The sequence below is a fragment of the Dipodomys spectabilis genome, unplaced genomic scaffold, assembly GCF_019054845.1.
Source record: "Dipodomys spectabilis isolate Male_0828 unplaced genomic scaffold, ASM1905484v1 ptg000030l, whole genome shotgun sequence".
Taxonomy (NCBI): Eukaryota; Metazoa; Chordata; class Mammalia; order Rodentia; family Heteromyidae; genus Dipodomys; species Dipodomys spectabilis.
The window spans coordinates 11,723,394-12,004,210 of record NW_024870707.1 but is presented as its reverse complement, the minus strand read 5'-3'; the positions used below and the strand labels follow the sequence as shown (position 1 = coordinate 12,004,210).

Genomic DNA, 280,817 nt, shown 5'->3' with positions numbered 1-280,817 from the left:
CAACATTTCTTAAATTGCATCTAGCTTTTTTCTAGTTGAAAACCATTTGTAACTAGTCAGCAGTAGGAAGAAAAGAGCATTTAAACAGATACGTGCAATGGCTTCTCCACAGGCAGGCTTTGTTAATATACCAAAGCAGATGTGCAGGGGCAATTAGACATAGGCAGATGGCTAGTGATAACCCCCACAATCACAATGGCTCTGATGGGTAAGGAAAGACCTGTAGGGCTCACTGTTTTATCCTAAAAGAACCATTTTCAGGAAGATGCTTGGGAGATGCCTTAAGAAGGCAACTAGAACTAAGAACTACATGGCTTCAACCATGACTACGCTGAGTAAGAGTGGTATATGGGAAGGAAGAGGGCGGGGGAGAACCCTCTTTAGAGGCATTGAGAAGAGCATCTGTGGCTGAAATAGGGTGGTTTCTTCCTAATGTATAAAGTCATGTCTGCTTTTTTTTCCCCAGTCGGTCATAGGGCTTGAACTCAGGGCCTGGATGCTCTCCCTGAGCTTTTTTGCTCAAGGCTAGCGCTCTACCACATGAGTCACAGTGCTACTTCTGGTTTTTGAGTGGTTCATTGGAGAAAAGAGGCTCATGGGCACTTTTCTGCCCTGGCTGGCATTGAACCTCAGTCCTCAGATCTCAGACTCCTGAGTAGCTAAGATTACAGACATGAGCCATTGGCGCCCAGCCATTTCTGCTTTTTTGAAGACAACAACCCAAGAAAAGCTCACTGTTGAAGTCCAGATTGTCTACTTGTTAGGGGAGATTTTAGCAGTGAAAAGAGAACTCTGTAGCCTGGTTAACTAAATTAAACTATTTCCAATTTCTCTTTAAGAGTTGAAGAGGAACACAATGGTATAGGTCTGAACCTGAACAGAGAAGCTGGTCTTGAAGATTCGCAGGACATAGCATAGTCAGTGACTATAATTACTACTCTGTCTCTTCTGGCTTCTCCATGTTAATGAACTCCTTGAAGTCTCAGATTTTCATCTATAGAGTGAAATGAATAATGTCTTAAAGCTTAGTGTCTGGCACGTAATAACTAGTATTTATAGTATCATAAATGTGATGCATACACACATCATATAAATACACAGATATGTGCTAAAGAACTGGACTAATGGGCTGGGAATGTGGCTTAGTGGTAGAGTGTTTGCCTAGCATGCATGAAGTCCTGGATTCGATTTCTCAGTATCACATAAACAGAAAGAGCCAGAAGTGGAGCTATGGCTCAAGTGGTAGAGTGATAGCCTTGAGCAAAAGAAGGTCAGAGGCAGTGCCTAGGCCCTGAGTTCAAGTCCCCGGTCTGGCAAAAAAAAAAACAAACCCAACATATATGTGTGTATGCATGTATAGTTATACATATGTGTGTGTTTTTTGAGCTAGAGTCTTTTTTTTTTTTTTTTTTGTCGGTCGTGGGGCTTGAACTCTGGGCCTGGGCGCTGTCCCTCAGCTCTTCAGCTCAAGGCGAGCGCTCTACCACTTGAGCTACAGCGCCACTTACGGTTTTCTGGTGGTTTAATGGAGATAGGAGTCTCACGGTCTCTCCTGCCCTGGCTGGCTTTGAACCGTGATCCTCAGATCTCAGCCTCCTGAGTAGCTAGGATTACAGGCGTGAGCCACCAGCGCCCGGCTAGAGCTAGAGTCTTACTTGGTTGCCCTCAGCCTCCTGAGCATCTGAGACTACTGCATACAGACATTTATGGGGCTTGAACTCAGGTCCTAAGCACTTAGCTTTTTTGCTCAAGGCTAGTGTTCTACCGCTTGGAGCCACAGTTCCACTTGCAGGGTTTTTTTGTTTGTTTATTTGTTTTTTGGGTCCGGACATGGGGCCTGAGCACTGTACCTCAGTTCTTCAGCTCAAGGTTAGCGCTCTACCACTTGAGCCACAGCACCACTTCCAGCTTTTTTCTTTTTACTTATGTAGTGCTGAGGAATCGAGCCCAGGGCCTCAAGCATGCAAGGCAAGCGCTCTACCACTGAGCCACCTTTCCAGCCCCTCTGGTCTCCATTTTTGTCTCCTCTTCTTTTGTCATCTTCATCCTGAGATCAATTCCTTTGTGTATGTGTGTGGTCATGGGGTCCTTGAACTCTAGGCCTGGGCTCTGTCCCTCAGCTCTTCAGCTCAGGGCTAATGCTCTACCACTTGAGCCACAGCGCCACTTCCAATTTTCTAGTGGTTTATTGGAGCCAAGAGTCTCAAGGCTTTTCTTGCTCTGGCTTGCTTTGAACTTCCATCCTCAGATCTCAGCCTCCTGAGTAGCTAGGATTACAGGCGTGAGCCACCGGCACCCGGCTGATCAATTCCTTTCTATCCTTCTTTCCAATACTTTGTCTCATCCCCACCTATATCCAGCTTCTGTCTCCTGGCCTGTTATCATCTGACTGGGCAACTTGTCCACTTCCCTTAATCAGTCTATTTCATGCATTTAATCATGAGTGCTTTCTAGTTTTGTTACTTAATCATTTCCTGAACATTTCATCCACCTACTAAATTTGTGAATGAGCATTGTACCACATTTGTATACCTCAAAGGGCATTCCAAATCAACACTAAGTGGAATAAAAACTGTGTGAGCTTTAAATGACAGATCTTAGCAGGGCACCAATGGCTCATTCCTGTAATCCTAGCTACTTAGGAGGCTGAGATCTGAGGATCATGGTTCAGAGCCAGCCAGGGCAAGGAAAGTCCATGAGACTCTTATCTCCAATTAACCATTAGAAAACTGGAAGTGGGGCTGTGGCTCAAGTGGTAGAGTTCTTGCCTTGAGCTAAAGAGCTGAAGGACAGCGTGCAGGCCCAGAGTTCAAGCCCCACAAACAACAACAACAACAACAAAAAAAAAAAAAAAACAAGGCATGTTTTCTGGAAGTCAAGCAAAGGTCTCAGAGAAGAAAGAAGCTAGACACACCAGAAACCGCCTAGAGGTTGCACATGAATAGCCTATGAGATTCTTGTAGATTCCACAGAATGTGATTGTACTTTTCCCCTGGGACCCTAGGCCTCAGCCTTCCCTGGCCAGCGCCTCTCCCCTGCCATCTCTCCCTGCCTCCCTTGTGCAGACCTGCCTCTCCTGAGTTGTGAGCTGACTGGCTGTTGAGGCAGCTGCCAGCAGCAGGTGAGATCCACCTGTTCTCTCAGCAGCCTTAGCTTTGCTTTGAGGGCAGGCCATACCCCTCCCTTCTCATTTCTGAAAGGCAGGTGGGACTTCCTGCCCTGCAACAGACTGGCACTGAAAGATACACAGAGCCCCAGGCCTCAACTTGCTAGGAGGAAGTTTCTAGGATCCTGGGGTTTCTGAGTCTGTTTTCAATCTTGTGCTTGTTAGCTAGCTCCAGTGGGTGAAGGTAGTTGTTGGATGCTCCAGCCATAACCCCAAAGGGCCACTTGTCTAAGCGCTCAGACCTGTGCTGAGATCCTCACAAATCAGGTTTTTGATTCTGTTCAGGGGCACTCACCTCCTTTGGTCAGCTTCATGCAGAGGCTCCTCCAGCTGTTTTAAAAGGGGTGCCTGAGGGCTGGGAAGGTGGCTCAGTGGTAGAGCGCTTGCCTTGCATGCACAAGGCCCTGGGTTCGATTCCTCAGCACCACATAAACAGAAAAAGCCAGAAGTGGTCCTGTGGCTCAAGTGGTAGAGCACTAGCCTTGAGCTGAAGAACTGAGGGACAGTGCCCAGGCCCAGAGTTCAGGCCCCATGGCCGACAATAAATAAATAAATAAATAAAAAGGGTGCTTACCAGCTTTGCACTGTTAGCCCAGTCTGCTAGCCCATCAGAAACTCAGTTCTCTTTAATAAAACAGTGACTCTTGTCCTATTTCTTCCTAGGATTGTTGCAGAGTCAAATGGACTAAAGGCATGAGTGTCCCTAAAAGACAATATTTTGAAAAAGGATTGCTGGTTCTAATTAATTTTTTTCATCTGTGGTAAGCACATTTAACACACAATCTATCTTTTTAACAACATTTTTTTTCAGTAGAGAGGAACAAATTTCCTAAGGGCAACTACTCTATCACTGAGCTAACCCCTAACTCTATCTTTATAACAAAATCTTTATGAGAGCTGGACACCCGTGGCTCACGCCTGTCATCCTAGCTACTCAGGAGGCTGAGATCTGAGGATCACAGTTCAAAGCCAAGACAGGGTAGGAAAGTCTGTGAGACTCTTATCTTCAGTTAACCACTACAGAAAAAAAAAAAAAACAACGGAAGTAGTGCCGTGGCTCAGGTGGTAGAGCCCTTGCCTTGAGCTAAAAAGCTAAAGGACAGCATCCAGGTCCAGAGTTCAAGCCCCAGGACCGACCAAAAACAAAAACAAAAAAGGATTTTAGTATGAATACTGAGTGCTCAACACTAAATTAAGTGGTTAGATGCAGAAAGGAAGGCACTTTCAGGAACTTTATTTTTTTTAATGTGTCAATACTGGGGGTTGAACTCAGGACTTGGCGATCTTCCTTAGCTTTATTTGCTCAAGGCTGGAGCTCTGCTATTTAAGCCATACCTCCATTCCCAGCATTTTACCTGTTCCTTGGAGATAAGTGTCTCTTAAGATTTGTCATCCCTATCCCTGGGCTGGCTTGGAACTGTCATCCCCAGATCCCAGTCTCCTGAATAGGAACCCTGCTATTTTTATTTCATTTTGTGTGTGTGTGTGTGTGTGTGTGTGTGTGTGTGTGTGTGTGTGAGAGAGAGAGAGAGAGAGAGAGTGAGAGAGATGATCTTAGAGGTAGCCCAGGCTGGCCTTCAACTTATGCCTCTGTTCTGCTTAAGCAGAAACTTGCTTTTTCCCCTTGAAGACCTCATATCATAGTGATGGCACCATGACACTGTGACAGACTTACAGAATCACTGGGAGATAATATAGATGGTCAGAACTGGACCTGCATTGCACTTGGATAAGTCCCTTGGGGCAGGAAGTTTTGTTGTTTTGTTTTTTTAATGTGTCCCTCATGTCTATAACTGTGCCAGGCAGAACAAGCGCTCATTCATTCATGCATAGTGAACAAAATGGATAAAGGCATGCAGGGATTCTTGTGAGGATGGAGGAGGGTGAGGGCTGCACCGACATGTACAGAGGAGGAGAGGCACGTACTTTCTAGGGCAGAGGGCTGATGCAATCATTCCTCCAGGGAAAAGGCTCCTTTGCTGTCTATGCAACTGGAGTAGATGTGCAAGCAACTAGCTCCTGCAGCTACAAACCAGGCCAGGAAGTGAACGTGTTCACCTTAGGCTAAATTGTTCACTGTGGAGTTCGCAGCATGGCTCAGGTAGTAGAGCACCAGCCAATGAGTGAAAGCAAGCATCAGACAGTGAGTTCAAGTCCGGATCTCAGACAAAAAAAAAAGAAAGAAAGAACTTCTTTACTCTTATTTTAGCTTCTCTTATGCACCAGTCTTTCGGCTCAGCTTCTCTCCCCTGCCTCCAACTTTAGGCTATGACTTCAGAACACAGCTTTTGATATGATAGCAGAGACCTAGTATCTCCAGTCCACTTCCTCTAGAATGCCTCTTTAATTATTCTCTTTATTATATTCTAAGTGAGTAATTTATTTTGTGACCATACTGGGGCTTGAATTCAGGGCTTGGGATCTATCTGTTAGGTTTTGTGCATGAGGCTGGCACTCTACTCCTTGAATAACAGCTCTATTTTCAGCTTTTTTTGGTGATTAATTGGAGGTAAGAGGCTCAGGATTTTCCTGCCTGATTTGGCTTCCAATCATGATGCTCAGATCTCAGCCTCTTGAGTAGTAAGGATTACAGGTATGAGCCACTAGTGCCAGGACCAAATGTGTAATTTTTTAAAAAATCAGTTGGTTTAATTTCAAGATGATACGGAATTCACAAGTAGAACGAAGGGCTGACTCTGGCAGGAATCTAGGCTGGGTTTCCTTTACATTTCCAGCTGAGGCTAGGCATGGCAGGGGAGGGGGGGGGAAAGGTTTATACTTGTAATCCTAGCTACTCAGGAGGCTGAGATCTGAGGATCACGGTTCAAAGCCAGCCCTGGCAGGAAAGTCTGTGAGATGTGAGACTCTTATCTCCAGTAAACCTCCAGAAAACTGGAAGTGGTGCTATGGCTCAAGTGGAACAGTGCTTGAGCTGAAGAGCTGAGGGACAGTGCCCAGGCCCAGAGTTCAAACCCCACAACTGACAAAGTAAATAAATAAATAATGAAATAAAATAAATTTACAGCTGAGGTAAGAATGGCTGACACAATGACTAGCAAAGTAGAGACTGAGCCACTATAGGATATTTTTTAAGGTTGTTCTTAATGTTCATAGAGTCTTAGACAAAACTTCATTGTATCTATATATGGGAGAGATGTTCTGGCAGGAAAGACAGATGTGTAATGGCAATGGAATCAAGGATCACCATCATCTCAGGGACAAGGAATAGCCTACTTTTTGCCAGTTCTTTCATTCTTTCTTTCTTTTTTTTTTTTGGTCAGTCATGGGGCTTGAACTTTGGGCCTGGGCACTGTTCCTGAGATATTCAGCTCAAGGCGAGCGCTCTACCACTTATGCCACAGCCCCATTTCCAGTTTTCTGGTGGTTCATTGGAGATAAGAGTCTCCTGGACTTTCCTGCTTGCGCTGGCTTTGAACTGTGATCCTCAGATCTCAGCTTCCTGAGTAGCTAAGATGACAGGCGTGAGCCACCAGTGCCCGGCTGTCTTTCTTTCTTTTCTTTCTTTCTCTCTCTTTCTCTCATTCTCTCTTTCTCTCTCTTTCTTTCTTTTCTTTCTGCCAGTTCTGGAGCTTGAGCTCAGGACCTGGAGCACTGTCCCTGAGCTCTTTTTGCTCAAGGCTAGAACTCTACCACTTGAGCCACAGTGCCACTTTTCCAGCAGCTTTTTCTGTGTATGTGGTACTGAAGAATTAAACCCAGGGCTTCATGCATGCTAGACAAGCACTCTACTATTAAGCCACATTCCCAGCTCTCTATATTTCTTATATCAATAAAATCATGCAGGAATAGAAAGGTAGTGAAGCATAGACAACTCACCAATAAGGTAATTAGATCAATAGTAGAAACAGATGCATTATGACCAAATCCAAACATGAACTCAAAGCTGTGACAAATCAAATGTAATTGCAAAAATGGCGGCATGAAAATCTCACCTTCAATTGTCTTACAGTACCACAAAGAGTGGAAAAATAGATTTAGTCAGAAAGAAAATGAAGATTCAGTGCATTTCACTTGAGCTTAGCCAAAAGGCTGAGAAGTAATAAGACTTAATATGTTTCAGAGTTTAAATATTTAGCAAGCTTCTTTTAGTTTTTAATTTAAAATTTTTTATGGATATTATAAAAGTGACGTACAGAGAAGTTACAATTACGCACGTGAGGTAAAGAGCGCGCTCCTTTTTGGACATTGTCATTCCTTCCCTCGCTCTCTCCCAGTTTTAGCAAGCTTTTTTAGCAAGCTGTGTGTGGGGTGTGTGTGCTGGCACTGGGGCTTGAACTGAGGCCTGGGCTATGTTCCCTTAGCTTTGTCAGTCAAGAGTACACTCTACCAATTGAGCCACAGCTCAGCTACTAGCTTTTTGCTGGTTTAATTAGAGATAACTGTCTTATGGACTTGCAAGATGTCTGCAAGGATTGTTTTGAGAAGAAGATTCTCACTTAAAAATTATACACTTGAGGGCTGGGAAGGTGGCTCAGTGGTAGAGTGCTTGCCTTGCATGCATGAGGCCCTGGATTCGATTCCTCAGCACCACATAAGCAAAAAGAAAAAAGCCGGAAGTGGTGCTGTGGCTCAAGTGGTAGAGCGCTTGCCTTGAGCTGAAGAGCTGAAGGACAGCGCCCAGGCCCAGAGTTCAAGCCCCACGACCGACAAAAAAAAAAAAAAAAAAGAAAGAAAGACAGAAATAAGGATACAGGTGGACCTGTTGCAATGAGAAGTACAAGTTGTCATGTGGAAAACGAACTTTACAACTTGGGGCGGGGGGGGGGGGGGGGGGAGGATTGGGTGGGGGGGAGGGAGGATGGGAAGGGATGGGAAGAGTAAACAAAGGAGGAGGCTACAATGCTTGATAGGAAATGTACTCACTATCTTGCTCATGTAATTGTAACCCCTCTGTACAGTATTTTCACAATATAAAAAATTAAAAAAGAAAGAAAGACAGACAGAAAGAAAGAGAATGAATGAGGTGAGAGAGAGAAGAAGGGAGAGAGGGGGGAGAGAAAGGAAGGGGGAGGAAGGGGGGAAGGAGGGAGAGAGAAAGAAAAGAGACAGAAAGAAAGTGAGAGGAAGGAAGGAAGGAAGGAAAGGAAGGTAGGTAGATTAGGAGCCTAGCCGGGCACTGGTGGCTCACACCAGTAATTTTAACTACTCAGGAAGCTGAGATCAAAGGAATGAGGTTCAAAGCCAACCCAGCCAGAAAAGTCCCTGTGAGACTCTTATTTTCTTTTACTTTTTTTTTTTCTTTTTATCAGTCATGGGGCTTGAACTCAGGGCCTGGGTTCTGTTTCTGAGTTTTTGTTTCTTTTTGGGGGGGGGGTCTGGTCTTGGGGCCTGAACTCTGGGCCTGGGCGCTATCCCTCAGCTCTTCAGCTCAAGGCTAGCACTCTACCAGTTGAGCCACAGTGCCACTTCCGGCTTTTTTTCTTTTTGCTGATGTGGTGCTGGGGAATTGAATCCAGGGCCTCATGCATGCAAGGCAAGCGTTCTACCACTGAGCCACCTTCCCAGCCCCCTGTTTCTGAGCTTTTTTGCTCAAGGCTATCACTCTTACCACTTTGAACCACAGCACTACTTCTGGTTTTTAGGTGGTTAATTGGACATAAATGTCTCACAGACTTTCCTGCTCAGGCTGGCTTTGAACTGTGATCCTCAAATCAAGGCCTCCTGAATAGCTAGGGTGACAGGCATGAGCCATCAGTGTCCAGCTTTCTTGAGACTCTTATCTCTGAATAACCACCATAAAACCAGAAGCAGAGCTGTGGCTCATGTGGTAGAGCACTAGCCTTGAGCACAAAAGCTCAGGGGTAGTGCCTAGGCTCTGAGTTCAAGCCCCAGGACTATTGGGGCTTGGAAAGAAGGAAGGAAGGAAGGAAGGAAGGAAGGAAGGAAGGAAGGAAGGAAGGAAGGAAGGAAGGAAGGAGACTGTATTGATATATTTACTCTATTTGGGGGGCTGATTACAAGATTTACTCATCTGTGTTTCTCATACATATGCTTGTGAGTAAACATTGATGCTTTACCTAAGCATTGATATTTTCTATTGCGCAGCATTTTGTACTTCAATTTATTACACAGGTAGTATTTTGTGTGCCATACTTTGTTAGAAAAGTCCCAGGAATAATAGCACATTATTGTAATCCATCTACTATGGAGGCGGAAGCACGAGAATCAGAAGTTCGAGGTTAGCCTGAGTAACTTAGCAAGCCTCTACTTCAAAATAAAAAGAGGGCTCAGTGTATAACTTAGTGGTAGAATACTTGCCAAGCATGTGCAAAACCCTGGGTTCAGTTCCCAGTACCACCAAAGCCCTTGCTTTCATAAAAACAGGCTAACAGAATATGGTTCCAGCCAGGCACTTGTAGCTCATACCTTTAATCTTAGCTCTGAGAATCAGTTTGAAGATTTTTTTTTTTTTTTGTGCTAGTCCTGGGGCTTGAACTCAGGGCCTGGGCACTGTCCCTGTGTTCTTCAACTCAAGGCTAGCATTCTGCTCTACCACGTGAGCCGCAGCACCACTTCTGGTTTTCTGAGTGGTTTATTGGAGATAAGAGTCTCATGGAGTTTCCTGCCTGAGCTGGCTTTGAACTATGATCCTCAGATCTCAGCCTCCTGAGTAGTTAGGATTACAGGTGTGAGCCACCAACTCCAGCTCCTGAGCTTTTTTGTTCAACCACTTGAACCATATCGCCACTTTTGGCTTTTTCTGTTTATGTGGTACTGATGCTCAAACCCAGGGCTTCATGCATGTCAGGCAAGCACTCTACCACTAAGCCACTGTCCCAGCACCATTTGAAGATTCTTATCTCCAGTTTGCTGTTAGTTAGCAAAAAGCTGGAAGTTGGGCTGGGAAGGTGGCTCAGTGGTAGAGTGCTTGCCTTGCATGCAAGAGGCCCTGGGTTCTATTCCTCAGTACCACATAAGCAGAAAAAGTTGGAAATGATACTGTGGCTCAAGTGGTAGAGCCTCGCCTTGAGCTAAAGAGCTGAGGGACAGCGCCCAGCCCAGAGTTCAGGCCCACGACCGACAAAAATAAAAATAAAAATAAAATAAAAAGCTGGAAGTTGAGGTTTGGCTCAAGTGGTAGAACAACAGCCTTGAGCAAAACAAGCTGAGAGCTTAGGTCCTTGAGTTCAAGCCCTTGTCCTGAAGAGCTTTTAAGTTCCATGACTCCCAACAGGTATCAGGCCTAGTGCCTAAGAAGAAGGATTCACCATTCCAACTTTATAGAAGATGTAGAATCTGTAGCAGCTTCTTTTTCCAAATCCATATTTCTCCCTATATGTGTATTTCAGATGTTCTTCAATTCACAGGCATCTAATTTCAATGCTATTGGTAGTAGAACAAGGCCCCTAATTTTCACTGCTGTATTTTCGTGTATCTCTATTAAACCCATTAGCCAGTATCTCCCACTTGATTGATCTCTAATGACCATTATCATCAGCCACAAAATACTTCCTAATTTCTACCTGCTAGGTCCTCAACATTTAAAACATATGATACAGATTGGCCATTAAGGAGCATATAGTTTAACTAGAGAGAAAGGCAAAAACAAAGACCGGCCACTTTGAAAATTCCAGCCTACATATTAATCAGAGACAAACGACAGCTTGATAGTTAGAAAAGGGAGATGGAAAACGATTCTGTCCAGCTTTAGAAGGAGCTTTAATAACACTATTGTAAACTTTATGATCCTACACTAACTTCTTCCAAAGAGTGTCTGTTAAGTCTTCATCTATTAAAGTGATAGGTTTATTAGCTCTGGATCTGTTAGATTTATCAGCTCTGATTCCCAGAATCTTAGAGCTGGCATGGAGTTCAGAGGTCATTTAACCCAGCCTGCTCATTTAAAAGCTGACAACCGCCGGGCGCTGGTGGCTCACACCTGTAATCCTAGCTACTCAGGAGGCTGAGGATCGCGGTTCAAAGCCAGCCCGGGCAGGAGAGAACATGAGACTCCTATCTCCAATAAACCACCAGAAAACCGGAAGTGGCGCTGTAGCTCAAAGTGGTAGAGCGCTCGCCTTGAGCTGAAGAGCTGAGGGACAGCGCCCATGCCCAGAGTTCAAGCCCCAAGACCAACAAAATAAATAAATAAATAAATAAAAAATAAAAGCTGACAACCTAGGCCCAGCATTGGTGGTTCATGCCTGTCTTCCTAGCTACTCAGAAGGCTGAGATTTGAGGATTATGGTTCAAAGCTAGCCCAGGCAGGAAAATCCGTGAGACTCTTATCTCCAATTAACCACTGCAAAACCAGAAGTGGAGCAGTGGCTTAAAGTGGTAGAGTGCTAGCCTTGAGCAAAAAACACTCAGTCCCTGAGTTCAAGCCCCAGGACCTATACCACCACCACCAACAACAAAATCAACTGACAATGTGGGGCCCAAAGATACCAAGCATCTTTGGCTAAAGTCTTGTTAGCTTTGTAATGAAACTGTAACCAGAAACCATGATAATTTTCTGGTGTGGTCCAATGTACTTCCTTTTGTTATGCAAATTTATGGCATTTTCTCACTATTAAATCAAATGCTTTGTTACTCACTTGCTAGAAAGAGAACCAAGCCTGTGGGGGAAATTGTGCTTGCCCCTGGAGGTGCAATATGAATGACACAAGGCCCCATTGACAGGGACAAGTCAAGTGACTAAACCATTTAGTCTCTCAAGACCTCTGGGAAATAAATGGGCGTGTCCAATAATAACTGTGTGGGCATCTGATGTAAACTAGGATTGGGTACCATGAGGGACATCAGGTCTCACAGTGGATTATGAAGGCACAAAGGTAGGAGGGGCAATCTCTGCTGTGGGGGAGATATGTATGCTCAGGAAAGTCTTCATGAGGAAGAATGGTTGAGCTGACTTAAAAATATTACTGGTTAGCCGGGCGCTGGTGGCTCACGCCTGTAATCCTAGCTACTCAGGAGGCTGAGATCCGAGGATCGCGGTTCAAAGCCAGCCCGGGCAGGAAAGGCCGTGAGACTCCTATCTCCAATAAACCACCAGAAAACCGGAAGTGGCGCTGTAGCTCAAGTGGTAGAGCGCTCGCCTTGAGCTGAAGAGCTGAGGGACAGCGCCCAGGCCCAGAGTTCAAGCCCCACGACCGACAAAAAAAAAAAAATATTACTGGTTACATCCGGGCACCAGTGGCTCACGCCTGTAATCCTAGCTAGTCAGGAGGCTGAGATCTGAGGATCACAGTTCAAAGCCAGCCCAGGCAGGAAAGTCCATGAGACTCTCATCTCCAATAAACCACCAGAAAACTGGAAGTGGTGCTGTGGCTCAAGTGGTAGAATGCTTGCCTTGAGTTGAAGAGCTGGGGGATAGCACCCAGGCCCAGAGTTCAAGCCCCACAACCAGAAAAAATAAATATTACTAGTTACTTTGGAGACAAAGGGAGAAGTACATTTCCTGTCCCTGATGTATTCTGGGTTCAGCTGGAGGGGAACAGCAGGTGTAGGTTGCTCATAACTGTAATCCTAGTGATGGTTTAAATCCAGCCTGAGCAGGAAAAGAGGAAGGAAAGAAGGCAGGCAGATAAGCAGGCCCAAGGCTGCAGAGACAACAACTAGGCCCAGCCCATTGTAAGAATCCAGTACCTGCCGGGCGCTGGTGGCTCACGCCTGTAATCCTAGCTACTCAGGAGGCTGAGATCTGAGGATCTCGATTCAAAGCCAGCCCGGGCAGGAGAGACCGTGAGACTCCTATCGCCAATAAACCACTCAGAAAACCGGAAGTGGCGCTGTAACTCAAGTGGTAGAGTGCTCGCCTTGAGCTGAAATGCTGAGGGACAGTGCCCAGGCCCAGAGTTCAAGCCCCACGACCGACAAAAAAAAAAAAAAAGAATCCAGTACCTGCTGGGAATGTGGCTTAGTGGTAGGGTACTTGCCTAGCATGCATGAAGCCGTGGGTTCGATTCCTCAGTACCACATCAACAGAAAAATCCAGAAGTGGCACTGTGGTTCATGTGGTAGAGTAATAGCCTTGAGCAAAAAAAGCTCAGGGACAGGGCCTAGGTCCTGAGTTCAAGCCCTAGGACTGGCAAAAAATAAAAATAAAAAAAGAGCCCAGTACCTGATTGAATAAGAAGAGCGTATGAAACAGTACAGTTGAGAAAGAATGATCATTACAGTTTTGAAAGAATGATCATAGTGGCAGGAAGACAAAGCTGCATGAAGAGAGGGAAGAGGAGGCTGGCCACTCCTTGGCTGGAACCATTACGATATCTGGGGACTTTCGCCAAGAAGCGAAGACACTGCCCACAGGTATCCCCCCCCCCCCCCCCCAGGAAGACTTAGAGGCAAAGCAGGCCTCCCTCTGGTCCTGGATGATTCATAATTGGGAGTTCTTGTCTTCCTCGGGCTCGGCCTGTGACTGTCCCACTGCTGCCTGTGTGCTCTCCTTTGAAGTCCTAGGTAATCCATAACCCCATGCCCTGACCTTCTGCCACCTGTCCAGCTGCCTACCTCATTGAGGGAGAGTCTCTTTGGCTTTCCCCTGAAACTTCCAACAACTTTGAGCCAGGCTGTCTCTTTCCTGTTCCTTCTTCTGCCTGTACTCCAGGCTACTGTGCGTTCCTATAGCACTCAACCCTCCTCATCAACTGCCGCTTACCACATGCTTTCTAGTGACTTGTTTTGCATTTTTTGTTGGTTTGCTTGCTGGTCCTGGGGCTTGAATTCATAGTGTGAGTGCTGTCCCTGAGTTATACTGAAGACTAGTGCTCTATTGCTTGAGCCAAAGCTTTACTTCTGGCATTGTTTTTGGGGGAAAGGGGAGGTCCTAGGGCTTGAACTCTGGGACTGGGCTGCTAGCGCTCTACCACTTTGAGCCACATCTCTGCTTCCAGTTTTCTGGTGGTTAACTGGAGATAAGAATCTCACAGGGCTGGGAAGGTGGCTCAGTGGTAGAGCGCTTGCCTTGCATGCTCAAGGCCCTGGGTTCGATTCCTCAGCACCACATAAGCAAAAAGAAAAAAGCCAGAAGTAGCGCTGTGGCTCAATTGGTAGAGCACTAGCCTTGAGCTAAAGAGCTGAGGGACAGCGCCCAGGCCCAGAGTTCAGGCCCCACGACCGGACCCCCCCACCCCCCCCCCCAAAAAAAAAAAAGAATCTCACAGGGTTGGGAATGTGGCTTAGTGGTAGAGTGCTTGCCCTGGGATCGATTCCTCAGTACCACATAAACAGATAAAGCCAGAAGTGGTGCTGTGGCTCAAGTGGTAGAGTGCTAGCCTTGAGCAAAAGCTCAGGGAGAGTGCCCAGGCCCTGAGTTCAAGCTACAGAATCTCACAGACCCCTGCTTGGGTTGGCTTTGACTTGAGATCCTCAAATCTCAGCCTCCTGAGTAGCTAGGATTACATGGACCACTGGTACCTAGTGTCTTATTTTTTTCTTCCTTTTTTGTTCTTTTCAAAGCAAGGTCTCCTGGAGCCTAGACTAGCCTTGAACTTACAATGCTCTCACCTCAGCTTCCTGGGTGCTGAGATTACAGACGTATGTCACCATATCCAGCTCTCATTTTACTTATTTATCTACTTGTTTATTTTGTGAGTCATGGGTCTTGAACTCAGGATCTGGGCACTGTTCCTGAACTCTTTTGCTCAAGGGTAGTGCTCTACCACTTTGAACCACAGCGCCACTTCTGGTTTTCTGGTGGTTCATTGGAGATAAGAAGTCTCACAGACTGTCCTGCCTGGACTGACTTTGCACTGCAATCTTCAGATCTCAGCCTCCTGAGTAGTTAGGATTATAAGCATGAGCCACCAATAGGTGGCTTTCTCAAGTGTTTTCAAGTCTGCGGTGAGCATATCTTTTTCTTCCTTCAGTGGAGTCAGTTTCCTTGCCCTGTGCTTGTTTCCTCCTGTGAGTCTGGAATTAAGCAATAGAAATCGCCACTTCCTTTCTCAGTGAGTGCTAGAAAACATACATTCACAGGTAGTGGCCAGAGGGCACAGATTTGGCGGTGTGCTGGGGAAGAGGTGGAATTTGGGAAAGCAGCTCTTGGGAGGTAGACTTTGTCAGAAGGTGTATTATATCCAAGCAAGGATTAGAACAGGAATTAACAGATAAAAGGGCCAGGATGAAGACTATTGAGTTGTCTAGGGATGATCAGCCAGTAGAGTGGAGCTGGAGGAAAAAGAGGAGAGCCTGGGGAGAAGGAGCTGGTGCTGAGTTCAGAGATCAGAATTGGAAAAAATTGGTCACTGACCACGTCCAAAAGCTGTAAAAACCGATAATACCCGCCAGGCTCCCCAGAGACTCATACCTATCTGTCCTCCTAGCTGCTCTGGAGGCTGAGACCTGAGGATTGCAGTTTAAAGCCAGCCTGGGAAAGAAAGTCTTTGAGACTTTCTCTAGTTACCCACCAAAGCTGGGCATGGTGACTCACGCCTGTAAGCCTAGCTACTCAGGAGGCTGAGATCTGAGGATCGCAGTTCAAAGTCAGCTTGGGCAGGAAAGGCTGTGAGACTCTTTATCTCCAATAAACTACTCAGTAAACAGGAAGTGGCACTGTGGCTCAATTGGTAGATTGCTGGCCTTGAGCTGAAGAGCTGAGGGACAGCACCCAGGCCCAGAGTTCAAGCCCCACCACTGACCTGAAAAAAAAAAAAAAAGTTAACCACTAAAAAAGTCAGAAATGAGGCTGTGGCTCATTTGGTAGGATATCAGCCTTGAAGGAAAAAACTTACCAAGCTATTTTTTTGTTGTTGTCCTAGGGTTTGAACTCTGGGCCTGGGCGCTGTCCCTCAGCTCTTCAGCTCAAGGCTAACTCTCTACCACTGGAGCCACTGCGCCATGTCTAGTTCTCTGAGTGGTTTATTGGAGATAAGAGTCTCATGGGCTTTTCTGCCCAAGCTGGCTTTGAACCAGATCCTCAGATCTCAGCCTCCTGAGTAGCTAGGATTACAGGTGTGAGCTATCAGGCCTGGCTTACGTACCAAGTTCTGAGTTCAGTCCTCAGTATTGGCACAAGAAAGAACACACTGGATGCATCCATCTTACTGAACGCCACAGATTTGTCCACCCTGGTGGCTGAGTGACAAAGCTGTAGCTCATTGCTGCTGCCTCAAATCACAGGACACTCTCATGCCATATGGCCATCCCAGGGAAAAAACAACCAAAACCCAAAGTTTGGGTTCTGATCACTTCCACACTCCTATAAAGTTAGCTATCCCTTCCCCAGCAAGCCACCCTACGTTGAAGACTGTCATAGTGAGGAAGTGATCCTTGGAAACGCTGATAGGAAGTGGAGAGTAAGACAAGGAAGGAAAAGAATCCGTGAAGGAGGGGCTGGGAAGGTGGCTCAGTGGTAGAGCGCTTGCCTTGCATGCCTGAGGCCCTGGGTTCGATTCCTCAGCACCACATAAGCAAAAAGAAAAAAAAAAAAAAAAAAAGAATCCGTGAAGGAAAAAAGCCAGAGAGCTCTGTGGTCCCACTGCTAGCGGCTTAGAAAGATCCAGCTGATGGACCCTGTAGACAGGGTTGTCTGGGAAGTGACTAACATGGGCCACTAGGGCTGGCTCCGGCTGGGGAACCTTGGGAGATGGGGCGGAACAGTCTTCCACAGGCTCATTCTTGTGCCAGCTATCATCTGTCTTGGTTTCAGGCTGCATCTAGAGCTTGCTAGCTTGCTGGTTTCGCACACCTGTGTAGTTAGTGGCCTGGCATGAGTACCATGGCAGAGCGCCACATCTCCAGACAGCAGTGGATTACAGGGGGGCGGGACTCTGGGAAGACCAGGACAGTGTGCAAGGACTGAAGAAAAGAGTCATCAGTTCTGGAGAAAAGCCTTTAGTGACTTTTTCTTTACAGGCTTTTTTTTTTTGGTCTGTCCTGGGGCTTGAACTCTGGGCCTGGGCACTGTCCCTCAGCTCTTCAGCTCAAGGCTAGCACTCTATCACTTTGAGCCCCACTTCTGGTGGTTAACTGGAGAGAAGTCTCAAGGACTTTCCTGCCCTGGCTTGGCTTTGAGCTTCGTAGCCTCCCGAGGAGCTAGGATTACAGGCATGAGTTTACCAGTGCCTGGCTGCAGGCTGTTTTGGAGAAAACTCAGGATTGCGTATTTCAGGTTTGACATGCTATTCTGCAAAGGTGGGCCTGAGACAAGTTTGTTGAACTGCAGTCATACTGCTTTAGAGCTATAGCCCCCACCAGTGCCCCGGCGTCCTCTCCTCAGAGGTCACAGCTGGATGAGTTGGCGGGTAGGTAGTTGTTGCAGCCATGGGCAGATGTCAGAGGGGGGGATCACTCGAATTCTAGCTTAGCTCATGAGGTACATGGCCCCATCTTCCCTCCAAGCTCCAGCAGTGCCCCCCTCCCCCGCAGGACAGGCTCTAAGCCATGGTGTCACCAGAGACAATTATTTTGGAGTAGCTTTGGAGGAGAGGGTGGGGTAAACTTGGTTTTTGCTTCCCTTGGTTCTCACTGATTGGCCTACAAGCATCCATCTAGTAACTTTTTGTTGTTGTTGTTGTTGGTCATGGGGCTTGAACTCTGGGCCTGGGCACTGTCCCTGAGCTCTTCAGCTCCAGGCGAGCACTCTTACCACTGGAGCCAAAGTGCCACTTCTAGTTTTCTGGTGGTTAGTTGGAGATAAGAGTCTCACAGACTGGGGATGGGAATGTGGCTCAGGGGTAGAGTACTTGCCTTGCATGCATGAGGCCCTGGGTTCGATTCCTCAGCACCACATACACAGAAAAAGCTGGAAGTAGGTGCTATGGCTCAAGTGGTAGAGTGCTAGCCTTGAGCTGAAGAGCTCAGGACAGTGCCCAGGCCCAGAGTTCAAGCTCCACGACCAGAAAAAAAAAAAAAAAGAAAGAAAAAAGAAAAAGAAAAAGAGTCTCACAGACTTTCCTACCCAAGCTGGCTTTGAACCGAGATCCTCAGATCTTAGCCTCCTGAGTAGCTAGGATGACAGGCGTGAGCCACGCAGCCAGGCTCTTAGCAAGTTTTTTTTTTAATCTTTTATTAGCATGTATTACTTGTTGAAGATAACAGGTTTCATTATGACATTTCTGTACGCCTATAAAGTATGACTAGTCCTACTCACCCTCCTCTAACCCCCCAGTATCGCTGCCCTCTAGCAGGCTCTTGAGGTCTGCCAGAATCTCTTCTGCTAAGGAAAACAAGTCTATAAGAGAGAAAACAGCGCTCTTGAGGAGAACCTGGAAGCTGCTCCAGTCTGTAGCTCGAAAGCCTCTGGGTGTGTTGAGGATGGGTGTGGAGGGGTTAGGCTATCTTCTAGTCTGACTGTCAGCCCGGGGACAAGAAGATAGGAGACTAGTCTGGGGCTCTAAATTGAACCCCTTTGAACAAAGTGTAGTGAAAGTTTGGTTTGAAACTGAAAGGAGTGAAAGAACCAGTCAGAGGCTATTTACATCTCTATAGTTTCTGTGTGGCCAGATTTGTTTACACCTCTGGAACGCCCCTCCCTGGGGGCTTCCCCCTGGAATCTCGAGGGAGCTGCTGGTTTTCAGGACCAGAAGCCCTCCAGCAGGTAGGAACTTAACTATCCTTCGAGACTTGTGAGCTTGCTCCCTGAGGGACTTACGTTAGCTCACAGGGATTTATTTTTGGAGAGCCCAGGCTGGCTTTTGAATTCCAGATCCTCCTGCCTGAGTTTTCCCAGTGCTGGGATTACAAGCACATAGTGTTACACCTGGCATTCACGGGCATTCTTGAAAATTCGTAAGCTAAGAAGGGTGGATCTCGGTCTCTGAAACTTGTGGTTAGCCTGTCAGCTACTGGGATACCAGGGCGCCAGCACCTAACTTTAGGGTGTAGAAACTGACCTCTTCAAGTGATTAGGGCCTGGAAAAGAACAGAAACCCACCTGGAATATTTACATAAGAATAAGATTGAAGGAGAACCGAGGCTCTAATTCCCTTTCGGCAACCACTAATAAAAAGGACTTCTGGTAGCTAGGTAATTTTGGTTAAAATGACTTTCTTTTTCCCTTCCTTCCTTCCTTCCTTCCTTCCTTCCTTCCTTCCTTCCTTCCTTCCTTCTTTCCTTCCTTCCTTCCTTCCTTCCTTCCTCCTGGGGCTTGAACTCAGGGACTGGGCACTGTCCATTAGCTTTTTTGCTCAAGGCTGGTGCTTCATTACTTGAACCCCACACGCGCTTGCAGCTTTTTGCTGGTTAATTAGAGATAACAGTCTCAGGGACTTTCCTACCCAGGCTGATTATGCACTTCGATACTCCGATCTTAGTTTCCTGAGTAGTTCAGATTACAGGCATGAGCCGTAGGTGCCCAATGTTCGTTTCATTTTTTAAAAAGCAGCCGGAGCCGGGTCCCAGAAGCTTAAACTCCTCTAGGGAGGCAGTGTGGTGTGGCCTGGGGCTTGTTGGCTCAGGCTGCAATGCCCACATCTCTGTGGCCCTTGTTGCTGCCAGCACACTTGACTCCAATCTCTGGAGTGGAGTAGGGTGAATCAGGATTGAAACTCATGTCTCTCTGTTCTTAGACCCAGATTCCAGGACAGGATAATTCACATTCTAGATTCATCCAGATGGGCTGAACACCCAAGCCATTTGGCTACCCCAGGCCTCAGATGATGTTCAGTAAAATCATGGTGGGATGGGCACAGAGCTCTCCACTTAGGCCCTACCACCTCCAGGATGGGAGCGGCTCCTCTCCCTGATCCCTGCTGCCCTCTGCTGGTCAAGGTCCAACACTGTGGCCAGGTCTACAAGGAGGACCGCTGCTCCTCCCTTCCACGATCGAGTAGTGCTCAGCCCCACTCCTCCATGCTTTAGGTCCTGTTCTTGTTCTCTCTGAACCTGTTTGCTCTGCTATAGAGGGAGGCCTTTCTAGGCCCTGATAGTGAGTCCTCGTGACTCAGGAAGCTGAGGTCTGAGGATTGAAGTTTGAGGCCAAAGCAGGAAGAAACGTCTAGGAGCTCCTATCTCCAATTAGCCAACAAAAGGTCACAAGTAGAGTCATGTCTCCTGTAGTAGTGAGAGACCAAAACTAAGTTCAGCAGTAAGAAAAACATCTGTCATCTGTTTACTGGAGGATAATAAGTGTTAGCGCCTGTTCCAAGACAATGTAACAGTATCAGCACAGTCCAAGAGGTCAGACAGCCTGGATCAGTCACCCCCAACCCCATCGGGAAGCAATTCAGGACAGAGCAATGAATGGGCAGGGGAAGCAATTCAGGACAGAGCAATGAATGGGCATTCCTGTAGTTAGCCCTGCTTACCTGCTTACCCTTACCAATGACATGCTTGCTATATATACTTTAACCTATACTGTAGCCATTAAGCTGGAAAGCCCCTACCCTTACTAGACATGATTATACCCCTAACCAATGAGCTTGAGACAAGATTCACCTGCGAACCGCCGACCAGTCACATAACCCAAATGTTGTAATGATCCTTCCCCCTGCTGCATACTCAATAAAACCCTGCTGGACAAGGAGTCGGGGCTCACATTTCGGACCTGCTGCATCAGGAAGGGTTTTGAGTCTGGCTCAAGTTGTAATAAACGACTCTCATGCATTTACATCGGTGACGGTTCCCTGGTGGTCTTTGAGGGGGTCTACGGCCTGATACTATAGTAGAATGTCAGCCTGGAGTGAAAAAAGCTAAGGGAACAGAGCCTAGGCCCTGAGTTCAAATCCCAGTACTGGCACAAAAATGAATAATGATCTAACCTTACTCATCAGAAGTTTGTAGCTTGGGGGATCCAATGCAGGGTGCTGTGGCTCACGCCTGTAATCCTAGCTACTCAGGAGGCTGAGAGCTGAGGATTGTGGTTTGAAGCCAGCCTGGGCAGGAAAGTCCTGGAGACTTTTTTTTTTGTTTTTTGTCGGTCGTGGGGCTTGAACTCTGGGCCTGGGCGCTATCCTTCAGCTCTTCAGCTCAAGGCGAGCACTCTACCGCTTGAGCTACAGCGCCACTTCTGGTTTTCTGGTGGTTTGTTGGAGATAGGAGTCTCACAGTCTTTCCTGCCCGGGCTAGCTTTGAACCGTGATCCTCAGATCTCAGCCTCCTGAGTAGCTAGGATTACAGGCGTGAGCCACCAGCGCCCGGCTCCTGGAGACTTTTTATCTCCAATCAACCACCAGAAAACCAGAAGTGTGGCTCAAGGAGTAGAGCACTAGCCTTGAGCAAAAAAGCTTAGGGACAACACTCAGGCCCCGAGTTCAAGTCCCTTGACCACCACCACCAACAACAAAAAAGCCCTCTGCTGCTTGGCTTGGTTGCAGGCTTCATTGGCTCCGCTCCGGGATGCCTTCCTGAGCTCCGTGGCTTTTCATGCTCCACAGGATGGGCCCGGGAGCTAAGAGGCCCCAGAGAGCGAAGAGCAGGGCGTAAAAGTTTCTCATCAGCCACCAACCTCCTCCCCAGTGCATCGTGACTCACAGGGGGCCCCGCCCCGCCTCCCCCTCCCCCAGGGATGCCAAGGAGTAGCCAGTCCTGGAGGAGGTGCCAGGGCTTCCCTCCCCTACCCCCACTTCCCAGCAGACACCCCCCAAGGCTGGGTGGAGGTCCTGTGGTTTGTGGCTCTTGGCCCTGACTGGCCTCAGCCTGCCCCTGTAAGGCTGAGGAACTGAAAGGGGGCGGGGGGGGGGGGATGGTGTTGAATTAGGGAGGAGGTGCTTTTCCACAGGACCCCCCCAACCACGTGCTCTCTTCTGTCAACCAGGATGGCTGTGGAGTGCACCAGAGAGGGCCTGACACACTGGACAGGGGACACAGGCTGCCTCTGGAACAGGATGGCCTCCTCTGCTATTTCTCACCCAGGGGGAGAGGTTGAATTCCCCCCCCCCCCCCCCCCCCCGACTCTCTGTGTCTCCACCCCTTCTGCAGGCCTCACACGAGGCTTCCCAACCCACAAGCCACCAAGCCTTAACTTGTAGCAACTTGTTCTGGATGTCTGTACACAGCTGCCCAACTGGTCTCCTGGTTCCCGCCCCCCCCTCCCCTCCCACCACCTTCTCCTGCTACCAATGTCGCGTCCAAAGACTCCACAGCCAGGCCCTTCCCCTCCCAGCTGGGGAGACAGGGCGGGATTCTAGGTCAAGAGGCCCATGAAGAGGATGGAGGTTTCGGCCTGTGAGCACAGGGAGCTGGCTGGGCCCTGCTTCCCTGGGGAACATGTCCGAACAGGAGAGACCCTGAAGGATTGTTCACCAAGACTTTATTAGCAGGGAACAAACAGAGCCTAGACATGGTCTGGGGGGAGGTCGGTGCTCTTGGGTGTGGTGCTGAGGTGTCCTGGGGACAAGGCCTAGAGAGACATTGGATAATATGGGATAGCCCTAGCTCCCAGCTGGGGATACCAGATCTCCTCCTGGGCAGGGGAGACCCAGAGCCTGGAGCCAGGGAGCGCAAGAGGGGATGCTAGGCAGATAGGAGAAGGCTTGCAGCCGAGTTGGCTTCACAACACTCCTTCCCTATTTGCTCCCATTTATTTAGCTCAGGGCTTAAGAGCATTTTGAGGCCCAGAACTTTTGAGGTACTAGGGATTACACTGAACACAGCCTGTGTTCTTAGAGCTAGCATACCAGTAAGGAGACAGGTGATCAGCTCTGGAAGCAAGTAAAAAAAGCCCTCCTTACCTGGCACCAGTGGCTCATGCCTGCAATCCTAGCTACTCAGGAGGCTGAGACGTGAAAGTCATGGTTCAAAGCCAGCTAGGACAGGAAAGTCTGTGAGAAGACTCTTATCTCCAATGAACCATCAAAAAACCAGAAGTGGAGGTGTGGCTCAAATGTAGAGCATCAGTCAGGTCCTGAGTTGAGCCCCAGGACTAGTGTACACATGCGCACACACATGCATGTGCACACACTAAAGAGCTCTCTTGAAGAAGCCAGGGCTGCAAGGTCAATCATACCTCCCTGGCAAGGATGAGCCTTTCTAGCCACGTTTCCCCCCCAGGCCAGACAGTCTGTCTCCCCCAACTGGAGGACACTTCTGGGCCCTCCAGTTCCCTGACCTAACCCATTTCCTCTTTACCCACAGAGTGAAGGAAATAGTTTCACCTTGACCCTGACCTTCCCGCCCATGTCCTTAGTTGAACTTCACCTCTGCCTCTGCCCACTATGTCCTTCTCTGAAATCAACTTGGCAGGAACCCAATACATTCAAGTTCATGACTCTTCGGTGAGGTTCCCCTGCGCCACTCAGCCTGACTCCTCCAGCTGACCTTCACAACCGGCAGGGACTGGGAGCAAACCATCTGGTCCCCCAGCCTCAGGCCCCATGCAAGCGCTATAGTGATGGTGAGCGGGAGGAAGGGAGGTGAGGTGTGAGAATCACCTAGACTGCAAGACTGTCCGGGGCTTTCTGGTCTTCCTAAGTGGTGAGCTCCTTGGGGGGCCCGGATACATGGGTAAAAGGCAGGGTCCATAGCTGGCATTTGCAGTATGGCATTTAGGACTGAAGTCCAGGATAGAGCTTGCTAGCCTGGGTCCTTGTGTTGGACAGTCCTGGGCACCAATTCTGTAAGAAGCTCACTCACTGTAGTACTTCAAATCTGCAAGGACTTAGGGGGAGCCACTTCCTAAAGGAGGCCCCTCCTTCCTTTGTCCTCTCATCTGGCTCAGCTTCTTTTGTGGTCTGAATGAACTCTCGTGTGGGAGGGCTTAACCTGAAGCAAACCATGAAATGGTAGCCAGAGCTACACGAATCTACTCCATACCCAGGTGCTCTGGGCTGAAATTCAAGCTTTTCTCACAGTAAGGTAAACACAATCCAAGTTCTCAGTAAGGCCCAAATCCTAGTGAAGATCGTGTTCGTATGTGCACGTGCATGTGTGGCAGTACTTTGGGGCTTGTACTCAGGGCCTGGACACTGTCCCTTAACTGTTTTGCTCCAGGGCTGGGAAGGTGGCTCAGTGGTAGAGCGCTTGCCCTGCATGCCTGAGGCCCTGGGTTCGATTCCTCAGCACCACATAAGAAAAAAGCCGGAAGAGGTGCTGTGGCTCAAGTGGTAGAGCGCTAGCCTTGAGTTGAAGAGCTGAGGGACAGCACCCAGGCCCAGAGTTCAGGCCCCATGACCAGACCCCCCAAAAACAAAACAAAAAAAAACTGTTTTGCTCCAGGCTGGTGCTTTACCACTTGAATCATACCTCTTTTGTTGGTTGATCAGAGATAAGTCTTCTGGACTTTCCTGCCTGGACTGGCTTTGAATTGGCGTGATCCTCAGTTCTCAGCCTCCTGAGGCCTGAGCCACCAGCATCTGGCTTTTTTTCTTCTTTTTGCCACTCCTGGGGCTTGACCTTAGACTTTTTATGCTCAAGGCTAGCACACTACCACTTGAGCCACAGCACCACTTCCAGCTTTTTCTGAGTAGTTTATTGGAGATAAGAATCTCCAGGACTTTCCTACCCCGGCTGGCTTCAAATCACAATCCTCAGATATCAGCCTTCTGAGTAAGCAGGATTACAGGAGTGAGTCACTAAAGCCTGGTTAAATCAGTAGATTTTAAATAAAACAGGAGAATCTTTACAGCATGTGTGGGCTTTGTCTAATCATCTGAAGAACTTAAGAGAAGAATGAGGTTTCCTAAAGAAAGAATTCTGCCTCAATTCAAAAACCCAGAAACTCTGCCGGTGTTTGCAGTCCTTTGCTCTGTAGATGTTAAATAGCAACTCAACTCACCTGAATTACAGCCTGCCCTACAAGAATTAGACTTACCAGTCCCAGTTAACAATGAGCTGATTTCTTAAATACCTTCCATTGTGGTGTGTGTGTGTGCACGTGCTATCGGTTCTGCTTCTCTGGAGAAGTCTAATAGGCTGGATAAATTAGAGCATACCTTTTGTGTTAGACACCTCCTAAGCTCTCTGCATGCATTGGCCCTCAGGACCTTCTTACTCATCCCAAAGCTCCATGACGTAGTTTCTGATCCTGTTTTGCAGAGGCTAAGGTCCAGAAGAACTTTTTTAAGGTCATGAACATAATAAAGCTAGGCCTGGATGCAAGTGGTCCCCTTCCACTGCCTGTGCGGGCTGAACTCCTGCCCACTGTGGAATATATATAACGATATTCTGAAGCAAGAGGCAGGACACAGATGGCAAGGGGCGTCATTTTAGTGTTACACTTACAGGTAGGGAGGAGGGGAAGAGGTAGAGTGTGGGTTCTGGCAGAACTTGCAGGTGCAACCCTGGGAGCAGCCACCAGGTGGTGCCCGTCCAGGCTGCACAAGCCACTCAGGATGATGGTACAGATCTGGGTGCTGGGACTCAGCTAACAGTTCCAGGGCTGGGGGTCCTGGGGCACCCCTTTTCTAAGTTCCCAGTGCTCATCTGTGGAAGTCCGGCCTGGTGCCTGGGTCCAGCCTACTTGGCAGAGTCGGCCCCAGGCTCCTTCTTGGGCAGTGAGGGCAGTCCAGAGCAGGGACCGCGGCTCAGGTCACCACGCAGAAACTCTGGGTAATGCGTCTCCACAAGTTGCGACTGCGACTGCTCAGAGCCACCTCGGCTGCCTCCTGGAAGATGGCGTGGACATTGTCGTGGAGGCGAGCGGAACACTCGAGGTAGGCCACGGCACCCACAGATCTTGCCATCTCTTGGCCCTGACAGGGAGACATCAAGGGGATTACTGTGAGGGAAAAGGGTGGCCATGGGGGGAGATGGGGGGTGTCTTCCTATTGCCCTCTTAGCAATGTAGGGAGTCTGTGGGACAACAGTGAAAGGTGGGGACGTGTGTGTGTGTGTGTGTGTGTGCGCGCGCGCGTGCGCCTGTACTGAAGCTTGAACTCCGGCCCAGGCACTATCCCTGAGACTTTTTTGCTCAAGGCTGGTGCTCTACCATTTGAGCCACAGCTCCACTTCCAGTTTTTTTTGGTGCTTAATTGGAGGTAAGAGTTTCACGGACTTTCGTGCCTGGGCTGGCTTCAAGCCACGATCCTCAGATCTCAGTCTCCTGTAGCTAGGATGACAGGTGTGAGCCACTGGTGCCCGGCTATGGTGGTGCTGTTTTTAGAGAATCTTCAGCTCCTGTACATGGCTTGACCAGCACTCTGTTGCACTTCGCGCTGTTTCCTGTCTCATGCTGGTCTCTGCCTCTGTAGCCCAGGCTGGCCTCCAACTCAGTCCTCCCCCCTCTGCCTCCCAAGTAATGGGGTTACAGGCCACCATGCCTGACACATCTCTGCCTTTCAACTCACCAATTCATTAACTTCCAACGACCCCAGGCCCCCATGCAACAAGAGAGGGGGCCACAGATTGAGTCTCGGACCATCCCCACGGGCCTGTTTCCCTGTCTCTGATGGGGGCTTAGTTAGGCTAGGATTAACTTTGGCATGCACACTCTCTTCTTCCTTCTCTGGGTGGAACATTCCAAAGCATCTCAGATACCACGTCAGCCTGGCACTTCTCCACTCCAGCTAGCATGGGGCCCTTCCCTCCCTCCCTCCCCCAGGCCTTCCCCACCAGGCAGGTGCCCCTCCCGCCCCTCCATCCCCAGGCTAGGCTTCCTACCCTGTGGTAGGTCACGGGCTCCAGTCTATTTTTCCGCAGCCTGTTCACCAGCACCTTATCCTTTCGAAGATCAGTCTTGCAGCCCACTACGATAATGGGCACGTCCTTGCAGAAGTGAGACACCTCAGGATACCACTGCAGAGGGCAGGGAGGCAGGGGTGAAATATGGGGAGCTCTGGCCCTCAGAAGGTCACTCTGCTGCTGCCCCGGCCAGCACCACTACTATTCAGGGTGCAAAGAACTCAGGGCCTTGCTCTCATTCAGCTTGTTTGCTCAGCTGGTGCTCTACCACTTGACCCAGGCCCCCAGCCCTGCTTTTGGCAGATTATTTTGGAGATTGAATCTCATGGACTTTTCTGCTTGCGTTACCTTTGAACCATGTTCCTGCAGATCTCAACGATCCAAGGTTGCTAAGATGACAGGTGTGAGATACCAGCACCCTGCCCAAATAGTCATTAAAAAAAAAAAATCTGGGCTGGGAAGGTGCCTCAGTGGTAGAGTGCTTGCCTTGCATGCCTGAAGCCCTGGGTTCGATTCCTCAGCACCACATAAGCAAAAGGAAAAAGCTGGAAGTGGCGCTGTGGCTCAAGTGGTAGAGCGCTAGCCTTGAGCTGAAGAGCTGAGGGACAGCGCCCAGGCCCAGAGTTCAGGCCCCACGACCAGACCCCCCCCCAAAAAAAATCTGCTCATAAAATGGCAGCCACAGCTGTCTACCTTAACTGCTGGTTCATTGAAGGGAGGCCCCTCCTGTGTCACCGTAGCTGTGTGGAGGGAGAGGTTATTCTGGTCCGCACCACAGCCAGGGGGCCAGTGGCTTTCCATTCCTAGGATGTATGCTGCTCACTGGCTCTACCACTGGAGCCATGCTCCCAGCACTTTTTTTCTTGGTCATAGGGTTTGAACTTGGCCTGGGCGCTGTCCCTCAGCTCTTCAGCTCAAGGCTAGTGCTCTATCTCTTGAGCCACAGCGCCACTTCAGTTTTCTAGTGGTTAATTGGAGATAAGAGTCTCACAGACTTTGTTGCCTGGGCTGGCTTTGAATGAAGATCCTCAGATCTCAGCCTCCCAGATAGCTAGGATTATCCATGAACCACCAGTGCTAAGCTTTTTATTTTAATTTTGAGACAAGGCTGTTAACCCTCACTCAGGCTGGCCTCAAACTCAATATCTTCCTGCTTATGTATAAGTTCCTAATGTTGTGGCAAGGTGCAGTGGCTCATGCATGTAACCCTTATTACTGGGGAAACACAGGCAGGTAGATTGTGGTTCAAGGCCAACCTGGGCAAAAGAGTTAAAGAGACTCTCAAAAGCCAGCTGGGCCGGGCACTGGTGGCTCATACCTGTAATCCTAGCTACTCAGGAGGCTGAGATCTGAGAATTGCAGTTCAAAGCCAGCCAGCCCAGGCAGGCAGGAACATCCGTGAGACTCCTATTTCCAATAAACCACTCAGAAAACTGAAAGTGGCGTTGTGGTTCAAGCGGTAGAGCGCTCGCCTTGAGCTGAAGAGTGCAGGGACAGCGCTGAAGCCCAGAGATCAAGCCCCAGGACCACAAAACAAACAAACAAAAAACAAACAACAAAAAACAAAAAACCAGTTGGCAGTCAGGTGCTGGTGGCTCTTGCCTGTAATCCTAGCTACTCAAGAGGCTGAGATCTGAGGATCAAGGTTCAAAGCCAGCCCGGGCAGGAAAGTCCATGAGACTTATTTTTTTTTTTTGCTGGTCGTGGGGCCTGAACTCTGGGCCTGGGCGCTGTCCCTCAGCTCTTCAGCTCAAGGCTAGCACTCTACCACTTGAGCCACAGTGCCACTTCCAGCTTTTTCTGCTTATGTGGTGCTAAGGAATTGAACCCAGGGCCTTATGCATGCAAGGCAAGCGCTCTACCACTGAGCCACCTTCCCAGCCCTCCACGAGACTCTTATCTCCAATGAACCACCAGAAAAGTGGAAGTGGGGCTGTAGCTCAAAGTGGTAGAGTGAAAAAGCTCAGGGACAGCACCCAGGCAGACTAAGTTCAAGCCCCATGAGCAACAACAACCCCATCTGAAAAACAAAATAAAACAAAAGCAAAAAGGACGAGGGATGCGGCTCAGAGGGTAGAGAGCAGGACCATGTGTTCATAGCCCAGTGCTGCCAGACAAAAAAGTCCCAGCATCCTTCCTCACTACTAACGCGACAGTGTGTGTCTGCGGGTCCTGGACGCACTAGGTGAGGGGCGGGGCCAGAGCCCAGGCAGAGGAACACTGTGAACAGTCTGGGGACCACATGCCATTTTGGAGGCACCCTGAAAGACTGCTGACAGCCAGCGGGCAGGCACAGGCTGGGAAACAGCGAGCTCTGGGTCACTCAGTATTCTCAAAGAGAGTTACTGAGGAAAGAGCTGGAGTTCTGGAGTTCCGATGGTGCCTGCCTAGAATCCTGGCTATGAGGAAGGCGTGGGCCAAAGGATCAAGGGTTAAGTGAGACCTCATCTGAAAAATAGGGAAAACATACAAAAATAAATAACTCAAAGGCTGGGTAGCTCACGCCTGTAATCCTAGCTACTCAGGAGGCTGAGCTGTGAGGATCATGATTGAAAGCCAGCCCAAAAGGGCAGCAAAGTCTGTGAGACTCTTATCTCCGCTTGAGCACACACAAAAAGCCAGAAGTGGCAATGTGGCACAAGTGGCAGAATGCTAGCCTTGAGCAAAAGAACAAAAAACAAAACAAAAGCTCAAGGACAACACTCAGGCCCTGAGTTCAAGCCCTAGCACCAGCACCAAGAAAACAAAAATGGCAGGGCTGGGAAGGTGGCTCAGTGGTAGAGCGCTTGCTTTGCATGCATGAGGCCCTGGGTTCAATTCCTCAGCACCACATAAGCAGAAAAAGCCAGAAGTGGTGCTGTGGCTCAAGTGGTAGAGCACTGGCCTTGAGCTGAAGAGCTGAGGGACAGCGCCCAGGCCCAGAGTTCAGGCCCCACAACCAACAAAAAAATAGCTGGAGGCATGGCTCAGAGGTACAGCAGAAGCCTAGTCAGCAAGAAGCTCTGAGTTCAAACCCTGCAGTATTCTAAGAGCTACCAGAATAGCATAAGGTAGACCCATGCCATCAAGTTCTTCACCCCAAGAAAGTAACTGCACCCTCTGGGCCTCCGCCACCCTGTGTATGGATGGAAGAGTTCCTGGTCTACACCACCGAGGGCAGCGGCCTCTGCTAACTGGCAGTCAAGGGTAGGGTGCACAGGAGCCTGGATATGGTCACTGTACCCACCTCATCCGGCACCTACCCGGTTGAAGACATTCTCGAAGCTGTTGGGGCTGGTGACGTCGAAGCAGAGGAGCAGGACGCTGGCGTTGGAGTAGAACAGGGGCCGCAGGCGGTCATAGTCATCTTGCCCTGGTGTGTGGGGGGACTCCTTTCAGACTCCCCCTAGCTTCAGGGGTAGATGGGCTTGTGGACCAGGCCTGAGTCTGTGCCCTCACGTGGAGAATCTTTGGGGTGACACCACCCAGCCTGCCTGCCGGAGGTGGTCCCTGGCCTGGGAACCCCTTGACCAGAGGCCAGGTTCTAGAAGGAGTGAGTGGGGGCAAGGCAGAGGCTGGGCGGGGGGCAGCCTAGAGGAACTGAGGCCTGTTCTCCCCACGTCTGCTTTGCCCAGGGCTTGGGGTGAGGCAGAAGGGCAAGTAGAACCCCAGGAAAGACAACTTAGCCCCCATAGCAGGGAGAGAGCTGCTGGGGGCCCCTGAGTTTAGCCTAGAGCTGACCCTTGGGAGTTTTAGAGAAGCTGAAGTTGGGAGCCGGGCGTCGGTGGCTCATGCCTGTCATCCTAGCTACTCAGGAGGCTGAGGTCTGAGGATGGAGGTTCAAAACCAGCCTGGGCAGGAAAGTCCGTGAGACTCTGATCTCCAATGAACCACCAGAAAACTGGAAGTGGCGCTGTGGCTCAAGTGGTAGAGTGCTCACCTTGAGCTGAAGAGCTCAGGGACAGTGCCCAGGCCCAGAGTTCAAACCCCATGACCGAAGTTGGGGTGCAAAGCCCAGCAGGACCCTATCCCAGACATCTGGAGCCCACAGAAGCCCCCCTCCCCCCAACGTCAGCACACCCACCTGCTGTATCCCAGATGTGGAGGCAGACAGGTTTGCCCTTCATTTGCAGATGGACGCTGTACTTCTCAAACACCGTGGGCGCGTACCCCTGAGGAGGAAGGAAGCTTGTGAGGCGGGGGAGGGGCAGGAGGTGAGCTGCCAGCGTTACCTAGGCAACTGGGACACCTGGAAGAGGTCACATCCTCATCCGCTGAGGTCACTTCTTAATCTGAGGTGGCCACACCTTTCTCCCACCTGATCCTACTTCCCTTTACCTGGACACACCCTTCCCGCCCCCCTACCCTATATAAGGCCAAACCCGGGTCAGCTGGTCTCTTTTGCCAGCGGCGTGGAGTGCCAACCTTGCCTGGTCCCAGCAGGTCTACTGAATAAACCTACCCCTTACCTGAATACCACCTGCATGGTGCAGTTCTTACTCGGCCACCTTCTTTTAAAAACCTAACAGGTCCCACCCTCCCTGGCCTTGTTCTGTTCCAGGATTCAAGGAGAAGATTAAAGTCGCTAGAGAAGATTAAAGTCCCTCCTGAAATGACATAATCATCCCTCGCCCATTTATATGTTCATTCACTTCTCTCTCTCTCTCCTCTTTCTTGTTGTTTTGCCAGTCCTGGGGCTTGAACTCAGGGCCTAGGCACTGTCCCTGAGCTTTTGCCCCAGGGCTTCATGAATAGTAGGGAAGCAAGCACTCTACCACTAAGCCACATTCCCAACCTTCTTTCTTTTTTCTGCCAATCCTGGGCTTGAACTCAGGACCTGGTGCAGTCTCTGAGCTTGTTTGCTCAAGGCTAGCACTCTACCACTTTGAGCCACAGTTCTCCTTGTGGTTTTCTAGTGGTTAATGGGAGATAAGAGTCTCCTGGACTTTTCTTCCCGGGCTGGTCTTGGATCATGATCCTCAGATCTCAGCCTCCTGAGTAGGATAACAAGCATGAGACACTGGTGCCTAGCTTAGATGGCTCTGGCTTAGGCTCTAGCTCTGGTACCCACTAGCTGTGTGGCCTTGATCAGCCCTGTCACTCAAAGGGGAAGGTGTTATGCGTGCTGGTGGATCACACCTGTCATCCTAGGTACGCAGGAGACTGAGATGTCAGAATGGAGGTTTGAAGCCAGCCTGGCCAGGACACACTCTGTGCAACTCTTGTCTCCAATTCACTAGAAAAACTGGAAGTGGTGCTGTGTCTCAAAGTGGTAGATAAGAGCACTAGCCTTGAATGAAAAGGTTCAGGAACAGGACTGGGAAGGTGGCTCAGTGGTAAACTGCTTGCCTTGCATGCATGCGGCCCTGGGTTCGATTCCTCAGCACCATATAAGCAAAAAGAAAAATGTCGGAAGTGGCACTGTGACTCAAGTGGTAGAGCACTTGCCTTGAGCTGAAGAGCTGAGGGATAGCGCCCAGGCCCAGAGTTCAGGCCCCATGACCAGATCCAAAAAAAAAAAAAAAAAAAAGAAAGAAAAAGTTCAGGAACAGTGCCTAGGCCCTGAGTTCAAGTTCCATGACTGACCAAAACAAAAAACAAAAAGGGGGAAGGGGAGGTGTCCCCTCACAGACTGGCAGGTGGGCCCCGTGTGAATGTTTATTACTTAGCTGATCGCCCAGGTCAGGCGCTTCCCAGCTGGGACCAGCCTGTCAAGGAGCAGGCACTGATGCCTTTGGCTGAGCCTTTAGCTTGCCATCCACCTGCTAGTGGTTGGGTCTCCTGCACTGAGCTGTGGGCGGCCTGCCTCTGAGCTCCCGGGAGACACAGGTGGGACACTGTGTGGCTCTAGAGTGCAACCATCAGCCTGTCCTGAGGAGACCCAACCCCGGTTCCAGCTCCTGGCAGGGGGCTAGGTCCCTAGTCCATCTGGATGGCTATACAGCCATTCTGCTAGCCGTTGAAATGTGATCTTGGAGACTTAGTCCATAACTTGGGTCAGGTTCTTTAACCTTTCCTTCCCCAGGGGCAGAGCCATGGTCCCCTCCCTGCTTCCACCTGACCAGTAAGCACCTAATCTTCTCTGGGGAGCCCAGGCAGAGATGGGTCAACCCTACAGGCCTCAGGATGGACAGGGGGCCATTACAGGAGAGGGTGTCAGGGATTCCGGGCAGGACACCTCTGGAGGGGCTACCTGTTCCCAATGGTCTTAGGGAGCAGGGCCAGGATCTCCTAGTGTCATATTCTCTACCTTGCTCCCTCTGATCTGCGCTTGAGCTTGAGCCACAGCTGGTGAAAGCCAGTGAAGTTTCTTCCTGGATAGCTCAGTGGTAGAATGCCTGGCTACTAAGTGGGGAGGCCCTGAGTTCGAACCCCAGTATTGCCAAATCTCCAGCCTGATGTCTGTTCTCTGCAGTGGGCAGGAGCCGCTGGTTCCTGGCGGAAGAGGCCGGGCACAGCGCTGGGCTGTGGAGAGAGCCCTGCTGGGCATGCAGACTACCTTTTTTTTTTTTTGGTGGTTGTAGGGCTTGAACTCTGGGCTTGGGCGCTGTCCTTGAGCTCTTCAGTTCAAGGGGAGCACTCCACCACTTGAGCCACAGCGCCACTTCCTGTTTTCTAGTGGATTACTGGAGATAAGAGTCTCACGGAGTTTCCTGTCCCGCCTGGCTTTGAACCATGATCCTCAGATCTCAGCCTCCTGAGTAGCTAGGATGACAGGTGTGAGCCACCAGCACCTGGGTTGCAGGCTACCTTTCTGATCTCAGTTTTCCCCTCTGCAGTGTGAAGCCTCTTTTTCTCGGTCTTGAATCTTGTGAATCTGTAAAAACCAGAGGCCACTGGGTGTCAGTGGGTCACGCCTGTAATCATAGCCACTCCAGGAGGCTGAGATGTGAAGCTCAGGATCTGAAGCCAACTCCAGGCAGAAAAGTCCTCATCTCCAATTAACCACCAGAATGCCAACACTGGAGCTAGGCCAAACCCCAGTACAGGCCCAAATAGACCAAAAACAACCCAGAAGACTCGGCTGTACACCTGCAGCTCAGCATTCACACGTTGGAGGCAGGAAATTAAGAGTTTGCAGTCAGCGTGGGCTACATAAAAGGCAATAGTTCAAAACAAACAAAAACAAAATAAAGGCCTCTCTTGTGCCATGGAACTCAAGTCCCCAGGAGGGAAGAGCCATCCCCCAGCGCCCTCCAGTGTGTGGACTGCTCAGCGCCCATTTCCACAGGGGAACCTCTCAGAACTTGGCAGAGCCCCTCTTCATCAACCAAGTCGCCATCTAGGACATCAGGTCTTGGTGCTGGCTCACCTAAGTCCTGTCTGGACCCCTGTGGTACTCTTCCCATCATGGTTGGCTTCTCACGGGCAACACCTACGGGGGCCCGGAAACATGCTTTTAAAGGAGATGACATCAGCCGGGCGCCGGTGGCTCACGTCTGTAAGCCTAGCTCCTCAGGAGGCTGAGATCTGAGGATCAGGTTCAAAGCCAGCCGGGTTTAAAGTCCCTGAGACTTTAAACCACTCAGAAAACAGGAAGTGATGCTGTGGTTCAAGTAGTAGAGCGCTTGCTTTGAACTAAAGAGCTGAGGGACAGCGCCCAGGTCCAGAGTTCAGAAGTGACCTCAACTCTGTGACCCGCAGAGCCTGTGGCTGGCAGGTGGGAAGACCCCAGGCTGCCTGCAGCCTCTACCCACTCCACCGCAGAGGATGCTGGGAAAGGAAGGTAGAGGAGCAAACAGATGGGCTCCTAGGACCCCACTCCTCACACAACCCCAGGGGCCCAGCACTGGCACTTGGTGTCTGCTGAGAAAACCCCAGAGGGGAAAAACAGGTCCAGAGTGCCTGGATGTACCAGGCACAGGAGAAGCTGTCCACCAGCCTTGCATTCACTCTGCCTCAGCGCCCCAAGGGCCTCTCTGAGCGGGTTACCAAGGGGCACTGGGGTTCCAACCCAGCCGTCCGGCTGTAGAGCTGGCATCCTCTCCTGCCCCAAGTAGGGAGCCGGATGTGTCCTGTAGTGACACGGGCTGGAGAAGAGATGGTGTCTCCCAAGGATCATTGTTCACCAACTTTCAGTCAGTCTTTGCTGGGCAAAGGCACAGAGAGGGTAAGGAACTACCCCAAGGGCACACAGCCATTCAGTGGCAAGGACATGAGTTGAATCGTGTCAGGCTGAAGCGATCACGGTCTCCGTGGCCAAGCTGGGTTCCCAAGGGTTGCCTTTAGGCCCTGCTAGGCACCCAGGTAACCTAATTCGGTCCCCACGACCTCCCTCTCTCCCAGGCGGGTGCCATGCGCCCCCTCCCCTTTGTAGATAGATAAACGTCCCAGGGCAGAGCGGGGGGTGGGGGCGGCGAGCCCGGGCAGGGGGGGGCAGCTCCCGCAGCCCGGCGCGGTGTGTGCGGGCGGCACTCACCTCGGGGAAGTCGCCCCGGGTGAAGACCAGCAGCAGCGACGTCTTCCCGCAGCCGCCGTCGCCCACCACGACCACCTTGACGGACTTGACGGACGGCGCGTCCTCGTCGGGGGCCTGGGCCGCCTTCATCCCGGGGGCGCGGGGCCGGGCGGGCGGGCCGGGCGCGGGGCGGCCGCGGGACAGGAATGTGGAAGGGGCGGGGCGGCGGGAGGAAGTGGATCGGGGCGGATCGGGGCGGATCGGGGCGGCCGAGGGCCGGGCGGGGGGCGGGCGCGGGCGCCGGGGTCCGCAGGTGCGGAGGCCGGGCTGCCCCGCCTTCCCTGCGGCCGGCGCCCCGCCCGCGGTGCTCGGTGCTCGGTGCTCCGGGTGCTCGGTGCTCCGTGTTCGGGCCCTGGTGGAAAAGGCCGAGCCGGGGCCCGGTGCGGACGGGGAGGAAAAGGACGCACCTGCCCCCCCCCCGAAGGAGGGGCTTTGATCTTTGCTGAATGAATGAATGAGTGAGTGAATGAGTGATCGCGGGCGCATGGGGGGGCCCGGCCCCGGGGGACTCCCCGGCCCGGCCAGCGCCGCGTCCTGGGGTTTTGAACTCAGGGCCCAGGCTTGCCTGGCTGGCGCTCTACCCACGGAGCCATGCCTCCCGCACACGCTGTGGGTGTATATGGGAGTGTGTGCACACGTGTGTGTGGTGCGTGTGCTGCTACCGGGGCTCGAACTCAGGGCCCAGGCACTGTCCCTTGACTCTTTCACGCAAAGCTGGCACTCTACCACTTGAGCCACAGCTCCACTTGGGACTTTTTGCCGGTTCACTGACTTTTCTGCCCTGGTTTGAACTGTGATTCTCAGGTCTCTTGGGTAGCTAGGATTACAGGAGTGAGCTATCCGCACTGGTTATTTTAGAGATAGAGTCCGTGTGGGCGCTGTCCCTCAGCTCTTCAGCGCAAGGCGAGCGTCTGCCACTTGAGCCGCAGCGCCACTTCCAGTTTTCTGGTGGTTTATTGGAGATAAGAGTCTCACGGACTTTTCTGTCCTGGCTGGCTTTGAACCACGATCCTCAGATCTCAGCCTCTGGAGTAGCTGGCTTACAGGCCTGAGCCACCGGCGCCAGGCTAAGGGCAGACTTGAGAGGTATGGTGGGGAGAGCAAAGCCAGTGAGGTGCCCACCCCGCCCTTCCCTCCTCTTCCCTCCGCATCACACACCGAGGGTGGGAGTTGGCAGCAGGGCTGGTGCCCAGATGGTGGAGCACTTGGGGCACCCGAGACCCACCTAGTCTTGAACTGGAAACTTCCTGTCACCCACCCCTTGCTCCTCCAAGTGGCCAGAATTGAGATCTTTTTAACAACAGGCACAAGCGTCATCCAGGACTTGGACCAGCTTCATGAACCTAGTCATGACCTCATCGCGCATGACATTCCCAGCTGAGCAGGTGACACAGCACCCTCAGCCTCTTTTGGCCTTCACCGTGGTGCCAGGAGGCCGGAGGCAGCCGGGAGCGGAGGCTGTGCCGGCGGGGGCTCACTCAGAGGTAGGGTGTCATCTGTGCCTAACTGCAGCCAGACCCTCCTCACTAGGGTGGAGGAAAGCTCAGGCTAGCTCCACCCTTCAGGAGCCTTTTCCTCCCCGAAACTGCTGGAGGGCTGGGCAGGGCTTGGCATCGGGGCTGGGTGTGTGGCTCCGGCCCCACGGTGTGGTGGGGCCCTGAGTCCCACAATCAGCTGTCTGCCTCGTCATCACGCGTGCTGTCACTCAGCCAAGTGGCAAGACAGGTGGGGCTGGAATGAGGGCGGAGTCGCTGAGAGGCGGGCCCAAGCCTTGGTTGCTATAGAGATAATCGCTGTAATGACACACTGGATTGCTGTCACACTTTACAGTGTCCTAATAACGCCATTCATGAGTTGTGAGTGTAGGGCTGGCGCGGGCCACCAGGCAGTGGGGATGGTACCCCACTAGATGAGTTACCCAAGGCCTAGAGACGCAAGCCTCTTGTAGAACCTTAGCAGCTAGTAAAAGGCCAAACTGAAATGTGGACCTAGGTGTGACCCCAAGAAGGGGAGCCAGGATGTGGTCTCTGGGTGTCAAAACCAGCTGCTCAATGCTGTATCCTGTGAAAGGCAGGCTAAGTCAGTACCAGTGGCTCACGCCTGTAATCCAGGCTACTTGGGAATCGGATCTGAATCTATGGTTTGAAGCCAGCCTAAACAAAAAAAGTCTGTGAGATTCAGCCTCCAAAATAATGAGCAAAAAAGCAAAGCTGGAAGTGAGGTGTGACTCAAGTGGTAGAGTGCCAACCAAGCAAAAGTTAGGCTCCTAGTCACTAGGCCATGACAGCCTGCCCTGGCTGGCAGGAAATGTCCTCATTCTCAGACATGGCTGGGCTCTGGACCACAGTTTTGCAGAGGTTTATTTGTGGAGTGTGGAGGCGGCCCTGGGTCACACAGTCTGCCTGGCCAGAGAACTGAATGTTGTTTTTACTGTTGATTTCCGGCCTGTGGGTGACTTAGCCTTCTGGAGGCCCCAAGCTCACAGTTCTTTATGGGTCCTGCCTAGAGTCTATTGTCCTGAGGACCCCAGAAGATCAGAGGCAGCAGCCAAGCCGCATGCATTTCTGCCACGTTGTGCCTTCTTCCAGATGATGGGGGCGGGGGGAGGGTGAGAAGAGGGTGCTCAACAGCATTGGCCAGGCCCAGCCAGGTCACAACCACCTCAGATGATTCATCACTGGACTTTAGCCACCAGTTGTGGTTCTGGGTGTTAGGTCTAGTGAAACCTGGCTGGATTAACAAGGGAAGGGAAGGAAAAGGACAGAGTGGGGAATGGAGGAAAGGAGCAAAGAAAGAAGAGCTGGATGCTGGTGGCTCCTAGCTACTCAGGAGGCTGAGGTGTAAGGATGGAGGTTCAAGGCCAGCCTGGGCAGGCAAGCCCGTGAGACTCTATCTCCAGTGAACCACCAAAAGAAAAAAAAAGCTGGAGGGGAGCTGTGGTTCAAGTGGTGAAGTATCAGCTTTAAGTACATAAGTGGCAGGATGAGGCCCTGAGTTTGAGCTCCAATACTGGCACCAAAAAAATAGGAGGAGAAACAAACTGAAGAAATGAATGAGGGAATAAATGCTTGCCAAAATGAATGCACAGAACACATGGCTTCATCATGGAGGTCTCAGACAACTGCCCCCCTTCCAGCTGCTCGAAGGACATAACCCTAGTCTCCGACCCTCTACCCCATTTTTCTGCCAACACTATCCCCTCGGTCCTTGGCTGAGGCCATTTGGCTTTCTGCTGCCCCCGTGTGGCCTCTCTGGTCTCTACCAGGACTTCCTGCTCTGGGGATGATGGATTGGGGTCCTGATTTGTGGGCTGGGGTGTGCATGCTAGAATACAGAACCTCAGATATGTGGTCCTGCACCTTAGGAGCAGGTCCTCCAATCCAGACAGGGCCTTGGATTACAGAACCATCCACACAATCCCTAAAGTCAGAGATGCTCCAACTTTGACTGGTTTACCCTGTCCACCACTCTCATTCTCTACATTGGGGACAGAGGCCCTGGGAAGGGAGGGACTGTGGCACACAGACAGCAAGGAAGCAGCAGACGCAGGTCTAGACAGAAGAGACCCACAGCACAACCACCTGTGTACAGGACCCACAGCACCAGCACCACCTGCCCTGCTTTTCTCGCTGTCTCGCCTCTGTTGGTCTTGCTGGGGGATGGGACAGCCTGGACTGAATGGACAGAGGAGCCCAGTGCCTCATAGCTTCACCTCAGTGCTTATGCAGGCTGTGTGTGTGTGTGTGTGTGTGTGCGTGCGCGCGCGTGCGTGCTGGTCCTGTGTTGAACTTGGCCTGGCCACTGTCCTTGAGCCTTTTTTTGCTCTACCACTTCTGAATTTTTTGGAAGTTCATTGGAGAGAAGCATCTCACCGACTTTTCTGCCCAGGTTGGCTTCAAAATACAGTCCTCAGATCTCAGCATCTTGAGAAAGTAGGATTGATTATAGGGTGAGCCGCTAGCACCCATATTCCTGTCTTTTTTTTTTTTTTTGGTGCAGATACTGGGACTTGAACTCAGAGTCTCATTCTCTCTTGGTTTATTTCACTTAAGGCTGAGACTGTCTCATTTCAGCCATAGTTTTTACTTCTGTTTTTCTGGTGGTTAATTGGAGATAAGTCTAATGAACTTTTCTGCCTGGGCTGGCTTCAAACTGTGATCTTCAGATCTCTGCCTCCTGAGCAGCTAAGATTACGGGTGTGAGCACCAGCACCTGGTGCCCTTTCTCTTTCCCTTCCTTCCTTCCTTCCTGTTTTTTGGGTCCGGTCGTGGGGCCTGAACTCTTGGCCTGGGCGCTGTCCCTCAGCTTTTTAGCTCAAGGCTAGCGCTCTACCACTTGAGCCACAGCACCACTTCCAGCTTTTTTTTTCTTTTTGCTTATGTGGTGCTGAGGAATCGAACCTAGGGCCTCAGGCATGCAAGGCAAGCGCTCTACCACTGAGCCACCTTTCCAGCCCTTCTTTCTTTCTGTCAGTTGTGGAGCTTGAACTCTGGGCTTGGGCACGGTCCCTGCACTCTTCAGCTCAAGGCGAGCACCCTACTGCGTGAGCCACAGCGCCACTTCTGGTTTTCTAGTGGTTTTTTTTAATTGGAGATAAGAGTCTCACGGCCTTTCCTGCCCGGGCTGGCTTTGAACTGTGATCCTAAGATCTCAGCCTCCTGAGTAGCTATGATTACAGGCGTGAGCCACTGGCACCTGGCTCACCTGGTGCTTTTTCTATTTTATCCACCTGACCTGCTTCTTTTGGTCTTGAAGACAGCTGAGTGTCATCGCCAGGAAGCCTTCCTTAGTTTCCCTGTCACCACCCTCCAGTCAGGCCTGGCCCAGCAGCCCTTCTGTGGAGCTGATGGTACCCTGATGGCATTGGACCTTGTGATGTTACCCCTGGGCCTCAGTGGTACACACTGTCGCCCATGAATCCTGGGATCCTGGTTCTTAGAGAAGCAACAAAGGTGACGGAATGGGGCAGGGCTCCCTGGAAGTCCTCTCCCTGCCCCAGCTTTATTTTGGTTCTAGAATCATCCCAGTCAGCATTCTCGGTCCCCACCACAGCCATCCTGGATACACAGTCAACAGTTCATGCACTTAGAATGAGAGGACGAGGGGCGGAGACGGTGGGAAGGTGGGGCCAGCTCTTGCAAAGCCTCTGGGTAAGGAGTAGGGGAAGGAGGAGGTTTCAAGCTGCAAAGGCTCACCCCGCCATGCACGTGCCCTGGTCGTGCGGACTTCCTGGTGCCGGCCACAGGACAGGCAGCCTGGGGTCAGGAAGGGTCCCAGGATGGCCACCAGTCTCGTGATCCTTCTCTCTGAGTGCCTGTGCTGGCCCCTGTCTCAGTGCACTGATGACCAGTCCTTGGGTCTCCATAGCTCACCAGGACCAAGGCTGGGAGTCAGCGGAGTGCCCCTCACCCCACCTGTGAGCCGAGCTCTGCACAGCCCGCCTCCACCAGCCCCTAATCACACAGGCGCCGCGTCCCTGCCCACCTCCAAGGTGAAGGGCAGGGAGCTCTGCTTTTCTGAGATTGTCTTTGTCAGCTGCCGGCCACCCCCTCATCCCGTGGCACCTAGAAAAATCTGACACCCTGATTCCAACTAAACTGGATGCTAAAGACCAACTCGGGAGGGAAGCATGCAGCCCAGCCCCTTTGGCTCCTAGGCAGGACCCCCTGGGGGCCCGATTTCCCATCCCCCCCTCCCCCCCCCCCCCCTGGCCCCTCTCTAGCCATCAGGCTGAAGCCACGTGTCCCTGAGGCCACAGTTTTAGTGATCTTGAAGGAGGACACTGTGTCTTGAGGGCTGGAGTTAGGCCTGGCTGAGGCCTGTCTATTCCCAGCCAATCCTCGCAGAGCTTTGTCCCGTTGGTCCCTTGGCAGGGATCCAATCCCACAACTTGTCTGCCTCTTGGGATTTCTGGCTCTTGTGATGGTTAAGGCCCAGGGAAGGCAAAATTTGAGCTTCCACGGGGCCTGAGTCTTCTGGATGGGCCTGGGTCTCTACTGCTCTTCTTCTGCCCAAAGAGAGACTCTGTTCCCCGCTGCTGTGGCCTAAGTACTGGCTTGTTGGCAGGAAAGCTTATGTCGCTGCCCTCACTTGGCTATGCGCTCTGCCTAGGACCCTGAGTTCTCTCACATCCCTCCAAGTGCAACAATTTCCTTGTGCAAGAGTCTTCCCTCCCTCCCTCCCTCCCCCCATCCCTGTCACGTAGCCCTGGGGCAGGGGGATCTCAGCTTCTTCTTTTTTTTTGGTCGGTTGTGGGGCTTGAACTCTGGGCCTGGGCACTGTCTCTCAGCTGTTCAGCTCAAGGCGAGCGCTCTGCCACTTGAGCCACAGTGCCACTTCCGGTTTTCTGGCGGTTTATTGGAGATAAGAGTCTCATAGATTTTCCTTGCCCAGGTTGGCTTTGAACCGCAATCCTCAGACCTCAACCTCCTGAGTGGCTAGGATTCCAGGCACCTGGCTGAGCTCAGCTTCTTCAAGTCTTGCTCACGTTCCCACTGCCAGTGCTTGGCTCTTCAAAAAGTCTTCAATAACAGTAAGGTGGGAGAGCTGGCCAGTTCTAAGAGTCCAAGTCCTTCTGCAGCCAAGGGACAGAGATCATGAGGACTTTGAGACAGTGGCCCGTGTGCCAGTGTCTGCTGCAGTCCCGGCGTCCTGGCATAGCCACAGCTGGCCCTTAGTGGGAGGAAACCCTGGGTCCCTGCGTGCAGGGCCACACCTGCTCCGGGACTCCAGTTTGGACAGGATTCAAGATGGCGGATGGAGACTCCACGGGGAGTCCCCCAGCATTCACGGCTCCAGCTTGACGATGGAGAGAACGTGGGAGAGAGCTGACTTCGCGCCAGGCCCCAGTGGCTCTGCTGCCCGCCTGGCCTAGTCTGGCTGCTAGTTTCGACGAACTGGGTGCCACATGGACACGGGCCTGCGTAATGTAGCCAGCATCTGGTTCCAATGTGTGGTCCCCATGCCGCTGGCCGCTGGCCCGATGATGACATGGCCTACGTTGTCCCCACGGCCGTCGCTGCTGCTCTCAGCCACCGTCACACGGAGAGACAGGTCCTAGGAAGGAGGTGACATGTGCTGGTGACCAGGAACAGCTGGAGGCTCTCATGACTCCCAGGCCCGTGGGGTCGAGCGAAGCCCCTGACTCATTCCTCTGATCAGAGAGAGGCAATGTGTCCTTAGCTACTTGGCAAACAAATGGCTCGTGCTGTCAGTACTGGCATTTGAACTCAGGACCAGCCTTCTTGGCTGGCTTTTTTTTTCTTTTCTTTCTTTTTTTTTTTTTTTGCTCAAGGCTGGAGCCACAGCTCCACTTTTGCCTTTTGGCTAGTTCATTGGAGATAAGAGTCTAAGAGACTTGCTTGCCTGGGCTGGCTTTGAACCTTGATCCTTGGCTCTCGGTCCTTGAGTAGTTGAGATTACAGGGGTGAGCCACAGTATCTGGCCAGCCTGTGTCTTTGTTGTGAGAGCGGTTCTTGCTAACTTTGGGCAGGCTGGACACACAATTGTGATTCTCTGCCTCTACCTTCTGAGTAGCTAAGGTTTTGGATACAAGCACCGTGCCCAGTTTTTCCTTTCCTTCCTGTGTCATCTTGCTTTGTGTCCTCAACCCCCATAGGGCTGGCACCCAGTCAGTGGACACTTAGCAATGCCTGTGGCTCATGTCTATAACACTAGCTACTCAGGAGGCTGAGATCTGAGAGGATCATGGTCCAAAGCCAGTCCATGCAGGAAAGTCTGTGAGACTCTTACCTCCAAGGAACCAGCAAAATCCAGAAGTGGAGCTGTGGCTTATGTGATAGAGTGCTAGTCTTGAGCAGGAAAGCTCAGAGACAGCCCGGTGCCGGTGGCTCACGCCTGTAATCCTAGCTACTCAGGAGGCTGAGATCTGAGGATCATGGTTCAAAGCCAGTCCATGCAGTTAGGTCCATGAAACTCTTATCTCCAATGAACCACCAGAAAACTGGAAGTGGTGCTGTGGCTCAAGAGGTAGAGTGCTTGCCTTGAGCTGAAGAGCTCAGGGACAGTGCCCAGGCCCAGAGTTCAAGCCCCTCCTCCCCCAACACACACACACACACACACACACACACACACACACGCGCGCGCGCGCGCTCCGAGACAACACTCAGGCCTGCAGAAGAAAAAAAAATGTGACAGTTTGAGAGAAATCATCACTACCTTTGGAAGTCCTGAGAAACAAAGCTGAGGGATGCAGTGGCCCAGCAGTCCTGGGGTGACGTTTCCCCCCTCCCCCCACTTTACCTGGAGTACAATGGCTGGCACGGAGAAGATCATGGCTTCATTGAACACTGGGTTGGGGTCATCCCTTTTTGTGGCTGTCTTCTTTTTGCTCATCTTCCTTCCGTCTTGCAGCAGGTACACCTTGACGAAGGGGTCTGTAGGCAGGTGTGGAGGGGTGAGGACAGCATGGTGTTTGCTCGGCACAGCCTTCCTCCCTGGCTTTGGCCCACTGCCTCTAGCTCCCAACCCTTTGGTCTGCCATTATCTCTAATAGCCTGCCGTTGGGTCTTTCTTATTTAATTTATTCATCAATTTATTGTGAGATGGGGCCCTGCTATGTTGTCTATGCTTGTCTTACGTGTGTGTGTGTGTGTGTGTGTGTGTGTGTGTGTGTGTGTGTGCATGCACATATGTGCATGTGTGCATATCTGGCAAAAAAAAAGTCCAATGGACTTTCCTGTTCAGGCTAGATTCAAACTGTAATCTTCAGATGTCAGCCTCTTGAGTAGCTAGGATTACAGGTATGAGCCACAGCATAATAATAACTGAATTCAGTTATTATTATTATTTTGCCAGTCCTAGGACTTGAACTCAGGGTTTGGACTCTTCCTCTGAGCTTCTTTTGCTCAAGGCTAGTACTCTACCACTTGAGTCACAGCGCCACTTGAGGCCTTTTCTGTGTATATGGTATGTGGTACTGAGGAATGGAACCCAGGGCTTCATACATGCTAGGCAAGCACTCGACTACTGAGCCACCTTCCTAGCCCTTGTCTTGAATTCTTGAGGCTCAAGGAGTCTTCAGTTTTTCCAGAGTAGGTGAAACTACAAGTATGCACCACCATGACCTGCTCTGCATTGTTGAAAGTCTCAATTTACAGATGAGAAAACCAAGGCTCACAAAGCACGAGGCAAGTCAGGAGAGGGCTGGGCTCTGCCTCAGGGCCTGACAACCATTAAGTTCCCCTCACAAGATGCTCCAGGGGGCTGCGATGATCCAGCACTTCTCCTTTACCACGTGGCCTGAGCACAAATGTCAACCCTGAGTCACTCCATGCCTATGCAGCAGAGCCTGACTAATGAACAGCGTGCGCCTCTAAAATACCATGTCGCCGTCTGGCTGTCCATCAGCTATTTCCTGGGACTTCTTAATGCACCTGACTGGGCTCTGAGCTGCCCAGGCTGGCCACTCCCAATAGATCAGTCCTTTGGTTTTGGCTATCTATTACAGCTGCTTCCAAGGGGCTCTGAGAGGGGCTGGGGGCTTATGCAAGGCTGAGGCATTAGGCCTGCCTGGTGCTTGTTCAGAGCTGGTGGCCTCAACCTCCATTTGAGGTGTGGCATCCTGTTTCTAGGAATGGGGATCTCTCTGTCTCTGTCTGTCTGTCTGTCTGTCTCTCTTTGCCAGTCCTGGAGCTTGAATTCAGGGCCTGGGCACTGTCCCTGAGCTGTTATGCTCAAGGCTAGTTTTCTACCACTTGAGCCACAGCTCTATTTCCTGCTTTTTGGTGGTTAATTGGAGATAAAGTCTCATAGACTTCCTGAGCAGGCTGTCTTTGAACTCCCAGGCTTCCTCATGTGTCCCCCGCTGGATTAACCTGCCCATTTTGCAGGCACTGAGCTCAGCTGAAGCTGGGGCACCCCTGCCCCATGCCCTGCCCCTGCTGCCTGCAGCTCCGTGGCTGGGCTGTGGCTTCCCAGGCCACATGGAGGCGCCCGCCACCCAAAGCCTTACCCGCTGTGGTCTTGTCATTGGTCCAGATGAGGTTCTTGGCCTTCACCACCACTACCGTGAGGCGCTCAGCCGTGGGCAGGTAGCTGAGGGACAGCAGGATCTCACCCACGGCGTCGGCGGCCTAGGGGACAAGGTGTGGCTCATGGGGCTTCTGTCCCAGGACCTGAGGGGCCCAGGGGCCAGTAGAAGTTCCCTTCTCCATTAGGAAGTGGCTGCTCTTGGGGTTCCTTACACCCAGCTCCTAGGCTGGCAGGATTGAGAGAGGGCAGCCCCTCCCCCTGCCTCCCTCCCTTCGCCAGGTGCAGGTGCTGCCGCCGCCTTAGAAGTTGGTTCCCAGGTTGCCTGTCAGATCCATTACAGTGGTACAGAGGAATCCAAGTAGAATGGAGTTCCAGCACTTGCTTTAACAATTACTGGGCACTTAAAACTTCTGTGTTCTTTACCTTGTAGTCAGTACTAGGGTCTTATGCTTACTAAACAGGCACTCTTACCATCTGAGCCACACCCCCAGCCCTTTTGACTTTGGCTTGTTTTTGAGGGGGTTTGGCACATGTGTGTGTGTGTGTGTGTGTGTGTGTGTTGGTCCTAGGGCTTGCACTTAGATGTGAGTGTTGTCCCTGAACTTTTCTGCTCAAGGCTAGTGCCTCTTCCACTTGAGGCACAACTCCACTTCCGAATTTGGTTATTTATTGGAGATCAGAGTCTCAGGGACTTTCCTGCCTGGGCTGGCTTTGGATCAAGAACCTCAGATCTCAGCCTCCTGAGTAGCTAGGGTTAGAGGCATGAGCCACCAGTGCCTGGTACATGTGTTTTCCTCCGGGGTGGACGAGCTGGCTGGTGAGATGTACCTTGTTCTGGTCCTGTAAGTAGAGCCAGCCACTGAAGGGCTGGAGCGTCAGGTCAAGCACGGACAGCTTCAAGTCCACCACCCCGGTGCTGACATTCCGCTCGTCCTCGTCGATGCCAAACACTGAGAACCTCAGGCTCTTCTCCTCCAGGGCTGTGGGGTCCAGAGGGATGGAGAACTTCTCATCGAAGAAGATGGAGTAGGCATTCCGCTGGATCTGCAAGACAGGGAGCCATGCAGGGAGCCCCAAAACTGAGGAAGAAGACTTGAGAGGCTACTACAAGGGAGAGAGCACTGGGGGAGGAGTCCAGAGCCTGGCTCACCTGTCCTCACAATCTCAAAGCTGAATGATCCATCCATCGGTAGCTCAGCCGTGAATGCCCATGCCTTCTAGTGGCATTCCAAGTCTCTATAATCTGATCCCTGTGCTTATGTCTCATGATGCCACTGAACCTCTCAGAGTTCTGGCTGTGCACGTTTCTGTCTCTTTTGCATCTGCTCAACCCAGCCCCAAGGTAACAGTGGAGATAGGGCAGCTGTTTGTGGAGTCTCCATTCAAGGATTTCCCCGCCTTCTGAACAGCTGAGTTGAACCCAGAGGATGACGGATGCGTGGATGGATAGATGGATGCGTGGACAGACCGATGGATAGAGCGCCTAGGCAAGAACTGGGCAGGCTGTGTTTCCCAGCTCAGTCCTGCCTACTGGGTGCCGTTGGCCTCATCCCAGGAAGCCGTGGGCTGCCCCTGGGGAGGGAGGTGCCTTTCCACGTGGCTCTCCTTTCCGTGGGGGCTGCCTGAGTCACTGCCTGGCGATATTTAGAGAGGAACACTCATTGCTGGCACCTTCTCCGAGGCAGGGGGGGTGTTGCCCAGCCCGGAGGCAGCCACCTGGATAATGGGACTGGCTGATGCTACAAAGCCTGCTCTTCCCTCCATTCAGCCATCCCTACCCCAGTCTTCCATGGCTGCCTGGCTCTGGGAAAACTCCTCCTAAAGCGTCCCCTAGAGCCACACTGGCCACACAATCCCGTTTGAGACTCCTCTGGGCCTCCTTGCCACATGGAACAAAACCCCGTGGAAGCTCCTGACCTTGACATTCGGGCTCTCCGTGCCCATCTCTCCCTCCCCTGGCTAACCTACTCTCTTAGCTGTCTCCTGCCCATGGGGATCCCTCCCCTCCCCAACCCCTGCTACTTTCCTAGCATTGTGCTTCGTGAACACATGGGGAACAGGACAGGAAACCTGAGATCAGGTCCCTGATCTCTTTATCCTTTGGGGTTTCTAAGCAAAGCCAACCTCAGTTTCCCCATTTGTAAGATGCCCTAAGATACTGTCCTGTTGGCCTGGTCCTGGGGGGGCGGTGTAGATGAGAATCACAGATTTGTCGGGCTCTGTGAAGCAGCAGGTCGGTCGGCATGTGTCACTGGGATTGCAGCTGCTGCAACAGCCCTCCTTGAAGGCATGCCTTGACTCACCCAGAATCCTTCAGGAGGCCCCTGGCTCTGGACAGCACAGATCAGGCCTGACAGCAGCTCTTCGTGGTCCTAAGAGCCACTACTAAGTACCTCCTAAGGACCAGGCTAAAGTCTTCCCATGTCTTCCCAGCTCTTCCTCAATAATTATGACACCCATTGGAGAGAGGGGGAACCTGAGTCACTAAATATTTTAAGTGGTGGACCCAAGGGCACACTGTTAGGATGTGGCAGAACTAGGATTTGAACCCAGGCCCAGTCAGTATCTAGTGGGGGCTCTTAATCACCCGCTAGACTGCCACCCCCTCAGTGCCCTCCATGCAAAAGTCTAGAACTTTCCACTGTGATGGGGACAGGGTGGGGAGGGATGGCAAGGTTTATTGCTGAGGGCTTGCCAGACAATAGGTAGTGTGGTAAAGATGAGCAGGCACAGGTGGGCTGCGGAGGAGTCTGAAGACACTCGGCTTCACAGGTCTTTAGACTCCTCCCACTCTGGTGAGAGATCGCTGGGTTGGTCTGGTGTTTCTGGCAGCTTGGAGTTCCCCCTGGTTTGGTCCTCTCTGTCAAGGCTAAGGCTAAGCCTTGGAGGGTAGTTGTGGCCTCTTCTCACCCTGCCCTGTTGGATCTCTCCCTGGTTTTGTTGTGATGCTGTTTTGGTTTTGTTTTCTGATGGCACAAGAGCTTTAATTCAGGGCCTGTGGTGCGGTTCCTTAACTCTTTCCGCTCAAGGCTGGCATTCTACCATTTGAGTGGCAGTTCCACTTTGAGCTTTTTGTGGCTCAATGGAAATAAGAGTCTCTTAGACTTTCCTGTCTAAGGGGCTGGCTTCAAGCTGTGATCCTCAGATCTCAGTTTCCTGAGTACGCTCAGGATTACAGGCGGGCTTCCAGGCACCAGGCTGCACCCAGCTTTCCTTTTCTTTGTTCTTGGTCCCAGACTGACCTTCCTAGGCTGGGTCAGCATGCTCCTTTAGTCTTGGCTTCTGCTGGGATCAGTCACTGGGGTCTCCAGAGGGAAATCAGGGTGTCTCTCCCTAAGGGCTTCCTCTGCACTATCCCTGGAGGCTGACCCCATCCCTAAACCAAAGGGCACAGTTCCTATCCAGTCTTCTTATGGAGCTCGAACCTTCCCCTTTCCTCCTCTCCTCAGACCTGGAGTGGCCTGTCCCTCCTGGGAACCGGGTCATCTCTGAAGCCACCCCTTCCCCAACACACCCCTGTAAACAGTCTTTTCACTAAACCGTCCCAGCTCTGCAGAATGGCCTACTCCCTCCAGCATCCTGGGAAGAAATGCCTCCCAGAGCACCCCTCTGGACACCCCAGCCTCACTTACCCGGGAAATGCCCACGATCTGCTCGTCGGGCAGCAGGCTGACTCGCATGAAGCAGGACTCAAAACTGGCTTCCTCCCGCTCCAGGAGATCCTTGCCCTGAAGCACGGCCACGTGAAGAATGTGGGAAGTGGCATCATAGTCCATGCTCACCTCCACCTGGCCTAGAGTGAAGTCCTGCCCAAAGGTGTTGCTCACAGATGAGATGGAGTTCAGAGAGTCAGCTGACTGGGACTTACGAAGGGTCCCGTAAGGGGCCAGGTCCAGCTCTCGGCCCATCAGCTCCAGGGGACCCAGCTCGCTGATAGTCTCGAAGGTGTCCTCAATGCTCAGGCTGCCTTTGCGGCTGGGCGGCCCTCGAGTGTTGGTCCGTGGGGCAGTCCATGGTGGTACTCGCTGGAGGTGAGTAAAAGAGACACAGGGGCATAATTGGGTCTCAGATCTAGTCTCAGGATATGAGAAAGAGATTCCAGGGGATAGAATCCTCCAGAATGTTCTTCAAACTGTGACCTGCAGACCTCAGTCTCCTGAATAGCTGGGATTATAGGCACGGACCACTGGCACCTGGCTCTGTGGATGCCTTTTGTAGTATGTGTTTAAAACACTCTTTAGGAAAAGTTGTCCCAGTTTATACTCTTTCCAATAGAGCATGAGCTGGTACCCCTGGGCACCCCAAATAAGAGTGCACTAGAGACTCTAATCTGGAGAGTGATGTTTGAAAAATTCTCTGCCAAGTGTTAAATGATGAAGTATTCAGCAATATAGATTGAGAGCCTTAAAAAATGATCTAGTGATCTAGTATTTCCGCATCTGGGCATCTGTCCAAAGTGCATTATCTCAAACGAAGACCGTTTTACATACAAAACACCTACTGTATTATTTATAATGGCATTTGGTAAATCATGGCTCATGCATAAAAATGAAATCTCATGCAAAATAATGTTATAGGCCAAGTTCCTGTGGCTTATGCCTATATTCTAGCTACTTAGGAGGCTGATATCTGAAGATCATGGTTCAAAGCCAACTCAGGCAGAAAAGTCTCTGAGATTCTTTTTTGTCAGTGGTGGGACTTGAACTCTGGACCTAGGCGCTGTTCCTCAGCTCTTCAGCTCAAGGCTAGTGCTCTACCACTTGAACCACAGTGCCGCTTCTGGTTTTTTAGTAGTTTATTGGAGATAAGAGTCTCACAGACTTTCCTGCCAAGGCTGGATTTGAACCATGATCCTCAGATCTCAGCCTCCTGAGTAGCTAGGATTACAGGTGTGAGCCACCAGTTCCAGGCTTCTGAGACTCTTATATTTAATTAGTCCAAAATGTCAAAATGGTCAAGTTGTAGAGTGCCAACCTTGAACAAAAAGAACTAAGAGAATAAGAGGCCATGAGTTCAAGCCCCAGTCCTGGACATACACAGAGAAAAAAATTCTACTTTTTTCTCACTCTCCCTCCCTCCCTCTCTCCCTCCCTCCTTCTCTCTCTCTCTCTCTCTCTCTCTCTCTCTCTCTCTCTTTCTATTTTTGGTCAGTCCTAGGGCTTGAACTAAGGGCCTAGATGCTATTCCTAAGTTTTTTGCTCAAGGCTAGTGCTCTCCCACTTTGATTTTTTTTTTTTGTCGGTCGTGGGGCTTGAACTCTGGGCCTGGGCGCTGTCCCTCAGCTCTTCAGCTCAAGGTGAGCACTCTACCACTTGAGCTACAGCGCCACTTCCGGTTTTCTGGTGGTTTATTGGAGATAGGAGTCTCACGGTCTCTCCTGCCCGGGCTGGCTTTGAACCGCGATCCTCAGATCTCAGCCTCCTGAGTAGCTAGGATTACAGGCGTGAGCCACCAGCGCCCGGCAGCTCTCCCACTTTGAGTCACAGCACCACTTCAATTTTGGGGTGGTTTACTGGAGATAGTCTCACAGACTTTCCTGCCCAGGCTGGCTTTGAACTGCGATCCTCAGATCTCAGTCTCCTGAGTAGCTAGGATTACAGGTGTGAGCCACCCAAGCCTGGCTAAGAAGTAATTTTTGAGTCCCTAGCACCATGCTAGGAGTGGATGATTTGCAGGGACCCAAGGGAGGCCTGGTCCCCATACCCAGGGGACATTAACCAGGATGGGGTAAGGAAAGGAGGGAGGGCCTGGGGGTCGGGGTGCAGGGGCTCTCTGGTGTATGCCTGCAGGGACAGAAGTCTCACCTTTGGCCTGGCCTCCGGGTAGGTCTTGCCATACTTCTGCTGAAGGTACCTGTAGTCATAATTGGGGAACGGGGAGGGGCTGGGGAAGCTCCCAGAAGTCCACAGCTTCCATAGACTCAGGGCTGCAATTCCCAGCAGCGCCAGGGCCCCGGCCGCATAGACGCCTACCTCCCAGCCAGGAGGGCTCTTGATGACTGTAAGGGTAATCTTTCATTAGTGGGGTACAGTGGTCCTAGACCCACACCCAGGAAGCAGGTTGCTCAGCACTGATACTTATTTTTGGAACAGATTGTGTGTGTGCACACGTGCGTGTGTGTGCACCAATCCTAGGGCTTGGCCTCAGGGCCTGCCCAGGTGGCTTTGAACCAGCAATCCTCAAATCTCAGCGTCTTTAGTTGTTAGGATTGCAGGCATGAGCCTGCCCAGCCAGTTTTTTGTTTGTATTGTTTCTTGTTGGACATGGGGCTTGAACTCACTTGAGCCACAGGGCCACTTCTGGTTTTCTAGTGGTTAATTGGAGATAAGAGTCTCTCAGGCTGGCTTTGAACCACAATCCTCATATCTCAGCCTCCTGAGTAGCTAGGATTACAGGCTTGAGCCACTGGCTGTTTTTTTTTTTTTTTTTTTTTTTTCTTGACAGTTAGAGATCAGAGTCTTTCCTGCCCAGGCTAGCTTTGAACTGTGATCCTTAGATCTCAGCCACCTGAATAGCTAGGATTACAGTTTGGTGGCAGGGTGGGCGGTGAGGGCGGGTATGGAACCCAGGGCCTCTCACATGCTAGGCCACTGCTCTACCAATAATAATGTCTCCTCACCGCCCCACCAGCAGCCCTCTGGGCTTCTGTTTCTTCCCCTAGAAAATGGAGGTGACAACAGAAACTTCCATATCTCATGATCCCATCCTGGAGAATTTTTCTAAGGAGAAAAACTCCCCACCAGTTTTATATGTCCTGTGAGTCACCGATGCTTATTTATAACAGCAGAGCTCTGGAAATTGCCCGAAGGTCCGACCAAGGGACTGGTTCTCGATGCTGTCACAGAAGGAATGTCGCTGGCTTTTGAAAATGACAACTGAGGTTATTAGGCTGGCCCGGTGGCAATGTGCAGCATTTCTAGCATTGTTAAGAAGGAAAAACAACAACAACAAAACTCAACCAGTCCCCAGGATGACATAACTACAGAGTTTTGATGTCAAAACCGCAGAGTGGGGATGAGAGATGGGGCAGACTAAAGCCAATTAGAAAGATGGGGTAATGAGGCTCACCGTGACTCAAGCTATCTACTCCTGACTTCTGTGGTCATTCCTGGGCTCAAGAAAACTATGGTTTTCTATGGGCTCAGTCATGGCAAAGTTCTAGAATGTTCTATGAGCACAGGGTGTGATGGGAAAAGGTCTGGCCATTGGAGAATGTTGTGAATTCTGCCTCAGCAGGGCCAAGATAGGATGGACAGCAGCATAGGCCTGGCAAGAGGGTAAGAAGAAAGGCCCTAGGTCTGAGCAGGTGCTGGGCAAAGTAGAGCCAGGCCCCCTGCATGTGAGAAGTGGGATCAGAGGTGCAAACATTTTTTCTGTCAAGGGCCATATGGCTATTTAAATATTTTTGGAGGCACATACAAAATGACCAACACCGGTCCCAGAAGGCTGATGGAGCTTTGTGTCTGTCTCATACTGTACCTCAGCTAGCCCAGGTCCTGGCTGCAGAAGAGGAGCAGGTCTGGAGACAGGAAAGGAAAAGCCCCAAGAAGGTGATATGAAACTGGATGCCAGTGGCTCACACCTGTCATCCTAGCTACTCAGGAGGCTGAGATCTGAGGATCATGGTTTGAAGCCAGCTTGGGCAAAGAAGTCTGTGAAACTTATCTCTAATAAGCTACAAAAAATAAAAAAAGAGCCAGGTGCTGGGGGCTCACGCCTGTAATCCTAGCTACTTAGGAGGCTGAGATCTGAGGATCGCAGTTCAAAGCCAGCCTGGGCAAGAAAGTCCGTGAAACTCTTATCTCCAATAAACCACCAGAAAACCAGAAGTGGCGCTATGGCTCAAGTGGTAGAGCACTAGCCTTGAGCTGAAGAGCTGAGGAACAGTGCCCAGGCCCAGAGTTCAAGCCCCACAACCGATAAAAATAAATAAATAAATAAATACATAATAAAATAAAATTAAAAAAGAAAAGAAAGGAAAGGAAAGAAGAAGGAAGGAAGGAAGAAAGGAAGGAAGAAAGGATGAACGAACTGGAGCTGTAGCTTAAGTGGCAGAGCACTAGCCTTGAGCAAAAGAATCCCAGGCACAGAGTCCAGGCCTTGAGTTCAAGCCCCAGAACCAGCATCAAAAACGATGCCAGCTTGTTTCCATCCTGGCACTCTCCACCACCTATGGTGGTTATCCTTTAATTCTATGCCACATGGAGCCATGGGTGGAGTGACCTGGGCTGAGTGACCTGCCCTGCACGCTCCATGAGTCTAACCTGGACCTCCACAGGCAGGTGCTGACTCTTCTTAATCACGGCTGGCCCCTCCCACCCCAGCTTGTTGCAGTGGTGCAGGTAATGGCACTCGGCTCACAGGCATGATCCTTGGTGGGTTGGGCCTGGGGGACTCACCGCTCAGATGATATTCTGTCACATCCACAGCCATAATGCCCCCTTCAGTGCTGGACTAGAAGGAAAATGAGAGACAGCAGTGAGAGTTTAGGGAGCCGCCAGCCCTGACCCTAGGTCCTACTTTTTTTTTTTGTCAGTCGTGGGGCCTGAACTCTGGGCCTGAGCACTGTCCCTCAGCTCTTCAGCTCAAGGCTAGGGCTCTACCACTTGAACCATAGCGCCACTTCTGATTTTCTGGTGGTTAATTGGAGATAAGAGTCTCATGGACTTTCACACCTGGGCTGGCTTTGAACCTCGATCCTCAGATCTCAACCTCCTGAGTAGCTAGGATTACAGGCGTGAGACACCACTAGAGTTTTCACAGTCCGCTGTGAGGGGTGTTTGGCCAAAGGTGGTTTTTTTTTTTTCAAATTTTTTATTGTGATTAAGTGGTTACATAATTTCCCAAATTTCACAGTATTGTGGGACAGTGATGCTCAGTTAAAGTCACAAACACATTCTAACTTTCCTGGAGCAAATTGTCTATCACGGTCTATAACATTTATGAGTTCTGTGAGCTTTGCGATACAGTATTTCTTCCACATTGGGTGATGTGTACATTTCTTTTGTTTTGCATAGCATCAGCTGTTCCCTCTTTCCCACTTGTTCCCTCCCTCCCTCCCATCGCTGCCATTAAGTTGCTTAGTTCCTTTTGGTCAAGGTCCAGCGCAGCTGATGGGTCCCGCTGTTATATGTTTTTTTCCTGATTCCCTCTATTTCTCTGTGGTCTTCCTGGTTCCCCTCCGGTGTACACATATATATCATACATGTGATCAGCAGCATGGGGTTATTTATAGTGATTTGACCAGATGAGTGGAAGTCCTTTGTTTCTTAAGTCCTGTTAATTTTGTCGTATCACCTAGCATTTTGGATTTAACATCCACTTATCAGGGACACCATGTACCATTTGTCTCTTTGCTCTTGGCTTATCTTGCTCAACATGATTTCTTCTAGCTCCATCCATTTCCCTGCAAATGCCATTATTTTGTCATTTCTAATGGCTGCATAATATTCCATGTGTATAGATAAAGGTGGGTATTTTTAAGATTTTATCATCATCATTATTATTAAGACTATGTAACTCAGTTTGGAACTCAGGGCCTGGGCACTGTCCCTAAGCCTTTCTGTGCTCAAGGCTTGGCTCTATCACTTGAGCCACAGAGCCATTTCTGGCTTTTTTTCTGTGTATGTGGTACTGAGGAATCGAACCCAGGGCTTTATGCATGCTAGACAAGCACTCTACCACTGAGCCACATTCCCAGCCCATCTAAGCATGCATTTAATAATGGCTTCATTCAGTCCTAACAACCCTTCAAGATAGGCACTATGATCACCTAAGGAATTAAAAGTCATTTGTCCCAGGCCACACAACTAAAAAGTTGTCAACCCACAACTAATAAGTGAGATCCTAACCATTGTGTCTTACCACAGAAGGTTTCAAAAAAGCTGCATAAGCAGGGTGCCAGTGGCTCACACCTGTAATCCTAGCTACTCAGGAGGCTGAGATCTGATCATCCTGCCAGCATGGGCAGGAAAATCCACGAGGCTCTTATTGCCAAATAACTACCCCAAAAGCTTGAGCTGTAGCTCAAGCTGTAGAGTGCTAGTCTTGAGCACAGAAGCTCAGGGCCTTAAGTTCAAGCCCCAGGATTGGCACAGGAGTGCACACACACACACACACACACACACACACACACACACACACACACACACACACACACACACACACACACACACACACACAGCTGCCCAAGAACTAGAAGTCAGATGGCTCACGGGGTAGGAGGTCATGGTGGCTCTGGCTCCTGGCAGAAGCGGAGCTGCACACAGTAACCAGCATCATCACACACACCCAGCCTGCTGAGGCCTGGCTGGAAATCCAATAATAATGCCAGGCTTCTTTCCTGTGTACACAACACAAATTGGCTCATCAAGAGTAAAGCCAAAGCTGGACACCAGTGGCTCATGCCTTTAATCCTAGCTACTCAGGGGGCTGAGATCTAAGGACCATGATTCAAAACCAGCTAGGGCAGAAAAGTCCAAGAGACTCTTTATCTCCAGTAAACTACTCAGAACATGCCAGAAGTGGCGCTGTGGCTCAAGTAGTACAGCGCTAGCCTTTAGTACAAAGAGGCTCAGGAACAGTGCCCAGGCCCTGAGTTCAAGCCCCAAGAATAAGGCCAAGTTGGGACAGAAAATACCAACATTGGGCCAGCATGGCCAGTGCTACAGTGTGCATGCTACTGTTAGAAACTCAGGCTTTGGAGATGGAGATGTGGCTCAGGTGGCAGAGAGCCAGCCCAATAAAAGCATCAGATACTGAGTTGTGGTCCCATTCTCAGACAAAAAACCAGAAACAGGCTGGGTGCTGATGGCTTACACTTGTAGTCCTAGCTACTCAGGAGGCTGAGATCTGAGGATCCCAGTTCAAAGCCAGCCTAGGCAGGAACGTTCTCCAAATAACCAGCAAAAAGCTGCAAGTAGAGCTGTGGCTCAAGTGGTAGAATGTTAGCCTTGAACAAAGAAAAGCTCAGGGATAGTACCCAGGTCCTGAGTTCAAGCCCTAGGGCTAGCACAGAAGGAAGGAAGGAAGGAAAGAAAGAAGGAAGGAAGGAAGGAAGGAAGGAAGGAAGGAAGGAAGGAAGGAAGGAAGGAAGGAAGGAAGGAAGAAAGGAAGGAAGGAAGGGAAGGGAAGGGAAGGGGAGGAAGGAAGGAAGGAAGGAAGGAAGGAAGGAAGGAGAGAGAAAGAGGGGGAGGCAGGAAGGAAGAGAAACTAGCTATATGAGGCTGGTCCTACTCAGACCCCTGGAATCCAACCCCCTTCCCCCCACCCCCCAGCATAACCCTTTCCCTGGAGAGCTGTGAATTAGGGGAAGGTGTGAATGACCGCTAGGCATACCTGTGGCCTGCGCAGAGCACATCTGCCTGAGAGGAGGGATGGAAAACCAGGCAGATGTGGTAGTTTCTATAGACCTCAGCCCCAGGGGACGACAGCAGCTTGGAATCCCAGACCTGTCTCTGTCTCTTTGATGGCTCCAGTGGCCTCTGACCCCTAACTCCTAGCAGTGAGGCTAATTTTCTTAGTCTGAGCCTCATTTCTTTCTCTCTGTAGAAAGGGCTTGTGACTGCCTGGAGGGTGGACTAATCCTGCCAGCCTTTGGAAGTGTTTTGTTTGTTGAAATTTAAAGAAATCATAATTTAATTTTGTGTGTGTGGCAGTATCGGGACTTGAACTCAAGGCTCCACACTCTTGCTTGGCTTTTTTTTTTGCCAGTCCTGGGGCTTGAACTCAGGGCCTGGATGCTGTCCCTGAGCCTCTTTGTGCTCAAGGCCGGTGCTCTACCCCTTGAGCCACAGTGCCACTTTTGGCTTTCTCTGAGTAGTTTATTGGAGATAAGAGTCTCAGGGACTTTCCTGCCCAGGCTGGCTTCAAATCGCAATCCTCAGATCTCAGCCTCCTGAGTAGCTAGGATTATAGGCATGAGCCACCAGTACTAGGTTAAATTATATCCCTCCCCCCGATTGGGAAGCCTCTAATAAAAAATGGATTTCAGTGGCAGAGCACTTGTCTAGTATGTGAGATGCTGAGTTCCATCCCAGCACTGCGAAAAGAAAACAAAAATAAAAAGTAAAAAAAAGAGAAAAGGATTTTCAGTTTCTCTTGAAAAGTGTGACACTAGTTACAGTGGGTCTGCTTCCACTCACCGTCAGCAACCATGAGGCTTTTGTTTTGGGTCAGACCTGGCCCCTCCTCACTTCTAGAACCTGCCGGCCCCTGGAACATCTCTGTGCACGAGCCTGGTAAACTGAGTTTGAGATAAGCTAGGAGATGTTCAGAGAGGTTGAGCCACTTGCCTAAAGCCAACAGTCCTGATGTCCAGCACCTATTCCACCAACAGTGTCTTCCTATCAACCACACCATGTGCCTTTTCCATTCCCAGTTCTCCCTAAGACCCCTCGACGGGTAAATCCTGTTGCCCTCACTTCATGGAGGGGGGAGGAAGGTACAGAGAAGGCGCAGAGCAGTGGCTCAGGGACGCAGTCATTGTCGGGAGGCCAGACTGCGGCCAGGTCTGGGTTTGCAACAAGTCCTTTCCTTAATGATGCCACTCACGATCCCGAGACCCCTCTGACGCCATGTCACCTCAGGTGCCTTCCACCGGCTCCTGCTGGCGGCCTGGAAGTCTGCCAAGCACAGGGGCCGTGCATTTGCTTCGGATGCAGATGCTGACAACGCAGATGACAAGTTTCTTCCATTGCTTTGGGGAGGGGAGGGGGGAGGCAGGCTTCCTCTGAGCTCCAGATGGAGGGGCATGTCCCTCCCGCAAGCCTTCTCCTCACTCTCTCTACCTAAGGGACCACAGCTACACAGCACAGACCTGACTCTTGGTTCAAATCCCATCTCGGCGCTACCCACCCAGCAGAGACACACCTCTCTCAGGCGGCTGAGCTTATGGATCAGGGGGGTTTCCTCATTTTATAAATGAGGATGCAGCTCCCCCCCCTCCCCCCATGAATAGCAACTCTGGGCTCTGTGCCAGGAGCCATGGACTTGGCCTGGGCTCTGGGCCACCATGCTGATTCCTGAGCAAGCCTTGCAGGAGGGGGGTGGGGAGAGCTAGCGCTGGACTTGGCCAGAAGCTGACGATGGGTAAAGGCCCCCTCCTGAACTGCTCAGAGAAATGGCTTTCCAGGAAAATGTGTGCTTTGGCAGAAGGGAGGGCCTGTGTCCCTGCCCTCCACTCTGCCCTGTCTCCTTAAGTTGGGGTCCCCACAGCATGATCAGTAAGGTGTTGTGGTCTTCCTAGCTCTCCCCTGAAGCCCGCGGCGGCCTGGAGGAACCGCAGCACTGCATGGGGAAGACTCCAGCTGCCGGAGTGCGAGTTTCTTCAGAATCTTTAGAACCTTCGCAAGAGCCTCCCTCCTCCCCAACACTCTCCCACCTCCCCAACACTCTCGACATAACCACATCCTGGTGCCATCCCCAGGCAGCCCACAGAAACCACAGTACAGACTGGCTGGAGGGGGCGGCAGTCACTCGGGGCAACTCCTCCCCGCTTCGTGCTGTCCCCAGGAGGCCTGTGTCATCGCCGCGCACCCCCCCCCCCCCCCCCCCCGCAAATGACCTGCCCAGAGTCACCTGCGCGCTAAAGGAACATAGAGTCTAGCCAGGTGCCAGTGCTCCCGCCTGTAATCCCAGCTACTCAGAAGGCTGAGATCTGAGGATCGCAATTCAAAGCCATCCAAGGTAGGAAAGTCTGTAAGACTCTTCGCTCCCATGAATCACCCCCCCCCCAAAAAAAAAGCCAGAAGTGGAGCTGTGGATCAAGTGGTAGAGTGCCAGCTTTGAGCAAAATAGCTACAGGACGGCGGTGCCTAGACACAACAGTCATATTAGAAAGAAAAAAAGAGGGAGCGTTGGGCTTGGACCCCGGGGCTGGGAGCCCCAAAGGTTTCAGATTTCGAGGGGGGAAAGAAGGGGTCCCAGTCTGGCTGCTGTTAACTTGGGTAGGTCTCTCTCTAGCTTTCCAGGCCTCAGTTTCCCCATTCCATTCCTAATAGAAAACCTTTCTGCTGCCCCTCTCCAGCCCGGCATCGCCGGCCCGGGAAGGGCAGGCTTTTTACCACGGAGGTGGCCTCAGTCCCTTTGCAGGACCGGGACGGCCGCCTCGGGGCCCCGCCACCCGCACGCACGGCTCCCGCCCCCACGCTTGGCCCCCATCTACACAGTCCAGGGGTCGCGTGGGGTCCGCGGGGCCTTCTGAAGACGGGGTGCGCGGTGCCCCTCGGATGTGCGGGCTCCTGCGGGGTATCCGGGGCCTGGAGGGCGGGGGACTGACCCTGAAGCCCACCCCCCCCCCCGCACGGGATGTGAAGCCGGGGCGACCGGCATGCGGAAGTGAGGGGTGCAGCGTTTGGGGGGAGGCGTGCGAGCGGCGGGGGACCCGCGTGTGTGCACACGCGTGCGGGCGGCAGATGCGGTGCGCAGTGTGCGGAGTGGCCGGGGCCCCGCGGCGGGCGCCGGGCGTGCGCGGCGGTGCCCGGCCTCCGGGTGCAAGCGCGGCAGGGGGGGGGGTTGCCGCGACGCGCGCGGAGTGTGCGGGGCCCGGTGCGGGGGTGCCCGCGGTGCGGGACCCGCGTGCGTCCGTGCGCAGCGCGCGCCGGGGTTGGCGGGGCGCGTACTCACCCCGCTCCGCTCGCTCGGTCGCTGCTCCGGCCCGGGCCCGGCCTCGCCTCCTCCCCGCAGCGCAGCGCGCGCACCGCACAAACCGCCCGCCGCAGCGCCAAGCCCGCAGTGTGGCCCGGCCGGCGCGCGCGCGGGTCGGGGGCTCGGCGGCGGCGGGGCCCGGGCGGACGGGAGCCGGCACCGCGCGCCGCAGTCCGGGCACGCTCCCAGGAGCCCGCCGCGCGCTCCCCGCGCCCGCCCGCCCGCCCGCCCGCTCCTTTAATTTAAAGTGACAACCGCGAGCCAGCGCGCGCCCCGCTCCGGGAACTGAACCCGGGATGCCCAAGCGCGCTCCAGGATCCCCCCCACCCCACCCGGGAGCCCGGCGCCCGGCGCGGGGAGGCCGCTGCCCGGGAGGCCCCGGGGGCCTCAGCCCGCCGGCCCCGCTAAGCCCCAGGCCCCCTCTCTAGGCCTCAGTTTCTTTATCTGTAAAATGGATGCCGGGGAGCCGGCCCCCCACGCTGGTAATCTCGACCACTCAGGAGGCTGAGCTCTGAGGCTCGAGGCTCAAAGTCAACCCTGGGCAGGAAAGTCCGTGAGACTCTCCAACGGAGCACCAAAAAGCCAGAAGAGGCGCTGTGGCTCAAGAGGGACAGCGCCCCGGCGCAGAGTTCAAGCCCCAGGACCGGCACAAAAAGGTTTCCTTCTCTGACGATCTGAGCTGCAGGTCACAGCAATCCCGGTCAGCAAAGTGAACCCACAAATCCCAACAGTGACCTCATGGGGTCACTTTGTTTTTCCTTTAACGAAAGGGAACGGGCTGGGAGAGGTCACAGTGCCCAAGGTCAGAGCCCGAACTCGAATCCAGGTCTGTGTGCCTCCAGAGCCCTGCCTGTGCACCCCTTAAAGGGCGCTGCTTCTCTCGCAGAGACATGAATGAATCATGCGGGAGATATTTCCATCGGCCTCCCGGGCTCTCGGGCGGGCGCAGCGCCAGGTGTGGGCGATCCTCCATCTTCCGGGAACGGGGCACAGGTCCCTCCCTGCCCGCGCAGTCTGGCGAGGAGACAGGGCACGCGTCAGGCGAGGCCGGGTCTGCGGGGGACCGTGCCACGTGTGGCGGGCACCTGGCCAGGCCTCCGGGAGGACGGGGTCTGGGAGGGAAGGGGTGAGGATCGCAGGTGGGGAGCCAGTGTGGGAAGGCCGCAGCGCCTGCTGGGCTGTCCACACTCTGCGCCTTTGGAGCTGAGAGTAGCAGGTGGACACTGCCTCAGGAGTGGGGGGGAGGGGGAGGGAGGGGGGAGGGAGGGCGGCTGAGTTTGTGCCAGCCTTGTGGAGAGCAGACATCCTTGATCCAGAAGGCGAGGCCCTGGGGAGTCCTGGAAGAGAAAGATAAAAGATAAACGGTGGTTAGCCATGTCTTTGGGCTGGGGAAGGGGCTGAGTACTGGCCCCCCCCACCCCTTTACTGGGGTTTGAACTCAGGACTAGGCAGGTGCTGCACCACTGAACCACATCTACAACCCAGATCATGGGTTTTTGCTGCCATTTTCTTCCTTTTTTTTTGAGCTCATTTCCTTCCTTCCTTCCTACCTTCCTTCCTTCCCTCCTTCCTTCCTCCTTTCCTTTCCTTTCTTTCTTCTCTCTTTCATTCCCTCCTCTCTCTCCCTCCCAGCTTCCCTCCTTTCCTTTCTCTCTCTCTGCCAGTACTGGGGCTTGAACTCAGGGTCTTGTACTGTCGTTTGAATTTAAGCTATACCTCAATTTCCAGCTTTTTGCTGGTTAATTGGAGATAAGAGTCTCATAATTTTTTCCCCCTTGGGGCTGGCTTTGAACCGCAATCCTCAGATCTCAGCCTCCTGAGATTACAGGTGTGAGCTACTGGCACCAGGCCAGACAGACTCTTATCTCTAATTAAACCAGCAAAAGTGTGGCTCAAGTGGTGGAATGCTACCTTCTCTTTTCTATTTTGCGTCAGTCCTGGGGCTTGAACTCAGGGCTGGTTGCTGTCCTTGAGCTATTTTGCTCAAGGATAGCATTCTACCACTTCAGCCACAGCTCCACTTCTGGACTTTCTGGTAGTAAATTAGAGATAAGAGTCTCATGGACTTTCTTCTCCAGGCTGGCTTTGAACTGTAATCATCAGAACTCAGCACCCCAAGTAGCTAGGATGACAGGTGAACCACCGGTGGATGGCTTTTTTTTTTTTTTAGACAGGCTCTTACTTGTAGCCCAAGTTGGCCTTCAACTCACGATCCTCCTTTCCCAGCCTCCTTAGTGTTGCGATTACAGGGATGAACAATCAGAACTAGCCCAAACCTCTCTGTTTTATGCATTGTTATAGCATCAGAAAATGGGTTAAAACAAAGGATTCTGGAGTGCTGCTCTATCCTATCTTGGTTCTCAGCCCTGGTATCCCAAGTATGCCCGGTATGTGAATGTTCACAGCACCTCACCAGCATGATCTGTACAGAAAAGTTATGCTCCAAATTCAGAGCTGCGCGGGGAAAAAGACAGCAAACTCCTGTGGTCCATGAGGTGGACCTTGGTGACGTGGCTCTTCTGGAGTCTCTGAACTGCCAGGCCCCCAACCCCCTCACCAACCAACCTCCCAACTCCATGCCTTCTGGCATTCCTCACACCGGCCGGCCATTTTCTGCCTCAGGGCGCTCCTGCTTGCTGGTTCCTCCGCTCTCACCAAACCTCTTACCAAACCCATGTCACCACCGAGGGCAGGGACCTCCGGATGACCCTGACTAGAAGGGCCCTTTACGCCCACTGTTTCCTGCAAAATGCTGTTTATTTCTTTCTAACACCAGCTATAATCTGCAGCTATTTTTCTTCTTTGTGAATAATAGGAGGATCACAGTCCAGGCTGGCCTGGTAACAAAAGGAAACTTTACTTTGAAAACATCCAAGGCAGCCAAGTGCTTGTGGCTCACACCTGTACTCCTAGCTACCCAGGAGGCTGAGACCTGAGGATCGTGGGGTTTTTTTTTTTTTTGGGGGGGGGCCTGAACTCTGGGCTGGGCGCTGTCCCTCAGCTCTTCAGCTCAAGGCCAGCGCTCTACCACTTGAGCCACAGCGCCACTTCTGGCTTTTTTTTCTTTTTGCTTATGTGTTGCTGAGGAATCGAACCCAGGGCCTCATGCATGCAAGGCAAGCATTCTACCACTGAGCCACCTTCTCAGCCCCAGTGAGGATTGTGGTTTGAAGCCAGCCTGGGCAGGAAAGTTTCTGAGACTCTTATCTCCAATAAACTACTCAGAGAAGGCCAGAAGTGGTGCTGTGGCTCAAGTGGTAGAGCACTAGCCTTGAGCTAGTGCCCAGGCTTTGAGTTCAAACCCCAGGATAGGGGGAAAAATATATGTATATATACATACATATCTCCAAGGCAAAAAAGTGTATGGAGAGCTAGGAATGTGGCTTAGTGGTAGAGTGCTTGCCTTGCATTAATGAAGCATGCATATACAGAAAAATGCTGAAAGTGGTGCTGTGGCTCAAGTGGTAGAGGGCTAGATTTACACAAAAGAAGCTCAGGGTCAGTGCCCAGGCCCTTAATTCAAGCACCTGGACTGGTGGGGGGCGGAGGGCGCCGGAGGTGTATGGAAGTGCTCAAGTGGTAGAGCACCAGAGGCTCTGAATTCAATCCCTAGTACTGCCAAAAGCCAAACAACAATTACAAGACAAAAGAAGACAAACATCAGGCACACAAAAGGATACTGGCAGGAAAGTCTGACTGACATTTGTTGGGCATGCTCCAAACCTGTTTCATATTCACTATCTCAATCCTGAAAGGTTAAAGCACTTCCATATCCAGAACCCTGATCTTACTGGGCCAGTGAATCCTTCATCCTGGCTTCAGTCCTGAGCCCTTTTATCTCCAGACATGACCTTTCACCTATAGGGCAGCATCAGGAAGTATCTGGACGTGTGGCAGGTGTCAACATCAGGGTGCTGAACAGCCAGTGAACCCAGAACTGGAATAGGCCTGGGAAGACCCTGGGGCATGAGCCAGGGCTGGGCATGGAGTCCAGGGAGAGGTTGGAGAGCTTGGCACTGCCTACTTCCAGCTCTACGATGAAGCTCACTGTCTGTAGACACTGCCTACCTCCTAGCTGTCATCTGTTGGGCCCACAGCTCAGGGCCTAGCATATCAGGGCTGGAGCCTGGACTTGAGGTGAGGTTGTTGACTCCTTCCCCATGAGGGGGCCCGGGGTACAGTTAGCTCAGTTTCTACTGGGGAGGAAAGAATGAAGGAAGACTGCTCTTCAAGGTAATTCCTGGGACTATATTCTTTCCTTTTCTTCTCTCCCTCCTCTCCCCATCGGACTTAAGGCCTTGTTCTCTTGTGCTCGGCTGGCACTCTAACACTTGAGCCACACCTCCACTTCTAGCGTTTTGCTGGCTGATAGGAGATAACAATCTCTCAGATTTGTAACCACAATCCTGAGATCTCAGCCTCCTGAGTAGCTAGGATTATATGTGTGAGTCATCAGCTTGTCACTTGCTTATCCTTGGTTTTTCTAGACTGGAAGGAAACCACTTTCCCTAAATATTTCTGACAGAAATCGCCGGACAAATAGTTTCACTCCATTTCTTTCCCTGCCCCTCCAGCACTGCTATCTCCCAGGCCACAAGCTTTATGCTTTGGCTGGAATGCACCCTCTCTTCCCCAGATACCCTATGCCTTTGCTTATCTCTATACTCTGCTCAATGCATTTACTTTTCCCTGGAATGGACTCTGTCTGCTTCTTTCCAGAGGATGTAAACTCCTCCTCATCCTTCAAAACCCTTTCCTGTAAAGCCTCCCATAACTGTTCCAGCAAGCCAGGCACTCTCCTCTCCTCAGCAACAGGACTGTCTCTCTAACATATTCACATATGCTTGCCTCTGCTGAACGCTGGAGACTTGAAGAACAGATGCTCTTCAACGCATCTAGCCAACGCTCCGCCAATATTCAAAAATCAAGAACGCATATGTGGTTGGGTTGTGTTGGTGGCTCATGACTATAATCCCACTCAGAAAGCTGAGTTCTGAGGACTGACAGTCAAAGCCAGCCTGGGGAGGAAGTCCTTGAGACTCTTTTTTTTAATTAATAAGTTTTTTTTGTGTGTGTGAAAATACGGTACAGAGGGGTTACAATTACTTGAACAAGGTAATGAGTACATTTTTATTCAGTATTGTTGCCTCCTCCTTTGTTTCCCTTTACCATCCCTGCCCTCCCATCTGCCCCTCCCCCAGTCTGTGAGACTCTTATCTCCAATTAATCAACAAAAGACAGAAGCAGAGCTGTGGCATAATGCCAGGAAAGCAAAATAATTCAGAGACAGCACCTAGGTTCTGAGTTGGCAAGCCCCAGGACCAGCACACACACACACACACACACACACACACACACACACACACACACACACACACACACACACACACACACACACACACACACACACACACACACACACCCAAATCCCAACAAAACCCTCCCCTAATCCCACAAGTATGAAGTTCTTGTTCTCTGTACTGACTCATTCAATCTTCCCAGCCACCCTTATGATGAGGTTTCCTTTCTCAGTCCTAATGGACCATTCAGAATCAAAGACAGAAAGAGGTTCCAAAATGTGGCCAAGAACATACACTAGTAGGTGGCAGAAGTGGGATTCAAACCCATAGTAACAAGTAGTAATAATAAGCGATGAGCTCATGAATAAACAGATCAGTAGAAGAGTCTAAAGGAGAAAATCTGATGAGGAAGGACTTTCTCAGGATGGGGAGAGGGGCTCTCCCCCAGACATGATGAGGGGGGAAAATAAAAATTATAAAGACCCCTCCATCCAAACCCAGTCTTTCAATAAAAGGAATACATTCTTCCTCCTCCCCTTCCCACTCTCTCATTACCGCCTCCCACTCAGGAGCCAAGAACTCTCCAGGTAAAAATAGCAAACCTGAAGGAAGAGGTTTGAGGGAGGCTCTGCAGATCCCCTGCACGGCTGCGCCCCCTGGGGCTGCGGGCTCTGGCTTTCTGCAGAGCCGAGAGGGAGGCCCTGGGCAGCTGGGCTGTCAGGTCCTTTGTCCCCGCCCTAATCCAGGGCACAGATGTCCTCAGTTTCCCTTGGGGATAAGGTTAAGAGTCTCAGCCTGGCTAGATGGCTTATGCCTGTAATCCTAGGGACTCAGGAGGCTGAGATCTGAGAATCAAGGTTCAAAGCCACACCAGGCAGGAAAGTCCATGAGACTCATCTCTCACGACCAAAAAGCCGTGTAAGTGGAGGAGCTGGGACTCAAGTGGTAGAGCACCAGTCTTGAGGAAAACAACTCCAGGAGAGCACCCAGGCCCTGAGTTCAAGCCCCAGGCTCACCTCTCCCCCCGCTCACCCCACACACAAAGGTGCAGCATCTCCCAGCTTCCGTGATGAGCACAGTGCCTTTCCACCTGTTTCTCTCTTACATCCCATTTGGGGGGAGATTGGCTACTCTAGGCTCTAGAATCCACTTTAACCTGGGCCAGTCTCAGGAGAGGGCTGTGATTGGCTGGTTTGGGTCCTGTGATCACCCCAGAAGTGGCCAAGAGCACAGTCACATGGTGTAAACATGGCTGCCAGGGCCTCCCCGGAGGGTGAGGGGAGGAGTCGGCTGTTCGGCTCAAGGCTAGAGCGCCACTTCCGGTTTTCTGTTGGTTAATTGGAGATAAGAGTCTCATGGACCTTCCTGCCCAGGCTGGATTTGAACTGTGATCCTCAGATTTCAGCCTCCTGAGTAGCTAGGATTACATGCGTGAGCCACCAATGCTTGGCCCTAGTACCTCTATTTTAAAGTTACTAGTCTTTTGATTAGGGTCCTACTCCTCTGACCTCATTTAACCTTAGTTACCTCCCTAAAGACATTTTTTTCCCCAGACAGAACTGTCCCTAGGTATTCACAGGTCATTCATTCCAAACTCTCCCCTCAAATACCCAAACCTGTAGATACCCAAGTCCCTTACATAAAATGCATAGGTCTAGGTGTGGTGGAACACACCTGTAATCTCAGTTACCTAGAAAGTAGAGATAGGAAGGATTGGAGTTTGGGGCAGCCTTGGACAAAGAAAAGTAAGACACTGTCTTGAAAATAACAACAAAATAATAGCAAAATAACAGCAAAAAGGGGCAGACTGGGAATATGGCTTAGTGGTAGAGCCTTGCCTAGCATGCACGACGCCCTAAGTGATTCCTCAGTACCACATACATAGAAAAAGCCAGAAGTGGTGCTGTGGTTCAAGTGGTAGAGCACTACCATTGCGCAAAAAGAAGCTCAGGGACAGTGCCTGGGCCCTGAGTTCAAGCCCCAGGACTGGCAAAAAAAAAAAAAGAGCTGGGATGTGGTAGAGTACTTGCTGAGAGAGCATGGGAACTGAAAATAAAATAAATAAAGCTTAGTATTTGCAATAACCCATGCACATCCTTCCATTTCTTCAAGCTTTAACAATCTTTATTTTATTTTATTTTATTTTTTTATTTTTAGGTACGGTCGTGGGGCCTGAACTCTGGGCCTGGGTGCTGTCCCTCAGCTCTTCAGCTCAAGGCTAGCACTCTACCACTTGAGCCACAGCGCCACTTCCGGCTTTTTTTTCTTTTTGCTTATGTGGTGCTGAGGAATTGAACCCAGGGCCTCATGCATGCAAGGCAAGCACTCTACCACTGAGCCACCTTCCCAGCCCTAATCTTTATTTTAATATATGAAAAGAGATTCATTTCTCCCATGTGCTTTCAGTCAGCTCTATATTAATTATCTTTTTTTTTCTTTTTCTTTTTCTTTCTTTCTTTTTTGGTTGTGGGGCCTGAATTCTGGGCCTGGGAGCTGTCCCTCAGCTCTTCAGCTCAAGGCTAGCGCTCTACCACTTGAGCCACAGCACCACTTCCAGCTTTTTCTACTTATGTGGTGCTGAGGAATCAAATCCAGGTCCTCATGCATGCAAGGCAAGCGCTCTACTACTAAGCCACCTTCTCAGCCCCTATATTAATTATTTTTTACAATATAAATGTACATAAATAATTGTTTTATTTACCCATTTCAATATAAATGTGTGTGAAAATGTATTGTCTGGGGAACAATGTCAAGAAAAGGAAGTCAGTGACCATTTATTTTTTTCCTTAATTTTTTTTTTTTGGCGGGGAGTTGATACCGGGGTTTGTTTTTTTTTTTGGTCGGTCATGGGGCTTGAACTCTGGGCCTGGGCGCTGTCCCTCAGCTCTTCTGCTCAAGGCGAGCGCTCTACCACTTGAGTTACAGTGCCACTTCCGGTTTTCTGGTGGTTTATTGGAGATGGGAGTCTCACGGTCTCTCCTGCCCGGGCTGGCTTTGAACCGCGATCCTCAGATCTCAGCCTCCTGAGTAGCTAGGATTACAGGCGTGAGCCACCAGCGCCTGGCTTGATACCGGGGTTTGAATTCAGGGCATCACACCTCTTGAGCCCCCTCTCCAGCCCTCAACCTCGCATTTTCCATCTGAAGTTGGTTGAACCCATGCACATAGTCCTAGAGATATGTAGGACTGATTGTATGGTTAGTCACCCTAGGGTAGAGCGTTGACTGGGTGGAGAGTATAACCAAACTCAGTCCTAAGGCTGACTTTCCCCCTTGGGCAGACCCTTCATGTTGATCTGTGGTTTCTTAGCTTCAGGGTTTTCTCCCTGGGCAGCACCCCTGTCCTACCCAGTCTATTCCCATGACCTTGTCTGACACAGCCCTCGAGGGCCAGCCAGGAGGTGGGCGGGGCTGGCTGTTCTCCTGTACTAGGCTAGGAGCTCTCATACCCTTGGGAATTCTGTCATTCAACTGGAAGGTGCTTTCCCAGCATGCCTCACTCACACTTGTTTCAGGACTTGGCTCAGACTCTTCTTCATCCTACATACTGTTTCTGCCCACACCCACTGTCCTCATAGCTGGGTTCAGAGTTCCCTCCTGTGAATGGGATCTTATCCCAATGACTCTCCTGTCATTCTCCTATCAGGGACCAATTTGTACCTGTTAAACCCACTGGTCCCTTTAGGATGACAGGGACGATCATTAACAAAATTTGTTACAGAAGGTATATAGTTATAATTGTCCCTTGTTATCCATGGGGAAATTTATTCCAGAACCTCCCTCAGGGTATAAAAATCCTCCAATGTACACACTTTTAAAAATAAAATGATACAGTGCTTGCACATCCTCCTGTGTATTTTAAGTGATCCCTAGATTACTTATAACAGCCAATACAATGTAAATACTATACTTTTTTTTTTTTGTTCTGCTCTGAGGTCTTGTACTCAGGGCCTGGACACTGTCCTTGAGCTTTTATTTTGTTCTCTACCATTTGAGCCATAGCTCCACTTTCAGCTTTTTGGGGGCGTAGTTTATTGAAGGTAAGAGTCTCACAGATAAGCTGGGTGCTGGTGGTTCATGCCTGTTAGCTACTCAGGAAGCTGAGATCTGAGGATTGTGGTTCAAAGCCAGCCCAGGCAGGAAAGTCCTATCTCCACTAAACTTCCCCCCCCCAAAAAAAACCTCCCCCCAAAAAACCAGAACTGTGGCTCAAGTGGTAGAGTGCTAGCTTTGAGCATGAAAGTTCAAGTGCCCAAGCCCTGAATTCAAGCCCCAGGACCAGAAGAAAAAAAAGTCTCACAGACTTTTTCCTGGGCTGGCTTTGAACCAAGACTCTCAGATCTCAGCCTCCTGAGTAGCTAGGATTACAGGCATGCTTGCTATACCATTTTTATATTGTATTTAGTCAAGGAATAATAACAAGAAAAAAGTTTGTATATGTTCAGTATGGATGCTTCCCCCCCGCCCCCAAAGGTATTTGTTTCAAGGTTGATTGTGATGCAGGGTAAATTATGTGCTGTAGGATATAAGCACCAAACCAAATTAAGAAAAATGCCATATTGATGATAAGTTGATTAGGAACACATATATCTTTTTCTTTAGTCTCATACTTCCCAAGTGAGCTGTAGTAGAAAAATCAACCCCTGTGGCCTATGTCCTGGGAACTAGATGAACAAAACTAGAAGAACATTTAGTATGCGAAACATATTTGATCAAATGACTCCTGCGGTAGAAGAATACTTGCAGGAAGAGAAAAGGCATCCATGTTGGAATGACTTGGATCTTGTAATACTGACCGAGACTAAATGTCTCAGTGCCAAGCTGATGTGAAAACTTTATAGCAAGCAGAATGATTAAATAAACCAGGTGCTCAGAACAAAGGAATTCCTATCTAAAGGAATGTTTAAGCTAATCTTCCTGCTCTATATTACTTTAGCGTATATATTCCTGATGCTAAAAATGGATTGATGACATACCGCTGAACAACAGCTGCTTAAGGCGTGTGTGTGTGTGTGTGTGTGTGTGTGTGTGTGTGTGTGTGTGTTGCTGGTTCCTGGGACTTGAACTCAGGGCCTGGGCCTGTCCCTTAGCTTTTTTTGCTCAAGGCTAGTGCTCTACAACTAGTGCCATAGCTCTACTTCTGGCTTTTTGGGTGCTTAATTGGAGTCTCACAGACTTTCCTGCCCAGGCTGGCTTTGAACTGCCATCCTCAGATCTCAGCCTCCTGAGTAGCTAGGATTATAGGGATGAGCTACTGGTGCTGGGTATTTTCTGCTTTTGGTTGAGGAATGAAACTGAGTCTCAGCTGCTTTCTCATCCTGAAATTCTTTTGTGTTGGGGTCAAATATCTACACAGGAGTAAGTTGAGATTCTCTCTCTCTCTCTTAGGGACATCTTTGGACCCTTATTTTCCTTTAGTGACAGTTGTATCTGTAAGTGTATAATGTAACTCACAGACATGGAAAGCTGAATATATGTATATATATATATATATATATATCAGACATATATATCTGTTGTAAAAAATCAAATCAATGGCTGTAGTTTAAATTTCTTTTTTTTTGGGGGGGGGGGTCTGGTTGTGGGGCTTGAACCCTGGGCTGGGCGCTGTCCCTCAGCTCTTCAGCTCAAGGCTAGCGCTCTACCACTTGAGCCACAGTGCCACTTCCGGCTTTTTTTCTTTTTACGTACCTGGTGCTGAGGAATCGAACCCAGGGCCTCATGCATGCAAGGCAAGAGCTGTACCACTGAGCCACCTTCCCAGCCCAATTTCTTTATTTTTTGGCAATAGTGAGGTGTGAACCCCGAGCCCCCTTCATTTTCTTCATTTGTCTTTTCAGATAGAATCTTAAGATTGTGATCCTCTTATCGATTCTTCCTTGCATCTTGGACAAGTGTGTTTTGGGGTTGGAGGAAGCCAGTGCCTGTGGCTCATGTCTATAATTCTAGCTACTCAGGAGGCTGAGATCTGAAGATCACAGTTCAGAGCTAGCCTGGGCTAGCTTTTGATCTCCAATTAAGCACCAAAAAAAAAAAAAAAAAAAAAAAGCTGAAAGTGGAGCTGTGGATCAAATGGTAGAGTGCTAACCTTGAGTACAAAAGCTGAGGGACAGCAGCAGGCTCTGATTTCAAGCCCCAGGAACTGGCACACATACACAAAAAAGAGAAAGTGCAATCTTCTAGCAATTAGCCATATTAGAGTGAGCAAGAAACACACCTGGTCAGGCTGACTGTGGACCTGACTGCCAAGATGCAGAATTAAGGCCCAGAGATGCTCATTTAAGTCCACTCAGCAAGTTAGTGGGCCTGCCCAGGCCAAGACCTCCGACTAGGCCACCTCTAAAAACTGCCTACTCTGTGGTGGCTTCCTGTTCTCCCATGCCCTGCCCTGGCCTCTGCCCACCCCGGCTTTGTATCCTTCAGTCACTGTGGCTTCTAGCACTCACAGAGGAAGAGACCCAGACTTCCCGGCAAATAAACACACCCACAGCTTTCCAAATATACAGAGACAAGTGTGTGCTCCCACTGCAGCTGGAAAGGGCTGGAAGGCCAGACGTCCCACCTGGTGGTGGTGATGGGTGGGTTCCGGGTCCTCAGTGCCCTTCCGGTGTGGTGGAGGCAAAGTTGCACGCACCACACGAGCAATGGAAGAGGAGTAGCAGCAGCCACAACAAATCATGTGTGTGTGTGTGTGTGTGTGTGTGTGTGTGTGTGTGTGTGTGCATGTGTTGGTCCTGGGGCTTAAACCCAGGGGCCTGATTGCTGGCCTTGAGCTTTTTTACTCAAGCCTGGCACATTACCACTTGAGCCACACCTCCAATTCCAGTTTTTTGCTGGTTAATTGGTGATAAGAGTCTCTTGGATTTGTCTGTCTGGGCTGGCTTTGAACCTTGGTCCTCAGAGCTCAGCCTCCTGAGTAGCTAGGATTACAAGGATGAGACAGCAGAGGCCTGGCTGCTTTTCTTTCTTGGATGCAACCTTCTAAATTCGAACCTCACTCTTCTCTGGGGGCCTCTGCACCCCGATTCAGTAGCTGCAGTGTAGCAAGTCCTGCAGGGGGGGTGTCCCTGCTGGACTTTGGGGGGTGGGGATGGGGAGGGAATATGTGGCATCCTTTGAGTTGATGGAGGCTTGGAGATCAACTGCTTGTGCTAGCTGCGTGGAGGGAGACTTGGCCTGGCTGGGGTAGGTGGGGGGAAGGGATTCGTCAGGGAAGAGCAGAGGGGGTCAGAGGTAGTAGCCACAGCAGGAGTGAGGTAGAAGCCATGACTTCTTCCCACAGATTCCTGCCCATTCCCACATAGTTCTGAGGGAGGGGCCCTCCCCATCTGCTCTGCGGCTGGTCCCCATTTCCTGGATGTGCTGGCCCCTCCCTGCTGCCCACAGCCCTGCCAGGGCCAGGCCCAGCCAAGGTGAGCTGAGGACACCCAGGCTCCGGGTGCCGGGCTTCCCGAGGCTGGAGCGGGAGCGTCTGCGGCCTGGCCCTGGGCTCCGCACAGTATGTACCTTGGCCCATCTCATCCTCCGGGTGTCTCGGGCCAGGGGCTATTATTAACACCCCCATTTTCCAGAGAAGGCTGCTGAGGTATGGAGAGGAGCTCTGCCCAGGCCACGGGCACAGAACCCCCTGGGAATAATGACCAGGAACCAAGGGCTAACTCACTGCCTCAGTGTCTTCTGTGTGTTAACTCTGTAACCCCACAGCCCCTGGAGGAGCCGCTGCTATCAAGTTTATCAAGCAAATAAGGAAATCAAGGCACCGAGAAGTGGAGCCAGTGGCCTGATGCTACCCAGCTAGCAAAGCTGGAGGCAGGATGCATGCGTAAGACAGATGGCATCAGACCTTGCTCTCCCCGTGGACGAGGGGGAGATGAGAAAGGGAGATGAGGTTCTGTCTCAGGACATTTGTCTACTTTTGCATGCATTCGCCTACTTTTACCCGCGTGTGCATTTGCATACTTTTGCCTATTTGGCATTTCAGCTGCCCTGCAGCCCGAAGGAGATATGGAACCAGCCTCATGTTACAAAGGAGACCATTAAGAACAGAGAAGGGGAGTGATTTCTCCAAGGTCACTCAGCGAAGGGCTCAGATTGCAGCGTGGACTGGCTCTGCTGAACTCAGTGTTCCCCAAGAAACAAGGCTTTGGACACCTGCTGCGGATGAAGAGCTAGGGGAGGAAGAAGTTCTTGGAGAAGCACCCCAACTGTGTCTCTAGCCTACTGTGGAGCCTCCCCATCCTCATCTTAAACCCGGTGTGCTGGACCAGCAGGCCCTCCCTGCTGGTATCCACAGCCTCACCCAGGAAGATGCTGGGACAGGGCTTTCTGCTCCCCTCCCCTCGTGGCCTCTCTTGTTAGAGCAGCTGAGAGTTTGCACCGAGTATGTGGAGTATGTGCTGCCGCCTGCTTGCAGCCTTGATGTTCACAGGGAGTCTTAACGGGCATAAGCAGCTGAGCAACGGGCAGAAAAGTCTGTGAGACTCATCTCCAATAAGCTACTAGAAAACGGGAAGTGGCACTGTAGTAGAGCACTCGCCTTGAGCTGAAGAGCTAAGGGACAGTGCCCAGGCCCAGAGTTCAGGCCCCATGACCGACAAAAAAAAAAAAAAAAATCTGGGCAAGATATCCATCTCAGGTCCAGTGATGGTGGCTCATGCCTGTATTCCTAGCTGCTCAGGAGGTTGAGAACTGGGCATCATGGTTCAAAATCAGCCAGGGCAGAAAAGGCGGTGGGACTCTTATCTCCAGTGAAACAGCAACAAGTTGCTTCATGCTCCAGTGCTAGCCTTGAGCAAAAAAAGCCAGGCAAGAACATGAGGTGCAGAGTTGAAGCTCAAGTACTGGTAAACATGTGAGTGAGTGTGTGCACGCGTGCACGCACAGACACGCGCGCGCGCACACACACACACACACACACACACACACACACACACACACACACAGATGTTCATCTCAGCCCAGAGCGTCTTCTGGCTCAGGAATCCTCTCTCCACTGCCTGGTCAGCATTTATTGTATCTTGTAGCAAAGCAACACTCACAGTCCATCTGTAAGCAGTGAGCTCCCAGGCCCAAACCCACACAAGGAGAGGCTACTTTTGGATACATGGATGGCCTCCAGCTCTGTGAAAGAATAAAGTTCTGTTGCTTTAAGCCATGTGCTGTGTAGTTATTTGTGACAACAGCCCTTGATCTAATGGTGGGAAGCCAGAGAGTTTCTCACATCCCAGTTCTGAGGGTTGGCTGGGCCGAGTGGTTCTTGGGTTCCATGGTCCGCTTGGATGACAGGCTGCAGTCAGCGGGAGCTGGGCTGAGGCCTCAGGACTGGCAGCTGGTGCTGGGCGCTGGCTATTGGCAGGGACACCTCAGTCCTGCTTTATCTGACTCCCTTTCTTTCTTCCTTCCTTCCTTCCTTCCTTCCTTCCTTCCTTCCTCCCTCCCTCCTTCCTCCCTCCCTTTCTGTCTTTCTTCTTTCTGTCTTTCTTTCATGGGGCTTGAACTCTGGGCCTGGGCACTCTCCCTGAGCTCTTTAGCTCAAGGCAAGCACACTACCTCTTGAGCCACAGCGCCACTTCCGGCTTTTTCTGTGTATGTGGTACTGAGGAATCAAACCTAGGGCTTCATCCATGTGAGGCAAGAACTCTACCACTGAGCCACAGTCCCAGCCCTCTATCTGATCTTCAACCTGCACGTCTTCTCTGGCAGGCAGCTGGCTCCCACAGGTGGGAAGGGATAAAGGAGCTGCAAGCCTCTTCCAAGCCCTAGGTGCTGCAGTCCTGGAATAGTATTACTACCACATTCATGCTTTGTTGGTCAAGGCAGGACACATGGGCCACCCAGATTTGAGGAAAGGAGAAATGGACTCCATTCTCGGTAGGAAATGTGTTTATATGCCTTCTAGTACTTTAACAAAACACTTGAGAAAAACACATTATAAAGAGGAAAGGCTGGGACTGGGAAGGTGGCTCAGTGGTAAAACACTTGCCTTGCATACTCGAGGCCCTGGGTTCGATTCCTCAGCACCACATAAGCAAAAAGAAAAAAGCCGGAAGTGGCGCTGTGGCTCAAGTGGTAGAGTGCTAGCCTTGAGCTGAAGAGCTGAGGGACAGCGCCCAGGCCCAGAGTTCAGGCCCCACGACTGGACCCCCCCTCCCCCAAAAAAGAGGAAAGGTTTATAGTGGCTGCTAGTGGTGAAGGTTCCAGTCCAGGATTGGATGGCCTTGTTGCTTTGGACTTGTGGCAAAGCAGCACCCCATGGGGGAGCACGTGGCAGGACAAAATGGCTTACCTGAGGGCCAGGAGGCAAAGAGGGAAGAGGAGGAGGCTGAGGGCCCGAGATCCACTTTGGAGGCACACTCCCCAATGACATAATGACCTCCCGCCAAGCCCCACCCCCCACAGTGCCACCCTGGGGACTGAGCCCAAGCTCCAGACAGTCCATGTGACAAGGATGCAAGGCCAAAGGTACCCATAATGGGAGGGACACCATGGCCAGTTTTGGAAATGACCCAGCTGAGTGAGGTATGGGAGCAGTCTCTGTTAAGGACCCCAGAAATGTGCTCCCCAGAAGTCAAGTTGATGATATGCTGAGGCAGGAGATATACCCCCAGGCCCACAGCAGATCAGGCTGTCAACTCACTGGGTGACCTTGAGCAGGACCTTAATTGAGTCAGTCATTTATGGAGCACCCACTAAATATCAGGCCTACATCCAGGCACTGACATTCAGTGAACAGGCCAGGGCCCTGTAGAAGTTTTGTTGTTGTTGTTGGTAGTGGGGCTTGAACTCTGGGCCTGGGTGCTGTCCCTGAACTCTTCAGCTCAAGGCAAGCACTCTACCACTTGAGCCATAGCACCACTTTTGGATTTCTGGTGGGTTAATTGGAGATAAGTCTCACAGACTTTCTTGCCTGCGTTAGCTTTGAACCACGATCCTCAAATCTCAGCCTCCTGAGTAGCTAGGATTACAGGCATGAGCCACTGGCACCTGGCTTCCTGTAGAATTTTTTGTACCAGTACTGGGGCTTGAACTCAGAGCCTGGGTGTTGTCCTTTAGCTCTTTTGCTCAAGCCTGCCACTCTACCACTTGAGCCACAGCTCTACTTATGGCTTTTCGGTGGTTAAGAGTGCTACAGATTCTCCTGTCCAGGCTGGCTTTGAACCTTGATCCTCAGGTCTCAGCCTCCTGAGTAGCTAGGATTACAGACACGAGCCACCAGCATGGCTCTCTGTGGCACTTTTGATCTGGATGAAGGAAGAAGTTCATCACTAGACAAATCTCAGGCTAAAAGGAGAACGGCAGGCTGAGAAGTCCTGTCCAGTTCTAGTCTCGGCTTCCTCCTCCCAGACACTGAGAGGCCTGGTCAGAGTTGTGCAGCCTAACAGCTTTCTGGTGTCCTGGGGTTCCTTGACACACTCTGGTTGCTAAAGTAGAAGGGGGTTAAGAAGCGGGGCGCCAGTGGCTCATCCCTGTAATCCTAGCTACTCAGGAGGCTGAGATCTGAGGATCACTGTTCAAAGCCAGCCTGGGCAGGAAAGTCCGTGAGACTCTTATCTCCAATAAAAACCACCAGAAAACCAGAAATGGTGCTGTGGCTCAAATGGTAGAGCGCTAGTCTTGAGCTGAAGAGCTTAGGGACAGTGCCCAGTCCCAGAGTTCAAGCCCCACCACTGACAAAAAAAAGGGGGGGGGCACTAAGAAGCAATCTGAAGTTTGAAACTAATGAGCTTGTGTTCAAATCATACCATCTGCTTTCCAGGCCAGGCTCTAGTGACTGTCTGGGATAAAAATTTCCCAAGATCCTTCTTGTACCTGAGTGGCCCTGCTAGGATTCTGAGCTGTAGGGGATCAGGAAGCCCACTATTCTGTTGCTGGGTCATCCTTGTGTCAGGATGCCTGGCTTTCCTTGACCTTGGGCCTGCTCTAGGAGGCCCACAAGGAGTGCTTGAACCTCTCAAAGAACTCAGGCTCTTCAGGTCAGATCCAGTTTCTCTGTGTGGCCCTGAGAGAGCCCCTTGCCCTCTCTGAGCCTCAGCATAAGCTCTGCTTGTACTCTGGCCCAGCCTAGACTGCTATTGGGAACAGCTGAGCTTGCAAGTTAGTCAGGAGGCAAATTGTTTACTTCAGCTCAGCACCTTTATTACTTGTGTTCAGCCCCCGTCTTGGGTGCCATGGGGTGGGGGTTGGGGTGGGGCTAGAGATATCATGAACAATAAATCCCTTCCCTTTCTTGGCCTCAGTTTCCCTCTTTACCCACGTTGGGCCTCTGTTTCTCCCTCTTGAATGGGGATGGGAGGCTCCCCTAATTCTCTCATTGGGATACTATGAGGCCCAAAGGCAGAAACATTCAGGCCTGAGCCTCTCGGCACAGAGGACTGGCCAGAGGGGGTCCTTGCCCTCCAGGGCTCGCCATCTGTAAGTTAGACCCAGACCCGCCATATTCTGGCTCATCACAAGCAGGTGACCAGAAGGACAGGTGGAGCTTGGCGCTGTGACCAGGTGATGTCCCAGAGCCTCTCAGCCATGGGTTGGCTTCACTGAACTCTGTCCCGGAAGTGAATGCCTGGTTCTGTGGGGGGCCAAGGGCACTGACGTCCCCAATCTTGTTGGGGGAGAACCACTTCCAAAATCTTCATATGTGTTATAGTCCAAGGGCTCCCGAACTCAGTGGGCAGAGAGCTCTGTCCTGTGCGGCTTGATGCCAAGACATTAGGGCAGCAGGGCCGGCCCACGGGGGGCAACCCCACATGAGATCTAGTGAGTTGATCCCAGAGGCCTCCTCCAGGAAGGCAGAGGTGCAGAGGATCAGCTGACAGGCATTCCCAGGGGGGCTTCCTACAGCTCTAGCTGGTGGTTCTCAGTGGGGGATTCTTCGGAGGCTGGCCGACTCAAGGTCACACTGGGGAAACTGGCGAGGAAGCTGTCCCACCTTCTCTTCACCTGCTGGAAGACCAAGATGGAGGAGATGCTGGTTGAGTGGTGGGCTTCAGGTGCTATTCCACTCACAGCCACCAGGTGGGGGTAGAGTCCAGAGAAAAGGCTGCTCCCGGGGGACCCTGGGAGCTGGAGGAGGCAGAGCCTAGAGCCCGTGCAAACGAAGATCAAGGGGCGGGGGATGGGGGGCGCAGGGGAGGGGACGCTAGGTTTTCTCCCTTCTTGTGTGTGGGGAGGTCAAAATGTAACTTGTGAGAAGTTGAGCTGGTTGATCTCCTTGCCTCCTGCCCTGTTCATTCACCCATTGAACATTTTGTACATTGATCATGGAAAACAGCTCTGGAATCTGGGTGTGGTGGCATGTACCTGTGACCCCTCTCTCTCTCTGGAGGTAGAGACAGGTTGATCATAAGTTCAAGGCCAGCCTGGACTGCCTAACAAGATCTTACCTAAAAAAAATAAGTTCAAGGCCCAGGACTGGGGAAAAAAAAAAGACCCAGACAGGCATCTGGTGGCCACACCTGTAATCCTAGCTATTCAGGAGGCTGAGATCTGCAGATTGAGATTCAAAGGCAGCCTGGACAGAAACAGTCTGTGAGACTCTTATCTCCAATTAACCACCAGAAAGCCAGAGGTTGAGATATGGCTCAAGTGGTAGATGCCAGCCATCAGTTAAACAAACAAACAAACAAAAAAGCCAAGCAAGTGCATGAGGCCCTAAGTTCAAGCCCTGGTATCCAGTAGTGGCATACACCACACACACACACACACACACACACACACACACACACACCACCACCACCAGCAACAACCCTCTCTCCCCTCCCCCAAAACCCCCACAAAAGCCATCAAATCCAGCTCTGACTAATACTTCCTTTCCCACTTGCTCTCCTCTGAAACTTTAAATGACTCTCAGTGATATGGAGTGAATCTGAAATATACCCCAGGGGTGTCCTCTAGCCTCCTCCAGACAGCTGCCTTGTTTTCCTGATCCTGGACTATATGTGTCTACCTCTGGACCACCCTAAGGTCAGCCCTCAGCCATACCTGTCCGTACTGCCTCAGCCACCGCCGGCTGCCTCCTTGCTGGGCTTGGATCAGCTGCTCTGTGTCCTCCAGGGTCCCCGACAGCCGTTCAGAAGTAGGGGTGTCTAGCCCTTCCATGCCACCATCCAGACCTTTGGACTTGGACTTCTCGTGGGCCTGTCTGAGGCTCAGTGCCCGGCGGAGTCGGGGTGTCCTCCAGGGCTCCTGGAGCTTCCCATAGGAGGGCCGGGGTCCTCGTAGGGACCGACTACGCGGGCCAGTTCCCATGCCTCCAGAAGCTGCTGTCTTGGGCAAGCTGCTAGCCCTCTGCGGAGGCCCAGGGCCTCTACCCATCTGATGAAGGAGCTCCTGGGGCCAAAGGTTGGTGCTGACTGAGGTGGCCATCATAAACCAAAGGGCAGGTTACGGGGTCAAGCATCCTGAGTCACCCTCCCCACCTTCTGGGGCAGGGAGCACAGGCCAAGGGGCCCTCTCAGTCTCTCAGTCTCTCTCTCTCTCCCCCTGTCTCTGTCTCTCTCAGTACCTGTTCTAGGACTTGAACGCAGGGCCAGGATGCTGTCCCTGAACTTTGTGGCTCAGGGTTGACAGTCTCTCACGTGAACTACAGCTCCATTTCCAGGTTTTTTATCTTTATTATTTTTTTTTGTGTGTGTGGTTAATTGGAGATAAGAGTTCCAGAGATTTTTCCTCAAATCTCAGCCTCCTTAGTAGCTAGGACTTACAGGTGTGACCCATGGTGCTCATCTCTGTCTCTGTGTCTTGTTTCTCTGTCTCCATCTCTCTGTCCCTCTCTGCACACTGAATATTTTATCTTCTGAAATGGATTTCTTTCTTTCTTTCTTCTTTCTTTCTTTCGGCTTGAACTCTGGGCCCGGGCGCTGTCCCTGAGCTCTTCCTCTCAAGACTAGTGCTCTATCACTTGAGCCACATCATCACTTCCAGTTTTCTGGTAGTTCACTGGAGATAAATCTCACACAGACTTTTCTGCCTAGGCTGGCTTTGAACCGAGATCCTCAATCTCAGCCTCCTGAGTAGCTAGGATGACAGGCGTGAGCCACCAGCACCTGGCTCTTTCTCTTTTTCTTTTAGCACTGGCAGAGAATAGCCAAGAATATACAACGTTTAATCTTGAAATCTCTTTTTCATAGTTGACTCCTGGGGTTTAGTGGATTCCTCTGGAACTGAACCGACTGTCTTTTCTCCCTTGAGCCCTTCTTTCTCTAAATACTTCTCAACCAGTTCAAGGTAAACTAGAGGAGTTTGGCAAAGAGATTGGGGCCAGGCGCCAGTGGCTCATTCCTGTCATCCTGGCTACTCAAGAGGCTGAGATATGAGGATCACAGTTCGAAGCCAGCCCAGGCAGAAAAGTCCCCATGAGACTCTTATCTCCAATGAACCATTCAAAACAAAAAACCCAAAAAAACTTGGAAGTGGTGCTGTGGTGTAAGTGGTAGAGTGCTCTCTGTCTCTGTGTCTGTCTCTCTCTTCTCTCCCCCCCCCCCCCCCCCCAGTTGTTTGAGATAAGGCCTTGCTGTGTAGCCCAGGCCGGTCTGGAAGTCACTGTCCTCCCGCCTCTTGCGTGGCCCTGGCTTGGCCTCACATCCATGCTGAGGACACTGAATACAGATGTCTCCAAGGCAAAACAGAGACAGGATTTTATAATTCAGGATGGCATCAACCTAGGAGCATCACAGTTGGAGAGGTACAAGGTAATATGGGGCTTGCCAGCTGCCGCAGATGCCTGTTTAATAGCTGTAGATTCTTAATTTTATGAGCTGGGATCTCCAGAGGCTGATTGCATAATGCTGAGCGAGCACATGCTATTCAATGTCCACTTAAACGATTAGGTAGAGGCCGGACACCGAAGGCTCCTGCTTGTCATCCTAGCTACTCAAAAGGCTGAGATCTGAAGATCAAGGTTCAACGCCAACCTAAGCAGGAAAGTCAGTGAGACTTGTATTTCTAACTAGCCAGCAGAAAGCTGGAAGTGGAGCTGTGGCTCAAGTCGTAGAGCACCAGCTTGGGCAATAAAGCTACGGGACAGCACCCAGGCCCAGAGTTCAAGCCCCATGACTGACAAAAACAAAAAACAAAAACCAGGTACAGTGGATCAAGCCTGTAATCCTAGCTACTTGGTAGGTAGAGATCAGGGATCATGCTCTGAGGTCAGCCATGGGCAAAAAGTTTGCAAGATTCCATCTTAGGGGCTGGGAATGCAGCTTAGTGTAGAGAGCTTGCCTAGCATGCATAAAGCCCTAGGTTCCATTCCTCAGGACCACATAAATAGAAAAAGCCAGAAGTGGTGCTGTGGCTCAAGTGGTAGCGTGCAAGCCTTGAGCAAAAGAAGCTCAGGGACAGTGCCCAGACCCTGAGTTCAAGCCCCAGGACTGGCAAAAAAGAAAGAAAGAAAGAAAAAGATTCCATCTCAACCATTGGCTCGGCTCAGTGGTACACGCCTGTCATTCCAGTCAAGGAACTCACTAATCAGAGGATCACCAGCCAGGCCAGCCCAGACATCAAGTGAGACCGTATTTCAAACATAACCAGCAGTTGGAGGTATGGCTCAGGAGGTAGAGCCCCTGCCAATGAGCATAAAGCATCAGATACCAAGTTCAAGTTCCAGTCTTGGAGCAAAATAAAAGCAGCCAGTGCAAAAAAGATTGGCATAATGGCTCAAGTGGGAGAGTGCCTTCCTTGCAAGTCCGAGGCCTTGATTTAAACCCTAGTACCACCAAAGAGTGAGAGAGGACTCAAGAGGCCTGGATATTTCCAGATCTAGCTAGATTTTTCTAGATCTAGCCCCACAGGGCTAAGGTCTCAGGCTCTGAGAACGAAGTGCAACCAGATAAAGACGTTCTGTGCTGGTGGGCGCTCTCTCCTCGGGCTCCTGGTCTGTAGCTGGGAAAGCTGACTCATAGACTTTTATGCAAATGAAACGTGGTCCACAGAGCGTGGCTACGCAGCGAACCCTCCTCATCTATAAAATGGGTGGTTTGGGAAATGCAATGAGGCAGAAATAGGCTCTGTTAGGGAGTCGGTGCCAGTGGGAGTTTAGCTGACAGGGAGAGTAAATGAGCATCAAGATGGCTGAAATGGCTTGCTTGCATCTATGAAAACAGAAAAATGAGGCCCAGTGGAGATCGTGTAGGGAAAGGGGAGGGGCAGTAGGGGGAGCATGAAAAGGGGTGAGGTTGCTGAGGATCCCTTGTGTATCTGCATGGAAATGTCACGATCAATTCCCCTTGTTTGAGGGGGGGTCCGGTTGTGGGGCTCGAACTCTGGGCCTGGGCACTGTCCCTCAGCTCTTCAGCTCAAGGCTAGCGCTCTACCACTTGAGCCACAGCACCACTTTCGGTTTTTTTCTTTTTGCTTATATGGTGCTGAGGAATCGAACCCAGGGCCTCATGCATGCAAGGCAAGCACTCTACCACCGAGCCACCTTCCCAGACAATCAATTCCCCTTGTACAACAAATATATGCTAATCTTTAAAAAATGATTTTAAATCTGGCACTGGCGGCTCATACTTGTAGGCCCTAACTACTCAGGAGGCTGAGCTCTGAGGACCGAGGTTCAAAGCCAGGCTGGCTAGGAAAGTAGTGAGATACCAAAAAGCTGGAAATGGAGCTGTGGCTCTAGAGATAGAGCACTAGCCTTGAGCAAAAAAAGCTCAGGGACAACACCAGGCCTTGAGTTCAAGCCTTAGGACTGGCACACACAAAAAAATTTTTTTTAAAAAGTGCTAAGTGTGGTGGTACATGCCTGTAATCCCAGCACAGAAAAGAAAATTAAGCCCCTCAAAGTGAGGCTACCAGCAGCAGCAGGAGACTGGGGGTTAGATGAGGAGAGGGTGGGGTTCTTGGGTGAGGCTGGAAGAATGCCTAGAATTGTAGACTTTGAAGGTTCAAGAGACCTCAGATGTCTGGGCCACACTCCTTTTTGTTTTGCTATTATTATTATTATTAGCATATTCATTGGTTCTGGAGAAAAATCTCAGTGTAGATTTCATTGTAACATTATGCCGGTCATAAGAGGTAGAGATTATTTTCCTTTTTTTTTTTTTTGTCAGTCATGGGGCTTGAACTCAGGGCCTGGACGCTGTCCCTGTGCTCTTCAACTCAAGGCGAGCGCTCTACCTCTTGAGCCACAGCACCATTTCCAGTTTTCTAGTGGTTCTTATTGGAGATCAGAGTCTCACAGACTTTTCTGCCCGGCCTGGCTTTGTAGTGCGATCCTCAGATCTCAGCCTCCTGAGTAGCTAGGATTACAGGTGTGAGCCACTGGCAACTGGCTAATTTCCTGTTTTTTTTTTTTTTTGTTTTGTTTTTGGGTCCAGTTGTGGAGCCTGAACTCTGGCCTGGGCGCTGTCCCTCAGCTCTTCAGCTCAAGGCTAGCACTCTACCACTTGAGCCACAGCGCCACTTCCGGCTTTTTTCTTTTTGCTTATGTGGTGCTAAGGAATTGAACCCAGGGCCTCATGCGTGCAAGGCACGCGCTCTACCACTGAGCCACCTTCCCAGCCCTAATTTCCTGTTTTATTAGAGATTGGGACTGGGTCTTGTTAGGAGGTATAGGCTGGCCCCGAACTTCTAGCTTCCTGCAATTCTCTTGCCTTCCCTGCCTCTTGAGTAGCCAAGACTACAGGTGTGAGCTACCATGCTCAGCTTAGATGGGTCAAGATGCTGAAGTTCAGGGAGATTAGCACTTGGCTAGAGAACATTCCCTGGGAGGGGCAGAGCCGGTGGTCAGCCTGCCTTCCAAGCCCGTGCTCCCACTGAGGGCAACAGCAACAGGCAGGATATGATGTGCCCCGCCTCCTTGTATTTGGACTGACGTGCAGGCCACCTCTGACTGGGGTCAAAGGTGAGCTGGCTGTCACCATTGCTCAGCAATCCCGACCCCCCCCCCCCCCCGGCCTGGCCACACCCCTTTTCATCCCTTCTAGAATTTGGGGATCTTCACTGGATCTCTTACTATCTGCCAGGCTTAACTCCCCAGAGGAGTCCATGTGAAAAGACAAAAAACAAAGGGGCCCCATCCTCTGCTCCCACTTGCCCCACGCACACCAGCCAAATCTGCGCACACTCGAGAGAGTTTAGTCTACTGCCATAGTGGCTCCTGGTTAAAATGTAAGAAAACTCATACTCAGTCTTCAACCTTCTTAGTCTATGCAGCCAGTTCAAATCCCAGCTCTCAGGGCTGTAGATGGAGCTCAGTGGTAGAGCACTTACTCAGCTTTCAAGTGGTCCTGGGTTCTATTCCTGACAACAGACCTCCGTATGTACACATCTCCCCCCCCCCCCCCCGACCCCCACACAGAGGCACACTCCCCTGAGCTCAGACACAGCCCCCTGCTGATTTAGGCTTTCTTTTTGTTGGTCATGGGGCTTGAACTCAAGACCTGGGCGCTGTCCCTGAGCTCTTCTGCTCAAAGCTAGCACTCTATCACTTTGAGCCACAGCACCACTTCCGGTTTTCTAAGGGTTCATTGGAGATAAGAGTCTCACACCTTTCCTGCCCAGGCTGGCATTGAACTGCCATCCTCAGATCTCAGCCTCCTGAGTAGCTAGGATGACAGGCGTGAGCCACCATGCCTGGCGCTGATTCAGGCTTTTGTTGCTGAATCACCGCTTCTTGGGTGAGCCCCTCACTGCAGAATCCTCTCTTGTACCCCAGATAATCTGAAAATGACTTCCCTCACCTGCTGAGGATGGAAGGCTTTCCTTCTGCACTGCTTGCCGCCTGTCTGACCTGGCCAGCTCTCCTTTGCCTTTCCATACCTTGTTCTGTGAGCAAAATCTTCCAGATAAGCTGGGAGCTGTGAGTAATAACGGTTCAAAGCAGTGCAGGCAGGAAAGCCAGGAGACTCTTCAACTAACCACCAGAAAAGCTGGAAATGGAGTTGTGGATCAAGTGCTAGCTTGGAGCATAAAAGCTTAGGACCAGCACTCAGGCCCTGAGTTCAAGCCCCAGGAGAAGGCTGCTGGACCCCTGGAACTAGGTAGGGCAGTTTGCCCTCTCTGTAGTCTACCAGCTCACTCACAAGTGTCCCTCTTATCTGAGGACTGGGTGCCCTGGAAGGTCAGGACATTTTTTTCACCTGTGTCCTGGGACCAGACATCTTGGGTGTTAAATATTGGAGTTCTCTGAAGCTATGTGGTAGGAGTGTAGGTGAAGGGACCAGAATATATTGCCTCTTCCTCCTCTGTCTTATTATTATTATTTTTGGAGGGAGGGCAGTTATTAATACCAGAATTTGTTGTTTTTTTTTTTTGTCGGTCGTGGGGCCTGAACTCTGGGCCTGGGCACTGTCCCTCCGCTCTTCAGCTCAAGGCTAGTGCTCTACCACTTGAGCCACAGCACCACTTCCAGCTTTTTCTGCTTATGTGGTGCTGAGGAATCGAATCCAGGACCTCACACATGTGAGGCAAGCAGTCTACCACTGAGCCATCTTCCCAGGCCCAGTACTTTTGACTTGGGCCACCCTGAACCAAGATTCTCATAATTAAGCTTCTTGCAAGCTTGATACAGGTGGCTCACATCTATAATCCTAGTTACTCAGGAGAGCTGAGAGTAACTCAAAATCAGCTACGGTAGGAAAGTTTGTGAGACCCTTATCTATAAAGAGCTACCAAAAAGCCAGAAGTAGTGGAGGTATGGCTCAAGTGGAAGAGCACCAGCTGGGTCAGATACGAGGTTGTGAGTTCCAACCTCAGCATGAACATGCACGTGTGTGCATGCATCACACACCACTGTACGCAGCTAGCTTATAGTTTTAACCGCCTTTTTTTTTTTTTTTGTCAGTCCTGGGGCCTGAACTCTGGGTCTGGGTGCTGTCCCTCAGCTCTTCAGCTCAAGGCTAGCGCTCTACCACTTGAGCCACAGCACCACTTCCGGCTTTTTCTGCTTATGTGGTGCTGAGGAATCAAACCTTCACACATGCAAGGCAAGCACTCTACCATTGAGCCACCTTCCCAGCCCTTAACTGCCATTGTTTAAAGCATTTTTTTTTTTTTTTTTACTGGTCCTAGATTTAATCCCTGCATGGATTTTATTTAAACCTTGTGGCAGAATAAATGAAATTTAGTGGCTTAAAAGGAATTTCGTGGCTTAGGCCAGCACACAGCTGGCACACAGCTGTCAGTTCACAGTGGGGTTGTGTATGACTTCTCCTCAGCAGGACTGGCTCTGGTCTTGCACAGGTGCACATCGCGGCCCTTCTCCTGGGGGGTGGATGTATTTCCAAGCTCACTCTTGGGCTTGTTGGCAGAATTCTGTTCCTTGAGAGGTGTTGGCTTGAGGGCCTCAGTTTCTTGTTGGTGGTGGGATGTTACTACTTTGCTCTCCCCAGACAGCTCACCACGTGGCAGCTGCCTTCAACCCAAGTTAGCAAATGAGAAAGCCAGAGATAGGGAGCAAGATAGGAGCCAGGGTCTCTGGGGACTTCCTTATGGTGTGACATCTCATTTCTCCGGCTACATTGTGTTCCTTAGAAGTCCTTAGGTCGGATGCCTGTGGCTCACGCCTGTCATCCTAGCTAGTTTAGGAGTCTGAGATCTGAGGATCACAATTCAAAGCTAGTCTGGATGGGAAACTCTGTGAGACTCTTATCTCCAATGAACCACCAAAAAGCTAGACCTGGAGCTGTGGCTCAAGTGGGAGAGTCTTGGCCTTGAGGGAGAAAGTTAAGGGACAGTGATCAGGCTCTGCAGGCTAAGTAAAAGGATCTGCTTGTGTGTCACCTCAATAAAACTTGGGAATTATGAGGGTAGCCTACCCATCTCGTTGCTTTCCCCTTTGCTTCTGGGGGACAACATGTACAAAAGAAATGCAAGAGGAAAGACCTCTGAACTTTCAGAGACTTCTGTAAGCTAACAGCTCAGAGGAGAACTAGATTGGGGCCCGCTGGGGCAGGAAGAGGGGCTGGACATCTGTGAAGACTACATGACGGACCTCTGGGCCCATGGAACTTCCCAGACTGACGTGATCAGAACAGGGAGAGGCAAGAAAGACTTAGTAGATCCCTGACGGTGGAAGGCTACAGGCTATCAGGAACCTAGGGTTCCCAATGGGGGAGGGAAGCATTGGGATTTAGGCTCCTTTAACCTTAAAACTGTACCCGGACAAGAATATTAGGCTGCTTTGTGCAACTGCACAGTTCGCACGCTGCACAAATGGTTAATGGCGCAAGAGTGGACTACAATCCAACCCATGCTTTGCCTGTTCAGTCATGTGCTGACAGAACCCCACAAGGACCAGCCTCAGCACCAAGTGCCACCCAGGGGGCCTCCTCTTCCTCTCTCTCACAAAAGCCCACTATGGCTTAGTGGTCATGTAGGGAACCCATGGAGCCCCAGTGGTTCCTGGAGCTCCAGTGGTTCCCAAAGCCCCTGGGAATAAGTGGCCTGGGCCACTTATTGGAACCGGGAGAGGAAAACTTACCAAAAGAGCAGAAGAAGGCCAGGTGCTGGTGGTTCACACCTGTAATCCTATCTACTCAGGAAGCTAAGAACTGAGGATCTTGAATTGAAACCAGCCAGCCAGGAAAGTCTGAAAGACTCTTATCTTTGATTAAGTGCAAAAAAAAAAAAACAACAAAAAGCCAGAAGTGGAGTTCTGGCTCAAGTGGTAGAGCACTAGCCTTGAGCACAAAATCTCAGGAACAGTGCCCAGGCCCTGAATTCAAGCCCCAGTACTAGCACAAGAAAAAAGAAGGAAAAGCAGAAAGCTACTTTTGACCCTCCTCTGCTCAGTCATACACAGAAGGGTTCTTGCTACTTAGAAGACATGGAACAGCCGGGTGCTGATGGCTCACGCCTGTAATCCTAGTTATTAAGGAGGCTGAGATCTGAGGATCACGAAAGCCAGCCCAAGCAGGAAAGTCTGTGAGAAAACCGGAAGCAGCACTGTGGCTCAAGTGGTAGAGTGCTCACCTGAGCTGAAGAGCTAAGAGACAGCACCCAGGCCCATAGTTCAAGCCCCACAACACACACACACACACACAGCACAGGACAGCCTGTGAGGAGTGTCCTGGCCCATCTTCTGATGTAGTAGGAGTTTTTACAAAAGTCATTGTCGTTGCTGTGTCTTTCAACCCTTCTGAACTGCCATCAACCAGGCCCTCTGGAGACTTAAGTTGCCAGAATTTGGGCATCTTAAAAAAAAAAAAAATTAGTGTGAATCCTGGGGCAGCCTGGGTGCTGTCCCTGAGCTATTTTTTTTATTTATGTATTTTTTTTTGCTCAAGGCTAATGCTCTACCACTGGATCCACAGCTCCACTTGTAGCTTTTTTGGTGGGTAATTGGAAATAAGTGTCTCACGGGCTGGGAAGGTGGCTCAGTGGTAGAGCGCTTACCTTGCATGCCTGAGGCCCTGGGTTCGATTCCTCAGCACCACATAAGAAAAAAGCCAGAAGGGCTGGGAAGGTAGCTCAGTGGTAGAGCGCTTGCCTTGCATGCTCGAGGCCCTGGGTTCCATTCCTCAGCACCACATAAATAAAAAGAAAAAAGCCGGAAGTGGTGCTGTGGCTCAAGTGGTAGAGCGCTAGCCTTGAGCTGAAGAGCTGAGGGACAACGCCCAGGCCCAGAGTTCAGGCCCCACGACCGGACCCCCCCAAAAAAAGAAAAAAGCCAGAAGTGGCACTGTGGCTCAAGTGGTAGAGTGCTAGCCTTGAGCTGAAGAGCTGAGGGACAGCGCCCAGGCCCAGAGTTCAGGCCCCACGACCGGACCCCCCCCCCAAAAAAAAAAAAAGTGTCTCATGGGTTGGCTTCAAACCATGATCCTCAGATGTCAGCCTCCTGAGTATCTGGGATTCCAGGCATGAGCCACTGGCGCCCAGCCTGGTCATTCACTCTTTTATCCTCCTAGACAAGTAGATCGGACATATCTGGGCAGTCCTGTCAGGACAATGCCAGGCTTCTGAGCTGTAAACTAAGAGAGGTGGACTTTTCCTGGCTCATTAAGTATCTCTACGTTTTGAAGAGCTCATGCCCTTTATTGGATCCCCCATCCTCCTGATCTCTTTGTTTCCAACTACTTAGCCTTCCCCCAGAGTATTTGTGGAGCTTGCTGTCTGTCCTTGTCTGTCCTCACTGCAGCTCAGAGCTCTATGACCTCATCGCGCCTCCACCCCATTTTGCCCTCCCTACCTTGCTCAGGCCCTTCCCCCTGTGGGAACCCACTTATCTATGTCCTCTGACAAATTAACTAGAAATCTCTCTCCTCTCTCTGGTCTCTGTCTCTCTCCTCTCTGTCCCTATCTCTGTCTGTCTCTCTCAGCTTAGACCTTGACTTCTTCAGGAAGTTCTCCAAGGCTCCTTTCATGGGGTCAGGACTTCCCTGGATTCTCATGACTCAGATATAGTGAAATGGTGTCACGATGTTTTGAAATCAAGGCCTGTCCTATCCCCCCTGGCCTCGGTGTGTGTGTGGGGAGGCGGGGGGGGGGGGGGGGGGGACGGGGAGGCCGTGTGATGGTGAAGTAAACAGCTCAGTCTTCTCCAGTGGGTGCAGTTGACAAGGTCCAGTTTCCTCCTTATATGGTCCAGGGACTCTGCCAAAACCTCTTCCTCACAATTTTCAGCTCACTGATGACACCCTGACCTAATCTGGTCTATTCTAGGTTGTTGTCTTTTTAATTTTCCCTCCCCTTCTAAATGCGGAGCGTCTCAGGCCCTTTCTTTCCTGCTGAACTTTTGGCTTCTGGGGAAGTCTTGTTCACTCTTTCCTTCTTTTTTTCTTTCTTCCTTCTTTTTTTTTGAATTTTTGCTGGTTCTGGGGTTTGTAGTCAGGGCTACACAATTGCTAGACAGGCACTCTACCATTTGAGACAGACCCACAGTCCACCTTCTCTTTTCTTTTCCTTCCTTCATCATTCTCTCTCTCTCTCTCTCTCTCTCTCTCTCTCTCTCTTTCTTTGTCTTTCTCTTTTTTGTGCCAGTACTGGGGCTTGAACTCAGGGCCTGGGCACTGTCCCTGAACTCTGGCTTAAAGCTGGTGTTCTATCACTTGAGCCACAGCTCCACTTTTGGCCTTTTGGTGGTTAAACAGAAATAACAATTTCATGGACTTTCTTGCCTAAGCTGGTTTCAACCACAATCTTCAGATCTCAGCCTCCTGAGTATCTAGGATTACAGGTGTGAGTCCCCGTGCCTGGCAAGGATTTCATTCTGATCTGTCTATATACACATACAGTGTACCTTGATCAGACACCTTCCCAGTCACTCTTCCTCATCCTCCTTCCTCTCTAGCCTTGCCCTTTTTAAAGGACACAGGGATTTATGACCTATGAAGCAGGAAGATTAGACAGGAAGTCACATGGTAGATATTTTCTAGAAGAGTAACAGAGACAATCAATAAATTATAGGTCATCCTCAAGTCTCAGGGCTTTAACTCTTTTCTGAATAACTAAAAGTTTGGTTGGAACCAACTGCCTGTGGCTCATGCCTGTAACCCTAGTTACTCAGGAAGCTGAGATCTGAGGATCATAGTTTGATTTTTTTTTTTGGGTCCGGTCATGGGGCCTGAACTCTGTGCCTGGGTGCTGTCCCTCAGCTCTTCAGTTCAAGGCTAGCGCTCTACCACTTGAGCCACAGTGACACTTCTGGCTTTTTTCTTTTTTTGCTTATGTGGTGCTGAGGAATGGAACCAGGGCCTCATGCATGCAAGGCAAGCGAACTACCACTGAGCTACCTTCCCAGCCCTGAGGATCATAGTTTGAAACCAAAATGAGCAGGAAAGTCCCTGAGACTCTTATCTCCAATTAACCACCAAAAAAGCTAGAAGTGGAGCGGTGTCTCACATGGTAGAACACTAGTCTTGAGCACAAAAGCTCAGAGACAGTGCCCAGGCCTTTAGTTCAAGCCTCAGAACAAGCACACACATGTTAAGTTGGAAGTCTTTGGACTAGAACATCCAACAGAAAGTGGAACTCTATGACATAATGGTAGGGCTGGATGGGTTGTGCCCACCACTGTCCCCAACGGCACAGACATATAGTAGGTGCTGAACAGGAATGTGTGAATCTAGAAAGTTGGGATTTAAATTCTCCACTGAAATGCCAGTGTTGGATCCACTCAGCTTTGAGATTTGACAGATAAGTTGGAAGGAAGGAAAGTCTGGAGTCACAAATTTTTAACCAAGTCCAAGAAGAGAAAAGTTGTAGTCCCTCTCCATGCTCCACGTTTTCTAGTTATTATGACATTCTCACAGCCCCTGACCCCCCTGCCTGGAAGCAGATTATTTTTATATAAATCCGCGCCCGATTGCTATGTTATGTGTATTTTAATTATTGTCCGGTCTCCTTTCAGTGGAAGACAGGAGTTGCGGTTGTTTTGGCCTCTTCCCTCTCCCTTGGTTGGCACAGAACCCAATTTCTGGAGCTTTCCTTGCCAATCTCAACCAGGCTTCGAAGCCTAGTGCTGAGCGGCTGACCTTTGCAGATTGGGAAACTGAACTCAGAGACGTGAAGCTGCTCGTCCAAGGTCACACAGGGGCGGACTCCAGACCACCATCACCACCCGCGCAGCTGCTAAGGGATGCAGGTCGCGCTCTCCTTGCTCCTGTAGCGCGCTCGTCGGTCCCTCTGTCAGTCCTTTCCGTTCTGCTTCTGCTAACGTGTGCGGCCGTGTGGCCCGGACGCCCGAGCCCCAGCGGGTCTGTTATGCTTGCGGTTTGAGGAGACACGTGCTACACCAGTGAATGAATCGCACGTCCCCACCCCCGCCAGCAGCCAATCAGAACGCGCAGGCGACCGGCAACTTCCGCCTATTGCGGACCGCCGCCAAGCCGGGCAGCCCACGTGAGGCTCGGGAGACAAGGGAGTAGGCGGTGGCGCGACGGGGGAGGGCTTTCTCCGTTTTTCTACCAATCCAGAGGCCCACCAGGGACGCGAGGGGCGGGGTTGACGTGGGGCGCCAAGGCTTAAACGCGACGAGTAGGCGGGCGCAGGGAGGAGTCCTGACTGGGGGAGCGGTGAGTGACGGAGTGGATTGCCCAATACCAGGAGGGGTTGGGCTGCCTAAGCCAATAGGAAGTCAGGGAGGCGGGGCTGGGACTGCAGCAAGTTCGGTTGCGCGGAGACCGCAGCTGTTCCCTGTCAGTGGAGGCAGCGGCTTGAGAGGCGGCGGCGGCGACGATTTGCAGCGGCAGGGCGGAGGTGAGTGTCCGCGGCGCTGCGCACCTTCCTCTTCCTGCGGCGGGTCGGAACGGGTGGGCGTGCACCGGCGCCGCCGTCAGGGACGCTTATGTAAGGGTCGCGCGCGCAAAGGCGACGCGGGCTTCGCGAGTGACGGCTGGAGGAGACGGCGGCGGGCGGCGCGCGACGCGACGCGGCACGACGTGCGCCGTTCCTCCCCCTCCCGCCGGGGACCCGGCCGGTGCGGACCCGCCCCCCTCCTCTGCCCGCGTCGTGCGGCTCCCCACGACCCCGGTCCGTTCGGCACCGCTCCCGCGCCGCGCCGGCGTGTCCCGCCCCCACGGCGGCCGCCGGTGGCGTTGGTCTTGCGCTCCGGCCCATTTTGCAGGTGTAGAAACTGACGCGCCGAGCCCTCCCCGGCCCCGCGCCCGGCCCCCCGAGGCCTGGAGCCCCAAGTCTGTTAGAACCGGCCACCGTGGTTGTCCCCATCAGGTTGGCGGTGGCAGAGCCCGGGCGTGAAGGGAGGGTTGTCCTTGTTGCCGGAGGATGCGCCAGGCAACGTCCCTGTCACATGTTGGTGCAGGTGCCCTGAAGCAGGGATTCGTCTGAGGTTGGCCCGGCCTGTTACTTTCCTGCTGTCTTGGCTTTTCCCCCCGCCTTTTTTTTTTTTTCCCTTTTTCAGTCTATGAAGTTGACTCAGCAAGGCTCTCCTGGGGCAAGGAGTCAGGATCCTTGGCTTTTAGGACCTGCCCTGCAGGTTCCTCCCAGCATGTTACCCTGTGTACTTTGTACAAGTAGTTTTACTTTTAGAGAGCTCTTTCCTCATCTCACACTACGGAATTAAGCCAAGTTCCGGGCAGCTCTGACGTATCCTGTGTATATGTGTGTTTGTGCGCCGGTAACGGGGACTTGAACTCAGGGCCTGAGTGCTGTCCCTTAGCTTTTTCATTCAAACTTGGCGCTCTGCTACTTGAGCCACAGCTTCAGCTCCATTTCTGGCCTTTTGGTGGTTAATTGGACATAAAAGAGTCTCATGGACTTTCCTGCCTGAGCTAGCTTGGAACTGTGGTCCTCAGATCTCAGCCTCTTAAGTAGTTAGGATTACAGAGGTGCGCACTGGCGCCTGATACTTTTGACATTCTTTAAAAAAATTGATTACATTTTATTAGAGAGATAAGCCAGGGCTTATCATTCACATATTGCAGCTGCGAAAACAGGTGCCAAGAAGCGGCAGCACTTGCTCCATCACCAGAGTCCCCAGGGTCAGCCATGTGCCTTCCCTCTTACCCAGTGCCACCAACAGCCTTGGCTGGCCTTTCCCATGTTACCCTTTTCCTGTATGTAAGGCACATACTTGTGCCTGGGGGGCTTGTGCTGAGCTTTGCACTTCCAACTTTCTGTTTGTTGGCTCTTCATCGTAACTCTTGAACTCTTAATTATATCCTCTTGTGCATTTACTATTTGCAGAGACCTACACTGGGTGCTGAGAGCTGACCTAAGTGCTGAGGCTAATCCTTTGTCTTAGAATTACCGACAAACTGGTTGGAGGAGAGAAAAATAAAACCTGAGCTACAAATGGACATACTACAGATGTTTGTAGAGAGCACGTGTAGGCAAGGTACAGTCCAGAGGAAGAAAGGAAGTTCAGTGGAGTTCAGTAGAGTCCCCAAAAGCAGGACAGACCACATGTAAAAGCTTGGGAGAAGGGAAATGGGCTGGGCTGGACTTGAAGGGCATGGATTGGAGCAGGCTTCATGGAGGAATTGTGTGGCAAATCTCTTTTTTGATGCTGCTGGCAGCATCAAAAGCGAAGCAGCAGTGATTAGAATTTTGTGTGTGGGTTTTTTGTTTGTTTATTTTGTTTTTGGGTCAGTCGTGGGGCTTGAAGTCTGGGCCTGGGCGCAGTCCCTTAGCTGCAGCTCAACGCTAGCACTCTACCACTTGACCCACAGCGCCACTTCCAGTTTTCTGGTGGTTAATTGGAGATAAGAGTCTCACGGAAGCTGGGAAGGTGGCTCAGTGGTAGAGCGCTTGCCTTGCATGCATGAGGCCCTGGGTTCGATTCTTCAGCACCACATAAGCAAAAAGAAAAAAAGCCGGAAGTGGCACTGTGGCTCAAGTGGTAGAGCCTAGCCTTGAGCTGAAGAGCTGAGGGACAGTGCCCAAGCCCAGAGTTCAGGCCCCACGACCGGACCCCCCCCTCCCCTCCCCCCCCCCAAAAAAAGTTTCATGGACTTTCCTTCCCTGGGCTGGCTTTGAACCATGATTCTCAGTTCTTAATCTCCTGAGTAGCTAGGATTACAGGCGTGAGCAACCAGCACCCAGCTTGATTAGAGGTTTTATTATGAAGGGGAGTGAATTTCAATCAGCCAGAACCTGCAAGAGGAAGTCCTGGAAGGTGGAGGGAGACTATGGAGGAAATAGTATTTCTCAGTTGGATGTGAGAAATCTGGTTGGCCACTGGGTAGAAAAGGTAACCAAGTGAGGACAATAGCGTTTGTGAGTCAGCGAGGAAGTGAGATCCGATCTAAAGGTCGCTAGGTGTTTGGCTTGACTTTGAAGGCCTAAGCAGTAGACTTGAACTATAGGTTGTATCCGTTGGTGTTCTGGTAAGCGCTTTAAGAACGGCCATCCCTTTTTACATTTTCGTCCTGGGGATTGAACCCAGGGCCTTGAGCCTGCTTCAATCATGCCTCTACCACTGAACTACACTCTAGCCTATTCTTTTGTTTCTTTATGGTTGCCCTATGCTCTGCCCAGGGGCTTTGCTTACTGTGGTTGCTTAATGTTAGATTACCCCAGTGAACCCTTCTCCTTGGCTCCCCTTACAGAAGCCTGCTGTATGCAGCCTGGTTGAGCTAATTAGCTGTGCTAATTCTATCTCTAAGATCTCCCCATGAAAAGGTTGTCCTGGTGGCCCACATCTGGCCCTTTCTGCCTTTGATGTAGTGATACAGGCTGCTGCCCTCTTGGTGTCCTGCTCCATGCTTTCTTCCTCTCTCCCTTCCAGTACCCCAGGCCATGTGCTGGGTTCCAGCAACATGCTCAGGAGGCCCTGAGCCCAATGACAGGGCTGGACCTCAGACCCATGTCTCTCATTCCACGCAATAGCTGTCTTCATCCTTCTCTGCTGAGTCCTCGGTTCCTAACACAGCACTGGGGACAAGTTAGAAATGGCTCAAATTGAGAGCCAGTAAGGTGAGAAGGGTAGAAGCTGAGAAGAGATGGTCAGCAGCAATGACAGCTCAGTAAGTTTGGGAAGAAGTCCCATCTCTCCCGAACGCTTTGTGTGTGAGCTATAAGCCTCTTATTCAAGCTTCATGGAAGATAATGTGGACCTTTTTCTTGTTTGTTTGGTTTTTTTTTTTTGGCTGCCTCCTAATAATATCCACCTGTGTAGTCAGGCCTCTCCAATTGCTAACCTTCTGCTTAGTCTTTCCATTGCTGAGATCACAGGCATGTGCCATGATGTCTGGCTCAAACTTTTTGTTTTTCTTCAGTGCTGGGGATTGAATCGAGGGTCTTGGGCATAGTAGGCAAGTGCTCTACCACTGAGTCCCATCCCAGCTCTTCTTTACTCTCTTCTGAATAGGCCCTACTCTTTGTATTGCAGAAGTACTAGGCTGGGCTAACTTCTCATTCAGAGACAGTCCTCATAGAAGTAGGATATGCTTGCGCCCTACTGAAATCTCACCTGGGCCCGATTGAAGATTACCCCCTGTTTATTTTTCGCTGCCTTAGTGTCAGCCAGTGATGCTTGGACAAAGGAGGAGGGACTAATAGTGGAAAATGGGAAACTGACAAAGAATAATTCATTCCTCTTATTTAATGGAAGCTTGCCTCAGCTTGGCATTCAGGACTCTAATCCTTTCTTCCATTGGCCTCATAGGTCACTTCTGCTTTAGTTCCCCATGAGACTATTCACTGTTCCCCCCAAACTTGCTTCTTACCCTCCTCTGCTTTTGGTGACTTGTTTCCTGCAGAGCCTGACTGCTAATCTTGTCCTATAAAAATTCTTTAAGACTCAGGGCTTGACTATATTAAGCATCGCCAAACCTATTAGTTGGATGGGGGCTCTCTCTTTTATTTTATTTTTTTGTGGTCTGGTTGTGGGGCCTGAACTCTGGGCCTGGGTGCTGTCCCTCAGCTCTTCAGCTCAAGGCCAATGCTCTACCACTTGAGCCACAGTGCCACTTCCAGCTTTTTTCTTTATGTGGTGCTGAGGAATCGAACCCAGGGCCTTAGGCATTCAAGGCAAGTGCTTTACCACTGAGCCACCTTCCCAGCCCCGCTCTCTCTTTTAATAGTAATGATGATAAATAATGATTTATTCTTGTTAATAATAAAAGCTAACCTGAATGCACTGTGTGTGTCACATATGCACAGAGAGTGTATACTGAGTCACAAGGCTAGTAAATGGCATGACTGGAATTGGCCCTAGGCTCTCTGCTTGGGGGCCTATCAGGTGTCATCTGTTTCAAAATTGGCCCCAGGAACTTAATTTGCTTTTTGGCACTTTTTAGGCAGAGCCTGTATCTTCTTGCATAGATCGTTGTGCAAGGCGTGCACTCAATAAAGACTTGATTGAATGAGTGCCCCAAACATTGAATTTCAGCCTTGACATAATCTACGAAGGCAACTGGTTTTCTGTGAACATGGATTCAATGCCTTTGACAGCTTGCTGGTCTGTTTCCATTTGGTGTTTATTGACCAGTCATTTCAGCTGTCTCACAGCTGTCTTACAGTGTGAAAAGAAGCAATCTGTAAAGTCCAAAAAGTGGTCAAACACTCTGGGCTCCTATGGGCCAGAACTTGGGCTGTGCTCTTAGGCATGGCAGGATGGGTTTCTGCATGAAACCTCAGGGCTCTGAGGAATAGGTTGGGGAGCCAGAGACATCTCAGATCCCATTAGACAGTTGCTTATTAGTGTCATGTTGCATCCTGAGACAGAAACCAGAGTCCAAGAAACAGGAGCACAGGTAGTGACGGAGGATTAGAGGCCAGGCCATAGGGAGAAAGTGGATCTGGGGCCAAATGAGGTGGGCAGGAAGAGAAGGTACTTTAGCTAAAACAAGAACTCTTTCTGGAACTTTCTGTTCTTGTGCAGTGGTTTTGGACAAGGGTTTGCCTTAAATGTTTATTGTCACCCATGCTGATCAGAGTCAGAATGTGTCCTTTGTGTTAGCTCATCAGGCACTATCTAGAGCCTGGGAAGTGGACATTGTTTCTGTTCCCATTTTACAGATGAGGAACCAAGCAGAGCATCAAGGTCTGGGGCCCAGGTAGCTGGACAACAAAGCTGGTTATACTTCCAGCCTTTTGCTGTCCTCATGGCCCCTCTGAGCTAGAAGCCAACAAGCAGTTCTTCTCTGAGTTCTAACTCCGATCTTTGGGGACTGCTCTGATAAATGAGGCTATTTTATTTTTTCTTTAGATAGCTTCTGGCTTTGGAAGAGACCCACAGGACACTTATAAAGGTAAGTCGTCTGTCTGCAACTAGACCAGTGGGTTTCCGGGGTCACTGCCAGCAGCGGCAATGCCCATGGAAGTCCTGGCATGTCTGATCAGTACAAAAGGCATGCTCTGAGTTTTGAAATCTTCCTGTTAGCTTGGTCTCCGCATTTTCTTGGTTTTCACGGACAAGTAACATCTGACTCCCGACTGGGCTCAGTTGGCAGCTGGCCAGCTGTAGCAGGCGGCCCTACTTGTGGAAGGATGTGGCTTGGGAAGCTGGGCAGGAGGGCGGTAAGGCTTGACCCACCGCAGGGCTGGGAGGGATTCAAGGAAGCATGCGTCTGGGACATGAGAGGCGGCTCTGCCAGCTAGTTAGTTGTAAAAACACTTGGCATGTGTTTTCCACCTCTGCCAGTCACAGTGACAAGGAGGTAAAGGTGGAATTGTCCTTTCTTCCTCTGTCTGGTGCCTAGGCTGTGCTGCCATTTATAACCTATTGCTTGTGTGTGTGTGTGTGTGTGTGTGTGTGTGTCTGTCTGTCTGTGTGTCTCTGTGTCTCTGTGTCTCTGTTTATGTCTACGTGTGTGTGCCAGACCTGGGCTTGATCTCAGGGCCTGGGCTCTGTCTCTGAAATTTTTGGCTCAAGGCTAGTGCTTTATCTCTTGAGCCACAGCTTCATTTCTGGCTTTTTGGTGGACATAAGAGTCTCACAGACTTTCCTGCCCTGGCTGGCTTCAAACCATGATCCTCAGATCGAAGCCTCCTGAGTAGCTAGGATTATAGGTATGAGCCACTAGTGCCTGGCAAGGGCCTCACATTCTTGCTTAACTTCATCTGCTCAAGACTGGCACTATACCACTTGAGCCACACCTTTACTTCTATTTTGTTGTTGTTATTTTGCTGGTTATTTGGAGTATCTTAGATTTTTTTTTTTTTTTGCCTAGGTTGACTTTGAATCTTGATCTTCAGATCTCAGCTTCCTAAGTAGGTAGGTAGGTAGGATTACAGATGTGAGCCACCATGGCCCTAGAAGGAAAATTTAATCCCCAAGAAGAGGCCTCTTCTCCCAGGGTCATCTGGTTTCTCTTCAGTTCAGCTCATCAGTTCCCAAGGCCCTGCTGATTCCCCTGAGCTTTCCTTAGTTACAGTAACCAAGGCTCTGTCATCTTGGGGGGGGGGGGGAGCTACCCCTCTGTAGCTTTCTCTTGGGTAATCTCTGAGGGAGGTGGATGTGGCTGTTGTTATTGTTAAGTCCTCCCCCTGAAGGCAAAACCCCTGATCCTAACAGCCCACCTCAGCCACAAGCTCTCCTATTACCTCTTTGTCCTGGTTTGCTGCCAGGGCAGGGGTGGGGCCTGGGATGTCAGGAGACTGGCAAAGGCCATTTCCACTATCTGCTTGGGGAATGGGCCAGGCTCCTAGTGCTGCTCCTCTCCTGACCCACATGCAGCATGACATCTGAGGCTGAGGCTGAGGCTGCGGAAAATTCCGTGTCCTGGCTGTGCTGAGTCATGCCTAGACATGGAGCTGCGCGTGGGTTCCCCTTTTTCCTGTCTGTCACTAGTCAGCCCAGGGACTAGGAGGTCAGCAGTTAGGCAGTAAGCTATTGTGCCGCTCATTCTTACCCTCTGCTCACTTTCTGCCTGAGTACTTTCTTTAGCAATCTGCTGTGCATCAATATGAAGTTTATTCATAGTAAATGATTAATCATATTATTTATTCTGGGAATCATTCCTCTTTTACAGATGAGGAAACTGACAACCTGAGAGCCCAAGAGGGTGAATTTCGGGTGACCTGTGAGTGGCATGTCTAGGTGGGGTTCTAGATGCCATACCCCACCCCTGCCTCTGAGTAATGCAAAGATTATTCAAGAAGTGCCTTTAACTGGAAAAAGTTGATTTTCAATTTGTTAAAGTTGAAAAAATTTAAAATCTAGTTCTTCCTTCTCCTTGGATTTTTAAGTTTATCTTAAGAATAGCCTCCAAATCTTTCCATTCTATTCACATTCTAGAAAGTTTAACAATCACTTCAGAGGTCCTTTTGATGAATGCTGGCTCTATCTGAACACCTAATTAGACTAATTTGAAATTTTTAATTGAATTTATAAATTGCCGTTACCGTCTTTTAATTATTTTAATACTTTTTCCAATTGCCTGTAAATTATGTAATTCCTATAAATTGAATAAATTAAGCTGATCCTTAATTTTTCTCTGTCCAGCTTTATATTTTATTCCTAAATCAGCTACTGAGGTGTTATTTGCATAATAAACTCTATATACTCTGTACAGTTTGGTAAGTTTTAGCAAATGTGTGCACCTGTGAAACCCTTACCACAGTCTAGACAGTACATACACTGGAAAGCTCTTTCCACTGTGCCTCCCTCATTCCCAGATAACCATTAAACTGCTTCTACTTACTATAAGTCAGTTTGCATTTTGGGGAATTTTCCATGAATGGATTCATGGAGTATGTGTTGTTTTATCTGCCTTCTTTTATTCCCTTGTTGCTGAGTAATTATTCCATTATGTGAATATCACACAATTTATTTGTACACCTGTTAGTCATTTATCTCAGCTGCTTCCCTTTTTTGTCAATTATAAAGTTACAGTGAATGTGTACAAGTCTTTGTATGGACACTTTTTTCTTTCTTTCTTCCTTCCGTCCTTTCTATCTTTCTTTTTTTTTCATTGGTCTGGGGCATGAACTCAAGGCCTGGGTGCTGTGCCTGAGCACTTTTGCTCAAGGCTAGCGTTCTACCACTTAGTCACAGAGCCATTTCTGGTTTTCTGGTGGTGAATTGGAGATAGGAGTTTCACGGATTTTCCTGCCCATGCTGGCTTTGAGCTGCAGATCCTCAGATTTCAGCCTCCTGAGTAGCTAGGATTATAGGCATGAGCCACGAGCACCTAGCCTATTTTCTTTTCTTGTTGGCAAATAGCTAGGAGAGTGGCTAGTTTATACCATAGTTCAGTGTAACTGAAACTGTAACTGAAATTGCTAACCTTTTTTTTTTTTTCCATTGTGGTACTGGGGCTTGAACCCAGGTCCTTGTGCTTGCTAAGCAGGCATTCTGCCTCTTAAGCTCTGCCCGCAGCTCCTTTTAAAGTGTTTATACTATTTTGTGGTCCTACCTGCAGCATATGAGAGTTCAGCCCCTGTCTGCCTTCCTCAGTGCTGGGTATGGTCAGCCTTTTTAACTAGCTATTTAAGAAGGTTTATAGTGGTATCTCACTATGGTTTCAATTTTGGTTTCCCTAGTGACTAATGATGTTTAGCTTCTTTTCATGTGCTTATTTGCTACCTGCCAATACTGATTTTAAACTTGGTAAAATTCCTACCTAAAATCCCAAATCTAGCTGCATGTTTTAATGGGGATTATCCCCCCACCTCTTCACCCTACTTCAATGTTGGGGGTTGAATCTAGGGCCCTGAGCTTCCTTGGCAAGCACTCTACCATTTGAGCCCCTTTAATTGGAATCTTCAAACTGATTTGTGGGGGCTGGGAAGGTGGCTCAGTGGTAGAGTGCTTGCCTTGCATGCCTGAGGCCCTGGGTTCGATTCCTCAGCACCACATAAGCAAAAAGAAAAAAGCCGGAAGCGGCGTTGTGGCTCAAGTGATAGAGCGCTAGCCTTGAGCTCAAGAGCTGAGGGACAGCGCCCAGGCTCAGAGTTCAGGCCCCACAACTGGACCCAAAAACAAACTGATTTGTGGGAGAATGATAGAAGGGATGACATTGATAAAGATATGTTGTGCACATAATTGACATGCTGAATTGATAATATTTATAGCATACTTCAGAATAATAAAAATAATTTTAAAATGTTTTGTTGCTCTGACCAATTTCCCTTAAACAGTAAAGTACACAATGTAACAGATGTGGCTGGCTGGCTGGGTAGTGGTAGAGTGTTTGCCTAGCATGTGCAAAGTCCTGGGTTGATTCCCTATACTAGGGAGCAGGGAGTAAAAGATTATGAACTTTTTCCCAAAGGAGAGAAGGTTAGGAATGGAACCAAGGATCTTGTGCATGCTAGCACATGACCTATACTGAGCCCCAAATATCCCTACTTCACAGATTTTTCTCCTTTTTTTTTTCTGTTCAAGACCAAGACTTGAACTTGTTACCTGACACTTTTGCTTATTGGCTAGTGCTCTACCAACTGATAGTACTAGAGTTTGAACCCAGAGCTATGTTCTTACTAGGCAGATGCTCTACCATTTAAGCATTGTAGTTTCCTTCCTTCCTTCCTTCCTTCCTTCCTTCCTTCCTTCCTTCCTTCCTTCCTTCCTTCCTTCCTTCCTTCCTTCCTTCCTTCCTTCCTTTCTTTCTTTCTTTCTTTCTTTCTTTCTTTCTCTCTCTCTCTCTCTCTCTCTCTCCTTCCTTCCCTTCCTTCCCTTCCCTTCCCTCCCTCCCTCCTTCCCTCCCTCCCTCCCTCCCTCCCTCCCTTCCTTCCTTCCTTCCTTTCTTTCTTTCTTTCTTTTTTGTCGGTCGTGGGGCTTGAACTCTGGGCTTGGGTGCTGTCCTTGAGCTCTTCAGCTCAAGGTGAGCGCTCTACTGCTTGAGCCACAGCGCCACTTCCAGTTTTCTAGTTGTTTATTGGAGATAAGAGTCTCATGGACTTTCCTGCCTGGGCTGGCTTTGAACCGAGATCCTCAGATCTTAGCCTCCTGAGTTGCTAGGATTATAGGCGTGAGCCACCAGTGCTCGGCTTTTTCTTTCCTTCCTTCCTTCCTTCCTTCCTTCCTTTCTTTCTTTCTTTTTTTCCTTCCTCCCTCCCTCCCTCCCCCCTCCCTCCCTCCCTCCCTCCCTGCCTGCCTGCCTGCCTGCCTGCCTTCCTTCCTTCCTTCCTTCCTTCCTTCCTTCCTTCCTTCCTTCCTTCCTTCCTTCCTTCCTTCCTTCCTTCCTTCCTCCTTTCTTTGCTGATACTGGGGTTTGAACTCCGTGCCTTGCCTGTTCATCTTGCTTTCTTGGCTGGTACTGTACTACTTTGAGCCAGGCCTCCCTCTAACCCAGCTCTGTCCTATTTTGAAGATAGTCTCATGTGCTTTTGTATCTGGGCTAGCTTGGAGCCATGATCTTTTAGACGTCAATAGCTAGAATTATAGGTGTGAGCTATTGGTGCCCAGCTGCTTTAGTTATTTGGGTTTGGGCCATGATTTCTCCTATTGCATAGTTGGGATGATAGGTTATGTGTGCCACCATATCCAAGTTTTTATTGATTAAGATCAAATTTCACAAAAGAAGAAAAAAAAAGAGATGGGGTTTTAGGAATTCATTGCTCAGGCTGGCTGGGAACCACTTTCCTAAGTATCTAGGATTTCAAGAGTAAGCCACAATATTCAACTACAGATTTTCTTTTTCTCCCAGTACTGGGGCTTGAACTCAACATATTGAGTTCTGGCTCAGCTTTTTTTGATCAAGGCTAGCAGTCTACCATTTTGAGCCATAGCATCACTTCCAGTTTTCTAGTGGTTCATTGGAGATAAAAGTCTCACGGACTGCCGGGCGCTGGTGGCTCACGCCTGTAATCCTAGCTACTCAGGAGGCTGAGATCTGAGAATCTCGGTTCAAAGCCAGCCCGGGCAGGAGAGACTGTGAGACTCCTATCTCCAATAAACCACCAGAAAACAGGAAGTGGCGCTGTGGCTCAAGTGGTAGAACACTTGCCTTGAGCTGAAGAGCTGAGGGACAGCGCCCAGGCCCAGAGTTCAAGCCCCACGACTGACAAAAAAAAAAAAAGTCTCACGGACTTTCTTGCCTGTGCTGGCTTTGAACCGTAATCCTCAGATCTCAGCCTCCTGAGTAGCTAGGATTACAGGTGGGAGCCACTAGTACCCAGTTCACAGATTTATAATTACAATTATAAATGCTACTGTTTTAATTTTCTTTAGTGTATCTCTGCATGATCCTATATCTTTCTGGGATTAAAAAACTTAATAAGAAAAGAATTACATGATCTCATATTATTTCTTTCCTAAGCAACTTTTGGTATTTCTTTCTCAATTGGATGAAGTAATCCAAGGAACCCCTGGCCTCAATAAAACCAGATCTTTGCACTTAAATTCCCAATCTATTGCCATTTGTCTCCATATGGAGATGGTCAGTCCTACGGCCATATGCCCTAGATAGAAGTGTCTTCTGGTGAACTACTATTCTCCTACAGATAGTAAACTATTGGAGTGGATTCAATTAATCTATCTACAGCTTCATTTCTACATACTATGCCCACAAAATAGTTAGAATTCAAACATAAAAATAGGGTTCTGTATATCTTTTGAATCTTTGTTTGACCAAAGATTAGTTGTAAAATCATGTCAGTGATCAGGCAGTGATAGAATTTGAATCCTAGTCTTCCAAGCAAAGATCTCTCAGTTTCCTGGTTTCTTAAATCTTTTTTTATTTTTTTTTTAAAAGGGAAAAGTCCTAGCTACTCAGGAGGCTGAGATCTGAGGATCGTGGTTTGAAGCCAGCCTGGGCAGGAAAGTCTGTGAGACTCTTATCTCTAATATACTGCCCAGGAAAAGCTGGAAGTGCCACTTGACTCAAGTGGTAGAGCACTAGTCTTTTTTTTTTTTTTTTTTTAGCCAGTCCTGGGACTTAAACTCAGGGCCTGGGCACTGTTTCTGAGCTTCTTTTGCTCAAGGCTAGCACTCTACCACTTAAGCCACAGTACCACTTCTGGCTTTTTCTGTGTATGTGGGACTGAGGAATTGAACTCAGAGCTTCATGCAAGCATAGGTGAGCACTTTACCACTAAGCCACCTCCCCAGCCCCTAGAGCACTAGTCTTGAGCAAAAGAAGCCCAGGAACAGTACCCAGGCCCAGAGTTCAAGAACAGGACTGGCTTAAAACAAAAAGGGAAAAGGAACTAGATACTTGTGGTTCATGCCTTTAACCTTTCTGCTTGAGAGACTGAGACCAAAGATCATAGTTCAAAGCCAGCCTCAACAAAGTTTGTGAGATTTTCCCCTCCTTCCGCTCAACCAGTAACTAGTCATAATGGTGTGTGCCTGTCATCCTAGCAGGGAGGGGGGCATAAAATAGGAGGATTGCTGGATGCCAGGAGCTCATGTGTTTAGTCCTAGCTGCTCAGGAGGCTGAGATCTGAGAAGCACGATTCAAAGCCAGCTGGGGCAGGAAAGTCTGCGAGATTCATGTCTCCAATAAACTGCTAAAAAATAAACAAACAAAAAAACCCCAGAAGTTGAGCTATGTCTCAAGTGGTAGAACACTAGCCTTGGCAAAAAAAAAAAAAAAAAAGCTCAAAGACAGTGCCCAAGTCCTGAGTTCAAGCCCAGGATGGGCACACATAAAAGACTGTGGAACAGGCATAGTCCTGGGCAAAAAGTGAGACTCTATCTCAAAAATAATCACTGCAGGGGCCAGGAAGGTGGCTCAGTGCTTGCCTTGCATTCATGAGGCCCTGGGTTCAATTCCTCAGTACCACGTAAGCAGAAAAAGCTGGAAGAGGCCTTGTGGCTCAAGTAGTAGAGCGTTAGCCTTGAGCTGAAGAGCTCAGGGACAGTGCCCAGGCCCAGAGCTCTGGCCCCATGACACAAAAATAAATAAATAAATAAACACTGCAAAAAAAGAGCTGGTAGCTTAAGTGGTAGGTCACCTACCCACCAAGTAAGAGACCTTGAGTTCAAGATAGGAAAAAGTGTGTGTGGGGGGGGGGCGGGGGGAGGGTTAGAACTTTTTCTTGCTTCATTGAGAGTTGGTTACCAAGAAATTCTGGCAACTGGAACTATTATATGCTCTTCCTCTTGCTCTTCAGTTCATCCCTCAGGAATGATGAGAACTTGACCTATCCCCAACCTTCAGTGTCTTTGAAGGGGCCCTTGCCAGCAAATTCTTGTTAGCGATTGGATCTTAGCTAATGAACAGATGTGGAGTTGCCTTTCTGTCATGGTCACTGGGTGGGCCCCAGGAAGTCTGTGCTTGATGAGTGGGCTGCCCTGGAAGTTACTTCTGCAGCCTGACCTCTCCCTTGATGTCTGGTGACCAGTAGCCTTATGTGGGTAGGTGTGGAGCTCTGTAATGCTCCAAGAAGAGGACCTTTGAGTGTGGGAGAGAGGCAGGATTTTACCTTCGATTCTTGCTCTGCAGCAGTATCCCTTCTATTTTCTTTCTTTTTTATTTTTTTCATAAATTGTGGTAAAAATTCTTAGTCCATTTTGGTTGTATAAGAAAAATTTCAGGGCTGGGAAGGTGGCTCAGGGATAGAGTGCTTGCCTTGCATGCCTGAAACCCTGGGTTCCATTCCTCAGCACCACATAAGCAAAACGAAGTGGCACAGTGGCTCAAGTGGTAGAGCATTAGCCTTGAGCTGAAGAGCTGAGGGACAGCACCCAGGCCCAGAGTTCAGGCCCCACAACCGGGCCTCCCCCCCCACCCCTCACCCCCCCCCACCCCCCACCCCCCCCCCAAAAAAAAAAAAAAAAAAAAAGAAAAATTTCAAGCTGGGCGCCGGTGGCTCACGTCTGTAACCCTAGCTACTCAGAAGGCTGAGATCTGAAGATCTCGGTTCTAAGCCAGCCTGGGCAAGAAAGTCCGTGAAATGGGCTGGGAAGGTGGCTCAGTGGTAGAGCGCTTGCCTTGCATGCCTGAGGCCCTGGGTTCAATTCCTCAGCACCACATAAGCAAAAAGAAAAAAGCTGGAAGTGGCGCTGTGGCTCAAGTGGTAGAGCGCTAGCCTTGAGCTGAAGAGCTGAGGGACAGCGTTCAGGCCCGGAGTTCAGGCCCCACGACCGGACCCAAAAAAAAAAAAAAAAGAAAGTCCGTGAAACTCTTATCTCCAATAAACCACGAAAAACCGGAAATGGCGCTGTAGCTCAAGTGGTAGAGTGCTCACCTTGAGCTGAAGAGCTGAGGGACAGCGCCCAGGCCGATTTCAAGCCCCACGACTGACCAAAAAAAAAAAAAAAAAATTCATAGACTGCATAATTACCAAACAACATAGATTTATTCCTTACACTTTTGGAGGCTGGCATACTTAAGATTAAAGCGTGGCAGATTCAATGTCTGGTGATAGCTTGTTGCTCATAGGAAGTACCTACTTGCTGTGTTCTCCCTTGACAGCCGGTTCAAGGCAGCTCTTTTCACTCTCTTTTATATGGGCATTAGTTTCATTCATCAGGGTGGAGTACTCATTATTTAACCACTCCCTAAAGGTTTCAGCTGGATGCTCTCCCCTTTGGTGCTTGATTTCAATATCTGAATTCTGGAGCATACCAACATTCAGACTATATCATATATATAAAATCTACCATTGTAGCTGGGCACCAGTGGCTCATGCCTGTAATCCTAGCTACTCAGGAGGCTGAGATCTGAAGATGATGTTTCAAAGCCAGCATGGGCAGGAAAGTCTGGGAGACTATTTTTTCCCATCAGTCCAGGGGCTTGAACTCAGGGCCTGAGCACTGTCCCTGGGCTTCTTTTGCTCAAGGCTAGCACTCTACCACTTCAGCCATAGCACCCCTTCCGGTTTTTTCTGTTTATGTTGTACTGAGGAATTGAACCCAGGGCTTCATACATGCTAGGCAAGCACTCTACTGCTAAGCCACATTCCCAACTCTGGGAGACTCTTATTTACAACAAATTACTAAAATGTTGGAAGTGAAGCTGTGGCTCAAGTGATAGAACACTAGCCTTAAGCAAAAGAAGCTCAGGGACAGCGCCTAGGCCCTGCATTCAAGCCCTAGAACTGTCAAAAAAAAAAAAAGTTAACCATTGTATCATTTTTTTTTTTTTATGTTGGTCGTGGTGCTTGAACTCTGGGCTTGGGCGCTGTCCCTCAGCTCTTCAGCTCAAGGGGAGCGCTCTACCACTTGAGCCACAGCGCCACTTCTGGTTTTCTAGTGGTTTATTGGAGATAAGAATCTCACAGACTTTCCTGCCCTGGCTGGCTTTGAACCAAGATCCTCAGATCTCAACCTCCTGAGTAGCTAAGATTACAGGCTTGAGCCACTGACGCCCAGCTAACCATTGTATCACATTTTTTTTTTTTTTTTTGGGTCCGGTCGTGGGGCCTGAACTCTGGGCCTGGGCGCTGTCCCTCAGCTCTTTAGCTCAAGGCTAGTGCTCTACCACTTGAGCCACAGCGCCACTTCCGGCTTTTTTCTTTTTGCTTATGTGGTGCTGAGGAATTGAACCCAGGGCCTCATGCATGCAAGGCAAGCGCTCTACCACTGAGCCACCTTCCCAGCCCCTAACTTTTTAAGTATACAATTCTGTGTCTCGAGTATACTCATGTTGTACAATCATCACCCCCATCTATTTCCAAAACTCTTTTCATCTTGCAAGACTATAGCCATTAAAATAATTCCTCATTTCCTGCTTACCTCAGCCTCTAGCCACCACCCTTCCACTTTTTGTCTGTGCTTTTGACTGCTCTAGATCCCCCATGTAAATGGAGTCATGAAGTATTTGTCTTTTTGCAACTGGCTTATTTCACTCAGAATAATGTCCTCAAGGTTCACCATGCTATAAATTTATTCCAGAATTTCCTTCTTTGGACACTTGTTTCTATGTTTTAGCTATTGTGAATAATGCTGCTATGAATGTAGGTGTTTAACTATGTCTTCCGTACTCTGCTTTTACTTCCTTTGGACCTGTACCCAGAGCTGTATCATGTGGCACTGTTATTTTAATTATTTTGAGGAGCCACTGTATTGTTTTCCATTGCAGCTGCATCATTTTACATCACCACTAGCAATATGCAGAGATTTCAGTTTCTCTATATATCCTGTCCACCACTTGTTACTTTCTGCTTTAAAAAATAATTAGTTAATTTATTAATTTATTTTGCCAGTACTGGGGCTTTAGATTCAGGGTCTTGAATTCCTACTCATATTTTCCAGTACCCAGCTGGTACTCTTATCATTTGAGCCATGGTCTGCTTCCAGCTTTTTGCTACTTGTTTAGTAAGAGTCTCAGCGATTTGTCTGCCCAGATGCCCCAACTATGATTCTCAAATCACAGCTTCTTGAGTAGCTATGATTATAGGTGTGAGCCACCTGCTTTTTGCTTTTGTTGTCTCTTTTCCTTTTTCTCTCCCTTTCCTTCCTTCCTTCCTTCCTTCCTTCCTTCCTTCCTTCCTTCCTTCCTTCCTTCCTTCCTTCCTTCCTTCCTTCCTTCCTTCCTCTTCCTCTTCCTCTCTTCTCTTTCTCTCTCTCTCTCTTTCTTTCCTTCCCTCTTCCTCTCTTTCCTTCTTTCTATCTTGTCATGGGGCTTGAACTCAGGGGCTGGGCACTGTCCCTGAGATTTTGCTCAAGTGCTCTACTACTTTGAGACACAGCGCCACTTCTGGTTTTTCTGGTGATTAATTGGAGATGAGAGTCTCACAGACTGGGCACCAGTGGCTCACGCCTGTAATCCTAGCTACTCAGGAGGCTGAGGATTGAAGTTCAAAGCCAGCTGGGGCAGGAAAGTCAGTGAGACTTTTATCTCCAATAAACTACCAGAGAGCTGGAAGTGGTGCTGTGATTCAGGTGGTAAGAGTGCTCGCCTTGAGCTAAAGAGGAGAGAGACGGCATCCAGGCCCAGAGTTCAAGTCCCACAACCAACCAAAAAAAAAAAAGTTTTCCTGACCAGGCCGGCTTTGAACCTCAGTCCTCAGCTCTCAGCTTCTGAGTGGCTAGGATTTACAGGCACCAGCCTCTAATCTTTGCTTTTTCATTTTTTATTAGCATATATTAGTTGTATTTTATTGTGACATGTCTATGCATGTATAAACTATCCTGATGAAATTTATCCCCTCTCCTCCTATTTTCTGCCTCTGTGTGTGTGTATATATGTGCGTACATGCTGGTCTGGGGGCTTGAACTCAGGGTCTGGACACTATACCTGGGTTTTTTTGTTTTTGTTGTTTTGCTCAAGTATAGTACTTGAACTACAGCTCCACTTCTGGCTTTTTTTGGATAGTTAATTGGACATAAGCGTCTCATAGACTTTCCTGCCTGGGATGGTTTTGAACCATGATCCTCAGATCTCAGGCTCCTGACTAGCTTTTCTGCTTGTATGATAGTAGCCATCTTCATGGATGAGAGGTGGTGGTATCAGTATAGTTTGGGTTTGTACTTCCTTAACAATTAATGAGCATCTTTTTATGTTCTTATTGTTTGTTTATCTTTGGAGAAATGTCCGTTTAAATCCTTTGCTCATTTTGAATTGGGTTGTTTAGGGATTTTTGTTGTGGAGTTGTAGGAGTTCTCAATTTATTCTAGTTATTACTCTCTTGTGATATGTATGATTTGTAAATATTTTTTCCTATTTTGTAGACTGCTTTTTACCTGGTAAATAGTTTCCCTTGATGAACAAAAATTTAAAGCTAAAAAATTAAAACTATTATGAAATCTAGTTTGTCTATCTTTTCTTTTATTGCTTGTGCCTTTGGTGTCATATCTAAGAAATCATTGTCAAATCACTATCATAGACATATTTTTTATTTTTTTTTTTTCTGGCCATGGGGCTTGAACTCAGGGCCTGGGTATTATCCGTGAGATTTTTTGCTCAAGGCTAGCACTCTACCACTTTGAGCCACAGCTCCACTTCCAGTTGGTTTTTTGGTGGTTAATTGGAGATAAGTTTCTCATGGACTTTCATACCTGGGCTAACTTCACACCACAATCCCTCAGCCTCCTAAGTCTCTAGAATTACAGGTGTGAGCCACTAATGCTCAGCTTTCATTAGTTTTAAAATACAATATTCTGAGTATCGTGATGAAATTAAGTGCCCAGGACATGAATTATCTTTGCCCAACAAATCTATTCTGTATATATTACCTGCCCAGTTATCACTTAGTAACAATCTTGGTTATCTAATCAGTTGGGCCAGGATTACAGTGAAATGTTCAAGCAACCCACATGTAGTAGCCTAACATTACATCACAATGCCTGTGCCATCTACCTACCTTCCTCTCATCACATAGACATTCTGTCAATCTTATCATTTCAAGAACAATAGTGAGCCTGAAGCATGGCTCAGAGGTAGAGCACCTGCTTAGCCAATGTGATGCCCTGTGTTCAAATCCTAATGCCACCAAAAGAAAAAAAAGAATACAGGGCTGGGAAGGTGGCTCAGTGGTAGAGTGCTTGCCTTGAATGCAAGAGGCCCTGGGTTCTATTCCTCAGTTACACATCAGCAGAAAAAGCCGAAAGTGGTGCTGTGGCTCAAGTGATAGAGTACTAGCTTTGAGTTGAAGAGCTGAGGGACAGCGCCCAGGCCTAGAGTTCAGGCCCCAAGACCAACAACAACAAAAAAAGTACAGTATAATAAATTATTTTCAGAGAGAGAAAGAGAGAGATCGATTATATTATTATTATTATTATTTTGTCGGTTGTAGGGCTTAAACTCAGGGCCTGAGCACAGTCCCTGAGCTCTTTTGCTCAAGGTTAGCATTCTACCATTTTGAACCACAACTCCACTTCCGGTGTTCTGGTGGTAATTTGGAGATAAGGGTCTCATGGACATACCTGCCTGGGCTGACACTGAACCACAATCCTCAGATCTCAGCCTCCAGAGTAGCTAGGATTACAGGTGTGAGCCAGTAGCACCTGGATTAACATTACTTTTGTAGTAATACATTGTTAAAACTGTCTTATTATTGTTAATTTCCTACTGTATCTCCAATTAATCTCATTTTATTTCCATTTAACCAGCAAAAAGTATAAGTGGAGGGGTGGGAAGGTGGCTCAGTGGTAGCACGCTTGCCTTGCATGCATGAGGCCCTGGGTTCCATTCCTCAGCACCACATAAGCAAAAAAAGAAAAAAGCCGGAAGTGGTGTTGTGGCTCAAGTAGTAGAATGCCAGCCATAAGTGGAAAAAGCCAAGTAAGAGTTTAAACTGAGCCCTGGTACCAGCACCAAAAACAAAAATAACAACACTAGTCTCTCTTCACCCATGGTTTTGTGTTCTTCGAGTCATGAAGGGTCACTGTAAGTAATGTACCATCTTCCAGTCTGGCGTCTACACCTGTGGATTCAGATCCATTAGGACCTGTTCCCCTTGTCATTATTCTCTTAAGCAATACAGTATACCAACTATATAGAATTTAGATTGTATTAGGCATTATAAGTAATCTCGAGATAATTTAAAGTATACAGGAGGATGTGTGTGTTATACATCTCCTATTTTATATAAGGACTTCACCATCTACAGATTTTGACATCTGAGAGGGGTTTGTATGTCCTAGAATGAATCTCTCACATGTGCTCAGGGATGACTAATATTGAATGGTGGTAGTGATGTCACTGAAAACTGACTCTCTTTGTCCTCCAGGCTAGGATGTTAAGTAATACAAAGTGCAGAGATGAACATAAAAGTGAAGAGCATTTGACCTAATTCCAGTTCTGGAAATAAAACAGGATAGGCACACATATGAGATTGTTCACATCAGCATTATTATGGCAGAAAATGGGAAATCACCAAAATGTACATAGGGTAAGGTTGCTACACATGTGATCTATTCAGTGTCATATGACACAGTCTTTAAAAATAGCTGTTGTATCCCAAACTGTCACTCCGTGCTTATTACCCAGAAAAAGATCCATGATATAAAAAAGAATGAATAGCATCTCATTTTTGGTTACTTTTTAATGCTAAACCAAACATTTTTTCTGCATGTGTGTAACCTTTTCTTTGTAGTTGAGGTTTGTGCTGAGGATTGAACCCAGGGCTTCACTTATCTGAGGCAAATGCCCTACCAATAAGCTACATCCCCAGCCCATGTGTTTTTGTTTTGTTTTAATGGAGACAGGGCCTCACTGTGTAGCTCAGGTCAGCTTATAACTCCTGCTCCTCCAGCCTCCCAGGTGCTGAGACTACAGGTCTGCGCCACCATGCACATCTTCCCATTCTAATTTTTAGTTGTAAATAATCAACTGAAAAAAATATTTTTTTAATAGGGAAAGATGTATATAACTCAAAACACTATTTGGGGCTTTAGGTAAAATGTTCTACTATTTTACTCTTCTACTCAAAGAAATGGTGATGATGATGGTGAGGTGGGGGCTTGAATTCAGGGCACTGTCCCTGAGCTTTTTTGCTCAAGGCTACTGCTCTACCACTTGAGCCACAGCCTCATTTCTGGTTCTTTTTGGTAGTTAATTGGAAATAAGAATCTCATGGGATTTCCTGCCTGGGCTGGCTTTAAACCACAATCCTCAGATCTTGGCTTCTGAGTACCTAGGATTACAGACGTGAACCACTAGCACCTGGCTCAGATTATTTTTGAAGAGTAACACCTGGCTCAAAGAGATTTTCTTTTGAGGACAAAAATCTTCCTAAATGCCATATGAGATATAGCTTCCTGAGGAATAGAAGTATAAGGACTTTTTTTTTGTCGGTCGTGGGGCTTGAACTCTAGGCCTGGGCGCTTTCCCTGTGCTCTTTAGCTCAAGGCAAGCGCTCTACCACTTGAGCCACAGCACCACTTCTGGTTTTCTAGTGGTTTATTGGAGATAAGAGTCTCATGGAGTTTTCCTGCCTGGGCTGGCTTTGAACCGTGATCCACAGATCTCAGCCTCCTGAGTAAACAGGATTACAGGTGTGAGCCCCTGGCGCCCGGCTAGAAGTGTAAGGACTTGTTAAAGGCTGTTCCAGCTGGGAGTCCAGGGCTCGTGTCTGTAATTCTAGCTACTCAGGAGGCTGAGATCTGATGATTTTGATTTGAAGCCAGCTTGGGCAGTAAAGTTCATGAGACTTACCTTCAGTTTGCCACCAAAAACCTGGAAATGGGGTTGTGGTCAAATAATAGAGCGCACTAACGTTAAACAAAAACAAAAACAAACAAACAAAAAAAATCTCAGGGACAGCTCCCAGGCCTTGAGTTTAAACCCTAAGTGTGGCACAAAAACAAACCAACCTAAAAAAACTATTTCTTCATAGAAGTAATAAGAGAACTGGTAAAAAAAAATGTTTAAACAGGTGTTTTTTTTATTTTTTAGAAATCTGTAAGTCAACCAAAAGCTTAACAGTAATCTAAAGCACATTTAGTCAAGAAAAATGGATAAAAAAGCTATTAATTTTGTTTTCAGCAAAAATTATGAACAAGTCAGGTACCAGTGGCTCCTGCCTGTTATCTTGGTTACTTAGGAGGCTGAGATCTAAGGATTGTGATTCAAAGTCATCCCAGTCAGGAAAGTACATGAGACTTTTTCTGAGCTTGAACTCAGCCCTGGACGTATCCCTGAGATTTTTGCTCAAGACTAGTGTCCTGCCAGGTACCGGTGGCTCACGCCTGTAATCTTAGCTACTCAGGAGGCTGAGATCTGAGGATTGCAGTTCAAAACCAGCTTGGGCAGGAAAGTCCGTGAGACTCTTATCTCCAATAAACCACTAGAAAACTGGAAGTGGTGCTGTGGCTCAAGTGGCAGAGCGCTCACCTTGAGCTGAAGAACGCAGGGACAGCACCCAGGCCCAGAGTTCAAGCCCCATGACCGACCAAAAAAAAAAGACTAGTGTCTTACCACTTGAGCCACAGCTCTATTTTTGGCTCTTTGGTGGTTCATTGGAGATAAGAGTCTCACAAACTTTCTGGCTGGGCTGGCTAAGAACCATAATCCTCAGGTCTCAGCCTCCTGAGTAGATGGGATGTCAGGCGCGAGTTCCCCAGGCCCTACTAAGAATTGGTTATTTGTTTATTTATTTTTGATTTGTGACTAGGACTTGAACTCGATGATACTCATTTTTTTCTCATTGGCTGGCACTCTACCACCTGAGCCATGCCCCCCAACCCTGTGAGATGCTTATCTCCAATTAAGCACCCTCTCCCCATGAAAGCCAGAAGTGGAACTGTGGCCCAAGTGGCAAAGCACTTGCTATGAGCAATAAAGATCAGGGACAGTGCCCAGGCAGTACCCCAGTGCTCTGAGCTCAAACCCCAGGATGGGCACACACTCAAAAACACAGAAACAAAAAAGCAGTCAAAACTGTCTCTGAATGCTAGCCTTTAGCTGAAGATCTGAGGGACAGCACACAGACCCAGAGTTCAACCCCCATAACCGACAAAAAAACAACTGTTTGAGAAGCCCAGATGTTGCACTTTATAGAAAAGGACTTTAAATAACCTATTTCAAATATGTCTAAAGAGCTAAAAGAACTTGAAAATTTGATGTGCCTCACCAAATAGAGATTATCAACAAGTAAAAAAGAACTGAGTGCAAGGGGCCTATAATCCTCAAGTATCAGGAATCTGAGATTTGAGGATCTGTGTTTGAAGCTAGCCCAGGCAGACATATCTGAGCAACTCTTGTCTTCAAGTTAACCAACAAAAAGCCAGAAATAGAGGCATGGCTCAAATGGTAGAGGGCCAGCCAAACATGGAAAATTGTCAAGGCCCTGAATTCACGCCCCAGTACTGGCACAAAACCAAAACAAAACAAAGCAAAAACTAGATATACTAGAGTTGAAAAATTCAATAACTGAAATGAAAAATTTCAAATCTGCACAAGTGCAGATTTGAGCAGGCAGATAAATGAATTGTTGATAGTGAGGTTGAGTTTATCCAGCCTGAGGATCAGAAAGAAAAAATGGACAAAGCTTCTAATAAATCAACATATACACAGTTGGAGCCGGGCACTGGTGGCTCACGCCTATAATCCTATCTACTCAGGAAGCTGAGATCTGAGGATCGTGGTTCAAAGCCAGCCCAGGCAAGAAACTCCATGAGATTCTTCTTTTTTTTTTTTTGGGTCCGGTCGTGGGGCCTGAACTCTGGGCCTGGGCGCTGTCCCTGTGCTCTTCAGCTCAAGGTGAGCGCTCTACCGCTTGAGCCACAGTGCCACTTCCGGCTTTTTTCTTTTTGCTTATGTGGTGCTGAGGAATGGAACCCAGGGCCTCATGCATGCAAGGCAAGCGCTCTACCACTGAGCCACCTTCCCAGCCCTCCATGAGATTCTTATCTCCAATAAGAACCACTAGAAAATGGGAAGTGGTGCTGTGGCTCAATTGGTAGAGCGCTCACCTTGAGCTGAAGAGCACAGGGACAGCGCCCAAGTCCAGAGTTCAAGCCCTATGACTGACAAAAGCAAAAACAGGGAATTCTAGCAGGAGAAGAAAGGGTCAGAAGAATATTTGAAGAAACAATAGAAACATTTCAAATTTGATGAAAATAACGTACACATCTAAGAAGCTCAAATGAACTCCAACTAAGATAAATTCAGAATACATGCAGGCATGTTGTGATGAAACTGTGGGAAATGAAGAATCTTGGAAGCAGCAAGAGATAAACTGTTCATCATGTTCAAGGGATCTCAACAATTTTCACAGCACATTTCTCCTCAGAAACTGTGGGGCCAGAAGGAAGAGGGTGAACATAAATGCCTACGAGACAAAAACCTTCCACTGTACTTATTTGTCCTTTAACTTACATGGCCCTGACCTATCCCATCTTTAGGGATAACTTGTTTAAATCCCAAATAATCATTAGTCAAGTTCCTTTCATCTTTGACATGTAGAAAGTCTATTTCTACCAAATTCTCCTTCTCCTCCACTATCTCAGAAACACCAGAGGGATGCCTATATGCATCACTTAGCATAAAGTATAGTAAGGACTCAGAAAAAAGCAAAACCCAAACCACAAAAAAACTGCACATAGTTGTATAAGCTGCCATTCATGGGAACACAAGCAAGGCCTTCCATGTGCTGAGTTCTCTACTACTCATCTATACCCAAGACTCTAAGAAGTGTTTGATAATCAAATGAAACCTATCTGGGTTTCTCATTCCTTGGTCAGCTGTTGTGTAACTACTGCCCGTTGTTCTGTTCTGCATGCTATTTAGTTCTCCCCGACTCTGGGCTATGGTTGCTCTCCTCATGCCATTTAACCTCAAACATCCAGACAAAAACCTACCAGAACTTCTTAGAGTGAAGCTTTTAGAAAAATTACCAAGAATTACACAAAATTTTACTGAATTCTTAGGAATAGCAAAATGGTATTTCAGTACAAGAAAAAAAAGTTTACTCTCCAAAGGGGAATCCATTCTTTACTCAAGAATAATAGATGAGTGCTTTATAGCTCTAGCTTCTTAGGAGGCTAGATTTGGAGGCTCACAGTTCAAGACTGGCCCATGTAAGCATATGAGACCCCTTCTTAACCAGTAGGTGGGTATGGTGGCACATGCCTGTCATCCCAGCTACATGGGAGGCTGAGTTTGATAGGATCTCCTTTTTAGGGCAACGTGGACAGAAAATTCTGAGACTCCATCTCACTGGAACAAGCTGGGTGCAGTGGTCTGCACTTCTATCCCAGCATAAAATATGCAAATTGCTACTTAGGCATGTACCAGGACAAAATGACTGTATTTCAAAGAGAATCAGTACAAAAAAGGAATAGGCAATGTCTCAGTCATAGATTAGGGCTCTAAATAAAAATTAAAAGAAACTAGATCTAACATTAGCAGCCATTCCCATTTGTCTATTAGCCATCAAGGTTCAACCTGATACTGAAATCTGATCTCAGTGAGGGCACCATGGAGCTGACTGCTGAGGTTCTATTGCTTTTGTTGTTGATGATATTCCTGATGTGTACAGGCTACTTTATAGCTACATTGTCCCTATGGGGACTAGTCAAGAGCAAGGTTAAGGCTGTGGTTTCTCTGTTTGTAGAGGAGAGACGAGTTCAGAGAGATTCAGTGAGTCACTCAGCTTCACTAGGAAGAGGCTCTCAGAGAACAAAATTACAGCAATTAGATTAAAAAAATCTTAATTGGTTTAATTTTTGGCTCAAGAACCAGGCAACACTTCATAAAATCGAATAAATGTTCCAGTGAGCTTAGCAGAGGAGGCTGGTTTTATAGACAGAAAAGGAGAGAAACAGAAAATAAGCAGATTTGTTCATTTCAGTGTTTCTATAAGTTGGGGATAGGGAAACAGAACAATAGAAAAATAGCTGATTGGCTAACACTTGATTACTAAGGATTATGGATGAGGAAACTTCATTACCTTGGCCAACTGAACTTGGTCTGTTTGGAAAATTTGGCTGTTAACCTCTATAATTCTAATTTCTCCAAGATCAGATAAACAGTTCAGTTTCTTCTTGGTCTAAAATGCTGGCTTTCTATGGGCCTGGCCCTGCCCCTCAGCTCTTCAGCTCAAGGTGAGTGCTCTACCACTTGAGCCACAGTACCACTTCCAGTTTTCTGGTGGTTTATTGGAGATAAGAGTCTCATTGTCTTTCCTGCCTGGGTTGGCTTTGAACCATGATGCTCAGATCTCAGCCTCCTGAGTAGCTAGGATTACAGGCATGAGCCACTGGCACCTGGCTAAAGCCAAGTTTTGAAAGCTGCAATCCTGATTTAGAATCCTAGGATTCTAAGAGTGTGTTGCTGATCCACAGTACACACAGCTGAAAGATCAAACTGAAATTCCCATTTTCTTTTCTTTTCCTCCCTCTCTTCCTCCCTTCTTTCCTTCCTTGCCTTTTTTCTTCCAGTTTTGAGGTTTGAATTCAGGACTTCAAGCTTTTGTTCAGCTTCCTTGCTCATAGCTGGTATTCTACCACTTGATCTATGCCTCCAGTACTGCTTTTTGCTTGTTTTGGAGATTGAGTCTCCAGGAATTTTCCAAACTAAGATACTCTGGGTCTCGGCCTCCTAAGTAGCTAGGATTATAGGCATAGATAACCAGTGTTCCTTCTGGTATTCTCTGTGTATGTGCTGATACTGGTCTTGAATTTGGGTCCTGGGTGCTGTCCTTCAGCTTTTTTGGAGCTCAAGGCTAGCATTCTTCTACTTGAACCACAACTCTACTTCTAGTGCTTTTTTTTGGTGATTAATTGGAGAGAAGAATGTCCTGCCTGGGCTGACTTTGAATTGAGATCATTGGATCTCACCTTCCTGATGACTAGGATTATAGGTGTGAGCCACCAGTGCCTGGCTCCTGGTATTCTTAAAAGGAAAACACAGCATCTGGCAGAATAAATTCTCTGTGACCCAATTTTGAGTTTTTTCAACCAACTGAATGGTTTAAGAAGGACAAAAGTTACTTTTGTGCAGTGTAGGAAACTGATCTTTCCCCAGGGATTTACTCCACACTGGTGGTGAGTGTGGCTCTTGATTGGATACTGGAAGGCTACAGAAGATCTGACATGGCCCTTGCCCTTGGTGGCTTTCCTGTGGTTGAAACAAAATACCTGCTTGCTCAAGTAGTGACTAATTAATATAGGACAGTAGTAATTACTGTTGATTGAATGCTATTTCTGGACAGGAAAGGTGCTAAATGCATAAACACAGACTGAGGATTACTAGGGTAATTGTGTAGCAGCTTTGAACACCTGGGCTTTGGAGTCAGATGGATAGGGTGTAGTTCAAGCCTAGGCCATTCCCAACCACCTGTCACTACTTCTTAGTTATCCTCTGACCCCCTCCCCTCTCTGCTCAGCTGTGTGTTGGAACTTCAGACATTATGAAGCTCCTGGGATGTTAAAACCCAGACCCCTCCATGATGAATGGGGTGTTTGGAAACCTCTTCTGGCAAGAATGGGCAGGCTCACTGGAAGGAGAGGGAGTCAGATGGTATGTGTGTGCAGCTTGGTACAGGATGTGATGGAGTGGGCAGGTGGTCACCCTGGAAATGCAAATGCAACACATTACAGAAAGAGTAGTGTTAAGGCCTGAAGTAGAAGGGGGAATTGGGAAACTCTAACTTGCAACTCTGTCTTCCTTCTGAAATGCAGAGTTGGAAAAGCTACTGCGTTCATGCAGGCTGAAGGTAGCTGACCCTAAGACCTGAGGTCTGGAAGAGAGGGAGGGAAAATCGGGAAATCTGAGAGAGGTGAATTCACTTGAGACCAGAGCAGTGTTCCATGAGGATTCATTGGAGAAAAGCCTTCAAGCAGGGAGAGGTCCAGCACAGTGCACAGATTCCGAAGCTCATTGCTGCCTCTCGCCTCATCGTTTTCTCCTTTTGCTCCTGATGCTGCCAGGATCTCTGGGTGAGACAATAGAATGTCTGTGTGAGCTGCAGCTGCTAGGAGAGGCTGGGCTGGAAGGTCAAAGCCCCTGGAAATGCTAATCTCAAGAAAAACACCTTGGAGCTTTCCCTGTGCATCCAGGCCAGGAGAAGCGAAGCCGTGGACCTCGTGGAGAGAACAAGGCTGCAGGAGTGAGATCTGAGATAGTCAGAGTTTCTATTGCATTTCTTTGGTGCATGGTGTCAGGCAGACACCAGAAAACCCGAAGTGATGCTGTGGCTCAGTGATAAAGCGCTTGCCATGAGCTGAAGAGCTGAGAGCCAGTGCTCAGGCCTGGAGTTCAAGCCCCACAACCGACCAAAAAAAAAAAAAAAAAGAGTTTCTCTGTATATTCAGAACAAGAATTTACAACACTTAGTTCTGCTTTTCTCCCAACTTCCTGATGTTCATGGAACCATGATAATAGGGATGATAGGATTTGGTCAGCAACATAGACAGACTGGGACATCTGCTGCCACTTTGAGTCTAAAGTCACAACGTATGCTTTGCCTTCTAGGAAAAGCCCTGTACTCTATCTGGTTTCATACTTTGTCCTTGCAGCTCTGAGTCGGTTTTCCATCTCCTCATGACTTGCTTCTGGAATAATTGGATTCAAGTCGCAATTTAAGGAGGCTTTGTCCTGGCTGGAGTCTGGATTAGGGATATTTTTGAGCAAAAGGGCAAATGCAGCCATTCCTAACGGCTTTGTGGCTTCCAAAGGATATTTCAGCTGCTGCCTCTAAGAGTTTTGTTCCAAATCAGTCTGCTCAGTAGAGTCTGAATCTAGCCATTCATGATTCCATTCAAGGTGTGTCTGGGATGACAAGAAGATGGCATTGCTTGTTTGAGGGACAGTCTGCCCTTGTCATAATATGTCTATTTTTCTCTTTCCAGAGCTCAAAGTGATTGCAAAGTTACTACACCAGGGCATAACTCAGGTCAAAGGGCAGGGATGCCCCAAAGCGGTGCAGGGGGAACTTTTGGTTGATTTACAGGCCTAGCAAAAGCATCTTTTCAGATACTTGTGCTCTTGTGAGCTGGAGTTTGCCCTCCAGGGAAATCCTCTGAGATGATAGACTGCCTTCCATACTGAAAACTGGTCAGGCAGCTGCTTCAGGGATGCCACCCTTGACCTAGTAGAGTTACTAAGTGGCAACCCAAAGGGTTAGTGTTTAACTGAAAAAAAAAGTTACCTGTTTTTGCTTAGTAATCCTTGTATCCTGCACAGACATTTGAGCTATAAAAGTCTACTTTTATTTTTTCTCTCTAGCAATGCAGTTCTTTTCTGTAGAGGCTGCCTCCGGTGGAATTATGTTCTCTATTCTTTTAGAAACCAAGTGTCCATTTAAAAATGCAGATATAGCCAGGCATGGTGGCACATGCCTATAATTCCAATTACCCAGGAGGAAGATGGTAAGGATAAGGATGGGAAGGATATGTACATTAAAACAAAAAGGGTGACATTGTCCCACATGTTTTCATTAGCTGACATATCATTATGACCTCTCTGTGTATCACCTTTATACTAACAATAAAAAATAAATTCATACAGAAATAAAACTAAAAAAATCAAAAAAACAAAATAAGACTGGAGCATGGCTTATGCTAGGGTACTTGCCTGGCAAGAGAGAGACCCTGTGTTTAAACTGTAGTACTGCCAAGAAGAACTAAGAGTAAAAAATAAACTGGATATCTCTTATCATTTATCAAGTTAAGGAATAAAAGATTAGGACCATATTAACCTATTTCCCCTTACTTAGCTATTTTTGTAACAGATGCCCAAGAGCTTCTTTTGCTGCAAAGCCTTAACTATTTACTTGGGCTCAGGAATTAATTAAAAGCAGGAGGACATCTTGTCGTTCCAACTCCCACTTTGTATCTGTGTACTTTGTCCTGAGCAATTCCCTCCTGTAATCACTTTAGGGCCATCTTGGAAGCCAGGAAGAAGAATAGGAGACTGGACCACAAATCAGGCATCAAAGACTTACTGTGACAAGGTCCCCATTAGCCAATCCTGAGACAACAGGGTGTCAGACCACCTCTGATGCCACTCTGGCCACCTTTGATCAGCTTTAAACATGCCTGGGACTGAGACTGTTTACGTATACCTTTTGCCCCTGCTCTTAATTCTTTATCTGTTTCATGCTGAAGCTCATGTCTGTACCCTGAAGACAGCTGTCTTCCTGAGGCTGCACGTGCCATGGAATAAACCTTTCTCTGTCCATCACTATGTCTCTTTATTTGGTGCAGAAGGACTAGTGGGTGGACCTGTCATGTGGAACTCTTGGAGTATGGCCCTGGAGTCTAAAACTCTGGTTTCATTCTGATTTTTGTCATACTCATCTTCTTGATTTTCTCTATGGTTTTTCCCACCATAGCCAATCTTGAAATAACTTTTTAATGAATTTTGCCTATTTTTTTAATATCCTGGACATGCAATCAGACTGTCTAATTTTTGTGGCTTGCCTGCATTACATTTGTAATAAATACATTGGATGCTGTAGCCTTTTTTGGTGCTGTACAGCTTTCCTCTGTAGAAATGTGGTATCATATATTTATCCTTTTGATTGCTGAGAAGCACATGGGCTTTCATTATTTTACTCTTTTTTTGGGGGGGGGGAAGAGTAAAGTTATTTTATTAAATCATACACATCACATGTGTTAGTGCAAATAGTTTAATCTGTACCCCAGAAATTCTATTGTACTTTATATCTTTACAAAATAGATTTCAAACAATTATTTACTTTAAAAAATGTAATTTTGAAGTTAAGCATTTCAGAACAATATTTGCAATAACCTATATACAAGAGGTACTGGGTACCACTGGCATATTAGCATTCTGTGATGGAGTGGCTTCCTGCAACAGAAAATGATGAAATCAACTATATGACAGTATTTTCTTTTTTTTTTTTTTATTGTAAAGATACTATACAGAGGGTTACAGTTACATGAGTGAGGTAATGAGTACACTTCCTCTTGAACATTCTTACCCCCTCCATTGTTTTCCCCCTACCATCCCCTCCCTCCCTCCCTTCCCCGAGGTTCTTTTTTTTTTTTTGATTGTGATTAAGTGATTACATAATTTCAAAGTCACAAGTTCATTCTAACTTCCCTGGAGCAAATTGTCTACCACAGTCTGTAATATATAACAGTGTTCACATGTTATATACCATATTTGTGATCAGCAGCATGGGGATATTTAGTAGTGGTTCAACCAGATGAGCAGGAGTTCTTTGTTTCTTAAGTCCTGTTAGTTTTGTTGTATCACCTAACATTTTGGATTTAGCATCCACTTATCAGGGAGACCATGTACCGTTTGTCTCTTCGTTCTTGGCTTACCTCGCTCAACATGATTCCTTCTAGCTCCATCCATTTCCCTGCAAATGCCATTATTTTGTCATTTCTAATGGCTGCATAATATTCCATTGTGTATAGATACCACATTTTTTGGATCCATTCATCTGTGGTGGGGCATCTAGGTTGTTTCCATATCCTGGCTATTGCGAACAGTGCTGCAATGAACATGGAGGTGCACGTGTCCTTGTATATTGGTTCCTGTTGTTCAGGGTAGATGCCTAGAAGTGGTATGACTGGGTCGTAAGGGAGGTCAATCTTTAGCTTTCTAAGGACCCTCCAGACTGCTTTCCAAAGTGGTTGTATAAGTGTACATTCCCACCAGCAGTGTAATAGGGTTCCTCTTTCTCCACATCCCCTCCAGCATTTGTCGTTGGCTGATTTGTGGATGTGGGACATTCTGACTGGGGTGAGGTGGTATCTCAGGGTTGTCTTTATTTGCATTTCCTTCGCCACCAGGGATGATGAACATTTCCTCATGTGTTTCTTTGCCATTTTTATTTCTTCATTTGAGAAGTCCCTCTTTAGTTCCCTTGCCCATTTAGTAATTGGTTTGTTAGGTTTGGGAGGGATTAGTTTCTTGAGTTCCCTGTATATACAGGATGTTAACCCCTTGTCTAATATATTGCTGGTAAATATTTTTTCCCAATTAGTTGGTTGTATGACAGTATTTTCTATAAGTCATTTGTGACTAATTCCTCCACAAACCTAGTGATCCTCCCAACACAATCCCAAGTAGCTTAAAAACATAACTTTTAAAATACAAACAATGACTGTCAAACATCACAAGGCAAATTATATCCTAAACTCATAGGAGTTTAGATCTATGTATTTCCACAGAACATCGAATCCAATTCACTGACTTTCCCTCCATTATTTTACTCTTAGGAACAACACTGCTGTGAAATTTTTTGTTGTTGTTGGTGTGGGGCTTGAACTCTGGGCTCAGGCACTGTCCCTGCGCTCTTCAGCTCAATGTTAACCCTCTACCACTTGAGCCACAGCACCACTTCCAGTTTTCTAGTGGTTAAGTGGAGATAAAGAGTCTCCCAGACTTCCCTGCCTGGGCTGGCTTTGAACTGTGATCCTCAGATCTCAGCCTCCTTTGTAGCTAGGATTACACTCATGAGCTACCAGCGCCCAGCTGCTGTGAAATTGTCCATGCCTCCTGAAACGTGAGCAAGGGTATAAGTTAAGAGCAGAATTGCTGGCCCATCTGACTCTTCTGTTATGTGAACTCTTTTCCCAATGTGTGTGTTCTTCCCATGGGGAGTAGAGCTTTGAGGGTATTCTGATCACCCACTTGAGGGAATTTGGACTACAAATCTATGTGAGGGCTGGCTTGTCACTACAACTTGTGGTGCTAAGATTTTTTAGTGTGTGTGCTGGTCCTTGAACTTGAACTCAGGCCTGGATGCTGTCTCTGAGCTGCTTTTGCTTGGCACTCTACCACTTGAGCCACGGCTCCACTTCTGGCTTTTTTTGGGGGGGGAATTACTGGAGGTAATAGTCTCAGGAACTTACCTGGGCCCCCTCCCACTCCCCTACCTCCTCACTCCCTCTTCTCCCCTCCTCCCCCTTCCCCCTCTTCCTCTCTCTCCCACTTCCCTTTCCTTCTTCCTTCTTTTGGTCCAAGACCAGGACTGGAACTCAGTACCTGCTGCTTTCACTCATTGGCTAGTGCTTAACCAACTGACCCATGCCTCCACCCCCCACAGTAGAGTATTCTTATTTATTTTTTTGTCAGTAATGAGGCCTGAACTCTGGGCCTGGGCGCTGTCCCTCAGCTTTTCAGCTCAAACCTAGTGCTCTACCACTTGAGCCATAGCGCCACTTCTGGCTTTTTTGGTGCTGAGGAATCAAACCCCGGGGACTTATGCATGCAAGGCAAGCGCTCTACCACTGAGGCACCTTCCTAGCCCCCCTAGAGTATTCTTGTAAATAGTTCTTGAGGGTAAGGAGAGACAGATCAGGTTTATTTCTAGCTTGCTTACCAGGAGGAGCACTCTTTTGGAAATCTCAGCTTTTCTTTTCTTTCTTTTTCTTCCCAGTCATAAAACTTGAACTCAGGGCCTGGACCCTGTTCCTGAGCTCTTTTGCTCACGGCTCTCCCTCTACCACTTTGAGAGACAGCACCACTTCTGGTTTTCTGGAGATTAATTGGAGAGCACCCAGCTCTCCAGCACCCAGCTAAATATCAGCTTTTCTCTCCTTCCTTCCTTCTTTCCTTTCTTCCTTCCTTTCTGTCATGGGGCTTGAACTCCCGGCCTGAGCGCTGTCCCTCAGGTCTTCAACTCAAGGCAAGTGCTCTACCACTTGAGCTACAGTGCCACTTCCGGTTTTCAGGTGGTTTATTGGAGATGAGTCTCACAGACTTTGCTGCCTGGGCAGGCTTTGAACCTCAGTCCTCAGATCTCAGCCTCCTGAGTAGCTAGGATTACAGGTGTGAGCCACTGTCACCCAGCAATCTCAGCTTTTCTGAGACTCCACTCTCCTTACATTTCCCCCCTACCCTTGGCTGTGTCTTATGCCCTATAAGGTTTTACATGTACCCTTAGGATGAGAGTTACTGCCTCTTTTTAGATTTTGGCCTGAATCTACCTATGTGTGTTTGTTTCTATGTATGTATGTATGTATCTGTCTATCTATCTATCTATCTATCTATCTATCTATCTATCTATCTATCTATCTATCTACCTATCTCTGTTTGCCTCTCTGACTTCCTTCCTTCCTTCCTCTTCTTTCCTTCCTTTCTCTCTCTCTTTCTTTCCAACTTATTTATGCTTTTATAGAAAAAAACTTAAGCATATATGTATATTTTTATCCTTCAATGTGCATGGGTTTTGTCCAGTATTATTTGGTTATTTTCAGCAGGAGGGGGGGATGGTTATCTAATCTAGCTGGCAAAACTCTTGCTTCTCTTTGAAGTAGTGTACCCAAGAGGTCTGGCTTCTGCTTCCATGGGTCTCCATACTTGGGCAGTGAGGCTGTCCCCTCACAGGGATACCATGGAAATCTGATTGTTTTTCAGAAGCACACAATGCTGATTTCCATAGAAGGTCATTTTGTGAATGTATAGCAGGAGCTGGATCCTCTAGGGGTGGCCCCTTATGTTTTTATAAATCTGTGATTGACCCATATGAACCATATGGAGCTGGTCTGGGAGCCCTGGCAATCTAGCATCCTTAGTATAAGGGGGTCCTTGAAGAGCAGACATAGCACACGGCAATGACTAAGACATATTTTAGCCCAGTATGGTGACTCAAGCCTGTAATTCTAGCTACTTGGGAGGCAGAGATTTGGGGATTACCATTCAAGGCTAGTCTGGACATAAAAGTTCCCAAGATTCCATCTCAACCAACAACTGGACACGGTGATACAAACTTGCTATCCTCAATTACACTGAAGCACATGTTGGAGGACTGCGCTCAGGTCCGCTTGTAAAGTGAGTCTTTACCTTGGAAATAACTAATGCAGAGTCATGGCTGACAAGAGCCGTGTCTCAAAGGATTTTCATTTAAAGAAACATTACTCTGTCAGACCCTGATCTCCCCCACCTTACTTGCCTTTGGTGGTAAATTCCTGCTTTGGTATAGTGCTTTTTTTTCCCCCAAAATATTTTGCTATTTGCCTATTTTATTTATTTTTTATTGTGAAAATACTGTACAGAGGGGTTGATAATGAGTACATTTCTTATCAAGCATTGTAGCCTCCTCCTTTGTTTCCCCTTCCCATCCCTTCCCATCCTCCCCCCCGCCCCCATTTTGCCTATTGAGTCCTGAAATCTCTATAATAACGCTAACATTTTTTGCATTCCTGGGCAGACTATGTGAAACCCATTGTTATTCTGCAACTGCTGAGTCTGTCTTGCTAGCTGTTAATTTCACGCTGGCCTGATTTTTGTTTTTTCAACCATTTTATGTTGTCCCGTTGTCTGGATACCATAAAGGCAATTTTATTTGATATCTCTCCAGTTTCTCATCTTTTCGTAGTGCCTTCCTGCTTCCCAAGTACCTATGTATATATGATCTCATTTCTGGCCTGCTTTGCCATTGATGAGTTTATAGCATGTAAGTATATTTATCAGTATCTTTTTTTTTTGTAGAACTCTACAATTACATGAGAACATTTAAAAGTTTTCCTCCAGAATGATGCCTGTTTCTTTTTCTTTTTGCCAGTCCTGGGCCTTGAACTCGGGGCCTGGGCACTGTCCCTGAGCTGCTTTTGCTGAAGGCTAACATTCTACCACTTGAGCTACAGTGCCACTTCTACCACTTGAGCCACAGTGCCACTTCTGTGTATGTGGTACTGAGGAATGGAACACAGGGCTTCATGCATGCTAGGCAAGCACTCTACCACTAAGCCACATTCCCAGTCCCCTGTTTCTTTTTCATGTTCTTCTTTCATAGTGTTTTCTTTCCCTCCTCATTTTCTCCACATGAATATTGATTGATTGATTGATTGTGATGTTGAGGATGGAACCCAGGGTTCTAGCTGAGGGTGCAGCTCTTTAGTAGATACTAGCATCTACCATTTTTAATTTTTATTGCTGCCATTCTATAAATTGCCTTCTGAGTTCAGTTGCTGTACCTATCACCTTTCTTGCATGTCTTTCTGTCCTGGAACTATGCCTAGCACAGTGTACAGCTGCCCCTTGTTGTGTCTGCCAGATCTTATTTCCCTTGCTCTGTACCCAATCTCTAGCTTACCTTCCTTCCCAGGGAAATGCCGGGAAGTGGAATGTACCCCAAGGTCTTCCTGACTCTCCAGTGGTTCTCCCTCCTGCTCCTGAGGTGGTCTTTGTTCTTCTTTGTCCTTTTGATGTCAGCTGTCATGCTGGGCCATTTCAGCCTTAGATCCCTTTTACAGTGAGAAGCTTTACTCAGAATGTTTATTGAAATCCTCAAATGAACTGGGTGCTATAGCTGCTGCCCTCTTGGGTCCATGCTGGAATCTACGGAGCATAATTTCTATGAGTCTCACTTATCTGGTCCTGGAGGTGGTTTGTCTTTTAGTCTGGACACTCTGGTTACACTTTGTACTTTTCTGTGCCCTTGGCTGGGTAGCCACATTTGTCATAGGTCAGCTTCTGAAGGTGACAGGCTGAGGCCACAGGGATAGCATAGTATAGGAGCCTCTGTGACACTTATCAAACTCCTTTGTCATGTCACTTCTGCAGGTGAGAACAAAGAACAAATGTGTGTGTGTGTGTGTGTGTATTCTTTTTTTGGTTGTGGGGCTTGAACTCTAGGCTTGAGCATTTTCTTGAGCTCTTCAGCTCAAGGCAAACATTCTACCACTTGAGCCACAGAGCCACTTCCAGTTTTCTGGTGGTTAATTGGAGATCAAGAGTCTCATAGACTTTCCTGCCAGGGCTGGGTTTAAATCACAATCCTCAGATCTCAGCCTCCTCAGTAGCTAGGGTTACAGGTTTGAGCCACTGGTACCCGGCTCAAATGTATATCCTTATGCTTCCCTTTCTTGATTGTCTTAGATGTCTGTAGCCTATATTTTAGTCAGCATTTTTTTTTTTTGCTGTGACAAATACCTGCCAAAATCAACTTGAAGAAGAAATTCATTTTGGCTCATGGCTTTGGAGGTTTCAGTTGATAATCACTTGGCCTGTTTTGAGCGTGTGATGGCATAGTTCACCATGGTGAGAGTATGTAGTGGAAGGCCTGCTCATTTCATGGTGGCTAGGAAGGGAAAAGGAGACATAAGGGGCCAGGGTTCCAGTGATTTACCTTCCTTCCACTAGTTTCTACCTCCTAAAGGTTCTACTACCTCCTACTAGTGCTATATAAGCTGGCAACCAAGCATGCAGGTTTGGGGAAGGACATTCAAGATCTAACTCATAGCTTTGCTTTGAAAGTTTAATATAGTTAAAAAAAATTCTTCCTACGCTATGCCAGGCACTTAAAACGTACTCTTAAATACTTACTGAATTATCTATGCTTGCTATTCCTGTTACATTAGTGTGAATAAATTTCAGGTTAGTTATAATTACCTATTGTTCCAAATTGTTTAAATAATGTTACTATTCCTTAAATTAGATGCTTTTTAGTAAGAGCTGTCCATTTCACATTTGTAAACTGTGTATGCATCCTTTTTCTAACTAGAGAATAGTTTGCTTGCCTTTTCTAATCACAAAGGCAATGTCTGATACATATAATTAGATACTAGCCTTGCTAGATCATGGCCTTTATATTTTAGAGGCCTATGCACAATTATACATCTTTGAAGGAACCTGCTTCTTATTTATCTGCTCTTCCAACTTTTCTCTATCTGTTCTTGACTTGTATCATTTTCTTCCCAGTAGCTTTTTATTTTATCATACTGAGAGTTGAACTCAGGGCCTCAGCCTTGCTAGACAGGTGCTCTACCACTTGAGCCACTTCCCCAGTGCTTCCCAATGGCTTTCAAGAGGGCTTTTCTGAGATAGGGGCCCAGGCTCTCATTGTCTTGTCTTCCTAAGGTCATGTCTATCTTGTTAGACAGAGAAGGAGGAAAATAGAGTAGTTGTTGTTTATGCTGCCAAAGTAGCACTGTCAATTCCTTTTTCTTTTATTTTTTTGCTTCAGGATTTTCTGATTTCTGTGACCCATAAAACTCTCCTCTATTACATAGCCCTTCTGCTGCAGAAAAGAAGAAATGACCTTCTGGGATTCCTCCCTTCTCTTTTTCAGCAGTGGGCCTCTGCATGTATACAGTGAATGTTACTGACCTACGCCTTTCTTTTCTCTTTGGAGAAGGGAGGAGGAGCTCATACTCTACCTCCTTATCTGAAACCCTCTTTGTAACTAACAACAAGCTTGGCTGAGCAAGCACATCAGGGTAGGGAAAGTACTAGGGATAAAGATCTTATGGTTCTTGGCATCCTTTTGGATGGTGAACAACCTATGCCTATGTTTCCTGTATTGCTGCAGAGGTGCAGCAAGTGAAAGGGTAGAGCAGCGCAATGATGATGTGCTACCATCAGAAATGAACTCTGGGAAGTGCTGGGCTTGTTGATTTTGCTCACTGATGCTGATGTGTGCAAGCATGTATTCATCATAAGATGGGGCAGTTGTTTGGTGTATGAAAGTGCACCTGTCTGTAGTTGTCTCTGCATCCTTCTTGTCATAATTCTCTTTATTTAGGTTTCAAGCCCCAGAGATTGGGGCTTTGTTTAGATTCCCTACTTTACCTCCCCTCTCTAAATTTAGGCGAAGACCATTGGAAATCCCTTTACTTTTTGGGGAAGTCTGTTCTATGGTAGTTGATGCTGGGTGTATAGACAAAGGGACTCCGAACCTCAGTCATGAGCAGAGGGGAAGTGCAATTATGAAGATGGTAGGTCTTATTTTTTTCTCTAGAAGTTAGGGAGAGAGTGTCTTGTGAATTATATAGATGATAAGCAGCTTTCCATCACTGTGACAAAATACCTGAGGTAATCATAATGATGAAAGGTTTACTTTGACCCAGTTTTAGAAGTTTCAGTCCATGCTCAGTTGGCTTGTTGCTTTTGGGCCTGTAGTGTCACGCCTCATCATGACAGGAGCATGTAACTGTTAAAATATCTTGTGGTAGCTAGGAGACAGAGAAAGAAGAAGCCAGGACCCCAATATCCTCAAAAAGGGTACACCCCCAATGACCTTCCATTAGGCTTCACCTCCAAAAGCTTTTATCACATCTCAAGAACAGTATGCTGGCAACTGAACTTTGAAGACAGAGGCCTTTGGGGGCATCAGAATCCAAACAATTATAGTAACTTTCTCTCCTTACAGCCTTACTAGTCTGAATTCTCAGGGACAGTCCCAAAGTGTGGTGTGGGGGACTGGGGCGGGGGTGAGATCAGATCTCTTGGGTGATTTTCCTTCCTTCCTTCCTTCCTTCCTTCCTTCCTTCCTTCCTTCCTTGTTTCTTGTCCGAGACTGAGACTTGAATTTGGTATCTGACTCTTGCTCATTGGCTGACACTCTACCACCTTAGCCAGGCCTCTACTTAGGGGTTGGGTCTTTTTTTTCTTTTTGTATGATTTGGATGATTTTTATATCTACTGGGTTAGATTTTCCTTAGAAATATATATATATATATATATATATATATATATATATATATATATATATACATATATATATATATATAATATAGTATATATAATATATTTCTTACTATATATATTTTTACTATATATTGTATAAATGATAACAGCAACTCATTTTGTTCTGCTTTCATGAGTATAGGAGTTTTCTTTACATATCTTCTCTCCCCCCTCCTTTCTCTCCCATTGCTGGTATTAGAGATTGAATCCAGTGCCTCACAAATGCTAGGTAAGCACTCTACCACTGAACTTACACTCTCCTGACAGCCCTTTTATTTTATTTATTTTTGTTTTTGTGAGAGGGTTTCAATAACTTTATCCTTGCTGACCTTGATCTGGTGATCCTCTGCCTCCTAAGTAGCTGGGATTACAGGTGTGTACCACCAAGCCTGGTTTGTCTTCTCTACTTAAAACTATTCTGGAAGTAAGAAAAAAAAAATTACCTTAAGGAAACAGAGGCTTCAAAGCTATGTGCTCAAGGTCATTTTGCTGGAAGAGCTCAGATGCAGACTGTGATGAAGGCCCAGGGCCCAGGCTTTCCCCACCGCCATCACCATCCGGCCACTGGAACAGAACAAAGCACGCCCCACCCCCTGGAGACTGCCTGTTTGTGCTATTTCTCCAAGTGGCTTCAGGTTTTCTCTTTGTCATTTCTGTTGTGTGTCCTTTGCAAAGCCAGCAGCTTCCTTTCATATACCCACCCAGCTGCCTCTTACATGACGACTGGGGCTCAGGAACAGTGTTCTTTGCTCAGGAATCTTGACTTTCATCTGCTTTACAAAATTATCCTTGGACTCTGTTCTCTTTTTGCTTTCATTGCCTCTCAAGAATGCTGCTTCTTTAGGGCTACAGGGAAGATAAAGATAATCTTGCCCAGGGGTTTGAGGAGGCATAAAGAAGTGTTTTCAGCAGGTGGTGTTGTTTGCACATTCCTTGCTGCTGTAGTGAAAGTGGGTTGTCTTCCTCACACGCAGAATTGGAGGGTATAAGTAGGTGTACTTGGTAGTGAAGCCAAGGGCCCAGGAAGGGATCTCTCCCTTGGCCACCCTTCCTTTGCAACGTGCCTATATTTCTTTGCCTTGAATAAATTAAATTTGGATCCAGGCCCAGCTTCATTCCCTGAGGAAGTTAGAGTTCTAATACCTGGCAAGGAAGGACTCCAGAGAGGTGAAACTGCTTGGCAGAGGATGTGTGAAGATAGGGCGGTGGCTCTGAGCATCTTGGGGTTGAGGTGAGCCTTTCCTAGAGCTCAACTCCAAACGAGTCCACAGAGGATAGACCTTCCAGGGACCGTCTGGTTTTAGGTCCATGTCCCTTCTCCTGTGTCCCCTACATATGTTCTAGTCCCATATTATGCTAGGGTCCAGGACTTCCCTCCAAAATGGAGTCTTATATTTGAGAGCTTCTTAACTTTCCAGATATTTGACAGGGGATTGTGGCAGGGAAAAGAAGACAGAACCTTTGTTGCCAGTAGGAGGAGGACAGGACACTGTGTTAATACTTGGTTATGGTGTACTACCCTGCAAGGTGTCTTCTGATCCAGCTGGTGTTCATATGGGCACATGAAGCCTGGGAACACCATTGACCTGGCTTCCCCTCTGGTCTTCCCCTTCCTCTCTGCTTCTGCATGAGCCATGCTGTGTTCTGCATCGTCCCTCTGCTATACACATACACCTTCTCCCTGTCTCTGAAATCTTGCTTACAGATTTCTTACATGTGGTTTTGATCACAGTTAATAATAAATAGGCTAGGCACTAGCAGCTCACATCTGTAATCCTAATTACTCAGGAGGCTGAGAGCTGAGGCTCGTGGTTCAAAGCCAGCCCCAGGCAGGAAAGGCTGTAAGATTCTTACCTCCAAATAGCCACCTAAAAACCAGAAGTGGAGCTGTGGCTCAAAGTGGTAGATTGCTAGTCAGGGACAGCACCCAGACCCTAAGTTCCAGCCCTAAGATCAACAACAGCAACAATAACAATAATAATAAATGAAAAAATCCGAAAAACGTACGTTTTTCCTGTGTACAATGGATGTGTTTGTCATGTAAGATCTGCTAAATGTTTCCATGTCCTTAATTTTGTGAAAATATGTCTCCCATAAAGCAAATGGTGACCAAGAAGGCAAAATAAAAAGTGACGGTGCTTAAAGCCTGGTGCTAGTGGCTCACACCTATAATTCTATCTACTTAGGAGACTGAGATCTAAGTATCTGACATTCGAGGAACACAGTTCAAAGCCAGCCTAGGCAGGAAAGTTTGTGAGAGCACTAGCCTTAAGCAAGAAAGCTTAGGGACAATGCCCAGGCCTTAAGTTCAAGCTCTAGTAGTCGTGTGTGCATATACATACAAGTTAATGTGCTTAGGGAAGTGATAAAGTAAAATTCTGAGATTTGTTGAAAGGCAACATGTCTGTAGCAGAGATTAGGCAACATTATGGGCAAAATAAATCAAGCATCTGCAATATTGTACTGAATTCTATGCATTCTGAGCATGTCCCATTTTTCCTTACGGTGGTCTCTTTGGAACCATGTACATGGATACTGAATCTTATTCTGATCTTTTCATTCACATAATCATACAACAAGCATTTTTGTGCCAGGCATTGTAGCAGCCCACATTTTCAAGGCTGTTACCAAATTGGTATCCCTTGTCACTGATGTGCCTTTGCCGAAAGCTAGCAATTCCCCTGGACTAAAACAATATTCCTTCTTCAAAAAGATAAGGCCTGGATATGACTTCTTAGTTCATGCATGAGACGCCTGGACAAACCCCCTCACTGCCTCCTCTTACTCTTTTGGCAGCTTTTGTCCCTTGCCCTGTTGTCCGTTTGCCATTCCTAGCACAGATTCGCATCACTGCTCCATTCACTGCCTCTGGCCTGGGTCCCATTCTACTGTTGTCACAACCCTGTCCCCCTGCACGGTTCCCTTTTCCTCCCTGCCAGCCAATGGCTTCTCATTCCTTCACAGCTTGTCACTTCCGATGTCTCAGAGTCTGCAATGCTGGCATACCTTCTGGAACTGTTACACCCTGGGTCGTACAGAATGCTCTTTAATGTGCCAGCAAAGAGAGAATTTGCTAATAGAAATAGAATTGTCCCTTTTGAATTCTTTTTCAATCCACTTGGGCCCATGGCGCCATGATTGGGAATGTATTTCTTACAAGGCAAGTCCTGGAACTCCCTTGTCTACGTGGATGTTGGAAGCCCATTGGACTTGGTCTGCTGCCCTCTGAGCTCACTTCAGAAACATCTGGGCTGACCTCTTCTGGAGAGACGCTGCAGGTGTTACTGGCCACTCCTCCCAGACTGCTCCTCATTCTCTGTTCAGGGCCAGTGTGAGGAGGCCATCTGGAGGTCACTGCCTTAGTGTGATACAGGGGTGGGAAAGTCTTTCCTTAATTTTTCTTTTTCTCATTTCCTGGCCCAATCTCATCTTCACACCCATGCCCCAAAAGAGAAACTTAGAAGTAGACTGGTAATAGTGGAATCGGTCATGAGGACTTAAGACACTTCCTAGAGCTAAGGAGGCTAGAGGGAGAAATCTAATTACTGTGTGTGAGTGTGTGTGTGTGTGTGTGTGTGTGTGTGTGTGTGTGTGTGTGTGTGTGTACATGCATGCACATGTACCAGTACTAGAATTGGAGCTTAGAGCCTGGGTACTGTCTCTTAGTGTGTTTTTGCCTTACTATAGGAGCCACAGCTCCACTTTTGTTTTTTTGTTTGTTTTGTTTTGTTGGTCCAGGGGCTTGAACTCTGGGCCTGGGCGATGTCCCTCAGCTCTTCAGTTCAAGGTGAGTGCTCTACCACTTGAACCACAGTACCACTTCCAGTTTTCTGGTGGTTTATTGGAGATAAGAGTCTCATGAACTTCTCCTGACTGGGCTGGCTTTGAACCGTGATCCTCAGATCTCAGCCTCCTGAGTAGCTAGGTTACAGACATGAGTCACTGGAGCCTGGCTCCACTTTCGTTTTTTTCCTTTGTTAATTGGAGATAAGGATCTCACAAGACTTCCCTGCATGGGCTAGTTGGAATTGCAATCCTCACATCTCAGCCTCCTGAGTATCTAGAATTAGATTAGAGACGTGAGCCACCAGTGCACTGCTTGTATGTGCATTTTTTCCTCATGCAGAATTCTAGGAAAACAAAGGAATATTCAGGTTTTTTCACTTCTATGAATTGCTTGTACTTTACCCTAAGCTCCAGAACATCTAATTCTAAAGCCTAAATCAATATATGTCTAGTGGCCTGGTTGACACCACAGTCACCAAAAGAGGGAATGGTCTAGAAAACTGCTGGCTCTCTGAACATTGAGAGAGAGATTTGTTTGGCTGCTATGAAGGGATGGATTTGGACATTTGACAACATATTTTACTGATTTTACAGTTGATGATAGGTTCTCCAATGTGAATAAGATGTACCAACTTAGCCGGTGCTGATGGCTCATCCTAGCTACTTAAGAGGCTAAGATCTAAAGGATCTTGGTTCAAGGCTAGCCTAGACAGAAAAGTTTGGAAGACTCCATGTCCAAAATAACCAGCCAAAAGCCAGGTAAGGCTCTCGTGTAAATAATAGCCAAGTAAGCAAGCCAAGTGAGCATGAGGCCCTGGTTTCAAATCCCGGTACCTGAAAGAAAAAAAAAAGTGCTAACTTAGCAGGGAACTGACCAACTTCCAAGTTTGTTTCTGTCCTGTATCAGGAGGTCCGCCTGGGCTACCTAGGACTCTAGACCGCCTTGCAAGACCTTTTCCATTGTCCATCCTGGGCTGTGAGTGCTGCTGCCCCTTGGAGGCCAAGGCTCTGTGGAGGTACCTCTTGCCCCAGGTCACCCAAGTGCCAGTCAAACAAATGTCTCCCTTAGGTCTCCACACTGTTCCCTCTTTTGGGTAAATGTGAGGTTCACCAGGCTGTGTATCGATTTGGGTTTAAACATTCTGAAGCTCAAGTGTAGCTTCAGACAGAACACGAGACAAAGCCAAGGGTAAAGTACAAGCAACGCAACACTCACTCTAAACCAGGATCAGCCCAGTTTTCCTTAGAGCTTAGTGCTAGATTTTCAGACCTGGCCTCATTTCTTAGCTATCAATTTTCTAAATCCTTGAACTCCTTTATCCCAAGCAGGAGAAAGTGTGAGCTATTCTAATTTGCATAGGCCCTTTTCGTCCGAAAACAGAATATTTCCACACAGATTTCTGATGGGGATTAGGGGCCATGCTTTGTAATGATCTATAGGAGTTTATAAGGACCAGGGCTGGGATGGAGGTATCCTACCACCTAATCTTGTGTGCTTTCTGCAGTGCCATGTTTTCCCCCACTTTAGGCCTTATTTCCCCCACCATTTACCCAGTTGGAATTGACATGAAAGCCAGGAAAGAGATCTGACTCCTGCGCAGAGGTCATTTGTTCTCACCAAGTCCTGCTAGCATTTTAGCCGAATCTGTGCTTAAAAGACATACAGGTTGGTGGACTTGTTTGGACGGGGAGGGGGGAAGAAGTAGCAGAAGGACCAAAGAAGAGGGGTGAGAAGAATAAAGAGTGAAGGGAATACTTATCTTGAAATGCTGCAAAGTGTGAGCAGCAACTGGCGCCTAGAAGGTCTGGGAAAGAAGGAAGACAAAACCAAAGCTGGGACCTCAGAGCCTGAAGCAGGAATCCCCCACCAATGCATGCTTGTCAGGGCCAGGACTGTTGCCTGGTTACCCTCTCTGCTCCTTTAGCATGGGACTTTAGGACGTGTGATGGGAACCTTGGAACCTGGCACACTGCCCTAGAAGGAGTTTCCCCTGCCAGGCCTCTGCCCCTCTTCCCAGAGTTCCCAGTGCAGAGAGGACACCAACGCAGCCTCTGTGGGATGAAGTGAAAATCACCCCTGGGTGCTTAGTCTTTGCCTGGACTCTGGACAGCGTGCTCTGTACCAGACTTTCCACTTTAGGCCCCTCTGTGGTGCTGAAGGAGACAGGCCTTTGCTCCACAGCTCTGATCTACATTCCTGCTATCTGCAGGAGACACAGCAGGGAAAAGAAAGTCTGGGCATGTCCTGTCATCAGAGGAGACGGGCAGAAGGCCAGGTCCTGTTCAATGACAACAGCGATCCGTGCTGTAGAAGAAGAGCACAGTGGGTGATGAATGTGGCCTAACCCGTGGGCGATGCGCAGAGAGGCCTCTGTCCTCCTGTAGCTATCTGCCTCCTGCAGCTGGCAGCAGTGGGGTGTGGATCTTGGCAGAATACCAAATCTTAGGCATGTGTCAGACTCCAATGCTCTCCCTCAATTAATGGAGCTGTGGTAGCCTCTCTGGACTCCCCACTGGGGGCTGTTGCTGGTGCTCTCTCTGTGGAAGCCTCAGACATGGATGGTACTTCCCTTTAACTGGCCCTTACCATTGGAGCTGATGGCAGAAAAGTATATAACTTATCTTGAGTTGTTTTTGCCTTTTGGTTGAGCATTCCTACAGGCCAGGCTGGCCCTGCTCTCCAGCAGTCTTTCTTTTTGCTTTCTTCCTGGCTTCTCACTGGGAGTAAGGTGTGAAACTTCCAGTAGGAGCCCACAGAGATTAGTAAAGGCCTGGGGACTCACTGAAGAATTTGATTGCCTGAGATTTTGGACTGCTCAGGTGGCTAACCCTAGATAGTAGAGAGCAGAAGATCCTGGGCTTGGAGTAGGTAGTGTGTGTTCTTAAGGGCTACTACCACCCTTGAGCCCTGGCTTACAAGGCCCCTGTTCCTACATGGCCTACTGATTGAAGCACCTTCCTTTGGATGGTCTCCTCTCCTAGTGCCCTTCTGGTTGGGTGTTTCATTCCAGGCTGAGATCCACATTGTTCCATTTTTGGATACTCTGATCCCTCCATTCTGTGCACAGACAACCAGCTGTCATAAGGAGATAACCTGGCCCACATCTAAGCCCATCCCAGGAGAATGCTAACATATTTTTCTGGGTCATGTGATCTGAGATACCAGGATGGTGCTGGCACACTAATTTTTTTCTTTTGGCCAGTCCTGGGGCTTGAACTCAGGGACTGGGCACTGTCTCTGAGCATCTTTTGCTAAAGGCTAGCACTCTACCACTTGAGCCACAGTGCCACTTCTGGCTGTTTCTGTGTATGTGGTGCTGAGGAATGGAACCCAGGGCTTCATGCATGCCAGGCAAGTACGCTACCACTGAGCCACACACAGCTGCACGGCACACTAATTTTGAATGGCTCAGGTTTTTTATGCACACAGATCCTAAAAATATATTTTCCTGGGGCTCCACATCTTCCAGGGCAGTCCTGTTGAGGAGCTACCATTGTGCCTCCAGATCTGCTAAGCAGCTCTGGGCTGGAATCAGAAAAGAGGATAAGGGACTATTGTTTATCCCTGGAGCCTGAATGGTACTTTGTGTTCTGCCTTTAGCTTTAGGGACCAAATGGCTTTACTGTCTCATTCCCGATGAGGAATGAGTTCCCACCGGGCCTCATGCTATTCACTGACTATCTGACAGGATAGGGCGTTGAGCCAGACAGGGGTCTTGTGTTAGTGGCTGCTGAGTGGGGGGCTGTGGAGCAGGGAGAAGGAGCCTTCCCTACCTAGCGCCGATAGCCAGACTGGAGGACAAGCAGCCTCTTATTAACATTGAACTTGGGGCTAGCTGGTAGAAAACTAGACCAGCTGTGGCTCTCCAGGGAAGGAGTGTGGTAGGCACTGTTGAGTGGACCAGGCTGAGCCCAAAGACAATATGTTCGGTTGAGCTACTCCTTCCCTTCCTGCCTTTCTCTACCCTCCTGCACTCCATCTCAGTCAGGTACCATCGCCCTCTTCCTAATGTGGAAGCCGGAGGAAAGAATTGGCAAGGATCTGTTTTGTATTTTGAGGCATGATGGGTTTGACAACCACAGGAAGCCACCTGTTCAGCAACACTGCCTTGTGCTTTGAGGCTGTCTGTCCTGTCGGTGTAGGTCAGCCTATACTTCAGGGGCGTGCATGGGACAAAATAATTTTCCTAAGACTATAGACATGTTACCATGAGAGGCAGTGTCAGGAATCAAAGCTACTCAGCCTGTTTGGTGGCCCCTAGCACTTCCTTTGACATGGCCTTCCTGGAGCAGGAAAATGTTTTCATCTTATTGACTTGCTGTGCTTGGGTACTGTCCTTACCAATCTGTGGGAGGAAATGAAATGGAAAGTGGACATTCTACTTGGCCAACTTCAGGGTTGTCCAAGGGAAGAGCAGTGAGGGTTGTGTGGTTTGCTCATTGAGCCAACAGTTTTCAGAGGACATGGTTTTTACCTGAAAGAACACTGACACAGAACTGTGGTGACCCAGACTTGGGATCTGCAGATTTGCTCTAGAATGAATGTCTCAAGCCTTGCTTCAGAGAAAACAACCACCAGTTCTTGTGGTGAATAATGTAATTAGAGCTCCTAACCACAAATTAGAAATAGAATTCTACCCATTGTCCTGAGCTGATACCTAAAAGCTTTTCTGATAAAGTGTGGAGAAGGCACACAGGTGACATTTGGCACTGTTTCATTTTGCCAGTGTTGGGGCTTAAACTCTGAGCCTGGGCACTGTTAATGAGATCCTTTTGCTCAAGGCTAGTGCTCTACCACTTGAGACAGTGCCATTTCTGGCTTTTTCTGTGACTAATTGGAGATAAGAGTCTCATGGACTCTCCTGCCTGGGCTGGCTTTGAACTGTGATCCTCAGATTTCAGTCTCTGAGTAGGTGTGAGCCACCAGTGCCCAGCACATTTGATACTTTTATTATCAAGTGTTTCAAAATCTCAATTAGTATAACTCACAGGACCAATATTATTCATGACCAGCTTGTAAGGTTACAAAGCCATTTGAGATTAAAGGTCCATTGACAATTTGAAAAAGGTCAGTGGGTTTTAAAGTCACAGAGTATGAAAAGTTGACAGGGTTTCAGTTCTTGCTTCCAGGAAACTTGAGTTTATTCATTAAACACAATGAACCTGTTGAGTTTTGGTGTAATGTCAGAGGAGTGACCAGCCACTGTTATCTAGAGGTTATTAAAATATTTCTCCATTTTGGGCATGTCTGGAAAAGTTCAGTTTATAACTTAAGCTTAAACGGAGCACAAAAGTGCAAATAGGAATGTTAGGGATGTTACTCAACCCTGCTTTTGTTTTATTTTCTAATTTTGTTTATGGTGCTCTCCTAGAACCCAGGGACTTTACCCATACCTAACCCCTATTGTTATTTTTTTTTTCTGGTACCAGTCCTGGGACTTGAACTCAGGACCTGGGTGCTGTCCCTGAGCTTCTTTTGCTCAAGGCTAACGCTTGAGTCACAGCTCCATTTCTGGATTCTTGTGGTTAATTAGAGATAATAGTCTTAGGGACTTTTCCTGCCCAGGCTGGCTTTGAACCATGATCCTCAGATCTCAGCCTCCTGAGTGGCTAGGGTTACAGGCATGAGCCACAGGCACCCAGCCCCTGTTGCTATTTTTTTTTTTTTTTGGTCAGTCATGGGTCTTGAACTCTGGTACTGTCCCTCAGCTCTTCAGCTCAAGATAAGCACTCTGCCACTTGAGCCACAGTGCCACTTCCAGTTTTCTGGTGGTTAATTGAAGATAAGAGTCTCTCGGACTTTCCTATCTGTGCTGACTTTGAACCATGATCTCAGATCTCAGCCTCCTGAGTAGCTAGTATTACAGGCGTGAGCCACTGGTGCCCAGCCCTATTGTTATTTTTAAATTAATAAATAATTAATGAGCACACTACCTCTCAGAACAACCCAGCACTGCATTTGCTTTGCCTGTAGAATCTTCCCTCCCCTATTAAGAAGACTCCCTAAGGTCAAGGGGCAAAGAGATTTTATATTGACTAAAAAGCAAAACCAAAACCCTTTTAAGTTTGCAATAACCTTTTAACATGTATTACTTAAAATGCCTTTTAAAAACACCTTTATTGAGATATGTAACTCATATACTATAAATTCACCTTTAAAACAATGGTTTTGCTATGTTTGTTACCGAAGCTGGCTTTGAACTTGTGATCCTTCTGCCTTAACCCCTCCTGATGCTGGGATTATAGACATATATCATCATGCCCAACTTCCCTCCCTCCTTTCTTTCTTCCCTTCTGTTTGCCTCCTGCCCTCCCACCAACCTTCTCTTTCTACTCTTGCTAGGCAGAAATTCTACCACTTGAGCCACACCATCCTGAGACAAAGTCTAAATATGTTATCCAAACTGGCCTTGAACTCCATTCCTGGGCTCACATGAGCCTTTTGCTCACTTTTGGTCCCAAGCATCTGGGGCCATAGTTGTGTACCACTGTGTCGAGCTTTTAAAAACATGCACAATTCATTGGCTTTCAGAATATTTACAATGTTGTGCAAGCATTTTCACTAATTCTAGAACATTCTTATTCTCGCCTCAGAAGGAAACTGTGTTCATTAGCAGCCACTCCCATTAACTGCCAGAAAACTTTCCCCAGCTCCTGGCAACCACTGATTGAATTTCTGTGTTCTGGACATTTTGTAGAAATTAAATCATATGAGATGTGGTCTTTTGTGTCCAGTTTATTTCATGTAGGATGTTTTCAGGATTCATTTACTTTGTGGCAAATAACAATATTTCATTTTTTTTTTGTCGGTCATGGGCTTGAACTCTGGACCTGGGCGCTGTCCCTGAGCTCTTCTGCTCAAGGTGAGGACTCTACCACTTGAGCCACAGCGCCACTTCCAGTTTTCTGGTGGTTTATTGGAGATAGGAGTCTCACAGACTTTCCAGCCTTGGCTGGCTTTGAACTGTGATCCACAGATCTCAGCCTCCTGAGTAGCTAGGATTATAGGCATGAGCCATCAGCACCCAGCTACAATACTTCACTTTTAAGTGACAAATAGTTTTTCATTGTGGAGATATTTCATGTGTTGGTCATCCACTCATCAGTTGATGGCCTTTTTGATTGCTTCCACTTTTTGCCTGCTATGAGCAATGCTTCTGTGAACATTTGTGTATAAATTTTTAGGTGGGTATATTTTCAGCTATCTCATGTATATGTCTAGGAGTGGAATTGTTGGATCTTATTCATTCATTTTTCTTTCTTTTTTTTTGGTCCGGTCGTGGGGCCTTTACTCTGGGCCTGGGCGCTGTCCCTCAGCTCTTCAGCTCAAGGCTAGTGCTCTACCAATTGAGCCACAGTGCCACTTCCGGCTTTTTTCTTATGTGGTGTTGAGGAATCGAACCCAGGGCCTCAGGCATGCAAGGCAAGTGCTCTACCACTGAGCCACCTTCCCAGCCCTCATTCATTTTTCTACCAGTAGTGCATGAGCGTTCCAAACTTGCCATGTCCTCATCGACACTTATTAGTGTCTCATTTTTATTATTATACCCTTGGGAGTATGAAGTGGTCTCAATCATTATAGTTTGATTTTCATTTCCCTTATGGCTAATGTTGTTGCACATCTTTTCATGTGCTTATTCCCATTTGTATGTCTTCTTTAAAGAAGTATCTGTTAGAATTATTAGCCTGGGGCCAGGAATGTGGTTTGGTGCTTGCCTAGCATGCATGAAGCCCTGGGTTTGATTTCCTCAGTACCATATAAACAGAAAAAGCTGGAAGTGGCGCTGTGGCTCAAGTGGTAGAGTGCTAGCCTTGAGCAAAAGAAGCTCAAGCCTGAATTCAAGCCCCAGGACTGGCAAAACAAAAGCAAGAATTCTTAGCCTATTCTTAAAGTCTGTTTTCTTTTAATTGGTGAGCTATAAGAATTGGCAGGGGCCGGGGGAGGGGGAAAATGGGTTAATGGTTTTGAACTCAGGACCACATACTTACTACGCAGATATTCTACCACTGGATTCACACCGCCATACTTTTGCTTTAGTTATTTTTAGGTAGAGTTTCATGCTTTTGCCAAGGACCACCCTCAGACCTCGATATTTCTGTCTTTGGCCTCTTGGATATCTGGGATGACAGGTGCATATTACTACACCTAGCTTATTGATAGAAATAAGGGTCACACTAACTTTATACCTAGTCTGGCCTGGAATGGAGATCCTCCCTATCTCTGAGTAGCTGTGATTACAGGTATACACCATCATGCCCAGCATGAACATTAGACTCTTATCAAAATTATATGATTTGTAAAATTTTCTTTCAATAAATGAATTGTCTAATTTTTTTCCTTGAGAACAAGATCTTAGCTGGGTGGTGGCGGCTCATGCTTATAATCCTACTTGCTCAGTAGACTGAGATATGAGGATCTAGCTAGCCCAAGCAGGAAAGTCCGTGATACTCTTATCTCCAATACCACCAAAAAGCCAGAAGTGGAGCTGTGATTCGAGTGGTAGAGAGCTAGCCTTGAGTAAAGAAGCTCAGGGACAATGCCCAGACCCTGAGTGCAAGCTTCAAGACTGGCCAAAAAAAAAAAAGGGAGAAGGAAGAAGGTAGAAGGAATAGAAGGATAAGCAGCAGGAGAAGAAGAAGGAGGAGGAGGAGAAGGAGGAGGAAGAGGAAGAAGAAGAGAAGGAGGAAGAGGAGGAAGAGGAAGAGAAGGAGGAAGAGGAGGAGGAGGAGGAAGAAGAAAAGATCATCTTGCTTTGTAACCTCACAATTCTACTGCTTCTACCTCCCAAGCGCTGGGATTACAAGAGTATAGTACCACTCCTGATATCTTTTCACTTTCTTGATGATATCCTTAGAAGTCCCATTTTCCTTCAATTTGAGAAAGAATCTGGCTTTGCACTTGAGATCCTTTTACTTCCAATTCCCAGTGTTACCGGATGTATGTCACCACACTTGGCTGCAAATACTTGTAAAAAGTTATTATTAAGGTGATATATGAGGGGTTACCATTCCGTAAGTCAAGTTTAGTATATTTCTTTTTCAGCAATTTCATTCCTATCTTTTATTGTTTATTTTGATCAAATTAATTTATCTATTTTTGATATGACTTCTTACCTTTAGTATCATATCTAAGAAATGATGCCTAATTCAGTGTTATAAAGAGTCATATATTCTTCTAAGAGTTTTATGGTTTAGCTCTTCCATTTAGTCTTTGATTTATTTTGTGTTAATTTCTGTAAGTTTGGCTTTTTTTTTTTTGCCAGTCCTGGGGCTTGAACTCAGGGCCTGAGCACTGTCCTTAATATTTCTTTTTGCTCAAGGCTAGCACTCTATCACTTGAACCATAGTGCCACTTCTGACTTTTTCTGTTTATGTGCTACTGAGGAATTGAACCCAGGGCAAGCACTCTACCTCTAAGCCATATTTCCAACCCTTTCATTTCTTTTGTTAAATTGATTTCTTAGTAGTTATTTATTGCTAGCTCCAGGGCTTGAACTCAGGGTCTCACATTCTCTGAACTTGGTTGGCTGTTACTGTACCACTTGAGCCACACTGCCAGCCCTGCTTTTTGCTGGGGAAATAGAGTCTCTCAGACTTTTCTGCCTGGCCTGGCTTTGAACTTCAGCCCTCTAATGTCAGCCTGCTGAGTAGCTAGGATTATAGGTATAAGCTACCAGTGCCCAATTCTTTCTAGTAATTTCATTTTATGTTGTTTAATCTTACTCTCCATTCGTTTCTTCTCAGCTAGACTATGAACAGGGCTGTCTCCATCAGGCCTAGTGTCTTATAGTACGGTGTACTGCAGTAAATGTTCTTTTTTGTTTGTTTTTTTGCCCATAGTACTGCTGTGTCAAAGGCACATAATTATTCCCTCTCAACTGATTGAGGGGAGAAACTGAAGCTCAGGGTGATAAAGTGGCCTGTCTCATATCTCAGCTCTGATTTAGTAGTAGAGGAAGGACCAGGTATTTCTGATTCATAGCCTGCTACTCCTTCCAGCAACTGTCCTACATGGAACTGACCTTCTATTCTTAGTCATCTGGGGCTTGTGTCTGGTCCTCTGCCTTTATTATATTGGAGCTCTAGGACATGATGGAACTGAACAGGATTATGGCTGATGTCACAAGGCTGGCCACTGGGACTCATTGCCCTGGGCCTGTCTAATGTGGCTGATTCTCCTAGGTGTTACAAAAATACACTACCTTATGGAGTTCTTATAGTAGCTCCACAAGGTGATTGGAAGCATTGTGCTTTTATAGATCTGGAAACTAAGCCTCAGCATCTTATAGAAATCCCCAAGTGGAGCAGCAACTTAAGTATTGGTGCAGTTAACACTGGTCCCAAAGGTCTGATTGCAGCACTGGAAGAGGGAAATGGTGGATCCATGTGAGTTCTGTGGAGGAGGCAGGGAATGGGGACTTTCTGGAAATTGTGAGGCTCTGTCAACACTGGATTGGGTTGCATCAATCCAAAAGCATTTGCTCACCAAGCTGCAACTGGAGTCACAGTGTGGTTGGCTTGTGACATCTTCCTGGAAGCCTGAGCCCAGTGACCCCATAGTCTGTGACATTACCCTGTGGTGATTGACTTTGAGAGTTCAAGCCCATTTGCCATGTGCGGTCTTGTCTCTACCAGCCATGCGGTGAGTTGGTGTAGTGTGGAGGCCTATCAGCCGGAGCTTCCCATAGCACGTGGTGTCATATCTAATATGTAGTGAGACTTCCCTTATAAAAGAATTTCTCCCTGCCAGCTTTGCTGCATAGCATTCATACAGCCTCACTGTCTCTGGTGGATTTGGGTTGAGGGGGGAGAAGGAAGAAGCAAGACCATTAGAGAGCTCCAGCTACTCTGGAAGTATGAGTTACTTGCACAGGATGTACTGTAGTGAAGATAAGAAGGATGGGACAGGTACACGATCTTCCTCTTGTCAGCATGTCCCTCTTCCCAGCACTGAGCTCTGATTGGCTGGTTCTCCACTTGGTATCACTGACAAGCAGGTTATGCGTGTCTCACCAGGGATAGCAGTGCTGTTTAACATCTGAGCAACCCATTAACCAGGCAGCAGTAAACAGGCTTGCCATCGACTTAACTGAGCCAAACACCTTCGCCCTTTCCACTCCTGTTTTTCTAAGGTGAAGAAAAAAAAACAATTCAAAAACTTATTGCCCTCTGTTTCCATAGGTTCTGGATCCCAAGTATTCAATCAATTGTGGAAAAAAATTGTTACATTACTGTTGACATGTACTATGTGGTAGGTCTTGTGCAAGTTTCTGATTACTCCTATATAGAACATATATAGACTTTTTCCTTGTCATTACTCCCAAAATAACACGGTATATCAGCTATTTATACAGCATTTGCACTGTACCAGGTTTTATAAGCCATCTAAAGATGGTTTAAAGTGCAAGGGAGGGGCTAGGATCATAACTCAAGTGGTAGAACACTTACCCAGTATGTGCAAGGCCCTAGGTTCCAACCTCAGTACCAGGAAAAAGTAAAGCATATGGGTAGCTGTGAGACTGGGCTGGGCTGGTGACTCACACCAGTAATCCTAGCTACTCAAGGAGACTGAGTTCTAAGGAGTGAGGTTTGAAGCCAGACTGGACAAACATATCTGAGAGACTCTTACCTAAAATTAACCAGTAAAAAGCCAGATATAGAGGTGTAGCTCCACTGGTGAGCTCCAGCTTTGAACAGGGTTAAAAAAAAAAAAAAAGTATATGGGAAGGCAGGGTGCTGGTGGTTCATGCCTGTAATTCTAGCTACTCAGGAGGCTGAAATCTGAGGATCATGATTCAAAGCCAGCAGGGGTAGGAAAGGCCCCTGTGAGACTCTTACCTCCAATTAACCATCAGAAAATCAAAAGTAGAGCTGTGTTTCAAAGTGATAGAGCACTAGCCTTGAGCAAAAGAGCTCAGGAAGTATCCAAGCCCTGAGTTCAAGCCCTACAACCAGTCCCCCCCCCCCCAAAAGTATACGGGAGGATGTGTGAAGGTTATGTGCAAATATAGCATTTCATATAAAGGGATTTGAGCATCCTTGGAGGCCCTGGAACCAATCTCCCTCAGATACGGGATGACTATAGTCAATTGTTGGCTTTGCATAGAGGAGGAGGAGTGGTTTGGTTAGTTTTTTTTGCCAGTCCTGGGCCTTGAACTCAGGGCCTGGGCGCTGTCCCTGAGTGTCTTTTGCTCAAGGTTAGCACTCTACCACTTGAGCCACAGTGCCACTTCCGGCTTTTTCTGTTTATGTGGTATTGAGGAATCGAACCTTGGGCTTCATGCATGCTAGGCAAGCACTCTACCACTAAGCCACATCCCCAGCTCCAGGAGTTGCATTTTTATGCGGACTTTCTGCTGTAATAGAAAACAGCAGATGGAATCATATTATGCTTTTCTGAGTGAGTTTGGGGCTCTTGCTTTGGTCCCTAGCCTGGTTCTCCAGCCATGCCAAACTGGACATGGTTTGGGACCACACATGGTTTGGGCAGATAGTGCCCGTGCACTCTGTTTGCTCTCTAATTTTCCCTTCACTGCCTGTCACCTTATCTTTGAGTCTCCTCTCTGTAAAGCTTATTGGATACCTGATTTCCCCTCATCCTCTGCCAGCTTCAATTGCCCTTGTTTTCTTAGCCCTTCCCACCCCCGCTTTCCTGTTGTATTGCTGTATGATAGCACCCTACAATTGATTTCACTTCTTGTTTTCCATCACCCTGGACTCCTGGAGGGGTGATCATGTCCAAGGCACCGGGACCCCAGAGGCAATAGACTCAGCAGGCTGCTGCACTGGACAGACCCACGGTTGTGATGATCTTTTTGGGCTAATCCAGTCACATCCTGTGACATGTCCACTACGGGCAGAGCTAAAAGTGTCCATCTTCTAATCTAGGGAAAGGGAGACACTATTCTAAAGATTTTTTCCCAGCCAGGCACTGGTGGCTTACGCCTATAACCCTAGCTATTCAGGAGACTGAGATCTGAGGATCATGGTTCAAAGCCAGCTTGGGCAGGAAAGTCCATGAGACTCTTATCTCCAATTAAATACCAGAAGACCAGAAGTAGTGCTGTGGCTCAAAGTGGTAGTGTAGTACCCTTGAGCAAAAGAGCTCAGGGACAGTGCCCAAGCTTTTAGTTCAAGCCTCATGACTGACAAAAAATTTAAAAACATTTTTCCACCTCCTGTGTGTGTGTAAGAATGAAGCCTGAGCAGAGGTGGCTCATAAGGAGTAGTATCTGCATGTCCAGTGCCACTGGACATTGTCTTTAGGCCCCCCCTGGCATGAAGAAAGCCCAAGAAAAGACCTGCATTCTGTCAGACTCTTGTTCCTATTCCTCTAGGAAGGCTCATCAGCCATGCTCATTCAAGTATAAGCAGATATGGCCAATCTTTCCAGCTCCACACCTACCCAGCCACCTCCACTGGGCAGCAAGTGTCAAGGCAGGTATGGAATCAGTAGCCTTCATCTGGAAAGGAAGCCCTAGCACCTGTCTTGATTCCAAGGTGGGGGCTGGGAGTTGTTATAGACTGCTGCTGCAGCAGCAGCAGCAGCAGCAGCACAGGGAGCCAGGACGTAACATGGTTTCTCAGTCTGGCCCTCTCCCCAAGCGCTGGCACACCTTCTGGCATTTCCCCCTCCCTCCCTTGGAGAGTTACAAAGCCGAAGCCAACTTGCCAGCTCTGACAAAAGGAGAAGAGGTGCACAGAAGGTCATTGCCAGGTGGGGTCCTAAACCCAAAGGACCCAAACTCTCACACTGAGTTTTCAGTTCTGGCTGGCTTTCTAGAGACTGTATTCAGATTCCATGCACTTCAGACCTTGGCCTAGGTTAGGGCAACTTGCACTTCATTAATAGACTTCTCTAGGTACAGTCACACCACAGTGAACCAGGCAAAGCTCTCTTTGAGTGGAGTTCAGGAGGCCAAGCTAAAGACAGAACAGTGCTCTATTGACTGCTTCCCCAAGGGACCTCACCCAGGCTCAGTAGGGTGCTTTGTCTTTAGTGGTAGGGTGGTGCTGGGAGGACAGGACTCTTCCTGTTCGTGCTGGGTGGGCTTTGGGCTGACCCTGCATCAAGTGCAGTCTTTTGGGTGGTGTTCAATATATTCAGGCATTCAAAACTTGTAGATTAGGGCTGGGAAGGTGGCTCAGTGGTAGAGCGCTTGCCTTGCATGCATGAGGCCCTGGGTTCGATTCCTCAGCACCACATAAGCAAAAAGAAAAAAGCCAGAAGTGGCGTTGTGGCTCAAGTGGTAGAGCATTAGCCTTGAGCTGAAGAGCTGAGGGACAGCGCCCAGGCCCAGAGTTCAGGCCCCACGATCAGACCCAGAAAACAAAACAAAACAAAACTTGTAGATTATTGGCATGACTCAAGTGTAAAGAGTGCTTGTCTATTGAATTTAACGAGAAGAAATAAGAATAAAAGGATGAATGAATGAATGAATACATAAAGGTCTAACTTGCTGATGAAATCATACCTAGCCACCAGCTCACTGACTACTGGTAAGGTAGCAGTCTCCTAACCCTATGGGGAGAAACAACTGGAATGTCACCTGTTCTCAGATGGACAACCTGAAGCATTGCGAGGATGTGGCAGATGGAAGGAAGACGCTTTCTTCTTCCAGAGACCCCCTCTTTCTCCTGGCTGGCTTTACCACTCCAGTTCTGGTCCTCCCTCTGTTTTATTTTTTTATTGCTATTATAAAGGTGATGTACAGTGGGGTTACAGATCTATAACTCAGGTAATGAGTGCATTTCTTTTTGGACAATGTCACTCCTTCCTTTGCTCTCCCTTAGTTTTCCCTCCCCATCCTCCACCTACAAGTTGTGTAGTTCATTTTCCACATAGTGTCTAATGAGTACCACTGCTGCATTTGTTCCCTCCCTCTGTTTTGGCAGCTCAAATGCCAACTGCCCTTGAATCCTTATATCAGAACCTGTGGGCAGTGGCTTTTGACTGCCTCTGTCCCAGCTCTTCTGACCTGTTTTGTTGTTGTTGTTGTTGTTTTCTTCTCCAACAGTCTACTGCAGGTCCCTCAGTCAAACAGAGCCTTCTGTCTCCCTTTGAGCCAAAGGGGAAGGCAGCACTGCATGGTCAGTGACAGGACTCACTCAGGAAGCTCAGTTATAAATAGGCAGAGGACACTGGGCCCAGACTTGAGTGCCCTGATGTCAGAATCATCCTGACCTCCCTGGAGCTCTATAGACCAACTGCCAGGTAAGAGGACCAACTTTTGGACCTTCTGGGAGCTGGCTGGTATAAGGGTACCCACCTGTGCCCATGGCCACTGTTCCCTCTGGGAGCTGGGAACCTTCGTGTAAGAAAAGGAGAGATCAGGACTGAGAACAGGTCTTTAGAGGACAGGCATCGAGTGGATGATGAGAGTCAACCATTTCTCAAGATCCTTCAGGGACATTTGTGGTGAAGGGTGGGCAACCTGCTTGACATTTTTTTGAAGACAGATTCTGCTTGAGACCTTGCATGAGGCATGTGGGCTGTGGATCCCAGAGTTCTGGGCCAACATGCCTTTGTGTAATGGAGGCTGTAGGAAGGAAGGGCACAGGTTCCCCGTGGCTGGGGTCCCCTGTGGACATGCACAGCTACCAGTGATCAGGGCAGGCTCTGTGCTTAATTTAATCCAGGTCCAGACCAGGGCCCGGTATGCTCTGTTCTAGCTGCCCAGCCATCCCGGCATGAGGCAGTGTCCTGGACCTGCAGGGCAGAAGGCCTGGCCCAGCTTGTGCTAAGTCAGCTGTCCAAGGTGTGAAGCAACCTGGATAGCAGGGAGGGAAAATGCCCCGGCTTGTGTGCTAGGATGCCAGATGCCTGGTGTATAAGTGGGACCTGCTCCCATTGGGGGACAGAGAATTTCATTTGCTTGGGAGGAACCTTTCCCTCAGTTCAGGAGGAGGAGAACTGATAAAGCCCTGTGGCCCCTGGCTCTTTATCTATAACTGTAAACAGGCCACGCTCCTGCCAAGTCATGGGACAACCACTCAAGGAGAAGGTGGAGGTTCTGTGTGTGTTTGGGCACAGGTAAAGGGAGGGGTATAGATGACCTTGACACCCAGTTCTTTTTCCCTCTGCTTTGTCCCAAACTCCCCAAGATCAGCACTTGATAAGAACTGTACCATCTGACCTGGAGGGATTGGCTCCTCTGGCTTTGTTCTCTGCTGGAGCCTTTTCTCATGACACTGTGGAAAACCTACCATCAGGAGGGGTCTGAGGCAAAGGACACAGTACTTACTTTGTGTGCACTTGGCCTCTTTCTTACTGGAATAAAAGGTCAGTTTCGTGCAGACCAGGACCTCTTTTCTGTTGTTCAAGTTTCTCTCTAGTGCTTAACAGGCACTGTGTTTTATAAAGGCTCAGTCAAGATTGATTGGCCAAATGAATGTGGTTTTTTTCCTTTGTGTCTATCATCTTTAACACTGTAGTGCCATTCCAGCCTTCTTGCTGGTTACCATCCACCTTTTCCACAGCCTAAAGGGCTCCTGTTACCACAGGAGCCTGCTCACTGCCTGAAACTTCTCTGGGGCTCCTGCTCTGTAATATGACAACTGTGTTTGCCCTTCTTTAGGTTCATTCCCCGCTTAGTTTCTCCTCCTTGCATTTTTGCTTTCCACTCCTGGTCCCCTGGAAACATCTGCTGATGGGCTGGGCTAAGGTCTCTAGAGAACATGATGGCTCCTCCCCACCTTGCCAAGGCCACGCTCTTTCTTAAGGTTTTACCCATCACCTCCATGCTGATCACCCAAGCAACATATGTACATTTCCCTGATGGAATGTATGATTGTGATAGTCAGCCTGTGTCACTGGGACGAAACAGTTGACATGAGAAACCTAAGGCAGAAAAGGTTTATTTGGTGTCAGTTCACAGTTACTTGGCTTTGTGGTTTCTGGGCTTGTGATGAGGCAGAACATTATGATGGAGAAGGCTTGGTAGAACCGGTTAGGGGCAGGGCAGGGGAGAGAAAGAGGTAGGGGGAGAGAGAGAAAGAGGAAGAGAGAGGAAGGGGGGCTCAAGACAAGATATGCCTCCAAAGATATAACTCCTCCCCCCCCCCCCCAGTGCTTACTTTCTCCAACTAGAACTCACTTCCAAGTGTTTCTGCCATCTTCCAAAATGCCACCAATTTCTGAATACATCAGTGGATTGCATTGATTAGTTCAGAGTCCTCATAATCCAATGTTCACTGCTACTGGGTTTACTTAGTAGAGACATGAGCCTTTGTGTATATGTGTGGGTGTAGGTGTGGTAGGGTTGGGGGAGGTGTTCCTGGGACGTGAACTTGGCCTGAGTTGTTTTTTTGTTTTGTTTTGTTTTTTATTGTGTTTTATTTTACTCAACTTTCCCTGAGCTTTTTTGCTCAAGGCTAGTAGCATTTTAACACTCAAGCCACAGCTCCGCTTCTGGCTTTTTGGTGATTAATTGGAGATAAGAGTCTCACAGACTTCTTGTCCTGGCCAACATTGAACCACAATCCTCAGATTTCAGCATCCTGAGTATCTAAGATTATAGGCATGAGCCACTAGTGCCTGCTCATGAGCCATTTTGGGGGGACATTTCCTAGCCAAACTATAATAATCATCTCCCAAAGTCTGATTGTAGATCAGCAGTGGAGCCTTATTCAAGGTTGATGATTATTAGTTGGTAGATGTGTTAAGTCATTCCTGTTATAAGCTGCTTCACACAAATGCTCCTATTTAAACTTCCCAATGAATAAAGTTGAATTGCTATTCCTTTTTTTTTTCTTCAAGGTTTTAGAAAGTTAGTTCTCCCAGAAACCTGGCTTATAAGTATCAGGGGTTCAGTCGGGTGTCGGTGGCTAACACCTGTAATCCTAGCTATTCAGGAGGCTGAGAGCTGAGGATCCTGGTTGAAAGCCAACCCAGGCAGGGAAGTCCGTAAGACTCGTCTCTCCAGTAAACCATTAGAAAACAAGAAGTGGTGCTATAGCTCAAGCTATAGAGTGCTCGCCTTGAGCTGAGGAGCACAGGGACAGCACCCAAGCCCAGAGTTCAAGCCCCACAACCGACAAAGAAAAAAAAGTATCGAGTTCAGAATGAGGATTTGAACCAGCTCTGCTGGACCCTGACCCTGACCAGAGCAAGTCTGACCACTGGCTGGAGGAATTTTCTCCTCTCACTTGCTGGACACATGTTGGTGCCATTTGCCAGGACCATAGGTCAGCTGGGCGGCAGTAGATCTTCCTCAGAGCCCAAGTCCAGCCCTTCCTCTGTGACCATTCCTTCACTCTCCCCAACGGAGTCACAAGGTTCTCTAGATCCCTTTCTGCTCAGTTCCATCAAATCCCTTTCTGAAGTTCCTTCCTATATAAGACATCCAGCATCTGGAGAAATAGTTAACTTTCTTAAAAGCAGAGGTCACATTTTATATTATCTTTATCCATTCCGGTAGTGTGGTTGGCAGTCAGTAGTGCTCAGTAAATACTCATTGGCTTGGGTTGTATAAATCTAGTCATAATCCTTAAAGCATGTATTGTTGTTTACAGTTTCTGAGACTGAAGGGACAATCTGGAGTTTCACATGCCCCAGGATCCCTTAATTGTCAGCTGTTTGTGTTGGGGCTGGAGGAGGTTTAAACCTATTACACAGATGGATGAGCAGGTGTAGAGAGGTAGAGTGAATTCCCCAAGGTCAGGCTACCTGGTAATAACAAAGCCAGAATCTCAACTTACTTTTTCTTTGGCAGTATTGAGGTTTGAACTCAGGGTTTTGTGCTTGCTAGGCATCCACTCCACTGCTTGAACCATACCCCCAGTCCTTGTAACTTTTGGTTATTTTTTTTTTAATAGGAACTAGATTTATGCCTGGGCTGGCCTGGTCTCTGATCCTCCTATTTATGCTTCCTGTGTAGCTGGCCTCACATTACTCACTGATTTCCCAATTCCTTCTCCTAAGTAGTTAGTATTATAAGTGGGAGTCACAATGCCCAGCCAAACAAGTTTTTTTGGTTGTTGTTTAAGACCTTTCCCTTTCTCAAATCACAGTGGTGACACATGGTCCAGACTCGATCCAGCTGGACTCTGGGCTTTCTCCAGCTTCTCCAGTCCACCTGGGGGCAGTTCCTACCTTAGCGCACCCTTCCAGCCTCTACATTCCCCTTCCTTCCTGCTTACCCCTTTCTCATTTGGCCATGTCTTTTCCTATTTGTGTTTGTTTTTTTCCTTTCATTAGAATTGTATGCTTATACCCCCACACATAAAAATTTCTCTTTTTTTTTTTTTTTGTCGGTCATGGGGCTTGAACTTTGGGCCTGGGTGCTGTCCCTCAGCTCTTCAGCTCAAGGTGAGTGCTTTACCACTTGAGCCACAGCACCACTTCAGTTTTCTGGTGTTTTATTGGAGATAAGACTCTCACAGACTTTCCTGCCTGGGCTGGCTTTGAACTGTGATCATCAGATCTCAGCCTCCTAAATAGCTAGAATTAGAGGCATGAGCCACCAGTGCCCTGCTGAATTTCTGTCTCTTGCGGGCACAGACCCTGATGCTCTCACCCTAATCCTTCTAAAGCTCCAGGGCCATGAGCTGGAAGTCAGCCCCTCAGGGACATTAACAGGACTCCTTGACTCACCTAAGCACAGCCAAGAGTCAGGAAGTGCCAGAACAGGGTCAGAGAGCGGGAGCTGGGTTTGGGGACTGAGATGGGGGCCTGTCCTCCTCCTCTATAAAACAAAGGTAATGTCTGCCCTGCCGACTAGGCAAGGGTATAGTTAATACCAACTGAAAGCACTTGCTAGATAGATGAGTACTTCTGTACGGCCAAGAGCAGTACAGTTTACTATAACTGTAGTAGGCAAGCAATGGCCTACTAAAACCATCACATGGAATAATGCTTGTCTTGTAAATGTGGGGAGGTGAGATGCCCTGGATGGTGGGTGCCTGCTCTAGGGCCTGGCACTCAGATATTAAGGACATTATTGTTTTGCAGGCCAGGGCACTGAGAAAGTGGCCCTTCCACTCTTAGTGGCCTTTCTGCTTCCAGACTGGGACTGCAGTTTGTAAAGGAAGTCTGTCCTGGGGCTTTGGTAGATTCAGTCACTACCTCAGGCCCTATTTGTCCCAGGTGTCTGAAGTTGTCAGTTGGTATCTGCATGCAGAATGACCAGACTAGATCCCTATCTCTCACCAGCTACAAAAACAACTCAAAATGAATAAAAGCCTTCATTATGAGACCCGAAACAATGAAACTACTAAAAATAAAATGTATGCAGAGGAGCTAGGCACTTGTGGCTCATGCTTATAATTCTAGCTACTCAGGAAGCAGAGATCTGAGGATTGGGATTTGAAGCCAGTCCAGGCAGGAAAGTCTCTGAGACTCTTATTTCCAGTTAACTAGCAAAAATTTAAAAAGTGGAGCTATAGAGCACTAGCCTTGAGCAAAAAAGCTGAGGGACAGCACACAGGCTCTGAGTTCCAGTCCCAGAACCAGTGACACACATGTGCACACACACATACACAGACACACACAAATATGTTTATGAAATTGGAATGAGCAAGGAGCTTTCATCAAATAATCCAAAGGCACAAGAAACAAAAGGAAAAATAGATAAATGGGATTCCACCAAATTAAAAGCTGCTGCACAACAAAGGAATCAGTCACCAGCGATGAGAGTTTATAGAAAGGGAGGAGACATTTGCAAACTGTGCATTTGACAAAGGGTTGATATCCAGACTATATAAGGAACAAAATACAATAGCAAAAAATCAAGTAGCCCATAAAAACAGGCAGTGGACCCTAACAGACATTTCCCCAAAGAAACCAATGGCTGGCAGGTGTCTGAAAACAATGCTCAATAGAAGGTATCATCAAGGATATGCAAACCAAAGCTGCCTCAGCCCACTATGAATGAATAACAACAGAAAGGCAAATGATAACAAGTGCTGGTGAAGAATTTGGGGAGATGGGCACCCCTACCCACTGTTATCAATTAGCCTGAGCCTTATGGAAGGCAGCACAGTGTTTCCTTGAAAAATTAAAACTAGACCTATCATAGGAGCTAGAAATCTCACTACTATGGAAAGGAAATGAAGTCAGTATGTGGAAGAGCAGCTGCATTCTCATGTTTATTGCAACACTATTCACAGTACCCAGAAGATGGAAACAAACTAAGTGTCTATCAATTGATGGATAGATTTTAAAAAATGGGTTACATATACACAAAGGAATACTATTCAGCCATAAAAAGTAGTGAAATCCTGTCATTTGCAACAACATAGATGGAACTGGGGACATTATGTTATGAAATAATCTAGGCATAGGAAGACCAGTGTCTCATGATTTCATTCATATAGAATATAAAAATGTTAATCTCATAGAAGTTGAGAATACCAGAGGCTGTGGAGAGTAGGAGCAGAGAGCACCCACAGAAGTGGGCCAGCGGTACTAAGTTAACCGAAGCTCTGGGAGGCTGTTGCGCAGGAAGGTGAATATAGATAGTAACCTTACACTGCTTATCTCAGAAAGGTATAAGAGGGCTGGGAAGGTGGCTCAGTGATAGAGAGCTTGCCTTGCATGCATGAGGCCCTGGGTTTGATTCCTCAGCACCACATAAACAAAAAGAAAAAAGCCGGAAGTGGCGCTGTGGCTCAAGTGGTAGAGTGCTAGCCTTGAGCTGAAGAGCTGAGGGACAGCTCCCAGGCCCAGAGTTCAGGCCCTATGACTGGACCCCCCCCCAAAAAAAAGAAAGGTATAAGAAAGTATTTTCAATGCTTTCATGATAAATGATAAATGCCTTAGGAGACACATAGGTTTTATCTGATTTAAACATGACAGAGGGGTTGGGGATAATATAGTTCAGTGGTATAACTTATGAATGTATGGTGTCTTGGGCTTGATTCCCAGCACTGCAAAAAAAAAAAGACTCTGTATGTGTGTGTGTGTGTATGTGTGTGTGTATGTGTGTGTGTATTGGGACATCCCCTGTGGTACCCCATTAATATATACAATCTTTATATTTTTAGGTATCAAAATTTTAATATAAGTTTAAAAATAAATACACTTCTGGGGCTGGGAAGGTGGCTCAGTGGTAGGGCGCTTGCCTTGCATGCCTGAGGCCCTGGGTTCAATTCCTCAGCACCACATAAGCAAAAAGAAAAAAGCCGGAAGTGGCGCTGTGGCTCAAGTGGTAGGGCACTAGCCTTGAGCTGAAGAGCTGAGGGACAGTGCTCAGGCCCAGAGTTCAGGCTCCACAACTGGACCAAAAAAAATTAAATAAATAAATACACTTCTGAAGCCAATGTGGCAAAATGGCAAAACTTACCAAATTTTTCAATAGTTAAAAATGCAAATTTTCCAGGCCCTGGTGGCTCATGCCTAAAATCCTAGCTACTCAGGAGGTTAAGGATTTGAGGATCGCAGTTTGAAGCCACCATGGGCAAGAAAGTCCATGAGACTCTTATTTATGATAAACTACCCCTACCCAAAAAAAAAAGCTGGAAATGGGAGTTATAGTTTAAGTGGTAGAACACTAACCTTGAGCAAAAGAAGTTCAGGGACAGCACCCAGGCCCAGAACCCAGGCCCAGAACCAACACAAATAAATAAATAAATTAGTAAAAATATGGCACCTCCTGCTCATTTAGCAGTCTTAACTTTTCACCCTGAGGACAGGCTGTACTAGAAAAGGAACGGGTCCGGGTAACCGTATTGAGCCCTGGCCGGACTTCAGCTGCCTGAGAGGCTGGAGCCTGCTTTGTGGTCCCAGGCGGATGTGGCAGGCACCAAGTCACTTGCTCTTCTCCGTGCTCCACGTTTATTTCAGTGCAAGGCTGAGTTGAGATCCCAGCTCAGGTCCATGGTAGGGAGCAAAGTACAGCTCATCTGGGTGCCCTGTTGGGGTGTTCAGTACCCGAGGGTGCCCTGAGTATGAGTACACCGTGAGGGAAGGGCTGTGGTCAGAGGTGGGGAGAGGAGAAGGTGAGACTGTGATGGGTGGGGTCCTTCACAAAGAGATCACAAGGCCCAGGGTGGCCAATGCAAGGCGGCATCAGAAGAGGGCAGCTTAGGTTGGCAGGCAGGGAAGGGTGATATAACCATCAACCATGATGCTGCCTCGTGCGCTGTCTACTGCTGACTCCTGGGTAGCAGGGCAGAGCAGAGCCACTCTCCACATCTCTCCTGACTTTGATTCCAACTGACTGATCAGTGAGGACCCAGGCAGGGCTTCCAGGAGCTGGTGAACACAGGGCCAGCCTTCCTGGCAGAGAAGAAAGAGATATAGGGAAGTGAGAGTCACAAGGCAAGAAAGCCTCTCCCGGGAAACCCTGGGGGTGGGAGGTGGGAGGGAAGCCCTCAAGGGAAGGAGCTGTCTGACTGCTGGTGAGTGAGAAGCTAGCTACTTTCAAATCACAGCTAATTGAGTTCCAAATCTATCTGCCCAGTGGCCAATAGGAAAGATAATGGAATAACTGGCATCCATATTAGAAAGGAGAAAGAATTGGCTGACACAATCTTATATAGGAAACCTAGAGAATCACCGAAGAATCTGTTAGAACTAATCAGTATGTTCAGCAGGACACAAGAACAATACACAAAAATCTGTTGTTCACTCATCTCTGGCTGGTATTAGGGAATGGGCTCCAGGACCCCCACAGACTCAGAATCCATAGTCTTCATGTCCTTCATAGAAAGTAGTTCAGTAAGCTGGGTGCAGTGGCTCACTCTAACCCTAGCTACTCAAGAGGCTGAGATCTGAGGATCATAGTTTGAAGCCACCTGAGGCAGAAAAGTCCCCAAGAGACTCTTATCTCTAATTAACCAGTCAAAAACTAGAAGTGGCACTATGGCTCAAGTGGTAGAGCTCTAGCCTTAAGCACAAAGAGGCTCAGAGACAGCACCTACGCCCTGAGTTTTAGCCCAACAACCAATAACAACAACAAAAGAAATCATAGTAAACCAACGTAAACAGAATGATACAATAATAAATACATAGAATAGCCAATATGCCTATGGGCCAGGGACCTACAGGTTCATGGAAGTCCCTATTACAATTGTAGATACCTTTATTTGCAGAAATGGCAACTAGATGATCTAGGATTCATATGGAAATGCAAGGGACCCCAATCTTGGTTGGAAGAATCTTACAAAAGAGCAAAATTGGAGGATTTAACTTTTCAATTTGAATAGTTATTACAAAGCTACAGTAATCAAGAGAGTTTTGTGCTGGCTTAAATGGGATAGAACTGAAAGTCTAGAAATAAACCCTCACATTTATGGTTAACTAACTTTCAATAAGAAAGCTGAGACAATTTAATGAGAAGAGTCTTTTCAATAAATGTACTGAAGCGACTTAAGTCTACATGCAAAAGGACACCTACCCTATACCACATACAAATAATAGTTCAAAATACCTCAGTGTAGGAGTGGGTGCTGGTAGTTCAAGCCTATAATCCTAACTACTCAGAAGGCTGAGATGTGGAGATCAGTGATGATTAATTTAAAAACACAGAAGGTGGGCCAGGTATAGTATCAAAGATAGGTAGGAGGCATAGATAGGAGGATCTCTGTCTGAAGGTGGCCCAGGGCAAACCACAGGATCCTACCTGACAAAGAAACTAAAGCCAAAAAGGGTTGAGGATGTGGCTCAAGCCACATGCCCAACAAGCATGGGGTCCTGAGTTCAAATCTCAGAGCTACTTAAACCATTTCTATCATCTGTAACCACTACCTACCACAGAGTACCTTCAGCCTCTTTTTCTGGATCCTAGAACTCAGGTAGAACTTTTGAATTCCAATTCTATTTTATTTTGGTTCAATTAAGCATTTTTGGAACTGTACTAGGACCAGGCACCCAGCCAGGCTGCTCTGGTGAAAAACCAGGCCCTGAAATTGGATGGCCTTAGTTATTCCTGAGTTGGCTACTTCTCAGAGGTCCTTCTGAGCCTCATTTTTCTTATCAGTAAGCCAAAGAGAATGAAGTGAGCCAGAAGGTGCCTGGCATAGAGCAGGCAGGAAATGAAAGTTCCCTTGCAGGGCTCCTGGACCAAGTTCTGTTTACAGTGTTTACATAACAAGGGTGAGTTGGACATGCCCAACATCCCCATCCTCTGAGTTCTGGCCCAGACCCCCAGTAGATGCCTGAATCAACTCCTAAAGGTACTTTGCTTTGCCTGGCACAGGTGGCTCACACCTGTCATCCTAGCTACTCAAGAGGCTGAGATCTGAGGATCTGGGTTCAAAGCCAGTCCAGGCAGGAAAGTCCGTGAGACTCTACTCTCCAATAAACCACTAGAAAACTGGAAGTACCACTGTGGCCCAAGAGCACTCGCCTTGAGCTGAAGAGTGCAGGGACAGTGCCCAAGCCCAGAGTTCAAGCCCCAGGACCAACAAAAACAAACAAAAAGGATACTTTGCTTTATCTTATACATACAGACGTTATAGTAAAGTTTAATTTATAAATTAGGCACAGTAAGAGATTAACGAAACTACTACTAATAAAATAAAACAATTACAGCAGTATGCTACAACAGGAGACATGAACGCATTGCGCTCACTTCCTTGTTCTGGCGTCATGACGCAGGCCTGCGCGCGGGATGAAGTGAGGTGAATGACTAAGCACATCACGCACTGTAGCCCTAATTTTTGCAGTTTGAGGTGCAACAGCAAGACTAGCACGAATCTTTCCCTCTTCACAGCTTCACAAATAGAAGATTTCTTTCTTGCCAAAGATCCTAGCAGTCTCAGCAGAGGATTGTTTTCTTTCCCTATTAAGTCAGGACTTTTACCTTTCCACTTAAAGTACTGCATGGCCTCATCTCCACAGATCTGAGATGGCTTCACTACTCTTGGGGCCATTGTTAAATAAAACCAGGGTTACTTGAACACAAGCACTTTGCTACCAGGACAGTCAGTTTGATAATCAGCTGCCTTAGTGACTAAGAGGTGGACAGGTGGATTTGCTTGACAAAGTGATCATTTGTGTCTGTGAGAGAATCTAGTAGATACTCAGAATGGTACACAATTTAAAAGTTCAGAATTGCTTTTAGACCAGTTTCCCACAGGTAAGTGAAACAATAGATATCCCAACCACAGAAAAAGGGGAGGGAAACCACTGTATCTCTCACCCCCCAACCCCCAACCCCACAAGAGCTCTAGAATGAATATATACTGTACTCAAAAACATTCCCATGACCCAGCGGGAAGCTGGCCAGAAAGAGGATGCATGAGGTCAAGTTGGCCAACCAGAGTTAGCTTTCCCAGGAAGTGGGTAATAACATGGAGCCTTCCAAAGTGGGAAGATATGCTTTTCATGTTATTGATTCACTTTTTGAACAATTAAGTACCTTGTTCAAAAGACAGCACCCCCTCTGGGGCTGGGAAGTGGCTCAGCAGTAGTGTGCTTGCCTTGCATGCATGAGGCCCTGGGTTCAATCCCTCAGCACCACATAAACAGAAAAAGCTGGAAGTGGCCTGTGGCTAAGTGGTAGAGAGCTAGCCTTGAGCTGAAGAGCTAGGGACAGCACCCAGGCCCAGGCCTTGAGTTCAGATCCCAAGTCTGACAAAATAAAAACAAAAAACAACAACAACAACAACAAAAAGACACTACCTCCTGAAAGTCTCACTCTTAGAAACTTTTTTTTGTGTACTCGTGTTTGAACTCAGGGACTTGTGCTTGCTAGGCAGGTACTCTGCTGCTGTTCTAGAATGAGGCCTAAAGGTATTTGAACAATAAAGGTATTGTTCAAGAACCATTCTACATGTGTGGGCACTGTCTGTATTGTGTTCTACAGGGACCAGAAAGCTTGTTGCTCAGGTGTGGGGTAAAAGCATGGGAACCCATGGTAGCACGGTCCCTGCTGCTTTCTGGTCTTAGCTTCAGCCAGAGGCCATGCGCTTGAGGTCTCATTAGTAAGGATGATGACCCAAACCAGGTGCTGGTGGTTCATCCTATAATCATAGCTACTCAGAAGGAAACCTATGGTTCAGAGCCACTCCAGGGAGAAAACTCTGAAAGATTCCATCTCCAATTAACTGGAGGTGTGATTCAAGTGGTAGAGCACCAGCTGCCAGCAAGCAAGTGGACCCAAGTGTGTGAGACCCTAAGTTCAAGCCCCAGTACCAGCATGAACATAAAATGTCTTAAAATAAGCATGCCTTAGCTGGCAGTTTACATTTATAACCCATAAACTATAAACCAGTGGCTTACTTTATAATCCTAGCTATTCAAGAAGGCTGTGATCTGAGGATTAAAGTGTGAAGCCAGCCTAGATAGAAAAACCCAAGCCAGAAATGGAGTTGTGATTCAAATGGTAGAGTGCCAGCTGCCAATGGGAAAAGCTGAGCATGAGTTCAAGCTCCAGTACCAACACCCAAACAAAAATGCAATGATGGCTCAGTTTCCCTGGAGAGAGGCATGTCCCTGAAGTGGGAGCCAGTGCCCTTGACCCTCTGCGAGCCGCTGTTAGCCTGGCTAGCTCCCCTTGGGGTTCCTTGGCCTTTTTCCTGGCAGAGTTCCCGTCTGCTGCCCCAATTCCTGCTCCCTGTTCATGTGGAGTCTATCTACACCTTTCTGGAAAGAATGTTTAGTCCTTGCTCTTTTTATTTAGTCTTAAGATAGAGTCTTGTTCTGTAACCTGGGCTGGCCTCAAACTCATCCTCCTCCTGTCTCTGTCTCCCAAGTGCTGAGATTAAAGGAGTGCACCTTTTTGCCTGACTCACTCTTTGTCTTTATTTTGCCTTCATACACAATCAATAGCTTAGCTGGATAGGGAATTTCAGGTTGGAAATTTTTTTTTCTTTGACAAGCTTGAAAAATTGCTTTGTACTTTTCTAGTTTCTCCAACTGCTGAGAAATCTAAAACATTTCTGATTTCTGACTCTTCCTGGCTTCCCCCTCTCCTCCATCCCTTCTGATATTATAGAATGTGAAAGTTTACAATGTACTCTGTTTTGTGAGGCTTTGGAGCTGAGAGGAGTCCTTCCATGCCTGGTGGGGGAAGGAGGGGATCCTTCCTGGGACTGTCTGTGTGGAATGATCTGAGGGAGCAGAAGACCATTTGGGAACAGAGGAGGCAGCTAGGCTGGACTTAGAGGATACAGGAGGCTGAAGAGGATGGGAAAGCAGGCTGGAAAGCTGGCTTAACTGCTCCATGGGGCATGGCCTCAAACTATCAGTAGAACATCTTGTGTATTGGCAGCTGAGCCCTGGTGATTGTTAGAAGGCTTTTACAATAGTTCAAGTAGACAGAATAGGAAAATTCAGGATGATTTCATGGAAATGGAGGGCAGAGAGTCTGTATGACTTAAGAGATGAAACAAACAGGATTTCTTGAGTAGATGATGGGTGAAGAGCTGAAGATGACCCCAGAGCCTGGTTCCTGGGGAAAACGTGGTAAGGAAGGCAGGAGGAGACCTTTGGCCTGGCTTGTGTGTGTGTGTGTGTGTGTGTGTGTGTGTGTGTGTGTGTGTGTGTGTGTGTGTGTGTGTGTGTGCATGCTGTTTGGGTGGGAGCGTGGAGGAGGGGAGAGAGGGAAGGGATAAGTTCTGCCATACAATAGATATTGGGCATGCACATCAAAAAGCTATGGTTCTTAAAATCCTGTGTTGGTTGAGAGAGAGGAGGGAGACGTGAGGAGGGTATAAACAAGGAATTCAGTCCCTTAGAAGGTGGAAGAATAATTTTCAAGTTGTTAAGAGAGATTATCAAAGGCAATTTTATTTTGTGATGCTCATAGGTTAATTAGTGCTGCCACTGGCTTCTAAGGTATCTAAAAACATCCACAGAGCGCCTGTTTGCTTAGTTCTACCTCATGTTTTGACAGAATCCAACCCTCTCTGCGCTGAGCCCTTAAAAAAGAGAAAGGAGCTCCTTTGTTTGGGATCTGTAGCAAAAGGAAAAGTAGAGAAGGGGCTCTCTTCCCCAGCCTCCGACTTCCTGTCTGTGGCATCTTCACACCATTGTCAGCTCTGGGCCTTGGGGAGGCGAGGAAAGAGTCCTGATCGTAAGGTTTGGCAATTTAAGGCTCTCTCTTGATGCCCTAAGCTAGAAAGATATCTACATAGTAAGGTGGGTCAGCAGGAGGGAGCTGTACAGAAGCAGGTGGCTTTTTCTACTCTGCATCTTTTGCTGGTCAGACGAGCCAGGTGTTTTTCTTAAAGATTCTGGTGCAGTTTGACCTGATTATTTCAAGCTCTTGGAGACACTGTGGTGACTAGCTTGCCATTGCTTGTGGGTCTAGATTGGGCTGCTTGGTTTCTTTGGCTGTGCTTCCTGGGGGAGTCCAAGAGAAATGTGGCAGCCCTTCTAGGCTTGCTGGGTCAGTGCACTGGAGGAGGATGCTGGCCAGATGTTTAACAATTGGGTATTTTGAAAACTAAAAGTGGACCCCAGCCTGTCACCATGTACTAACATCAACTCAAAATGGAAACCTGAAACTCTGAAACTACTGCAGGATAGAATAGGAGACACACTTGAACTTATAGGCACAGGCAGGAACTTCCTGAACAGAGTCCCAGGGTCACAACAAATTGGAGAGAGACTTGACAAATGGGACTGCCTTAAAATAAAAAGTTTCTGCACAGCGAAAGACATAGCAACCAAACTAAAAATACAGCCAGCTAATTGGAAAAAATGTTTACCAACAATATAGCAGACAAGGGCCTAATATCTATTATATGCAGGGAACTCAAGAAACTAATCCCTCCCAGATCTAACAAACCAATCATTAAATGGGCAAGGGTGCTAAAGAGAGACTTGTCGGAAGAAGAGATAAAAATGGCAAAGAAACATATAAGGAAATGTTCTTCATCCCAAGCTATAAAGGAAATGCAAATAAAAACAACCCCGAGATACCACCGTACCCAAGTCAGAATGGCCCACATTCTAAATTCAAACAATGACAAATGCTGGCGGGGATGCAGAGAAAGAGGAACCCTATTGCATTGCTGGTGGGAGTGTAAACTGATATGACCACTCTGGAAAGCAGTCTGGAGGGTCCTCAGAAAGCTAAATGTAGACCTCCCCTATGACCCAGTCATACCACTCCTAGACATCTACCCTGAGCAACAGGAACCAGGATACAAGGACACATGCACCTCCATGTTCATTGCAGCACCGTTCACAATAGCCAAGATATGGAAACAACCCAGATGCCCCACTACAGATGAATGGATCCAAAAATTGTGGAGCCTATATACAATGGAATATTATGTAACCATTAGAAAAAACAAAATAATGGCATTCACTGGGAAATGGATGGAACTAAAAAAAATTTTGAGCAAGGTAATAAGCCAAGAACAGAGAAACAAATGGCACATGGTTGCCCTGATATGTGGATGTTAAATCCAAAATGCAAGGAGATGAGACAAAGTAAACAGGACTCAAGAAACAAAGGACTTCCACTCAATTTGTCATATCACTTCTAAATGACTCATTGTTCTTGACCACGTATGTATGTATGTGTATGTGTGTGTGCATGTATGTGTATGTGTGTACATCTGAGGGATGCTAGGAAGAGGACACAGAATCAGAGGGAAATGGGAAAATATACAACAGAGGGGCCCATCAGCTGTACTCGACATGGATGAAAACAAGCTAAGCAATGGGAGGGAGGGAATGAGAGGGAAAGAGGGAACAGCTTACACTAAGCAAACGGAAAGAAATGTACATACATATCACCTGATGTAGAAGAAATAGTTGTATTGTCAAAGCCCATGGAATTCACAAACTTTATAGACCATGATAATGACAATTTGCCTCATGAAGGTTAAAATGTGTTTGTGACTTTAAGTATCACTATCTCACAATGCTGTGAAATTTATGGAATCATTTAATCTCAATAAAAAATTATTTAAAAAAAAAACAAGTGTTTTAAAATTGGAACCAACCCCCAAAATCTTTGGTCTCTGAGGAAGGAGGCGTTCCATGCAATTGAAGCCTGAGCTTTTAGGTGAGTCTGGAGCCTCCTCCCTCTATTTACCCCATCTCTTATCCCCTGCCTTCTTCAACCTTTCCTTCCTCTTCTTCCTAATACCCAGTAAATAGGACATTCCATAGACACCACATATGTAATGAGGTATGAATTCACAGCTAAAGTACATAAAGATTTCTCATATCCCAGTAAGAAAAAAAGACAGCTAGGTCAGCAGAAAAATGGGCAAGTAATAGGAACAGGCAATTCACCAAAGAGAATAGCTAAAAACAATACATAATCATGAGTAAATATTCAACTTCAGTAATAATCAGGGAACTGAAAAATTAAGACAAATTTAATATCATTTGATACCTACAAGATTAACAAAGATCATGGGCTGGGAAGGTGGCTCAATGGTAGAGTGCTTGCCTTGCATGCATGAGGCCCTGGGTTCGATTCCTCAGCACCACATAAGCAAAAAGAAAAAAAGCCGGAAGTGGTGTTCTGGCTCAAGTGGTAGCGTGCTAGCCTTGAGCTGAAGAGCTGAGGGACAGCTCCCAGGCCCAGAGTTCAGGCTCCACGACCGGACACCCTCCCCCCCCCCCAAAAAAAAAAAAAGATTAACAAAGATCAAACTCTGGCAGGTAAGAGTTGATAATGGCATAGAGAAATAGGAATCCTGTTGTATTTTGGTGACTCTACACATATTTATGATTAGTTTGGAGAAATAATTGGTGGCACTGACATTAACAATATGTCTGTTGACAGGTGGTGGTGGTTCACACCTGTCATCCTAGCTACTTAGGAAGCTGAGATTTGAGGATCAAGGTTCAAAGCCAGCCTGGGCAGGAAAGTCCATGAGAGACTCTTATCTCCAGTTAACCACCAGAAAACTGGAAGTAGTGCTGTGGCTCAAAGTGGTAGAGTACTAGCCTTGAACTAAAGACCTCAGGGACAGCAGTCAGGCCCCAAGGTCCAGCCCCAAGACTGACCAAAATAAGTGTGTCTGCTCATTGATAGAGCATTTCTAATTGTAGGTCCTTGAGAGATTCTTGTACATCTTTTGTATGGGATTATTGACTTTTAACATTTTGAACTCAATTTTTTAATGACTGTTTTCAGTCATACTCAAAAGTGGCACAAGTACTATTGTGGACTCCATGTACTTGTTACTCATCTTTGATAACTGTAATTTTTGCCAGTATGGTTGTTCATAGCTTAAAAACAGGAAAAAAAAAAAAAAAAAAAAGGAAACAGACAAGAGTTGGTGGCTCACGCTTGTAATCCTAGCTACTCAAGAGGCTGAGATCTGAGGATCATAGTTCTAAGCCAGCCTGGGCAGACAAACCTCAAGAAATTCTGATCTCTCATTAACTAGGAAAAAGCAGGAAGTAAAGGAGTGACTCAAGTAGTAGAGACTCAGCCATGAGCATAAAAGCCAGATGTGTGCACAGGTTCTGAATTCAAGCCCCAGTACTGGCATCAAAACAAAAACAAAAACCCTGTCTGTTGGCACTGTCTAGGTCCATGTGGGTTGCTAGAACACAACACTGTAAACTGAGGTGTTGCTAAGCAATAGGAATTTGTTCTTACCTTTCTAGGGGATGAGAAGTCTAAGATCAAAGTGGTGACAAGGGCTTACTTCTTTGGTCACAGATCATAGTGCCCTCCCAGGGCTGAGGGGCCTGAGGGAGTTCTCAGGAATCTCTTTTGTAAGGCCATTCCTCCTGGTCAGGAAGGCTGTGTCCTCATGACTACCACCTCCTAAAGGCCCCACCTCTAACACCATAACTTTGACTGGTAGGATGGCCACAAATGACTGGGAGGAATGTAGAACAGACCTATTCCATCAGTGGCAGTCCTTTATCTGGGCATGAATAAGCTATACTATATATAATACAATGTGTATCCTTTAAAAGTATTTCAAGTGAAAAAAGGGATGAGAGGGTGTTGCTTAGTGGTAAAGTACAAGCCTAGCATGCCTGAAGCCCTGGGTTTGAGCCTCAGCACTGCAGTGTTTTTGTTTTTGTCAGCTGTGGGGCTTGAACTCTGGGCCTGGGCGCTGTCCCTGAGCTCTTCAGCTCAAGGCTAGCACTCTACTACTTGAGCCACAGCACCACTTCCAGTTTTCTGGTTGTTAATTGGAGATAAGAGTCTCACAGACTTTACTGGCCAAGCTTTTGTTACCGCAATCCTCAGATCTCAGCCTCCTGAGGAGGTAGGATTACAGGTGTGAGCCACTGGCACCCAGCAAAATGTATTTTTAAGGAACAAAATATTTAAAAACAAAATAAAATAACAAATCTAGGCTAGGTGCCAGTGGCTCATGCCTATAATCCTAGCTACCTGGAAGGCTGAGATCTAGAGGATCCCAGTTCAAAGCCAGCCCAGGCAGAAACGTCTAAGAGACTCCATCTCCAATTGACTGACAAAAAGTCTAGATTGGCAGCATAGTAGAGTTTCACAGCAGTGACCAAGCAAACAAGCTGAGAGCCCAAGACCCTGAGTTCAAGCCACAGTACTGGCAATCAATTAATCAATCAATAAAATCTGTGTGTACCAATGTGGGTAGATTTCTAATATTGTATTTAAAAAGCAAGGTTAAAATCTGGCTTCATAGGGCTGAGGGAGTAGCTCAAATGGTAGAGCATGAAGCACTGCGTTCCATACCACATTGTGTATATGTATGCATGTAAATGTCACCGTGAAGTTCCCCCTTGTACAAAAAAATATAAGCTGATTTAAAAATCTAAAAAAAAAATTAATATTCTTGAAAAATAAAACACAAATCCTTGGTTACAGGTACACACGTGGTTAATCAGTGTGAAATCAAGGAAGGAGAGCTTGTCAGCTACTCACCCGTGGGGAGAGAAGGTGGAGTAGCTGGAGTAAGATTAGAAGGAACCACAGGATACTGGCAACTGTTTGTAGAGCATGCTTCTCTCCCCTTTTGGTAAATTAAACTTTATTTATTTATTTATTTTGGTAACTTGAGGGTTTGAGTTCAGGACCTTGCATTTTCTAGGCAGGTGTACTATTACTTGAGCCACACCTTCTTCCCTTTTTAGCCTTATTTTTCAAGTAAGGTTTTCTGTTTTTACCAGGAGCTGGCCTTAGACCAAGATCTTCCTGCTTACACCTCCATGTATCTGGGATGACAAGCGTGAATCTCTCTGTCCTACCATACATGACCTTTTTCTGCTCAGGAAAGATATCTCTGAGGATACTGAGGTCTTAGTCTAAACATTAACTTTATAAGCAAAAGAGCCTTTGTCTGTATGATTACGGCTCTTGACATGAAAAGTTTATTCAGGATTATTCAGATAGACCCTAAATGCCTTCACCAATGTCCCCAAATGACAGAGATTTACACTGAGAAGATGATGTGGAGGCAGAGGCAGGCCTTGAAGTGATGTGGCTACAAGCCAAGGAGTCCCAGCTACCACAGGAAGCTGGAAAGCAAGGAGCGGGTTCTCCCTGGGGCCTCCAGAGGGAGTGCAGCCCTGCCCACGCCTACATTTCAGTGTTTTAGAACAGATGTTGAATTTCTTGCCTCTAAAATGGAAAGAAGATATATTTCTGATGTTTTAAATCACTAAGTTGGTGGTAATTTGTGACCATGGCCATAGGAAACTAGGACATAAAGCATATGCAGTTCTTCCTTCTGTTGCCCGGTCAAGCTGGGCTCCAAGAACCTTTTCAGTGCCTGCAGTGGGAAGTGGACTCCTCTCCTCCCTCTGCCTTTCTGTGCTGTCTTTCTGGGGGTTTCCAGGTAGCTGGATTTGGGGTTCACTGAACTTAGTCTCTTGTTTTCTTGCCGTTTTTCTTATTTACTTCTTTTTTTTTCTGGATATTGTCCTGAATTGTCTTGTAATTCTTCTATTTATTATGCTTAAAAATTTCTGTCACTCTATTTTTAATTTCCTAGAGTGCTTTTTTCTTCTTGTTGCCTTTTTAAAATAACTGCCGCCTCTTACTTAATGGATGCCATAGCTTTTCTTGTTTCTCTGAAGAGATTATAGTTCCGTTTTGATTAAGTGTCTTCTTTCTGTATTCGTTTTCAGAGTTCCCTTTAAGACAACAATGTGTTTTTCTGATCTTTTGGCTTCTGTCCGGCTGGCCCTTACATTGAAGATTGTGACATTTTGCCTGGGAAGAGTGGGCTTGCAGAGTTTGCAGGCAATGGTCCACTGTATTAGGGGAGGCAGGCTTTTTCTTAGGAAGCAAAATCAGCCGCTAAAAAACTACTGCTCTGTATTGGTTATCTGTTTTGGCTGCTTTGTTAGTCAGCTTTCTGTTACTATAGCAAACACCTGAGATAATGAACTTATAAAGAGAAGAGGGGCTCGCAGCTTCAGAAGTTTCAGTTCTACCCTCCCCTCCCTGTGAGGCTTCCACACAGATTTCAAAGAAAGGCCCAAGAGGGCCAGCCATGTGTGGCATATTGAAATACCTGAAGACAGCCCCCGAGAGGAGAGGCATAAAGCTTTAAACTTAAGGCTGGGCTCTAATGGAGACCCCTGTTGGGGGTGCCAGAAACGTAGAATGTCTGCTGAGGAAGGCTGCAGGCAGTAAGTCTTCTCAGCCAGAGAGAGAAGCCATGTGGGCTGAAAAACAGCAAGGCCACAGTGCAGGGCCTGTGGAAGCCCATTGGAGATCCCACCACGATACCACATACCCTAGGTGCTAGACTTGGATCTACAGGCTTTCATGTTTGCCTGGCTCGGTTTCAGTTCTGCTTTGGTCTGATCCTTCTTTGCTATCCACCCAATGCTCCCATTTAAAATAGGAATGTTTACTCTGGGCCATTATATCTTGGAAGTCTGTAATTTGATTTTCATTTTACAGAGGTTTGTGGCTAAATGTTTGCCTTCAAACTCATAAAGGACTTTGAACTTGGACTTTTGAATGATGTTGGAACCCTAGGGGTACGGAGGTAGTCTAAATGCATTTTGTATTATGAGATGGGCATGAGCATCTTAGGGGTAGGGGTGGAATAGTATGGTTTATATATGATCTATCCCCGCCCCCCCCCCCCCAAGCTCTCCATGTGGTGGCACTATTTGGGAAGGTTCTGGAAAGGTTAGGAGATGAGACTTAGCTGCAGGAGGAAGGCCATTGGGGTTGGTTCTTGGGAATCTTTTGTCCTTGGACTTCTCCTGTTTCTTTCTGCTTCCTGTCCACAATTGGGTGAAGAAGTTCCTCCATTACGAGGTTTCACTGTCACAATGGTGGAGCCAAGCAACCCTAGACCATGAGCAACCTGTGAAACCTTAAGTTCCAATCATTCCTTTCCTCCTATCAGACATTTGTTCTTAGTGACAAAATAGAAATCCTTTCACACAAGGGTCTTATGCGGGGGTGGAGAGCGGCAACCAAGTTCCAAACTCTAGTCGTTTCCTGGAGAGCAGTCTCTGGCAGTCTTCTGGCTCATCCCCTGAGGAGGAGTCCCTGGTCACTCTGTGGAGCTGAGGAGCGGCCATCTCTATCCACAGACCTGCCCTCACTGCCTGGGCGCAGCCTGGTGGCTGTGTCTGCAGCCTCTCACTGCAGGGTCCAAGCCTGCTGTCTTTTGTAAGTGCCGTTCCACAGTGATCTGATAACCTGGCCATGCACCCTGAAACCTCCTGGCAGTGTGCCTTAGGCACGCGACCCAGCCTGTCCTGCCAGAGTGTCTGTCTGTAGCTCTACACCTGGAGCAGCTGGTGACTGTGTCACAGGCGTTATGGTGAGGAGTGGTGAGGAGGGCCATTGGTGCTGGCTGTCTCCATCCGTCCACGTGGATAGGAGAATCCCCTGGCTGCATGAGGGAGTGGGGCATGGGGGCTGTCCACTCCCTCACAGTTAAATCTGGCTATTTTGCAGCTCTGCCTCTCTCACTTTCTGAGGTATCAGCTACAGAGTTCTGGACTTTTCGGGTGCCTGTGGCTCCGATTCACTTCCTAGGGGAGCTTCCTCCTGTGTCCTTTTACCCTTTTGGTTGGTCTACATGCCACTTGTCACTGTTTTCTGGACCTCTGTCATCCACCACTGCCAGGGTTCTCACTTTGTCTTTGTGGCATGTGCTCTTTAAAAAAGAAATTTCTTGCTGATGTTTTAGTGGGATTTCAGAAGGGAATAGAAATGAACCATTGTGTTTGACCTACTACATTTCATTAGATCTAGTTAGTGTTTTATTTTAAAACAGTACCCTCCAGCTCACCTTGCTTTTCTCTTTCCTACACTTCCTCAAAGTTCTTGTCCAGACTTGGGTAGTTTGAACAAAACTTCCCTCATCTTTCAGCTTACTCCTGTCCTTGCCTTCCCCTCCCTAATCCCTAGGACTATTGCTTCAGCCACCAGGGAGACCTCTGGGGCTGAATCTATCAGAGCTCTGCAGCCTTCCTGTTCTTTATCCCCCAGCCTTGGAGCCCTGAGCTCTCAAGGTAGCACTCTGGCCCAGGCCCAATGCTGTATTTTCTCTCTGTGGATTTTGCCACATCATCTCTTTGAGGACAGCTCCATGATCTCTAGCTCCAGCTCAGCGCTCTCCCTGGGTGGGAGGTTCACGTGTAGCTGCCCAAGTGTCCTCCGTGGCTGGAAGTTGTCATTTATCTCCAGTTCTTGGGGGACCCTGTTGAGCCGATGGTTTCTACTTCCATCCACTTCTGTGGTCTTTGATTTTGTATGACCTTTGTTCACTTGAAAGCAGGAACCCAGAATTGCCCTTCTACACTGCATCTTTGCCCTTTCATCTAATGGGTGATGTTGATTTTGCCTTCTAAGTGTCTTGTTTGTCTGTCTCTCTCTTTTTCTCTAGTGCTAGTGTTTAACAAGTCCTTATCTTTCCAGGCAAATACTCTACCAATTGAACCACACACCCAGCCCTTTTTGCTTTAGTTATATTCTTATTTCTTTTTATGTGTGTGTGCCAGTCCTAGGCTTGAACTCAGGGCGTAGGTGCTATCCCTGAGCCTTTTTTGCTTAAAGCTAGCACTCTACCACTTGAGCCATAGCTCCACCTTCAGCTTTTTGCTGGTTAATTGGAGATAAGAGTCTCATGGACTCTTTGCTCAGGCTGGCTGGCTTCAAACCGAGATCCTCCGATCTCTGCTTCCTTAGTTGCTATAATTACAGGTATGAGCCACTGGTGCCCTTCTTCCTCTTCTTCCTTTTCTTCCTCTTCTTCTTCTTCTCTTATTATTATTACATAGGGTCTCATGCTTTTTGCTTAAGCCTACCTCTGTTTACCATATAGTTGAGCTTTCAGGCATGAGCCACTATGCAGTCTCCTAAGTATTTCTTGCTCAGTCCCTCCTTCATTCCCTTGTGTCCACCTTGGCTGAGGTCCTTATTACCTCTAATTGGCATTAGAATATCTTCCTGATTTGTCTCCCGCCTCTGGTCTGTCCAGCTTCCTCATAACTTCTGGAGTAGTCCCTGTTAATTGCAAATCTCTTTTCTTCCTGATTTCTCCATAGCATTCCCTGACATTGAAGGTGCAGCCCACGCTCCTTGCTGGTACGTGAGCTCTCTACCAGGAGCCCAGGTATCTGCCCATGGGCTCCACTCTAGCTCCTTTAATCCTTGCCTCACTGGTACACTCACCAGGCCTTTTGCTCTTGCCACCCCCACCCCTGGGCCTCCTCTGAGCCTCTTCTGAGCCTCCTTTCTTTGAGCATCCTTCTTCCTCCTCCTTTAAGATTGGTCCCTGGTGTCCCTGCTTCAGGAGGCCTTCCTACTGGCTCAGCCTAGCTCTTGGAGCAGCCGTGCATGCCAGCTTGTCACTGTTCACTTCTCCTTTCTGCAGCCTCCCACTCAGCCTTTCCTGGCTGAGCACAGACCTAAATAGCTGCAGGCTCAGAAACCACCACTGTGGCCTGCAGCATGATGTACAGATGAGAAACAGGGATGGCTGTATCAGCCCTGGGTTTTAGGCTCCATGTAGGTGTGAGTGTCTGTAGGGAATCCAGCTGCATTGGATTCATGGACTGCTGACACAGGACCAATACCAGGTGGCTTGAAACAACTGAGATTTTTGCCTCACAGATCTGGAGACTAATCAGGGCATCTGAGGGCCATACCCAGGGAGAGGGACCCAGAAGGTCCCTCTTCCAGCTCTTCTTGTGTTTGCTACCAACCCTTGGGTTCCCAGGTTTGTAGATGATCATTCCAGTCACACAGTCATTGTCACTCTGTATCTTCAGATCATCTCAGTGTGTATCTGTGACCATGTCTAAACTTCAGAGGACACCGTTCATATTAGATTAGCCTGATGATCCTTCTTGGGTCCCTTGGTAAAGACCTCATTTCCTAATCTGTCACGTGGCTTTTGTGTGTGGGGGGGGGGGGGGAGGTTGGTCATGGGGCTTGAATTCGGCCTGGGCACTGTTCCTCAGCTCTTCAGCTCTAGGCTAGCACTCTACCATTTGAACCACAGCGCCACTTCCGGTTTTCTGGTGCTTTATTGGAGATGAGAGTCTCACGGACTTTTCTGCCTGGGCTGGCTTTGAACTGCAATCCTCAGATCTCAGCTTCCTGAGTAGCTAGGATTACAGGCGTGAGCCACAGGTACCCGGCATCACATGCTTTTTGAAGCCATAAAGCGGGTAATACCTGCTTGTTCTGGGCTCACCAGACCTCAAAGTCACTAGGATGCATGAGAGTCCCAGTCTAATCCAGCCAGCGTTCATTGCCTATAATGAGGGGAGTGGAGGAAGTGAGTGGGGAGCAGGCCCATGGGACTGTCCAGCCAGGGCAGAGCAGTTAGGAGGAGGTCAGGAAGCTTCCTAGACTGCCTGAACACACTGTGGTAGGCGGTGTCTGTGGCTCTGCAAAGGAAGAATTCTAAATTCAAGTTTAGAGCTCAAGCCTATCACCTCACTCAGCCCTGAAATAGCTTTCATGGTTTCAATCCTCAGGCGCTGTCTTGAGTGTGTTCTGACCACTTTACCTGACCATCACAGCCTGGTAGCTGCTCTGCTGCTGTAACAAAGTACCTGAGAAGACACGTGAAGGGAGGAAGGATTGATTTTGAATTATCGGTTCAGTCCATAGCCACGTAGGCTCATGGTGAGGAAGTACATCATGGCAGGAAGTGATGGAGGAACAAGCGAGCAGGAAGGGTCTGGAGATAATATTCCCTTCACAGGCATGCCTTCAATGACCACCTTCTCCTACCACGCCCATTCCTAGTTCATACCTCCCAATAATGCCATCAAATTAGGAGTCCAATCCGTAGATAAGATCAGAGCCCTTATCCCTCACAGTCAGTTGATCATGAGCAATGTCTGTCTGTCTGTGGACATTGGAGACCCGGCCTGCGGCACGTGAGCCTTCAGGGAACATCTTACATGCAAACCACTACAGTGACTTACAAATACCACACTAGGAAGTCCGAAGTCCGGGTTTCAACATGTGGATTTGGGGAGAGACAAACATTCAGTTTGTGGACACTGCCCTTTTGCCCATCCTTGTGTCCTGTCAGCAGCACTTTGGGCCCTCGTCTATGTGGAGGGGAGACTCGGGTGTCCTGTTAGTTTATATGTGCAGCTCCTGGGAGGCTTATTAATAATGACTTATTAATCTTTGCCTGAGCGTTCTGTGATGTTTCTTCGTGAGTCCTCAGCCACACCCTGGTCTGCAGATTCATTGTGTGGCCTGACCCGTTCATCCATTCATCCATTCCCGTTATTTATATTACTTTGCTGTCAGATGCTAGGCTGAGTGTTGGCAAAACAGTAGGAGCAAACCTGTGAAGCCCCCTGTGTCCGAAGTGCCCGCGGTGTCTGGTAAGGGGGAAACAGTGTGCACTCCTGCCAAGGACACAGACGCCAGCTTGGGAGCCCCCAACGCAGGACATTGGCAGAGCTGTTTGAAGATGGCTGCCCCAGTGTGGTTAATGGAGCCAACTGGGTTGTTGGGCATCCAGGGAGGTGTTTCTAAACTGAGTCCTGAAGTATGTGGAGAAATCAGGGCAAGGGACTTTCCCCTGGGAGCTTTTCCCCAGAGGTTGGGTGCCACTGAGAGAAACGCTGCCCTAACTTGTTTCTCTTGCCAAGCCTGGGGGGGGGGGGGGGGTTGGGCCCAGCCTGGGCAGGGGCTGTGGGTCAGGTCAGCAATGGCAGCTCCCTGCACCAGAGGGCAGTGTTGGTCCTGAGATAGTCACTGCCACCATAGAGGCTGGACAGAGCAGCCACCTAGCATTGCCCTGGCCTCTCCCTGCCAATCCCCTCTAGGCCTTTGGCACCCCTCTCTTCCTCCCTACTCCGGGTCTCCCCCACTTGTCAAAACAGAAATTGTGAGTCCCAGGGGGCACCAACAGCTCAGGCCACCCTTGCCCCTATCTGTAGCCTTTGAGTGAAGGGACCATGTGATGGCTGATGCCCGGCAGCCCTGGCTGCATCTCTGCTGCTGAGGCCAAGAGACCAGGCAGCTGGAGCCCCAGCTGGCGCCTTCATGCTGGGTCTCTCTGCTTTGGTATTTTCTCTTCTGGCTCCTGTATCTGTCACCTGCATTGTACCTTGTGCCTTTCCCACCGTTCTCACTACCCAGCAATCTCAGCCTCAGTCTGTCCTCTCCTGGGCGCTTTGATAAGCGGCTGTTGCAACCTGAAAGCAGGCGCGTCCTCCTTTCATCCGTCCCTGCTGGCTGCCAGCCCCGGGGCCCCCAGTGGACACGTTTAGGACAACGCAGAGCAGCCTGGGGAAAGCAGCCCCATCCATCAGAAGCCACTGCCACCGGGGCAGAGTCCTCTGCCAACACTCTTTCTGGTTCACCCACATTTGCTGGCAGGGGTCCAGGCTCCCTGGGAGGGCAGAGCAGGCCAGGTGCAGGTGGTAGAGGCTGATAGAAAGGAGACAGGACCTTGCTGGTTAATTTGGAGATTCCTGGGGCCTGTTTCCGAGCCCTGCCTCCTCCTCGTCATTGGCTACTCCCTGGCGCATCTCTGAGGTAGCAGAGGCGCTTAGGTCTGCTGGCCTCTCTCACAGAGCCAGGGGCGGGCCCTTGCCCTCCTATGAGTGACCTTCAGCTGTCCTCTGAAACTTCAGAAGATGCCATGTAAAGACAGAGATCTTTAGGACCTGAGCAATGCAGACCCTAGAAGGAATACCACTTGGCCTATCACTTGGCCACAGCAGCCATTAGGGGAGCCCTGCCCCGACACCCAGCCAGACTGCTCCATTGGAAGCAGGTTCTTCTCCCCACAGTGGCCATATTGTCTGGACCCAAACTGGCCTGACACAAAAATGTGCGCTGCTACTCGGCACAAGGGGTAACCTAAGAGCTAGTTTAAGGTTGAAGTAGCCCTGTTACCACAACATGGGTGGTTTGGGGAGCAATTGGCTTATCTGGGACACATGACTTCGGCATTACTGGCCAGCTCCCAGGAGGGCAGCACAGAACTCCTGCTACAGGGATTTTTGTTTTGTTTTAACATCAGAAGTACTTCTCTAGTTCTGATAGTCCTGGCTCCAGGTACTTGTCTCACACACATAGAACTTAGCCATCTTCTGCAGGGAAGCTATCAACGCTGGGCTCCTCCTTGGCTGGTGATCTTGAGTGTGTTCCTTAATCACACAGCGCCTGCTTCCAGATGTGTACAAGGGAATGATGGGTTGGTGAGGTTTACATGTGGGCTATCCCCTGAATATAGCAGTGAACCCCTTAAAGAGTAGAGGTCTCTCTGGGTTCACTGTTCAGCATCGGGTCCCCACCAGCTGGGGCAGAGCCGAGCCAGTGGGCAGAGCCCGGCCACTGCTGTGCCCTGTAGCACACGTGGTGGCACAGCAGGCCAGGGCGATGACGTCAAGACCTTTGTCCTGCCGCATCTCACAGTGTTGTGGGCACTGTCCCAACGCCATGATTTCCACTCCTGTCTGGAAGGGAGACGGCGAGTTCATGGATCCAGTGTCAGGGGGAAAACTGAAACCAGAAGAGAGGAGGAAGCTCTGTGAGCTGTCCTGGGAGGCGGCGGCGGAGAGGCCCGTGTGCCAGACGCTCCTGCTTCACTGTGGCTCGTCCTGGCGTGCAGGGAGTTATTTACCTGTCCCCGGGTGACAGCCATCGCTGTCTGGTTTCCCTGTGTCTAATGCACAACCGGAGGCTAAGAATGGGGTCTGTCAGTCGGCATTTGCAGAAAATAGCAAACAGACCTCGCTAGGCTATCAGCACTCTGGAGAGAGGAAAGCGGGGTGAAGGCTTTGGGGAAGTGGCCATGGCTCTTCTCATGTCATTTCTCCATGCTGTGGTCAGAAAAGGAGTTTTGCTTGTCACCATATCACCATAGCATGCAAGGTAGCATGGTATCCCCGAGCCTACTGCTGGGCCTAGCCTTCCTGGGGAGGAGAGCCCCTGCCTCTGGTTACAGCCTCCCTTCTGGAAGGACTGGAGCGCAACACAGGGAGCAGCAAGGTTTCAGGACCAGCGGACACAACTGAGTTCCAGGGCTCAACAGGTGAAGCCCTCAGAAGCTTTAAGGCACATTCTCAGCCAAACTGTCAATCATCATGACTTCCTGATAACCATCTACCACCAGCACCCCAAGGCCGAGCACAGGGAGGGCCCGCGGAATGCTGGCCCCTGCCCCACACCTGTTGTGTGCCTTGTGTGATGTGGAAGCACCTGGAACAGTTCTGGCCTGAGGGCCATATCTGTGACCACCTCCTAAGAAGGTGAGGAAAGAGGCTGGACACACCAGGATGCTAGAGGTTGGCCTTGGACAAGCTGGGGACAGGGCTCCCCTTGAATGCCACAGGTTCCAAGGGGGCCTCAGGGGGCCTGGAGCCTTGTTGTCAACCCTCTCCCACCTAAACATGCTTCTCTCCTGGGGGTCTCCCTGGGGGGGGGGGCTCTAACCTGTGGTGTTTCCTATCTACCACCAGTGTCTGAAAAGGCCTCTCCTTCAGCTTCCAGGCATGGGTGAGGTTTTGAAACAGCAGGATCTGCCTATTCAGCTCCTACCTCCCAACCATTGGAGACCCCCAGATGAGCCACTCCACCAGCACCTGCTTCCAGACCAGGCTGTATACAGCTTTCCTACGGAAGGGTTTCTCTAACTGAACTTGATTTTGGAAAGGCCTTGGCTTTGAGTCTAGGAAGGCAGTGAGATTCAACAAAGGAAAAGCCAGGTTAAGCCATTTGCTAAAAAAAGGTGCAGATGTTCTCCACATAAGATAGTGTTTTTCTTTATCTTTGTGTCTGCAAGGCCTTGTTCTGTTTTCCTGCTCCTGTGCTGAGCCAGACAACCTTCAGCAGGGCTGCTGGGGCAGGGACAGGGCTCCTCCTGGTCAGGACAGTCGCCTTTGAATCCTGCAAGCCCAGTAACGGCTCCATGACCAGGGACCGGGGTACCATACTGCCTTGCTTGCTGCTGCTGCTACTACGGACAACAAAACTGCTTTTCTGCCCACAGAGAGGGAGCTGGGCTTACTAGACACTTGGAGCTGCATGGGGATAGGGAAGAGACAGGGTGGTGGCCAAAGCCAGGGGGAGAGTGAATACACACTGGCCAATCCCATCACACGCAGTATTCCCTCCTGAGCGGCCTCCTTGGCCTGCTCTACCTGCAAGCTGACATTTGTGTGCCTTTGACTTCAAATGGCAGTATGTCCTAAATTCATCACCGAAGCCAGCTTGCAGCCTCAGGCTGCCTTCCTGGAGTCTTGCCCATGCCTGAGGTTCCAGGGGGGCAGGTTCCGGGCTCTGGCTTACCTCCTCCCTGCAGACCCCCCCCTTCCCTCCCAGGTAGCCAGCGGCCCATCACATCCTCCGGAGGTATTGCCCCTTCCCTTGATTTCAGCCTTGGCTACCGCCCAGGCCTCCAGCAGTTGGTGCCGGAGACCTTTGTATTCTGGGGCCAGTGACCTCTGAGCAGTGGCCTGTGGTGGGTTCTCTGCCACGTCCTCTTGTGTGCTGGGAGCCAGGAGCAGGGTGACTACTCCAAGTCAGCGCCACTGTCCACGCCTGCTCCAGCCCTGAGGTAGGTTTGTGCATGTGGAAGGAGGGCTCAGTGCCTGGGTCTGGCGCTGGCTCTGAGTGGGTCCTACCCTACGAACTGCCCCGCGTGTGGAGCCCGGCAGGCTCCGTGCCACCAGCGCACAGCAGAAGGCTGGGGCGGAGGGCGTGGGGGACCCCCGAGGACTTTGTGGGTGGGGCAGCGAGGCAGCTGGAGTGCTGGTGAGGGGCATGCAGGGCTGTGGGGAGGCTGGAGGAGTCCTTCTCCATCTCCGCATTCATCTGGGAGGAGGAAGGGGCAGGGAGAACGAGACGGAGGCTGGCACTCCTGACCCGGTCATACGCACTGCCTCGGTCAATTCCCAGAGTGACCTGTCTAGATGGGGGGGGTGGTACCTGAGTTTTGAGACGGGCATGACCTCAGGCGTGCTACGTCGTGGAGCAGGCAAAAGGAGAGCTGGGCTCAGCACAGAACAGCCAGCCGTGGGCTTGTGTCCTGCCCCTGCCTGTGGGGCCCCTGTGGGCTTCTCTGTGCTCTGACTCATCTGAAGGGCCGTCACTTTCCTGACGAGAAACATCTGCCAGGCCAGCTCCCGGCCAGCGCCTGCACCTGGGAGCGCACGTCTCAAATCCAGGCCTGCTTTGGTGGTGCTCTGCAGGAACACAGGGAGGGAGGAGGGGCGTCCTACACCCCCACAGCCCTGGTTCCTAGTGAAGTGTGACTGCCAGTCCAGTCCGGGAGAGGCTTGGTGTTGGGGAGCCAGCTCCGCCTTCCGGGGCTCCTCAGGCGACACCACTACCATCGCGCTCACGGGATCCTCTTCCCTTATCTGGGGATGGAAGAGGACAGCGGGTGTGCGAGAAAGGACAACAAAAATGTCCTACTCACCCATCGGATGAATGCCCAAATGCCTATACGCGCAAACCCACCTGGTGGGGAAAGACAGACAGACTGGAAATGGCTTGAGAGTTCTCTGGTGGGGGTGGGGGTGGGGGTGTGAGGGCCTTGGTGTCCGTGGGCTGTCCACAGGGGCGAGGCTGCTCACCTGCACACGGGACAGACTGTGGGTGCAGCACCGCTGGCGTCCTGGGCAAGAGCAGCCTCATCGTTCCATGTTCCTCGCCTTCATGTCCGGTGAGGGGAAGCTTCCAACGTTGACCATTTTTGTTGGGTTTGTTGCAAATAGGGCTCACTCTTGACTTCAAGAATGAGCTTGGGAGCCGGGCACCAGTGGCTCACACCTGTAATCCCAGCTACTCAGGAGGCTGAGATCTGAGGATCATGGTTCAAAGGCAGCTCCGGCAGGAAAGCCCATGAGACTCTTATCTCCAATAAACCGCTCAGAAAACCGGAAGTGGTGCTGTGGCTCAAGTGGTAGAGTGCTAGCCTTGAACTGAAGAGCTGAGGGACAGTGCCCAGGCCCAGAGGACCTCAGGACCGACCAAAAATAAATAAATAATGAGCTCATCCAATGCAGCCCCCGTGGCCCTCACCAGAGTGCCCTGGAAGCCCAGGACAGCTCTGCTAAAAGCAGAGCTCAGGATCAGGAGGTTGTACGGATCTATGAGTGGGAGATGACAGATGCCCATATCTGCATTCGCCACCCTGAGCAGCCATCAGGGCCACTGTCGCCTTCCTCCCTGAGTCCCAGCCCCTAGCTGGGCCACTCCTGCGAAGGGGTGTTGGGCCATGTGGCCCCAAAGCCTAGTCTAGAATCGGCCACAGGTTTGAGTTGCCCTTGTGATTTTGAAGTGATTCCAATCCTGACATAAAGTTGCAAAATCTACCCCTTTCGGAACTCCCCAAGCACTAGTAACGAAGCAAGTACTTCATTATTCTCAGATTTTCTCCAGAACATTTGCATGCAAATTGCAGTTGTGATGCTTCCAAGCCCCCAAATACTTCAGCGTTTTCTCCCAAGAATGAGGATGCACAGTCCAGTGAGCAAGATCAGAAATAAACATGGATACGGCACTGTTTAATCTACAGCTCTTATTTGAACTTTGTCAGTCTTCCCTCAGTGCCCCTGGCTGCAAGTCCAGGGTCCGGTCCCGCTCACTCGTGCATTTTGTTGTTGTCTCTTCGGCTTCCTTTCATCAGAAATCATTTCCAAGTCTCTGTCTCTCATGACCTTTGACATGTTTGAGGAGTGCAAGCCGGTTTTTCAGTGGGGTTTCCCTTAGTTTGGGTTTGTTGAGGCAGGAACCCACAGGAAGACTCGGCGGCTCTCTCAGGAGGGGTAGCACGTCAGTTTGGTGCTGGTGATGTGAACTGTTCTCTCTTGGTCCATGAAGTGTCTTCCTGGTTTTTCCATGCCCTCTTCACAGTGGTCTCCTATCTACAGTTTCACTTTCCTCAGTTTTAGTTACTTATGGCCAGTTTCTGTTCAAAATTATAAGACAGAAAATTCCAGAATTAGAACTTGTGGCTCCTACCCATAATCCTACCCATAATCCTACTGAGGAGGCCGAGATCTGAGCATCAAGGTTCAAAGCCAACCTGGGCAGAAAAGTCTTCAGAGACTTTTATCTCTAATTAACCAGCATAAAGCTGGAAGTGGAGGTGTGGCTCAAATGGTAGAGTGCCAATCAGGAGCACAAAGGCTGTGAGAGGCCAGGCGCCAGGGGCTCATGCCTGTAATCCTTGCTACTCAGGAGGCTGAGATCTGAGGATCGCGGTTCAAAGCCAGCCAGGGCAGGAAAGTCTGTGAGACTCTAATCTCCAATAAACTACCAGAAAACTGCAAGTGGCACTGTGGCTCAAGTGGTAGAGTGCTAGCCTTGAGCTGAATAGCTGAGGGATAGCGCCCAGGCACAGAGTTCAAGTCCCACAACAACAACAACAAACTGTGTGAGAGCTTGGGGCCTGGTGTTCAAGCCCAAATATGAGTACCCACCTTACCCCACACCTCCCCACCAAAAAAGGTGCTCTTTCTTTTCCTTTATTTTCCTCTTTCCATATTATAGGCCATCATATGACACAGGGCTTCTGTAATGTTTGTTTATTTACTGAGTTTGTTTTTATACTTCTAAAACTGAAATGGCTGCGTCAAGCATTTTAAAATTTTACCAGAAGTGAGTCACGTGGTTAGATAAAAGCCAGGGAACAAGGTAGAGGCTGCCATGGAATAGAGAGGCTGGACAGACCTCTCTGATCTGAGCAACTGTTTTCATACTAGACTGGGCCTGGTTATTCTTCATTTATAAAATGAGGATGTAAATTGCCTCATTTAAAATTTTAAATTGTATAACGCACCTGACAGGAAATTTACCGTCTTATGCTCTCTCTCCTCTCTCCCTCCCCTCTTTCTCTCTTCTCTCTCCTGTCTCCCATCCCTCTTCCTCCCCCCACCCCCACCCCATGCCAGTACTGGGACTTGAACTCAGGGCGTTGGCTCGCTCCCTTACCTTTCTTGCTCAAAGCTGACTTTCCACCACTTGAGCCTCAGCTCTACTTCTGGCTTTTTGGTGGTTAATTGGAGATAAGAATTTTACAGACTTTCCTGCCTGGCTGGCTTCAAACTGTGATCTTCAGATCTCAGCCTCCTGATTAGCGAGGACTATAGGTGTGAAGCCACCAGCTCTTGGTCCATCTTACTATTTTTTTTTTTTTGTCAGTTATGGGGCTTGAACTCTGGGCCTGGGCGCTGTCCCTGCACTCTTCAGCTCAAGGCGAGCGTTCTACTGCTTGAGCCACAGTGCCACTTCCGGTTTTCTAGTGGTTTATTGGAAATAAGAGTCTCACGGATGTTCCTGCCCGGGCTGGCTTTGAACCGCGATCCTCAGATCTCAGCCTCCTGAGTAGCTAGGATGACAGACAAGAGTCACCGGTGCCCAACCATCTTACTATTTTTAAGTGCATAGTTCAATGGCATTTTGTACCTCCACATTGTTGTACAACCATAGCCGCCGCCGTCTGTCTACAGAACTCTTTCATCTTGTGAAACTGAAACTCCATCCCCATTAAATACTAATCCCCCAGTCCCTGTCCCCAGCCCTGCCCCCCACCACTCTTTCATGAGTTTGACCACTCTATGGGCCTCTTTTAAGTGGAATCTTACAGCATTTGTTTTTCTGGGTACAGCCTGTTGCACTTGCCATCAGTCAATGTCATTAATCATTAATTTAGTAGTCATCATAGAAAGAAGGATACGTATGGCTACACGAAAAAACCTACATGCGTACAGCACAGGCTTCCTCCTGGGAGAGCAGGCTGGTGAGGATCAGCACTTGGCATGGTCTAGATTGTCACCTGGCCTGGCCAGCAGGACCTGAGGTGGCGTGCAGGCTGGGTGTTGGCCCAGGAGATTGTCCCGCTGGGGCCTGGGCTGTGTGCCCAGGCCAACACTGAGGAGAGGCTCTCCTTCCCCCTCCAGCACTGGGGTTTGAATTCAAAAGCTTGAATCAGGCTTGTATTCAGGCTTGCTAGGAAAGTGTGCTAACTGCCACCTGAACCATGCTCCTAATCATTGCTTTAGTTATTTTTTACTTCTTTTCCTCTCTCTTTCTCTCTCTCTCTTTCTCTCTCTCCCCCCCTCCTCTCTCATCTCTCTCTCACTTTTTTTTTCAGTTGCTAGGGTTTGAACTCAGGGTCTCATACTTGTTCAGCTTGCTCAGATGGTATTCTATCACTCGAGCCATGCTTCCAGCCTGTGCTTTAGTTGTTTTCAGCTAGGTTCTCTCATTTTGCCTGGGTCCTGCTACTTAGGTCTCCAGAGCTGCATAGCTGGGATCACAGGTGTGCACCACAAGTCCTGGTTTATTTATTGAGAATGCTTCTCACTTTTTACTTGGACTGGTTTAGAACTGTGATCCTCCTGATCTCTGACTCTGGAGAGCCACTCGCCCTCTTTTTCTCTTCTTAAGACTTCTTTCCTGTCTGTTTCCATGCTATCTTTATTTCCTCTGCTGCTTCATCTTGTCGGCTGTCTCTTGGTGCCCTCTAAGCATCTCTTATGAGCTTGTAGTGCCATGTGTTAACCACTGCGGTATGAACTAGAACGTGAGAGTGAGTGGGAATTTGAATTTGCTTCTTCTGTAGAGCTTGGCCATAAATGGAAGAGAGAGCTGGCACTGACTTCTGCATGTAAGTTTGTTTGACCTCGGTGCCGAAGCGGCTCTAATCAGGGCTCTGCTTGCCCTCTGCAGATGCTGAAGTTCCGGACCGTCCGAGGGGGCCTGCGGCTCCTGGGTATCCGCCGGAGTTCCACTGCCCCCTCTCCAAATGTGGGGCACCTGGAGTACAAGCCCATCAAGAAAGTCATGGTGGCCAACCGAGGTGAGTGCTCCCACGGCCAGCCCCGCCTTGGCCTCCTCCTCACCCTTGCCTCTACCTCTCCCGCCTGTTTCTCTCCTCACTTCTTGCCCCATTGCCCCCAGGCGAGATTGCCATCCGCGTGTTCCGGGCCTGCACGGAGCTGGGGATCCGCACCGTGGCCATCTACTCCGAGCAGGACACAGGCCAGATGCACCGGCAGAAAGCCGACGAAGCCTACCTCATTGGCCGTGGACTTGCACCTGTGCAGGCCTACCTGCACATCCCAGACATCATCAAAGTGGCCAAGGTGAGCTTGGCCTGGCCTGCGTCCAAGCAGCCCTGAGTGCCCAGGGCTCTCCCTAGGCTGGAGCCACGTCTTGTGCTGTGCCTGGCACCCAGGCCAGCCAGCAATAAGTCAGGGGAGGGAGAGGTGCCCAGAAAGGAATGGGAAGAGGTCAGAGAGGCCGCTAGACCTCAAGGAGACTAAGGGCGACTGCCTCCCTGACCCTCCGCAGGAGAACGGGGTGGATGCCGTGCACCCTGGCTATGGGTTCCTCTCCGAGCGCGCAGACTTCGCCCAGGCCTGCCATGATGCTGGGGTCCGGTTCATCGGGCCGAGCCCAGAAGTGGTTCGTAAGATGGGAGACAAGGTGGAGGCCCGGGCCATCGCCATCGCTGCAGGTGAAGCAGAGCTCCTCACGAGGAGGTTGACGGGGAGGGGCTGTTTGGTTGGGAGCCAGCCTGTTACAGTGTCCTGCACCTGTCCCCACAGGTGTCCCCGTGGTCCCCGGCACTGACGCCCCCATCACTTCCCTGCACGAGGCCCACGAGTTCTCCAACACCTATGGCTTCCCCATCATCTTCAAGGCTGCCTATGGGGGCGGGGGCCGCGGCATGAGGGTCGTGCACAGCTACGAGGTGAGCACAGGCGCTGACGCCAGTGGCCGAGCGGGGGCACACAGCCCCGGTGGCCCCACAGCATTCTGGGAAGTGGTCAGGGGTCTTGGCAGAAGGCACACAGCCAGGGCCTCACATCTGCCTGGCCTTGCCCTCCCTCGCAGGAGCTGGAGGAGAATTACACGCGCGCCTACTCCGAGGCGCTGGCGGCGTTCGGCAACGGCGCACTGTTTGTGGAGAAGTTCATCGAGAAGCCGCGGCACATCGAGGTGCAGATCTTGGGTGAGTGGGGAGCATGCACACTCCTCCGCCCGGACCGCCTCACCGGGCGGCACACGCCCATTTCTTTCTGCTTTATAGCTGCTGCTTTGGGATAGTTCAAGGCCTCAGGGTTGCGCAGGAATGCCTCCAGAAATGGAGTTCTGAAATCAGATGGCTGTTGGTTTTTACCACTTAATGACCACCCCAGCTGCCTGGCCCCAGTGTCCACACGGGGCTGTTGGAGGTGTGTAAAGTCCACACAAAAGGCTGAGCCCCATTTCCCACCTGCTCCAGGGGACCAGTATGGGAACATCCTGCACCTGTATGAGCGGGACTGCTCCATCCAGCGGCGGCACCAGAAGGTGGTGGAGATCGCCCCTGCCGCACACCTGGACCCGCAGCTCCGCACGCGCCTCACCAGCGACTCGGTCAAGCTTGCGAAGCAGGTGAGGGAGGTGGAGACAGGCCCAAGCCGCCGCCTCCCCCCCCCACCCCCAGGGTCCTCACAGCCAGTGCTACTAGCGCCCCAGTGGGCAGCTGACAGGGAGCAGGGAGACCCAGGCTGCCCAGTTCAGAGCTGAAATGAAATGCTGGGCTCTGCTGGCAGAGGAGCCTGGATGAGGCCACACAGAAGAGAAGGAAGGAAGGGAGGAAAGAAGAAAGACAGGGAGAGAGGGAAGAAGAAGGAAGGAGGGAGGGAGGGAGGGAGGGAGGGAGGGAGGAAGGAAAGAAGGAAGGAAGGGAGGGAGGGAGGGAGGAAGGAAGGAAGGAAGGAAGGAAGGAAGGAAGGAAGGAAGGAAGGAAGAGAGGAAGGAAGGAAGGAAGGAAGGAAGAGAGGAAGGAAGGAAGGGAGGGAAGGAGGGAGGGAGGGAGGGAGGGAGGGAGGGAGGGAAAGGAGCCCCAGCCACCCCATCTGCCCCTGTTGTGCAGACCAGGCTTCGTTGTGGCACCAGCTCACCCCGGATAAAGGGAATGAGATTCCTTGGACTCAGAATGAAGGCACTCCTTCCTTGCTGGCTCTTTCCTCTCTTGCATCACAGTCGTCCCCACCCATTTCCTCGCTGAGATTCCCTTCCACTCCCCAGGGTCTGGGCTGTTGAGCTCTGGGTATGGAGGTGGCAGGAGGGGAGCCATCCTCCCCCACAGTTCCAGTCCCCATGGGCTTCAGCGCTGTCTACTTCCGACCTCCAGGCTAGCCTGGACCCACAGAGTTGGGGTTTGGGCTGCCCCAGGAGTCGCCTGACCTTGACTTTGCTCTGGTTTGCTGTCCATTGACCACCCCTCTACAGAGTGGAGGGGCCTGATTTAAGTCTGGTTTGTAGTTCTGGAAGGAGCAGAAGACTGGAATTAGGGTGGCAGTCTGAGGTTCGTCTGACATCTCTTGTGCTGACGGAGTAGTGGAGGAGGGACTTCCTGAAGACCTACCTCTCCCCTAGAGAAGCAGGGTCTCCAGGACCCTGCTCTGATTGGCTGGAAGAGCCTGGGTGGTGAGGCAGTGGCGCTCTTGGGGACAAAGTATCAGCGCTGGGTGGGCTGGACCTGAGGTCAGTCACCCCGAGGTGCTTCCCTGGCAGCTCTGGTGCTGTCTTGAGCCCCTTGGGGTCCTGGGTGGTGGCGGTCGGGGCTGGGCTGGCAGCCACTTGTCTGTTGGGCAGAGTTGCCACAGACTCTTCTGTTCGGGAGCCATCTCAGTAGGTGGCTTTATTATGCACGGTTCGCATGGAACACCGGCTTCTGCCCCCCTCACAGGTGGGCTACGAGAACGCGGGCACCGTGGAGTTCCTGGTGGACAAGTACGGCAAGCACTACTTCATCGAGGTCAACTCCCGCCTGCAGGTGGAGCACACGGTCACGGAGGAGATCACCGAGTAAGCCTGGGGAGAAAGGCCCTGGTGTTGCGGGGGTGGTCCCGGGGGTCCTGACAGCGGGCAGGGGCCAGAGCTCCCTGTCCGCTGGCCCTCCACTTAGGTAGAGAACACGGAGGGGCCTAATGACTTCATTAAAAAGATAGTATATAGGTATTGCATGGCAATCATAAAAATCAACAGAGGGGCAAACAAAAACAATTCAGAGTCGGGTGCCAGTGGCTCACGCCTGTTATCCTAGCCACTCAGGAGGCTGAGATCTGAGGATCGCAGTTCAAAGCCAGCCCAGGCAGGAAAGTCCATGAGACTCTTATCGCCAAAAAACCACCAGAAAACCGGAAGTGGCGCGGTGGTTCAAGTGGTAGAGTGCTCGCCTTGAGCTGAAGAGCTGAGGGATAGCGCCCAGGCCCAGAGTTCAGCCCCACAACCGACAGAAAAAAAATTCAAAACCCACCTGTTAGGGTCAGGATGCCAATGCCAGCTGGGGTTCCATGGAGCCCTAAGGCTGTACTGTGAGAAAGGAGCCTATCACCCCTGAGGAAGCCAAGGCTCAGAAAGGTTAAGAGGGTTACCCAAGGGCACATAGTGAAAACTGGAAAGCCAGTCTCTCTGGTTCTACCTTCAGCTGTGCTGTATTCCCTGCGCCGGCTCAGCCTTTAGGTGTATTTCTTTCCATTTTTAGGTTGACTATATAAATATTTGGATGCAACTGAGATTTTTTTTTGTATAGAATTTTTATTCCATTTGAAAAATGCTATTTGAAGGCATTCTCCAGTACTTACTCTAAGTACTTTTTTTTTTTTTTGTCAGTCGTAGGGCCTGAACTCTGGGTCTGGGCGCTGTCCCTCAGCTCTTCAGCTCAAGGCTAGCGCTCTACCATTTGAGCTACAGCACCACTTCCAGCTTTTTCTGCTTATGTGGTGCTGAGGAATTGAACCCAGGGCCTCATGCATGCAAGGCAAGCACTCTACCACTGAGCCACCTTCCCAGCTCGCTAAGTATTTTTAATGGCTGTATACTCTTCCACCATTTATATGTGTTATAACTCAGTCACCCCATTTCTCATCAGGCAACTAGGTTGTTCTGGCTTTTGTGGTTCAGGCGTGTGTGTTACCGTTTGTGTACTGGATCTGTGCTATGATCCGGAGAGTCCTGAAGAGAGGCACGGTCAGCGGAATTACCTGATCAAAGCAGAGGCAGTGTCTTGCCTCAGAGCTTTCTAGATGATTGTACGCTACATTTCTTCTCACACCAGCTTTGAGTTCAGACCTTTAAAAGTCTGCCTGGTCTCTAAGCAATTGAAATGGCTTTCATTGTTTCAAGATTTTGAGCCATTTAAGCATTAAACCTTGGCTTTGGGCCAGCCTACCTCCCTCACGGTGGAGCATTCTTGATTCCAGTTCCTCCTAAACCCTTGGCCTCACCGACCAGAGATGAGGCCGCTGCCTGTGCCCAGCAGGTACCCAGAAGCCCCCACTCCTCACTTCAGGGTTAGGGTGAGAAGGAAAGTGTGTACATCAGCTGGATGCTGGGCCCGGGAGTCTTTCCTAGGGGGTCAGGGACGGAAGGCTTTGCTGGCTCTGGAGCAAGGGCTTCGTGTCTCATGGTCGGTGGTCAAGTTCCTCCTGGGGCTGAGCCATGTGGAGCCATGGGTGAGCTGCAGCCTCTCTGACCCCCGAGTGCCGCCTCCTCTGGGCATTGTTGTGAACTGTGTGGTCCACAGCGCATGGGGGAGGTGGCAGACAGGTCCGCCCTGGGTGGTGGCAGGTGACACGGAACATCTGGGAAAATCTGCCAGCACACAGCGTACCACAGCATCACTGATGATCAGCCTAAGACCTTGAGGGCCCTTTTCCGCAGCTGCTCCACTTGGGTTTGGCAGTCAGGCTGAGCTTATAAAACCCTGTGGAAAGCCTTGAACTCTGAAATTTCCCCTGCTGGAGTCAAGGACACACACGGGGGCGGGGGAGGGGGGCAGAGTGCCAGTCCCAGCAAGACACCATCCTGACCGTACCCAGGGAGCAGCCTCCCGCTGCCGTGGTTTCTATTCCGTAGACTGCACCCCTACGCTGTCCCTAGAGAAGCTGTGACCTAGAGTTCCGCAGAGCCCAGGCTGCACCCTGCAGGCTCTGGGGAAGATGGGCTTGCCCACCCAAGGGTGCGAGGGTGGGTGGCATCAGCAGGAGGGTGAGGAGCAGGAGGATCTGGGGTCCCTGGCCCTTGCTGCCAGGTTCTGCAGTGTAGATGGAGCCTCTCCAAGAGCCTCAGGGACAGTAGGCCTCGGAGCCTCGGTGGGAGAAGCCACCATTGGTGGGAGGAGTCTGTGGGCTACACCGCTGGGGTGAGGCCCTCCCTGTGCTCCGCCTCACCCCCCCCCCCCCCGCTTTCTCTGCCTGCAGCGTGGATCTGGTCCACGCTCAGATCCACGTGGCTGAGGGCAGGAGCCTGCCTGACCTGGGGCTGCGGCAGGAGAACATCCGCATCAATGGCTGTGCCATCCAGTGTCGGGTGACCACAGAGGACCCTGCGCGCGGCTTCCAGCCCGACACCGGCCGTATTGAGGTAGGCCGTGCTCTACCCGGGGGTGATGCCAGGCTAGTGGGGGATTCTCTCTGCCACCCCAGGGTGGCCAGGGCTGCCAGCACCAAGTCATGCCAGTCCCTGGGCAGCGGTTGCTGGCGGAGGGCCTAGGCCTCAGGCCTGCGGGGCAGCACTGCCTGGAGAGGTGCCCCAGGGCAGTCAGGAGAAACGTGACACTGACTGGGACACAGGGAGGCCCAGCACAGCCCAAAGGAGAAAGCATTCTTGGATCAGAGGCTGGCCTGCGCAAGGCCAAGAGGGAACCAGAAGAAAGTCACCTAAACGGACAGGACAACCTGGAGAAGCAAAGGCTGGGTCCTCAGACATGAAGCCTGGCATGGCGCTTAGGGAACCTACAGCCTCACTATGACTGCTCCGTTGGGGAGCAGGCAAGGCAGGGCCCCGGGGTTGGAGGTAGGGAAGCCCAGCACTGGAGTCTCTGTGGAGCCCAGCGAGCACCCGTCTCCATCCCCAGCCTCAACTACACCCATCATGGGGCCCAGAGCCGGCCTCCTGCTTGTCCCCGCAGCCCTGTGGAGAATGAGGGAGTGGCTGCAGTGATGAGAGCCAGATGGACTTGGGCTGCAGCTTCCTGTCCCGCGGCCCTGCCTGTCCCCCCCCCACCCCAGCCTCTGACCCCAGCCTGTTCTTTGGCCCTCTGTGTCCTGAGTGTTGGCAGTGCTGCACCAGCCCTTCTGCCCAGCTCCTGCCTGCTGGCCTGGGCCGCAAGGACGCAGCCCATCCCAGGGGCTCAGGACTGGTTCCTTGAGTCCAGGATGGAAGGCCTGGCCTGGGCCCGGGCCAGAGCTGCAGGTACAAGTAAGAGGCTCATTCTGGACTTCAGAGGCCGTGGAGTTGAGGCTGGGGGTGGGGTCTGAGAGCCGTGCATGCCATCTGCATTTGTTTCTAGAAGGATCAGAGATGATAAGCGGGAGCAGCTCCAGGCTGGAGCCGCCCCATGGCCCCACTCCTCTACCCTCAGCCAGAGGGAGCAGCCCAAGGGCTGGGCTCAGCTGCCAGCTGCGGCCTCTCCAGCTCCAGCTCCAGCTCCAGCTCCAGCCCACCTCCACAGTCGGCTGCTCCAAGCTGCTCACCACAGAGTATTTTTAGCTGGCAGTTCCTGCTCACAGCTGAGTGTCCACCCTTAAATATTTTATTAAGTTCCTCTCTCTCAAGCACAGGCCTGGGCCCCTCAGCGGCAGAAGGTGTGCCTGGGGTGTCCCGAGCCCCTCTCCTTCCTCCCCCCTTCCTCAGGCACCTGATGGTCCCCCCCCCCTGCCTGGCATGGCCCACCTGTGAGAGTCTGTCCCCAGACACTCCAAGCCTCCGTCTCCCCTTCTCTCCATCTACTGTGCGTGCGTGCATGCGCGCGCGCGCGCGCGTGTGTGTGTGTGTGTGTGTGTGTGTGTGTGTGTGTGTGTGTGTGTGATTTCTGCTCCACCTCTGTGTGCTTCAAGGCAGGCCATGTGATCTGGGTGTACACCTGTCTCCGCTCATGTCAGAGACAGAGCAGTTGTCTTTATTCTCAGTGTTCCCAGCTCCTCGTTGCCCTCCAGGCTGGAGGGGAACCTGAGTGGATATTTGAGGCCTTCTCCATTACCCTATACATTAAAACAAAAACAAACAGCCAAGTGTTGTGGCACAACCTATCATGCTAGCATTTGAGAGGTTGAGGGGGAGGATCGTGAGTTTGCGGCCAGTCTGGACAATATAGCATGCCCATGTCTCCAAACAAAAACAAAAAAGGCCAGGTGCTGGTGACTCATGCCTGTAATCCTAGCTACTCAAGAGGCTGGCATCTGACAATTACAGCAAAGCCATCCCAGGCAAACACATCTGGGATACTATCTCCAATTAACCAGCAAAAAGCTGAAAGTGGAGGTGGAGCTCAGGTGATACAGTAAGAGTGTGCAGCCCTAAGTTCAAGCCCAAATCACACACACACACACACACACACACACACACACACACACACACACACACACACACACACACACACACGCACCGTGGCTCAGGCCTACAATTCTGACACGTGGAGTAGAGAGGATTGTGGTTTGAGATTAGCCTGGGCAAAAATTTAGGGGAACTCTATCTCATAAAACAAAATCCGGGTGTAATCCCAGCTACAGAGGTGACAATGGTAGGAGGGTGACAGTCCAAGGACGGCCCAAGGCAAAGCATGAGACCCTCTCCATCCAAAAAATGCAAGCGAAAGGGGCTGGGGCCTCAAACGGCAGACTACCCAGTGCTGCCCCCAAACCTCAGCATTCTCCTTTCCCCGCCGGTTTCCTGCAGTGTCCCCTTGTCAGTCCAGTTATTTCCATGTCTGTCCCGGAGCCCCGAGCAAACAGTGTTTGCGCTTTAGCTGCTGCTCCACAGCTGGGCATTCCAGGCAGCTCCTGAAACAAGTGAATGCCCATGTGTCGGCATCAGCAAGAAGGAAGGGTTGGTCAGCCTGGCTGGAGAGGTGGGTGGGACTCACCGTTTGCCACTGAGGTCAACTTGGAGCTGAGCTAACAGTGCCTGCAGCCCCAGCGAGCCCCTCCCTGGGGCTCCACCCACCCCCCACCCCTGCTCTGAAGTCACAGGCAGCAGTGACTGGCAAGGGACCGTGGATTTGCTGATAGATGTAGAGCAGAACTCAACAACAGAGTTGGGGTTCCCTGCAGTGACCCTTGAGCCCAGTTCTTAGCACCTAGCGGACCCCCGCGGAGGGCCACACCTTGGCTGCAGCTGTGACCCAGCTGCTGACCCAGCGTCATCTGCACAGGTGTTCCGCAGCGGAGAGGGCATGGGCATCCGGCTGGACAACGCCTCTGCCTTCCAAGGGGCCGTCATCTCCCCCCACTATGACTCCCTGCTGGTCAAAGTCATCGCCCATGGCAAAGACCACCCCACAGCCGCCACCAAGATGAGCAGAGCCCTGGCGGAGTTCCGGGTCCGAGGTGTGAAGGTGAGAGATGGCCGGTGCCCGCGGGCGATCACATGCTTGCCCAGGGGCTGGTGTGGCTCCTACTGCTCCCCCCTGGCCAGTGGCTTGCCTCCCCTTGGGCTCAGCCTCAATGGCTCCTTCTAGACTCTGCGGGTGCTGCAAGCACCTAGCACCAGTTGGTCAGGACTCGGTATCCTTGAGCGCTGCTGCTACTGCCGCTCAGATGCCCGCATGCCCACCCAGGACCTCTGGTCTGGAGCTTGTGCTAGGGCACCCATGCCATTCCTCATTCCTCTTGGTTCAAAGCCACCTGTGGTGTGCAGGCCTGCTTCTAGAAACTGACCTCACAGATTTAAGTATAGGCCCCAGAGCTAATTTTCAACAAGCTCCCCCAGGAAATTCTTAATCTTAAGAAAAAGTATGTTCCCTGACCAAGAGCTCCAGCCCTGGGTTCAGATCCTCTCTCTGCCCCCCCCCCCCCCAGCTCCCCATCCATGCAGCCAGCCTGGCATTTGCAGAGGGGCGGGTGCTCCAGGGGCAGCAAGGAGCCTGGCTGCGGGGGGGGGGGGGGGGCAGTGCTCCGAGGGGGTCCCTGCCTGTGGTGAGGGTCCAGAGTGCTTCTCGTCTCCTTGATGGGCTCTGTTCGTTCCCAGTGTCTAGCTAGAGATGAATGCACAGCCAAGAAATACTGTCCTTTAAAGCCAGCACCTGCCCACGGATCTCATAGGCCCTGTCTCACAGGGGCTCCTCCCTCCTGCTTTCCCGGGGCCTCTCGCTGGACGCTCTGCCTGCAGCACAGGCGCCCTGGCCTCTCTGCCCTCTGTCCGGTCTGTTCCAGGCCTGCCTGCTGTCGAGCTGGCTGGTGGGGCTGACTGCAGTGCGTCCCCGCAGTGCCCTGACCTGGCCTTCCCTGTCTGTTTTGCTAACATCCGGGTCCCTGTTTCCCACTCTGTTCCTGCCCTGCTGCCTCCTCGCCACCCTGTCCACCACTCCCGCCTGCTCCTCACTGTCAGCGCCTTGTTTCCACTTTTTATATGGCATCTCTCTTGGTCCTGTTCAGATGTGCCTGCCACAGGGCAGCAGGCAGGTACTTGAGAGCTCAGCCTGCACAGAGAACACCCCCCCCCCCCCCAGGACTGCCCGTCAGCCCTGCCCGCACGTGGCAGCACCAGTGTGTCCATGCAACACACCAGCGGTGGCCTGCTCCCGCCAACCGCATTTCTACTAAGCATCTGGGTGCTTAGAGCTGTGTCTAAGGGCTCGTACACCAAAGGAAGGCTGATCGGAGGGCTGGAGGGGCTTGGGACCCCGCAGAGGAAGCAGAGTAGGAGGCCCTGACCTGCTTGGAGCTCCAGAGGAAGACTAGAAAGGGAGGAGTACCCACCCCGCTGCGGCCTGCAGAGGTGTGTCCAGGCCAACTTTCCAGAAAAGCCCAGGGCGAAGCCACAGGCGCCTTGGAGGGGCAGGGAGGGGCAGGGAGGGGCATCTCACTTGGGTCTGGGGAACAACAGGATCTTCTGGAGGGTGAGTGTGTGCCCAGCCTTCCTAGGCCTTTCGGATGGCATTCTGCAAGTCCTCTGGCGCTCCCGCCACAGTGGACAGGACCGTCCCCACGGGAGCCGCGCTCAGGACACAGCTCCCACCAGGTCCCTTGGCCCAGAAAGCCGCGCCGTCTCGGGACTCACTCTCCAGAGTGAGGCCTTGCTGCCATTCCTCAGGGCCATGACGCTCTGAGCGCTGCCAGGGGCCGTGCTGGTGCCAGCTCCGCGCGCCTGGGCATCACAGGAGAGCACGGGGCCTGTGCACACCTACCGGGAAGGCGTGGCCTCGGCGCTCCCACGCAAGGCCGACCAAGCCCAGACGGCGCAGTCCAAGGCCGCAGCTACTCTAGGGTCAGTAGTGCTCACCCCAGCATTGTCCCTTGCCCCGGGCTGTACCCCCAGGAAGGCTGCTAGGGACTGCCGGTGCCAGCCTTGAGTCTGTGCTGGTCTATGTGTCCTACCAACCCCTCCCGGAGGACCCCAGAAACCAGCGTGGAGGGGGTGTCCCCAACAATTTTATTATAAATAGAAATGAGACTCCCACTTGGTGGCCGCAGCCTCTGCCTTGGTGGCTCTGAGCACCTGTCGGAGGGACCTGTCCCTGTCCCCCAGTCTGGAGGCCAGAACTGAGGAAAGGGCTTGCTGTCCCACCAAGAACACGGGGAGCCTGAGGTACCGAGGATAAAAACCAGGAGGGGAGCAGGGCGGAGCGCCGCCCTCACCTTCGGCCAGCACAGGACGCCACTCGCTCCTCAGGGCAGCGGGGACGCTGTTCCCATCACACCACGCTCTCCTCCAGCCGCTCTGCGCTGCCCCCGAGGCCCCGACACCCCGCCCCCAGCAGCCCCCCATGTACAGAGTGGCTCCGCCGCGCCCAGGCGCCCCCCAGACGCCTGGCGTACCCGTAGCAGCCGCCGCTGTCCCCCAGGTCCAGAGAGCAGCTGCGCTGGGGCCGGGGCGGGGGGCTGCGCGGCGGGTGCGTCTTGGGCGTGGGGCTGGGGCCCCCGTTGGTCTGGGACTGGACGTGGCTCAGCTTGAGTGGGAGGCGGCCGTTCCCAGCTCCCCGGCCCCGAACCAGCAAGGCCACAGTGAAGACCAGTAAGGCAGCCACCAGCACCCCGCCCACAGCCACAGTGAGCGTCCCGCCCAGCACGTGGGCCTGCAGGGCGTGGCACAGGGGTGTGGCGGGCAGTGTGGAGAAGTGGGCGCAGCCCAGCAACCTGGTGGCCGTGAGGTCCGAGGGCCCGGCAGCCGGCGACAGGGCCAGCAGGCAGAGGTCGTAGTCAGCATCCGGTACCAGGTGCTTGAGCAGGAAGTGGTGACTGGAGGCTGGGACGATCCTGAAGACAAGGGCAGGGGTCAGAGCGGAAGGGCGGGGTAGCGCATCCCCTCCCCACCGCAGGGCCTGCGCCTGCGGGGCTCCCGCGGGAAGGCAGAGCACCCAAGCCCGGGGCTGGTGTGAGCAGAGGCTGCTGGGGCGGGAGGGGGCATGCGCACAGCCACCTGTGACCGTGAGCAGAGCCGCCCGCCTCCACCTCCCCCTGCAGCGCGGACACCTGGGCAAGTGCCCAGCCACACTCCTTAGAGCGCAGACACGGAGGGGGTGAGCCCAAGGACAGGAGGGCAAAGGCCGGGAGGGGGTACGAGCAGGACTTGGGGGCAGGGAGGGCGGCTGGGGGCCACCAGGCAAGAGGGGGTGCAAAGGGCCCATCCTCACCGGTAGATGAGGGTCTCATCTTCACTGCTGTTGTACTGGATTTGGAACATCCACACGGGGTCCGCGGGCCGCCCCGGGCCCCAGCTCACAAGCCCCGAGGTGGCGGTCACCTCTGTCACTTGCACTACAGGCTCCGTCTCCAGAGCCCCCTCGCCCTCGGCAGCAGTTCGAGCAGAGGCAGCGATGTCCGAGGGCCCGGGGCGGCCGCCCTCCGCGCTGCTGTTCCCGCCATGGGGCAGGGCCAGCACCCGGAGCTCCACTTGGGCGGTGGCCTCCCCAGCAGGGTTGGTGGCAATGCAGGTGTAGCCTCCTGCGTCCCCGGCGCTCGTCACCCCGATCTCCAGGGTCCCGTTGGGGAAAGCCCAGGCGCGGGAGGAGTTGCCAACCAGCCGGTCGTCAGGGCCAACCCAGTGCATGGTGGGAGCCGGGTCCCCGAGCGCGCGGCATCGCAGCGTGGCCCGCTGGCCCTCGAGCACCCACAGGCGCTGCGTGTGGCGGGCGATGAGCGGCGGCTCGCAGGAGAACTCGCCCTCGGGCACCGCCCAGAAGTAGCGGCCGGCCAGGCTGGGCGGGGAGGCGCAGGTCTCCAGGTCGTCGGGCCGCGCCAGGCGCCGCAGCCACAGCAGCTCGCAGTTGCAGTGCAGCGGATTCCCGCTGAAGCTCAGCACCAGCGGGGCGGGGGAAGCCTCAGCTTCACGTCCGCGCGAGAAGAGCGGGTCTGGGGCCAGTGTGGCCAGGCGGTTAGACGTGAGGTCCAGGCGGGAGAGCTGACCCAGCTGGGCAAAGGCGCCGGGCGGCAGCGCGTCGATGAGGTTGTGGTCCAGGTTGAGGGTGTGCAGGGCAGGCATGGCGCCGATGCCGGCCCAGGGCACCTGCCGGAGGTTGTTGTAGGACAGGTCCAGGTCCTCGAGGCTGTCGAGGAAGTCATCGAAGGCCCCCGGCGCGATGCGGCCCAGCTGGTTACCACTGAGGATGAGGTGCTGCAGGTTGACAGGGCCCCGCAGGCTGCCGCTGCCCAGCTCCACCAGCCGGTTGCCGTCCAGGTGCAGGGAGCGCAGGCTCTCCAGGTCGCCAAAGGCGCGGGCCCCAATGCGGGTGATGGCATTGCGGGACAGCGTCAGGTCCACCAGCCCGGTCATGTTGCGGAAGTCAGGAGGCCCCAGGGCCTGGATGAAGTTGTCGGCCAGACGCAGCTCCACCGTGCGCCGGTCCACGTTGGGTGGCACAAACAGCAGGCCTCGGTGGGCGCAGAGGGTGCTGAGCGACTCCGACAGGTTCTGGCAGACGCAGGGCAGCGGGCAGGCGGCCGCTCCGCCGGCCAGCAGCAGCAGCAGGAGCGGAGGGGCCATGGTGGGCGCCCTGCGGGGAAGGGCCGCAGCCCGGGCACAGGTGGGGCCGGCGCAGGTGCCCACTTGTGCCCAGCACAGCCCCAGGAGCCAGTGTCCACAGCCTGGCCTGAGGAATGGTGGGTTCAGAGGCTCGAGGAGGACCCAGGGAGGAAGGCAGGCCGGGGCTGAGGGCCAGGCGGCCCCCCAGAGTTAAGGTCACATTTCCCAGGCAGTTCGGGGGCGGTCCAGACACTGGGCACAAGGTGAGGCGGCGGCAGGCAGGAAGCGGAGGTGGGCCCGGCGCAGGGAGGGTCCCGGAACTTCCTCTGCCTGGCGTCCCCGGGAGGCGCTAGCCCCCTCCCCCCTCCGCGCCATCGCCGCCCCGGCCGCGGAAGGCGCCCCTCCCCCCGCCCGCCATCCCTCCCCGCGTGGACCGCGGCCCCTCCCGGGCAGCCCCGCGCGGGCCCCCGCGGCTCCCTCACCTGGTGTCGGTCGCTCAGGGGGCTCGGGCCGGCCTCCCCGCGGGCCCAGCCGGCCCCCGCCGGCTCCGGGGCGCTGTGTGGCGGCGGGGGCGAGGCCTGGGCCGCCTGCCGTGCGCCCTCCGGCCCATGGCGCTCGGGCCCCGCGGCCCTGGCTTTCCGGGTTCCCGGCACCTTTTCCTCCCGCGCGGTTCGCGGTGGCGGCAGCGGCCGCGACAGGCAGGCGGGCGCGCGCCGACGGGCACGCGCGCCGCGGACACGCACGTGGAGGGCGGCGGGGAGGGGCGCGCGGGGATCCACCCGGGCCCGGGGCAGCTCCTGAGGTCACGGGGACACGCGGGCCACTGCGGTGCCCACGGGTGGCGCCCAGTCACGCCCGAGGCCCCGGCCGGCGCGGGCCCAGCGCGCGGCCCCCCGCAGCCGCCGCAGCGCACTCACCCCGGCCCCGGCGCGCGCGCCCCCGGCCGCCCGGGCGCCCCGGCATCCTGCGCCGCTCTGCCCGCCGCGGCTCTGCAGACAGCCAGACAAAGCGCCGGCCCGCGGGCCCCGCCAGCATCTCCCGGAGACGGGCCTTTGTCACATGTCGCCGGGCGCCCTCCCCAACACGCCCACATGTGCCCGCACACCCACACGGCCCCGCACCCACGGGCAGGGCCGGGCGCACACCCGCGCCGCCGCCGGGACCCCCGCGTTTACAGACACACGCTGAAGGTCACCACCGTTCTGCATCGCCGAGTCACGTGCAGGGTCCCCACGGCGCGGGGTCCCGTGGGGGCTGGGGCGGCGCCCCCGGCCGGGCTGCTGCGGGGTGGGGCCGGGAGGGCTCGGCCTGGGACCCGCGGCCGCGCCCCGCCCCGCCGCCCCCCCTCCCCGCCTCCCCGAGGTCCCCGCCCGCCCCGCTGGCCGGGCGCTGGGCGCTGGGAGCCAACCGGCCTCCGGCCCGATTGGTCGGCGCCCGCCGCTTCCCGGCAGGCCGGTGGCGGCACGCGCCCAGCCGTGCGTCCGTGGTCCCGGCCGCCGCGGCCACGCCCGCCCCGCCCCGTCCCCGTCCCCGCGCGGGTGGGAAGCGCCGGGGGCCGGGGCCGGGGCGGCGCCGCTGCCACGCGTCGCCCACCCAGTTGGGAAACATGGGGAATAGCATCTCCCACGGCCTCGTTATCCGTGGGCTACCTGGGGCCCCCCGCCTTCCGTCCTCCCTCCAGGCCTGATTCTTGGGGGGCAGGAAAGGGACTGGTGGCCAGGGAAACCCGACGCGGGATTCTGGCCCTGCTGGCCCGGCTGTGCGCCTTCGGGCAAGTTACTGAAGCGCCGCAACCATTTTCTCCTGTGGACGGGGGGGGGGTGGGGGGGGGGCTGGCGGTGGTCGCAGGTGCTCCCGCTCAGGGGAGAGGAGCCCGCGGCCCCCCGCAGATGAAGCCGGGGCCGATTTGTAGTGAGAGGGTTGAATCCTAGTCCGATCGGCGCTGAGGTGCGGTGAACACGGTTAGGAGTTTCTGCTGGGAGCCGGTGAGCTGCTTCCTGCCCAGAGCGCCCCGGGCAGAGGCCACCGGGGCCAGGCCAACAGCCACGAGAAAGGATCGAGAGGGATAATGGGAGCAAAGAGTCAGCCGGCCTCGGAACTCTTCCCTTCCTGCAGTTCTGGGCTCCCTACCTGGCTTGACTGATTGTTTCCCTTCTCCAGGGGCGTGTTCGTGTCTAGGTGAAATATCTGTTTCTTTAGGGAAGGGGTGCTAGGCTTAGGGTAGGTAGAAGGGAGGGCTGGGCCCAATCTGTGGGAGGCTGGTAGAGAATGCACCCTTCCTGGGCCAGGTTTCCAGGTGATAGGCGCCCCCAGGCTCAAGGGGGTGCCTGCTGGGCCTCGAGTTCCTATTAAGGGTTCCAACAGCACCGTGGCTGGGTTACGCCGGGAGGTGTGTCCATGTTGCCGCCCTTAGAGTCGGAGCCGTGTGGCGTCTCCATCTGGGCTCTGGCACAGTGCTGCCCCAGGCCCCCATGCGCGCTCTCACCCTGCCAATCCCGGAGCACACTGAGGCCCAGCACCCTGCCTCTGGCGGTCTCAGCGGGAGGTGGGGGGAGGCAGACAAACCACACACGATGAGGACACAGGATGGACCTGCTAGGAAGGGGACCACTGAGCTAGCCCTACCTTGGCAGGCAGGGCAGAGGCGCGGCGGCCTGGCTAAGGGTGGCTCCGATGCTGCTGCCCATGAAGATGCCCATGGCCAGTGTCACAGAAGGCGGGCAGTGAGGCTTTGGAGTGTAGATTTTGGTCACTTGGTAGATGGCGAAGCGCCCACTGGCCGACGGGAGCTGGACTTGCTGAGCTCACGTGAGAAAGAACAAGGCCATTCTGGTCCTCCAGATGTTTCTAGACCCTAGAAGAAGCAAGAAGGGAGTGGCATTCAGCACATACTCGGGTGAACCAGGATAGCGAACCCGTACCCAGCCTCTGGCAGCTTAGGGGACTGCCAGAACAGGGGTGGGGGGTTGGGGGTGAGGGAAGTCGGGGAGCACCTGCAGCCCCTTCCGTCCTCCCTCCCCCACCCCTGCTGTGTGGTAACACCGTCCTACCTGCTCTGTCTCGCAGACCAACATCCCCTTCCTGCAGAACGTGCTCAACAACCAGCAGTTCCTCGCGGGCACTGTGGACACCCAGTTCATCGACGAGAATCCTGAGCTGTTCCAGCTGCGGCCTGCACAGAACCGGGCCCAGAAGCTGCTACACTACCTGGGTCCGCCCACATCCCCTTCTCTCCCCCCCCACCCCCAACACTGGCTTCTGCTCCCAACCCTCAGCCCTGCCCTCCTTCTGGTCCTGCAGACCCCTTGCTCCTGATCTAGAGCCCCTCTTTTCCATCCACATGGCCCTCAGTAGGTCTCTACTGCTTGGACCCAGGAGGCCCCTTTGGAGTGGACTGGGGCAGCTGGAGGACCAGGTGTTCTGGAAGAATGTCCCTCTCCCTGAGCCCACCTACCCACACTGCGGCCCTCACCTCTGCCTCTGCCCAGCCTGCCCTGACCCACTGCTGGCTCTCTCCCCAGGACACGTGATGGTGAACGGCCCCGCCACGCCGATTCCTGTCAAGGCCAGCCCCAGCCCCACGGACCCTGTGGTCCCAGCAGTGCCCATAGGTAGGTGATGCCCATTCTTCCAACTCAAGGGGCAGAAGGGGCAGCAGATGGCCGCCTACAGGAGGCACATCAATGGCCTTGTCTCTCCCAGGCCCACCCCCAGCGGGCTTCAGAGACATCCTTCTGCGAGAGGGGCCTGAGGGCTTTGCTCGAGCCGTGCGGGGCCACCAGGGGCTGCTGCTCATGGACACCACCTTCAGGGATGCCCACCAGTCCCTGCTGGCCACTCGTGTGCGCACCCACGACCTCAAGAAAATCGCACCCTATGTCGCCCACAGCTTCAACAAGCTCTTCAGCATAGAGAACTGGGGAGGTAGGCTAGAGGAGGGGGGTCGCTGGGCAGCAGGATCAGGTACCCACTGGCCAGCCCCCAAAGCCCAGGCCGCTGGGAACTCAGAGAAGCTGGTGATGGGAGTGAGAACCATTAGGGCCGGGTGCTCGCTTGTTCCACGGACACCAGCTAGGAGCAGCTCAACCAGGCCTGGTGTTGGGCCTGAGGCCGCAGCGCTGAGCCTCGGCCACTGCCCTGAGCAGCTGTGGGGGCAGTAGGAGATGTGGCCTGTTGCTTGATCACCACGGGTTCATCACCGCACAGAGAAGCAGGGAGGACCTGTGGGCTCTAAAGGTAGCACAGGGAGAGCACAGGTGAGCCAGAGCCGCCCTGAGCGTCAGCACTGGAAAGTCAGCGGGGTTTGGTGTTGAGGTTATAAGGATCCTTGGAAATGAGCAGGGGCCGGAGGCTCAGGCCGCAGGAGTGCAGGGCAGAGTGGTGCCAGGGCAAATACGGGATGCGTGACCCGTGACCCAGCCCCTCCACCCCTGTGCAGGAGCCACGTTCGACGTTGCCATGCGCTTCCTGTACGAGTGTCCCTGGCGGCGTCTGCAGGAGCTCCGGGAGCTCATCCCCAACATCCCGTTCCAGATGCTGCTCCGGGGGGCCAATGCGGTGGGCTACACCAACTACCCTGACAATGTGGTCTTCAAGTGAGCAGACGCGGCGTCCGGGGCCCAGTGGGCACCAGGCCACCCACAGTGGCTCAGCACCAAGTCAGCAGAGCCACCCCATGCAGGGCATGCTGGATGGCAGAACCAAAGGGTCCTAGCTCTATCTCTGTGGGCAGTGGCTGAGCTCTGAGGGGAGGGTGTGGTAGGCTTCCGGTGCAGGGGCGGGTGTGGAGCGCAGGCCTCGGGACTCCTCCGTGCTTTCCTTCATGCTACTCACGTGCAGAGTTTGGGCTGATTCCCTGGTCAGGGCCGGCAGGTGGCTATGTGGCAGGTGACCAGTGCAGGGGCCAGCTCTGCCCAGTGCCTCTGAGGCGGCCTTGCCTGGCCCAGGACACCCACACCCTTGTGCCCCACGCTCCCTGGCTGGGCCAGGAGGAGCGCGTGGGGCTCACCCCTGCCTTCTTACCTGCTCAGGTTCTGCGAGGTGGCCAAAGAGAATGGCATGGATGTCTTCCGGGTCTTTGACTCCCTCAACTACTTGCCTAACATGCTGCTGGGCATGGAGGCAGCGGGCAGCGCTGGGGGCGTGGTGGAAGCCGCCATCTCATACACGGGTGATGTGGCCGACCCCAGCCGCACCAAATACACGCTGCAGTACTACATGGGCTTGGCCGAGGAGCTGGTGCGAGCCGGCACCCACATCCTGTGCATCAAGGTGCCCGTCGCTTCCCACTCGGCCCTGGCCCTGGCCCCCACCGCAGGCATGTGTCAGGCCCATTTTACCATCTTCCTCCTCCCCACTTTCCCTAGGACATGGCGGGGCTGCTAAAGCCAGCGGCCTGCACCATGCTGGTCGGGTCCCTGCGGGACCGCTTTCCTGACCTCCCGCTGCACATCCACACCCATGACACGTCGGGGGCAGGTGTGGCAGCCATGCTGGCCTGCGCCCAGGCTGGGGCTGATGTGGTAGACGTGGCAGCTGACTCCATGTCCGGGATGACATCACAGCCCAGCATGGGAGCCTTGGTGGCCTGTGCCAAAGGGACTTCCCTGGATACAGGTAGGAAGCCCGCAGCCATGCCCTTCAAAAGCTGCAAACCACTGCCAGTGCCAGCACCGGCACACGTGGAATCCAGATGCCTTGCATGGGTCCGGGGAGGGGCTCAGGAGCCTCCTGACACCTGTCTGTCTGCAGAGGTGCCCCTGGAGCGCGTGTTCGACTACAGCGAGTACTGGGAAGGGGCCCGGGGGCTGTATGCAGCCTTTGACTGCACAGCCACCATGAAGTCCGGCAACTCAGACGTGTATGAGAATGAGATCCCAGGGGGCCAGTACACCAACCTCCACTTCCAGGCCCACAGCATGGGGCTTGGCTCCAAGTTCAAGGAGGTCAAGAAGGCTTACGTGGAGGCCAACCAGATGCTGGGTGACCTCATCAAGGTGAGGCCCCATGCTCCTACCTGGCACAGAACCCTGAGCATGCTTGCCTCCTGGCACCCTGACCTCCAGAGACCCTTCTCCTCAGGTGACACCTTCCTCCAAGATTGTGGGGGACCTGGCCCAGTTCATGGTGCAGAATGGGCTGAGCCGGGCAGAGGCCGAAGCTCAGGCAGAAGAGCTGTCCTTCCCCCGCTCAGTGGTGGAGTTTCTCCAGGGCTACATCGGGGTTCCCCACGGAGGGTTCCCTGAGCCCTTCCGCTCTAAGGTAGGCAAGGCCCAGTGAGGTGGCGGCCCAGGCTGCATGCAGGAGGCCGCTGATCCTCTACTTCGCTCCCCAGGTGCTGAAGGACCTGCCGAGGGTAGAGGGGCGGCCTGGGGCCTCCCTGCCCCCCCTGAACCTGCACACGCTGGAAAAGGAGCTGGTGGAGAAGCATGGGGAAGAGGTTACCCCGGAGGATGTGATCTCGGCAGCCATGTATCCGGATGTCTTTGCCCAGTTTAAGGACTTCACTGCCACCTTTGGCCCCTTAGATAGCCTCAACACCCGCCTCTTCCTGCAGGGCCCCAAGATTGCAGAGGAGTTCGAGGTCAGTGGTTTAGGAACTTCTCTCTACCTCCACAGCCCTGCCCCCCCTCCCCCCAGGCCGCAGTGCTCCTTCCCTTGATTTGGTCCTCACCTAGTCTTGTGAGCTCCAGGAGGACCCTTGGGAGACCAGGAGCTAGGCTCCCAGAGGAGAGGAGGCCAGGACAGAGGGCTTCTCTATGGAGAGGTCTGGGCCTGCTCCTTCCTGACTTGCTTCCAGCTTTAGTCCCCCATGTTCTTCCTGCAGGTGGAATTGGAACGGGGCAAGACACTGCACATCAAAGCCCTGGCCATAAGTGACCTCAACAGGGCAGGCCAGAGGCAGGTCTTCTTCGAACTCAATGGGCAACTGCGGTCCATCCTGGTCAAGGACACCCAAGCCATGAAGGTGCGGCTCCCCGGTGGCCAGCCAGGTGGTGGGGATGGGCCAGAGCCAGAATTTCATGTTCCCTCTGCTCTGTCTGCAGGAGATGCACTTCCACCCCAAGGCTCTGAAGGACGTGAAGGGCCAAATCGGGGCACCCATGCCTGGAAAGGTGATTGATATCAAGGTGGCAGCAGGAGACAAGGTAGCCAAGGGCCAGCCACTGTGTGTACTTAGCGCCATGAAGATGGAGACTGTGGTGACTTCGCCCGTGGAGGGCACGATCCGCAAGGTCCACGTGACCAAGGACATGACATTGGAAGGGGATGACCTCATCCTGGAGATTGAGTGATCCTCCCCAGACTGACAGCCTGGCCATCTCCACCCCAAGCCTTCAACAGAAGCTGCGCTGCTAGGGCAGGCCCAGGCCAGTGAGGACCTAAGGGCAGGAAGGCCTGGATCTGGAGGTCCTGTACTCCACGGGACAGCAGCCATTCCCTTCAGCCATTTGTCCTTTCCCCTGGCGGACAGACATTCACATTCTCATCTCTTGCCAAATAAGGGTCTTCTCATGAAGACTCCAAGTGGAAGAGGAGGAGGGCTCGGGCCCTTGGGAGGTTTGGGGGACCCGCCTCCTGTGGGGGTGGGGAAGACCTAAATTCAAGGTCTTGGAAACTTTGCTCAATAAAACTGGCTTTCCCCTGCCCTCCACACTGGGTCCTGTGCTGCCCCCAGCCCAAAGGCCCAGGGGGCAGGGCTGCCTCTTAATTCTTCATGGGCAAGTTATGTATGCATGTGTGCTAGTCCAGGGGCTTGAATTCAGGGCCTGGGCACTGTCCCTGAGCTGCTTTTGCTCAGGGCTAGCACTCTACCTCTTGAGCCACAGTTCCACTACCAGCTTTTTCTTAGTAGTTTATTGGAGGAAACAAGTCTCAGGGGCTTTCCTGCATGGGCTGGCTTTGAACCTCGATCTTTAGATCTCAGCTTCCTGAGTAGCTAGGATTACATATGTGAGCCACCTGTGCCCGGCTGTCAGCTGGCTTTTTAAATTCCTTCAAGGGTAGCATAGGTGACAAACACAGCTCTGGTTTTTGCTACTACCAAGGGCCCATTATACACACAGCCCAAACAGGACCATAGGCTAGCGACAGGCCAGTGCTTGGCACTTACCGGATGTATGAACTCGGTCAGGGAATCAGCTTTCACCCATCTTGACACCAAGTCACAGGAGGGTTAGGTGACTGCCCAAACCCCCACCCCTAGAGCAAGGCATGGGGAATCCAGGCTGTTGGCAAATTCTGCTTCCTAGCCACAGTGGTTTACTTCTATTTTTATATTTGTTTGGAGTCTTTGCTATGAAGCCCAAGCCAGCCTAGAACTCAGGATCCTCCTGCCTCAGCCTCCAGCATGCTGGTTTTCTTATAGAATGTCCCATTGTGCCCTGCTTGCATTCACTTTCTGTAACCTGGGCCCAACCTCCCACCTCTGGCTAGCTCAGGAGTAAATGCAAACAGGCTAAATTGGGCAGCAGGAAACGCTCAGGGGCAGCAACACGGCAGAGATGGCTTCTGGCACTAGATTTAAGGTTAGCACTAGATGAAGGGTCACCCCTGCCATCCCCACAAACCTGAGCAAGCCTCAGTCCCTCGCCTGCAGGGGGCAGGGACAGTAATCCTGGCTACAGTTTTCCTATACACTGCCATGGGTGAACGATGACCGGCAAAGGTGGGTAGAGTGGGTGGAAGGCCTGAGTCTTCTAACACACAGCTTCTACACAGTGGGGGAGAAGGGAGCCCCCCCAGGGAGGCCTGCTGGGTAGAGCTATGCCACCAGGGCCTAGTGATGCCAACGTGGGGGCGCCATCGCACATCCACTGTCCTCTCCTTACACACTACCTCAGAGTTGGCTTCTGGGATGTAGAATGGACCTTAAAGGGTGTTGTTTCAAGAATTTAAGAGCAATGAGAACCATCCTAAAAGAACACTACTAAAAAAGAGCCTCTACTCCGACGGTACTACTTTGCAGAGTCCTTGGGATGCTGCCGGTTCTGTTTTCCTCCAAGAAACTCCAGTAGCCCCAACTCCTTTCCCACTCTAGGCCGATTCCTTGTGTCTACAGAAGCCGGGAATTCCTGGGAAAGTCCTTCACCCTCCTGAGGACAGAGGCTCCATCGTCAGGTTCAGGCTACCCTGATCCTGGTATCCAAAGTACATGCCCCAAGATAATCTGAGCCTCTCTGGTCCCTAACAGTCTCAGACCCACCCGCTCTAGAACTTCAGGACGACTCAGAGGTTGAAGCCACGGCCTTAGCAGTCAAAGGCCCCACCCATTCCCTACTTTTGGAACTGCTTAGAGGTTAATGTTCAAGTTTAGCCAGGAAAGGCCGGGCACACACACAGTCCTGCTCCATGACCCCGAACAGGCAGATCACCAAAGTCCAAGTTTACCCAAGTTAAATCTCTTTAATATCCCAATACAAAGTCCCAATGCAAAAAGACAATGAGAAAACCCTGGGAAGTTCGGAGGAGGGGTTTTATAAATCACCCCCTCCCCAAGCAGCTTTTCAGAGGCAGAGGCTCAAAGAGAAGCAGAGGTCCAAAGTGAGGGCGACAGCGGCTCCTGGGATTTTCCCATCCTCTCACTCTGGGTTGCTCCTCAGCTCACTCACAAGAGGGGCTGCACCCTCTGACGATTTGCTCCTTCCTCATGGTCCCTGGAATTCCACTAGCTCTGGCTTCAATCCCCTACAAAAATTCCTGAGATCTCGGGGACCTCAGCCAGCTCCGCCCATGGTACCCCCTTGATGGGGAGGGGCTGGAGAGTCTGAGAGAGTTCACTGGAGTGTACGCAGGAGTGAAGGTCAGGAGCATAGAAGAGCCTCTGAGGCCCCTGCCCGCTCCAGAAGCACACAAAGGGGAAGGCTGCCATAGAGCTTGGGGTCCGTGAGGGGCTGGAGCAGAAGCAGAAAGAGTCCCACGCCCAGGGCATAGCCCGCCAGCAGGGGCCGCCTCTGTGGATGCTCCAGCGCTGCACACACAGCAGGGAAGCCCATGTAATTGCAGAAGGAGTGACAGAGGACTGGCCCAATCAGATGTCCTGAGGAGAGGAGAGAGCATTCATGGAGAAACCCCAACACCCCCTCTGGCTTTTCCAGGGCTGGAGACCCTCAGGACCTCCAAATAGGAGCTCAGCAACATACCACCCATACCCACCCATCCACCCACACATCTGTGGTCTCTGCTTCCTTCCACCTCTCAGACCTCTCCAAACTTAGGGTCATGGTTCGGCTTGACTCAGGTTGTGGTAGGGAAAAAAAAACCAGGATTGTCACTCAGAGCAAATAGCATTCCCACTCTCCCACCCATTCCTGAGCCCCTGACGACCCAGGAGAGACTGAAGACCAACCTGTTCTGATGAAGAGGAAAGCAGTGTAGGCACCGAAGACGGCTGTGTAGGAGAACTGGAACGCTGGAGACGGGGAGGCCACGAGTGACCACACCTGCACACGCACCCTACCCCAGCACTGCACACCCAGAAGCCATCCTTTCCCATAGGGCAGTGGCTGTCTGCCCTACCTACAGCTGCCCTCTGCACCCCAACTCCCCCTCCAATTCTCAATCCTCTATTTTGAGTCCTCCGCAGTGGCTGTAAGGGGCACCCACACGCACTCCAGCCCAGGACTGCCCCTGGCAAGCTCTCCAAGACTCACCTGCAGACAGGAAAATGCTTCCCACACTGCTCTGGCGGAAACGCAGCTGCTCAATAATGTGGTGAAAATGGGCTGGGAGGAAGGTGAGAGTCACATCATATCCCTCTAGGACCACCCCCATCTTAAGACCAATTTTCAGCCCTCATGCTGGACACATGTGAGCAGAGCCATGTTAGACTCACCGACTCCAAAGAAGAGCGGGCAGGTGAATACAGCAGGGCCCAGGCCTGTGCATGGTGCTAACATGGGCAGCATACAGGCCCGGAACACTAGCTCCTCTGTCAAGGGTGCAATCACTTGGTTTCGAAGCCATCGCATGTCTGTGAGGCAGCGAGCCCAGGAGCGAGGAGCTAAGGGAGCAGATTCAGGACAGTGAGGGACTAGCTACTCAACATTGAGACCCCAGAAACCCCTCTCCCACAAGTTTTCCCAGGCCAAATACAGGTTTGGCTGTAATACTCCTGAAAATGAGAGTGGGGAAGGGAACAGATTATTTATAGGACCAGGGTAGAAGACCATCTTGAGTGGATCGAAAAGGAAGCAGGATAGCCTGGTGGTAATCTCTGGGACGTCAACATTCAATAAGACCAGTCTGTTCCGGGAAAGCCAAAGGCTGGGGAAGCAGGGAATGAAGCTCTCTGGCCTGTGCTAAGTATTGAAGAGGTCTCAGGGGCTTCACTGAATAACTCTTAAGAGGCCGCCTGGTAACACAATTCCATCTGATAGAGAAACCCAGATATCGGTCCTGATCACACCTTGAGCCCGCTGACTCCTCCCCATTATTCTGGAGTATCTGTGCCTACATTTCACTCAACCTTGAAGACTCACTCAGGACAACCTTCAATCCATCCGTCAGATCACACGGACAATCCATAGAAAGCTGCATCAGTGGACCCAGGAAAAGGATCTAGGAGGAGGAAAACAGCAGATGCCAAAAAAAAGACTTTCATCATAGTCGATTGACTTTATTAAGATTTTGGTCCTTGATCATCCTCATGACTTCAGGTTTAATCCCAGGATTTCCTATTCTTGTGTACCGGACTGGCAAGCGGTGGCGGCAGGGGAGAGGGGGCAGGATCACAATTCCTGTCTCTTATCAGCCAAAAAGCTGGACATAAGAAATGACCACGAAGGATGCATCACGCTCATGATAAGAGTAGGAAAGAAAGCAGAACTCACCATGGTTAGTAGCAGGGGCAGCAGAGCTGCTGGAAAAATGCCCTCCAGCCTGAAGCCCATCAGGGTGAGCAGGGATGTGCCTGGCTGAGCCACAGGAAAGGGGGCATCAGTGTTGCTTCCTCCAGACAAAGATCCCCCCGAGGTCCCTCCCCCGTGGCTCCGCCCCACCTCCTTCGCACCTGGATGCCGGTGAGTTCCCTCCAGAGCAGCACGCAGAGGGGTGAGAGACTGGAGACCACCAGGACACTGGTGAAGCGCCGCTTAATGACGGCGGGGTGGTCCCTATGAAGAGGTGCAGTGAGTCCAGGGGATCGCAGCCGCCACCTGTCGCACGGCCCCGCCCCCAGCTCACCCCAGCTCTGCCCGCAGCCTCGCTCCGCGAGGACGCGGGATCAGGCCGCGCGCGCAGCCCCCGCACCTGGGCAGCTCGCTCTTCCAAACGTAGAGGCTGCCCACGTAGGAGCAGGCGAGGCTGAGGCAGGAGAACACGGAGACCCAGCAACACAGCCCGGGACCCGGACCGCCCAGCGCGGCGGACTCGGGCGGCCGTTCCGGCCGCGACACCGATAGTAGGCGCAGCCCATCCCCGCCCAGCGCCGCCATCGCGCCCGGACTCGCGGCGCGCACCAGTGACGCTGCGCCGCGGAAGCGCGGATGACGTCAGGCGGCGGCGCGAGACGCGGCCCCGCCCCCGCGGCCCCGCCCCCGCGGCCTCGAGCCCCGCCCCGCGGCCCCGGCCCCGCCCCCTAGAGCCCCGCCCCCGCGGCCTCGAGCCCCGCCCCCGCGGCCTCGAGCCCCGCCCCGCGCTGGAGCAGACGGCGGCGCGCGTTGAGCAGCTTTATTGAACCAGGGAAGCAGACGGCGGCCCGCGGCCGTTTCGGGCCCCGCAGCTCCGGGAGCGCCGCGCTCAGAGCGGAGGGCGGGGACTCAGCCACTCGGACAGATTGGAGACCTCCTGCCGCCACAGCGCGTCCTGGGGGAGCAAAGGAGCCCGGGGTGAGGACCGCTCGGCGCGGCCGGCCTCCCGCACGTCCGCCCGGCCCTCCCCGCGCGGCCCCGCCCGTTACCTCCAGGCCGCTCCCGGGACTCTCGCCGCCGCGGGCCTCCGCTCCGCCGCCCGGGGCGGGGGCGGCCGCGGGGGCCGCCGGGCGGCGCCGGGCGTCTGGTGGCGGGCCCGGGGCCCTGGCGGCGCGCCGGGCGCCCGTGTGCGCGCCCCGGGGGACGCTGCCCCTCTTGAGCCTCTTGGTGTCTGTGGGAGGAAACAGGTGGTTTCGCCTGCCCCGTGGCCCCGTGCTACGGAGACCCTGGGGCCGGAGCTGCCAGGCCCTCCCTTGGCTCCTCCCGTTGGCCAGGTCTCGCCCGGGGGAAGCCGGCAGCGTGGGTCCGCTGGAGCTCGCCTCTGAAGGAGCAGGCCTCCTCACACACAACCCCCCCCCCGCAGCTGAGCCCTTTTCGTTTTTTCTTGGTGATGGTCCTGGGCTTGAACTCAGGGTCTCAGGCTCTCACCAGCCTTTTCTGCTCAAGGCTCTACCACTCGGGCCACGCCTTCACTAACAGCTTTTTGCTGGCTTGTTAGAAGTAAGAGTCTCTGGGATTTGTCTGCCCAGGTGGACTTGGAACCTTCCTGCTCAGATCTCAGCCTCCTCAGTAGCCAGGACTAGGAGCGTGAGCTGGGTCTCTGTTGGGCCATGGGGCTCAGGCCCTTTCAGTGATTTGCACACACAGATTGCCCATGCTAAGTGCTGTTCAAGCTACCCTCCTCCCAGACAAGACCTGGTTCCCCAGAAAGCTCTCCCCGGCATAGGGCAGTGCCCATAGGCAGCTCCTGTTCTTAAGTGAAACATGTGTTCAAATTTAAAGCCCCTTTGCCTGTGGTTAGTAACATTCTGGAGCAGGTTCTGGTAATGTAGAATCACAGGTGCTGGGAGGGGATGCTAAGGCCAGGGGTAAAACAGGGAAGAACGCAATTAGCCAAGAGGAGGCACCTCCCTGAGCTGGGTTTGGAAGGTTGAAAAGAAGCCAGTCAGAGAGGGGGAAGAGAGGAAAAAAGAGGGAGAGGAGGGGCTGGGAAGGTGGCTCAGTGGTAGAGCGGTTGCCTTGCATGCACGAGGCCCTGGGTTCGATTCCTCAGCACCACATAAGCAAAAAGAAAAAAGCTGGAAGTGGTGCTGTGGCTCAAGTGGTAGAGCGCTAGCCTTGAGCTGAAGAGCTGAGGGACAGCGCCCAGGCCCAGAGTTCAGGCCCCACGACTTGACCAAAAAAAAAAAAAAAAAGAGGGAGAGGAAAGGAAAATGAATTCCATGCAGAAAGACATGCAAATGAGCTATATCAAGGCAAAAAAAATCTTACAGAAGATGCAAGGTTGGGGGGGGGGGGTTCCTAGGAGCTGAAATTGAATTAGTAGGAACCAGAGAAAGGTGTGTGTGTGTCATGGGGCTTGAACTCTGGGCCTGGGCACTGTCCCTCAGCTCTTCAGCTCAAAGCTAGGGGTTCTACTACTTGAGCCACAGCACCACTTCCGGTTTTCTGATGGTTTATTGGAGATGAGTCTCACGGATTTTCCTGCCCAAGCTGGCTTTGAACTGCAATCTTCAGATCTCAGCCTCCTGAGTAGCTAGGATTACAGGTGTGAGCCACCAGCGCCCAGCTTGAAAAATAGATTTTTATACCTATAAGGCAGAATTGACTTTTGTATTTTAGAAAGGTCATTCTTTTAAAAGTTGCTTATCTCAAACTAGAAAGAGGAAACCCTCAAGAACTTAGGAGAAGTGGAAGCAATGGGGAAGAGAGCACCACTATCAAAGTGTTCCCAGGTGGAAATGACAGGCGTGGTGTCAGCTGAACGTGGGCCACAGAACGAGAAGAGGAATCTAGAAGGTGTCACAATGGAATAATCTGAAAACTTGGTTTTCATCCAAGGCTTATGTGGAAAGCCAAAGCCTTACCCGCAGGTAGCCTTGTGTTGCTGCTCTCAGATGCGTCTGCTGTGCTCTGGGCTGAATCCTTTTCTTCTGGGGTCAAGTGCTTAAAAAAATTACAAGTCCCAAGTGAGTTTTGCAGAAGCCTGAATGAGATGAGTTTTAGTGAAACAAGCATGGATGTGTTTGGTAGTGTCACTGAAAGGTAAACTCAAAAGAATAAGAGTATTTATAAATCATATTTGCTCAGGACCTTTTTTTTCTTTTTGGTTAATTGTGGGACTCCAACTCAGAGCCTGACCACTGTCTCTGAGCATGTTGGTTCAAGGCTAGTGCTCTACCACTTTGAGCCCAGCTCCACTTCCAGTTAATTGGAGATGACAGTCTCACAGACTTTGCTGCTCAGGCTGGCTTTGAACCATGATCCTCAGATCTCAGCCTCCTGAGTAGCTAGGATTACAGGTGTGAACCACCAGTGCCTGGCTGATAAGGGATTTTTAAATTCAGAGTCAAGAACTCAACTCTGCTGAGGGTGATGTCTCACACTTGTGATTCCAAGTTCTTGGGAGGCACACATTGGGAGGACTGTAACTAGAAGCTAGGCTGGGGGAAAAGTTAGCAAGTGCGTACAGTGGTGTGCACTTCTCAGCTGTGTGGGAGGCTAGAATTAGATGGAGTATAGCTGCAGGCCAGCCTGGGCAGAGAAGTTAGTGAGACTCCATCTCAACAGAGAGAAGTTAGGCATGGTGGTATGCACCCAGTATCCCAGCTACAAAGGAAAGCCTAAAATAGGACTGAAGACAAGGTATGTTCCTGGGCAGGAAGGGAAACCCTGTTTCAAAACCCACCAGTCATAAAAGGGAGGTAGGGGGGCTGGGAAGGTGGCTCAGTGGTAGAGTGCTTGCCTTGTATAGATGATGCCCTGGGTTCAATTGCTCAGCACCACATAAACAGAAAAGCCAGAAGTGGCACTGTGGCTCAAGTGGTAGAGCACTAGCCTTGAGCTGAAGAGCTGAGGAACATGCCCAGGCCCCACAACCGACCAAAAAAAAAAAAGAAAATTTAAAATGCACAAAGGATATGTGTACATGGGCATGTGCACGCCAGTCCTAGTGCTTACACGTAGGGCCTGGGTGCTGTTCCTGAGCTTTTTTGTTCAAGGCTACCCCTCTACCATCTGAGCTACAGCTTTATTTCCAACTTTTTGATGTTTATCTCAAGATAGGAGTCTTCATGGCTGAGAATGTGGCTTAGTGGTAGAGTGCTTGCCTAGCATACATGAAGCTCTGGTTCGATTCCTCAGTACCAAAGACACAGAAAAAGCCAAAGTGGTGCTATGGCTTAAGTGGTAGAGCACTAGCCTTGAGCCCAAGCTTAGGGACAGTGTCCAGGCCCTGAGTTCAAGCCCCAGGACTGGCAAAAAAAAAAAAAAAGTCTTCATGGACTTTGCCTTCCTGAGCTGGCATATCTTAAATCTCAGCCTCCTGAGTAGCTAGGATGATAGGTGTGAACTTGGCACCCATCTTGGACAAAGGATCTGAATAGACATTTCTCTAAAAACATCTAACTTGCCAATACACGTATGAAGAATGCTCCAACATCTTATTCAGTAGGAAATGCAAATTGAAGCCACTATGAGACACCACTAGGGTTGCAATAGCAACAATAAAGTGAAAAAATGACATTGATATGGATGTGAAGAAATTGGGCAGGAATATAAAACGATGCACTCATATTAACGTTTGGAAGTTCCTCAATGGGCAAATGGGCGCTCCTGTGGTCCTAGCACTTGAACTGTTGAAGCAGGAGATTTGTGTGTGTGTGTGTGTGTGTGTGTGTGTGTGTGTGTGTGTGTGTGCGTGTGTGTGCCAGTCCTAGGGCTTGAACTCAGGGCCTAGGTGCTGTCTCTGAGGTTTTTTTTCTTCCTCAAGGACTACCATCCAAGGCTACACAAATGAGACCCTGTCTTGAGAGAAAGTGCTTCGTATGTGCAAAACCATGCAACAGAGTGTTTCAATGAGATCCCAAAATTCTACTCTTAGATATATAATCAAGAGAATTAAACTTATGTCCACATAATTTTCATAAGCAAAAAAAGAGAAGATTGAAGTGTTCATCAGTTGATGAATAAACAAAACGTGATCTATCCATATAATTGGATAAATGAAATACTCATGCTCCAAATGAATAGTCTTGGGAACATATTAAATGAAAGAACCACATGTTTTATAATTTCTATGAATTTCTGTGAAATTCTCTGCATTTCTATGAAGCATGAACAAGAAACAAACCCATAGAATGATGGAGTGTACATTAGTGGTTTCCAGGTCTTAGAGGGAGAAAGAAGCTGGGACTAATTGCACCCTCACAGCCACAGGGTTCTTGTCAGTACAATGGAGATGTTCTGGAATTTGGTAATGGCTGTACAACAGTGAATATCCTTAAGAACCCTGAGTTGCACACTTTAAAATGGTAAATCTTATCATTTAAGAATTATGTCATAAAAAGATTTTCTAGCATATACTGTCTCCTTTGTGAAGTTGGCCTTAGAAAAGACTGTGCACATGAGGTGTAGGGCTCTGAGCACTGACAGCAGTGCACGTCCCTCCTTTATTATTGCGGCCCCCAGAAGAGGCAGCCTGGCCTCCGATTTAGCTCTAGTCTGCACCTCCTAGGTAACAATGCTTTCCTTAGAAAACTATCTCCTTGCTATCTCCTTTTTATTCAGGGTCCTCACTCCTTCCAGACCCACTGTCTCTGTTCTAACACTCAAGATTCCCACTGCTGTACAACCATGCCATGAATATACAGCACTATTAAATCCATACCCTATTTATTTCATTTCTTCATAAACTAATGACTATCGATGGTTTTGTTCTATATTACTCAAGAGAGTGATTCTACTTTTGCTCTAGATACAAAATCTGGGGGCAAGAGATTTAACTTAACCTTGATCTTGTAGTGTGCAGCTGGAGCCACTGGGTGGCACTCTTGTGCTGCTAACCATGATCACTTTGTGATGATTACCAGGAAGCAGCAATAGTGATGACTGAGTGAAGGACAGGGTCTACCAGATGCCTAGTTGCTCTTCTTCTCCAGTCTTCCATAATTATGATGTTATTTGGCTTTGGAGCCCAGAGATCTCAGTACAGATCAGCCTTTCCATTTATTATCTATATGCTCAGGCAAACTACAAAATTTTGTAACCAGTTTATCTGTAAAATGGGAAAACACTATCCAAACTCCTATTTGTGGAGATCAAAGTGGAAATTTTGATACAATTTAGGGATTCAGGAAATGTTCCTTCCCCCTACCCCCATGTCAAACCTATGACTATCAGTAAGACCTTGAGTTCACTAGCTATCTGTCAAGTTAATTGGGTTATGAATGGCCTGAGGGTACAAGCCATCACAAAGAATAAAGAAAAGAGGTCAGATCATTTCTTTTGCAGAGCTCACTGGATTATCAGAATTGTAAGCAAAAGGGATTCACTAAAACCCTCCTGGACCTTACTCTCCCCTGCCCATATGCCCAGTTCTGTGAGGTGACACATGCCTTACCCAGAAGATGTGCATGGCTGTAGATGTGGATGCTTGGAGTGAATTGAACTGTCCAAGTGCTAATCCCTAGGACCTGGGAATGTGAGCTTATTTGGGAAAGGGTCTTTGTAAATAGGATTTGGGTTTAGATCTGGATCGTCTTTCATGCTGGGTTTAGAGATATCCTTATGAAAGCAAGGCAGAGAGAGACTTGATGAGGAAAGGCTCAGTGGAGACGAAGTAGGGACAAGTTATACAAGCCACAGACAAGATCACCTCCCACCTGAAGCGGGAAGAGGCAGGAAGCATTCTTCCTCTAGAGCCTCTAGAGGAAATGCAGCCCTGTTCATAGCTTGATTTTGGACCTCTGGTCTCATTCAAGAGTAAATTCTATTGTTTTTAAGCCATTATGTTTAAGATACTATCTTATATCATTCCTGGAAAACTAGTTACATGGATAGATATTATTTTGAGATATGGACAGGCTGGGAGGTGGCTCAGTGGTAGAGCGCTTGCCTTGAATGCATGAGGCCCTGGGTTCCATTCCTCAGCATCACATAAGCAGAAAAAGCCAAAAGTGGTGCTGTGGCTCAAGAGGTAGAACGCTAGCTTTGAGCTGAAGAGCTGAGAGACAATGCCCAGGCCCAGAGTTCAGGCCCACGACTGACCAAAAAGAAAAAAAAAGAAAGATATGGACAGACAGCAGCCCCCCCAAATTGGCAGGAAATCAGTGGGATTATTCACAGAGGGTCAGCTGGGAGGAACAGTAGCCAAGGGCTCCTAGAAGGTGCCTACTGCCATGACAAAAGTGTGCTGGGAGCATTTACATCACTGTTGCCTCAGGCCTTTCCAGAAAAGGCCAGCCAACTTCATAGGTGTAGTGATTTGGGTGCCTGGACACCAAACTTCCCTATCCAATTAGTCAAGCAAAAGAAGGAGGGGGGAGATGTGGAGGACTTCCTAAAAGTCTTATTCTCAGAAACAGTGTATAATTAAAAAAAAACTTTAGTAAGATATATATATATATTAAACTGAATACATGCACACACATATACACACACAGTAAGTTCTGATAACATGTTCATTCATACATCCACGAACATATCCTTCATCTGTTTCCTGCTGCCCTCTAAAATCATTCACTGTAACTTGGCCTGGTACTGTCCCTCAGCTCTTCACCTCAAGACTAGCACTCTACCACTTGAGCCACAGAGCCACTTCCAGTTTTTCAGGGTGAATTGGAATATCCTGCCTGGGCTGGCTCTGAATCGCCATCCTCAGATCTCAGCCTCCTGTGTAGCTAGGATTATAGGCATGAGTCATCAGCGCTGGCTAGCTATTTTTCTAATAGGATCTTCCTTTCTTTTTTCCTTTCTTTCTCTTTCTCTTTTTTTCTTTCCTTTCTTCCTGTAGTACTAGGGATTGTACTCAGAGCCTTCTGCATACTAGGCAAGCACTCAACCCCTCTTATTTTGAGATAGGGTCTCACTAAAGTATCTCACCTAAGAACTTGCAGTTTTTTGCTTTGGTCTCTCAAGTAGCTGAGATTACAGGAAATGAACAACCATACCTAGCGGCTGTCCAATGTCTTGAGAGCCATTTTTTTCAGGTATTGTATCTGATTTTTTTTTTATTTCTGGTGGGAGGGCAAAGCCACTCTTGTTATCCCATCTTAGCCAAAAGCAATAATAGTAATTTCACCTATAATCTCCATTTACTCAACTTATACTTGAGTCCTAAAGTCAGCCTCACCAATGAGAGTAGAGGGAGCAGAAGGGAGGCTTTAATTGGACTAGTATTACTAGCTACACCTGGAAACTGAAGATTGACAGAGTTTAGTTGCTATGATCTCCCTTCTCTTGTCTCAGAGGACTACAAGACAGGCTGAAGTTCTTTGCTGTTTACCTCATAAAGGGTAAAGACCCACAACTTAGATCTCCAGTATCCAGAGGGAGCACTGGATTCTAGCTACTAGATCACCAGGGAGCTTTCCTGTACCCAGAAAGGTGGACAGATAAAGGTATTTATGTGTACATTTGTGTGTGTGTGGATGTGTGTGTGCTGGTCATGAGGGCTTGAATTCAGGGAGGGTTTTTTTTTGGGGGGGGGGCGGTCAGTCATGGGGCTAGAACTTAGGGCCTGGGCACTGTCTGTGAGCACTTTTGCTCCAGGCTAGCACTCTACCACTTTGAGCCTCAGAGTTCCACTTCCAGTTTTCTGAGGGTTACTTGGAGATAAGAATCTCCTTGGCATTCCTTCCCAGCTGGCTTGAAACTGTGATCCTCAGCTCTCAGCCTCCTCAGTTGCTAGAATTACAGGCATGAGCCACCAGCTCCCAGCTCCAGAGCTTTTTGTTTTAACCCCGTCTCAAGGCTAGCATTCTACCACTTGAGCCACAGCTCCACTTCCAGCTTTTTGGTGGTTAATTAGAGATAAGAGTCTCACAGACATTTCTATCTGGGCTAGCTTTGAACCACAATCCTTAGATCTCAGCCTGAGTAGCTAGGATTAAGGTTTAAGCCACCAGCGCCCAGCAAGTTATATTTTTAACCAAGTAAAACTAAACATAAGAAACCTACAATAGGGGCTGGGAAGATGGCTCAGTGGTAGAGTGCTTGCCTTGCATGCATGAGGCCCTGGGTTCCATTCCTCAGCACCACATAAACAGAAAAAGCTGGAAGTGGCACTGTGGCTCAAATGGTAGAATACTATCCTTGGGCTAAAGAACTGCGAGACAAGGCCCAGGCCCAGAGTTCAAGCCCCACAACCCACCAAAAAAAAAAAAAAAAAACCCACCACAATATCATCACCATAACAGCAGCTGTGCACTTAGCAGATTATATACATTATCTTCAAACTTCACAATAGTAATTCTAGGTATTCCTATTTTACTGTTGAAGATAAAGGTTTAAAAATATCTTGTACCAGGGACATGGTATCTCATGCCTGTAATCCCAGCTACTCAGGATGTGGAGATAAGGAAGGTAATAGTTCAGGGCCAGCCCAGGCAAAAAGTTAGCAAGACCCCATCTCAAGCTGGACACAGTGTTGCATTCCTGTAGTCTTGTCTACAGAAGAGGCATAGATAAGGAAGATCACAGTCAAAGTCTCAGGCAAAAATAGGGGACTCTTATCTCCAAAAAGTTGGAAGTGGAGCTATGGCTTAGGTAGTAGAGTGTTAGTCTTGAGCAAAACAATAAAAACTCAGGGACATCACCCAGGCCTTCAGTTCAAGCCCAGAACCAGCACAAACACACAATACACCCTTAGTCTAACTATATCTCAACTTAGGTATAACACTTTTCCCCATAGTTTTTCTAAATTACAGGCTTCTTTACTGATAGGTTAGTCTGAGATTGTACAATCTAAGCCATTTGTACCTTCTCACATATGAAAATGGAAGAGTCCCAACAAAGTACTGATTATTACACTTACCTGCTTCGTGTCACATGAGCAGTGGCGAAAAAATCGGTGCTGGGTGATACCATAAAATATTTTGTGTAGTTTGGTTCCAAGCTCCTGGCTGTCAGATGCCTAAAATATGTCAGAGATACACAGTGCTGAGTCCTGATACTCACAGGAAGTTTAAATGTGGGTAGGCTGAGGCAGACAGGACACTGACATCCCTCTCATTGGATACTCAATGTTATACAAGTAGTTATGGCTCCTATTTATCTTCCCTTTTCTTAACCCAGCAAGATCCTTCAATCAAGGTCTTTGCTATCCTATGTCTGCTATAGTAGATAAATGTCCCAGAGATCCTTCTGTTCATGAAGGGATTATAGAAATGGTTCTTAGCTGGACACCAATGGTTCATGCCTGTCATCCTACCTACTGAGGAAGCTAAAATCTGAGGCCTGTGATTCAAAGCCAATGTAAGAGGCTGAGAAGGTGGCTCAGTGGTAGAGTGCTTGCCTTCTGTGCATGAGGTCCCGGGTTCAATTCCTCAGCACTACATAAGTAGAAAAAGCCAGAAGTGGCACTGTGGTTCAAGGGGTAGAGGGCTAGCCTTGAGCTGAAGAGCTGAGTGACAGCGCCCAGGCCCAGAGTTCAGGCCCCCATGACTGACAAAAACAAAAAAAACAAAGCCAGCCTAAGCAGGAAAGTCCATGAGACTTATCTCCAGTGAACTACCAAAAAGCCAGAAGTAGAGCTGTAGTTCAAGTGGTAGAGCACTAGCCTTGAGCAAAATGCTCAGGAACAGTGCCCAGGTTCTGAGGTCAAGCCCAAAGAAAACACACACACACACACACACACACACACACACACACACACACACACACACACACACACACACACACACACACACACACACACACACACACACACACACACACACACACACACACACACACACACACACACACACACACGTTCTTCTGTAAGACAAATTCCAAAAGAGCAGATGCTCCATTGAACTACTGAGGTTCACAGGAAAGCTCTTCCTCAGACAAGCCTTTAGGGGAACAGTGCCCAGGTTCTGAGGTCAAGCCCAAAGAAAACACACACACACACACACACACACACACACACACACACACACACACACACACACACACACACACACACACACACACACACACACACACACACACACACACACACACACACACACACACACACACACACACACACGTTCTTCTGTAAGACAAATTCCAAAAGAGCAGATGCTCCATTGAACTACTGAGGTTCACAGGAAAGCTCTTCCTCAGACAAGCCTTTAGGGGAACAATACAGTCTGCACCCAGGGGAACATGGAAGCCTTGGATACTTTCAGATAGAATATGATATGTTCTAAAAGTAGGACAGAGTCATCACCTAAGTTCTATAGTCATCATCTAAGTTCAGTTCTATAAATTCTTGGGGTGGTGGTGGTGAGGGAGTCATGGAGCTTGAACTCTGGGCCTGGGCATTGTCCCTGTGTTCTTCAGCTCAAGGCTAGCACTCTACCACTTGAGTCACAGTGCCATTTAAGAAGTAAATGCTTCTTAAAATACTTAAGACACATACTCTGTAGGATCCCAGTAGAAGCAAATAATGTTTCTAAAAGTACTGTTCCTAAAAGTAATGCTTCTAAAAGACAGGTAGGAGCATGTCACTGAAACCATGGCATTTATAAACATCCCAATCTTACTAACCTGAAAGGCCTGGAGACATGTTTTTCTGAGTGCTGGTGGTTTATTGGAGATAAGAGTCTTTCCTGTCTGGGCTGGCTTTGAACCATGATCCTCAGATCTCAGCCTCCTGAGTAGCTAGGATTACAGATGGGAGCCACCAGCACCCAGCTAAATCTCAGCTTTTCTTTTCCTTTTTTTCTTCTTTTTTTGTCGGTGAGCTACTCAGGAGGCTGAGAGCTGAGGATCATGGTTCAAAGCCAGCCCAGGCAGTAAAGTCTGAGACTCTCCAATAAGCCATCTGAAAACCAGAAGTGGCTCTGTGGCTCAAGTGGTAGAGCACTAGCCTTAATTAAGCTGAAGAGCTGAGGGACAGGGCCTAGACCCCAAGTTCAAGCCCCACGACCAACAAAAATAATAAAAAAATTTTCACAGGGAGGCTGGAAATAAGAGCTTAGGGACTGACGGAGCTGGTTTTGGTGAGGCCTCTTCAGGTCTGTGGACTGCTTATTTCTCCCTACGTCCTGCCATGGCAGAAGGAGCAAGGGTCCCCATGTGGCCTCTCTTATTTTTTTAAATTTTGAATGTTTTATTCACACGTGTGTGTGCATGTATATACATGTGCATATATGTTTGTTTGTAGTTGTGTGTGGGTTCCAGGCTTCAACTCAGGGTCTTGTATCCTCTCTTAGCTTTTTCACTCATCACTTTTTCACTCTACCCCTTGAGATTCACCTCCATTTTGGTGAGATTCACCTCCATTTTGGTGAGATTCACCAGCATTTTGGTAGTTAGTTGGAGGTAGAATCTCAAAGACTTTTTCTTCAGGCTAATTTTGAACCATCATCCTCGTTCCTCAGACTCCTGAGTAGCTAGGATTACAGGTGTGAGCTATAAGTATTCAGTTGGCGGTTTTATTATGAGCACTAATCTCAGGCTGAGAAGGTGGCTCAGTGGTAGAGTGCTTGCCTTGCATGCATGAGGCCCTGAGTTTGATTCCTCAGCACCACATAAGCAGAAAAAGCCGGAAGTGGCGCTGTGGCTCAAGTGGTAGAGCGCTAGCCTTGAGCTGAAGAGCTGAGGGACAGTGCCCAGGCCCAGCGTTCATGTCCCATGACCCAACCACAAAAAAAAAAAAAAGAGTCCTAATCTCATTAATGAAGATGGAGCCTAAGATCATTATCTTGAGGGTTACAATTTCAACATATAAACCTTGGGGAGATACAAACATTTAGATAGTCGCATACATTTTGCCCTCACCCAATGAGTGTTTATAATTTTTTCCACCAATTTGTCCACAAGGCTCAGAAAAATTACATGCAGGCACAAGTCCACACAGCAAGTGAATTAGTCAAGATTTGAACCCTTGCCCCAATCCAAAACTCCTTCTATTATCCTACACCATCACAATAGTTATGGATGCTTAGTTATTTCAGTGTATTCTGTCATCATGAAGTAGCAGAGCAGTCTTCAACAAAGAATTTGGAATTACAGACCTAATCCTAGCTCTTTCTTAACTAGCTACATGACCTAAAGGAACTACAAATCTTAACTTTTCACACTTAAAAAATATTATACAGGGCTGGGAAGGTGGCTCAGTGGTAGAGCGCTTGCCTTGCATGCCTGAGGCCCTGGGTTCGATTCCTCAGCACCACATAAGCAAAAAGAAAAAAGCTGGAAGTGGCGTTGTGGCTCAAGTGGTAGAGCGCTAGCCTTGAGCTGAAGAGCTGAGGGAAAGCGCCCAGGCCCAGAGTTCAGGCCCCACGACCAGACCCAAAAAAAAAAAAATATTATACATACTATTATTCATTCAGTAAATGCTTCTTAAAATACTTAAGACACATACTCTGTAGGATCCCAATAGAAGCAAATAATGTTTCTAAAAGTACTGTTCCTAAAAGTAATGCTTCTAAAAGACAGGTAGGAGCATGTCATTGAAACCATGGCATTTATAAACATCCCAATCTTACTAACCTGAAAGGCCTGGAGACATGTTTTTCTGAAGCTGTTGCTGGTGCTTCCAGTCACCACACTCATGATGGAATTCACAGCCACCGAGAGGGAGGCCTGCAGTTTCTGATAAGCCTAGGGAACAGATCTGCCAGCTCAGAGAATCCCCAAGAGGACAAAGGCTTCAGCCATAGTGGGACATTAACAGTCCTTCCCTCCCACCAAATCTTACTGCTATCTTTCTGTTATGATCCTTAGGGATTAAAGTAAACTTTTAAAAATGCTCCCTCTTGGCCAGCTACAATCTTAGCTACTCAGGAAGCTGAAATCTGAGAATCTTGGTTTGAAGCCAGTCTGGGAAGAGAAGTCCATGAAACTCTTATCGCTACTTAACCACCAGAAAACAGTGGTTACAGTGACTCCAAGTGGTAGAGCATTAGCCTTGAGGGAAAAAGCTGAAGGACTGCACCAGGCAGGAAAGTCTGAGTTGAAGCCCCTTGACTGACAAAAAAAAAAAAAAAGTCTCTTCTTCCACAGCAATGACTTATTGACACAGCAACTCAGAAAAAAAAGTAAGATAATGAACAACAAATAGTTATATTTTTTAAAATTTCTGTGAAAGGAGGGGAAGTATATGAAGAAATATGTTACCAAAAAAGATGAGATAGAGGAACTCAGAAAGTCGGCTAGAAGAGAACTTAGTATTATAAAGAATTAGGGGGACTGGGAAGGTGGCTCAGTGGTAGAGCACTTGCCTCACATGCATGAAACCCTGGGTTCAATTCCTCAGCACCACATAAGCAGAAAAGGAAGTGGTGCTTGAAGTGGCACTGTGGCTCACATGGTAGAGTGCTAGCCCTGAGCTGAAGAACAGCACCCAGGCCCACAGCTCAGGCCCCACCAACAACAAAAAAAGGAAAATGGAGGAAGAAGGAAAGGCTTAGTGAAGCAGCAGCTCCAGAGGATGTGTAGGACAAGGCAACATAAAGGTAAGGAAGAATGTAGTATTAGTCATTTTTCTATATTATTTCTGTTCCTGTTTGCTCAAACTCACTTCACAGGAGGTAAGACTAAGTGAAAGCCTGAGCTCCTAGATGAGGGGTTACAACATCACCCCAGGTAGCAGAAGAGGATCAGAAGGGGCACTAAAGGAAGAAGTCTTAAGCCCTATGGCAATGTATATTCCTTTATTCTTAGAAGGTAGGAGAGAGGAAGTTGTGAAATTTGTATTACCTGGGAAGCAAGATGATGCTGCTCCAAGACTTTATCCACAGTGAACTGGATGGAATCTTGTACCACACTGTGGCTCTCCATGAGAATAGCATTGAGATGAGCTGCGAGCAGAGTGTGCACTCCTAAAAGGACACAGCATATTGGTAACCATGAGTAAGGATGACTGCAAGATTGCTGTTCATATCCTCTGAGTCGGGGGGCTAAGATTGGGGAAGGTGCCTCTAGAAAGAATCACTTCTATCTAACCACTAATAATTCTGCTTTTAGACATGCCTTTTCATTTCCCAATTGCCAATGAGAAAAATCTCAGGAAAATTAAAATGAAGAATTATACTTTTTGAAGAAATAAATGAGGGATCCTGCATAATTCATGCTATCAACAATGATAAGAGTGAACCCCTAAAGGAGAGGTGGAGAGAGGGGAAGCCGCCTGGACAACATGTCTAATCCCCTCCATTCTAGTTGGGAATCACTGTTAAGGTGGGCCTTTATTATCAGTAGTATGTTATTTCTTTCAGATGTGCTGTGGTTAAAAAAAAAAGGCTAAAGGGCTGGGAAGGTAGCTCAGTGGTAGAGTGCTTGCCTTGCAAACATGAGGCCCTGGGTTCGATTCCTCAGCACCACATAAACAGAAAAAGCTGGAAGTGGTGCTATGGCTCCAGTGGTAGAGCGCTAGCCTTGAGCTGAAGAGCTGAGGGACAGCGCCCAGACCCAGAGTTCAGGCCCCATGACCGGCAAAAAAAAGGCTAAACCAGATGCTGGTATTCACATCTATATATAATCCTAGCTGTTAAGAAGGCTGAGATCTGGGCTGGGAAGGTGGCTCAGTGGTAGAGCGCTTGCCTTGCATGCATGAGGCCCTGGGTTCGATTCCTCAGCACCACATAAGCCGGAAAAAAAAGCCGGAAGTGGCACTGTGGCTCAAGTGGTAGAGCATTATCCTTGAGCTGAAGAGCTGAGGGACAGTGTCCAGGCCCAGAGTTCAGGCCCTCTACTGGACCCCCCCAAAAAAAAAAATACACAAGAAGGCTGAGATCTGAGGATTGTAGTTCAAAGCTAGTCTGGGCAGGAAAGTCTGTGAAACTCTTATCTCCAGTTAACCACTAAAAAAGCTGGAAGTGGAGCTGTGGTTCAAGTGGTAGAGCGCTAGCCTTGAGTAAAAAAGAAAAGAGCTCAAAAATAATGCCCAGGCTCTGAGTCCTAGCCCTAGGACTAGCATAAAAAAAAGGGGGGGGGGGGAAGCCATGATGAAGCAATCAGAGGTTGGCTGGCTTTTCTTAGGACTTGATTAGAAATATTAGTTCAAGGCGGATGCCAGTGGCTTACACCTGTAATCCTAGATATTCAGAAGGCTGAGATCTGAGGATCACAGTTTGAAGCCAGCTTGGGCAGGAAAGTCAAAGCCAGAAGTGGAGCTGTGGCTTAAGTGGTAGAGAAACTAAAGGACAACAACCAAGCTCTGAGTTCAAACCCCAGGACAGGAACATAACAAGAATGAACAAAAGAAAGAAAAGAAGGAAGAAGGAAGGAAAACAGGCCTACAAAGAGCACATTTCCCAACAAAATACCATGAGGATTTCTGGTAGAAAAAGTTGGTTATATGTGGATTTAAAAGAAGTCTGGAATGCTGGGTGCTGGTGGTGCACACCTGTAATCCTAGCTACTCACAAGGCTAAGATCTGAGGATCGTGGTTTAAAGCCAGCCCGGGCAAGAAAATCCATGAAACTCTTTATCTCCAATTCACCAACAGAAAACTGAAGTGGCTCTGTGGCTTGAATTGAAGAGCTCAGGGACAGTGCCCAGGCCCACAACTGACCAAAAATAAAAATCTGGAATTAGAATAGGAGAACATAGACTTAAAGTCAGTTCAACAACCAACTACCAGTGACAAGGTCATGTCACCTGTTGTCTCTCTTTAAGTCAGAAAATGGCTATATCCTACTTGCCCTCTCAGATATGTTGAATAGATAAATTGAGATAATGTAAATGAATTATTTTGAATATATATTCAAATAACTGCTGTTGCTATGATGATATAGCATATGGGTTACTATTTTCTACAGTTTGGCCCTAGAAAAGCCTCAAGAAATCAGATCCCTTTTAAGAACAAACATTTAATTAAAAAGTCAAGGTTCATTCCTAAAACTGCTTTTGACATTGTAGCAAACTGGTAACGAGTTAATCATAGAAGAGTTACCATGACAAGGTGGGAAGAAGGCCAATTAAATATTTTTTTAAAGACAAGTGGAATCAGACTGTAATTTTGCACAATCTGTTTGCTAAAGAAAGGGACACAGGAGAAAGCTTTCAAGGACCTAAGAAAAGATAAAAGGAGACAAGTAAAATAATCTCCATCTACTTTCCTTCACTGTTTATCTTCTTCAGAGGCTAGTCGTAAACTACCAGATATGTAAGATTTTAAAAGAAACTTGCTAGGTTTACATTCAGTGATAGATTTCTTTTTAATCCCAAACTGAGTACAAATACTGAGATGCTGCAGGCATCATAATACTACAAGAATGACATTTCTGGGTTCTTAAGGTATGTTCAATAGAACTCAAAACACATCAGGCTTATATTATCTTACCATAATCCTCTGGCAGAAGCTAAAAAAAATGTCAGAGAATAGCAGATCTTAAGCCTCAAGGGGATCTTTAGTGCTGGAAGGGCCTCTGATATCACCAAACTTAACAATCTCATGTTAAAGACATAAAAAGAAAGCCTCAGATGATTTCCGTGACTTGCTTTCTGAATATCACTGAGGAAGTTGATATTGGAGTTAAAATTAAATCAGTCTTCTCAGTTCTTTCCTGAAGTTCTCTGTGTGTACAGATCAGACAACAAATCCAGGAATCCTCACGAGAGCCCACCTTGTTAGATTTCATTAGTCTAGATTTCATTCCCATTTCCCAGCTCTTAACCAGTGGAACAGAAGCACCAAAGAATACAATCTTCTCAAAACCAATTTCAATCCTGAGCCTCTTAGAAGAGCACCGCTTCTCTTCCAAGGGTGTATATAATGAGAAAAAGATATCTCTCTCCAGGAAGCAGGGAGAATCTCACAGCTGATAATAACAAGTAACTGGCCTGATCACTTTTCAGCCTTTTAGCCAGGATCAAATATACAGATTATTGGCCAGCAACAGTGTTTCTGATCTGGGGTAAAGTGGTCTTGTTGCTCCCATGATGCAGAGTGGACAGCGCCACATGGAAAAAACGGTAGAATATTTGGAGAGCAAGCCCTGTGGAAAGAACACTGGCTCACATAAAAGGCATACTAAAAGGGAGACTTTTTCAACCCTTCCTCAAACACAATAAGCTCTACTTATAACTGCCCTCTAATTTGAGGGGTATCTTGATAAACACTTTATTAAAGTCTTATTAAACTTGGATCACATGATTTATTACACTAAGATGGATGACATAACTCTTACTTCCAAACCTTACTATATTTGAGAATTATCTGAGAATCTTGTTGAAAATGCAAATTATTGAGCCACATTAGATTTTTACATTATAGCAAATAACAGCCCAGGTAGTTGCATGTTTTCAAAGGATCTAGATCATTTTGATATGATTCACAAGCCACAAACTGTTGCTTTGCTTCTAACAGAACCTTTCTGATAACAAGTTAACATGTGTGATAGATAAATGCCAAAGCCCTGCTACTTGTGTTCCTAGACAAGGTCAGGCTACTTTTCTTTTTCTTTTTTCTTTTTTTTTACAGGCGTGAGCCACAGGCACCTGGCTTTAGAATCCACTCCTTTGTATACCATACTTTAGTCAGTTTGTATGTATGTATGTGTATACATATGTATATGGAAAAGCCATACTTTTTTTTTTTTTGGTCAGTTGTGGGGCTTGAACTCTGGGCTTGGGCACTGACCCTCAGCTCTTCAGCTCAAGGCGAGAGCTCTACCACTTGAGCCACAGTGCCACTTCGGTTTTCTAGTGGTTTATTGGAGATAAGAGTCTCACGGATTTTCCTTGCCCGGGCTGGCTTTGAATCATGATCCTCAGATCTCAGCCTCCTGAGTAGCTAAGATTACAGGCGTGAGCCATCGGTGCCCGGCAGCCATACTTTTTTTGTTGTTTGTTTTTTGTTTTGGTTGGTGGTGGGGCTTGAACTCTGGGCTTGGGCGCTATCCCTCAGCTCTTCAGCTCAAGGCGAGCTTGAGCCACAGCGCCAATTCCAGTTTTCTAGTGGTTTATTGGAGATAAGAGTCTCACAGACTTTCCTGCCCACCAGCCCCCCGCTCAGGCTACTTTTCTTGATCCCACCTATAAGGGTGGCAGGGTAATGAAAAGTTCTCAAGCCTAGCTGCACATTAGAATCATCTCAAAATCTTTACATACTGCAAGAGGTTGTAGCTCAATAGCAGAGTTCATGCTTAGTAATGCACAAGGCCCTGGGTTTTAACTCTCAACACACACACACACACACACACACACACACACACACACAAAACCCAACAATAACAACAACAAAAAAACCTACAGAGACCCAAACCCCATTTCAGTCCAGGGAAATCAGGTTTGGGCCATGTGTGTGGGGGTGTGGGTGTGGTACTGGGGTTTAAAAACTTATAGCTGGGTACCGGTGGTTCACGCCTGTAATCTTAGCTATTCAGGAGGCTGAGATATGAAGATCACAGTTCACAGCCAACCCAGGCAAGAAAATCCATGAGACTCTTATCTCCAATAAAACACTAGAAAACTGGAAGTGGAGCTGTGGCTCAAGAGATAGAGCGCTAGCCTTGAGCTGAAAAGCTGGAACTTGGTAGGCAAGTGCTCTACCACTGAGCCATGTTTCTAGCCCTGTTTTCTGCTGATTTTTTGAGAATTTTTATTTTTATTTTATTATTAAGTAGTTGTACAAAGAGGTTATAATTCCCTAAGTCAGGTTAGAAGTTCAATGCTTCTTGATCAATGCCATCCCTTCCATCATTCTCTCCCTCCCTTTTTCTGCTGGCCATTTTTAACATAGAGTCTCACTTCCTGCCCAGGTGTGTGCCTGGACCCCAATCTGACTACTTTAGGCTTCCTATAGTTGTAGCTTCCCTTCATTGAGAGGGAGTCTTGCAGACTTTCCTTCCTGGACTGGCCTTAACACATAATTCTCTCATTCTTAGTCTCCCAAGTAGCTAGAATTATAGTCATGAGCCACTGGTGCCCAGGTAGGTTTGGACATTTTAAAAAAGTTCCCTAGGTAATTTACTGTGCAACTAAGGTTGAAAGTCACTGATCTAAGGTAATACATATACTCCCTGGGAAGCACTCTGGGAGTGTCCACTGGGTTCTGGCTGTCAAAATCTGGGAATGCTATCATTTAAGTAAAGCATCAACATACAGATCTATTCCATATGGCATACAATTTGCTTAATTTTTAAGTAAGGTATTTCACTGGAAAACCTTTCTTGACATAAACACATTGCCCTTTCCTTGTTCTTTTAGTATCTGGCATACCCAAATACATGCCCCACTCATACCTACCCCAGATTTCCTTTTGCTGGACTGTTAATCCACTGTAGAAATCCACAAAGAGGAAAAGCAGAAGAGTTGGTCCCTGAGGGTCTATCTTCTGAGACTGATTCCCCACACTGGACTCAACCCGATAACTCACATCTGGAAGTACCAAATCTAGAGAACAAGAGGTAACACAAATTTCTAAGGTATGGTGACTGTAGAACATATTTTCTGAGCAGAGGGATCTCAGCATAGGAAATCCATAATCTAAATTGAAACATTCAGCTGGGTATGGTAATACACTTGTAGCCCCAGTACTGGGGAGTCGTGGAGCAAAAGTACTGAGAACTGGAGACCAACCTAGGATATACAATGATGCATTGTCTTAAGAAAACAAAAATAATTTTGGTGCTGATGGCTGACACCTACTCAGGAGGCTGAGATCTAAGGATTGTGGTTCAAAGCCAGCCCAGGCAGGAAAGTCTGTGAAACTCTTACCTCCAATTAACCACCAGAAAACCAGAAGTGGGGCTGTGGCTCAAAGTGGTAGAGTGCTAGCCTTGATGAGCAAAAGAGCTCAGGGACAGTGCCCAGATCCAGGGTTCAAGCCCCACAACTGACATGAACAAACAAATAAATCAAAACATCCTGTTCTACTCCTGAATTTGCTTCTCTATCCACATGACGGAAACAAATAATGGTAACACACATGAAGAACATAAAAAATGATAATAAAATAAGTCAAAAGGCCCTCCTTTGCACTTACTGGGAAATACTACATATATTTATTTCCTGCACAATTTTTGAAATCAGGCAGAACTAGTAATAGGCAAAAATCAAATTTAAGTGGAGTAATGATGTGAACAGCTAACTTATAATAACAAGCAACTTGGAAGTGGCACTGTTGGCTCAAATGATAGAGTACTTGCCTTGAGCTGAAGAGCTCAGGGACAGTGCCCAGGCCCAGAGTTCAAGCCCCATGACCAAAAAGAAAAAAAAAAAAAAAGCAACTTGTACAATATGTCAGGTATCCCATTAAATTATTTGCAAATTCTACTATTTTACTGTTTAGAGTTCACCACATTCCTGGGTACACCTATCTTTATGGCCTTTTTACAGATAAGAAAAGAGGTATGCACAGGCTAAATAATTTGCCCAATATGAGTAAGTCGTAAAACTGAGCTACAGACTTTGCCAGACTGACTCCAGATGTGCTCTTAGTTCCAAAATTGTATGATATATATTTTTAAATAACAGTTATGGTGACTTTCTATCAGGCTGGTCCTTTAAAAGCTGTCTGGACAGTCCATACAGCGAAGTACCGGATTCCTCTATGTTGATCCTTGTTCTGTCCCATAGAGAAGTGAAGAAGGAAGATGAGGAAACATGTTCTACATTATTTACTTCCAAAGTCAACTCAGCAAGTTTAGACATTGTAAATTGGGAGAAAAATAAAGGAAACCAATAGTCTTGAATATAAAAATGAACAAAACAGATACAAAGACCCCTAGAAACTCACTTGGGTCATTCTTCTATTTAAGATTTCAATGGCATGGCATTAAGATCAAATATTGTTTCCTTGCAAAACTACTTACATGCAGAGACACTATCTGAGGCTACCTCCTCTCCTCCCATCCTCTGGAATAACTATGTACTCAAGAAAAAAGAACTGGTCTTTGGAGGGGCTGAGAAGATGGCTCAGTGGTAGAGTGCTTGCCTTGCATGCATGAGGCCCTGGGTTCAGTTCCCAGCACCACATAAGCAGAAAAAAAAAGCCAGAAGTGGCGCTGTGGCTCAAGTGGTAGAGCGCTAGCTTTGAGCTGAAGAGCTGAGGGACAGCGCCCAGGCCCAGAGTTCAGGCCCCATGACCAGACCCTCCCCGCCCCCCAAAAAAAAGAACTGGTCTCTGGAGGCTGACTTCCTAGGTGAAAATTCTGTCATTCTCTGGAGATACTGCTGTATCCCAGAAAGTTTCAACCCTCTCATACCAGTCACAATCCTAGAACACCTATTCCCTTCTGCTCATCTTCCTTAGTCCCAAATGACTAGGCCCAAATTCCTCTGGATTTAGCTATCAACAGTCATGCTCAGAACTGTAAGCTTTGTAGATACTAGCTATAGTTGCATAGTCCTAGCTCCCAGTTTTATCTGAGTTCCATCAGTAGCCATCTGACTTTTAAAAAGATGTTGTTAGGCCCTACATGAATTTTATGTGGCATTTATATGATTTCATCTTTTCCAAGTAATTTTATGTATGCTTCCTCATCTCATTTAGAAGCATTTTTTCTTCCTCAGTTGTTCAGGGGAGAAGCAGTAGAAAGCTGCAAAGCCCAAACCGCTAGGCTCTAATTGGGTTTTTCCTTTTTTTGTGTGTGTGTGGGGGCAGTTGTGGAGCCTGAACTCTGGGCCTGGGCGCTGTCCCTCAGCTCTTCAGCTCAAGGCTAGCACTCTACCACTTGAGCCACTGCACCACTTCCGGCTTTTTTCTTTTTGCTTATGTGGTGCTGGGAATTGAACCCAGGGCCTTATGCATGCAAGGCAAGCGCTCTACCACTGAGCCACCTTCCCTGGGTTTTTCTTGTATTGTACATTTATCTAATTTCAGTGGCCTCTTGAGCTTGGACGGATCCCTAATCCCAAGCCCCAACCAAGCCATAAGATCTCTGGGTCCTACCTATTTAAACTTGCACCTGTGGTTATAAGTCCTTCATTTTAATAATACTCATCAGGTTTCTTCATCTCTTACCAAAAAGAAAAAAAAGAGCGATATACCTGTGTCCAAATTGAGATCCACACTGGGCACCATGTATAACTGGTATTTCTTCCAGTCAATGAAGTAAGAGGTGTCTTTGAAGACAGCGATGCTTAGCTGCTCTCGATTTGGCAATATCAGAGGCAGACCTGAAGGTCCATATAGGAATATGTATTGTTGCTAAAGAAAACTGCCAAAATTTTAGCTTCTTATGACTGTGTATTCACTTGTATAAAATAAACAGTGACTCATGCCAGGCACCAGTGATTCATGACTATAAGCCTAGCCACTCAGGAGGCTGAGATCTAAGGATTAAGGTTTGAAGTCAGTTCAGGCAGACAAATCCATGAGACTCTTATTTCTAATTAATCATCAAAAAGCTAGAAGTTGAGGCATGGCTTAAATGGCAGTGTCAGATATGAACCCAGAGAGAGAGGTTCAGAGCTCAAGCCCCAGTACCAGTACCTATACACAAAAAATGAAAGATATATTTCAGCATTCTGGTATTCATTTTGTTAAACTGTCAATTAATTGTTCAAAGGACTTACACCATTAGAATCCATTCCTTTTTTTTTTTTGTCGATCGTGAGGCTTGAACTCTGGGCCTGGGCGCTGTCCCTCAGCTCTTCAGCTCAAGGCTAGCACTCTACCTCTTGAGCCACAGCACACACCACTTCCAGTTTTCAGGTGGTTTATGGAGATAAGAGTCTCACAGTCAGGGGCTGGGAAGGTGGCTCAGTGGTAGAGTGCTTGCGTTGCATGCCTTGGGTTCAGTTCCTCAGTACCACATAAGCAAAAAGAGAAAAGCCAGAAGTGGTGCTGTGGCTCAAGTGGTAGAGCGCTAGCCCTGAGCTGAAGAGCTGAGGGACAGCGCCCAGGCCCAGAGTTCAGGCCCCACGACCAGACCCACTCCCCCCCCCACACACACACACAAAAAAAAAAGAGAAGAGTCTCACAGTCTTTTCTGCCTGGGCTGGCTTTGAACCTTGATCCTCGGATCTTAGCCTCCTGAGTAACTAGGATTACAGGCATGAGCCTCCAATGACTGGTTCCTACCTCACTTTTTTTTTGTCAGTTGTGGGGCTTGAACTCTGGGCCTGGGCACTGTCCCTGCGCTCTTCAGCTCAAGCCTAGCACTCTGCTGCTTGAGCCACAGAGCCACTTCTGGCTTTTTCTGCTTATGCGGTGCTGAGGAATCGAACCCAGGGCCTCAGGCATGCAAGGCAAGCACTCTACCACTGAGCCACCTTCCCCTACCTCACCTTTAATTCAGGCACTTTTCTAGTTTTTAACCCAGTTCATTTACTTTTGCATGTGTATGTGTTCCAGTCCTGGGTCTTTAACTCAGAGTCTGGGCACTGTCCCTGAGCCTTTTTGCTCAAGGCTAGTGCTCCACCTTCCAGCCTTTTTTGGAAGCCACATGAAGACAGAGTTTTAAGGAATTTCTTGCCATGGCTGGCTTCAAACTCTGACCCTCAGAACTCAACTCCTGAGTAGTTAAGATTACAGGTGTGAGCCATTGATGATTGGCTCATTTACTTTTTACATAGTAATTACTAACTTTTCTCTCTTATCCATCTGTATAATATTGCAAGATATTCCTGCTAAAGTAGCCAGTGGCTTCTTGTTATACAGAGAACAAAGACTGTACTCTTGATTATGGCCCTCACTATATTCATCTTCAACTACTTAAAAAAAAAGTCAGGCGGGAAAGTGGCTCAGTGGTAGAGTGCTTGCCTTGCATGCCTGAAGCCCTGGGTTCAATTCCCCAGCATCACAAAAGCAGAAAAACCCAGAAGTGGCACTGAGGCTCAAATGGTAGAGCACTAACCTTGAGCTAAAGAGCTCAAGGATAGCACCCAGGCCAAGTTCAGGCCCCACGACTACCAAGAACAAAATCATGCTATATATTTCAGACTGGCCTTCAATTTTGCCAATGCCTCCCAAGTACATCTTCTCCTTGCACGATCCTTTCCATTCTTTTGACCATACTGATTTATATGAACAACATGTGAGATATATATCACATTTTATAATTTTTAGCTCCCTCATAAATGTATGAATTTTATGAAATTTAGTTTTCACATTGGACTATATATATTCATACAAATAAATACATTCTTCTAGATAAAGAATTCATAGGTAAAGCTTTCCTAAACTGGATGAAACTTGTCATCAGAAGGATATGGAAACTGAAGAAATCCTGTTCAACTGACTGGAAAAGACCTTTGGACTGGGGCACAGAGCAGCAGCTGGAGTCAGTATCAGTTCTCCCATGTCCACAGCAACCACCCCGTCAGGGATGAACAGTGTCACTGGATGTCCTAGCACAGGGTGGATTCTGCTGCAGTGGGGTTCAGTTGTTCCACATTTTTGTCTTCTGTTAAAAAAAAGACAAGACAATTTAACATTTTCCCCTCTTAAGAAATTACTTAATAAGAGTGTTAATTGTTTTTCTTGTAACTACTCAAACATATACATAACCACAGAAGCCACTATAGCTGTTTCTCTGGCTTAACTAACTTGTATTTCACTTAGAGAATCACAGCAATGGACAGAGAGGAAAACTGGTATTTCATAGCTCTAGCTTTTGCTATCTCTAATGGTGTTTTCTCATTCCTAAAAGTGATTTTCCTCTACTAAACTAGTTTAAGGTTCAGAAGTTTCTATTTTTTTTATTTTATTTTATTTTTTTTTGTCGGTCGTGGGGCTTGAACTCTGGGCCTGGGCGCTGTCCCTCAGCTCTTCAGCTCAAGGCGAGCGCTCTACCACTTGAGCTACAGCGCCACTTCCGGTTTTCTGGTGGTTTATTGGAGATAGGAGTCTCACAGTCTTTCCTGCCCGGGCTGGCTTTGAACTGTGATCCTCAGATCTCAGCCTCCTGAGTAGCTAGGATTACAGGCGTGAGCCACCAGCGCCCGGCTAAGGTTCAGAAGTTTCTAAGATCATTCAAAGATCAGCATTCTGTAATGGGAGTTATGAGTCACAAATGACCTAACTGGCCCCCTGGTCCTTAAAACTCCGCTCTCACTTGCCTTCTTTTACGTGGCTCTGAGGTTATTGTTTGATGAGAGCACTAAAAAGAAACATTCCCTCCAAGAAAGAATCTAGAGGGGCTGGAAAGATGGCTCAGTGGTAGAGTTCTTGTCTTGCATTCATGAGGCCCTGGGTTCTATTCCTCAGCACCACATAATCAGAAAAATCAGGAAGTGGAGCTATGGCTCAAGTGGTAGAACTCTAGTCTCAAGCTGAAGAGCTGAGGGACAGTGCCCAGGCCCAGAGTTCAGGCCCCATGACCAACAAGGAAGGAAGGAAAGAAAAAAAAACTAAATAGATTACCCAAGGAAACATGCTAGCAAACATTGATTCATAGGCTTAAATTCTTGTCAGTAAAGCTGTGGTAGTGAGCTGTTTACCTGTAAAGACTGGATTACACTACATGATTTTTTTTTTGTTTTTTGTTGTTGTTGTTGTTTTGTGTGTGTGTGTGTGTGTGTGTGTGTGTGCATGTGTGTGTGTGTGTTTTGGTCCATCCTGGGGCTTGAACTCTGCCTGGGTGCTATCCTGAGCTCTTTTGCTCAAAGCTAGCATTTTACCACATTGAGCCACAGAGCCACTTCCAAATATTTTGTTTTGTACAGAATTTTCCCTAGATAACTTGGTTGACCTTGAGCTCTAAATCCTCCTGCCTAAGGCTCCTGAGTGCTAGGATTATAGGCATATAGTACTATGTCCATACTACAGGATTTTGAAAGAAAGATGTGGGTTAGGATTTTGTTACCATTTACTAATGAATAAAGAACTTTGCCAAGGGAAGAGGTAGTCTCAAGAGTAAAAAAGTGGGCTGAGGGATGTGATAGAGCATTTGTTTAGCATGCCCAAGCCCTCAGCCCAATACCCAATACTTCAAGGAAACCAAGAGGAGTTGGAGACATAGCTCAGATAGTAGAGTGCCAGCCAGTGAGCCAAAGCATCAGATCCTGAGTTCTAGTCTTGGTCTCAGGGAAAAAAGATAAAGAAAACAAACAATTAGTTGGACTTTAGGATACAGTACACCTTTCCTGGATGCAAAAGTGAAGTTGGATATAGTAGCTAGATGGAAAAAGAAGGCAGGAACTCCATCTGTTTAGATAATTTATCATTTCCTCCATGGACTTAGAATATTGTTTTTAGAATATTAAGGAAGTGGAAGTGAGCAAAGGGATAAGTTTCAAACCAATGCAGAAGGCTGATACGTGAAAGATAATATACAACAAATTCCTTTGTAATCATAATATCTCCCTATCCACAAAGTCAAGTCCTCTCATGTTTAAATGGAATTAGAATTTTTGGAGTTTGTTTCATTTTATTCATTGAAGAACATAAAGCCTGAAAAAAAAGATTAGGGACATCCTCAGGTCAATTACAATATTCAGGGAGCCAGAAGTAATAAATTTTCAACAGAAACGATGTAAAAGCTTTACTTCTACTTTTCTTTTAGAGAGGCTTAAATCTCTTAGAAATGGTAAAGGTAGGGCTGAGTGTGGTGGCACATGTCTGTAAGTCTAACTACTGCAGAAGGCAGAAATCAGGAGGATCATAGTCTGAGATCAGCTCCATACAAAAAACAGGAAACCTATTCTCAAATCAAGTAAGCAAAAAGATCTGGAGATATGTATTGCAAGTGGTAGAATGGCTTCCCGGCAAGTGTGAGGCCCTAAGTTACAATACTCTTTCCCCCAAAAGAAAGAAATGACAAAAACATCTGGGCATGATACAGCATATCTGTAGCCCCAGCTATTACAGCCCCTGTTTCTTGGAAAGCTGAAGCAGGAATATAGCTTGAGGCCAGGACTTTGACACTAGCCTAGGCAACATAATGAGACTGTTTCAAAAAAGAAAAGAAATTCAAGGGAAACCAATTCTAACTGCTACCCATACTCTTAACAGGAGAACACAACATCAAAAGGACAGCAATACTTTTGCTTTCACCTCACATAATGCTGACTGTTTACGACAAGAGCAATTCCATTCCACAGGTTCAAAATGGGTTCATTCTCCAGCCTGCAAAACAAAAGAAAGCTAAGCCATCTCTCCTATCAAGGTCTGCTTGATACAAAACTTGGCCTATGATTTCTACCACCAAGGAGCTTACCATAAATCAGTAACCCAATAACTAAAAGGAAAATGGCATTATTTTGAAGTTTACCAGTTCTAATAAAAGTGAAAGACATGAAAAGGTTTAGATGAATCCACTCATTAAAAGAATTTGAAAATGTGAGGATTTCATAAGATTAGTTTTGTTTTGTTTTTGGGTCCGGTCGTGGGGCCTGAACTCTGGGCCTAGGCACTGTCCCTCAGCTCTTCAGCTCAAGGCTAGCGCTCTACCACTTGAGCCACAGTGCCACTTCCAGTTTTTTTTTTCCTTTTTTGCTTATGTGGTGCTGAGGAATCGAACCCAGGGCCTCAGGCATGCAAGGCAAGCACTCTACCACTGAGCCACCTTCCCAGCCCCCATAAGATTAGTTTTACAGTGACTTTGAGTCAAGAAGTCAAACTGAAGCCAAGCACTGGTGGCTCATACCTGTAATCCTAGCTACTCAGGAGGCTGAGATCTGAGGATCGTGGTTCAAAGCCAGCCTGGGCAGGAAAGTCCGTGAGACTATTATCTCCAATTAACCACCAACTAGAAATGGCACTGTGGCTTAAGTGGTAGAGCACTAGCCTTGAGCTGAAGGGCTCAGGGACAGTGCCTATACCCAGAATTCAAGTCCTGCGACTGACAAAAACAAAACAAAACAAACTGTGAGACAACTGGAAATAGGAAATCATGCCCGAGAAACACTGCAGAGCCACAGCTTCATCTGAAGTCATGGGTTTACAGACTTACCCAAAGATCTCTGTGGAGACAACCCCGTTTACCTTTACAATGAAATTAAACCTGATCTGCAAAACAATTAGTGAAGTGTAAGATTTTACCTAAGCCATAGATTATATATCTACCCCCTGAAGAAAAAGATACTCTTTACTTTTAAATTAATATTATTTTAACTGGCAAATCCCCCATAAATTGCACTCTGTATAGTCTTTGATCTGTCAACTTCTCCTTCATTTTCTAACATCTTGGAGCCCACTCTCATACACTAGGATTAGGTTGTTGCAGAACAGCAATAGATCTCCAACATACTATTCCTTTCTCAATTAATTCTACCCTATGACTCTATTCCTTCTTTCCCCATCATCCAACAGTTCTGGAAACCATTTAATTCTCTACTTCTTTAAGTTCAACCTTTTTAGATTCACACATAGGTGAGATCATGAGTATTTATCTTTCTGTGCCTGGCTCAAGAATGGATGAAGAAAATTAAATTTATACACAATAGGATACTGTACAGCCTTAAAAATCTATTGTTTACAACAATATGGATGAATCTGGAGGAAAAGCATGTTTTTAATTTATTAATTAATTAACTTATGTAGTTGGTCATGGAAATTAAACTCTGGGTCTGGGCGCTGTCCCTCAGCTCTTCAGCTCAAGGTAAGCGCTCTACCACTTGAGCCACAGTGCCACTTCTGGTTTTCTGGTAGCTAATTGGAGATAAGAGTCTCACGGACTATCCTGCTCGGGCTGGCTTTGAACCACGATCCTCAGATCTCAGCCTTCTGAGTATCTAGGATTACAGGTGTGAGGCACCTGCTCACCAGAGAAGCATTGATATACAAAAGAGCAACTTAAGTGATATTATTTAATCTTCAAATGCTAAACTTAAATTATGTCAGGCTAAACTATAGACCATCAAAAAAAAAAAAAGAGGAAAAGAGAAAGAGCAACTTACCTGGTGGTGTACCATAATGATTTTACGTAAAAAGTGCTTTATAACTAGACAATCTGTCATCAAAGTTCTGGACTTTTCAACCACCTGTAACAACACAGCAAAAACACCTACCAGATGTATGCAAACCCCAAATCACAAATGAATCAAACAGGTATTCGTTCCTATAAAAGTACCTATTCTTTAAAATGCTTTGAAAGACCTCTAAGGAAGTTGGGTAATCCTAATTACTCACAAGGCTGAAATCTGAGGATCACAGTTTGAAGCCAGGCAAGCAGGAAAATGTGTGAGACTCATTCCAGTTAATCACCAAGAAGCTGTGGCTCAAGTGGTAGAGCACCAGCCTTGAGTAAAAAAGCCAAGGTACAGCACCCAGGCCTTGAGTTCAAGCCCCAGTACTGGCACCAAAAAAAAAAAAAAAAAAGATATCCAAGGAGAAACTTCTTTGAGAATGAGAAAAGCATACAAAAGGGGAATTGAAACAGCTATCACTTATTTTTTTTGTTATCTTCAAAGAGCTGTACAAAGGGGTTTCAATTTAACACATCAATCTGTGGTACAATATATCTTGATGAGTGTGTCATACTTTCTTGCTTCCTGCCTGAGTGTGTGCCTAAACCAAGATCCTCCTACTTTATATTTCCTGCTCTAGCTGAGATGACAGGCGCACATTTATCTTCCCTCTGTTGAAATGGAGGCTCATGGAGTTTTCTGTCCAGTCTGCCTGGAACCATGATCCTCCCATTCTTAGCTTCAGAAATAGCTAGAATTACAGGCATTCACCATCAGCACTCAGCTCCTTCTTCAATTTTTTTTTTTTAGTATAAAATGTTTAAACAGTAGAAAAGAGCTCTGGTATTCTAAAGGCATTTTCTGTACTTGACACTTTCCAAACAACTTCTTGGAATAGTTTCAAATCTCTGTAACCTTGGTGATTACTGGGTATATCATCAAGAAGTCTAATTATACCTAACAGTAAAGCAACAAAATAGGTTCATTGAGCAGCTCTGAAAGAGGGGCTATACTAATAATAATGACAAATCTCATTTACTGAACACCTGTGTCACCTGCGTAACACACACAGAGCTAGTCAATTTGTCCCATCTCATACAGCTAGTTAAGTGCCAGCACTGGGATTCAAACCCATAGCTAACTTCAAAGTTAACATTCCACTATGTGTGCTGCCCCTCCAAGAACGTTCATCCTCTGTTCCTATCACTAGCTAATTGGAGAGCAGACCAATATATATAGTCTATCTTTTTTTTTCTTGTTGGTACTGGGGATTAAATCTAGGGCTATGCACATGCTAGGCAAGTGTTCTACCACTTAGAGTCTTGCCCAGCGAGGGGCAGGTGAGGGACCAAGCCAGGCTGGGCCCCCGGTTCTACAGAAGAAAAGAAAAGAAAAAAAAGATAGAGTCTTGCTGGACTCAAACTCAAGATCCTCTTACTTCTATCAAAGTAGCTGGGATAACAAGTATGTACTACCATGCCCAGCAATCATTCCTTATGGAGACTGGTGATGACTACTCAATATATGTATTTATTCACTCATAAAATACTAATGTAGTTTGTTGTGTATATCTAGACCTACAGAGATAAATAAGACAATCTGTAAACTAGAAGATTCATAGTTCTTTAGGAGAGAAAGCCAAATGTATAAAGTTTTACAATTTAGATATCTTTTTTTTTTTTTTGGGTCCGGTCATGGGGCCTGAACTCTGGGCCTGGGCGCTGTCCCTCAGCTCTTCAGCTCAAGGCTAGCGCTCTACCACTTGAGCCACAGCGCCACTTCCGGCTTTTTTCTTTTTGCTTATGTGGTGCTGAGGAATCGAACCCAGGGCCTCAGGCATGCAAGGCAAGCGCTCTACCACTGAGCCACCTTCCCAGCCCCACAATTTAGATATCTAAAGGAACATAAAAAAAGGATTGGCACCTCAGACCTAGGATCATATAACCTGTCAGATTAGCAGAGAACAGGTAATACAAAGCAAAAGTCCCTTTTACTCAAAGAAGAGAGAGGGAGAGTAGAGTACTTTTTAGTTCTGTGATAGAAACCCAAGACCTCAGCCTGGCATACCTACAGAAGCAGTTAACTTACTAACCTGTTTTTATGGAGAGAAAATTGATGCTAGCAAACCTAGACAACAGAAGTCATCCTTTAATTGTGTGGTTTTACCTAAAAAAATAAGTGTGGGCTGGGAAGTTGGCTCAGTGGTAGAGCGCTTGCCTTGCATGCCTGAGGCCCTGGGTTCCATTCCTCAGCACCACATACGCAAAATGAAAAAAGCCGGAAGTGGCGCTGTGGCTCGAGTGGTAGAGCGCTAGCCTTGAGCTGAAGAGCTGAGGGACAGTGCCCAGGCCCAGAGTTCAGGCCCCACGACCGGACCCAAAAAAAAAAAAAAAAAATAAGTGTGAGTAGATACTAGAACTATATTTACAAACATGAACTGATGCAGTCATGGACCCTATGCCAGAGGAGAGTTTCAATCTTTCCCTTTCTCTTCTCCCTCCTAGAGATTAATAGATAGGTAAACAAACAGACAAGACAGAGAGGTTTATTCATATGGATGCTTGTGTATATGAATATCTACATTCATTTTATCACTTAAGATTGGATAAGATTGTTAAGAAGAGCTTGTAAAATCAGATTTTTTTTTGGTGGGACATGTTACATAGATTAATGAATCCTTAGATATAAGACTCAAACACTGAACATAGACAAAAAGCCAAGGCTGGGAAGGTAGCTCAGTGGTAGAGTGCTTGCCTTGCATGCATGAGGCCCTGGGTTCCATTCCTCAGCACCACATAAGCAAAAAGAAAAAAGCCGGAAGTAGCGCTGTGGCTCAAGTGGTAGAGCACTAGCCTTGAGCTGAAGAGCTGAGGGACAGCACCCAGGCCCAGAGTTCAAGCCCCACGACCGGACCCAAAACAAAAAAACAAAAAACAAAAAGCCAGCATCTCTTTCCTAAATGAGGTTTTCCTTATCCCCCCTTGGCCCTAGTGTCTAAAAAAAAAAATCATTCTCAAGCCAGGCGCCAGTGGCTCACACCTATAATCAGGAGGCTGACATCTGAGGATCATAGTTCAAAGCAGCCCGGGGAAGGAAAGCCCATGAGACTCTTATCTCCAATTAACCACCAGAAAACCAGAAGTGGCACTGTGGTTCAAGAGGTAGAGTGCTTGCCTTGAGCTGAAGAGCTGAGGGACAGCACCCAGGCCCAGAGTTTAAGCCTCATGACTGACAAAAAAAAAAAAAGGTTTTTTTAAAAATCATTCTTGGGGCTGGGAATGTGGCTCAGTGGTAGAGTGCTTGTCTAGAATACACGAAGCCCTGGGTTCAGTTCCTTAGTATCACATAAACAGAAAAAGTTGGAAATGGTTCTGTGGCTCAAGTGGTAGAGTGCTAGCCTTGAGCAAAAGAAGCTCAGGAACAATGCCCAGACCCTGAGTTCAAGCCCCAGGTCTGAAAAAAAAAATCATTCTCAAGACTTGGATAAAGGGGTTTCAACTCAAACTGATTTCCTTACATACTCAAGTAAGTGAATCATTTACTATAGCTATTTTTTTATAGATGTCTCCATTAAAATAATTTTGCTATGAATCTTGCTGCTTGACCCTTCTGTTAATTGGTATACATATTTTTTTTCTGCAATCTCTCCTTTTTCCTCTCTCACTCTCTTTATTCAAGTATCTTTCAGCTAAGCAGTGGTGGCTCATACACGTAAATGGTAATTACACAGGAGGCTGAAACATGATAGTTGAGGTTCAAAGCCAGCCAGGACAGAAAAGTCTACAAGACTCTATCTCTAATTACCAGCAAAAATCCTGATTGGAAGTGTGGTTCAAGTGGCAGAGTGCCAACAATGAGCAAAAAAGCTAAATGAGAGCCTGAGGCCCTGAGTTCAAATCCTGGCACAGGCACAAGCATGTATGTGCATGCATACATGCAAGTGTGTATATATACATATATGCATATATCTTTTAAAGGCCAGGTGTAGTGAAACATGCCTGAAATTCCAGCTACTTAGGACGCAGAGGCAGCACAATCACCAGTTCAAGGGCAACCCAGGAAAAGGTAGTCAGATACTGTCTCAAAAATAAAATTTAAAAACAAAAAGGGAAAAAAAGAAAAGAAATAACCAACCCTTGAGGTTAGAGGCATGGCTCAGTTGGTGGAACACTAGCCAATAAGCAAGAGCATCAGGTACCAAGTCAAGTCCTGGTCTCAGACCAAAAAGCAAAAAGGGCTGGGAGAGGCATGGCTCAAGTAATGGGACATTTGCCTAGCATGTGCAAGATCCTGGGTACAATACCTCGAACTGGCCACTATTGTTTGAATAGTTACATAATATTAGAGGGGCTGGGAAGGTGGCTCAGTGGTAGAGTGCTTGCCTTGCATGCATGAGGCCCTGGGTTCGATTCCTCAGTACCACATAAGCAAAAAAGAAAAAAACCAAAGTAGTGCTGTGGCTCAAGTGGTAGAGCGCTAGCCTTGAGCTGAAGAGCTGAGAGACAGCATCCAGGCCCAGAGTTCAGGCCCCAGGACCGGACCAAAAAAAAAAAAAAATATTAGAGACAATGAGAGGTAACAGAAGAGATGCTTTGATGATTACACTATTCTTCCACTTCTCATTTACAACACTAACTCCAGGTCACAAACCAAGATCAGTTTCCCTCTACTACAAGTCTGATGTTTATATCCAAGTAGATGACTAAAGGAACTGGAGTAATTTCTTAGAGCTAGAGTGCCAATCGAGCATACACAAGGCCATGGGTTTGATTGCCAGCATGAAAGAAAAGAGAAGGGAGAGCGGTTATTTATTTTCTTTTTTCCCTCTTTGTGTTTGTTTGTTTATTTATTTATTTTTGTGGTCATAGGGCTTGATACTCAGGGCATGGGTGCTGTCCATGAGCTCTTTTGCTCAAGGCTAGCACTCTACCACTTTGAATCACACCGCTACTTTGAGTTTTTGAGAGCTTAATTGGAGATAAGTTTCATGGGGACTTTTCTACCCAGACTGGTTTTGAACTGTAATTTTCAGATCTCAACCTCCTGAGTAGCTAGGATTACACGTGTGAGCCACTGGCATCAGGCTTTAAATTTCATTTTTTGAGATAGCTTCTGACTACCTTTGCCTGAGTTGGCCTTGAACTGATGATCTTCCTGCCTCTACCTTCTAAGTACCTGAAATTTGAGGCCTATTTCACTACATGGGAGAGGAGAGAGGAAAGGCAGGAAGGAAGGCTTGCCTAAGGAGGAAAGGAAGGAAGGAAAAAAAGGAAGGAAGGAAGGAAAGGAGGAAAGAAGAAAGGAAGGAAGGAAGGAAGGAAGCAAGCAAGCAAGTAAGCAAGCAAGCAAGCAAGCAGGCAAGCAGGCAAGCAGGCAAGCAGGCAAGCAGGCAGGCTTGCTTACCAAGTAGATGATCAGCCCAAGTAACAACTTAGTCTCATAGTTTCCTGACCTCTTCAATGACAACTACTTGACTTCCATTTGTTTTCAGCTAACAATTTCTATGACCATAGTTTGGAACTAGTCCATTCTGAAAACCTTAAATTGAAATGTTCCACTGTAATTGTTAGAGTAAATTAGACTCTGCCAGAAAACCAAGCAGATGTAAAGGTTTATTGCCAGTAAAAGGATCAGCAAGACCCCTTCTCACAGGTGAGGGGAAGTGAGAAGTGCCTGCTATTGTCTCAGGTGACCTTTTATAACCTCCGGGATTTGGGGGATCACGCTGCCTTATATGGTCATAGCTATCCCAAACGGGTGATCTCTCAGGGAAAGAGGGTAGGGGCTAATCATTTGCTGCCTTTACTACACAGGCCTAGTGTTGCCCAGGGAAAGAGCATGTTAAGCTTATGAGGGAGGAGGTTTCTGGGCTAACAGTAATAAAAGGGTATGTATACCAAAGTGGGTTTTTGTTTTTCTTTTGGCATTACTAGAGTGTGAACCCAGGGTCTGGCACTTGCTAGGCAAACATTTTTACCTGAACCGCATCTCAACTGCTAACAAACTTTTTTCTTGATAGTTTAAATTATTTGTGTTCTGAATATCTGCTTTGGCCATGTTAGGTTTTTAAAAAGAGGTAGCCAAGTAAGAACTGCACCACGCACGTGGTATTCAGGTAAGGGGTAGGTTTATTCAGTAGACCTGCTGGGACCAGGCAAGGTTGGCACTCCATGTGGCTGGGAAAGGCCTGGGAATGAGAGAGAGAGCTGGGAAAGAGAGGAAAGAGCTAGAAAAGAGCAGAGAGAGGGGTAAGAACAGTAGCACTCACGTGGTATTCAGGTAAGGGGTAGGTTTATTCAGTAGACCTGATGGGACCAGGCAAGGTTGGCACTCCACGTGGCTGGGAAAGAGAGGAAAGAGAGAGAAAAGAGCTAGAAAAGAGCAGAGAGAGCAAGAAAAGAACAGAGAGAGCTAGGTAGCAGAGAGAGAGAGCTAGAAAGGAACAGAGAGAGAGCTAGAATAGAACAGAGAGAGAGGTAAGAACAGAGAGAGAGAGCTAGAATAGAACAGAGAGAGAGAGCCTGGGCCTGGGCTAGGCCTTATCTAGGGTATGGGTGGGGAAAGGTGTGGCCACATCAAATTCAGATGTGACCTCAGCGGATGCAGATGTGACCTCTTCCAGGTGTCCCAGTTGCCTAGGTAATGCAGGTACTGGGTGGAGACTTTGCTGTGAGGAGGGTGGAGTCTACTCGCCATCCAGGAGTGGACCTTACAGGCCACACTTGGAGGCTTTTTTTTTAGGGAAATGTTACTTTTGAAATAAGGTAAAAAAATGGAAAATTTTATCATTTACACAATAACTTCCTCGTCTTCAAATCCATTTTTCAGTTTCATTAAGATCTCTAGACCTTGAACCTTTCCCATTATGTCAGACGCCCTTCCTTTATACTTTGATGTCACTCAATACTTAACTTATGTTGTGATATACAGCACACTGTATTATGTTTGTTTATCCATGAATCTTCCTATCTTTCCCTTGAACTGACTTGAACACACACAGGTTTCAGAATAAATACTGAAATTATATCGAACAATAGGTGCCAAACTGGCTCAAGTTCTACTTCTACCAATTAACTTTCAGATGACACTGAGAAGTCAGTCAGATTCTCTGAATCTCAATTTTATTATCTGTAGAATGAGATTATGATTCCTACCTTGTCCAGTTCACAGACTTGTCCGGAGGCTTATTATTTGTAAACGTAAGGTATATGAATTATCATGGCTTGCTCAAACTGGCTAAAAGACACCATCTCATTTCCTAGAATTGCTTTCCTTGGTTCACTAAAAACACATTTTTAATGGCTTCTTGACATTAGTAGTTTCAGAGCCGACTAACCACTAATTGCTCCAGACTGTTTACCTCCCATTCTCCTAAAGAAGATAAGGCACAGCCAGGGGCTACTTGTTGTTCTGATTATTTTAACCATTTCTTTCAGAAGGAGCATGGATAAAGTATACCCAAGTGCTTTCTGGGACAGTGGTTAACTCATTTCAATTCAGTTTTTTTCTTTTAAACAATTCCAATTGTTTACATCCCCACTAATACCAAGGAAGGAAAGACAGGGGACCAGAAAGTAGCTAAAGAGAATGGAGAACTCACTGCCAATCTTGTAAACCTAGACTACAAAAAAATAAAACAATCAGGAAATCAAACAAAAATCCACCCAAATAGGATCTATGCTGAAAAATAATCAACTTTTATTGTGTCAAGTGATTTACTTTAGTGGTTCTCAGACTTAGCTGCACATAAAGAATAAAGACTTTTAAATACTCCAAAGCTACTGATTGAACTATGTCCCTCAAAATCCATGTATGGAAACCCTAAACACCCATGTGTTTAGGAATTAATTAAGGTATCAGAGTGTTTCTTCACATAGAGATCTCTCTTTATATATCCACTGAGACAAGGCATGTCGGGATACCATGACAAGATAGCTGTCTGAAAGCCAGGAACAGAAAGCATGTCTGATAGCACCCCTTTTTATATTTTTTTTGTTTGTTTTTGGGTTTTTTTGAGGGGGTCTGGTCGTGGGGCCTGAACTCTGAGCCTGGGTGCTGTCCCTCAGCTCTTCAGCTCAAGGCTAGCGCTCTACCACTTGAGCCACAGTGCCACTTCCAGCTTTTTTTCTTTTTGCTTAGGTGGTGCTGAGGAATCGAACCCAGGGCCTTATGCATGCAAGGCAAGCACTCTACCACTGAGCCACCTTCCCAGCCCCCTTTTTATAATTTTTGAGACAGGGTATCCTTATGTTGCCCAAGTTGGTTTTACATGCCTGGGCTTGAAGGATACACCTACCTTAGCATCCCAAATGATGGGACTACAGGCTAAAGCCATCATGCCTGGCCCTGACAGAATCTTAATCATTGACTTCTTAGCCTACAGTACTAAAAGAAAATAAATCTCTGTTGTCTAAATTATCTGGTCTGTGGTATATTGTACAGCTTCCCCAGCAGATTAATACAACTCCCAAATCTATTATATGACATCTCTTGGAGTAGGACACAGACATCAGCATTTTAGAAGCTTCTCTGTCATCTGTATAAGGCCCTTTATATTACTTCAACTTGGAACTGTTGTAGATCTAGATCTAGGCTTTGATTTCCTATCATTAGATTTACATAAAAACAAGAACTAAAGTATCAGTGATATATAAATCCACAACAAAACTTGCCTCAAAAATTATCTGGAAAGGTGTTACCCCTGATTTGTCCTGAGACCAGCTGCTTTCTTCTGAAGTCCAAGTCAGCTTTGCAAAGAATTCAGGCAGTATAGTTTGTATTTCTGTGCAAGAAGAAATGGTAACAGTAGAATAAGCAGTTTGGACAAGCACCAGAGTTTCTGGAATTGTTAAACTGATGGGCCAAGGTTTTTCCCTGATGAAAAGATTACCTGAAAAATTTAAGATATGATTTGAAATGGCTATGCATCATCAACTCACTTGACCATTTAGAATTGCATTCTGGGACTAAGACATTTAATCTCATGTTTAGAATTTTTTTTTTTTTTTTTTTTTGGGTCCGGTCGTGGGGCCTGAACTCTGGGCCTGGGCACTGTCCCTCAGCTCTTCAGCTCAAGGCTAGCGCTCTATTTCTTGAGCCACAGCGCCACTTCCGGCTTTTTTCTTTTTGCTTATGTGGTGCTGAGGAATCGAACCCAGGGCCTCGAGCATGCAAGGCAAGCGCTCTACCACTGAGCCACCTTCCCAGTCCAATGTTTAGAATTTTTCACATTTACTAAATTAATTTGAATTTTCAGTTAATTTCCACAAAGCCATGTTCAATATTAGAAATCCTTAAAACTGATGGTTGTAGCTGACATTCTTGTATTTTAAATAAATCAACTCACTTAATAAACACAAATCCAGCAAGTGAACTAATTTAAGCCTAAAAGCAAAAATGCTCAAGAGTGACCATGTCAGGAATGTACCTAGTACAGTATGCTTTTCTGGTTTGTTTTTGTGTCACTACTGGGGCTTAAGCTCACCATTCTTCTTAGGTTTCTCACTCAGGGCTGGTGCTCTACCACTTGAGCTGAATCTCCACTCCTGGATATCTTGGGGGTGGTTAACTGGAGATAAGAATCTTGTAGACTTTTGAGCCAGTACCAGATTTCAGGTGGGAGCCACCTGCAACTGGCTTTAATACTACTACTGTGTGTGTGTGTGTGTGTGTGTGTGTGTGTGTGTGTGTGTGTGTGTGTGTGTGTGTGTGTGTGTGTGTGTGTGTGTGTGTTCCGCGGTCCTATAGGGTGCTATCCCTGAGCTTTTTCACTCAAGGCTAGGGCTCTATACCATTTCAGCTACAGCACCATTTCTTGTTTTTTGGTGGTTAACTGGAGACAAGAGTCTCACAAACTTTCTTGCCCAGGCTGGCTTCAAACAACCATCCTCAGATCTCAGCCTCCTGAATAGCTAGGATTACAGGAGTGAGCCAATGGCACCTAGCCCCATTTACTTTTTAGTTCTGCTTTGCCTTGCCTTTGTTTTCTTTGAAGCCATCATAATGAACCACAACGTTTGCCTTTCAATATTTAATTTAAAGCTTATTTTCTTTTAATAGCTCTTGTCCATTTACACTTTCCTTTTATCTAAAGCAGAACTGCTCTCTTGTTCATACCATCCCTTATCCTTCATTACCTGGTAGCTAGAGCACCCTAAAATAATTTGGTTTTGTTTGTGTAAGTTTTTTCATGTTTTGGACGTTGTTTGTGACTGTGCTTATCTACTTAATTTTCTTTATTTCTCCACCTCATTCCTACCAACACAATGTTAACTAGATCTTTTCTACTTACTCCACTCCACTTCCTCAGTACCCTCTCCTATCAAGCTTAGCTCCCTTCCCTTCCTTCCCTATACAGCCAAATACCTAGTAATATGTATTAGTGTTATCCTCACTATCTCCTCCTTATTACCACAGTGTTCCTAGATCATAAAGATGTATATTTGTGTCTATATTCATCTAAATACATTGGAGCAGTAGCAATGACTGGTTTTCACTAGGGATTGCCACAATCACAAAATTGTGGTTTACCAACTACAATTTTTTTTTCTGGTCCTGGGGCTTGAACTCAGGGCCTGAGTGCTATCCCTGAGCCTCTTTGTGCTCAAGGCTAGCACCCTACCACTTGAGCCACGGCACCACTTCCAGCTTTTTCTGAGTAGTTTATTGGAGATAAGAGTCTGACAGACTTGCCGGCGCTGGTGGCTCACGCCTGTAATCCTAGCTACTCAGGAGGCTGAGATCTGAGGATCTTGGTTCAAAGCCAGCCCGGGCAGGAGAGACTGTGAGACTCCTATCTCCAATAAACCACCAGAAAACCAGAAGTGGCGCTGTAGCTCAAGTGGTAGAGCGCTAGCCTTGAGCTGAAGAGCTGAGGGACAGCGCCCAGGCCCAGAGTTCAAGCCCCACGACCGACAAAAAAAAAAAAAAAGAATCTGACAGACTTTCCTGCCCAGGCTGGCATTGAACCATGATCCTCAGATCTTAGCCTCCTGAGTAGCTAGGATTACAGGCATAAGACACTGGTCCCTGGCTTACAATATCTTCCTCACTCTGATTGGAGCAAAGATACAAAAGCAGTGTTTTAAGTATTGAAATTGATTATTTTAGCCAGGCACTGGTATCTCATGCCTGTGATCCTAGCTACTCAGGAAGATGAGATCTGAGGACCGTGATTCAAAGCCAGCCCAGGCAGGAAAGTCCATGAGAATCTCCAATGATCCACCAGAGAAATGGAAGTTGGTGGTATGGCTCAAGTGGTAGAGTTTGCCTTGAGCTGAAGAGCTGAGGGACAGCGCCCAGACCCCCACGACCAACAAGAAAAGAAAAAAAAAAACTTAATGTCAAATTTTAAAAATATGGTAATATTGTGCATATATTGTGAACACAACTGTATTAAAAGTATATATAGGGTCTGGAAAGGTGGCTCAGTGGTATGAGGCCTTGGGTTCAATTCCTCAGCACCACATAAGCAGAAAAAGCCAGAAGTGGCACTGTGGCTCAAGTGGTAGAGCACTAGCCTTGAGCTGAAGAGCTGAGGGACAGTGCCCAGGCCCAGAGTTCAGGCCCCATGACTGACAAAAATATATATATATATAGAATATATAGAAAGGGAAAAAAATCTTTAAAAAAGAATAAAATAAAAAGCCAATATTTATTGTATAAGAAGTCTTTCCCCTTTTCTCTATTTTCTAAAATGAGCTATGCTGCTTCTATAACAAAAAAAAAAATCCATTTAAAAATAATTTCTCACTGAGCACTGGTGGCTCACACCTGTAATCCTAGCTACTTAGGAAGCTGAGATCTGAGGATCATGGTTTGAAGCCAGCCCTGGCAGAAATGTCCTTATGAAATTCTTGCTTCAATTAACCACTCGAAAACCAGAAGTGGTGCTGTGGCTCAAGTGGTAGAGCTAGCCTCAAGGACAAAGAGACTCAGGGACAGTGCTTAGGCCCTGAGTTCAAGCTCCATGGCTGACAAATAATAGAAATAAATAATAATAATAATTTCTCTGATTGTGGCAAATTAAAATCCAGTATTTGTTTTGTTTTTCCAAGAAATTCAGTAAACTAATAACTATTTGGTATGGCTTGGCCTGCCTCTTGTCCTTTAACATTATAATAATCCTTGCAAATAATGTATCAATAAATAAAGCAGTAATATGACTGCTTATCTTTAGTCTAAGAATAAGGATGATGAAAAGTTGTTTGGGTAACTTGTGGTTCCATGTCATTAGTTCCACTGTGTAATTTTTTCCATATTATAAAACCCTAGCCATACTTTAAGGAAGGAGAGAAAGAAGATCAGCAATCCTTCATAAATGTGTCATCTCCTTTTACTGTAGTGAATAGAGCGCATCGAGTTCATCCAGACAAGTAGTCAGCAGACCTGGTTACTCTGGTCTCCATCAAAGGAAAAAGCACCTGAGTGTTGTACTACCATTGATTCTTACACAAAAGGAACCTAGACTTAAGAATAGTGAGAAAAATTCAAATCAGAAGCCTGCATGTATTCTAAACAAACTAACAGTCTAAGCCAACAAATACGACACAAGCTACTGAGAACCAAGTTTGTAGATTTCTTCAACTTATGGAATAAAAGTGAAATGAGAATCTGGTAGGGGAAGAGATACATTAATATATCAATACCATCAAAAAAGAGAAAAGGTAGACAAAAAGAAATGACAAAATACATGGATCATAACAAACTGGACACCAGTGATTGTAGCTACTCAGGAGGCTGAGATCTGAGAATTGCAGTTAAACACCAGCTCAGGCAGGAAAGTCTGTGAGATTTATCTCCAGTTAACCACCAGACAACCAGAAGTGACACTGTGACTCAAAGTGGTAGAGCACTAACCTTGAGCAAAAGGGCTTAAGGATGGCAACTCAGGCCTTGTGTTCAAGCTCCATGACTGACCAAAAAAATTTTATCATAACAGATGATAATCTCTGTCAAATTGATATAGAAGGGCTAGAGTATAGCTTAATGACAAAACACTTGCCTAGGAAGTGCAACATCCTGTGTTGAATCCCCAATACACTCCCCCCCTGCCAAAAAAATTGATCTAGAGACCTAACAGGAGCTCTATAAAAATCCCAGCAAACTTTTTTTATCAGCAAACTTTTTAAGTAAACATTAATAAGTAGATTCTAGATTCTTATGGAAATGCCAAGGGCCTATAATATACAAAACAACCTTAAGAAAACAAAATTAAAGGACTTACACTGTTTGATCTGAAAAGCTATTTTTGTTTTGTTTATTTTGAGCAGATACTGACACTTAAACTCAGGGCCTGGGTGCTGCCCCTTAGCTTTTTTGCTCAAGGTTGGCATTCCACCACTTGGGCCACAGATCCACTTCTGGCTTTTTGGTGATTAATTGGAGATAAGAGTCTCACAGACTTTCCTGCCTGGGCTGGCTTTGAACTACAATCCTCAGATCTCAGCCTCCTGAGTAGTTGGTATTGACAAGTGTAAGCCACTGACACCCAGATTACTTTTCTTTTCTTGAGGTTTGAGACCAGAAACTATTTTTCTAGCTTTGCTTTTTTTTTTTTTTTTGGTCAGTCATGGAGCTTGAACTCTTGCCCTGGGCACTGTCCCTGCACTCTTCAGCTCAAGGCAAGTGCTCTATCACTTGAGTCACAGGGCCACTTCCGGTTTTCTAGTGGTTAATTGGAGATAAGGGTCTCAGGGACTTTCCTGCCTGGGAAGGCTTTGAACCGTGATCCTCAGATCTCATCCTCCTGAGTAGCCAGGATTACAGGCAGGAGCCATCGGTGCCCGGCTTTTCCAGCTTTTTGAGGTATAATTCATCTTTATACTTTTTAATACCTTTTGAAACACCAAAGTTTGTGTGTCTTTGTTCTGGTGCCAGAGATTGAACCCAAGTTCTGTGTATGCTAGCCATGCTTTTCCACTGCTATATTCCTAGCCCTTGAAAGACAGTTTTTAATGTTCTGAAGTCCAATTACCTTCATTTGGCTGCTTGTGTTTAAATGTCATATGTAAGAAAACACTGCCTATCCAAGATCATGAAGATTCATACCCATGTTTCTTTTTTTCTAGAAGTTTTATAGCTTAGCTCTTAGATTTAGGTCTTTGATCCAAATGATGTCATCCAATCACTTTTCACAATGTATTAAATGAGTAACCACAAAGTCTACTAAACGGAAAATACCACACTAGCCAAATTCACCATTATACAAAGCCAATTTCTGTGTTCCAGCTGAGGAGATGAAAGGTATGTGGTAACTCAAAACGCCTGGGCTGGAGCAGTAAGTACCAGCTGATTACTCAATGAAGAATAAAAACAGTTCAAGGATTTCAAGCCAAAGCAGGTACAAGGCAGTCTAGTTTCCACTGACTGCTGGATAAAAACATTTATATATCACTCAGCCAGGGTGTAAGCCTCCCTGGACCTCTAATCATAAGAACTCTCTTTTCTTTCTTTTATTTATCTAAGCTAAAAAAGAAAAAAGAATATGTTAGTGTTGGGTATGAATCATGTCTGTCCCTGCCCTTCCTCTATCCTGTTACATCAAATCTTGTGCATGTTGTCAATAATAAGGTGCACTTAGATAAATGTAGCAGAGAAAAGAGTAAAGAAACACTAACGAAGAACAATACAACAGAAGTCTATTTGTTTTAGCTTTTCTTGATCCTTAATCAAACTTTACAAAATCTTGCCAAATGTAAGGCACATTTGACAGCAAAAGACTGTTTAGAATGTATCAAACGCTTGAGAATTAAGTGTAGTCTCTTGCAGAGATTAATGAATAATTAGAGAGGTATGACACTACAAACTCGTCTCTTCTAAACTTAGATTGTAAGGCTTAAGTCTCGTTTTCTCATCTCTCAAACAGAAACAGTGATAAGACTTATGTCTGACCTACCTCTTAAAAATGAATGAGATCATGTCTATAAAATGAGCCCCTGAGGGGAAAGTATTAGGTTCAGAGTCTTAGAGCATAACTGACAGCAGGGGATAGGAGTACCCACCTGTAATCCTAGATACTCAGGAAATGGAGGTAGGAATATCTCAAGTTCAAGAATAGCCTGGGCGAGGCAAGGATGCCCAATCTCTCCACACTTCAATAGAGTTCTGGAATTTTTAGCCAGAGTAATAAGGCAAGAAAAGGACATAAAAGAGATCCACATAGGGAAAGTAGAAATTAAACTATCCCTATTTGCAGATGACATGATCTTATACCTAAAGGACCTGAAAAACTCCACCCCCAAACTCCTAGAGTTGATCAACCACTTCAGCAAAGTAGCAGGATACAAAATTAACCCACAGAAATCAGCAGCCTTTCTGTATGCCAACAATGGACAAACAGAAAGGGAAATTATGAAAACAATTTTCAATAGCCTAAAAAAATACCTTGGACTTAACCTAGCCAAAGATGTAAAAAAAATCTTTATAGCAAAAACTATAAAAATCTGCCGGGTGCCAGTGGCTCACACCTGTAATTCTAGCTACTCAGGAGGCTGAGATCTGAGGATCTCGGTTCAAAGCCAGCCCCGGAAGGAAAGGCCATGAAACTCTTATCTCCAATTAACCACCAGAAAACTGGAAATGGTGCTGTAGCTCAAGTGGTAGAGCCCTAGCCTTGAGCTGAAGAGCTGAGGGACAGCACCCAGGCCCAGAGTTCATGCCCCATGACAAAACACACACACACACACACACACACACACACACACACAAAACCACTGTGAAGTTGGACAGCCTCAGAAGGATTTAAGTTCCCCTAAAGAATGGTGACATTATTCTAGGCACTGAGAGAAATCAACTGTGCAATAAAGGTGGCAGTATAGTGATACTAAAATCAGAGGCACATTTAATTTTGTACAGATACATATGCTGTAGCACATGACAACCTGATGATTGGTGAATCAGCTGTCAGAGACTCCCTTATGAAGCTAATTAAACAGTATAAGGATTAGTAAATGGACCAATTTAAAGCAGTTTGCTAATAATGCTACAGGAATGTTAAATAAATAATAATAGTAATAAAGACATAATTAATGGTGCATAAGCCAGGGAACTAAGGGATTGAAGCCTTAGTCTTGGCCAATTTTCTTTGTGAGCTTCACTGACTAATTTACGTTCCTAATTAATATGAATAAATATGAGTGGAGGTTAGTATTATGAGTCCGAGCAGCTGAAGACTTAGGGTGCAATTGACTGCTAAATGTGACTGATTATGAATAAATGACTCAATTTTTATTGTATTCTTGCTGTGCAATGCTTCATATTTGTACAAAGAGCCACCCACTCGTTATCACAAGGATATAAAAATGGATTAATCAAATTGTTTTGAGCTTTTAAAATAACAGTTAAGGAAGTGGCACTGTGGCTCAAAGTGGTAGAACACTGTCTTTGAGCAAAAAAGCTCAGGGACAGTGCTCAGGCCCTGAGTTCAAGCCCCATGACCAACTTTAACAACAAAAAAAGAGTCATCATAATGCAAATTGTCTAAAATTTGTATTAGCATAATAAATACTTAGTTATTCCAAAAACAATACTCAATACCTCCTCCCTAGCAGTGGTAATGATAGTATATTAAACACATTCTTTTGTTTTTCATAGACTTCTCATCTTTAAAAACAATTTCATAAACATTAGCTGAGAAAGCAGCTATATGTGTAATCGAACCACTCCTACAGGTATATAAAATATGGATTTCTGTTGCAAGAAATACTCTTATCTTCTTCCTAGTGACATTAATATATTCCTTTTATTTATACGGATTTTTCACTTTGTTCAAAAGCACTTTTTTTTTTACTCTTTTTTTTTTTTTTTTTGCCAGACCTGGGGCTGGAACTCAGGGCCTGGGCGCTGTCCCTGAGCTTCTTTTGCCCAAGGCTAGCGCTCTACCACATGAACCACAGTGCCACTTCCAGCTTTTTCTGTGTATGTGGATACTGAGGAATCGAACCCAAGGCTTCATGAATGCTAAGCAAGCACTCTACCACTAAGCTACATTCCTAGCCCTCAAAAGCACTTTTACATATATTAACTGGGCAAGTGGTACTAGGAATGATCTATTTACATAATCCCAATGGAATACTCCAAAAAAAGAAAGAACTAAAATTTGATAAATAAACTAATTTTGAGGTGCTTGAATGTGGATTAAGACTTCCATAAATTCTCAGAATCAGAGCAACCACCAGGACAAATTAACTGATTTTACTTTTCTTTTAGATAGCGGCTTAAAGAAGCAGTGGAACCGTGGTTAAAATACATGTATGGAGACAGATGCTAGTGGCTTACTCCTGTAATCCTAGCTACTCAGGTGGCTGAGTCCTGGAGGTCTCATTTTGAGGCCCATCCAGGCACAAAGCCTTCAAGATTCCATCTCCAACCAACCAACAGAAATACTGGACTAGGGGCATAGCACACGCAGTTGAGCACAAGTCACAAGCAGGAAAAAATTGTGAAGCCTTGAGTTCAAGCCCCAATACTGGCAAACATACAAAAAAGACATAAATATGAGCATAAGAGAAGAAATAAAATCTATCTTGTTCACTGTTGTTAATCTTCTGTATTAAATATAGTTCTAAAGAGTAGTAAATGCAATTTATTACTATTACTAAAGAGAGAACATTCTAATCAACTTCTCACAGAATATTTGCTCAAGAGCTAAAGCAAAAACAATCTCAATTTTTGTTTTGTTGCTTTTCCTCCACAATTACTGTTTGTTTGTTTTTTTTGGGGGGGGTCCGGTCATGGGGCCTGAACTCTGGGCCTGGGCGCTGTCCCTCAGCTCTTCAGCTCAAGGCTAGCACTCTACCACTTGAGCCACAGCACCACTTCCAGCTTTTTTCTTTTTGCTTATGTTATGTGGTGCCGAGGAATTGAACCCAGGGCCTCTTACATGCAAGGCAAGCGCTCTACCACTGAGCCACCTTCCCAGCCCCACAATTACTATTTCTAAATGTCTAAGTATAAGAAGCCAGGTGCTGGTGACTCATGCCTTTAATCCTATCTATTTGGAGGCTGAGATTCAGAGGAATGAGGTTGCTTGTCCACAGGGACAGAAAAGTCTGCAAGAGTCCATTAGTAGGGAAGGAAGTTGAGCAGAGTTGTGCATGCTTCTTATCCCAGTATTATAGGAAGCCTAATGTAGGGGAACTGCATCTCAGCACGTGCCACAGCTGTAAGCAATAGTCTATTCTAAAGTAAGTAGCAAAGAAACAGAGCTGGAAGTGTGGCTCAGCAGTAGAGTGTCAGTCTGGCAAATGTGAAACTGGGAGTTCAAATTCCAGTACCACACACTAGGAGCTGGTAGCTCACACCTATAATCCTAGCTACCTAAGAAACAGATCTAATAATTAGGGGTCAAAGCCCGCCCAGGTAGGAAAGTCGGTGAGACTCTTATCTCCAATTAACCACCCACAAGCCAGAATTGGAGGTGTAGCTCAATTTGTAGAGCACCAGCCTTGAGCAGACAAAGCTACAGGGCAGTGCCAAGGCCCCAGTAGTGTGCACACACGTACACACACACACACACACACACACACACACACACACACACACACTGTGCATTTCTTAAGCACTTATTTTATAACGTATACCTTTCTTTCTTTTTCTCTTTTTTTGGTCAGTCATGGGGCTTGAACTCTGGGCCTGGGCGCTTTCTCTGCGGGTGCTTTCCCTGTGCTCTTCAGCTCAAGGCAAGCACACTACCGCTTGAGCCACAGCACCACTTCTGGTTTTCTAGTGGTTAATTGGAGCTAAGAGTCTCACAGAGTTTCCTGCCAAGGCTGGCTTTGAACCATGATCCTCAGATCTCAGCCTCCTGAGTAGCTAGGATTACAAGCGTGAGCCACCGGCACCCAGCTTTTTGGCAGTACTAGGGTTGGAACTCAGGGCCTCACATTTACGAGGCAGACATTGTACCACTTCAGCCACACCTTCTGAATCTTTTGCTTTAGTTGTTTTTCAGATAGTATTTTGTGTTCATGGCGCTGGCCTAGACCACAATCTTTCTACCTGTGGCCTCTCAGTAGGAATTGTTGATATAAGCCACCACACTGAGCTTATTTGGTGAGATAGAGTCTCATTAACTTTTTTTTTTGGGTCAGTCGTGGGGCCTGAACTCAGCCTGGGCACTGTCCCTCAGCTCTTCAGTTCAAGATTAGCGCTCTACCACTTGAGCCACAGAGCCCACTACCAGCTTTTTCTGTGTATGTGGTGCTGAGGAATCGAACCCAGGGCCTCATGCATGCTAGGCAAGCACTCTACCACTGAGCCACCTTCCCAGCCCCCTCATTAACTTTTTTTCCCTCTATCTAAGTAGCTAGGATTACAGGCATGTGCCACCACATATGATCAAAGAAGAAACTCTCAAAGCAAAAGTCACCAACAGCTCTTAACCCATACCGATGCTGGCATACAATATGAAAACTAATATTAATACTAGCTAAATCATTCAGAGTAAAAGCATCTTCATATTTTCCTTTTTTAAGTGCTTGGGAACAAATACTTTTGAAAAACTTTTGAAAGCTGGGTACTGATGGCTCATATTTGGTTCATTCATGGGGTGGACGCCACTGGCTCACACCTGTAATCCTAGCTACTCAGGGGGCTGAGATCTGAGGATCATGGGTTCAAAGCCAGCCCAGGCAGGAAAAGTCCATGAGACACTTTTTTTTTTTCAGTTGTGGGTCTTGAACTCTGGGCCTGGGCACTATGCCTGAGCAGTTCAGCTCAAGGCGAATGCTCTACCACTTGAGCCACAGCACCACTTCCAGTTTTCTGGTGGTTAATTGGAGATAAGAGTCTTACGGACTTACCAGCGCCCGGCTTGTTGTTGTTGTTTTTGTTGGTGCCTGGGTGCTGTCCCTCAGCTCTTCACGCAAGGTGAGCACTCTACCAAGCCACACCGCCACTTCCGGTTTTCTGGTGGTTTACTGGAGATAAGAGTCTCATGGATCTTTCTGCCAGGGATGGCTTTGAAGCACATTCCTCAGATCTCAGCCTCCAGAGTTGCTAGGATTATAGGCATGAGCCACTGATGCCTGGCTTCTATACAATTTTGTCAATTTTCTTTCAATAGAGATGCCAAATAAAATGAAGGTAAAGTATTACATGAGACATAATTATACTTAAAATAATTGCTTATCTGAAATTCAAGTTAGCATCCTGTATTTTTATTTACTAAACCAAGGAACTCAATTTTTAGTGTAGGTTTGTTCATTGCCAGGAAAAGATTTCATATCATCAAAAGTTGGGTAATTCTTTACCTTTTAGGAACTTCTTAAGGCCCAAACCATAAATGTTTCCTGAAGATCCAACTGTAAGAAATAGGATGCAAAGGGACTATCACAAATGAAACAATTACATGTGTTTTATCTTTTTAAAAATCAAATAAATGGAAGTCTAAAAACTTTGCTCTTACACACAGAACATTAGAAAGAGACAATACCAATGAGTACATTTTTTTAAAAAAATGAAAGCAGCTAGGTACTGATAGCTCATACCTATGATCCTAGCTACTCAGGAGGATGAGATCTGTTGATCATGGTTCAAAGCCAGCCTAGACAGGAAAGGCTGTAAGGCTTTTTTGGGTCTGGTTTTGGGCCTGAACTCTGTGCCTGGGTGCTGTCCCTCAGCTCTTCAGCTCAAGGCTAGCGCTCTACCACTTGAGCCACAGCACCACTTCTGGCTTTTTTTTTTCTGCTTATGTAGTACTGAGGAATAGAACATAGGGCCTCATGCATGAAAGGCAAGCATTCTACCACTGAGCCACCTTTCCAGCCCTGTAAGGCTCTTATCTCCAATAAACTACTCAAAAAAGCCAGAAGTGGCACTGTGGCTCAAGTGGTAGAGCACTTGCGTTGAGCAAAAGAAGATCAGTGATCGTGCCCAGGCCCAGAGTTCAAGCAAAATAGAAAAGAAAAGAAAGAAAGAAAGCACCAAAGTACTATGAAGTATAATGACTATTTGAAGGCACGAGTCCTTCATGAAAATGATGACCAAATGACAAGTCTTTTTCACTTATATTCAACACTTACCTATACTCTATACCAGAACTATCCTTTTGGATATTACTATGTTTCATAGAAAAGGATTAAGAAGACTGAAAGTTGCAACTAGGAATCAGAGTAGATGTTTATAATGCCTATTTTAGTATGATTCAATTAAAGTCTTAGCCCTTCTAACAATTTACTATTATTAAAAATGTTTTTGTTACTTTTGGCTTAGCATTGGTGGCTCATGTCTGTAATCCTAGCTACTCAAGAGGCTGATATCTGAGGATTGCAATTTCAAACCAGTCCAGGCAGGAAAGTCTAATCTACAAGTAACCACCAAAAGGCCAGAAGTAGAGCTGTGGCTAAAGTGGTAGAGTGCTAGCCTTCAACAAAAAAGCTCAGAGACAGTGCCTAGGCCCTAATTTCAAGCCCCAGGACCTGCACACACACATTTAAAAAGTTTTATATTTTTAAGCTTACATTAATGATACAGAGAATTTCATTGTTCCATTTTCACATATGCTTACAAAATGTTTCAATCAATCTCATTCCTTCTATTACTCTCCCTTCTCCAGCTCTTGCAAAAAAAATTGGCTTATATTAATTATATAAATGTGGACTTCACTGTTACACCTTTTCATATGAATTTATTCTTAAATAGTTGATATTTTACTAGGCAATCAGGTAAGAATTATTTGTACCTGAAGCTCCAGATCTGAAATTGTAACATTTAGAAAAATAAATGGGCAAAGAGTAAAGAAGGATGCAGGTCTTTAGGAGTGTAAAGAAGATCAGAATCAATGGAAATTATCTGTGCAACCTGGGGGGAGGTTGGGGAAAGGGAAAGTAGGAGAAAAATGAAGGAAGAGGTAACAAGTTTGACAAGAAATGTACTTATTACCTTATATAATTAACCCCTCTGTATATCATATTGACAATGAAAAAACCATTAAAATAAATACATAAGTATATAAGAAGATCAGAACCACCTTGAGGCTCTTTTTTTTCCCCCAAATAGAACATGCCTTTCCCCACAGGGATGTACCCTAAAGTTAAGATCTGAGTCATGTCTTAGGATCCAATGGCAAATGTGTCTCTCCTTCCAAAAAATGTGTATTTGCATGCAGGGAAAAAAGTTGACAATCACTGGACTAGAGTGAGTGCCACCACTGTTCTTTAAATATATGCCATCTGGAAATGCAAATAAAAACTACATTGAGGACAGGCTAGCATGGTGACTCAGCCTGTATTCTTAGATACATGTGAGAGCTCAGGTAGGATTTCAGCTTGAGGCCAACCCAGGAAAAAAGTTAATGGGAGCCTATCTCAGTCATAAGCTTGATGTCCTAAGCTGTGATGGCATGTCTATGATCCTAGCTACATGGAAGTACCATATGTTCCAGTTATATCACTTCTGGGTATATACTTGAAGGAATCCAAGTCAGCATACCTCAGACATGCCAGTACATCAATGATTTATCAGTCAAGGTGTCCATCAATAGATGAATGGATAAAGGTGCGGTATATATACATAATGGTATTTAGTCATAAAGAAGAACAAATTGCTTTGCACCAGTGGCTCATGCCTATAATCCTAGCTACTCAGGAGGCTGAGATCTGAGGATCAAGGTTTGAAGCTAGCCCAGAAAGAAAAGTCCCCGTGAGATTCTTTTTTATTTTTTTTGGGGGGGGGGGGGGAGTCGGGTCATGGGGCCTGAACTCTGGGCTTGGGCGCTGTCCTTCAGTTCTTCAGCTCAAGGCTAGCGCTCTACCACTTGAGCCTCAGCACCACTTCCGGCTTTTTTCTTTTTGCTTATGTGGTGCTGAGGAATCGAACCCAGGGCCTCATGCATGCAAAGCAAGTGCTCTACCACTGAGCCACCTTCCCAGCCCCATCCCTGTGAGATTCTTAACTCCAATTGACCACTCAAAAACCAGAAGTGGAGCTGAGGCTCAAAGTAGTAGAGTGCTAGCCTTGAGCAGAGGAGCTCAGGGACAATGTCCTGGTCATCAGTTCAAGCCCCACAACCAACAATAACAACAAAGAAGAACAAATTATCCAGGCACTGGTGCTCATGCCTGTAATCCTATCTACTCAGGAGGCTGAGATCTGGAGGATCGTGGTTCAAAGCCAGCCCAAGCAGGAAAGTCCGTGAGACTCTTTTTTTTTTGTCGGTCGTGGGGCTTGAACTCTGGGCCTGGGCGCTGTCCCTCAGCTCTTCAGCCCAAGGCGAGCGCTCTACCACTTGAGCTACAGCACCACTTCTGGTTTTCTGGTGGTTTATTAGAGATAGGAGTCTCACAGTCTTTCCTGCCCGGGCTGGCTTTGAACTGTGATCCTCAGATCTCAGCCTCCTGAGTAGCTAGGATTACAGGCGTGAGCCACCAGCGCCCGGCTGGTGAGACTCTTATCTCCAATAAAACCACTAGAAAACCAGAAGTGGCGCTGTGGCTCAAGTGGTAGAGCGCTTGCCTTGAGCTGAAGAGCTGAGGGACAGCACCCAGGCCCAGAGTTCAAGCCCCATGACCAACAAAACAAACAAAAAAAGAACAAATTTAACTGGGCACTGGTGGCTCATACCTGTAAGCCTAGCTACTCAGAAGGCTGAGATCTGAGGACTGTGGTTCAAAGCCAGCCCAAGCAGGAAAGACTGTGAAACTCTTATCTCCAGTTAACCACCAGAAAACCAGAAGTATAGCTGTGGCTCAAAGTGGTAGAGTGCTAGCCTTGAGCACAAAAAGCCCAGGGACAGTGCCTAGGCTCTGAGTTCAAGCCCCACAACTGAGAGAAAGAGAGTGGGAGGAGAATAGATGAAGTACTATTTGGGAAGAGAAAGGGGACTAGTGCAAAGGGGTAGGCAGAGACGAGAGTACCATGGGGGAGGAATATAATGAAAACATATATATATATATATATATATAAGCATATATGTATACATGAAAATGTAATGATAAAACTAATTAAAAAGTACCAAAAAAAGAAAATTAGTTGTTCCAGAGCCACTCAATGCATTAGTTTTCTCTTGAGAGAATAGAGAAAAATGATGAAAGAAAAGAGTAAGAACCAGCCAGTCACTGGTGGCTTATAGTTGTAACACTTGCTACTCAGGAGGCTGAGACCGAGGTTCAAAGACATTCCCAGCAGAAAAGTCCTTCAGATTCCATATCCAATTACTTAGCAAAATGCCAGACTAGAGGTATGGTTCAAATAATAGAGCACCAGTCATGAGTAAGCAAGCTAGGTGAGAACATGAGGCCCTGGATTCTAGCCCTGGTGCACACATGCATGCATGAGCACGCACACACACACACACACACACACACACACACACAGAGTAAAAAGGTTTATTAAAGTATGCACCATTCATCTTTTTTTCCCCTTTTGCAATTGCCAGCATCTGGACATCAAAGAAAAAAACAGAGAAAGCAGTAAATTTCATGGTGAGAGAGCAGATTATAATTGTGAGCAAAAGGTGTTTATGAGCAATTTTAGTTGTAGCCAGTAAATAATCTCATGGTAATCCTTCCACGCTCAGTTTCCAGAGTAGCTGAGGTGAAACAGGAACACCAGTGTGCCTGGCTACTGGTTGAGATAGGGGGGAGACAAACGCACAAACACTTTGCCCAAGCTGGCCTTGAACTGAAATCTTCCCAGTCTCTACTAACCAAGTCACTATCATTTTGGGTTGTTTTGGTTTTGGTTTAGGCAGTACTGGTGGATTTTTTTTTTTTTGGTTGGTCGTGGGGCTTGAACTCTGGGCTTGGGCGCTGTCCTTGCACTCTTCAGCTCAAGGCAAGTGCTCTACCACTTGAGCCACAGCACCACTTCTGGTTTTCTAGTGGTTTATTGGAGATCAGAGTCTCATGGACTTTCCTGCCCGGGCTGGCTTTGAACCTCGATCCTCAGATCTCAGCCTCCGAGTAGCTAGGATTACAGACATGAGACACTGGTACCCGGACTAGTACTGGTGTTTTAACTCAGGATTTTGCACTCGTATGGCTTACTTCTGGTTTTCTACCACTTGAGTCATATCTCCAGCTCTGCGCTATATTGTTTACTTTGAAGACAAGAACTTCATAAGGTTTTCTGCCCAAGTTGTCTTTGAATCATGATCTTCTGGATCTCAGGCTCCTGAATTGCTAGTATTATAAGCATGTGCCACTAGTGTCTACCCAGCTTATTTTGTTTTTTTAACTCTCTGATAAATGTGATGATTAATTGAAATTTCTATATAAACTATGACATAAATCATGACAATACAACAATAGAAAAGCAATAATTTCTTCCTCTACTTACTAGTTGTTACACAATGAAGAGAATTTGCCTGGTGCTTAGAATTTAATGCTTCTATGGAAATCACTAGCTGCCATTCTAGCAATGTTCCCTTTGATATTCCAGTTTCACACTTCCAGTGTATTATTAAGTATCTCAAAATCTGAAAAGAGTACAATGAAACCACAATCTCTTTTAAAAATTATGTTAAGAATAAACTTGTATGACACAGTTAAATTCGTAACCTTAATACAACATATTGTATTCCTCCTTATAAAATGCCAGATTTACATTTGTTCAGGGCATAGCATTGTGTCTCCCAGAAAAAAAAATAGCTAGAGGAGTGACAGAAGGGAGGAGTCAGTGAAATTCAACATGGTGCCCTACAAGGCAGGAAACAGATAGTAAACTGCTGTATTCAGAGAGAAGTTCAGCTAAAAAGAAAAACTAAGGAAAAATTCAGTGGTACTTTGCTTTTTTGTTTTCTGCTCCAAACATCAACTCAAAGACTATAAAATGACCTATGGCTATAAATCATCTTTATTTTTCATTGAATCATCACTTTTGGATTTTTGTTTTTGCGCTGGTACTGGGGCTTGAACTCAGGACACTCTCTCTTAAGCTTTTTCACACTCTACCACTTGAGCCACAGCTCTACTTCCAAACAGAGGAAGTATTATTTAAGAGTGTCAGAGGCAAAAGTTTAGGTTTGTATTCCTGATGTACCAAATTCTAGCCTGTGACCTTGGGCCACTTTCCCAACCCTTTCTGTAGTCCCTCCGATTCATTATAAAGATAAGAATAAACCCATCACATATGTTGATACTGAAAATAGAGAAATATGTGTAAAATGATTAACAGTGCCTGGCATAGAGTAACTACTAAGTAGATATTTGCTATTATTTATCACAAATTCATCTGCAAGACTATCCACTGTATTTTAAACTGAATAGGACCCCAAAATGTCTGAATAAAACATTGTCTTTTCTGCTTATAGTTGAGTTCCTGGGGTTATCTGGCTGTTTGAAACAAGGTCTCACTATGTAGCTCAGACTGGCCTAGAATTGAAGATTCATCTTTAAAAAAAAAATATACTACCTTTATTATTTTTTTCTGGGGGGGGTCCGGTCGTGGGGCCTGAACTCTGGGCCTGGGCACTGTCCCTCAGCTCTTCAGCTCAAGGCTAGTGCTCTACCACTTGAGCCACAGCACCACTTCTGGCTTTTTTCTTTTTGCTTATGTGGTGCTGAGGAATCAAATCCAGGGCCTCAGGCATACAAGGCAAGCACTCTACCACTGAGCCAACCTTCCCAGCCCAAGATTATCTTGCTTTAGCTTCTTACAAGTTAGAAATGCAGATATGCACCATTGTACCTAGCTGAAACATTCAATCTTGATGACATAATTAAAACACAATATATTTTAAGTAGATTCACTCCCACAAGGAGAATTATCACCTCCTTCCCCTTTTCTTTTTCTTTCTTTCGTGTGTGTCTGTTGTGGCACTTGAACTCCCTGAGCCTTTTTGTGCTCAAGGCTAGCGCTCTGCCACTTTTTCACAGCACCACTTCTGGTTTTTGAGTGGTTAATTGGAGATAAAGAGTCTTACAGGGACTTTTCTGCCTGGACTGGCTTTGAACTGTGATCCTTAGATCTTAGCCTCCCGAGTAGCTAGGATTACAAGAATGAGCCACCAGCGCTTGGCCCTTCCCTTTTTTCTTAAAGGCAGGGAGATCTAACTAAGAGAACTTGGGTACTAAGATCCTAACTTGCACTACAGTTCATAAGGGCAGTTTCTGGACATTTCTACAGTGTATTGCTTTCTTTGACACCTCCTTCTATTCAGTCTCTCCCAACGTACCTTTAAGCATGAGAACAGATGGGGGAAAAGAACACTGGCCAGACTCAGCACCCTGGGTTCCATGCCCTCTAATGTCGAATTTTTGGCAGGAACCAAGAAGACAGGAGGCCCAAGACCCTCTAAGGTATCACCTCTACTTCACCTGCCCAGGGTCCCTTCCAAGGGACCCTGGATCTAAGTATCCCATTTGGTAATAGAGCTGCCAGTGTTTTAGATGGGCGTGAAGCATGTGGCGGAACCATAGCCAGTTTCCGGGGCTGCGCTGCAGGTGAGGGCGCAGGAGGAGGCCTGCAGGTCTCACCCCCTCCCCCTCCAGCTGCTCCTGGATCAGGACCAGACCTCCCGACCTGGCCCCACTCCTCACAGATTCCCGAGCCTCGATGAACGCCAGTGGGAAATGGGGGATGGTCTCCTCCCCACGCAAGGGTGAACCTCCCCATCCTCCCAAAGCCCCCTCCACCCCGTGAGACTGCCCAGGGCTTCCAGGCCCCCGGGTCTCCTCACAACCCTACGAAGAAGCGACAGCGTTCACGAATTCGCCGCGAGTTCCCGAACCTTCTTCCTCCACTTCCGGCAGCCCTGCCCCCACCCGCCCCCATGCCCCCCCCTCCACCCAAACTTCGAGGTCCCCTCACAGAGCCCGTCTCCTTAGAAAGTGCCTTTCTCTAATTGTTCTTCCTTCCTGGCATCACCTCGCAGACGGCCAAAGCCGTCCCCTCCATGCTGCAAGAGAAGCAACAGCCCCACTCAGTGAGAGGCCCCAGCGGGCGGCCTCCGCCTCGCCTCAGGGGCTTCGACTCGGACAGGCGCCCACAGCCGGCCGCGCGAGCCCTTCCCGCCCTTCCCGCCCCGCCCACACAGCGGGCCACGCCCACTATAGCCACGCCCCTGGCCCGCCACGCCCGCTCTGGCTCCGCCCCGCTCCTGTCCGGCCTCTCTGGCATCGCCCCTCTCTGGCCCCGCCCGTGCGTGACGCACCTGCGCGCTGGGCGCCCTCCCACCCATCACCACCCTTGATCCGGGAGCTGCGGCTGGCAGTGGGCGGCTGGCTGGCTGGGTGGATGGGCGGTGCGGCCGGCTGGAGCCAGCGGGCGGCGGCTGGAGCGGGAGGTGAGCGGGAGCGCGGCCAGCGAGGGACTCCTCCCGAGGACACTTTCCCACGGTTCCGCGAGACGCGGCGCTCGGCCTTTTGCAAAGCGCTTAGCTAGAGATCCCAACTCCGGCGAAGAAACGTACCCATGCCAGTTAAAACGGAATTTCAGAGAACCGGTCTTTTCCCCATATAAATGACTCATGAAGTATTTGAGACAAATAATGAGAAAATTATTCGTTAATGTATTTATTCTATTTTATTTTTTGTCGGTCGTGGGGCTTGAACTCTGGGCCTGGGCGCTGTCCCTCAGCTCTTCAGCTCAAGGCGAGCGCTCTACCACTTGAGCCACAGAGCCACTTCGGTTTTCTCGTGGTTCATTGGAGATAAGAGTCTCACGGACTTTGCTGCCCAGGCTGGCTTTGAACCACGATCCTCAGATCTCAGCCTCCTGCGTGGCTAGGATTACAGGCGGGAGCCCCTGGCGCTGGCTCTTCCCCAGATTGAATGCACTAAATGGGCGGCTAAGCCCTAGCGTTTCTCCAAGACCTACCCTAGGTGGATCGCAGCAAAGCTCTGACAGGGTCCACAGGACTTAAGCCCTTAACTGTTGATGACCTGGCAGCCAAAAGCAGGCGCTGGTGAGAGATTCCTGCCAAGCAAAGAGTTGCCCAAGGAGTAGGGAGGGACAGGGTGTGGGCTGCTTTCCTTCAGGGAAAATTCTTCCACTCCAACTCCAAGTAACCAGGATTGGACGGATCAGGCTGTGAGCTGGCTGGGTGCCTACCCAGTATGCAACCTTGGTGTTACTCCAAAGAACGTGTCTATTGGAACCTGAATCATACCCTTTCTCCAGTCCCTGCTCAGCAATATTACCCTTCTCCCTGCTCACAGGTAGATATATTAGACACTGGTGGCTTTTATTTCTGGAAAATTCATTATAACTATCAGGTTTGATAAGAGAACTGGAATTTGGGGAATAATCTGTGTCTCTCTCGCTCTCTGCCTTTTTAGAAGAGTTGCAGAAGGAAAAGGAGTTAACCTTGTTGGATGATTGTGGCAAAATATCTTCACTATTTGTGGTGATACTAAGGTGATAATTAAGGATGGGTCTTTAAAATAGCCCCTATTGAAAGCTGGGCACCGGTGGCTCATATCTGTAATCCTAGGTACAGGAGGATGAGATCTGAAAATTATGGTTTGAAGCCAGCCAGGGCAGAAAAGTCCATGAGAGTCTTATTTCTAATTAACACCAAAAACTCATAAGTGAAGTTGTGGATCAAATGGTAGAGTGCCAGCCTTGAGTGATAGCACCTAGGCCTTGAATTCAAGCCCTAGTACTGGCACCAAAACAAAATAGCCCCATTGAAAGCAAGGAGAGGGAAGAGAAGGATGAAGGGTGAATAAAATACCAAAATACATTGCATCTATGTATGAAGATGGCATAGTAAATCTCACTGAAAGCTGTCTAACAATTGAAAATGGGGAAGACGGGGAAAGAGCAATAGAGGGGATTGGTGAAACCTTGCTACAGTTAATGCACACTAACTGAATGAATAGAGGGTAAATAAAGGCAAATATGGACAAATATATACATGTATGAAAATAGAACAGTGAAACCAGTTGAAATTGTTTTTAAAAGGGGGATAAGGGAAATAAATAGAGTGAGACTGATGAAGTACAATATATATATATATGTATGGAAATATAGTGAAACCTCCACTTGTACAAGTAATTTATGCTAATAAAAAAATTGAAGAAAAGTCCCCATTGAAAGTGCCAGCTCAGTAGAAATATTCCACCTTGAGAATGGCTTTGGGAATGTAGGGTAGAGAAATAGTTGCCAATGGCAATTGCTGGACATCTTGGCTTCCAGACCTCTTCCACGGAATGAGCCTAAAGGATGAAGTTGCAGGGAACATCAACCACCATCCTAAAAGCAGAGAGGCCTAATAAAGATATGCCAGGACACAGTGCTGTTCCTACCCAATCTGGACAGAAGGGAAAGAGGAAGCCTTGGATACGAGGGCCAACCACCGGGACTTCTAATAGCAGTTACTCTTGTAGTCAAGCAGGATTTAACATTCAATGAGTACTGGTTCTGTGCTAAACACTTTTCCCCTTATTTATCTTAAGTAATCATCCCTGGTAAAGGAGGTGTTGTTATATCATAATTGATAGAAATGATGCTCCAAGGTATAGGTAACATGACACTAAGTTTATAAAATATCAAAGCCAGAATCTGAACAAAAAAATGAACCCCAATTCCATTTCCTAACAGCTACCCTGGCTGCTTGGAAGGTCTGCAGTGTAGGAGCCTCCACATTACTGAGACCCCCAATCATCCTCTGCAAGATCTCCCAATCTATCCGTGTATGCCACGGGTTTGGGCCTAGTAATAATATGCTATTGGACTCCACATTACTAAAACTGTTTTTACTCAGATCCTATCCACAGAGCAATCACTTGTCAGAAATGACCACTAGGCAATCACTTAACTTCAACAGATAAGGCTGTATGAATCACAGAGATTATGTGACCTACCCAAGATCACTTTAGTCATACAAAGAGCCTTTGAAGATGGCTTTACCTTCAGTGTCTTATTCACAGGGTTTCAGGCTAATTCTCCCTGGTTCTTAGACTGGGTAACATACTGGTTTTGTTCCCATTCTGCCACCCACTCAGGAATTGAATTACTGTTTCATGTCTACTTTGGAGATTCTCTTTTTGTTTTTCACTTCCACGCAACAAACCCAGGGCCTTGCATATGTTAGGCAAGGTAAGAGTTCTACCACTAAACTACATCTCAGCATGAACTTTCATTTATATTTATTTTTGAGACACAAATACTGCTCAGCCAAGGAAAGATGCAACCCTAAGAGCTCCAGACTGATTCTGACCCCAAACTAAGTGTTTATGGAACCAGAATGTCATAGGCAATGCTGCCAGATGAACAGTGACATTTCAGGGACTCCTGAGCTGTCTTTCCCTTTTAAGTGTGCCTTCTCTGTGCATCTCATTCCTGGACACACCTGAAGTCAGACTTTTTTTCTCAAGCTTCCCTACAACATTCAAATATCCTAAATACCCTAGGAACTTCAGTGGAAAATATCCCCTTATCAGACTGATGTAAAAATGAAGGCCAGTTGAGAGCTTTTTTTCCTAAGAAAGAATCAAACAACACCAGAGAATCTGTTTCCCATATAGACACTAAGAAAGCGCTAAGTATTTCTCTTGGGTCCTGAGAGAAGTCTGTCCCCCACCGGTTCCCGTAACCGGGTTTCCTGAAATGGAGCAGGTCCCCCGTGCCTCTCCACTAATCATATCCTTGGAAATGGGGCCATGAAGCTCAGATTAGCTCATCCCTTCACCTTCTTGAGGCCTTCTCCACCTGGAGCACAGAATGTGGGGCAGCTTCACCACTACTTTCCTATCAGGGGTCAGACAGGGATGCCCTTGCAGAGGGATGTTAGGCCGACGGAAGGGGGCCGGGGACACTAGAGGCCATAAGGGTGCTGCTTTCTGTGTCAGTTCACGGACCACGGCTTCTGTTTTTCCTCTAAGACTCATAGGCAAAGGAAAGATTCCCTTCCTAGGACAATACTGACTGAGCTTTACATAACTAGAGTATTTTCTTCTTCGCCCCCATTCCCGGTGCTTTTCTTCCTCTCCTCCTTAAAATGCCTGGCTCAGATACGCAGCAGCTTCCTGTTTTTCCTGGCTGAGTCACCTTCGCACAATCTCTGATTTCTCATCTACCAGTAACAGGTGCTAGGCCAGGCAAGAGATTTCATTTCTCTCCTGTGTCCAACCCTACTTCCCCTGGATAACCAATAAAAACAGAATGTGTTTCTTCCCTCCATAATTGGCTTTTTACCTTCTCTGGAGGCAGGATTGGATTTGTCCTGCCAGCTGATGTCCATCCACTGGAAGGGAAGGGTGCTTTGTGATCAAGAGGCCTTGAGGATGAAGCAGCTGTGCAGTGTGAGCTCCTCACGTGCAACCAAGTAAGCCTATTGATCTGAAGGCCAGCTGATCAACTTCATTTGAAAGACTAATAGGCTAATTGGGACAAAGATGCTCCTTCCTGGAGACCCACTGAAGTGAATATTAGCTCCCCATGTTCAATGATAGGTCAGTCTTTTGTATAAGAAATGGAACGCTGGGGTTGGAGGTGTGGCTCAGTTGAAAAGAATGCTAGCCAATGCGTAGAAGCACCAGGTATCAAGTTCAAGTCCCAGTCTTGAAAACTAAAGAGAGAACAGTACTCTGAAGTACTTTACCAGGAAAGCTAGGACCCTGAAGCCAGATTTGAATTAATTTTGGGTGGGCGGAGGTCAGTCATAGGGCTTGAACTCTAGGCCTAGGCGCTGTCCCTCAGCTCTTCAGCTCAAGGCAGTGCTCTACCACTTGAGCCACATCACCACTTCCAGTTTTCTGGTGGTTTATTGGAGACACGAGTCTTCTGTTTCCTGCCTGGGCTGGCTTTGAACCTCGATCCTCAGATCTCAGCCTCCTGAATGGCTAGGATTATAGGCGTGAGTCACCAGCACTCGGCTGATTTTTTTTTTTTTCCATTGATCTCTAAGGTTGACTTGATTTGATCTGTTTTAGCTTTAAGGCTCCTTTGGTCTTTAGTTTCCCCAACTTTCATTCTTACCAGTTGAAATGAGTTCATGGGATCAAGTCTAAAAGGATCAGGGTATCTTCATTCTTTTCCCATTTTACCACTTTTGGTGTTATGGTCTAGTTTTCCACAACTAAAAATAGGAAAATTCTCCCAGGAATACAGTTAAAATAACATCTATGAATAAATTGTGAGTTGTAGGATCTTTAAATTAGATGAAATCTTAGAGGTCACTTAATCCAGTATTTCCCAGCCAGAGAAACAATGTTTCCTCCATCCCAACCTTTCCTCCCAAATAACCTCTCTCCTATCTCCTTCCTGAACTTCTTCCTGGTATCCAAGATAGAGAATCCATCCAATTTGTATAGTATATGTAGTATATTTAGGATTAAAGAACACTGACCTAATTCACCTCACTATTTCATGTAATAGTTGTTTTAGGAAATTGGCCACTTTGTAGGCAACCTATAAAATCATCTTTGGACAGCAGTGGTTTGGCAGTTTTTCATTGTGTCACCCTAAAAAATCTCTCCATCTCTCCAACCCTGTTTCTTCCACTCATTAGTCCCAGGATCTGCCCTTTGAAAGCACAGAGAAGCCATCTAATCCCTTTATAAAGGAGTCTGGGGAATACTCAGGATTGTTATTGTTAACTTGTCACAGGGGCTCAGACCTGCTCTGAGTGATTGTATTACAGATGCCTGTGCTTGCTTGGTTCACTAGCTGTGTTTCTAAAACACTCTGTAAATCAAGTTTTGTATGAATTAACTCATTTTGGGCATATTGGGAAGTGACTGTTGAAATCCTGTTATCAGTTCTTTCATAAACGGAAGAATCTTTTCCTAATGCAAATAACCTCCTCCACTAACCTTTTACACAAATTCACATTTTCATGCAGCATGTCTTTATTAAGGCAAGATTTGTCTATATACAAAATTATGTAAAATAATGATCATGGCAATAACTAACAATCATTGAGGCTGTATCTGGAACCAGGCATGCACTGTTTAATTTCTCACCACAACTTCCTTCTATAAAATTATCCCCTAATTATTTACAGATGAGGAAACTCAGACTTAGAGAAATTAAATACTTTGTTCAAGGTCACACAATTAGAAAGTGATGAGCTAGAGTTCAAACAAGTTCAGAGATTTTCAGTGTCTTTACCACCAGGAAATTTCAGATGCCACTAATAGTTGAAATGACTAACCCCTTAGCTGTGTACCACAAGTGAATTAGGATGAAATAATTGAACATTGGCCTAAAATGTCTACAGCTTAAAAGATATACTCCAAACCTACTCTTTTGGAGTTTGGCACTGTAGTTTTCCCAACACAACTCTCATTTGCCAGTACAATTTAATCGATGAACCCCATAGACTTTCCTGCAACCATTAGTATTAAGCAGGTGTTGTAAAATTCATTTCAGACATATGGTTGTGAGAAGACCCTTTTCTCAAGAGTGTGTGTGCTCCAAAGGGTTAAATACATGAGCTTCTTAGAAGAAGGAAGTGGTTCCTCATTGACTGGCAAAATCAAAGGTATTGAGAATCGCAGTTGTTCCCAGCCTGCTCCGAGATGGGTCAGAATCATTCAAACAGGCCCAGTTTTTTAATGGCATTTAAGTTTGCAAGTTAAAAATAGTTTAGGAGGGCTGGACCATAAATAAGTGATGTTTTGAATCTGAACTGGACAAAGATAAATGAATGTAACATTTCTATGTCCTCAAATCAGTTCCAGTTTCCCACCTTTACTCAGTAGCAGCATGGATTCACAACATTGCTAAGAGCAAAGCACACATCTCCTGGGGCTCCTGGAACCTGACTTTTCTATACTGTCGAAGGATGCTCAAGGTAGGATCCTCTCAGTCCTCTACATCCCACTCTAGCCACCCTCAACTATCACAACGCCCTATTTTATCTACAGTCTCATCTGCAGACTTTTGCTTTCAAATGCTTGTCTATCCTTTGTCTTAAGCTGGCTAAGCTCAGGCTAGCATCCTGGTCTACACTAGTCACAGGAAATCAAGCCAGTCTTCAGAAGAGGCTCAGTTTTGCTTGAAACATGCCTTTCTTACCTATACTTCCAGCAGACTTATTTACCATTTCAACTAACAGACTCAGGCAGGGAAATATATAATTGTATTTCTCAGTCCCAATTTCTACTGATGGCAAAAAAAAAAAAAAGAACTATGACCAGTTCAAGACAACTCAAACATTGTATGTTTTCCTAATCTTCTTGTGATGTTCTAGAGTACGTGTGGATATGTATCCTTCTGGCATCAAGATGAGCCCTAAAGGCAAATGCCATCATTTGTCTCTCTTGCCTAACTGATAAACTGTAGCTTCCTTCACTTGGTCTTGGGCATTGGACTTCGTGGCACAGTTCCGTGGCAGTTGGCGCCTGTGGTCTTGGCACAGACAGAACATAGGGATGGATTCACGCTTCTAGCTCAGCTCTTCCTGACACTGCTGGACCTTCACCAGCCCTGGCTTGTGCCATCCACCCACCTTCTGCCTCTGTTGTCCCCACTCCACACCAGTCCCCATGGGTATCCTGGCTTTCGGTTCTCAGCTCTCTCCCTCTTTCTCTCTGAGGATGAACATCAAGGAGCTTCTCAAACTTCTAGCTATGAATGAAGTTGTGTCTAGGGAATGAGACTGCCATGTGGAACAGGTTACCTCACATCTGCTTTGCCTCCATAGATAACAATGTCATTTCTCCTGCCGTTGTCCTTTAGTAGAACTGGCTACTTTGAAAGATAATCTTCTCTGTATTTTTTTTTTGCCGGTCCTGAGGCTTGAACTCAGGACCTGGGCTCTGTCCCTGAGCCTTTCTGTGCTCAACACTAGCACTCTACCACTTGAGCCACAGCCCACTTCCGGCTTTTTCTTTTCATGTGGCACTGAGAAATGGAACCCAGGGCTTCATGCATGCTAGGCAAGCACTCTACCACTGAACCATGTTCCCAGCCCAAGATTGTCTTCTCTGGTTCCAGAAATTAAATGGAACCTAAGCTGCTTCTGTTAACTACTGTTTGGTGGTGGGGACAGAGAGCAGAGTCCCAGGGCCATCTTGACTCTCTTGGTCTCCCATCCCCATTGTTCCTAATTCTCCAGTCACAGGATTATATTTTCTATGTAGAAGAGGAGCTCACATGTTCTTCCCAACTCAACAGATGATGACATAAACTCTGAGCTTTAGGCTTAGCAGATTCTGTCTCTTGATATTTAAAAGGAAGCCTCCAGAGGAGGGGAATAAATTCCCCTGAAGCACTTGATTCTTGCAGTTTAAAAACCAAAACTTTCAAAAATGTTATTCCTTACTATGATAGATTTTAGTCCATTTTATGTTAAGACAGGTCTATATGGCCCAGCCTGGCCTCAGACTCCAGAGTGCAAAAGAAATCTGCCTGTGTCAGAGTAGCTGGAACTACAGATATATATCATCACACTCCTGGCTCTTGAAGCAGATTTTAAAAGGTCTGTTGAGTGCAAAAGCCAAGAATGTAACTCTGGTTTCCCTGTAGTATTCCTAGGCTGAGAGCAATGTATATACAAATCCCTCGCTACTGCTTAAGTTCTGCAACCCAGATTGAGAGTAAAATAGTTGGGAATCAAGAGGTTGGCTCAGTGGTAGAGTATTTGCCTAGCATGCATGAATCGCTGGGCTCCATCCCTGGCATTCCTCCCACCTTCACACACAGCTCAAAAAAAAGGTGGAGGCAAACACACAGATTAACGTGAAAACATTTAGTTTCACCTCTTACAATAAAGACTTATCTTCTGTCCCAAGGTCTTCTCTTGTCATTCATTAGTTTATTGCACAGATATGGGTGTGCCTACTATGTCAGGGCTATAACTGTGTGACATACTCCCTCTTGGAACTCACAGTCCAAAACAGTCCAAAAACTCACACAACCTGTGTGCTATGACAATCCCTCCCAGGCCATCTCATCCATTGGCATCTGGCGTAGAAACTTCAGTATATCCACCTTAAAAAAGAAAAAGTCTGGACTAGTGTGAAGTCCAATTGGGAAGCCACTGAAGGATTTTTAGTAGAGGAACGATCTCCCACATGGACTTATTATTAAAGACTCAAGGTGCCCAGAGGTTAAGATGGCCTTGAAATGAGGCATAGAATAAGAAGCCCTAATAGCCTGAAATGACAAGCAGAAAAGGAACCTACAAAAGAAGGAAGAGTATAATGAGTCATTGCTGCCATGACTAAAAGTGAGATAGCAATTAGGATAACACTAGTTTTAGCAATACCATCATTGATGACCTTGCTGGAAGCGGAAGACACTATGCTGGGAGTAGGTCGATCCATCAGTGCTTATCTATCCCCTTCAGTTACCACCTGTCTACACTGATGTCTTCCAAATGGATGTAAGTCCAGACTTTCCCTTTGAACACCACACCGACATACAATTGACTACTCAAATCTCCACTTGATTGATTCACATACCTTTGAATCGGACCCAAGTTCTAAAATCAACAATCTTCCCCCAACCAAAGCTGGTTTCCCTTCCCCATCTTAGTGAATGGTGCCTCCTTTCCATCTTTGACAAGCCCTTTTTCTTTACTACCAACTCGTCTCCACATCATGTCAATATTTCCTACTATGTATTTCTGCATCTGCTGCCAACAGCTGAGTCCAAGCTACCATCTCCTCTCTTACCTGCACTACAGTGGAAACCTCCTTACTGGTTTCTCATTCCAGCTGTGCACCCCTTCAACTACTCCAGCACACCAGCAAATCATTGTGTGTGTATACACATGCATGTGCACGTGTAAGTGCCAATAGTGGAGCTTGAACTCAGGGCCTGGGTGCTGTTCCTGAGTTTTTTTTGCTCAAGTCTAGCACTACGACAGTGGTAGAGCCACATCTTCACTTATGGCTTTTTGGTGGTTAACTAGATGTAAGAGTCTCAAGTGCTGGGCTGGGAAGGTGGCTCAGTGGTAGAGCGCTTGCCTCACATGCCTGAGGCCTTGGGTTTGATTCCTAAGCACCACATAAGCAAAATGAAAAAAGCCAGAAATGGCGCTGTAGCTCAAGTGGTAGAGCGCTAGCCTTGAGCTGAAGAGCTGAGGGACAGCGCCCAGGCCCAGAGTTCAGGCCCCACTACCGGACCAAAAAACAAACAAAAAGAGAGTCTCAAGTGCTTCTTGACTGAACTGGCACTGATCCTTGATCCTCAGATCTCAGCATCCTGAGTAGCTAGGATTACAGGCTTGAGCCATTGGTGTCTGGACAGCTAATCTTTTTAAACTACAAAATTGATCACCTCACTTCTTTGTTTTAATCCTTCAGTAGCTTCCCAAGATATTATAGATTTGGCACTATAGTCAAGTGCTATAATTGTTGTGAATAAATGTTTGATGGAATGAAGGAAATAAATAAAAGAATGAAGGAAAAAGACTCAAGAAGACCGTGAATGGTGGGCATCTGTGGTTCATGCCTGTAATCCTAGCTACTCACAAGGCTGAGAACTGAGGATCGAGGTTCAAAGCCAACCCGGGCAGGAAAGTCTGTGAGACTCTTATCTCCAATAAACCACTTCAAAAACAGGAAGTGGTTTTGTGGCTCAAGTGGTATAGTGCTAGCCTTGAGCTGAAGTGCTGAGGGACAGCACCACAACTGACCAAAAAAAAGAAGGAGGAGGAAGAGGAGGAAGTGGAGGAGGAGGAGGAGGAGGAAGAGGAGGAGGAGGAAGTAAACAACCACCAAGAGCATACAGAGTAAGGGCAGGGCTGGGAAGGTGGCTCAATGGTAGAGCGCTTGCCTTGCATGCATGAGGCCCTGGGTTTGATTCCTCAGCACCAATAAGCAGAACAAAAAAAAAAAAAAGCTGGAAGTGGTGCTGTGGCTCAAGGGATAGAGCGCTAACTTTGAAGTGAAGAGCTGAGGGACAGCGCCCAGGCCCAGAGTTCAGGTCCCACGACCGGACTCCCCCCCCACCCCCAAAAGAGAAGAGTAAGGGCAAAGTGGATACCAGTGGCTCACATCTGTAATCCTAACTATACAGAAGGCTGAGATCTGAGGACATGGTTTAAAGCCAAACCAGGCAGGAAAGTCATAAGACTCTTATTTCCAATAACCACCGAAAAGACAGAAGTAAGAGCTGTGTTTCAAGTAGCAGAGCAACAGCCTTGAGCAGAAAAAAGCTAAGGGATAACACCTAGGCCCTGAGTTCAAGCCCTACTACTTGCATGCCTGTGTGTGTGTGCGTGTTTGTGCGTGTGTGTGCGTGCGCGCACTCTTGCGTGCGCACGCACACGCACGCACAGGCAATGGACTAGGGGTTTAACTCATCAGGAGAGTGCTTGCCTAGCATGCACAAAACGGTGGGCTCAATCCCTAGAGCTGCAGGGGGAGGAGGTATGGGGGGCGAGGGAGACAGGAAGAATGAGGGAGATAGATACAGGCCATCAGGGCTTCTTATTTCTTAAGCTAACAGAAATTTGAGAATGCTCAAATACTGATGGGAAGGAGCCCGCAGAGAGAGAGCAAGCACCAGAAGGAATGAGGACCATCAGAGTGTGGGAGGGGATGAGGCTTAGAGCAGGAGCCAGAAGAATCAGAATCTCAGATGGAAGGAGGGATACCTCTTCCATGATACAGAAAGATGTCAGGGGCCAAGACCTTTCCATGAATCTTGTAATCTAAGCAGTAAATCCAGATTCTCTGAGCAGCTCAGCATACTTGGTGGACATCATTCCATTCACTTTTGCAGCCCACAGGAAAAAAGAGGAAGCAGGCATTTTCATCATCGACTGTACTGATTCACTACAGAGCAAAATAACTAGTTTCCAAAGCAACCCAGTCGCACAGCCGAAAGAAATGATCTCAGTGTTCCCTTTTTTCCTTTCCATATTGGGAAACAGTACAGTAAAATAAGAATTTGGTAAAATAATAATGGCTGACACTGATTGAGTGATTACTACAGGGCAGTGGTTCTATTACTTTACCTGCAATAACTCCTCTTCCCCCCACCCCCATAGTGCTGGGACGCAAACCCAGGATCCTCACTCATACTAGGCTGCTGTTCTACCACTCAGCTGCATTCTCAGCTCTGCAGTATTTTTTTGTCGTTCGTGGGGCTTGAACTCTGGGCCTGGGCGCTGTCCCTCAGCTCTTCAGCTCAAGGTGAGCGCTCTACAATGCCACTTCTGGTTTTCTAGTGGTTTTTATTGAAGAGTCTCACAGACTTTCCTGCCCAGGCTGGCTTTAAACCATGATCCTCAGATCTCAGCCTCCTGAGCCACCAGCGCCCGGCTTCTGCAGTATTTTTTTTTAAGTCTATATTTTACTGGTGACAAAAATTGAGCCCTGGAGGGTAAGTACAGGTCCAAGTTCAGACAACTAGAAAAATCAGAATTTAAACGTAGTCACTACAAAATCTGTTTTTTTTTTTTTTTTTGTCTTGTTTTGTTTGGTTTTAGGGGCTTAAACTCAAGGTCTAGGTGCCTGTCCCTGAGCTTTTTTACTCAAGGCTAGCCTCTAGTTCTATCACTAGGGCCACAGCTCCACTTTCAGCTTTTTTTTGGGGGGGGGGGGAGGTAGTAGTTTATTGAAGTTAAGAGTCTCATGGACTTCCCTGCCTAGGCTAGCTTCAAACTGTGATCCTCAGATCTCAGCCTCCTGAGTAGGCTAAGGAGTTTTGTTTTGTATTTTCCTAGTGCTGGTGATCAAAGACAGGCCCTGCGCATGCCAGTCAGATGCTCTGTTACTGAACCACAACCCCAGCCTCCAAACCAATACTTTTAATTACTCTGCCACACTCTGTCCATAGGTACCAGGAATCTGAAGACCTGGAATCTTTACTATGAACTAATTCTGTGAATTTTCACTTGTATATCTGAATATCAGTTTGCTCAACAATAAAATGAGAGCAAAAATTAGAATACTTACCTTATATGGCTTTTTGTAGAATTATGAAATGCTGAAAGTGGGAAACAATTCTATAGAAGCTATCATTATGCTAATCACAAGGCCTAATGTGTTTGACTTCTAACTAGGTCACAATCTAACAGGCTGTGGGTTGAGACCCTTAGTTCCCATAACCAATTTAATAGCAGTTTGATGGCTCCAGTTTCTTTGTCAGGTCCCATCAACTTTAATGCCCCTGACCAAGAGTCTTCCACTATACACACCTCTCCTTCTCCCTGAACCTTCCAACACACACAGACACACACACACAAATTGATTAACTGATTTAGTACCCCTGAGGCTTTAACTGAGGGCTTGGGTACTGTCCCTTAGCTTTTTTTGCTTAAGGCTGGTGCTCTACCGCTTTTAGCTTTTTGCTGGTTCATTGGAGAGAAGAGTCTCATGGATTTTCCAACCCTGGGCTAAACTTTGAACTGAGAGCCTCAGGTCTCAGCTTCTTGAATAGCTAGAATTACAGGTGTGAGCCACTGGTGTCT

General features: G+C 48.4%; 7 protein-coding genes across 10 annotated transcripts; 1 reads left to right on the top strand and 6 right to left on the bottom strand.

The window, feature by feature from the left end:
- Positions 1-25,234: 25,234 nt before the first annotated feature.
- Positions 25,235-35,167, bottom strand: Rhod (ras homolog family member D). Its single transcript, XM_042676245.1, has 5 exons — positions 35,028-35,167; positions 30,693-30,780; positions 29,872-29,981; positions 26,609-26,743; positions 25,235-25,701 (listed from the first exon to the last, which is right to left on the bottom strand). The coding sequence occupies exons 1-5, from the start codon at positions 35,154-35,156 to the stop codon at positions 25,534-25,536; spliced, it is 630 nt and encodes a 209-aa protein (XP_042532179.1). The 5' UTR covers positions 35,157-35,167; the 3' UTR covers positions 25,235-25,533.
- Positions 35,168-41,751: 6,584 nt separating this feature from the next.
- On the bottom strand, positions 41,752-53,507 carry Syt12 (synaptotagmin 12). The gene is made up of 7 exons (XM_042676285.1): positions 53,459-53,507; positions 50,864-51,057; positions 48,692-49,084; positions 45,888-46,103; positions 45,040-45,160; positions 43,329-43,462; positions 41,752-42,122 (listed from the first exon to the last, which is right to left on the bottom strand). Exons 1-7 carry the CDS (start codon positions 53,490-53,492, stop codon positions 41,949-41,951), a joined length of 1,266 nt encoding a protein of 421 aa, XP_042532219.1. The 5' UTR covers positions 53,493-53,507; the 3' UTR covers positions 41,752-41,948.
- Positions 53,508-77,115: 23,608 nt separating this feature from the next.
- On the bottom strand, positions 77,116-79,296 carry CUNH11orf86 (chromosome unknown C11orf86 homolog). Its single transcript, XM_042676140.1, has 2 exons — positions 78,982-79,296; positions 77,116-77,943 (listed from the first exon to the last, which is right to left on the bottom strand). Exons 1-2 carry the CDS (start codon positions 79,246-79,248, stop codon positions 77,836-77,838), a joined length of 375 nt encoding a protein of 124 aa, XP_042532074.1. The 5' UTR covers positions 79,249-79,296; the 3' UTR covers positions 77,116-77,835.
- A 12,816-nt stretch (positions 79,297-92,112) lies between these two features.
- On the top strand, positions 92,113-205,583 carry Pc (pyruvate carboxylase). Of its 2 annotated transcripts, none has more exons than XM_042675781.1 (21): positions 92,113-92,136; positions 184,700-184,829; positions 184,931-185,115; positions 185,324-185,489; positions 185,581-185,726; positions 185,870-185,987; positions 186,261-186,412; positions 187,716-187,834; positions 190,231-190,393; positions 193,182-193,364; positions 200,996-201,140; positions 201,451-201,540; positions 201,632-201,853; positions 202,368-202,524; positions 202,960-203,200; positions 203,296-203,545; positions 203,681-203,925; positions 204,011-204,190; positions 204,264-204,512; positions 204,756-204,896; positions 204,976-205,583. In XM_042675781.1, exons 2-21 carry the CDS (start codon positions 184,700-184,702, stop codon positions 205,222-205,224), a joined length of 3,531 nt encoding a protein of 1,176 aa, XP_042531715.1. In that variant the 5' UTR covers positions 92,113-92,136; the 3' UTR covers positions 205,225-205,583. The 2 variants fall into 2 exon arrangements, with proteins under 2 accessions (XP_042531715.1, XP_042531713.1); XM_042675779.1 differs by lacking the exon at positions 92,113-92,136 and adding an exon at positions 179,379-179,576.
- Positions 195,389-198,262, bottom strand: Lrfn4 (leucine rich repeat and fibronectin type III domain containing 4). The gene is made up of 2 exons (XM_042675782.1): positions 196,602-198,262; positions 195,389-196,224 (listed from the first exon to the last, which is right to left on the bottom strand). The coding sequence occupies exons 1-2, from the start codon at positions 197,948-197,950 to the stop codon at positions 195,663-195,665; spliced, it is 1,911 nt and encodes a 636-aa protein (XP_042531716.1). The 5' UTR covers positions 197,951-198,262; the 3' UTR covers positions 195,389-195,662.
- Positions 205,584-207,314: 1,731 nt separating the features above from the next.
- Rce1 (Ras converting CAAX endopeptidase 1) lies at positions 207,315-210,394 on the bottom strand. Of its 3 annotated transcripts, XM_042676463.1 has the most exons (8): positions 210,179-210,394; positions 209,940-210,042; positions 209,761-209,844; positions 209,410-209,488; positions 208,764-208,931; positions 208,582-208,653; positions 208,278-208,340; positions 207,315-207,968 (listed from the first exon to the last, which is right to left on the bottom strand). In XM_042676463.1, exons 1-8 carry the CDS (start codon positions 210,361-210,363, stop codon positions 207,733-207,735), a joined length of 990 nt encoding a protein of 329 aa, XP_042532397.1. In that variant the 5' UTR covers positions 210,364-210,394; the 3' UTR covers positions 207,315-207,732. The 3 variants fall into 3 exon arrangements, with proteins under 3 accessions (XP_042532397.1, XP_042532398.1, XP_042532399.1); XM_042676464.1 differs by lacking the exon at positions 208,278-208,340 and having other exon boundaries at positions 207,650-207,968; XM_042676465.1 differs by lacking the exon at positions 210,179-210,394 and having other exon boundaries at positions 207,650-207,968; positions 209,761-209,840; positions 209,940-210,032.
- A 223-nt stretch (positions 210,395-210,617) lies between these two features.
- CUNH11orf80 (chromosome unknown C11orf80 homolog) lies at positions 210,618-267,401 on the bottom strand. Its single transcript, XM_042675853.1, has 17 exons — positions 267,365-267,401; positions 264,836-264,974; positions 259,810-259,860; positions 248,230-248,339; positions 239,549-239,632; positions 238,603-238,658; positions 237,705-237,776; positions 234,921-235,113; positions 232,754-232,904; positions 230,009-230,155; positions 224,515-224,636; positions 223,306-223,416; positions 219,653-219,751; positions 212,706-212,784; positions 210,960-211,009; positions 210,828-210,922; positions 210,618-210,733 (listed from the first exon to the last, which is right to left on the bottom strand). The coding sequence occupies exons 1-17, from the start codon at positions 267,392-267,394 to the stop codon at positions 210,688-210,690; spliced, it is 1,635 nt and encodes a 544-aa protein (XP_042531787.1). The 5' UTR covers positions 267,395-267,401; the 3' UTR covers positions 210,618-210,687.
- Positions 267,402-280,817: the final 13,416 nt, after the last annotated feature.

Bases quoted from the DNA above. Each gene is read 5' to 3' on its own strand.
- CUNH11orf80 (XM_042675853.1), bottom strand. From the start codon at position 267,394: ATGGAGGGGACGGCTTTGGCCGTCTGCGAG. The intron at 237,777-238,602 runs GTAAGTCTGTAA...TTTGTTTTGCAG, and splicing joins GTCTCCACAGAGATCTTTGG to GCTGGAGAATGAACCCATTT. The intron at 212,785-219,652 runs GTAAGTGTAATA...AATTTTTTTAAG, and splicing joins GCTCATGTGACACGAAGCAG to CACTTGACCCCAGAAGAAAA.
- Rhod (XM_042676245.1), bottom strand. From the start codon at position 35,156: ATGAAGGCGGCCCAGGCCCCCGACGAGGACGCGCCGTCCGTCAAGTCC. The intron at 30,781-35,027 runs GTGAGTGCCGCC...CTTCCTCCTCAG, and splicing joins CCCGGGGCGACTTCCCCGAG to GGGTACGCGCCCACGGTGTT. The intron at 29,982-30,692 runs GTGGGTGTGCTG...CCCACACACCAG, and splicing joins CCACATCTGGGATACAGCAG to GGCAAGATGACTATGACCGC.
- Lrfn4 (XM_042675782.1), bottom strand. From the start codon at position 197,950: ATGGCCCCTCCGCTCCTGCTGCTGCTGCTGGCCGGCGGAGCGGCCGCC. The intron at 196,225-196,601 runs GTGAGGATGGGC...CCTTGTCTTCAG, and splicing joins GATGAGACCCTCATCTACCG to GATCGTCCCAGCCTCCAGTC.
- Rce1 (XM_042676463.1), bottom strand. From the start codon at position 210,363: ATGGCGGCGCTGGGCGGGGATGGGCTGCGCCTACTATCGGTGTCGCGG. The intron at 209,845-209,939 runs GTGCGAAGGAGG...CCTGTGGCTCAG, and splicing joins GGGAACTCACCGGCATCCAG to CCAGGCACATCCCTGCTCAC. The intron at 208,341-208,581 runs GTGAGTCTTGGA...CCCCGTCTCCAG, and splicing joins AAGCATTTTCCTGTCTGCAG to CGTTCCAGTTCTCCTACACA.
- CUNH11orf86 (XM_042676140.1), bottom strand. From the start codon at position 79,248: ATGGGAACTGGCCCGCGTAGTCGGTCCCTACGAGGACCCCGGCCCTCC. The intron at 77,944-78,981 runs GTATGGCTGAGG...TTGGTCTTCCAG, and splicing joins GGCTGAGGCAGTACGGACAG to CAGGTGAAGAGAAGGTGGGA.
- Pc (XM_042675781.1), top strand. From the start codon at position 184,700: ATGCTGAAGTTCCGGACCGTCCGAGGGGGCCTGCGGCTCCTGGGTATC. The intron at 185,727-185,869 runs GTGAGCACAGGC...CCTCCCTCGCAG, and splicing joins GGGTCGTGCACAGCTACGAG to GAGCTGGAGGAGAATTACAC. The intron at 204,897-204,975 runs GTGCGGCTCCCC...CTCTGTCTGCAG, and splicing joins AGGACACCCAAGCCATGAAG to GAGATGCACTTCCACCCCAA.
- Syt12 (XM_042676285.1), bottom strand. From the start codon at position 53,492: ATGGCTGTGGATGTGACAGAATATCATCTGAGCG. The intron at 49,085-50,863 runs GTGAGACTTCTG...ACTCACCTCCAG, and splicing joins ACCCGGAGGCCAGGCCAAAG to CGAGTACCACCATGGACTGC. The intron at 43,463-45,039 runs GTAAGGCTTTGG...ACCTGCCTACAG, and splicing joins CAATGACAAGACCACAGCGG to ACCCCTTCGTCAAGGTGTAC.